The sequence below is a fragment of the Bubalus kerabau genome, chromosome 21 (genome assembly GCF_029407905.1).
Source record: "Bubalus kerabau isolate K-KA32 ecotype Philippines breed swamp buffalo chromosome 21, PCC_UOA_SB_1v2, whole genome shotgun sequence".
Lineage (NCBI taxonomy): Eukaryota > Metazoa > Chordata > Mammalia > Artiodactyla > Bovidae > Bubalus > Bubalus kerabau.
The window spans coordinates 44858714-45147071 of NC_073644.1; the positions used below are offsets into that span (position 1 = coordinate 44858714).

Below are 288358 nucleotides of genomic sequence, written 5' to 3' on the forward strand. Positions count from 1 at the left end.
GCTGAGGGATGCACGCAACCGCCCAGTATGGAGTTGGGGCCCAGCCCCAGTTCCCTGGCCCACTGGCCTCTGTCCAGGACTCAAGCCCACCTCCCCGTCCCCCAAGGCCTCCAGGATGGTCATATCCTGAATGACCATTACACAGGGACGTGTGTAAATGATGCCATTTTGGGGGTCTGGCCTCGGGGGAGGAGACGGAATTCCAAATGGTCTGCATGATGATCTTAACCAAGGACATTGTATTACATTTAATGCCGTGAAAGAGTCAGAGCCTCTGAAATATGTAATTCTGGATAATAAAATGGGTCCCACGTAGCTATTCAAAATACTTCTCTCTCAGATGTTACAGGTTGCAATGAGGATTTCATGAATTGAAGTCAAAGTCGCTCAGTCCTGACCCGACTCTTTGCAACCCCATGGACTGTAGCCGGCCAGGGTCCTCTGTCCATAGAAATCTCCAGGCCAGAATACTGGAGTGGGTTGCTCCTTCCTTTCTCCAGGGTATCTTCCCAACCCAGGGATCAAACCCAGGTCTCTTGCATTGCAGGCGGATTCTTTACCGTCTGAACCACTGGGGAAGCATGCATTCCATAGTATGTATTATTAATATTTTCTGAGAGTGAGAAAAACTGGAATAGCATCTCTAACTCTAGTGTCTAGTTTTCTAGTGTGTCTAGTTTAGCAAAATAATTAAAACTAAAGGCCAAATGGCCACCATCTAGTTCTCTCCTTCCTTGCAGAACACTCTTATGTGAATTCAGCTGATACTCACTCTCAAAATGACAAGGAGTTAGAAATTCACAACTGTCACTTGACTCAGTCCATGAGAGCTTTGCCCTGCTAATGCTACCACTTCAGTAATCCTGGGTGGAAAGGGGAAGGCAGGGCATTGGGGTCGTTCCACTAGCTTGGGGTCTCCCTGCAGCAGCACAGAATCTAATGCCAGCTAGGCTTTGGCCCCCAGACACACATGGAGGTGAAGGGGACCATCTAGGTGATCTACCCAGTAGAGTAAGACTCAGTGATGGTGATAAAACAGATGTTATGTTACAAATACTTTGGCCACCTGATGTGAGAGCCGACTCATTGGAAGACACCCTGATGCTGGGAAAGATTGAGGGCAGGAGGAGAAGCGGGTGACAGGATGAGATGGTTGGATGGCATCACTGACTCAATGGACATGAGTTTGAGCAAACTCCGAGAGAGAGAGTGAAGGACAGAGGAGCCTGGCGTGCTGCAGTCCATGTCAGCAAAGAGTCAGACTCGACTGAGCAAGTGAACAACACCCAAATGCTAGCCTGGGATATATAGGTCGACTAAAACTCTGCCTTGGGTAAGCAAGGCTGCACAGTGAGTTTTATCTCACTCTCTCTGGGAAGGCAGCCAAGGAGGAGGGGCTGAGTAATTGTATCCATATTGTTCAGGAGCTGTGCATTTGATCATCGTCTTACCTGCATCCCACTTTACGGCAGGTCCCTGGAGGCAGCTCAGTGCTTAGACATTTCAGTGAGGACGTTCTTACTCATGGGTCAGCACAAGCACGTTTTTTTCATGTGATTTTTCTCTCACTCTCTAGTCCTTGCTCAAAGATACAGTAAATGGTTTTTACACCAGTATTTGTAAAGGGTGCTGTGCTTCCTCCTCATAGTAAATGACATTTAAAGAACAGTCACCGTTGTGCTATGGCCTTACCCAAACTGCACTTACAGGGTAGTCGGTGGATGCCGAGCTGTGTGCCTGGAGGTCAGAGCACAACCCAGAGTCTGCGTCCTTCACCTGCTCTGCCCCTAAAATCTGCAAAACAGGGGGAATTCACATGTCACTGCTTTCAAAAGTATTATCCAATTATGGCTACTAAGGCCTGGATTTTTCAGAAGAACTCCTCCAAATGATAGTGAAGACTTATGAGTAGCCAAGGAGCCTTGGAAATTGATAAACTTGGCTCTTGAAACAACTTAATAACTACGTTTATTATTGCAGACATAAGTATCATGGGAAAATATTGCTAATAAAAAACCTACCTGACATTGCTTGCTATGTCATTTATTAATTTTTGAATTGGTAATTGAACGGTTTACTTTTTCTTCAGGATGGTCCTTCCTAAAGTGGAAAGTATGTAAAAGGCAGATCTTTTAGTTATTGTTTTGAATAATAATAAATGAATCAATCAGATAATGGAGACATGCTTTTACAATAAAAATGGTTTTTAAATAAAATTTTTAACCTTTATTTTCATTCATCTCTGTTTTGTTTTTTTTTTTTAAGCCAGGTTTATATAATGCTCAAAATTCTCCAAGCCAGGCTTCAGCAATGCGTGAACCGTGAACTTCCTGATGGTCAAGCTGGTTTTAGAAAAGGCAGGGGAACCAGAGATCAAATTGCCAACATCTGCTGGATCATCAAAAAAGCAAGAGAGTTCCAGAAAAACATCTATTTCTGCTTTATTGACTATGCCAAAGCCTTTGACTGTGTGGATCACAATAAACTGTGGAAAATTCTGAAAGAGGTGGGAATACCAGACCACCTGACCTGCCCCTTGAGAAATCTGTATGCAGGTCAGGAAGCAAGAGTTAGAACTGGACATGGAACAACAGACTGGTTCCAAATAGGAAAAGGAGTATGTCAAAGCTGTATATTGTCACCCTGCTTATTTAACTTATATGCAGAGTACATCATGAGAAACGCTGGACTGGAAGAAGCACAAGCTGGAATCACGATTGCTGGGAGAAATATCAATAACCTCAGATATGCAGATGACACCACCCTTATGGCAGAAAGTGAAGAGGAACTCAAAAGCCTCTTGATGAAAGTGAAAGTGGAGAGTGAAAAAGTTGGCTTACAACTCAACATTCAGAAAACGAAGATCATGGCATCTGGTCCCATCACTTCATGGGAAGTAGATGGGGAAACAGTGGAAACAGTGTCAGACTTTATTTTTCTGGGCTCCAAAATCACTGCAGATGGTGACTGCAGCCATGAAATTAAAAGACGCTTACTCCTTGGAAGGAAAGTTATGACCAACCTAGACAGCATATTCAAAAGCAGAGACATTACTTTGCCAACAAAGGTCCGTCTAGTCAAGGCTATGGTTTTTCCTGTGGTCATGTATGGATATGAGAGTTGGACTGTGAAGAAGGCTGAGCCCCGAAGAATTGATGCTTTTGAACTGCGGTGTTGGAGAAAACTCTTGAGAGTCCCTTGGACTGCAAGGAGATCCAACCAGTCCATTCTAAAGGAGATCAGCCGTGGGATTTCTTTGGCAGGAATGATGCTAAAGCTGAAACTCCAGTACTTTGGCCACCTCATGCAAAGAGTTGACTCATTGGAAAAGACTCTGATGCTGGGAGGGATTGGGGGCAGGAGGAGAAGGGGACGACAGAGGATGAGATGGCTGGATGGCATCACTGACTCGATGGATGTGAGTTTGAGTGAACTCCGGGAGTTGGTGTTGGACAGGGAGTCCTGGTGTGCTGCGATTCATGGGGTCACAAAGAGTCGGACACAACTGAGCGACTGAACTGAACTGAACTGATTCTTCAAAAACTATTTGAAGAACAAATATTTTCCTTTTTTTTTTTGATTAATTTCTAATCTCTTACCCAAAGCCTCCTATACATATTTTGGCAAATTGTATAAAGATAAGTGTTTGTGTGAAGTTTTTGTTATCTTTCTTTTCTATGCTTCTTTTAAGTCCCATTTAAGCTCTGTGTCAAGATGAAATTCCAAATTGTGAGTTCTTAGTTTTTCCTAGAGCTTTCATAGTTTGGGTTTGTTTTTCAAAGACACTCGTCTCTTTTTATTCACATTTTCTCACACCACCTTAGGAAAAGAAAGAATAAAGAAGAGAGGGAGGAAACAGCTACAAAACTGAGCCAGAATTCTCCCTACTCAGGCTGTCCTTTCTCTGTCTATAGGGGTCCGAGGCTGCCCTGAGATGCACAGAACTTCAGCTCTGTCCACGGTCACCAGGCCGCAGGTTCCCCAGCCTAGGGTTGTTCTGAGAAGAACAGTGCAACCTGGGACCACCACTGTAACCAAGTAGAAAGAAAAGTAAACCCTGTTTCTCATCCACCATGTTAAGAACTCCATTTCTTTCACCACACTCCAGATGAACTAAACCAAAAGGATTCTGCATCAAGGAATTCTGTAGTTATTCCAGCCAAGGAATGGCACCCGTCCAGTTTGTTCCACACATTTTAATTTCATTAGGAAAGCTAAGATGTGAAATAGCAAACATTAATGGCAGTATTGGTTTTGTTTATGCCTTTCTCTCAAAATGTGCAAAGCACCAGTGGCGATCAAGCTCAAAGCAACGTGGAAGAGCCTGTCCTTGGTGTCTGGTGGAGTACGTGCTTGAGGAAATGTTTATTATTCTGAATCTGGATGGATGAGTCACGTTGAAGCAGGAAAAAATCATAAGCAAACCACATACTCAAACCCAGATAAGCTCAGTGATTAAACTATGTCTTGATTCTCAAGCCTTTCTCCTACTATGGCTGCCCCCTGGTTCTGTGATTCAGAGGAAAGAGTTTCCATTCCAATTTCACTTCTGTGTAACTCTCTATAACAAAATTCCTCTGTTCCTGGCCACTGGTTCCTTTATTTGATTGAAAAATAAATATATATATATTGGCGCCATACACAAGAGAAGACTCTACACATGGACATCACCAGACGGTCTACACCGAAATCAGACTGATCATATTCTTTGCAGCCAAAGATGAAGAAGCTCTATATAGTCAGCAAAAACAAGACTGGGAGCTGACTGTGCCTTGGATCATGAACTCCTTATTGCCAAATTCAGACTGAAATTGAAGAAAGTGGAGAAAACAACTAGACCCCTCAGGTATGACCTAAATCAAATCCCTTATGACTATTCAGTGGAAGTGAGAAATAGATTTAAGGGACTAGATCTGATAGACAGAGTGCCTGATGAACTATGGATAGAGGGACGTGACATTATACAGGAGACAGGGATCAAGACCATCCCCAAGAAAAAGAAATGCAAAAAGCAAAATGGCTGTCTGAGGAGGCCTTACAAATAGTTGAGAGAAGGGAAGCAAAAAGCAAAGGCAAAAAGGAAAGATATACCCATTTGAATGCAGAGTTCCAAAGAATATCAAGGAGAGATAAGAAAGCCTTCCTCAGCGATCAATGCAAAGAAATAGAGGAAAACAACAAAATGGGAAAACTAGAGATCTCTTCAAGAAAATTAGAGATACCAAGGGAACATTTCATGCAAAGATGGGCTCAGTAAAGGACAGATATGGTAGGTACCTAACAGAAGCAGAAGATATTAAGAAGAGGTGGCAAGAATACACAGAAGAACTGTACAAAAAAGATCTTCATGACCTAGATAATCACGATGGTGTGATCACTGACCTAGAGCCAGACATCCTGTAATGTGCAGTCAAGTGGGCCTTAGGAAGCATCAGTACGAACAAAGCTAGTGGAGGTGATGGAATTCCAGTTGAGCTATTTCAAATCCTGAAAGATGATGCTGTGAAAGGGCTGCATTCAATATGCCAGCAAATTTGGAAAACTCATCTGTGGCCACAGGCCTGGAAAAGGTCAATTTTCATTCCAGTTCCAAAGAAAGGCAATGCCAAAGAATGCTCAAACTATTGCACAATTGCACTCATCTCACACGCTAGTAAAGTAATGCTTAAAATTCTCCAAGCCAGGCTTCAGCAACATGCGAATTGTGAACTTCCAGATGTTCAAGCTGGTTTTAGAAAAGGCAGGGGAACCAGAGATCAAATTGCCAACATCCGCTGGATCATCAAAAAAGCAAGAGAGTTCCAGAAAAACATCTATTTCTGCTTTATTGACTATGCCAAAGCCTTTGACTGTGTGGATCATAATAAACTGTGGAAAATTCTGAAAGAGGTGGGACTACCAGACCACCTGACCTGCCTCTTGAGAAATCTGTATGCAGGTCAGGAAGCAACAGTTAGAACTGGACATGGAACAACAGACTGGTTCCAAACAGGAAAAGGAGTACGTCAAAGCTGTATATTTTCACCTTGCTTATTTAACTTATATGCAGAGTACATGATGAGAAACCCTGGGCTGGAGGAAGCACAAGCTGGAATCAAGATTGCCGGGAGAAATATCAATAACCTCAGATATGCAGATGACACCACCCTTATGGCAGAAAGTGAAGAAGAACTAGAGCCTCTTAATGAAAGTGAAAGAGGAGAGTGAAAAAGTTGGCTTACAGCTCAGCATTCAGAAAACTAAGATCATGGCATCCGGTCCCATGCCAGAGGTCATGGCAAAGAGATAGGGAAACAGTGGAAACAGTGGCTGACTTTATTTTTCTGGGCTCCAAGATTGCTGCAGATGGTGATTGCAGCCATGTTATTAAAAGACGCTTACTCCTTCGAAGGAAAGTTATGACCAACCTAGACAGCATATTAAAAAGCAGAGACATTACTTTGCCAACAAAGGTCCATCTAGTCAAGGCTATGGTTTTTCCAGTAGTCATGTATGGATGTGAGGGTTGGACTGTGAAGAAAGCTGAGCCCCGAAGAATTGATGCTTTTGAACTGCGGTGTTGGAGAAGACTCTTGAGAGTCCCTTGGACTGCAAGGAGATCCAACCAGTCCATCCTAAAGATCAGACCTGGGTGTTCACTGGAAGGACTGATGTTGAAGCTGAAACTCCAATACTTTGGCCACCTGATGCGAAAAGCTGACTCATTTGAAAAGACCATGATGCTGGGAAAGGTTGAGGGCAGGAGGAGAAGGGGATGACAGAGGATGAGATGGTTGGATGGCATTGCTGACTCGATGGACATGGGTTTGGGTAGACTCCGGGAGTTGGTGATGGACAGGGCGGCCTAGCGTACTGCGGTTCATGGGGTCGCAAGGAGTCAGACACGACTTAGCAACTGAACAGAGAGAGAAGTGAAGTTACTCAGTTGTGTCCAACTCTGCGACCCCATGAATTGTAGCCTGTAAGGTTCCTCTGTCAATGGGATTTGCAAGGCACAAATACTGGAGTGAGTTACCATTTCCTTCTCCAGAGGATCTTCCCAACCCAGGGACTGAACCCAGGTCTCCTGCATTGCAGGCAGACTCCTTACTGGCTGAGCCAGGAGGGAAGTCCACTAGCGCCATAACACAATGCAAATCATACAAAAGTTAGCTACTCCACTTTTTAACTTTTTATTTTGAAATAATTACAGATTCATAGGAAGTTGCAAAAAATGTACAGGATGGTCCTGTGTACCCTTTACCCAGCTTCCCCCAATGGTAATAAGTACATCTTAAAACATTCTTGAGATGTATGTACTAGGTATTATGCTAAGTGCTTTTTAGATTTTAACCCTCAAAACAACTCTATGACGTAGGTATTGATATTTACCTATTTTACATTTTAAAAATCAAAGCTCAAAGAGGTTAAAATTTTATGAAAGTCAGATAGAAAATAGCAGAGTTGGAATTCAAGTGTTGGAATCTTAATTCTAAATGATGCTAATAGGATCTGTATGTCATCACGTTCATGACTCTTCCATCAAATTTGTCTCTCAGCCAGCTTCTCTGGCCGAGAAAGAGAAGGAAAAGGAAAGCCTCAGGAAAGCCTCTGTCATTTCACATGTACAGTCTTGGGATCATCTTAACTCCAGTTGGGTCGTCTCTCGGTCCCCTGAGGATTTTGACCACTGAAACATTTTAGGAGTCACTCTTTCCCTTTGTTCTCACCTAACACCCTAACCAAGGGATAAGCTGCTTGAAAACCATACTAGCAACTTCCTAACTAGCCTTTTACGATTTCTTCTGGCCAAGGATGCAAAAAATTATCTTTCTTATGTAATATTTTGCTTGTATCAGTTCTGTGCCTTAGTAGTGACCCTCCACCAGATGTCCCATGTTTCATTAGAGGCTGGGCTTCTCTGGTGGTTCAGCTGGTAAAGAATCTGCCTGCAATGCAGGAGACCTGGGTTTGATCCCTGGGTTGGGAAGATTGCCTAGAGAAGGGACCAGCTACCCTCTCTAGTATTCTGGCCTGGAGAATTCTGGGTGGCAAGGAGTTGGACACAACTGAACGACTTTGACTCACCATCTTTTCACTTTTTTTTTTGGCCCTGCCCTTCAGCTTGAAGGATCTTAGTTTTCCCACCAGGGATGGAACCTGTGCCCTGTGCAGTGGGTCCACGGGTGTGGATGCCTGATAACAGTGGTGATCTAAGGTAGTAAGAGAAAGACAAAAGCAGAACAGCAGAGCTGGGAGCCGTGTTTCCACGTATTGGTAATATTCCATTTCTTAGACTGCATGGAGGTTGCCTGTGCATGAATGCTTTGTGATCATTTTTCATGCTGTGTCTTATGATTTGGGCCATTTTTTTCTGGATGCATGTTTTACTTTTGAAAGTTTACTAAGCACACTCAACTCTTCAGAACCGTAAACTTAAAAATGGTTAAGATGGTAAATTTAACGTTATATATCTTCCCCTTACACACAATTTTTAAAAATGTTATTAAAGAATTTGCCTCTTCCTGAAAAATTTGGGTCACAAAATCTAACCCAGCACTTAAGAATTTTAAATATTGTCAGTTTTTCTCTGTATCATCTTTAGGCAGAAATAAAGTAGTGGAGGGGAGGGAGAGAAAGGAAGGAAACGGGGAAGAAGTGGGGAAGAGGCGGGGAGGAGGAGGAAAACCAGGAAGAAGGGGGGCGAGGGCGGGGAAAGTGAAAGAGGAAGATTTTACCTGATGTAATTTGATTATTCGTGTTACTTTTGATTTTGAAGCCGTGTTTCCCAGGCAGGTGAGAGGCACCGCGTGCGCCCCTAGTTTCTCCCCTCCCCTCCGGACCCTCAGCCGCCCGTTAGGATGCTCAGCCACCCCCTCCCCCTCCCCCGCTCCTCCCCCACAAGCCCTTCGGGTGAGAGTCCGCGAGCCTTGAACTGGAGAGAGAAAGAGGCGCGCGCCTCTACCCTGAGGCCGGGGCTCCGCGTCCTGGGTCGGTGGAGGTGGATCGGTCGCTTCACCTCTTTCCGATGTGGCTCCCAGGTTTGCGAAGTGCAAGTGGTAACCTGCAAGTGCCTTTCCCGCGGGCTATTGTGAGGGTGTCAGCAGTGAATCCCTGTAAAGCGCGGAGACCTCGTCTACACGTGGTGAGACGCACAGAGAGCCTCCGGGTCCCCGTCCGCTGCGCGCAGACCTGCGCGTCCCCGTCGCCGCCGTCGGGGGCACCGAGGGTACCCAGGGGAGCGCCAGGGCTTCCTTTCTGCAGATGTCACTGCGCGTACGCAATCGGAAAGGACGCCTAGCCCCCCAGTTTAACGCAGCTCGGGACAGCACAGCTCTCACTTCCATCTTTCTGCCGGTTTAGACATAAATGAAGCGTATCTTGCGGAGGTCACGGCGTCTGACTCCAGCCTTGGTGCTGTTTAACTTCAGCTTGCTTGCAGCATGGGGGGTGGGGGTTGGGCAACCCTCGCTGCTTGTACGTCATTTCCGGCATCCCCGAGCTGCGCTGCTCAGTGACCACGTGTGCACCTCCAATCGGGTGTGACGTTGTCAATAATGGGAATAACGGTGACCTGGTTTTGTTATTATTATCAGAAGATGCCGTTTCAAATATAATTAAGCAGTCTAAACATGGAGGAAAATCTCCTTATATGCCTCTTCTGTTGAAATTCTGTTAAATAGCTCTTAATGCATACGTTTATAACTGCCAGAGTGAGTGCTGCAATGTTAATAAATATTGTGAAAGCTATTATTTAATAAAGACTGTTTTAGATAGTTAATTTGAGAAAGAACATCATATATTTTTGAAGCCAACAAATTTTTATAAACATTTGATTACTAATACAGGGTAGTAGTGATGATACAGCGATTCCAAACTTTTCAGAGTTTCGTTGGTGACCGACTCTTTGCGACCCCGTGGACTGCAACAGGCCAGGCTTCCCTGACCATCACTAACTCCAGAAGCTTGCTCAAACTCATGTCTATGGAGTCAGTGAGGCCATCCAACCATCTTATCCTCTGTCATCCCCTTTTCCTGCCTTCAATCTTCCCCAGCATCAGGTCTTTTCCAATGAGTCAGTTCTTTGCATCAGGTGGCTAAAGTATTGGAGTTTCAGCGTCAGCATCAGTCCTTCCAGTGAATATTCAGGACTGATTTCCTTTAGGATTGGCTGGTTGGATCTTCTTGCAGTCCAAGGGACTCTCAAGAGTCTTCTCCAACACCACAGTTCAAAAGCATCAATTCTTTAGCGCTCAGCTTTCTTTATAGACCAACTCTCACATCCATACATGACTACTGGAAATAGCTTTGATTAGACGGACCTTTGTTGGCAAAGTAATGTCTCTGCTTTTTAATATGCTGTCTAGGTTTGTAATAGCTTTTCTTTCAAGGAGCAAGCATCTTTTCATTTCATGGCTGTGTGAAATTGTTTCTTCTAATAAACTTAAAAATAGATGCTACAAAAATCTTCCAAGAATTCTTGGAAGTATTCCAACAATTCCTTATAGATTTAAGCCTATAGAAACTACACATTAAAACAAAAAGTCTATCAAAATATTCACTATGGTGTGCCAGCCATTTTTTTGTAATTGAAAATATAAGGTAGTTTTAAGATTTTCCTAGGTAGTCAATACCTTCAAGCAAATACGTCACTGAAAACCATTTTCCTGAAATAATTCTGTTATGCACAAAGATTGGATTTCCTACGTGGCGCAGTGGTAAAGAATCTGTTTGCCAGTGCAGAAGACGCAGGTTCAGTCCCTGGATCGGAAAGATTCCTTGGAGTGGGAAATGGCAACCCACTCTAGTATTCTTGCCTGGAGAATCCCACAGCTGAGCGACTGAGCACAGGCACGCATACACAAAGAGTAGTGCTGTCTCATAAATGTGCTGCAGAGTGACTATGAAAGTGACTTTGCAGATGAGGACACTGACAAGTTTTGTTTCTACACTGAAATGTCAAACTTTAAAATACAGGTTACTAAAATATTTAAGGATAAGACTATAATCCTAATTAAATTTCTTATAACATGCCATTTATTTTTGTATTTCAGAAACTCAATCTGTGATGGTGATATTCATCTTCTGGCATTAGGGCTTCTCTGTTGGCTCAGACATAAAAGAATCTGCCTGCAATGCAGGAAACCTGGGTTCAGTCCTGGGTCGGGAAGAGCCTCTGGAGAAGGGAATGGCTACCCACTCCAGTATTATTCTTGCCTGGAGAATTCCATGGACAGAGGAGCCTGGTGGGCTGTAGTCCATGGGATTGCAAATAGTCGGACATGACTGAACAATTAACATTTGAGTGAAGTTGGAGTTCCCCTACCTTTGGTTAAATGTTGTTTTTAAGATTTGGTCTTTAGGTATTTGACCATGATATATATTCAGGAGATTGTTCAAATGTACACACACACCACGTTTATTCACAACGTACATTTGAACAATCTCCTGAATATATATCATGGTCAAATACCTATGGGAGCTGATTTAAGGAGAGTGAAATTCACCGAGGGCCTGATTCTCTGTCTGTTTATAGGTTTGCCTCCAGGGAAAGCTAGTTTGGCAGGATGAAGAGATTCCTTATCAGCATATTTTGGTTAATCCGTGATCACTGACCGAAGTAAAAACCTGTTGTGACAAACGTATTCAAACGGCACAGCTGACATTTGTCTGCAGGTCTGGCCACGCAGTAAAAGGGTTCCTGGCTGTGTTTCCGTGTCCTGTCCTCTCATCTGCCAGCCACGCTGCTGCATCTGTCTTGGACCAGAGGACCAGCACCAGGAGGTGTGAGTGATTTCTGTATCGTAGTTATTTAAATTGTTTTGTTGACTAAGTTTAGTTCAGTCGCTCAGTCATGTCCAACTCTTTGTGACCCCATGGACTGCAGCAGGCCAGGCTTCCCTGTCCATCACCAATTCCAGAAGCTTGCTCGAACTCATGTGCATGGAGTCAGTGATGCCATCCAACCATCTCATCCTCTGTCATCCCCTTCTCCTGTCTTCGGTCTTTCCCAGCATCAGGGGTCTTTTGCAATGAGTCAGTTCTTTGAATCAGGTGGCCAAAGTATTGGAGGTACAGCTTCAGCATCAGTCCTTCAGCAGCATTTTGTCCCTCTTTGTTGACTAAAGAGATGATTATTTAAGGACATTAGCTATTTTGACAAGTATCACATTGAGTAGAGTACACAACTGACATGCTTGGGTTTACAGGAATTCTCGCTCAGGTTAGGGAGCCCTGCTGCCTGCTGAGTGCCTTTTGTGGTTCTTTAGTCAGTGGCCTTGCCCTGTAACTTCTAAGAATCCCCTGGAGGGCTGGTCAAAGCTCAGAGTGCTCTGCCCCACCCCAGAGTTTCTGAGTCAGTAGGTCTGTGGTGGGGCCTGAGGATGTGCATTTCTGACACCTGCCGACACTGCTGGTCTAGAGGCAACACTTAGAGGACCCATGACACACAGAAAACTTGTGGTGAAAGTGTGGACTCATCTCACAAGTTTGCATTAAAAGCCATGGCTTCTTTACAGATTTTTAAACTTCCTCTGCTGAGCACATACTACTGTGCAGTGAAAAAGTTTAAACATAGGAAGGGCACCTTGAGATTTTCACAACTTCATGTCATAAGAATGTATGCTTGTTTCCGTAGGAGACACCTTTGAGTTCAAGAAAAGGGACCAACAAACTGAAAGGCTCATGAACTGAATCCTTTCAGACCCAGCTCTGCAGCCCTGGGATGAGAAAGGCTGGGAGAGGCTGCAGGTCTAGATCAGAACCAAGAGTCCAAGTCTTTCTTCCCTATCTCACAGCAGGGTTTATACCCTTATGTTAAGAACAGAAAAGTATAAACAACAAGGACCTACTGTATTGCACAGTGTATTGCTATACTCAGTGTCCTATGATACACCATAATGGAAAAGAATAGGAAACAGAACATATATATATTTACAACTGAATTACTTTGCTGTACAGTAGAAACTAACACAACATTGTAAGCCAACCATACTTCAATGAAATAAATGTTTTAAAAAGAATGCAGATGAAAAATACAGCAAATGAAAGATGCTGAATTAACCCTTCTCAAAAAGCATCTTTAAAAAATAAAAAGCATCTGTACCTGTGGGGATGCTGAGGTGACATCTAGGATCTGGCCTTTCTCACCAAGGCAGGGGAGGAGCAGATAAATCTGCTTTTGCAAATTAAAGAACAATGCTATTGCTCTTTCTGGTAAGATTCATATATGAGACATAGTGTCTGAATCGAATCCATCAATCATGGGGCATAATCTCAAGTCAAAGGAGAAGAAAATTCCCTAGAAGATCCCCAATGTTACTGGTCTCACCCTGGATTAAAAGCCTTCCTTTGAGTCCTACACATCAAGGAATGGGGCTGAGCTACTTGCTGTTTAAATACCACAAGCAACCTGCTGTGACCATATATAATCAACACACGAAACTTGGGCTTTAAAGAACAGCGGGGCCCTAACCCTATCTGCCACCTGTCAGCTTTGTTGTTGTTCGGTCGCCCAGTCGTGTCTGACTCTGCGACCCCATGGACTGCAGCATGCCAGGCCTCTCTGTCCCACACCATTTCCCGAAGTTGGCCCAAGTTTATGTCCACTGAATCAGTGATGCCATCCAGCCATCTCATCCTCTGACCCCCTCTTCTCCTTCTGCCATCAATCTTTCCCAGCGTCAGGGACTTGTCAGCTGTGTGACCTTAATTCACCTGTTGGTTAACTGAGAAAACATGTCATTATTAAGGACTTATAATGGCACCCCACTCCAGTACTCTTGCCAGGAAAATCCCATGGACGGAGGAGCCTGGTAGGCTGCAGTCCATGAGGTAACTAAGAGTCGGACACGACTGAGTGACTTCACTTTCACTTTTCACTTTCATGCATTGGAGAAGGAAATGGCAACCCACTCCAGTGTTCTTGCCTGGAGAATCCCAGGGACAGTGGAGCCTGGTGGGCTGCTGTCTATGGGGTCGCACAGAGTCAGACACGACTGAAGCGACTTAGCAGCAGCAGCAGCAGCATTAAGGACTTGTATCTGCCAGGCACATTGTTTACAAAAGGTACTTAACAAGCTTTCTTTGTGAAATAAGGATCATGATGCCCCTGCTGTCGGGGACCAAGTTCTGGAAACCTCCAGGGTCTCTGGATCCATGTGCTCTTCTCCCTATGCCCCCTGATGAAGAGCCACCCCATGACTGTGACCTCCCACACCCCATGACTGTGACCTCCCACAGCATGGCCCTCTGAACTTTAGGTTTTTGGGGAGCCCAGTGAGATACAAAGCTGTGAAAGCATCTGGGAATGGCTTCCCTGGGTACCAGACATCAACTCACAAAGCCACTTGAAAGAACTTCCTGCATGAAACACACCCCAGCAGTGTTGGGCAGGGCATCCTGTCCTCTGTGGTTGGCCGCAGGCATGATTACAAAAGGAAGGCCTTCCTGCAGTCCCCACGAAGCCCCTGATGAACTAACTACCTCATACTTAGGGGGCACTCTACTGTTTACTGACTCAAACTCAGCGCCCTCAGATCTAACACTTTCAGGCAGCTATTGTCCAAAGGAATTTGCAACTGTTTTTAAAGAAGGTACATATTAGTTTTCTCTCCTGTGGCCTAGTCTCCCCCAATATTTGAAACAAGCAAAAATGTCTCTTGAGTTAAAGCATGGAATGAACATTTTCCATCTCATGCTGACTCAGTCTTTAGAAGTAAAATTGCAATTTATTTCCATAGAAAATAAAATATTGATAGAGGTACAATTAAGGAGGTGCTTCCCAGGCAGTGCTAGTGGTAAAGAACCTGCCTGCCAATGCTGGAGACATAAGAGACACAGGTTTGATCCCTGAGTTGGGAAGATCCCCTGGAGGAGGGCATGGCAACCCACTCTAATATTCTTGCCTAGAGAATCCCATGGACAGAGAAGCCTGGTGGCTACAGTCCTTAGGGTTGCACAGAGTCGGACACAACTGAAGCGACTTAACACGCACATACAATTAAGGAGAAAGAGGTGAAAGGTAAAGTCCTTAAACTCCAGAAATCCTATCTTTTTAGTAAATTCTTTTGCAAATAGCGGTCAATTCAGCTGATTGGTCAATTCACCTTATAATAGAGCCAGACCACAAGTGTATCCCTACCTGGGGTCTGTGGATTCGAATCCGCAGCCACAAGGGCTCCTTCATCCCAGGCAGCTAGCTGTCTGTCACTGCTTCCTCTGGGAATGTCTGGGAAAAGTCTGGCTGGCAGACTAGTAGCATTTAGTTTGTATTCTCATAAGTGGAGCCTCATTCATGTATTATACAAAGTGATTAGGATTTGAGTGGTTTTCAGTCAATAGGTGACCTAGCAGGAGGTAGAAACCCTTCTGATGTGAACCTGCGTGAGCACTGGACATGCCAGAGTCACCCAACGCCTTCACTAAGATTGTATTTCCTGGTTTCTCCACTTCCCTAAAAGTCACTGACAAAGCTAAATGTCTCATTAGTGTGGGTAACACCTTTCTGTAGAAAAATCAGGGTGACATAATAGAACAAGAAGGTGTTTAGCCTAAATATAATCAAATATTAACATCTAACTTCCAGATTACTGGAAATCAGGGAATGAAGGAGCAGGTTACCCAGCCTCTGGAGAAAGCTGAATTCTAGAAAGCGGAAGATTTAAATGCAGCAGCAGTTCATACCAACGGTTGAATGTCATGGTTAAGAGCAGGGAGATGAATACTGTTCCAGATTAAAGGGAATTTAAAAAAATTTTTTGAGCAACCAAATGTAAGGTTCAGTTAAGTTCAGTTCAGTCGCTCAGTCGTGTCTGACTCTTTGTGACCCCATGAATCGCAGCACGCCAGGCCTCCCTGTCCATCACCAACTCCCGGAGTTCACTCAAACTCACATCCAATGAGTCAGTGATGCCATCCAGCCATCTCATCCTCTGTCATCCCCTTCTCCTCCTGCCCCCAATCCCTCCCAGCATCAGGGTCTTTTCCAATGAGTCAACTCTTCGCATGAGGTGGCCAAAGTACTGGAGTTTCAGCTTTAGCACCATTCCTTCCAAAGAATACCCAGGGCTGATCTCCTTTAGAATGGACTGGTTGGATCTCCTTGCAGTCCAAGGGACTCGCAAGAGTCTTCTCCAACACCACAGCTCAAAAGCATCAATTCTTCAGCGCTCAGCTTTCTTCACAGTCTAACTCTCACATCCATACATGACCACTGGAAAACACCATAGCCTTGACTAGACGGACCTTTGTTGGCAAAGTAATGTCTCTGCTTTTGAATATGCTATCTAGGTTGGTCATAGCTTTCCTTCCAAGGAGTAAGAGTCTTTTAATTTCATGGCTGCAGTCACCATTCTGCAGTGTAGGTATGACCTCAGTTGGAGTTTGGTTTGAATAAATCAGCTGTCAAAGACAATTTGGTGCAATTGTAGAAATTTGATTATAGGCTGAGTATTAGTGGGTCAGAGGAGAATTATTGCTAATTAGGTTTGGTGTAATAATGCTGCTACAGTCAAGTAAGAAAAACTTCTTAAAAAATCTTTGGCTGAACTGTGTGGCATATGGGATCTTAGTTCCCCAACCAGGGATTGAACCCATGCCCCCTGCATTGAAAGTATGGAGTCTTAACCACTGGACTGCTGGGGAAGTCCCCAAAAGTCCTTATTTTTCAGAAGTACATTCTAGGTATCTGAAGGTGAAATGACATGTCTATAAAAAAAGAAAACTTTCCAACAACAAAAAAGAAAAAGATGCAGCAAGCGTATTGAGTTGTTTTTAGTCGCCCATTCGTGTCCGACTCTTTGCGACCCCATGGACTACATCATGGACCCCAGAGACTGGCTTCCCTGTCCCTCACCATCTTCCAAAGTTAGCCCAAGTTCACGTCCATTGCATTGGTGATCCCATCCAGCCATCTCATCCTCTGACACCCTCTTCTCCTTCTGTCCTTAATCTTTCCCAGCATCAGGGACTTTTCCAATGAGTCAGCTGTTCACATCAGGTGACCAAAATGTATTGAATATTAATTGTTAAATCTAGGTAATGTGTAGATTGCATTATATTATTCTCTGCACCTTTCTGACGTTTGAAATTTTCTCAAAAGGTTAAAAACATACTAGATTTCATATTTTGTTTAGTTTCCTAGCTTTCTGATACATTAGCCATATAAGCCTACACAAGTTACTTAAATTCTCTGAGCCTCTGGTCCCTCATTAGAAAATTGGTGATAAAGAGAAATTCAAAGTTGCATGAAGATTTAATTGTACGTGTGTAAAAATGCTCCGTAAATGGGCAAAGCTCACAAATTTTGCTCCTTTTTTATGCACTTGGCTTTTTAAAGTCTTGAAATAAACTTCGGATTGCAAAGGACTCAGCATCTCTCAAAGTGATGCAGGTGCTTGCATTAACCAGGTTCTCTAGAGAAAGAGAACCAATAGGACCATCCTGAAGGAGAGCAGCCCTGGGATTTCTTTGGAAGGAATTATGCTAAAACTGAAACTTCAGTACTTTGGCCACCTCATGCCAAGAGTTGACTCATTGGAAAAGACTCTGATGCTGGGAGGGATTGGGGGCAGGAGGAGAAGGGGACGACAGAGGATGAGATGGCTGGATGGCATCACTGACTCGATGGATGTGAGTCTCAGTGAACTCCGGGAGTTGGTGATGGACGGGGAGGACTGGCGTGCTGTGATTCATGGGGTCGCAAAGAGTCAGACACGACTGAGTGACTGATCTGATCTGATCTGATCATTCATTGATCCGTCAGTCAATCTACCTGTCTAGTCCTCCTCTATCTATTTACCCATCCATCCATCCATCTATCTATCTATCCTTCTATCTATCTATGGAGACCAAGAGAAATCAAAAGAAAAACAAATAGAGAGACAGAGGAAGAGAGAGATTTTACGGAATTGGCTGCTATGGAGGCCAGCAAGCCCACCTCTGCAGGGCTGGCAGGCTGCGCTGCAGGAGGAGATGGTCCTGCAGGTGGAAGGCCATGACTAGCAGTATCCCCTCGTCTCTGCAAGACCTGTTTTTGTTCTGAAAAGGCCTTCGACTAGTTGGATGAGCCCCAACCACATTTTGGAGAGTCATTTACTCTACTCCACCTACTGATTTAAACATCAACCTTGCCTAAAAAAATACCTCCACAGCAACATCTATAATAATGTTTGACTAAATATCTGGGTACCGGGGCCTAACTAGATTGACACATAAAATTAACCATTGCCATGTTTCAAAAACAATTGATTAAAGAGATAGCTAGTGTTTTGCTTTGTACAATTCTGTGCAGTTGCCTAACATTGGCCTACTGTTGTGCAATTCTGAGTCATTCAATGTCGTATCTTTCCAACCAGCAAGAAATATTTAGGGGTTAAAAAAATACACCTAAATTTAATTGTCACCTTTCCTGTAAATTCCCTTGTGGCTCAGCTGGTAAAGAATCTGCCTGCAATGTAGGAGACCTAGGTTCAATCCCTGGGTTGGAAAGATCCCCTAGAGAAGGGAAAGGCCACCCACTCCAGTATTCTGGCCTGGAGAATTCCATGGACTCTATAGTCCATGGGGTTGCAAAGAGTCGGACACGACTGAGCAACTTTCACTTTCATTTCCTGTAACTTCTTATCTAAAATTTATCCTTAAACAGAATATAGTAAATTCCTTGTTTTCCAAGATGAGAATGTAAGACCCATGAGAACAAGGGTCCTTCTGTCCCCACACTGTTGTAACCGTGGTAACTGTAGCCTTGGTAACAAGGGCAGTGCCTGACAGAGGAAGTGCTCTCCACAGACTATAATGAAGGAATCCATGATGAGAGGACTAAGCAGGTATCAGAAGAGCAGTTAGTAAAGTGTGATCAGGATATTGCATGGATAGCTTCTAGGATCAAATTTGGCTGCAGTCCACATGCATAGAAGAAATTCCATTTCAGTTTAATCTGAAACATTTTACTGCTTGCCCAGACATTGGAGACCAGGGGTTATTGAGGTAGCAATTGTTAAGTAAAATATGAAGATCCCATTCAAGTATGTTCTGCATGGAATCTTTCACATGGATGGAATGACATGCCAATCATTGATATAATCTAACTGTCTTCAGTGAGAATTCTCAGAGCTAGCCCTTGGACTTTCTAGTTGGCAACTGTAGAGGGTGTGGAGCTGACTTTCCCAAAATAGCTCCCTGTCATCTCAGGGCATAGAATTCCTGAAGGGCCACCATTTGGGGCATATTCCTTAAATCTTGAGAGGATTTAACTTTCTAGCATGCTCAATCAAGATGCAAATGCTTCACTAGGATAATATGTGAAAACTGTCAAGTTAGTCCTTCAGCAGGGATCCACTCAGTCTATTAATTGACTCAGCAATTAGTAGATGTCTCACATTTGTTTCCTTAGTGATGACTTTTCTCAGTTTTGGCAATTCAGAAATATCCATAATCAATTCTGCCCTTGTAGCGGTTGAGTTCTGTTGTTCCTCTCTCAGTTGTGTCCGACTCTTTGCGACCCCGTGGACTCTAGCCCACCAGGTTCCTCTGTCCATGGGATTTGCCAGGCAAGAATACTGGAATGGGTCGCCATTCCCTTCTCCAGGGGATCTTCCCGAGCCGGGGATCAAACCCATGCCTCCTGCGTCTTCTGTCTTGGCAAGTTGATTCCTTACCCTCTGAGCCACCAGGGAAGCCTCTTGTAACTGTAAAGGACTCGAATTCCATGGAAGCCACAGAGTTTGTGTTTAGTGTCTCTCGTTTCCTTTACACAATTGGTTAGATGCACATTAGAAATAGTCTAATTGTTTCCACCTTCATGAAGAGGAAGGGCAGTGTTCCGGGCTCCCGCTCAGGGAGGGGTCTGGCCTGTGGAATGCCGTCGGATGACTCTCCGCTGACGTGTCTGTGGTGGTTGCCAGGGTGTCGCCCATATGTTTATACACTTATATAAAAATGACCTAAGGGATGAAGAATGAGCAGCAGCACTTCAGCATTTGGAATCATTTCCATAAACCTATTAGATTTCTCTTTCATCAATCCTTCCAAAGTCAAAAACCATACATTGTACAGAAATCTACTTTTTCACTGAGTTACAACATATACTGCTGCTGTTGCTGCTGAGTCACGTCAGTCGTGTCTGACTCTGTGCGACCCCAGAGATGGCAGCCCACCAGCCTCCTTTGTCCCTGGGATTCTCCGGGCAAGAACACTGGAGTGGGTTGCCATTTCCTTCTCCAATGCATGAAAGTGAAAAGTGAAAGTGAAGTTGCTCAGTCGTGTCCGACTCTCAGTGACTCCATGGACTGCAGCCTACCAGGCTCCTCCGTCCATGGGATTTTCCAGGCAAGAGTACTGGAGTAGGGTGCCATCACCTTCTCCGGATATGACACTAGGAAGTATCATTTCAAATATAAGTGTCATTTTAAAAATAAATAAGCCCCAAACCTGTAGGAAAAATTTAATGTTTCCCAATTGGATGTGAAGGTCTATTATGAATGTCTCTGTCTCATAATATCCATCATTTAAGTTACAACCTCAAGCTGACATACAAGTTGCATTTTGACTATAAAAACTCCTCTTTGGTTCCCTTTCTTGGACAAAATTTTACCATATTACACTACTTTTCAAAATCACTCAAGATATAAATGGTTTACCAGTCATATTCTCTGAGAAGAGAATTTCATGCCCTATTTCTATTTTTTGGTAACAGAGACACTAGGAGTTGATAGAAAGAGCACTTTATCTCTGCTACAACCAGCAGCAGCACAACGTCACATTTTCTGGGACAGCTCCTGATCGCACAGCTCCTGGAATTGTGATGAAAATTAAGTGGTACAAAGTGTCCAAGTTCTCAGCCAAAGGTCTGGCATATTTCACACTCCACATCTCTGTTTCTCTTGCTTATCCTAAGGGATCTGAAATTCGTATATGGAAGACCTGAAAATGCTTATATAGACGGGGATCTCTACGAAGCAGGCAAAATTCTGCTACTACAGGTCATGTACTTTTCGTGTGTTTGTATTTTATATTAAATCTATCGAAACATTTTCTCTGAAGAGACTTAAGTCCTTTCCCTTCTTCTTCTAAGAAGGCCAACCTCTTCCAAGAAAGTATCCATCCAATATTGTCACATTAATGTCACATATGTATGTATCGCTGCCTTTTTGTCAAGGTAAAGAACATATCACATGCTACAAGTTCAAAGGTGCATCTGTAAAGCAAATGTGCTTGTAATCGGTATGACAAACAATATTTGTAGGCAGAAACTTGGGGGAAATGATGCCTTTTAGACATCTAATAAATCACTCGCAGAATTATGTATCCGTAAGTTGACAAGTCAGCACACTTCTCTAAAAATTTAAAACCATCTTCGAGTAGGACAGACTTCCCTGTTACTACTGATACTCACACAAAGCCACACGAATTGAAGGAAGAGTTCTCAAGTTTTGCAGCCTCCTTCTCACACTTCCTTTTATACTAAAGTTTTGCTGTGGCTCTGTTCTGATGGATGTATGTGTGTGCACGCTCAGTCAGTTAGTCATGTCCAACTCTTTGCGACCCCACGGACTATAGCCCACGAGGCTCCTCTGCCCATGGAATTTTCCAGGCAAGAACACTGGAGCAGGTTGCCATTTCCTACTCCAGGGGGTCTTCCTGAGCCAGGGATTGAACCCTAGTCTCTTGCATCTCCTGCATTGGCAGGCAGATTCTTTATCATTGATCAACCTGGGAAGCCCATCTGACGGATGTATAATCTCTGTGCTTTGTAACAGTTCATTTCACGGAATAAAGATTTGAAACCTTACTGGATGACATGGTGTTGCCTCTTGTTATAAAGATTCTGAGTAATCAGCTCCCTTTCTCCACAAATGACTGTTGTCCCCTACTGACCACCCCCTTACACCTGCTTCCAATTTCAGGCCCAACAGTGTCGGAATTAACTTGTTGGTAGTCACCTGGGTAACTTCAAAATGTCCATCTTTTAGAATGCCCCCCAAAATGGAAGGTCCCAATATGAAATTCCCTTAAATAACAGATTAAAAAAAAATTAGGCAAGATACCACCATCTCAATTTCTGTAAAATGAAACCCAGACATTATCAAAGATGATAGACTGGCACCAAAACCAAGTCATTCATGTCAAAAGGAGAGAATACTGACTCTGGCCCCTTTAGAACACGTGATGCTATGCGGCATTCGCGGTTGTCTTTCCTGGTTTGTCCTCTGTTATATTTTTCCTTTGACTTTATGCCTCTTCATCTTGTTTAAAGCCTGCTTGATAATGGTTCTCTGCACAACTGTATCCGTGTTTGCTGAAGACTTTGCAAAAGTCCACTGGGCATGGGCACCAAGGACAAATGAGTTGTTGAGTATCTCATTTATTCCCTCCAGCCAGGAGAACTAAATGCTTGGTAGCAAGTGTGCTCCAGGGAAGTCCAGGCAGTGCAGAAGGTCATGAGGTGGCCATGTGTAGCTGTCCAATGAAATCTCAAAGTGTAGGGCAAGTAATAGGGATGAGTGATATGGTTGCTCTCCTGTCTCTCATCAGAAAGTCAAACATAAATTGACTCAGAATTGGCAGTGAGCAGAAAGTGGGCTGGAGAAGGCACTGGCGACCCACTCCAGTACTCTTGCCTGGAAACTCCCATGGACGGAGGAGCCTCGTAGGCTGCAGTCCATGGGGTCACTAAGAGTCAGACACAACTGAGTGACTTCACTTTCACTTTTCACTTTCACGCATTGGAGGAGGAAATGGCAACCCACTCCAGTGTTCTTGCCTGGAGAATCCCAGGGATGGCGGAACCTGGTAGGCTGCCGTCTATGGGGTCGCACAGAGTCAGACACGACTGACGTGACTTAGCAGCAGTAGCAGAAAGTGGGCTGGAGAAGCTGAGGGGGATGCTGGAAATGAGGGGAACATCCCCACAGCCCCTCAGCCCCCTCGTAGCTCCCACAAATGGTGACTTGCATGAATGCAAAGGAAAGAAATATACTTGGGGTTGTCCACCACTTTTTGGTACCCTGGAGCCAGCCAGGATCCTTCCAGGCTACACTCAATAAAGAAATACCCAAGGCTGGGTGTCACAGGATGAGCAATCCCACTGTGGACTGTGGATAAGAACGAGGAGAAAATTATTTGTTGAACATCTTCTGCGACCCAGACCCAGTGCTCAACGCATGGTGTTCACAATAATACTGTGTGGAAATGCCAGCTCGAAGGACAGAAAGGTGATGAGAAAGTTGAACCTTAGAGAGAGTAAGTATCCTGCCCAATTTTGTAGCATTGATAAGAGTCAGCAGGAAGGGTCCCACCAAGATCTGTCTGATTATGAAGTCTTTACCAGCTTTAATCTTGAGGAGCATGGCTGGGGTAACGGAAAAGGCAGAAGACCTCAAATGCACAGAGTCTAGGTGGAGCTCCAGTTCCCTCACCCGTCATTCTCCTTTCTCCCTCTCCAGCAGGTACAGTGTTGAATCAAGACCTCCAGCTGCCCGCTATGTTGCCTGGGCCTGCCTCTCCTTCTCCATGAACAGGTGACTGGACAACGGCACTGACCCAGGAGTAGGCCTGCCGGGGCGGCGCCCACACCCAGCCCTGCTTTGCTCCGGACCCGCAGTGCACTTAGTTCTCTCTGCATACGGATTCAGTGTTTTCTGTCCTGATTTGACTTTACAGAGACCCTCCCGTGGGTCATCAATTGTGGTTCTGGCGATACTGTTCAATACAGTCGGAACTGGGTAGTCGTTTTCCTAGCTGTTATTCTTAACAAAATATGGAATGTCTCTCTTCTTCAACAAGTGCCATTTCATTTCAGACTGCTTTAAAGCGAGCGAATGTGCTGGCAATGGCTTACAGACAGTGTGCAGTCCTGTGATGGCGAGGCCTGTGGGGCTGTATCTCGGCTTTATAACTATTCCTGAACACACCTGTCCTTGTGCAAACTGTACTAGGAGGGGCCTCAGGCCAGAACACCCTGTGATATCTGCGGTTGTTAACAAGGCAGGGAAAGGAAATTAATTCCGCCAACTCCTCACCAGGCCTGTGGGGATAAAAACTCCAGGGATCCACCCCCCGCAAGAAGTACAATGGGTACAAAAGTACTGCTTCCCCATAAGAAAAGTTTCTGATCTAAGTCCAGGACATGCAGCAGCATAAGTGCTCTTTTGCTTTTCAGTTTCCTGATATTTGATTTTATTTAATTTTTTCACTCTTGATTTTGTTTTGAAAATTAAAGAAGTTACTCTTTTAATACTACTCAGCCATAAAAAAGAATGAAATAATGCCATTTGCAGCAACATGGATGCAATTAGAGATGATCAAACCAAGTGAAGTAAGTTATAAACTGAAAGACAAATACCACATGGCATCACTTATATATGGAATCTAAAATTTGTGTCAACAAATGAACTTATCCATGAAACAGAAAGAGACCCACAGACATAGAGAACAGACTGGTGTGGCCAAGGTGGGAGGGAGGGTGGGGCAGGGATGGACTGGGAGTTTGGGATTAGCAGATGCAAACTATTACATACAGGATGGATGAACAACAAGGTCCTCTTGTGTAGCACAGGGAACTCTATTCTATATCTAAGATAAATCATAATGGAAAAAGAATATGAAAAAGAATATATATATGTAAAATTGAATCACTTTGCTATACCGCAGAAAGTAAGACAACATTGTAAATCATTTATATTTCAGTTTTAAAAAATTTACTAGAACCACACACAGAAAAAAATAAAAAAAAATTACTTTTTTATTTTCAGCAGTTCAAGGTGTCTCAGGGCAACCTTGCTCCTGATAGTGAAGATGTTTAATAGAATGGGGACACTCTCGGTCCTGCCGGTCAGTCTCAAATCTCTGGCAGCTCATTTTTCCTGCCAGAGATTGGATGACCGCTCCATCAAGGCACCTTAGAGTAGGTGCGATTCCACAGACTCTAAGGTACCTCTGCCTGAAGCATAATTGTTCAGACAACCAATATTCATTAAACTCTGCACAGGCCCCAGTGTTCAACACTGTGGAGGATGCAAAAAACAAGGGTCGTGATTCCTTCCTAAAGAAGCTTAGGGATTTCCCTGGTTATTGAGTGGCTAAGACTCTGCGCTCCCAATGCAGGGGGGCCCAGGTTCGATCCCTGGTCAGAGCATTAGATCCCACATGAAGCAACTAAGATACAGCATGGCCAAATTAATTAATTAACATTAAAAAATAAAAAAGAAGAAGCTTAACTTCTTTTGGGGAGAGGAAGTAAACAAAACAAAAGCCTTCATAGGGCATGTGTGTGCTTAGCTGCTCAGTCCTGTCCAACTCTTTGCGACCTGTATGGACTGAGCCCACCAGGCTCCTCTGTCCATGGGGATTCTCCATGCAAGAATGCTGGAGTCAGTTGCCATGCCCTCCTCCAGGGGATCTTCCCAACCCAGGGGTTGAACCCAGGTCTCCCACATTGCAGGTGGATTCTTTACCAACTGAGCCACCAGGGAAGCCCAAGAATACTGGAGTGGGTATCCTATCTCTTCTCCAGGGGATCTTCCTGACCCAGGAATTGAATTGGGGTCTCCTGCATTGCAAGAGGATTCTTTACCAGCTGAGCCATCAGGGAAGTCCCTTCATAGGACATATATCATATAATTAACTCCTGGAGAGAAAAGTGATTAGAAATTCAGAAGAGAGATGGACCCCTGACAAATTTCATTCACTAGATCATAAATTCATTCAGTCACTCTGCCAACGAGGATTTATGGACTTGTGTTTAGGCGCTGAGGGAATTTCAAGATGAATAAGAAAAGGCCCTTCCCACTGGACTTGCAGTAAAGTAGACAAGCTGAGTCATGTTCACAAATAACTATAATTCAAATGAGAAGGTATTACAGTAAGTGCCGCAAGAGACGTAGAGATAAACGTGTTGGAATTTCAGATCGCAAAGGGACAGGAGCTTGGAGCCGGTCCAGGGAGGCTCATAAAGCAGATACTCAGACTGAGCCCTGCAGCAGGGGAGGGTCTGCACACGTGCAGGGGGCTACAATCACTTCCGGCAGTGGTGCCCAGACAGCATCATCTTACGTTGGCCATTGGTATTTGGAAAATATTTTGTATGGGAACGATATTCTATCTGGTCTTGGTTTCCCTGGCCTGTCCTCAAAGCTCATTTAATTCACAGTGTACATGAGGAATATTGTCCACATATTCTTTCAACTACACATAGATACTATGTCAGGATTCCTATGGGAAAATTCCAGCTATGCAAATATCTGCAGCCAGGCACACACTTCCCGCTGCCCCACTGTGGGGTCCCCTTTCAGCATCGCCCCCAGACCCCTCAGGCCTCTAGCCAACAAAGGAGGACCACAAAGATGTCTGGGAACGGGGAGGTTTGCAAGGAAGGTTCCTGGTCATGGAGCCTGGAGCTTACATAACTCCCAAGGGTTCTATTTAAGAAAAATAACTTAGAAATCACTGACTTTTACCAATTTTATGAAAACATAAGTCTGTGTGGACATTTCAAAAGGGCCCCTCCTGGGACCTGGAGAGTCCTGGCAATGAGAGACCATGAATTCGAAGCTTCATTAACTTTCTGGAAAATTGAACCCTGAGATTTGAAAAGCTTAGGGGTGAGGACTCTGTTTACTCTCTATGCATCAACCGAATTGTGGTGAAGTGCTCTGTACTGGGGGGGAAGGGACCAGGGTTCCAGCAGCCGCCCCCCTTGCTGGCCGTGAAGTAGAGGGTAAAGGTGGTGAGGGAAGGAAGGTGGGGTAGGGGAGGCCTGGTGCGGTCCATCAGAGCATGGGTGTGGGAACCAGACCGACCAGGGCTGGTATTCCGGGGTGTTCCAGAGTCGACCCTGGCAGGTGGCTCTACTTTTTTGATCCTGAGGTTGCTCATTTGTAAAACGGGGGGAATCGTCATTGTCATGTGTAATGGTGCCAACTTCAGAGGAAGGTTTCAACGAAACGTTTAAAGTACCTAGCCCGGGTGGTCCAGCAGTTAGGACTCCGTGCTTTCAGAGCTGATAGTGAGAGTTCAATCTTTGGTCGGGAAACTAAGATACCACAAGCCAAATGGCACAGCCAAAAAAAAAAAAAAAAAAAAAGAATTAAAAATAAATAAATAAAAAAAATACCTAATCAATGCCTGGTTTTCCACAAGTGTTTAACCACACAGAGAGATGAGTGGTCTGGAAATTATGATGCTATCTATTTCAAATAACTTTGCAAAAACTCACTTTCTTGCCTGTAGCTCGAGTTCACTTGCTTCTACCCTGGAATGAAGAAGGGACTGCAAGACCTGGCCGGACTCCAGAACCTCCTGGAGACGAGGGACACACTCACGAGTCCTTTGTGAATGGTAAGACCAGGACACCTGGCAATCTGTGTTGATTGGAGCCTGGCTGTCAGAGATGCTCCCCTGATGTCCCAGCCGCTGGCCGATTAACAGCACTTCCAAAGCAAAGGAAAGCCAGACAGCTGGGAGGGACCGGAGAAGCAGGCTGGGTGAGGGGACTGAAACACGGGCGCTGGGGTATTTTTATTTAAAACTGGTCAGGTAGAGGCCTCACCTTTTACAGACAACACTGAAACATTTAGAGATGAAGTGATAGGTCCTCGACTTGCTTCCCCCGGGGGGAAATAGTTGAGGGTGCAGATAAAATGGGCATGTCTCTTCTTTTGTATAGGTCTGACATGTGTCATAGTAAAAGGATTAGAAATGACCTGATAAATAAAATCACTTATTCTGTACCTGGGCAAACGTCCGCATGCGTCCTGCACTGTACCCTCCCCTCTCCCCCAGCCTGCCAGCGAGGCTCCCCTGATCCTCCCAAGTGTCCTGCCCAGCCTGGCCTCTGCGTCCCTGGAATGGGACAGGCTCTTCCCCACGGTGGGGGGTGGGGCGTGGGTGTGTGCGAGAGGCTTTGTGGAGGAGGTGGGTGGTCCCCACTGGGCTCTGCGAGTCTGCGGTCTTCATGTTCCTCCTCGCCGGGCTCAGCCTCGAGTTCAGGACACCTGTGTGCTCTGCTTCCCGGGCCCAACACCTGCTTGGGCAGCTGCCTCCGTGAGGTCTCCAGGAGCCACACATGTCGACCATCCTGACTTCTCTCTTGTATTTGGAACATGGTGCTTGAGCTCAACCCAGTTTCATTCTTGGGGCTTCTTTCCCCATTTTTCTCTCCGTTTGGGCCCCTGACCCTGTCTCTGTGATCAACTGGTGCTCTCAACTCAGAGTGACAACAAAAGATGGAATAATTGCCTTTATTCAACCCAATAGAATGTACGTTTCATTTCCCAGGATTTTTATTAAGGAATTTTAAATTTACTATTTATGTTGCTTTAAATGGATCAATTTCAGCCACCCTAATGATATCACTATAGCAAACCTCTGAAGCATTAGAATACACGCCATCTACTCGTTTCCTACTACTGTTGGTACAAGTTGCCACATGAATGGCTTCAACAACATGCATTTCTTCTCTCACAGTTCTGGAGGCCAGAAGCCTGAGGTGGGTCTTCCTGAGTCAGAATTGAGGTGGCAGCAGGGGCGTGCTGGTCCAGAGGCTCTGGGGGAATCTGTTTCTTGACCTGCCCAGCTCTTAGGGCCTCTTGCACTTGCTGGCTCCTGGCCCCTTCCTCCATGGTCAAAGCTGGCAGGGTAGCACCTTCAAGAATTTCTCTGACTCTGACCCTTCCACCTCCCTCTTCCCCTCCAAACAACTCTGGGCTTATGTTGGGCCCAGCTGCAAAATCCAGAATAGCCTCTTTAAGGCCAGCCGACTAGCCACCTTAGTTCAACCTGTAACATTCATCCTCCCCTTGCCTCAAAATGACATAGACACAGCTTCCAAGGCTTACTGTGTGGACGTCTTTGGGGGAGGGTGCTTTATTCCGCCCACCACACACCAGTGTTATTTAGTTGCTAAGTCGTGTCCCGACTCTGAAATCCCATGGATTATAGCCCACCGGGCTTCTCTGTCCATGGGATTTCCCAGGTAAGAATACTGGAGCGTGTTGCTATTTCCTGCTCAAGGGGATCTTGCTGATCCAGGAATCAAACTCATCTGTGCCGCAGGCTGGAAGCCCAAATAAAAACTGTACAGATGACCAAGGTACCCTTCAGTTAAATTTGTCCAAACAAACCAGTGATTGGACTTTCCTGGTGGTCCAGCGATTAAGAACCTGCCTTCCAATGTAGGCGACATGGGTTCAATTCCTGGTCCAGGAACATCCTAGATACCTTGAGGCAACTAAGCCAATGCGCCACAACTACTGAGTCCACACGCCCCAGAGCCCCGTGCTCTGCAGTAAGAGGAGCCCCTGCTCACCAGAACTAGAGAAGACTCACATACAGCGACGAAGACCCAAAATAGCCCAAAATAAGTACATATATATATATATATATATATATATATAAATGGTGGTTGAACATCTCACGTCCCACACCATCCATCTCCACCTCAGCCTTTCCAGGTTTCCAGAAAGGGTACCCAGTGATTTTGTGTGAACTCCTGATCTTACAAAATGGCCTCCTGGCTAACAGTACCTGACTTACACCCGTCATCTACTGCTGTCCCAGCACCATCCTGCTTCTCCTTGCAGCCCCAGGATCCCAGCAAAACTGCACTAGGGCACAACCTCAGGGGCCAACAGTCCTGCGCTGTGCTGGGTGCGGGAGACCCTCTGGCAGAGAAGAGAATCCTAAAGCTGGAGAGGAACCAGCTTCTATTTTTCCAGCTTGTTTTATAGATGAGGAAAACAAGGCCTCAGGATGTTAGGTGACTTTAGAAAGACGTATAGAAAGTGGTGTTCGGGTTCAGAACCAGAAGTAGATCTTGAGGGGTAAACAGAGCCTATCTCAGTTTCTTCCCAAATCACCACTCGTCACATCTGTAATTCTTTTAGAGGAATACTTGCTTTAGATTCACAGACATACAGAACAGATTTGTGGTTGCCAGGGGGCATGTGGGAGATGGGGAGGGATGGATTGGGAGGTTGGGATTCGCAGATACAAACTATAATATATAGGATGGATAAACAACAATGTCCTACTGTGTAGCACAGGGAACTGTATTCAATGTGATAAACCACAGTGGAAAAGAATATTTTTTTAAAAAATGTGTATATACATATATCTGTATATATATTCATATATACACGTATAACTGAATCACTGTATGTACATATAGGAGAAATTAACACAACACGGCAAATCAACTGTACTTCAATTTAAAAACAGAGAACACTTGTTTTTAACAAGAAGGTCAATGTCACTTACAAGTTATGAGACCAGAGCCCCATGATAGTAGAAGAATGAAAGCCCTTTGTTCCGAAAGAGATAAGATGTGGAAACACTGAGGAAAAGTAACAGTGAAGACAACGGTTAAGCCTGAATTCAGAATATGCTCCTTTTACACGCTCAGGCCAAGCCTAGGGAGGTGGCACCTCCTCTTAGGAGTTGTCCCAGAGGTGAGAGTGGGCCCAAAAGGGGCGTAGCCCTCCCCCAAGGGGGTGGATGCCTGAGGCCGGCTGCACCCAGCGCTGGTAGTCCAGCCTGCTGGCCCAGGGGAGCAGGGGCTCACAGGCTGTTCGAGTCCTGCCCACGCCTTTGCTCGTACTGTCTGCGCTCCCTGCCTCATTCACTCATTCACTGGCTCTCAGTAGGGGCACCTGCTCTGAGATCCAGTGCAGCAGGGATTGGAGAGAAAGAAAAGGTGAAGAATTTCCCGGAGCCCAACCTCCAGGTATGTAGTTCACAGAATTAAACTTTCATACCCCCGAGCTCTGCCACACCCCACAGAGGTAACACAGCCTTGGAAATACCGCAGTTGGAGGTGTCTAAGCACTCAGAAGATCCTCTCATGGGAGAAGTACAGAAACAGGGCAGCGCTTGGCCAGGAGCCCGAGAGAGGCCAGGGGTATAGCCCGGTCAGAGGTAGGCACCGTGGTCAGGTCTTCAGAGCAAAGCGAGCATCCATCATGCTGCTTGGGGCCAGCTCCTTTACCTTGAAAACAATTGTCATTGCTCAATGGACCACGTGCAGTCAGTTCATGTCTGTCTTTCTAGTGAGTATCTCTTACTTCTTAGGTGAGCAATCAGTACATATATATTGATGCCTGGGAGGAATGTAGAGGGTGCGTGTATGTGCTAAGTTGCTTCAGTTGTGTCCGACTCTGTGCGACCCTGTGGACTGTAGTCCACCAGGTTCCTCTATCCATGGGATCCTCCAGGCAAGGATACTGGAGTGGGTGGCCTTGCCCTCCCCTAGGGGATCTTCCCAACCCAGGGATTGAACTTGTGTCTCTTACATCTCCTGCATTAGCAGGCGGATTCTTTACCACTATTACCACCTGGGAAACCCCCAGTGGAGGGTGATTTCTTATTTAACAATTCTATTTGTAAATAAACCCAGATCTTAACAAAAGGGAAACAATGATATGCTTTCTCTGTGTCGCTGTTGAAGGGACAGTTGATATTACAACTCTTCTCTGCACGTCGTGTGTTTAACTGTGAGGCATTCTCCTCATCAGGGGGCTGGCAGTTTAATTCAACAGTCTTCTGTCGGTTCCCTGTAATCAGACATCTGAGTACGTCTGTAAAGAGAAATGTCTCCTGCATAGAGGATATTGAGATGATTTCTTTAAGTGTGTAGAAGTGATGTTTAGTCAAACAGTGAATCATTTTGTGTGTTAAATAATGCAAAATGAATTCTGACAAATACGTGTCAGATTAAAAAAAGATGTAGGTGATTTAATTCAGTTTTACATCATTTTACTTTGCTATTCTAATTCATCACCACATAGAATGAGCTTTCATGAGAGGGACTGATTGATCACCATTACTTTTCTTCCTATTTTCTTTCCTTTTTTATAATACTCCTGAAATAGGGCTGAAGAGTTATTTTTAAAAATAGCTCTTTGTGCTTGCCAGATCAACAGCAAAATCATTTAGAATTTTAAATAAAGTACATTTGAGGGTCCTTAAAAACCTCACCATGGAGACCAGAGAGTGAACGGTTACCATGGAGATGTGTGTGAGTCCGCTGTGCCCGAGTTATGATCGCCCACAGTCAGACGCGAGTGTGAATCGGAAATCGCATGTAAAGCATTTTCAGTTCCTCACTGCACGCCTGGTGACAAATGAAATGAATATGAAACAGACTTCAGTGCCCTAGAACTGTGCTCACCCTTGGGATAGGAAGAGGAAATCTTGGCACCCCGACTTCACCCAAATTCCTGACTCAGTTTGGAGAGAAGGCTGAGCAATCATGTCTTAAACAAGCTTCTCCAGAGACTTTGAGAACCAGCCCAGCATAAGAATCTCACAAACCAGGGTTCTGGGCAGTTAGTCATCAGGTACGGGTTGGCTGTGGTTAAATAAAGAGTTTTTGCTGATCTTTCAGGGATTTACTTTGATGTTAAAAGTTAATTGCAGCTAATTAAAATTTGTAAAAACCTAGTTCTTTCTTAAGTATTGACATCCAATTCATATACGTTACTGTATTTACTAATTTGACGCATTTTAGCCATCATTTTCAGAGGAGCTTTTACAATTTAAATTCCCTTCATTATGATTGTAGTAAACTTGATTTTTAAAAATATACCTAAAACTTTAATGCAACAAAACAGTCTCAAATTCTTAAATGGCTAATTAAAATGTTAAACTAAACAGATAATCTCTTCAGTATTCTAATAGTGTAAAAGCACAGTGAGATTTCAGCCAAATTATCACAAAGAAAAGTTATATATTTGAAATCTGAATCACTATGCTAACTTCTCTGACTCTAATAATCCAATTATTAAACACTTCAAAAATGTATGAAATGCAAATCCTCAGATTCTGTAACACAAAAATACATTTATTAGACTCTCTGGGTTTGATCTTCTTAAACATGTTTAGACTTAATGAAGGGCAGGGCAACCCACTTCAGTATTCTTGCCTGGAGAATTCCATGGACAGAGAAGCCTGATGGGCTACAGTCCATAGGGTCCAAAGAGTCGGACACGACTGAGCCAATAACACTTTCACTTTCTAAATCTTCTCAGGGAGAACATTTCCTCCTTGCTTATGAAGGAGAGGTTCTGGAAGGGATGTTGCTGGAAAGGTTGTGCTAAACGTGAGTTTTCATCACTACGTGAGTGCTGGGGCTCAGGGTTTTCACCTGGAGCTCTCAGATGGCAGGTGTGACAGTCACCACTGCTGGAGACGGTGACCACTGTGGGTCACCACCCACTAGTGCGGCTGCATGCCTCAGCTGCTGGCCTGGGCATCAGAGGGTAGGGTGGGGGGTTGTGACATGGTCTGTAAGGTGCTCTTCCTGCTGAATCCTGCCTGGGGACTGAGATGGGGAAAGTATGAAAAGGGGAGGAAGGGAACTGAACACTAGAGGTCTCACCTGGTCAGTGGATCTTCTAGGAGCAGATAATCCAAAGGGTTTCCCTGTAGGGAGAATGGCAGATAGTTTCCAAATAACTGGGGTCTGAGAAGTAGGTCCCTACCTGGATTTGGTGGAAGAGGCTCATAGTCTGTGTGTCCACCTAGTAGTAATCTGTGCTAGTTAATACAAAGCCTAGGCTGCTGTAACAAAGAGCCCTGCATTGGCCGCTTCACCGAACAGCCCTGTGGAAAATGCGCCAGAATGAGAGGGAAGCTGTGCTCCTCATGATGGTTCTGTGACCCAGGTATCTACATGCTGTTGCTTCATTGTCCCCCAGGGCTTCCTAACCTGAGGTTCTCAGATCCCCAAAGAGTCCATGGATAGAGTTCAGAGGCTCCATAAACTTGGCTTGGGAAAAAAATTACATCTGTATTTTATATTTAACATTTGCTAGTAAAGTCATGCTCAAAATTCTCCAAGCCAGGCTTCAGCAACATGTGAACCATGAACTTCCTGATGTTCAAGCTGGTTTTAGAAAAGGCAGAGGAACCAGAGATCAAATTGCCAACATCCGCTGGGTCATGGAAAAAGCAAGAGAGTTCCAGAAAAACATCTATTTCTGCTTTATTGACTATGCTGAAGCCTTTGACTGTGTGGATCACAATAAACTGTGGAAAATTCTGAAAGAGATGGGAATACCAGACCACCTGACCTGCCTCTTGAGAAACCTATATGTAGGTCAGGAAGCAACAGTTAGGACTGGACATGGAACAACAGACTGGTTCCAAATAGGAAAAGGAGTTCGTCAAGGCTGTATATTGTCACCCTGTTTAACTTACATGCAGAGTACATCATGAGAAATGTTGGACTGGAAGAAACACAAGCTGGAATCAAGATTGCCAGGAGAAATATCAATAACCTCAGATACGCAGATGACACCACCCTTATGGCAGAAAGTGAAGAGGAACTCAAAAGCCTCTTGATGAAAGTGAAAGTGGAGAGTGAAAAAGTTGGCTTAAAGCTCAACATTCAGAAAATGAAGATCATGGCATCCGGTCCCATCACTTCGTGGGAAGTAGATGGGGAAACAGTGGAAACAGTGTCAGACTTTATTTTTCTGGACTCCAAAATCACTGCAGATGGTGACTGCAGCCATGAAATTAAAAGACGCTTACTCCTTGGAAGGAAAGTTATGACCAACCTAGACAGCATATTCAAAAGCAGAGACATTACTTTGCCAACAAAGGTCCGTCTAGTCAAGGCTATGGTTTTTCCTGTGGTCATGTATGGATGTGAGAGTTGGACTGTGAAGAAGGCTGAGCACTGAAGAATTGATGCTTTTGAACTGTGGTGTTGGAGAAGACTCTTGAGAGTCCCTTGGACTGCAAGGAGATCCAACCAGTCCATTCTGAAGGAGATCAGCCGTGGGATTTCTTTGGCAGGAATGATGCTAAAGCTGAAACTCCAGTACTTTGGCCACCTCATGCGAAGAGTTGACTCATTGGAAAAGACTCTGATGCTGGGAGGGATTGGGGGCAAGAGGAGAAGGGGACGACAGAGGATGAGATGGCTGGATGGCATCACTGACTCGATGGCCGTGAGTCTGAGTGAACTCTGGGAGTTGGTGATGGACAGGGAGGCCTGGCGTGCAGCGATTCATGGGGTTGCAAAGAGTCGGACACGACTGAGCAGCTGATCTGATCTGATCAGTTATGAACATAGGCAACAAACCTTGGTACTATTAGCCATAGTACTTGTGAATTCATCTCCTGTGAATTCATCATTGTCTTAATAATTTATATTCATCATTACTTTGAAATAATGGACATGAATTTGAACAAACTCCAGGAGATGGTGAAGGACAAGGAAGCCTGGACTGCTGCAGTCCACCGGGCTGCAGAGTCGGACATGACCCATCGAATGAAGCACAGCAACAGCAGTGGTAATGATTAAAACTGCTGCTACTTATTAGACAGCTCACTAACGCATATATATTACTATAGCACAGATTAGTCTTTAAAACATAGATAACATTTTAAGTGTATTTCAAAGCAAGTTATTTATGATTTCAATAACTTTATTTTCTACTTACATGTGAAATCTACTTTTTCACTGAGTTACAACATATACACAGTGTCTTAAATACACACAAGTGCTAAGTGTCTGGCTAGCTGAAATTATACATTTTAATGGTATCAAAGTGTAGAACTTCATCACCTAAGAACGTTTCCCTTTGGTTTTTCCCAGTTCTCTTTTGGTGACGCTCTTGCAAAAGTAACTATTATTCAGACTACTGTTACCACTAATTAGTGTTATTTGTTCTTGACATTTAAATGAAATCATATAGTATGTGCACTTTTTTTTAAAGGACAATTTTTTAGAACAGTTTTAGGTTTACAGCAAAACTGAAAGAAAGGCGCAGAGAACCACAGACCCCTGTTCCCACGTGTATAGCCTCCACCCTTATCAGCACCACCCTCCAGAGCGCTCCTTCTTTTTTAAACCAACACGGGGGTTTTCCAGGTGGCTCAGCAGTAAAGACTCTACCTCCCAGTGCAGGAGACACAGGAGACATGTGTTCAATCCCTGCATCAGGAAGATTCCCTGGAGTAGGAAATGGTGATCCATTCCAGTATTTTTGCCTGGAGAATTCAATGGACAGAGGAGCCCAGTGGGCTTCAGTCCATGGGGTCTCAAAGAGTCAGACATGATTGAGCACGCACACACGCAGGAACCTACATGGACACATCATAATCACCCTAAGTCCATAGTTTACCTTAGTGTTCACTCTTGGTGTTGTACATTCTGTGAATTTGGACAAATAAGCACAAGCTGGAATCAAGATGGCCGGGAGAAATATCAATAACCTCAGATATGCAGATGACCCCACCCTTATGGCAGAAAGTGAAGAGGAACTCAAAAGCCTCTTGATGAAGGTGAAAGAGGAGAGTGAAAAAGTTGGCTTAAAGCTCAACATTCAGAAAACGAAGATCATGGCATCCGGTCCCATCACTTCATGGGAAATAGATGGGGAAACAGTGGAAACAGTGTCAGACTTTATTTTTGGGGGCTCCAAAATCACTGCAGATGGTGACTGCAGCCATGAAATTAAAAGACGCTTACTCCTTGGAAGGAAAGTTATGACCAACCTAGACAGCATATTCAAAAGCAGAGACATTACTTTGCCAACAAAGGTTCGTCTAGTCAAGGCTATGGTTTTTCCTGTGGTCATGTATGGATGTGAGAGTTGGACTATGAAGAAGGCTGAGCGCTGAAGAATTGATGCTTTTGACCTGTGGTGTTGGAGAAGACTCTTGAGAGTCCCTTGGACTGCAAGGAGATCCAACCAGTCCATTCTAAAGGAGATCAGCCATGGGATTTCTTTGGCAGGAATGATGCTAAAGCTGAAACTCCAGTACTTTGGCCACCTCATGCGAAGAGTTGACTCATTGGAAAAGACTCTGATGCTGGGAGGGATTGGGGGCAAGAGGAGAAGGGGACGACAGAGGATGAGATGGCTGGATGGCATCACTGACTCGATGGCCGTGAGTCTGAGTGAACTCCGGGAGTTGGTGATGGACAGGGAGGCCTGGCGTGCAGCGATTCATGGGGTTGCAAAGAGTCGGACACGACTGAGCAACTGAAATGAACTGATAAGGATATATCTACCATATAGTATTGACTGCCCTAAGAACCCTCTGTGCTCTGCCATTTTCTCTCTCCCTCTGCCATCTGAATATTTTTTTTATTAAGATATAACTAACATATCATATTAGCTTAAGGTGTACAAGGTAGTGATTTGATATTTATGTGTGTTGTGAAATAATCACCACGATACATATAATTAACATCTGGACACTTTCGTGTTGGCTTCTTTCACACAACATAATGTCTGTGGGGTTCATCCATGCTTTTGTCTATGTCAGCAATCCACTCCCTTTCCTGCTGTGTAGTATTTCATTTTATGAATAGAAACAATTTCTCTATTCTCCTGTTGGTGGGCATATGAGTTCTTTCTTGTTTTTGACTGTTAGACGTAAAGCTATATCTAAATGTTTTTTAGACTATTGGACATAAAGCTATGTCTAATAGTCAAAAGCATTCTTATATATATCTTTGCAAACATATGCACTCATTTCTCTTGGGTGGGATTACTGGGTCACAAGGTGATCACATATGTGGTTGTTGTAGATTCTGCTGAACTACTTTAAAACTGGTTGAATGAGATTATGCTCTCATTAGAAAGCAATGTTTAAGTGATCTAGTTGCTCTACATTCTCACAGATATTAGGGATTATCAGTGTTTCAAACTTCAGTCACTCTGCCTGCCTGAGAAGTCGAGTCACTTGTGTCCTGCTCTTTACAACCCCATGGACTGTTGCCCACCAGGCTCTTCTGTCCATGGGATTCTCCAGGTAAGAATACTGGAGTAGGTTGCCATTCCCTTCTCCAGGGGCTCTTCCTAACCCATGGATCAAACCTGGGTCTCCTGAATTGCAGACAGATTCTTTACTGTCTGAGTCACCAGGGAAGCCCATTCAGTCAATGTTTTATGGTGTATTTTATTTCATGCACTTATACCTGTCTTTCTGAGAAGGGATCCACAGGTATGACCAGACTCTCAGACAGTTTCATGGCGCAAAGGGTTTCAAATGCCTGGTGAAAGCTAGGCGATTTGATTTTTTAACTCGAGGGAAGGGCAAGAAGCAGAAGTTCAGGATAAGCAACTTCCTTTCAAAAATGAGGAGGAAGTTGCTCATGGCTTTGTCTCTTAGTCACTTGGTCACTCCCAGCCTCAGCAGTGTCTGGGAAACATAGTCTCTGGTGGAGCAGCCCCATGCTGGGGCTAAGCTCTACTAATATGGAAGATGGGTGTGTGGCAAAGGTAACAATGTGTGCTCAGTCGTGTCCATCTCTAAGACCTCCTGAACTGTAGCCCACCAGGCTTCTCTGTCCGAGGAATTCTCCAGGCAAGAATACTGGAGTGGGTTGCCATTTCCTACTCCAGGGTATCTTCCTGATCCAGGGATTGAACCCGAGTCTCCTGCACTGGCAGGCAGATTCTTTACCACTGAGCCAAATGTGGAAGAAGAGATGATTAATTATTGGCAGTCTCCCCCAGGATTGACAGTCCTGGTGATTTTTCTGTGGAGTGGACTTTCAGCATAAATGGACCTGCACCCTGGGGTGGGGACCTGCTGAGTCACCTAGCTGCCCTATCCTACTTTTCAGGAACATATTGGGGTTTGGGGCACTGGTTTCAGACCCTCATGATGAGCTTGCTCCCAGGCAAACAGGTAGGGGGATGAGGTCCATGAGGCCCTCCAGCAGCGGATGTATAAGACATGCTATTTCAGATGTGTCAGTAAGTAAGAGCATGACCCAAGGCGGAGTGAAGCAACTTTCTTTGGAGAGAACGCTGAGGGTGTTGGTGTGATGGTGGCCTGAGTCACGCCTTCCTTAAGTACAGGACATAGCTGGCACTTCACTCTTCAACAGGATTGCCAAAAATATGCTGAAACTTTTCCAGAAAGTTGTCATAGTGTTTCAACCAAGGTCTCTTGGGTCATCCCTGAGTGTGGCTTGTACCCACTATCTGACTGATTACAGCAGCCACTGAAGGACATCCGTGGGCCTTGGGGTTGGCTGCCCTGTTTCTTCACTCTACACAGGACAGCAGCTACAGAGGAGAACAGAGATGAGGTGGGAGCAAGTGCCAACGTGTCCATCGAGGAGGTGCACAGGCAGCATCCAAATGTCCAAATGAGGTGGCTGGATGACTCAGGAGTTAGGGAGGGATACTCCAGCCTGGCTCCTCCCAGTGCCAGAGTGGTGGGTGAGCCTCTGCCATGTAACTCGAGGTCAGAGCAGAACCAGTCGTCTTTCTAGAGTGAACTCACACACGTCAGCGCTGGTCGACGTGGAGATTTGGGTCCATATGGAAACCAAAGAGGACAATGACAGGATGAAGTCTTGCAGTGATGTGTGTGTGTGTGTGTGTGTTGTGTACATAGTGTGTGTACCAGGAAACAAGCAAAGAAAAGCAAAAAGTCAAACTATCTGGGATGCGGAGAGCCATGCCAAATCCCTTGCACCCCTTCCCTCATCTTGGGCTCCTGTGTTTGTGTGTGTGTGTGTGTGTGTGTGTGTGTTAGTCACTCAGTCATGTCCAACACTTTGTAGCCCGCCAGGCTTCTCTGTCCATGGAATTCTCCAGATAAGAATACTGGAGTATTGGGTTGCCAGTCCCTTCTCCAGGGGATTTTCCCGACCCAGGGATCGAACCTGGATCTCCTGAATTGCAGGCAGATTATTTACCATATGAGCCAACAAGGAATATCTTCCCCCTATTTGGCCGGCAGCAGAGCCAGGTAGAGATGAGAATAGCTTTGATTTACAACTCGAGGAGGGGGCTGGGAAAATTTGTGAGATGCCAGAGAAGGTTTGGGATCTGCTAACATCTGGTGTGGGGTAGATGGTGCTGCTAAGAAATGGAGGAGGCAGGAATTTTGAGAGAAGGAAAGGAATTTAAAAGATGAATGGCACTGAGGGAGGAAAAAGTGGTGCTTGGGGAAGAGAGTGTGTTTACCTGATAAACATCTATCAGAGGAGTCTGGACAGGAGAGCCTGGGTTTCCAGTAGGACACAAAGGGACATGTCAATGAGGACAGGCCCCCAAAGGCCACACTGTGGGGTTTGCGTGTGGGTGACCTTGAGCGGCTGGAGTCGTGTGTGATGTGTGTGAAGGCACTGGACGTCTATCCGCCCGCTGCCCCAGCCTGGGAACACCGGCGACGTGGTCTGTGGGCCACACAGGTGTGTACGCTTCATAAGGGGGCTTTGTGGAGAGCCGTACTTTCTGACTGTTACGGCTCCTCAGTGGGTTACAGGGGTGTTTAGATGGCACCTAAGCTTTGAACCTGTGAATTCCATCCAGACCTGTCCAGAAATTCTATTTTGGGGAAAGTTATAAATAGCATTCTCATGAACTCTTATGAAGAAAAAACACACAAGTAAAAACATACCCACAGGCTAAGGCTGAGCAGACAGACCTGAATAAAAAGTTCTTAGTTGGCACAAAATACATTGGGATCTTTTGAACTAAAGCTCACGCCTGCTTGGCAGAACATGAATGCTGAGTGTGTACCAAATAGGCATATTATCCACACTTGGCAGCGGACAAACCAAGTGTGCTTCCTGGACAATACAGTTCTGATCTTAACACTCTTCTTTCCTCATTTATAATATCTGGTTTAATGAAGAAGGGTAATGGGGAATATTTTCTTGGCAATTTAACAATAAACACAGACGTCTGTATTGAATATAAAGTTCCATTTGTTGGAACTCTGCTCAACGTTATGTGCCAGCCTAGATGGGAGGAGGGTTTAGGGGAGAATGGATACAAATATATGTATGGCTGAGTTCCTTCGCTGTTCGCCTGAAACTATCACAACATTGTTAATCAGCCATACCCCAATACAAAATGTTTTTGGTGTTAAAAAAAATAAAATAAAATTCCATTTTGTGTTTGGGGGCAGAGTGACTAGTTCGTTAAAGTGTGGGTGAAGTTTCTTGTGGGTGAAGCTCAGGGTTGAGGACCAATCTTTTTCTTAAATGTGGTCATGCTCTGGGCTGTGCTGAGCAGGGGCAGAAGGGGGAAGTTTGCCAAAGCTCTTCATGGACTAGGCTTGAAAACCCAGGCACAGGGAGGAAATTGTTGATAGCGTCGGAAATCCTTCTCAAGGGGTTTTTCATCAGCAGGCTCCTTACAGCTGCAGAATATGGTGAGACACAGCCTCCATTTAAAATATAACAGAGGGGAGTGTGGGGTTTTTGACCAGGAGCTGCCTGTTCTCCTTGCTAGCCTTACCATAAACCTTTCTCTGCTCAATATATATATATATATATGTATGTATATGTATATATATGTGTGTGTGTATAATATATATATGCATAGGACTTCTCGGGTGGCGCTAGTGGAAAAGAATCTGCCTGTCAATGCAGGAGATGTAAGAGACGCAATTTTGATCCCTGGGTTGGGAAGATCCCCTGAAGTAGGAAACGGCAACCCATTCCAGTACTCTTGCATGGAAAATTCCATGGACAGAGGAGCCTGGTGGGCTGCAGTCCAAGGAGTCACAAAGAGTCGGACACGACCAAGCATCTGAGCACATACATGTATGTGTGTGTGTGTGTGTGTAAATCAGAGGCTTGAGACTTCCCTGGTGGTCCACTGGCTAAGACTCCAAGCTAGCAATGCAGGGGGCCAAGGCTTGACCTCTGGTCAGGGAACTAGACCCCACGTGCACAGCTAAGCGTTCACCTGCATGCTGCAACAAAGACTGAAGATTCTGCGTGCGGCAACTAAAACCTGGTGCAGCCAAACGCATAAATATTACAAAAAATTAAGTTGGTACATAAAAGGAAAGGCATTTTTTCCTGCCTCCGTGATGGGTTGTGTCTCAAAATAAATAATTTGATGGAGAAGGATCAGAGTTAATGATTGTGGAGGAAAGACAAAATTAGAAAGTTGCTATGCGTCTCCTCTAATAAAGCAGTCATAGATGCAGGCAAAGAAGAATGGCCTCTGAAGCCAGCAGGTGAACAGCTGATGAGTAACATTCAGCTGGATCGTCCGGCTGGCCACATCTGAACCACTGATCAATCTTGATGTGACCAAAAGTGAGGCAAGGAGACCTGAGTGCTCTTCTTCTTGAGACACAGTAGGATATGCACAGCCCCACCTTTCATGTATTTTTGCTCCCAACCAAACTGAACCTGAGTATCAGTGAACTTCTGGATCTAAGCATCCATTTACAGGAAATATGGGGTGTAGTAAATGAACAAAAAGGATTCAATCAACCAAAATTAGATTGTGAGAAATTCTATAAGAAAACTGTCCCAATATCTTCAACAAATAAATGGCACACACAAAAAAGAGAATAAAGGAAATTGTTAAAGACTAAAGGAGCCTTGAGACTTATCAATCAAATGCACTGTATGGATCTAGTCTGAATCCTGATTTGAACAAACTGTGAAAAGACATTTGTAAGACAAGTGGGGAAATTTAAATGCTGACTCTGTATTTGATAATATTAAAGCATCTTTTTTTTAAAAAAATGAATAGATAATAAATATATTATGGTTCCTATGCAATATTGTTCTTTACAGCATTGGACTTGACTTCCATCACCAGTCACATCCACAACTGGGTGTTGTTTTAGCTTTGGCTCTGTCTCTTCATTCTTTCTGCTGTTATTTCTCCGCTCCCCTCCAGTAGCATATCGGGCACCTACCGACCTGGGGAGTTCATCTTTCAGTATCATATCTTTTTGCCTTTTCATACTGTTCATGGGGGTCTCAAGGCAAGAATACTGAAGTGGTTTGCCATTCCCTTCTCCAGTGGATCAAGTTTTGTCAGAACTCTCCACCATGACCCATCCGTCTTGGGTGGCCCTTCATGGCATGGTTCATAGTTTCATTGAGTTAGACAAGGCTGTGGTCCATGTGATCAGTTTGATTAGTTTTCTGTGACTGTGGTTTTCATTCTGTCTGCTCTCTGACTGATAAGGATAAGAGGCTTATGGAAGCTTCCTGATGGCAGACTGACTGTGGGGGAAACTAGGTCTTGCTCTGATGGGTGTGGTCAGATCAGATCAGTCGTTCAGTCATGTCCGACTCTTTGCGAGCCCATGAATCGCAGCACGCCAGACCTCCCTGTCCATCATCAATTCCCGGAGTTCACTCAGACTCACATCCATCGAGTCAGTGATGCCATCCAGCCATCTCACCCTCTGTCGTCCCATTCTCCTCTTACCCCCAATCCTTCCCAGCATCAGGAGCTTTTTCAGTGAGTCAACTCTTTGCATGAGGTGGCCAAAGTACTGGAGTTTCAGCTTTAGCATCATTCCTGCCAAAGAAATCCCAGGGCTGATCTCCTTCAGAATAGACTGGTTGGATCTCCTTGCAGTCCAAGGGACTCTCAACAGTCTTCTCCAACAATTCACCACAGTTCAAAAGCATCAATTCTTCGGTGCTCAGCCTTCTTCACAGTCCAACTCTCACATCCATACATGACCACAGGAAAAACCATAGCCTTGACTAGGTGAACCTTTGTTGGCAATGTAATGTCTCTGCTTTTGAATATGCTGTCTAGGTTGGTCATAATTTTCCTTCCAAGGAGTAAGCGTCTTTTAATTTCATGGCTGCAGTCACCATCCGCAGTGATTTTGGAGCCCAGAAAAATAAAGTCTGACACTGTTTCCACTATTTCCCCATCTATTTGCCATGAAGTGATGGGACCGGATGCCATGATCTTCGTTTTCTGAATGTTGAGCTCTAAGCCAACTTTTTCACTCTCCACTTTCACTTTCATCAAGAGGCTTTTGAGTTCCTCTTCACTTTCTGCCATAAGGGTGGTGTCATCTGCATATCTGAGGTGATCGATATTTCTCCCGGCAATCTTGATTCCAGCTTGTGTTTCTTCCAGCCCAGCGTTTCTCATGATGTACTCTGCATATAAGTTAAATAAGCAGGGTGACAATATACAGCCTTGACCTCCTCCTTTTCCTATTTGGAACCAGTCTGTTGTTCCATGTCCAGTTCTAACTCTTGCTTCCTGACCTGCATACACATTTCTCAAGAGGCAGATCAGGTGGTCTGGTATTCCCATCTCTTTCAGAATTTTCCACAGTTTATTGTGATCCACACAGTCAAAGGCTTTGGCATAGTCAATAAGGCAGAAATAGATGTTTTTCTGGAACTCTCTTGTTTTTTCCATGATCCAGCGGATGTTAGCAATTTGATCTCTGGTTCCTCTGCCTTTTCTAAAACCAGCTTGAACATCAGGAAGTTCATGGTTCACATGTTGCTGAAGCCTGGCTTGGAGAATTTTGAGCATTACTTTATTAGTGTGTGAGATGCGTGCAATTGTGCGGTAGTTTGAGCATTCTTTGGCATTGCCTTTCTTTGGGATTGGAATGAAAAGTGACCTTTTCCAGTCCTGTGGCCACTGCTCAGTTTTCCAAATTTGCTGGCATATTGAGTGCAGCACTTTGCTCAGTAAATCTTTAATCCAATTTTCTGTTGAGGTGTGGGGCTGTATTCCTTTCCTGTTGTTAGGTCCATGAATCTGGTCCATGCTGTTAGATCCATGAACCTAGAATGTTAGGTCCATGAATCAAGGTAAATTGGAAGTGGTCAAACAGGAGATGGCAAGAGTAAACATCAACATTTTAGAAATCAGTGAAATAAAATGGACTGGAATGAGCGAATTTAATTCAGATGACCATTATATCTACTACTGTGGGCAAGAATCCCTTAGAAGAAATGGAGTAGCCCTCATAGTCAACAAAAGAGTCTGAAATGCAGTACTTGGGTGCAGCCTCAAAAATTACAGAATAATCTCTGTTCGTTTCCAAGGCAAAACATTCAATATCACAGTAATCCAAGTCTATGCCTCAACCAGTAATGCTGAAGAAGCTGAAGTTGAAAGGTTCTATGAAGACCTACAAGACCTTCTAGAACTGACACCCCAAAAAGATGTCCTTTTCATTATCAGAGATCAGATCAGATCAGTCGCTCAGTCGTGTCCGACTCTTTGCAACCCCATGAATCGCAGCACGCCAGGCCTCCCTGTCCATCACCAACTCCCGGAGTTCACTCAGACTCACGGCCATCGAGTCAGTGATGCCATCCAGCCATCTCATCCTCTGTCGTCCCCTTCTCCTCTTGCCCCCAATCCCTCCCAGCATCAGAGTCTTTTCCAATGAGTCAACTCTTTGCATGAGGTGGCCAAAGTACTGGAGTTTCAGCTTTAGCATCATTCCTGCCAAAGATATCCCAGGGCTGATCTCCTTCAGAATGGACTGGTTGGATCTCCTTGCAATCAAGGGACTCTCAAGAATCTTCTCCAACACCACAGTTCAAAAGCATCAATTCTTCAGCGCTCAGCCTTCTTCATAGTCCAACTCTCACATCCATACATGACCACAGGAAAAACCATAGCCTTGACTAGATGAACCTTTGTTGGCAAAGTAATGTCTCTGCTTTTGAATATGCTGTCTAGGTTGGTCATAACTTTCCTTCCAAGGAGTAAGTGTCTTTTAATTTCATGGCTGCAGTCACCATCCGCAGTGATTTTGGAGCCCAGAAAAATAAAGTCTGACACTGTTTCCACTATTTTCCCATCTATTTCCCATGAAGTGATGGGACGAGATGCCATGATCTTCGTTTTCTGAATGTTGAGCTTTAAGCCAACTTTTCACTCTCCACTTTCACTTTCATCAAGAGGCTTTTGAGTTCCTCTTCACTTTCTGCCATAAGGGTGGTGTCATCTGCATATCTGAGGTGATTGATATTTCTCCCAGCAATCTTGATTCCAGCTTGTGTTTCTTCCAGTCCAGCATTTCTCATGATGTACTCTGCATATAAGTTAAATAAACAGGGTGACAATATACAGCCTTGACGTCCTCCTTTTCCTATTTGGAACCAGTCTGTTGTTCCATGTCCAGTTCTAACTCTTGCTTCCTGACCTGCATACAAATTTCTCAAGAGGCAGATCAGGTGGTCTGGTATTCCCATCTCTTTCAGAATTTTCCACAGTTTATTGTGATCCACACAGTTAAAGGCTTTGGTATAGTCAAAAAAGAAGAAATAGATGTTTATAGGGAACTGGAAAGCAAAAGTAGGAACTCAAGAGATACCTGGAGTAATAGGCAAATTTGGCCTTGGAGTACAGAATGAATCAAGGCAAAGGCTAATAGAGTTTGACCAAGAGAACACACCGGTCATAGCAAACACCCTCTTTCAACAACTCAAGAGAAGACTCTACTCATGGACATCATCAGATGGTCAGTACCAAAATCTGATTATATTCTTTGCAGCCAAAGATGGAGAAGCTCTATACGGTGAGAAAAAACAAGACTGGGAGCTGACTGTGGCTCAGATCATGAACTCCTTATTGCCAAATTCAGACTTAAATTGAAGAAAGTGGGGAAAACCACTACCATTCAGACATGACCTAAATCAAATCCCTTACGATTATACAGTGGAAATGACAAACAGATTCAAGGGATTAGATCTGATGGACAGAGTGCCTGACGAACTATGGACGGAGATTCATGACATTGTACAGGAGGCAGTGATCAAGACCATCCCCAAGAAAAAGAAAAGCAAAAAGGGAAAACGGTTGTCTGAGGAGGCCTTACAAATAGCTAAGAAAAGAAGAGAAGATAAAGGCAAAGGAGAAAAGGAAAGATATAACCATTTGGATGCAGTGTTCCAAAGAATAGCAAGGAGAGATAAGAAAGCCTTCCTCAGTGATCAATTCAAATAAATAGAAGAAAACAATAAAATGGGAAAGACCAGAGATCTCTTCAAGAAAATTAGTGATACCAAAGGAACATTTCGTGCGAAGATGGGCATGATAAAGGACATGTTAGGTATGGAACTAACAGAAACAGAAAATATTTTAAAAAGTTGGCAAGAATACACAGAAGAACTATACAAAAAAAATCTTCATGACCCAGATAACCATGATGGTGTGATCACTCACACTGAGCCAGACATCCTGGAATGTGGTCAAGTGGGCTTTAGGAAACATCACTACAAACAAAGCTAGTGGAGGTGATGGAATTCCAGTTGAGCTATTTCAAATCCTAAAAGATGATGCTGTGAAAGTGCTGCATTCAATTTGCCAGCAAATTTGGAAAACTCAGCAGTGGCCACAGGACTGGAAAAGGTCAGTTTTCATTCCAATCCCAAAGAAAGGCAATGCCAAAGAATGTTTAAACTATCGCGCTATTGCACTCATCTCACATGCTAGTAAAGTAATGCTCAAAATTCTCCAAGCCAGGCTTCAGCGATACGTGACCATGAACTTCCGGATGTTCAAGGTGGATTTGGAAAAGGCAGAGGAACCAGAGATTAAATTGCCAACATCCATTGGATCATAGAAAAAGCAAGAGTGTCCCAGAAAAACATCTACTACTGCTTTATTGACCACGCCAAAGCCTTTGACTGTGTAGATCACAACAAACTGTGGAAATTTCTTCAAGAGATGGGGATACCAGACCACCTTACCTGCCTCCTGAGAAATTTGTATGCAGGTCAGGAAGCAATAGTTAGAACTGGACATGGAACAACAGACTGGTTCCAAATAGGAAAAGGAGTACATCAAGGCTGTATACTGTCACACTGCTTATTTAACTTATATGATGAGTATATCATACGAAATGCTGGGCTGGATGAAGCACAAGCTGAATCAAGATTTCTCGGTGAAATATCAATAACTTCAGATATGCAGATGACACTACCCTTAAGGCAGAAAGTGAAGAAGAACTAAAAGGCCTCTTGATGAAAGTAAAAGAAGAAAGTGAAAAAGTTGGTTTAAAACTCAACATTCAGAAAACTAATATCATGGCATCTGGTTCCATCACTTCATGGCAAATAGTTGGGGAAACAATGGGAACAGTGAGAGACTTTATTTTCTTGGATTCCAAAATCACTGCAGATAGTGACTGCAGCCATGAAATTAAAAGACACTTGCTCCTTGGATGAGAAGCTATATCCAACTAGACAGCATATTAAAAAGCAAAGACATTGCTTTGCCAGCAAAGGTCCATCTCGTCAAAGCTATGGTTTTTCCAGTAGTCATGTATGGATTGAGAATTGGAGTATAAAGAAAGCTGAGCACCAAAAAATCGATGCTTTTGACTGTGGTGTTGGAGAAGACTCGAGTGTCCTTTGGACTGCCAGGAGATCAAACCAGTCTATCCTAAAGGAAATCAGTCCTGAATTTTCACTGGAAGAACTGATCCTGAAGCTGAAACTCCTATACTTTGGCAAGCTGATTGGAAGAACTGACTCATTGGAAAAGACCCTGATGCTGGTAAAAATTGAAGGCAGGAGTAGAAGGAGACGACAGAGGATGAGATGGGTGGATGACATCACTGACTCAATGGACATGAGTTTGAGCAAGCTCCGGGAATTGGTTTTGGACAGGGAAGCCTGGTGTTCTGCTGTCCATGGGGTCGTAAAGAGTCGAACACGACTGAGTGACTGAACTGAACTGAAATGAAATTATGGTTATGTTGAGAAGCAAGAAGAAGATGATGAAGAAGAATTTTTATCTTTTAAAAGTACATCCAAATTATTTCTGGTGAAATGTTATGTTGAGTTGGGGGAGATGCATGGGAGGCATATAGATTAAATAAGACTGTTCAGGGACAGGGGGCACTGGTTTGATCCCTGATTGGGATCCACAAATTAAGATCCACAAGTCTTGTGGTGTGGCCAAAACGTTGTGCAATTATTTATAATTATTAAAACCGGGTGACAGGAAGCCATTTTATTCTGGATGTAAAATCAACTTTGGTGGATGTTTGAATATTTTCATGAAAAAAATGACATTGGGAAAACTGAGTAACATACCTCACATCCTATACTCAGATAAATAAACCTGAGTTATAAAAACTGAAAGAAAAAAGCAATCATGGAAGGATTGTTTTCAAGGTCTCAAAATGTGGCAGGGTTTTCTAAGAATGATCACCTTGCTGTTGGAGTTCTCCTGGGACTGTGTTCCTTTTGTTCACGTTTTATTAATGCTTTGGCCCTGTTACAAATGGTATCTGATGGTTTCCTTTTCTGTGCTGTTTTGTCAGGTTTTCATATTAGGCTCAGGATACCTTCCTACAACAAACTGTGGCATTTTCCATCTTTTCCAAGGCTTGGGATTAAAGTTATTATTTTAGAGATAGTTCCCCAAAGTTTATTTTTTCCCCAGCAGTATCCAGTGATCCATTGAGTGTTTTTCCCCCCTCTTTCTCTTTTAGCATCAAGGTTAACCAATGAGTTTTTACATATTCATGTTTCAATCTTTTCTTCTAGTTGTTTCTTGTGTCCTGAGACATTAACCGTGAAGTCGCTGATAGCATCCTTGCTTCCTGAAATAAGATCTTTGAGGCTCATCTTGTACTTTTACTGCCCTGGACCTGTAAACAGCCATTTTTCCATGAAATCCTGGTTCCTTTTAGTGGTAAATGGGTTTTAGAGACCACACAGTGGATGCCAGGTGCACTTATGTTACTGTGTTGTCATTGCTTCAGGCCTTTTTAGCTTAGAGCTAAGAAAAGAATATTAATTTTTTTAAAGAAAAATACATCATGAGTTCATACTTATTTTTCAATTTAAATTAAATATCTCATGGACTTAACTTCTTGATTTTATATTTGTATCTTTTCTCTCTTATGTTGAATAGTTTGGATCCTAATGAAATTAACACAATTACTTTATGTAGATATATACATATACATATTGTATGTGTGTGTACAGTGGTTGCTTAATAATATGTCAACTTGGCTAAACAGAACCATATTTTCCAGAATTCCCTTCCTAAGAGATTTCTATTTGGGGTCATCATGAGCAAACTTTGTGAGAGGTTCTGAACCAGCTGTGCTCACCCTGAAAGCCAGTGTAGGCTGTTGGATCTCCAGGGCATCTTATGGATCCACCACTCACCTGTTGGAGTGGGTATCATCTAAGTGCAGCGTCCTCCTCTCCTGGAGGATCTTGTTTTCCGGCTTCTCCAAATTCTGGGCCAGGTGTGAGAGACAGTAGGGAGATGTCCCTTATGCCTCCCATCTCAAATGCATCTTTCCTTCTGTCTATGATCCTATGACTTCAGGCTTAATGAAAGTGTAGAATCAGGAGCCAGATGAGACTGGTTGGCCAGCTTCCCAGCTGTGTAAGTTCAAAGCTTTGTATAGAGTCCTTCACTCTATGTCATTTCTAGGGGTTCTGCTTCTTCCATTGATTTCTGACTGGTACATATATGTACACACATGTATGTATGTATGTATACATGACTACATATATATACACACACATGCATATGTGTGTTTATGCATATAGATAACAATATAGTTTAATCTTTCCTTGTGATTGTTTCTGTAGTGAACATTATGTATTGGATAAAACATCTCTGCTCCATGACTTGAAATACCACTTGTTTCTTACACTAAATTTTCACATTTCTTTGAGTCTGGTCGGGACTTCATCATATTCTAGCCCACTGAGGTCTCTATTCAAGTGTCAGTTTTACACAGTTTTAATTGCTGTAGGTTTCTTTCTTTCTTTATATATATATACATATATTCTGTTTCTTTATTATTATATTTATTTAAATTTTTATTTTTTTTGGCCATGCTTTGGGCATGTGGAATATTAGTCAGCTGACCAGAGATTGAACCCAGGCCCTGCAGTGGAATCGCAGAATCTAACCAGTGGACCACCAGGGAAGTCCCTGCTGTAGGTTTCCAATACTTTTTAATATCTGACATGTCCCCTCCTCTTGTATTATTTTTTTATATACCACATTTCTCTTATCCAAAATCACTACAGATGGTGACTGCAGCCATGAAATTAAAAGACGCTTACTCCTTGGAAGGAAAGTTATGACCAACCTAGACAGCATATTCAAAAGCAGAGACATTACTTTGCCAACAAAGGTCCGTCTAGTCAAGGCTATGGTTTTTCCTATGGTCATGTATGGATGTGAGAGTTGGACTGTGAAGAAGGCTGAGCGCCGAAGAATTGATGCTTTTGAACTGTGGTGTTGGGGAAGACTCTTGAGAGTCCCTTGGACTGCAAGGAGATCCAACCAGTCCATTCTGAAGGAGATCAGCCCTGGGATTTCTTTGGAAGGAATGATGCTAAAGCTGAAACTCCAGTACTTTGGCCACCTCATGCGAAGAGTTGACTCATTGGAAAAGACTCTGATGCTGGGAGGGATTGGGGGCAGGAGGAGAAGGAGACGACAGAGGATGAGATGGCTGGATGGCATCACTGACTCGATGGACGTGAGTCTGAGTGAACTCCGGGAGTTGGTGATGGACAGGGAGGCCTGGCGTGCTGCGATTCATGGGGTCGCAAAGAGTCGGACACGACTGAGCGACTGATCTGATCTGATCTGATTCATTATTATTTATCCTTTCTATGGAATTTAGAATCAGTTAGTTAACTTTTAAATAATCCTGCTAATATTTGTATTGGTTATATCTGTTTTGATTATTTCTGTTTTCTTAGAAAATTATTCCACACACATTAAAATTGTTTTTCATGCAAATCTCCCATGTTAACTATGCTTAAAGTCCCTTATTCTTTCCTAATGAAATGATGTTGAATCACTGCTTCTTTTTTTGTGTACATCTGTCCACAAATTCTTTCTTTCAAAGTTTTGGATTTGTCTATCAAATGTATTATCTTACATTTTAATTTGTTCCTTTTTACTTTTGACTTTATGATTTTTTCCCTTTGCCTTCCTTAGAGAAAAAGAAAGTAGAAGGAAAAGTGATTGTGTATGAGAAATATCTGTTTTCAATATAAAGGGGAAGTGTTTCTTCCATTCCTTCATCGAATAACATTTAATGCTTGCTATGTTCCAAGTTAGATACTAGACAAGAAGAAAACAAAAGTACCCTTTTTTCTAGGGAATAGAAATCACTTCAGCATATAAATACTATCAGATTCACAGGAAAGCTTTTCTGGAAATTCTAAACCTGAACCGGCAGGCCCTGCCTCTTCTCTGGCTCCATTTATCATCACCTGGATGGTTTCCCCAGGTAGGTCCTCTCTATCTTTAATGGAATAACAGAGTACTTAGAATTACTAATTTACATACGTTGGCCTGAAAGGCCCGGGTCATTGCTTTTGCTCTCTCAGTGGCTTCTTTAGATCTGCACCACCTCTGAAGCCATGCCCTTATGTGCTAAGAGGCTTTGCAGTCAAAAGGCCATTAGTTTTCTAGCAACCAAGATAAGGCAAGTGGACACTAACAATAGGAACATCTCAGCCAAATGGCACACTCTTGCCTCTATGTACCTACTACTTTGGCATCAGATCAGATCAGATCAGTTCAGTCCGACTCTTCTCGACCCCATGAATCGCAGCACGCCAGGCCTTCCTGTCCATCACCAACTCCTGGAGTTCACCCAGACTCACGTCCATCGAGTCAGTGATGCCATCCAGCCATCTCATCCTCTGTTGTCCCCTTCTCCTTCTGCCCCCAATCCCTCCCAGCATCAAAGTCTTTTCCAATGAGTCAACTCTTCGCATGAGGTGGCCAAAGTACTGGAGTTTCAGCTTTAGCATCAGTCCTGCCAAAGAAATCCCAGGGCTGATCTCCTTCAGAATGGACTGGTTGGATCTCCTTGCAGTCCAAGGGACTCTCAAGAGTCTTCTCCAACACCACAGTTCAAAAGCATCAATTCTTCGGCGCTCAGCCTTCTTCACAGTCCAACTCTCACATCCATACATGACCACAGGAAAAACCATAGCCTTGACTAGACGGACCTTTGTTGGCAAAGTAATGTCTCTGCTTTTGAATATGCTGTCTAGGTTGGTCATAACTTTCCTTCCAAGGAGTAAGCGTCTTTTAATTTCATGGCTGCAGTCACCATCTGCAGTGATTTTGGAGTCCAGAAAAATAAAGTCTGACACTGTTTCCACTGTTTCCCCATCTATTTCCCATGAAGTGATGGGACCGGATGCCATGATCTTCGTTTTCTGAATGTTGAGCTTTAAGCGAACTTTTTCCCTCAAACAATTCAACCATTTCTCTTATGTGTAGCAAATGGATGTCAACCAGAAATAAAACTCCCTACCCAAGAAGTTCTTAAGGCAGTAAAAGATGTTCCTTTCATCTCTGTTTCCATAGCACAGGAGGTGCCTTTTCACGGCTCCATGTGAGCACAGTGGACATACAAGGGCCTGTTTGTTTAGAGTCACCACCAACAAATGTTAGAGGTTAGAAACTGCCCACAGGTTGGTCCAAGCCCTTTGCAAACGCAGAGTCAGTGGACCGTCTGAGGACACGGCAAGCTCAGGGAAGAGGGTGGTCCAGTCCCGGGTCCCTCCGCCTCTGCTCTTCCTATGGTCTCTCATTTCCTCCTCTGAAAGACCAGGGCTATCAGAGTGCCTGTAGACACTGTTATGTGAGTATTAAGGGTTGACACATACAAAATGCTTAGTACAGTAACTGGTGTAGCACAGTTAGTAAGTGTAGGCTCAGATTTTGAAAATATAACAGATACCTGCATACCTGGAATCTTTAGCACTTTAACGGTCACGGTGTCCCCAGGTTCCTAGGATTAGATGGGAAAGAAAATAGAGCAGTCTTGGATTACAGAATTTTAGGTACTTTTTATTTCAAAGAACAAGAGGTATATCATTTGTTCTTTTCCTTTTTTAAAATTTATTTTTAATTGGAGGATAATTGCTTTACAATATTGTGTTGATTTCTGCCATACATCAACATGAATCAGCCATAGGTATGCATATGTTCCTTCCTTCTTGAACCTCCCTCCCACCTCCCACCCCATCTCATCTCTCTAGGTAGTCACAGAACACCCGATTTGAGCTCTCTGTGTCATACAGTAAATTTCCATTATCTAATTTTACATATGGTAGTTTATATGTTTCAAACTTCCAAAACCAGTGGGTGGCTGCAGCATTTCCACCTAAGTAATGTTTATAGGTAGCAGTTGGCTGAAATCAGAGAGTATCTCGTACTTAACCCACAGTTGTTACTTAGCTATCATATCTCTTAGTACATCATGAAAATGGCATAGGTTTAATTTTTACAGTATTTTATAATAATTATATTTCAATATAATATTGAGAAAAGGTTCAAATTTTCCATGCAAAAAATATCATGCTGTGGATTCACCACTGGGGAGATGCTGTGTAGAGGACAGGGCACTGTGAGCCCACCTCAGCTCCTGTCTGTTTCCTCCACTGACCTTAGTTCCCGGACTAGGGATTGAACTCATGCCCTCAACTGTAATGAGACAGAGCAGGACCATATGGTCCTTGCTCCGCGCCGCCCGCCCTCATGTCCTCTGCCTGCCTTTCACCTGTGGAAAACCTTAGTCAAAGAATAAGTTTCATCAGAGAAGTGAGAAACGCTGAAACAAAGGAAAACAGCCTAAAGAGACTAATAATAATGTAGTCATTAAGGACCTTTAGTCCTTTCTCAAGGGCTAAAGATAATATTCTGAGCCATATCCTGTGAGATGTCTTATAGATACCAAAGCACCAGGTGAAGAAGATAAATACATGATGACCAGACTGTACCCAGGACTTGAGCTGCCACAATTCTGAGAATTGGCCACAAAGAAATGGGAACAAGGGCACTCCGGAACTGGAACAAAGGCACTCCGGAACTGAAGATTAACTGTACCTAAAACAACCAAGATACTGCTAGTCAGACCACTGATGACCAGTTTGAAGATGACTGTTAGAGATGACTACTGTTTCTGCATGTAACCACCCCTATTTTGTCTATAAAAGCTCTTATCCCCTGTTTGTCAGGGGGAAGTCGGCCTTGGGACAGATGTCCACCATCCTCCCCTGCCAGTTGCCCACATCTGAAATAAAGCAAACTTTCCTTTCCACCAACCTGACTGTTTACTGGCTTTTGAGTGGCACGCAGCTGGACTCGCCCACACATACCTTTTGGTAACAGTAAGAGTGCCAAGTTCTAACCACTAGACTGCCAGGGGATCCCCTGTTGTTTCTCTTAAAACAATTCGAAGCAGCAAACTTATTCTAAACCAAAGCTTTAAGTAAATTACTCCCTGGTCCATTATTTTTTCTTCTCACAACATTTGGTCAATGAGAGAATTTCAGTGTCAAAGTGATGGATTTTTCACCTGAGGGACCTACTGTGACCTTTCAGTATCCATCTGGCAGAGAGCGCCTGAAAGCCCCCAATTGGACCAAGGATAAGCAGCATTTCTTCTTTAATGGTAACAGATAAGGCCAAGGTGTAATGAAAACACTTGGGGAAAATGGATTCCATCTGAAAACAGGACTGTTGGATGCCAGAAAAGGAGGCAGGTCCTCTCCTGACACGATGGGAAGTGGAGGAGTGGCCTGGGGGCATTGGAAGTCACTTTCAGCTCCCAACTTCTCTTTGAACTGCCTACCCAGCATGGCTCAGCGTGCTGCTGCTTGAAAAGCCTCTTTTTCCACTTAAATGAAACTCCCAAAGAGATTTCAATGGATGCATAGCCTGATCGGACGGCCTGTGCCTCCATGTTTGCACTGGATGAATAACTCAACTCAGTAGTTCATATCTGGGTAGGAGGGGGTGGAGTGGGCAGTAGACTTGGCAGATACACCCCCAAATAGGAAATCGTCTGCTGTGTCTCCCAGGAATTCTACACACAGAATATTTCTGTGCTGTCCACGCTGCTTCGATTCGGACACCCTGGTCACCAAATGTGTGGGGTGTTCTTCCCATACCAAGCAATTCCCTGGCACCCCTGAAACTCCAATACTTTGGGCCCCTAATGTGAAGAACTGAAGTATTGGAAAAGACCCTAATACTAGGAAAGATTGAAGGCAGGAGAAGGGGACGCCAGAGGATGAGATAGTTGGAATGCATCACCGACTCAATGGACACAAGTTTGAGCAGACTGTAGGAGATGGTGAAGGACAGGGAAGCCTGGCATGCTGCAGTTGACTGAACAACAACAGCAACAAACTGATGTCCCACAGTTTACTCAACTCTGATGCTTATTCACCAGTAGAGAGCACTAGATTCTGGAGACGAAGGGTTCACGAGGCTGCCTCCATGTCTGATGACAATCTCAAGTCCAGGAGGTCACCTGTGCTTCCAACCGTCTGGCTACAAATCAGAAGTTCCACCTCCCCTCCTCGGGTTTGTTTCTCTCCCTTGCCTGGTGCTCAGTCCTATGAGCCCCCCACCCTGTTCTCCATAACCCAGGGAGCCCACCAGGCTTTGCCTGTGTTCCCTGTGTTCCAGGTTTGCTCTGCACCACAATCTGGAAGCTCTCGGTTTCCACCGGATGGGGCAATCATAGCACTCACCTCACTTCTTTCTCATCTCTTAGGGGCTCACTGTCCTTTGCTGCCTATATCCAGGGTCTTAAAATATTTTTTAAAATCCAGTTTCATTTTCTGGGGAGGTGATGTTTCAGGCAGGTACATAAATCTGGTCCCTGTTACTTTATCTTGGCCAGGAGCAGAAATCTACAACTCCCTTGTTAATTTCTATATTCCTTTCTGAATCCAGTAAGTGAAACCCTATTAGATCTACATGCTACTAAGAAAATAAAAAAGCATACAGAGTAAGGTTCTTTTATGTATAAATAAGAAAAGCATCTGGACACACACATTTTTTAAAGACTTTAAAAATTAAATGCAGTGACTTCACTGATGGTCCAGTGGCGAAAACTCCATGCTCCTAATGCAAGAGCCCTGCATTCGATCCCTGATAAGGGAACTAGATCTCATATACTGCAAGTAAAGATCCCACATGTTGCAACTAAGACCTGGCACAGCCAAATAATTTTTTTTTAATTCCTATAAAAAATATATCAAATGCAAATAGCTTCTCTGGATAAATTCTAACTTCTGGTAGTAGGTTGTTCTTTGTGGAAATATCTCCAAAGCCAACGACAGAAAAAGGATATAGTGATCACTTAGAACATTCAAGAAAAACATGCAAAACTGTCCCAAATTTCCTCTTCATTTGTGATGTGATCTCTTTCTCTGCTTCTCCTTCCTTTCCTCTGTCTAAAATTGCAGTATCTGAAACTGGCTTTAAAGTAAAAAGGAAGACTCATTGAATTGTTTATGTTAGTAGCTGAAAATTTGGTTTTACTTTAAAAGGAACTCTTTACATAAAATAATAATATGAAAAAATAACATAATCAGTATTTCAAAATGTTCCTATTTCAAAACCCAAACAAACACCTTTGAAAACTCTACTTTTCTAGTTCTGTTTTTTACCAGACATGGAAAACATTGAAACCAAACCAATCCCTCAGAAATGTGTTCCTAACCACAACTCCATGTAGGCAGACAAACAGAATTGATGTCAGTTCCTGGAAAAGTCAGACTTGGGAGCCACATTAACTATTTCACCTCTTCTGCTCCTCATTCCTGGTCTGTTCCTATTCAGAGAGAGTGATGGCCAGTCAGACATATCCCTTCTCTTCCTGCCTCTATTCTGGTTGTGCTTCTGGGTTCTGGAACATCTGCCTTGAATTTCCAGGATGGCTTTTGCTGGCCCCTGGCTCCTTTGTAAGAAACCACCACACTCTCTTCCAAAGTGTGCGTGCTCCCTAAATAGATTTAGTAGTGTCTGATTGTTTGCAACTCCGTGGACTGTAAACTCCCAGGCTTCTCCATGCATGGAATTCTCCAGGCAAGAATACTGGAGTGGGTTGCCATTTCCTCCTCCAGGGGATCTTCCTGACCCAGAAATCAAACCCACGTCTCTTCTGTCTCCTGCACTGACAGGCAGGTTCTTTATCACCAGCGCCACCTGGGAAGCCCCTTCCAAAGTGTACCATTTTGCATTCCCACCAGCAGTGAAGGAGGGTTCCTGTTGTTCTACATCCTCACCAGCATTTGTTTTGATATTGTTTTGAATTTAGCTGCTCTGATAGGTGTGCAATGGTATCTTGTTTTAACTTGCAATTTCCCAGTAATATACGACATTGAGAATCTTTTCATATGTCTGTCTGTCATCTGTGTCTCTTATTTGGTGAGGCGTCTGTTCAGGTCTTTTACTCATTTTTAACTTGGGTTCTTCTTCTTCTTTTTTTTTTTTTACTGTTGAGTGTTAAAAATTCTTTGTACACTCCACATTTGTTTTTGTTCGCCATCATGTACTAGTGCCTACTGAGTGATTGAAGAAGTGAATGCAAAATGGCAGATAATTCAAGCTGTGGCTAAAGATTAGTTATTGAAATAAAAAGTGTAAGAGTGAGTTGAGAAGAGAATATTAGGACCAAGGCTGTGAGGATTTCTCTCATTTAAATGCTGGATAGAAGAAATTCTCCAAATGGATGTTTGGAACATAAAGCAACTCGACCTCATTAACCATTAGAAATGCAGATTATAACCACAATGAAATAGTACGACACACCCACCAGAATGGTTGCAATTCTTGGAAAGGATGGAATTACCAACTCTGAGCATCTGGAATGCTCATACTCTGAGGGAACTGTAAATTCATACAAACAACTTGGAGAGCCAGTGGCATCAATTAACGCTGAATGTAGGGGGGTGGGAGGGAGGCTCAAGAGGGAGGGAATACATGTATACTTACAACTGATTCATGTTGTTGTGCATTGGAGACTAACACAACATTGTAAAGCAATTATACTCGAATTAAAACTAAATTAAAATTGTATTTAAGTATTTAAAATATATGATTAAAAATAACAAATATTTAATACTGGGTAGAAAAAAAAGCTGAATGTATTTATATTTTATCACCTAGCAATCCCATGATTAGTTATATAGCCAACTGACTGATACATAGAACTTCATGATTCTATTTATAAAACATTCAAAACCAGGCAAAATGAATCTGTTGCATTAAAAGCCAGGATAGTCATTATTTCTAGAGAAAGGTATTAACTTGCAGGGGGAGGGTCAAGGTGAAGATGAGTCTAAGCTCCAGGCATTTCCTGATCTGGGAGTTGGTTATGTGAGTGTGTTCAGTTCATGATGATTCATCAAGCTAATTCATTTTATGGTTTGTGAGCTTGTACGGTTTGTGAGTTTATACATTAATTAAAAATGTATTTACAAAGAGAAAGATAAGTGTGTTTGGAATCCTCCAAAAGGAAGTCATAATGCTTTTTTCTATCCCTTCAGTGCCTGAAAAGCTGTGAATCTATGAGCCATTATAAGAGCAAAGGAATTTGTTTGTAAAACCTTGTCAACTGTTTTTAGTGTTGATGCTTCAACTTAGAACTTAATACTATTGTCAAGAAGAGACTTACTTGATGGTCATGGAATGATAAAAATATCTGGGAAGTTGTCTAGGATATTTTGGAGAAGGAAATGACACCCCACTCCAGTGTTCTTGCCTGGAGAGTTCCATGGGCAGAGGAGCCTGGCAGTCTACATACAGTCCATGGGGTCACAAAGAGTCAGACACTACTGAATGACTATCACCATGATATTTAATGCGTCAGGAGAGAAAACACGTGGGCCTCCAAACTGCGTTCTGCTATCGGTTCTTATCAACATAAACTTCTTTAGCCAAGACAGTTGTAACACATAAATGAAATGATTTATTGCCAGGATGCTTGCTCTGGTGTTTGTAAATCCACGGTTGATGAATAGCAGAGTCACGAGGAGCTCTCAGCTGAGCTTTAGGAAATTGCCGAGAAGTGCTGCGGCAGTTCCCACCTCGGAAACAGGGCTGAGCATGGAAGGTCGTCCACAGGGCTGGGTGGATTCTCAGCTCTCCCACTTCCTGGAGAGAGGTGATTGTTAGTGCCTTGAATTGAGGTGACTGGGGTGAAACAATCAAATTCTAGCAGAACAAAAGTATGCCAGAATTCTGACCAGAAGAAATGGTTTGTGCCCTCATCCTGACACTGGCTATGTGACTGTGGGTCCTCTCTGCACCCTGGGGTCCTCATCTATAACCTGGGGCTGATTCACCAGCTCCCTGGGTGGGATGATGGCCTCACAGATGTGAAAGTATTTAGCATGTAGTGCTCAATAAACATCTTCCTTGTTCCTTTCATAACTGAGAAATGAGGGGAAAAAACACGTGTTATACAGCCATAGAGAAGAGACTTGTGGTTGCCAAGAGGGAGGGGATGTGGGAGTGAAGGATAGGGAGTTTGGGATAGCAGATGCAAACTAGTGTATGTAGAATGAATAAATAACAAGGTTCTACTGTATAGCATGGGGAACTATAGTCAATATCCTGTGGTTAAGCCATAATGGAAAGAATATTTAAAAAAGAATATCTATATGTGTATAGCTGTGAAAAGAGAAGTGAAAAGCAATGGAGAAAAGGAAAGATATACCCATTTGAATTCAGAGTTCCAAAGAATAGCAAGGAGAGATAAGAAAGCCTTCCTCAGTGATCAACGCAAAGAAATAGAGGAAAACAATAGAATGGGAAAGACTAGAGATCTCTTCAAAAAAGTAGAGATACCAAGGGAACATTTCATGCAAAGATGGGCTCAGTAAAGGACAGATATGGTAGGGACCTAACAGAAGCAGAAGATATTAAGATGAGGTGGCAAGAATACACAGAAGAACTGTACAAAGAAGATCTTAGTGACCCAGATAATCATGATGGTGTGATCACTCACCTAGAGCCAGACATCCTGGAGTGTGAAGTCAAGTGGGCCTTAGAAAGCATCACTACAAATAAAGCTAGTGGAGGTGATGGAATTCCAGTTGAGCTATTTCAAATCCTAAAAGATGATGCCGTGAAAGTGCTGCGTTCAACATGCCAGCAAATTTGGAAAGCTCAGAAGTGGCCACATGATTGGAAAAGGTCAATTTTCATTCCAACCCCAAAGAAAGGCAATGCCAAAAATGTTCAAACTACCACACAATTGTACTCATCTTACATGCTACAAAGTAATGCTCCAAATTCTCCAAGCCAGGCTTCAACAGTACATGAACCATGAACTTCCAGTTCAAGCTGGATTTAGAAAAAACAGAGGAACCAGAGATCAAATTTGCTACCATCCACTGGATCATTGAAAAAGCAAGAGAGTTCCAGAAAAACATCTACTTCTGCTTTATGCCAAAGCCTTTGATTGTGTGGATCACAACAAATTGTGGAAAATTTTTTAAGAGATGGGAATACCAGAGCAGCTGACCTGTCTCCTGAGAAACTGTATGTAGGTCAGGAAGCAACAGTTAGAACTGGACATGGAACAACAGACTGGTTCCAAATAGGGAAAGGAGTACATCAAGGTTGTATATTGTCACCATATTTATTTAACTTATGTGCAGAGTACATCATGAGAAATGCTGGACTGGATGAAGCACAAGCTGGAATTAAGATTGCTCGGTGAAATATCAATAACCTCAGATATGCAGATGATACCACCCTCATGGCAGAAAGTGAAAAAGAACTAAAGAGCCTCTTGATGAAAGTAAAAGAGGAAAGTGAAAAGGTTGGCTTAAAACTCAACATTCAGAAAACAAAGATCATGGCATCTGGTCCCATCACTTCATGGCAAATAGATGGGGAAACAGTGAGAGACTTTATTTTTGGGGGTTCCAAAATCACTGCAGATGGTGACTGCAGCCATGAAATAAAAAGACGCTTACTCCTTGGAAGAAAAGTTATGACCAACCTAAACAGCATATTAAAAAGCAGACACATTACTTTGCCAACAAAGATCCATCTAGTCAAAGCTATGGTTTTTCTGGTAGTCATGTATGGATGTGAGAGTTGGACTATAAAGAAAGCTGAGTCCCAAAGAACTGATGCTTTTGAACTGTGGTGTTGCAGGAGACTCTTGAGAGTCCCTTGGACTGCAAGGAGATCCAACCAGTCCATCCTAAAGGAAATCAGTCCTGAATGTTCATTGAAAGGTCTGATGTTGAAGCTGAAACTCCAATACTTTGGCTACCTGATGCGAAGAACTGACTTATATGAAAAGACCCTGATACTGGGAAACATTGAAGGCGGGAGGAGAAGGGGACAACAGAGGATGAGATGGTTGGATGGCATCACCGACTCAATGGACATGAGTTTGAGTAAACTTTGGGAGTTGGTGATGGACAGAGAGGCCTGATGTGCTGCAGTCCACAGCATCTCAAAGAGTCAGACACAACTGGGCGACTGAACTGAACCGATATGTGTATAACTGAGTCACTTTGCTCTACAGCAGAGATTGGCACAACATTGTAAGTCAACTATACTTCATAAAAAAAATGTGTTGTGATCTATATATTTTTCAGTAAACATACACTTTTTGTTAGTAGGGTTGTTGAATATATAACTTATCCAACGACGTAATCTCCTGAAAAGTGCTTCATCCTCAGAGGACCTTGGTTCATGTCCTTCTTGCCATTTGTTAAATATATGATCTTAAATAAGATACTTCCAGGGCTTCCCAGGTGGCAATAGTGGTAAAGAGCCCACCTGCCAACGCAAGAGATGCAGGAGACACAGGTTCAATCCCTGGGAGTTTGATCCCTGGGTTGGGAAGATCCCCTGGAGAATGGAACAGCAACCTACTCCAGTATTCTTGTCTGGTGAATTCTGTGGACAGTGGAGCCTGTTGGGTTGCAGTCCTTTGGGTTGCAAAAGAGTCAGATATAACTGAGCATCTGAGTGCACAAGTTACTTAACAGTATCTGTAATTTAGTTTTTTTCCTTACAAAACAGCAAAATGTTACTAGTTTCCCTACAGGCTATTATGAGGGTGAAGAGTGATGTGCAGACTAGTCACGGGTCTTTGTTTGCAAGTGAAGCCCCCTCACCTCACCTCAGCCACAAGAGGGGGTGTACTGGCTCTTGCTGCCAAATTCAGGCCAAGGCAGAGGTGACCTGGTCTTGCTGTAACTGCTGCCGTGGACCCATGTTGGCAGTTCTATTTTTCTGCAACAGACACCATTAAAGAGGCCCAAGCTAGGCTCTCCAGGCTTAAAACCAAGATTATCAATGCTGGGACATGCCTGGTGGTCCAGTGGCTGAGACTCCATGCTCCCAGGGCAGAAGGCCCAGGTTCCTTCCCTGGGCAGGGAGCTAGAGCCCATGTATTGCGGCTAAGAGTTCTCAGCCACAGTTAAGACCTGGCGCAGCCAAATGACTATGAATGAGTGAATAATTAAATATTTAAAAAATAAATGTTGTCTCCTTTGAGAGTTTCCTAGTCACCTGCCCATGCTCCCTCAAGGTAAAGTCTGTGACCCTCGGCCATTTCCCTTTCTTTCCCGTGGATGTTGGTGGGGTCATAACAGCTCTTCCCCACCTCTCTGAAATGGGGGGAATTGAAGCAATCTTGAGCTTTCTTGGACCGACTTGGATGTGTCAATTCTTTCTCTCCTAAGGGTGAGTTCTTTTCCAGCAGACGCATTGCTGGCAGAATAAAATAAGGGGTGCCTTTAGGGGGGTCTTAGTGTTGGGGATTGACTTTAACCCCAGTGCACTTTAGTCATGCTCTCCTCCTTATGAATATAAATGCAAATCAAACTGTTCATTTTTCTTTATGCATATGAGAAATAGTATCATATATTTGTATTTTACATATTTATGTTTTATATTGTTTATAAATGTATAGTGAATAGTTTTTCTACAGGTTCATTGAAATCCTTATTAACTGTTACTATTCCTTGAAGTATAGCACAGTATTTAAAAGCACATGCTTTGATCTAGGAAAAAATGTGACTTTCAATCATGGTTTCATCACTGACTGCTGGTCTTGAATACATTAGGTTAACCTCTGTTTCAGGCTTGGTTTCCCTACGAAATTATCTCATATGCAGCATTAATAACCATAATTTATGCTGAGACATCTGATGCATATATGCTTGCCTATTATTTTTATTATTTATTTGTATGTTCATTCAGACCAGGACTGTAGTCTTCCAAAGAAATGGATGCCTCAGATTCCTATAAAAAACTAACAACATATATATAAAAGAATAAAGCAAAATGTATCACTCAATTCAGATCATCACAGCAAAGTACAATAGGTGGGGGACTTAAACAACAGAAATTAATTTTCTCCTAGTTTTGGAAGTTAGTCGGATCAAGGTTCAGCCAATTCCGATTTTGGTGAGAGCTCCCTTCCCGGCTTGCAGATGTCACCTTCTTGCTGCCTTTCCTCCATGTGTGCACAGAGAGAGTGAGCAGAAAGCAATCTGATGTCTCTTCTTATAAGGACACTAATCCTATCAGATCAGGGCCCCATCCTATGACTTCATTTGATCTTAATTACCTCCAGGGGAAAAAAAAATTACTCTTCCCTGCTGGCTCAGGCAATGGCACTCCACTCCAGTACTCTTGCCTAGAAAATCCCATGGATGGAGGAGCCTGGTAGGCTGCAGTCCATGGGGTCTCGAAGAGTCGGACACGACTGAGCGACTTCACTTTCACTTCTCACTTTCATGCATTGGAGAAGGAAATGGCAACCCACTCCAGTGATCTTGCCTGGAGAATCCCAGGGACAGGGGAGCCTGGTGGGCTGCCGTCTATGGGGTCGCACAGAGTCGGACACGACTGAAGCGACTTAGCAGCAGCAGCAGCAGCTGGCTCAATGGTAAAAAATCTGCCTCCAATGCAGGAAACCAGGGTTTGATCCCTGGATTGGGAAGATCCCCTAGAGAAGAGAATGGCAACCTACTCCAGTATTCTTGCCTGGAGAATCCCATGGACAGAGGAGACTGGCAGGCTACAGTCCATGGGGTCACAAAGAGTTGGATATGACTGAGGGACTAACACTTTCACTTTTCACCTCCAGAAAAGCCGCATTTCCAAATACAGTTACACTGGGGATTGGGCTTCAACATATGAATTTGTGAAGGGGACACAATTTAGTCCATAGTATTAATACAAAAATAACAAAATTAATCTAAAATTGAATAAACTAGAAACAAAAACTAACTGTACATTAGATAATTACATAGCCACACAGAAAAAAATAATTCAATTAGCTTTTGAACCAAGCACTCTACTTGTGTACCCTTAGTAGATAGAAGGGGGGGAGAAAAAGAACTGCAGAGAAATTGTGGATTTCCTTAGTAGTTTTGTCATTGAAAAGGTATTGATTTAGTGATGTTGGAACTATTTTGTGTGTATTGAAGGATACGTGTGTTACGGGTTCTTGGGAATCATGGGAAAGGGAAATATAACTAAGTCATGAGAAAGAAGAGCTGTGGTTCTATTAGCTGTCCACGGGTTTATCTAGGCAAGAATACTGGAGTGGGGTGCCATTTCCTTCTCCAGGGATCTTCTCTGCCTAGGGGTTGAACCAGCGCCTCCTATGTCTCCTGTATTGGCAGGTGGATTCTTTACCACTGAGCCACCTGGGAACCCCTGGTGTCTAAATACTATTCCATATTAAAGGAATCAGGGCTGCTTAGAGAAATAGTTGACTGCAGGTCTGGGGCAGGAAGTATTATAAAAGTGAATCTGAAACCTTTATTGGGTCAGATAACTTATTAAATATAAAGGGAAAAGATATCTTAAATGGAGAAGTCTGGCGGACACCATCTGCACTGAGTTAGCATCACTGCTACTGCTAAGTCACTTCAGTCGTGTCCAACTCTGTGCGACGCCATAGACGGCAGCCCATCAGGCTCCCCCGTCCCTGGGATTCTCCAGGCAAGAACACTGGAGTGAGTTGCCATTTCCTTCTCCAATGCATGAAAGTGAAAAGTGAAAGGGAAGTCGCTCAGTTGTGTCCAACCCTCAGCAACCCCATGGTAATGGGATAAACTGACATCTGTGTCCCATGCCAGGACACAGTGGGAAGGACAGAGCATTACCTTTGTAATTTTCCTGCCAAACCATTTGACCTGAATCTAATTAGGAGGAAAGAAGGATTCACAGCCAGATTGTGGAAGATATTCTATAGGACAACTAGCTCTTCAAAAGTGTCTAAAATCTGAAAGATAGAAGGAGACAGGAAGCTGGATTATCAGTCCTGGGTGTTCTTTGGAAGGAATGATGCTAAGGCTGAAACTCCAGTACTTTGGCCACCTCATGCGAAGAGCTGACTCATTGGAAAAGACTCTGATGCTGGGAGGGATTGGGGGCAGGAGGAGAAGGGGACGACAGAGGATGAGATGGCTGGATGGCATCACCGACTCGATGGACGTGAGTTTGAGTGAACTCCGGGAGTTGGTGATGGACAGGGAGGCCTGGCGTGCTGAAATTCATGGGGTTGCAAAGAGTCGGACACGACTGAGTGACTGGACTGAACTGAACTGAATATAAAGTTAGTTATCATAATTGTTGCCACCTGATGTGAAGAGCCAACTCATTGAAAAAAGACTCTGATGCTGGGAAAGACTGAGGGCGGGGGAGAAGGGATGAGAGGGTTGGATGGCATCACTGACTCAATAGACACGAATTTGAGCAAACTCTGGGAGATAGGGAAGGGCAAGGAAGCCTGGCATGCTGCAATCCATGGGGTTGCAAAGAGAAGGACATGACTTAGCGACTGAACAGTGACAACATGTTAACTATCTCTGGAACAGTAATATTATTGTAATTTTATATAAGAATGTTTTGTTCTTGGGAGATACAGGCTAAAGGACTTAAATGATGGTTAATTTACTTTATTTAAATATATATATATATATATATTTCAGTACTTCCAGACTCCTGGATTTCATGGGCCAAAATAAGTTTAAAGATAACAATATATACACACACATAAAACAAAATAAACCAAAAAATGGGGGAACTGATACAAAGCTGATATAAACCATTTTAAAAAATTCATCTATTATTTTATCTGTTATGTCATTTAAAATGTCATTTTAATGAAATAGTGACCTCAAAGGAAAAGGCAGTCTATTATAGCAGGGTGAAAATTTTTAAGCTGGCTGCCTTCATCCGTGTGAACGCACACATTGCTTTCGTGCACTGCAGACAAATGAAAATGGTGGCGGCTGGTGTGGCCCCTGGACAGGTGATGGGGCCTCCTGGTGAGGAATCGCATCAGCAACATTCTGGCTGGGCAGCTCTGCTTCCAGGCTCCAGGAGAGAGAGGAGGAAGTGACACCCTTCCTCCGGAACCTATCCCACTGGACATCTCGCCGAGTATGAGTCTTATGTAGAGGAGATGTAAGCGGCGCTCGGGGCTCCCACTCTGCTTCTGCGCTTCTGAATGCAGCACATCAGAATTTAGCCAGTTCAGTTTTTCCCCTTGGATGAGGTAAGATATGAATCCAGAAAGAAACAAGCTGGGAACCTACCTTTCCCCCACTTTAATGAATATGCTTGTGACATCTGCAGGCTGTCGTGTTTTCCTCAGTCGTCTCTAGATCTAACACGCCCATCTTTCAAACATCCTTCTTAAGCTGTGGGTTGGTTACTTGATTTTTTTCACTTTTAAGTTTTCTTTATATAGCACTGAGAAGGTATTCACCCCATCTGTAATTTCTCTAAGTCTAGACTTTGAGATCACCCGATGCCGGGAGCCAGTGTGAGGAACTCCGCCCGTGGCAAAGGTCATGAGGAAGGAGGCTCGCATACGCAAAGGCGGGATCGAGCCTCAGGAGTTCCCCTGGATATTCTTGAGCATCTACCCCCAAAAGCAGAGTCTGCCTACTTTACTGCTTTGTGTTCTCACCTCTGACTTTACGGGGGCTGTCCCCCACCATCATCTCGCTCTCTCTGAAAAGGAGTTAACTTACAGCTCCAGTTAATAAAGTTCTTGGGCATAATAGGAGTATTTAAATTCAAACCCCTCAGATGGCTCTCTAACTTGCCTGACAAGTTTACCCGGACTCTAACAGCTATGCATACGATTGTTTACAGTCTCCTAACCGCAAGAGATAGGGGAAGCTTAAGATATTCAAATAGCTTAGAGCCTCTCGGAGCGTTAGAAGCTGTCAGAATAAAACCAGTAGAAGATTTCATTGATGAGCCAATGCTTGCTGCCAAGTTTCCACATCCCCTGTATTATATCCTTGAATATGTATTAATTAATATAGTTGATATGTAGAAAAAATAAGTAGTGGCCTTGGTGTTAGCAACTTTAGACCCTTAAGGTAATATTTTCTTTCCTTTGTTGTAAACCCACTGCACCTCTGCCCTATAGGAATGCAACTTTATCTAACACCTTCGGAGGATGGCGCCAAACTTTAAAATAATTACTCTTAGAGAAAATAAGTCTTATGGTTGACAAACCTTTGTCAGAGTCATAAAATGTTAATAGGCCTTCTGGCCAGAAGATGATGTAAATCACCTAAACCATTTGTATACGATAAATTTGCAAAAAAGAAACCCTGGTTTCGATAAAGATCAAAGACTGCTGACTTTGCATGATTTCACATCCCCTATTATCCTCTATGTGCAACTTAGGGTATAAAAGCCCCTGTTGAAAATAAAGCTATGGGCCTTGCTCACCGAAGCTTGGTCTCCCCATGTCATTCTTTCTTTCACATTCTGGCTGAATACCCATCTGGAGCACGGAGATCCTCTGTGACCACTTGTTTGCCTGGGCTTCTAAGACCCACTCGAGAAGGTGCCTAAGGTGGGGCACCTTCCGCTATTCGGGAGGGTGCCTGCGGCCTCCGTGGTCAGAGCTAACCTGATGTCACGGGTTATATTGATTTTCCACGTAAACCAAGTTATTCAGCCTCTTTTCTCCGCAGAATTTTCCTACTGAGCTATCCTCATTCTATTACTCTTTATATCTTTGATTAATATTTAATTAAAGCTATTGTATCCAGTTTGCCAAAGCCGTCTCCCCTTCGAATTCCCTGGATCAGCCGGGGCTGGACCCTGGCAACTCGAACTGTTTCTACAGCTCTAGTTAGTGCTTGTTTGTGTGTGTTGTGTGAGTGTTTGTGTGGTTGTGCACATTCGTGCTAAGTCACTTCAGTTGTGTCCGACTCTTTATGACCCCATGGACTGTAGCCCGCCGTGCTTCTCTGTCCATGGGGATTCTCCAGGCAAGAATACTGGAGTGGGTTGTCATGCCCTCCTCCAGGGGGTCTTCCCAAACCAATGATTGAACCCACATCTCTTACGTCTCCTGCATTGGCAGGGGGCTCTTTACCACTAGTGTTACCTGCGAAGTAAGGTAACTGCACATGTATGTTAAAATCATGAGGCTGAAATGTAGGTTTGCTTTCCTTGAAAATGCTTCACATTGTGCGTGTTGGAGACCCTCATCTGCTCAGCAGTGGGGTTTCCGTATTTTCCAGCTTTCTCTTTCCTAGCTGAGCTCTCTAATCTCTGGCTCTTGAACTCTGCAGAAGTCAGGTTCTCCTGGCTGTCCCAGCGTGATGCTACCAGACGCCCCTCTGACGGAGCTTCTCCTGACCCCAGTGTCTTTACAGGCCGAAGACCTCAGACAGAGCAGTTAAACGAGGATATCTTATTTCTGATAATAGACTTGTAAACAACAAGGAAAATAAAAACTAAAAAATCCAAACATCGCCAGTATTACTACTGTCATTCATAAAAGAAAGGGTATTTTAATATCCACAGAGTACAAAAGTCATAGTCTTGGGATAACTTGGGAGCCATGATTTCAGCTGTGACATTGATTGAGACTACAAGAAAGTGCCATACCTGCATTTGGAAGCTCATGTCCAGAACCTCAGCCAGAGGCAACCTTCAGTATCTCCCTGGACAACGTACTTCTTGGGGTTTAGATGAAATACATGACTCAGGTGATGTCTAGTAATGGAGGCACAGCTATGACAAAAGTAAAAAGTGGGAAATCCTCTCAAAAAGGAAGGATGATGTCCAATGGGAGATGAGAGGACAGAGAAAGTAGAAAGGCTCAGGGTGCAGCTTAAGAAAGAGACTTTAAGAAGTATTGCAGTTGAGACCAAAGTTTCTCAAATTTCAGTGTACATCAGCATCACTCACAGGGCTTGTTGAAACACAGAATCTGGGCTCTGATTCAGTGATTTGGGGAGGGGCTTGAGAACTTGCATTTAGGACGATTTTCCAGGTGATTCTGCTGCTGGTCTGAGAGCAGAGCATTAGAGATGCAGAGATTGGGGCTTAGGCAGAGGTGCAGAACTAAGAAAGCATGGTGGGTTGGTCCAGGTAAGATGGGCAGCGGGATTCTGCAGAAGAGCAAATGCCATGTGAAAGAGCTTGGACTTCTCCTGGACAGGCAATGCGGAGCCATGCAAGATTTCTGAGCCAAAGAGTACAATTTAAAACAGAAACGCATGAACAGGAATGAAGTGCTGACACAGGCTACAACACGGACGGACTTTGAAAACATTATGCTCAGTGAGAGAAGCCAGTCACCAAAGACCACATATCCTATGATTCCATTTATGTGAAATATCCAGAGTCAGCAAGTCCGTGGAGACAGAAAGCAGATTAGTGGGTACTAGGGGCTGGGGAGAGGAGGGGGTGAGGAATGACTGCTTAATGGGAATGAGGTTTCCCTTTTGAGGTGATGAAAATGTTCTGGCATTAGATCCTGGTGACAGTCATAACACTCTGAATGCGCTAAATGTCACCAATGGTAAGTTTTATGTTATGTGCACATTTATCATGATAAAAAAAAAACACCCAGTGTCATGTTTCTTACAAAATTAGATTATATCACAATGAATCTGGATATAATTCTAACAGTTAAAATATGTATATTTGTATATATAGAATAGTTATAAGCATTTCTTTTCTCAGCTATTTGTAAGGCCTCCTCAGACAACCATTTTCCCTTTTTGCATTTCTTTTTCTTGGGGATGGTCTTGATCACTGCCTCCTGTACAATGTCATGAACCTCTGTCCTTAGATCTTCAGACACTCTGTCTATCAGATCTAATCCCTTTAGAATTTATTTGCTTTGAATCTATTTATTACTTCCATTGTATAATCAATCGTAAAGGATTTGACTTAGGTCATACCTGAATGGTCTAGTGGTTTTCCCTACTTTCTTCAATTTAAGTCTGAATTTGGCAATAAGGAGTTCATGATCTGAGCCACAGTCAGTTCCTGGTCTTGTTTTTGCTGACTGTATAGAGTTTCTCCATCTTTGACTGCAAAGAATATAATCAATCTGATTTTGGTATTGGCCATCTGGTGATGTCCATGTGTAGAGTCTTCTTTTGTGTTGTTGGAAGAGGGTGTTTGCTATGACCAGTGTGTTCTCTTGGTGAAACTCTGTTAGCTTTTGCCCTGCTTCATTACTCGAAGGCCAAACTTGCCTGTTACTCCATGTATCTCTTGACTTCCTTCTTTTGCATTCCAGTCCCCTATAATGGAAAGGACATCCTTTTTTTGGGTGTTAGTTCTAGACGGTCTTGTAGGTCTTCATAGAACCGTTCAACTTCAGCTTCTTCAGCGTTACTGGTCAGGGCATAGACTTGGATTACCATGATATTGAATGGTTTGCCATAGAAATGAACAGAGATCATTCTGTCATTTTTGAGGCTGCACCCAAGTACTGCATTTTGGACTCTTTTGTTGACTATGAGGGCTACTCTATTTCTTCTAGGGGATTCTTGCCCACCCATTCTAGTCCGTTTTAATTCACTGATTCCTAAAATGTTGATGTTCACTCTTGCCATCTCCTGTTTGACCACTTCCAATTAACCTTGATTCATGGGTCTAATACTCCAGGTTCCTATGAAATATTGTTCTTTACGGCATCAGGCTTTACTTCCATCACCAGTCACATCCACAATGGGGAGTGTTTTCGCTTTGGCTCTGTCTTTTCATTCACTCTGGAGTTATTTCTCCACTCTTCTCCCAGTAGCGTATTGGGTACCAACCGACCTGGGGCGTTCATCTTTCAGTGTTATATCTTTTTGTCTTTTCATACTGTTCATGGGGTTCTCGAGGCAAGAATACAGAAGTGGTTTGCCATTCCCTTATCCAGTGGACCACATTTTGTGTAGAACTCTCCACCATGACCTGTCCATCTTGGGTGGTCCTACATGGCATGGCTCATAGTTTCATTGAGTTAGACAAGGCTGTGGTCCATGTGATCAGTTTGATTAGTTTTCTGTGACTGTGGTTTTCATTCTCTCTGCCCTCTGACTGATAAGGATAAGAAGCTTACAGAAGCTTCCTGATGGAAGAGACTGACTGGGGTGGGGGTGGGGGGGAAACTGGGCCTTGTTCTGATGGGCAGGGTCATGCTCAGTAAATCTTTAATCCAATTTTCTGTTGAGGTGTGGGGCTGTGTTCCCTCCCTGTTGCTTGACCTGAGATCAAACTATGGTGGAGGTAATGAAGATAATGGTGACCTTCTTCAAAAGGAAAACTAAAGAGCCTCTTGATGAAAGTGAGGGAGGAGAGTGAAAAAGTTGGCTTAAAACTCAACATTCAAAAAACTAAGATCATGGCAACTGGTTCCATTACTTCATGGCAAATAGATGGGGAAACAATGGAAACAATGAGAGACTTTATTTGGGAGGGCTCCAAAATTACTGCAGATAGTGACTACAGTCATGAAATTAAAAGACCTTTGCTCCTTGGAAGAAAAGCTATGACCAACCTAGATAGCATATTAAAAAACAGACATTACTTGGCCAACAAAGGTCCGTCTAGTCAAGGCTATGGTTTTTCCAGTACTCATGTATGGATGTGAGAGTTGGACCGTAAAGAAAGCTGAGCGCCAAAGAACTGATGCTTTTGAACTGTGATGTTGGAGAAGACTCTTGAGAGTCCCTTGGACTGCAAGGAGATCCAGTCAGTTAATCCTCAAGGAAATCAGTCCTGAATATTCATTGAAAGAACTGATCCTGAAGCTGAAACTCCAATACTTTGGCCACCTGATGCGAAGAACTGACTCACTGGAAAAGACCCTGATGCTGGGAAAGATCGAAGGCAGGAGGAGAAGGGGATGACAGCAGATGAGATGGTTGGATGGCATCACCAACTCGATGGACAGGAGTTTGAGCAAGCTCCAGGATTGGTGATGGAGAGGGAAGGCTGGCATGCTGCGGTCCATGGGGTCACAAAGAGTCGGACATTACTGAGCAACTGAACTGAACTGAACTGATAAGCATTTCAGGATTCAGATCAGATCAGATCAGTCACTTAGTCGTGTCCGACTCTTTGCAACCCCATGAATTGCTGCACGCCAGGCCTCCCTGTCCATCACCAACTCCCGGAGTTCACTCAGACTCACGTCCATCGAGTCAGTGATGCCATCCAGCCATCTCATCCTCTGTTGTCCCCTTCTCCTCCTGCCCCCAATCCCTCCCAGCATCAGAGTCTTTTCCAATGAGTCAACTCTTCGCATGAGGTGGCCAAAGTACTGGAGTTTCAGCTTTAGCATCATTCCTTCCAAAGAAATCCCAGGGCTGATCTCTTTCAGAATGGACTGGTTGGATCTCCTTGCAGTCCAAGGGACTCTCAAGAGTCTTCTACAACACCACAGTTCAAAAGCATCAATTCTTCAGCGCTCAGCTTTCTTCACAGTCCAACTCTCACATCCATACATGACCACAGGAAAAACCATAGCCTTGACTAGATGAACCTTTGTTGGCAAAGTAATGTCTCTGCTTTTGAATATGCTGTCTAGGTTGGTCATAACTTTCCTTCCAAGGAGTAAGCGTCTTTTAATTTCATGGCTGCAATCACCATCTGCAGTGATTTTGGAGCCCAGAAAAATAAAGTCTGACACTGTTTCCACTGTTTCCCCATCTATTTCCCATGAAGTGATGGGACCGGATGCCATGATCTTCGTTTTCTGAATGTTGAGCTCTAAGCCAACTTTTTCACTCTCCACTTTCACCTTCATCAAGAGGCTTTTGAGTTCCTCTTCACTTTCTGCCATAAGGGTGGTGTCATCTGCATATCTGAGGTGATTGATATTTCTCCTGGCAATCTTGATTCCAGCTTGTGTTTCTTCCAGTCCAGCGTTTCTCATGATGTACTCTGCATATAAGTTAAATAAACAGGGTGACAATATACAGCCTTGACGTCCTCCTTTTCCTATTTGGAAGCAGTCTGTTGTTCCATGTCCAGTTCTAACTGTTGTTTCCTGACCTGCATACAGATTTCTCAAGAGGCAGATCAGGTGGTCTGGTATTCCCATCTCTTTCAGAATTTTCCACAGTTTATTGTGATCCACACAGTCAAAGGCTTTGGCATAGTCAATAAAGCAGAAATAGATGTTTTTCTGGAACTCTCTTGCTTTTTCCATGATCCAGTGGATGTTAGCAATTTGATCTCTGGTTCCTCTGCCTTTTCTAAAACCAGCTTGAACATCAGGAAGTTCACGGTTCACATGTTGCTGAAGCCTGGCTTGGAGAATTTTGAGCATTACTTTACTAGCGTGTGAGATGGGTGCAATTGTGTGGCAGTTTGAGCATTCTTTGGCATTGCCCTTCTTTGGGATTGGAATGAAAACTGACCTTTTCCAGTCCTGTGGCCACTGCTGAGTTTTCCAAATTTGCTGGCATATTGAGTGCAGCACTTTCACAGCATCATCTTTCAGGATTTGGAATAGCTCAACTGGAATTCCATCACCTCCACTAGCTTTGTTCGTAGTGATGCTTTCTAAGGCCCACTTGACTTCACATTCCAGGATGTCTGGCTCTAGGTCAGTGATCACACCATTGTGATTATCTGGGTCATGAAGATCTTTTTTGTACAGTTCTTCTGTGTATTCTTGCCACCTCTTTTTAATATCTTCTGCTTCTGTTAGGTCCATACCATTTCTGTCCTTTATCAAGCCTATCTTTGCATGAAATGTGCCTTTGGTATCTCTGATTTTCTTGAAGAGATCTCTAGTCTTTCCCATTCTGTTGTTTTCCTCTATTTCTTTGCATTGATCACTGAAGAAGGCTTTCTTATCTCTTCTTGCTATTCTTTGGAACTCTGCATTCAGATGCTTATATCTTTCCTTTTCTCCTTTGCTTTTCGCTTCTCTTCTTTTCACAGCTATTTGTAAGGCCTCCCCAGACAGCCATTTTGCTTTTTTGCATTTCTTTTCCATGGGGATGGTCTTGATCTCTGTCTCCTGTACAATGTCACGAACCTCCATCCATAGTTCATCAGGCACTCTATCTATCAGATCTAGGCCCTTAAATCTATTTCTCACTTCCACTGTATAATCATAAGGGATTTGATTTAGGTCATACCTGAATGGTCTAGTGGTTTTCCCTACTTTCTTCAATTTAAGTCTGAATTTGGCAATAAGGAGTTCATGGTCTGAGCCACAGTCAGCTCCTGGTCTTATTTTTGCTGACTGTATAGAGCTTCTCCATCTTTGGCTGCAAAGAATATAATCAATCTGATTTCAGTGTTGACCATCTGGTGATGTCCATGTGTAGAGTCTTCTCTTGTGTTGTTGGAAGAGGGTGTTTGTTATGACCAGTGCATTTTCTTGGCAAAACTCGATTAGTCTTTGCCCTGCTTCATTCTGTATTCCAAGGCCAAATTTGCCTGTTACTCCAGGTGTTTCTTGACTTCCTACTTTTGCATTCCAGTCCCCTATACTGAAAAGGACATCTTTTTTGGGTGTTAGTTCTAAAAGGTCTTGTAGGTCTTCATAGAACCGTTCAACTTCAGCTTCTTCAGCGTTACTGGTTGGGGCATAGACTTGGTTACTGTGATATTGAATGGTTTGCCTTGGAAACGAACAGAGGTCATTCTGTCATTTTTGAGATTGCATCCAAGTACTGCATTTCGGACTCTTTTGTTGATCGTGATGGCTACTCCATTTCTTCTGAGGGATTCCTGCCCACAGTAGTAGATATAATGGTCATCTGAGTTAAATTCACCCATTCCAGTCCATTTCAGTTAGCTGATTCCTAGAATGTCGACATTCACTCTTGCCATCTCTTGTTTGACCACTTCCAATTTGCCTTGATTCATGGACCTGACATTCCATTGCTCTTTACAGCATAGGACCTTGCTTCTATCACTGGTCACATCCACAGCTGGGTATTCTTTTTGCTTTGGCTCCATCCCTTCATTCTTTCTGGAGTTATTTCTCCACTGATCTCCAGTAGCATATTGGGCCCCTACTGACCTGGGGAGTTCCTCTTTCAGTATCCTATCATTTTGCCTTTTCATACTGTTCATGGGGTTCTCAAGGCAAGAATACTGAAGTGGTTTGCCATTCCCTTCTCCAGTGGACCACATTCTGTCAGATCTCTCCACCATGACCCGCCCGTCTTGGGTTGCCCCACAGGCATGGCTTAGTTTCATTGAGTTAGACAAGGCTGTGGTCCTAGTGTGATTAGATTGACTAGTTTTCTGTGAGTATGGTTTCAGTGTGTCTGCCCTCTGATGCCCTCTTGCAACACCTACTGTCTTACTTGGGTTTCTCTTACCCTGGGCGTGGGGTATCTCTTAAAGGCTGCTCCAGCAAAGCGCAGCCATTGCTCCTTACCTTGGACGAGGGGTATCTCCTCACCGCTGCCCTTCCTGACCTTCAAAGTGGGATAGCTCCTCTAGGCCCTCCTGCACCCGCACAGCCCACGGCTCCTTGGATGTGGGGTTGGTCCTCCCGGCCACTGCCCCTGGCCTCGGCGGTGCAGTTTTATATATAGAAAAAAGATCAGAAATAACTATGTGAGCATGTGTGTGTATTTTGGATGATGAATGTAATGTGATTTCCCTCGTGTTAAAGTTTAAAATTTTTTTTCAATAAATATGCAGATGCGTGTATGTGTACACACTCAGTCCTGTCTGATTCTTTACTACCCCATGGACTGTAGCCCACCAGGGTCCACTGTCCATGGGATTCTCCAGGCAAGAATACTGGATTAGGTTGCCATTTCCTCCTCCAGTGGATCTTCCTGACCCAGCGATCAAACTCGAGTCTCTTTTGTCTCCTGCATTGACAGGCAGATTCTTTACCACTGAGTCACCTGGGAAGCCCTAATATGCAGATAAGTTTAGTTCAGTCATTCAGTCATGTCTGACTCTTTGCAACCCCATGGACTGCAGCATGCCAGGCTTCCCTGTCCTTCACCAACTCCCGGAGCTTGCTCAAACTCATGTCCATTGAGTAAGTGATGCCATCCAACCATCTCATCCTCTGTCGTCCCCTTCTCCTCCTGCCTTTGGTCTTTCCCAGCATCAGAATCTTTTCCTAATGAGTCAGTTCTTTGTATCTGGTGGCCAAAGTACTGGAGCTTCAGCTTCAGCATCAGTTGTTCCAATGAATATTCAGGACTGATTTCCTTTAGGGTTGACTGGTTTGATCTCTTTGCTGTAGAAGGGGCTCTCAAGAGTCTTCTCCAACATCACAGTTCAAAAACATCAGTTCTTCAGCACTCAGCTTTCTTTATAGTCCAACTTTCACATCCATACGTGACTATTGGAAAAACCATAGCTTTGACTAGATGGACCTTTGTTGGCAAAGTAATGTCTTTGCTTTTTAATATGCTGTCTAGTTTGGTCATAGCTTTTCTTCCAAGGAGCAAGCATCTTTTAATTTCATGGCTGCGTTCATCATCTGCAGTGATTTTGGAGCCCAAGAAAATTAAGTCTGTTACTGTCTGTTTTTGCCCCATCTATTTGCCATGAAATGATGGACTGGATGCCATGACATTAATTTTCTGAATGTTGAGTTTTAAGTCAGCTTTTCACTCTCCTCTTCCACTTTCATCAAGAGGCTCTTTAGTTCCTCTTCACTTTCTGCCATAAGGGTGGTGTCATCTGTGTATTGAAGGTTATTGATATTTCTCACGGCAATCTTGACTTCAGCTTGTGCTTCATCCAATCTGGCATACAGCATGATGTACTCTGCATATAAGTTAAATAAGCAAGGTGACAGTATACAGCCTTGATGTGCTCCTTTCCCAATTTGAAACCAGTCCATTATTCCATGTCTGGTTCTAACTGTTGCTTCTTGACCTGCATACAGATTTCTCAGGAGGCAGGTAAGATGGTCTGGTATTCTTATCTCCTGAAGAATTTTCCACAGTTTATTGTGATCCACACACTCAAAGGCTTTAGCATAGTCAATGAAGCAGAAGTCGATGTTCTTCTGGAATTCTCTTGCTTTTCCTATGATTCAAAGGATGTTGGCAATTTGATCTCTGGTTCCACTGCCTTTTCTAAATCCACCTTGAACATCTGAAAGTTCTCCATTCATGTACTCTTGAAACCTAGCTTGGAGAATTTTGAGCCTTACTTTGCTAGTGTGTGAGATGAGTGCAATTGTTCTTAGTTTGAATATTCTTTGGCATTGCCTTACTTTGGGATTGGAATGATAACTGACCTTTTCCAGTCCTGTGGCCACTGCTGAGTTTTCCAAATTTGCTGGCATATTGAGTGCAGCACTTTCACAGTGTCATCTTTTAGGATTTGAAATAGCTTAGCTGGAATTCCATCACCTCCTCTAGTTTTGTTCATAGTGATGCTTTCTAAGGCCCACTTGACTTCACACTCGAGGATGTCTGGCTCTAGATGAGTGGTCACACCATCATGGTTATCTGGGTCATGAAGAACTTTTTGTATAGTTCTTCTGTGTATTCTTGCCACCTCTTTTTAATATCGTCTGCTACTTTTAGGTCCATATCAGTTCTGTTCTTTATTGTGCCCATTTTTGCATGAAGTGTTCCCTTGGTATCTCTAATTTTCTTGAAGAGATCTCTGGTCTTCCCCATTCAATTGTTTTCTTCTATTTCTTTGCACTGGTCACTTAGGAAGGCTTTCTTATCTCTCCTTGCTATTCTATGAAACTCTGCATTCAGATGGATATATCTTTCCTTTTCTCCTTTGCCTTTGGCTTCTCTTCTTTTCTCAGGTATTTGGAAGGCCTCCTCAGACAACCATTCTTCTTCTTGGGGGTAGTATTCTTATATAACTGAAACCTAAAGAAGGAGAAACAGCAGAGTACCAACTCCAGTGTAATTCCACCAAGAATAACTCAGAGGCTGGGGGGAAGGGATTGAGCCTGTGCTTTGGGGCAGGTCTGGGTCTCAGATGTGAGACTCTGGAGGGCACAAGAGTGAGGAAACAGGCCATCTTGAGCAGAAGTGATGATCATCCACCACCAACCCCCAAGAGTATACACCACAGTTTCCCCAGAGACCTCCTCCAGGATATCCAGCCTCCCTCTGGTACTTCTCTTTGGGTGTTTTCCTCACCGAGGTGTCAGCATGTCCTAGGATTTCATTCATTCATCCATTCATTATTCAACCAGTATTTACTGAGCACCAACTGTGTGCCCCGGTGCTTCATCCATGGAGTCAAGGTGCAAGCACACAGCTGTGTCAATCCAACCAGCAGGGCTGGGTCAGCACACCAGAGTTTTTCAGGGTTTCTCTCTTTCATTTTCTAAAAACAGATTTTTTTTTCGCTTCTGGTCTGTGCTCCAGCCCCCTCTCTCAGTTCCCTTGGGTGGGGAAGAAGTATTTTTGCCTCTTTTTGTTTTCACTTCTCTGGATGATGCCCCGAGTCAGGCTGGACACTGCAGGCAGGACAGGTTCCAGAGTGGTGGTCATCTGTGAAGTGGTGTTGTCTATGAAGTCTCCCCAAGCGGTGACTCCTCCTCCTGGGTCCACACCCCACGTGGGAGCCTGGCTGGTTTACTCTGAGTGACTCTTCAGCTTTGATGCACCTCTGCTTCTGCACCAGCCCTTTCTCTCCAGTTATGACACTTCCTGGCCTCTGGCTTCAACCTCATAGGCCACGTCTTTTCTGCTCTGGGCCTGGATCTGTTATCTCCCATTTAATTTTTCTGTCATTATTGCCCTCTCCTCACAACACTCATGTGGCCCAAATGGACTTGCATATTCATGGGTTCTCACACTCTGATATGGCCTTAGAGGTTCAGGAAACAGTCTATTTCTTCAAAGGATCATAGCCAGAGGTAAGTTTGGACTGTGGCCTCCTGATGCCGGGGCCTCCTTGGTGACTTTCTGCATCTCTAGCTCCTGGCTTCATGTCTGGCACACCATGGGTGCCTGGTTTCAGTTCAGTTCAGTCACTCAGTCGTGTCTGACTCTTTGCGACCCCATGAATCGCTGCACACCAGGCCTCCCTGTCCATCATCAACTCCCAGAGTTCACTCAGACTCACATCCATCGAGTCAGTGATGCCATCCAGCCATCTCATCCTCTGTTGTCCCCTTCTCCTCCTGCCCCCAATCCCTCCCAGCATCAGAGTCTTTACCAATGAGTCAACTCTTCGCATGAGGTGGCCAAAGTACTGGAGTTTCAGCTTTAGCATCATTCCTGCCAAAGAAATCCCACGGCTGATCTCCTTCAGAATGGACTGGTTGGATCTCCTTGCAGTCCAAGGGACTCTCAAGAGTCTTCTCCAACACCACAGGTCAAAAGCATCAATTCTTCAGCGCTCAGCCTTCTTCACAGTCCAACTCTCACATCCATACATGACCACAGGAAAAACCATAGCCTTGACTAGACGAACCTTTGTTGGCAAAGTAATGTCTCTGCTTTTGAATATGCTGTCTAGGTTGGTCATAACTTTCCTTCCAAGGAGTAAGCGTCTTTTAATTTCATGGCTGCAGTCACCATCTGCAGTGATTTTGGAGCCCCCAAAAATAAAGTCTGACACTGTTTCCACTGTTTAGCCATCTATTTCCCATGAAGTGATGGGACCAGATGCCATGATCTTCATTGGGTGCCTGGTTTACATCTGGGGAAACAGAGTCAAGACCAGTATATATGTACATGGGTGGCAGACTCAGGGCAAAGGAAAAAATCAATGAAGTGTTGTATTAATTGTTGTTGTTCAGTCGCTCAGTTGTGTCTGACCCCATGGACTGCAGCACACCAGGCCTCCCTATCCTTCACTATCTTCCAGAGTTTCCTCAGACTCACGTCCATTGAGTTGATGATGCCGTCCAACCATCTCATCCTTTGTTCCCGCCTTCTCCTTCTGCCGGAAATCTTTCCTAGCATCAGGGTCCTTACCAATGAGTCGGCTCTTTGCATCAGGTGGCCAAGTATTGGAGCTTCAGCATCAGTCCTTCCAATGAATGTTCAGGGTTGATTTCCTTTAGGATTGACTGGTTTGATCTCCTTGCTGTCTGAGGAGAAACAGAATCAATAAGATGTATAAATACAGAAAGATTTACTGTAAGGAATCTGTAGGGTTGGCCAGCAGGCTGGAGACTTGGGGTGGAATTACAGTTCAAGTCTGAAGACTGTCTGCTGGCAGAACCTCGAGGAGATCAGTCTTTCTCTATTAAGCTCTTCAGCTGACTAGATGAGTTCTGCTCACATAATGGAGGGTTATCTACTTCATGCACAGCCTACTAATTAAAATGGTCATCTCATCTAAAAATACCTTCACAGAAACATTGAGAATAATTTTAAAATTTATTTAAATTTAAATATTATTTAAATTTATTTTTAATTTATTTTTTAAGGTAACATTGATTTATAGCATTATATAAGTTTAATGTGTATAACATTATATTTTCTACTTCTGTGTACAACTATAGCATGCTCACCGCTAGAATGATGCTTGACCAAACACCTGGGTACCATGGCCTTGCCAAGTTGACACATATAATTAACCATCTCGAATATTATTGTTGGGTTTACTGTTTGCTCTTTAGGTAAGAGCCCTAGGGCAGTAAGAATAACATGTGAAGTGGAAAATGTTGTGTTTCATAGACATGATCTCATTTGTTCTCCTTGGGAGGGACTTCCCAGTCTTGCAGAGAATTCTGACATTCCACGTGCGGTCCTAGTCCCCTCGGCACTTCTGAGTTTGTAAGCATGCTGACAGCACCTCCTCTCTCATCTTTGCAGCTAATTCTTTTTATTTATTTATTTTGCAGCACTTCACAGTGTGTGGGATCCTAGTTCCCTGACCAGGGATCGAACTGCGCCCACCTGCAGTGCCCACCTAAGGTGGAGTCTTAACCAACAGACAGCCAGGGAAGTCCCTGCAGCTAATTCTTGGTTCTCTATGTCAGTCCAGGTATTTTCCTTCCTGCTCTGCTTGCCACACACCCCTGCCAATGCCTCAAACTAAAAACCAAGTACACCTGAATGCAAGATGTGGTAGTTAAGTCACTAAGTCGTGTCCGACTCTTTGCAATCCCATGGACGGTAGCCCACCAGGCTCCTCTCTCCATGGAATTCTCCAGGCAAGAATACTGGACTGGGTTGCCATTTCCTTCTCCAGGGATCTTCCCAAGCCAAAGACTGAACCTGGGTCTCCTGTATCACAGGGAAATTCTTTACCATCTGAGCCACCAGGGAAGCCTGAAGTAGCTAAAGTGCTCACTGAATAGCCTGTCTGGGCTGGAATCCCAGGCTGGCCGCATGGGCACAGCTTCACAGAGACCATCTGCCTCCGTTGCAAGGACAATAGCACCTTCTTCTAGGCAGAAGGAAGTGAGATGCTGGGCAGGGTTGCACCTGGTACCTAGCTGACAGTCGACACTCTGTAAGTGTTCATGCTCATCGTTAAGGGTCATTCTCTCTTCCAGACTTCCATGTTCAAAGGGGAGAATCTCACTAGTGACCCTGACCTAATCTTTCAGGTCCCGTTTCCACCCCTCCTATCCCTCTATATAAAAATGTCATATTTTTAGCAGAGAGCTTTCAGATTTTTTATCCTTCTCCCCCACCAGAATCCAAAAATAAGCTTGATGAGAGTATACATTTGCTTATGGAGAGTAACAGAGAAAATAAACAAATATTGCTTCAGAGAAACAACGTGTGACACCCCTGTGACAGAATGACTGTGAGGATACATACATGTGTATGCGCCAAGTCACTCAGTCATGTCTGACTCTTTGTGACCCTGTGGACTATAGCCTGCCAGGTTCCTCTGTCCATGGGATTCTCCAGGCAAGAATACTGGAGTGGGTTGCCATGCCCTCCTCCAGGGGATCTTCCCCATCCAGGGATTGAACCCGCATCTCTGCATCTTCATGGCAGGCGGGTTCTTTACCGCTGAGCCACCAGGGAAGCCTGGTGAAGGTATATAAACATACATAAAGAAGAACCATGTAAAGACACACACACACACATAAAGAAAGAATGTGTGACTCCAAAGGCCCAACAGTGGAGTCCAGCCAGTGTGAATGGGCACTGCTCCTTCTGCCCCACTCACCGCAGCATGGAGTTTTAGGTTTTATGATTTGCTAGTTTGATAAGTGGAAAATGATTTCTTGATGCTTTAATCTGTATTTTTCCTCACTTCCAAAGTTGAATACTTTCTTCATATATTCATTTCCAACTTGTGAATTGCCTGATCATGCCTGTTCATTTTTTTAAAAGACTTTTTTTTTAAGAGCAGTTTTTGGTTCATAGCAAAGTTGAGAGGAAAATACAGAGATTTCCCCTATGCCCTCTACACTGACACATGCACAGCTTCCCCCTTATAGACACCCCTCAGCAGAGGGTACACTTGTTACAACTGATAGCCTACATTGACACATGATAATCATTCAAAGTCTGTCATTTATATTTTACTCTTTGTGCTGTTCATTCTATGGGTTTGGATAAATGTATGACATGTATCCATCATTACAGTTTCATGCAGAGTATTTTCACTGTCCTAAAACTCCTCTGTGCTCTGCCTGTTCATCCCTGCCCCCTGACCCCCAGTAATCTTTTACTGTCTCCATAGCTTTACCTTTTCCAGAATGTCATAATCACCCAAATACATAGCCTTTTCAGATTGGCTTCTTTCACTTAGTAATATGCACTGAAATGAGCTCCATGTCTTTCATAGTTTGATAGCTCATCCCATTTTAGTTTTGAATACTATTCCATTGCCTGGATGGACCACAGTTTATTTATCCATTTGCCTTCTGAAGAACATCTTGGTTGCTTACAAGTTTTGGCAATTATGAACAAAGCTGCTGTAAATAGCTGTGTACAGAGTTTTTGGGGTGAATATGTTTTCAACTCCTTTGAGTAAATATCAACGAGCATGATAATGGATTGAATGCTAAGAGTATGTTTAACTTTATAAGAAGCTGTCAAACTGCCTTCCAAAGTGGCTGCACCATTTTGCATTCAGCGATGCAATGACATTCTAGTTGCTCCACATCCTTGTCAGCATTCGGTATTGTCACTGTCTGGGATTTTGGCTATGCTGACAGGTATGCAGTAGCTGCTGCTGCTAAGTCGCTTCAGTCGTGTCCGACTCTGTGTGACCACATAGACGGCAGCCCACCAGGCTTCCCCGTCCCTGGGATTCTCTAGGCAAGAACACTGGAGTGGGTTGCCATTTCCTTCTTCAGTGCATGGAAGTGAAAAGTGAAAGTGAAGTCGCTCAGTCGTGTCTGACTCTAGCGACCCCATGGACTGCAGCCCACCAGGCTCCTCTGTCCATGGGATTTTCCAGGCAAGAGTACTGGAGTGGGGTGCCCTTGCCTTCTCCATGCAGTAGCAGTACCGCACAATCCACCAGTCACGCTCCTTAGTGTGAGTTGCAACAACCTGGCGTGACTTAACTGTTTAACATGCAGAGCCGATTCTTGCATCATCTTATACTCATGGAAACTTATTTACTGCAAATCTCTTTCTAAATCTACCTCACATATACATTTTATGTATTACCTAAGTGATATTTACCACTGCACACTGTTAAAGATAACCGAGTAAAGATATCCGTTTGCTTAATCATTCCCAAATGTGAAGAGATTTCAGTTGTTTCACCCCTTTAATATCATGATGTATGCAGCTGTCCTCTTCCATCTCAGCAGAGATGTCTTTTTGTTTTTCAAATGTATCTGTTTTTTTGTGTGCATGTCTGTTTGTGCACAGCCAGGCTTCTATTTGCTCACTTTTCTGTGTGTTTTTCTACATTATTGTCTGAAAGAGGATTTGCTGGATCAAGCAACATGGTCAGTTTTATGACTGTTATTAACTAGATTAAAAAAAAAGAATGGGACAATTTTTCCTGTCCCTTGGTAAACTTTTACTAAATAATATTTGTTGGTGAATTACTCATTTCTTTTAGAAGAAATCCCCACCCAGAACCATCTGAGGTGAGGTCCAGGGTGAGTATTCAGGTCAGCCTTCCTGTTATGTGGACACACCAGTCCTGGGGTTTCCCAGATCTCCAGACCCACCAAACAGGGGTCTCATTTGAATTACATGAAAGGCCAGAGACTCTGCAGGGAAAAGTCCTACATAGACTGAGGTGAAAAGATTAATTTCTAATCACCTTTCTTTTATGTGGCATAGCCCCATTCCCCCCGCTCCCAATCTAGTCATTTTCACACCCTGGTGACACAGAGGTGACCCCAGCTTCATCTATAGGTACCTCTCATACAGATAGATAATTCCGTTATAAGTTTAGACCCTGACCAGTTGTAAAAGGGATTTAGTAGCTAATTATGTTTGTCACCAGCAAAGTCCATTAACAATAACCGGGAAATAAAAATAGAATCTGAGTGATGGAATAAAGCCTAACCTTGTTTCTGTGCTGAGTCTAGTCCCCTGGCTCCCAGGGCACTGTGTGCAAAGCCTGGAGCTGGACATCTCAGACCGGGGTTCCTGGCACAAAATGGTGGCGACGACGTCTCAGCTCAGGGACCTGTGCAGAAGCTCCGCCCCCAACTCTGAGTTGCCATGGCGGGCCGTGTGTAAAGATGCTGCACCCACCACTGCCATCTGGAGCGAGGGCAGCAGCTGTGCCTGGATGCCTGAGAGAACCCCGCCCCCTCCCCCCAAAGCAGCCCAGCCCTGCTGTTGGCAGAGCGGGTGTTCTGGAGCATGACCTCCCATCTCTCCATGTTTTGATTAAAGAGTCAAGCTTTCCTTTGCTTCTGAACTGAACCTGGCTTCAGTTCTACTGGCTCCAAGGACACTGGGCAGGACCCTCACGGGGGACAGGAGGGCAAGTGAGCTGCTGAGTCAATGCTAGAGAGCCCTGAGTAGAGCACGTGCAAGCCCAGGCAGAGACCTCTCTGGGAGGTGGCTGCTGAGCACATCTCTGGAGGTTGATGGGTTCTGCCAGCAGGCAGAGAAGAGGCTGGTTTTGGCCCAGCGTTATCACAAGATACACTTAAGAGTTAAATTGCATCTTGTAAGTGCCACCGAGGACTTCACAGCAGTGAAAACCATAAATTCAAATTAGCCCAATGACCTTTTGGTTTACAAAGATTTCACAGGAAACTTTTGCCTATTCCATCTTTTAAAAATTTGATAAGCCCTCAGTTACATACCATTGGATTTTTATCTCTGCTTAAGTTACATCAGAACCTCTTAGCATTTGCAGAGAATTCCAGAGGAGTCAGGCTGGGCCCTTCTGACAGTCATCCTAGAGTATGATAAACACATTCCTAGGGAACATTATACCTTTAACAAGTGGAGACCTACCTTGGACAGACACTCCCCAAATGCGTCTGGGAGCAGCCACTGTCTCTCCTGCCTGGGAGAGCCTGGTGCATCACTTTAGGGTGATCCCTGGGACCAGAGTTTCCTCGAGGCCAGATCTTAAGCCCCCAAGGATGACTTGGCCCAGGAGAGGGTATAAGTCCATGATGGTGGTCCACAAAGTGTTGGCACTTTGTGAAGAGCTCGCCTGGTCAGAATGAGACATGAGTGAGGAGATTTTAATGGGGTGAGTGTGGGGAGAATAAAACAGATGGGTGATTCTCAGGGGGAAAGCCCGGATCAGAGACTGCGAGGGGGGAACTAAGAAACCACACAAGCATGGCAGACACCAAGGCCAGCGCAGAAGCGAGCGGAATGGGAGGAATGAAAGAAAAACAGGGCATTGGATGAGAAATTCTGCCAGCCTACTTATCTGGGGTGGTCCTGCCCTCAGGGACCTATTGCAGTGTTAATGGAAACGCCTCCCACCCTGGTTTGGCTAACTTTCAGGAAGTGAGAACTGGGTTGGTTGACTTTGGGGAAGTGAGAAGCAAGGCCAAAGGGAAGCAGTAGGACGCGGAGATTCAGGCTGTTCTGCCAGGGATGTGAGTTGGCCTTGCCAGAGCTGCCTGACCATGGCCGCGCTGCGGCTGCGTGGCGCTTGTCCTCTGCTCAGCGGATCTGAAGACAGGAGGCCCAGTGCCCAGTGCCCAGTGCTGGGAAACTCTGGGCAGGCCTCTTTTCATCCTGTCCCTGCTTTAGATACTAAATCAAGGACAGGTATCTATACAATAATCTCCATGCTGAATAAGACCTATATTTCATCCATGGCTACTTTTTGAACAATTTAGTCCTGATTTATGTGAGTGGGTGATCCTCCAAGCCTGCCCAAGCCTGGGGAAGCTACTGCCCTGGGGGATTCACTGCCAACGGTCAGGGCTTTTCTTTGAGAGAAGGGCACTATTTTGACTCTGGCCTTTTAGAATTTCTCTCTGGAGGTCGTGATTGGACGTTCCCACAGCATGGGGTCACCTGGGTGGTGGGTAGCTTCAACGTGGCATCAATAGGAGCAAAACCCAGATAATCAAGGTGGGGCGGTGGTTCACTGGAGAACTGCAAGGTCAGGACAGAGGCCTGAGAGTTTGGTTAGGGGATAAAGTTTAAAGAAAGTTGTTTCCAATCTGAAATGCCACACCTAACTCAAGTACCTATGTCCAAAAGGCTGACGTTTCTGTAGTGGATGAGGTGTGCGCTCCACCGTGGAGACAAGCCCGCAGACCCCCAAGCCCGCCTCGGAAGGATGCAAAAGGTCCGCCAAGCCACCTGTTTCTAGCCGGGGGTCTGAGGCCGGGGGTCTGACCCCAGGCCGCAGCATTTTCTGTACCCTGCATAGCAGCTTCCTGCCTACAATGCGCTTCCCCTTTCAGACACGGACCAGCCTGCTTTGGGGGGAGGAATAGGCCTTTGCTTCTAGAATCACTTCCGATGACATATGGAAAAGCGAACGTGGGGCTGAGACTGGCAAGCGACCTGGGGGTGCACTGAAGCACCCTCCCCACCGCACGAGGAACGGCGGGAGAGGCGGGCTGCATGATCAGACCCTCCTTCCATCCGACTGCCTCTGTCCAGTGCGCTTAGGCTTCAAAGTGCTCCCCGCAGATCCAGGGTGGACAACATCCCCTTTACCGAGGGGGATGCAGTGTCCAGTCGTGGGCCCCCGCCTCCGCGGGCCGGACCGGTCCTGCCTTCACCCCGTGGCCTGGGAGCGGGAGGCCGGGGGTAGGGTGAGCTCTGCTGAGCCGGTCCGAGGCCGGGCTGGCCGGAAGGAGGAGGCCCGGTGCCAGGACGCCAGGGGCACTTGGGCGGGGGCCCGGGGGCTGACGCCGTCAGGGGCGGTCCTGGGAGCCGGCTGGCGAGGTTCCCCGCACCCCCGGGAGGAGCCGGCGGCGGCCACGTGACCCTCGGCGCGGCCAGAGGCCCAGAAATAGCAGCTGCCGTGGATCCGCCCGCGGGCGGCGCGAGGGGAGGCGGGGACCGCAGGAGCCGGCTGGCGGGGCACGGAGCGTAGCGGCCCCGGAGGATGCGGAGCCCCTGCCCGGCCCGGCCCCGAGCTCATGATGGCCATCCGAGAGCTCAAAGTGTGTCTTCTCGGGGTGAGTCCTGCGCCCCTGGGGCCGCGCGCCCCCCCTACTCCCAGCGCCCTCTTAGTCACCCTCCTCCCTGCGCTCTCCTCGTCCCCACTTCCCCGCGCCCCCTTTTCTTCAACTTCCCCCGCCCCGCCCCCTAACCAGCCCCCCGGCCCCGATGTCTGTGCGCCCCCCGTGTCCCCTGCGCGCACCCCCCTGGCCGGCCCGCATCCTGTCCCGGCCCCGCCGGTCCGGTCCGAGCCTCTCTCGGGTGCTTCCTGGCTCGTCCCCTCGCCGCGCCGCGTTCCCGGAGCCCTAGTCCTCTCGGGCCGCGCCGGGCCGGGGACCCCTGCGCGGTGACACCAGGCCAGGACCCCGCCTCCGTGGGCTTTCTCCTTCGCCTTTAATAATTTCCTTCCGGCGGAAACTTTAAGTTACTCAGCCAAGGCGCGGAATCCTTTTGCCTCCTGGGGGCAATTAGTTTATTTACTTTTTTAAAAAAGAAAACAGAGCTCAACTCGGGGTGAAAAAATGCGCGCGAGGGGACGACCTGGCGGGAACGTAGAGGGAGAACGCACCGTAGAAAACTTTTCGTGCTGCGGATCAGGGCAGGACGACAGAGTCTTCCCCTGTCCCCACTTCCCCTCCCGAAGTGGGTCCTTCTGAGCCCAAAGAAACGTGGAAGAAGCCGGAAACAAAGACAGACACAAACTCCCCAGTGGTGCGGACCTGCCCCCGGGGAGTGCTCAGGGAATTCAGCTGGCGTTTTGGATCGCTCGCTCTTGGGTACCCACACCACATTCCGGAATTGCTTCTTTGGGAAGAGCTGGTTTTCAGCCCTGGTTTTAGCAGCTTTTGGCACAGACGGCTAGTGTTCAGCCCTTGGCAGTTCTGGTCTCCCAAGAAAACAGTTTCCGAAAAAAGCAGCAAAGGTTGGACCGGTTCTGTTTATATCAAAGCAGTGCTAACTGGTCTGTCAAGAGGGTTGTGCAGAAGCAGATAAAGAGGGAATGGTTCTAGCTTAGGGCCGGATTGCCCCACACCCTGAGGCTGGGAAAGATTAAGGGCAGGAGGAGAAGGGGGCAACAGAGGATGAGATGGTTGGATGGCATCACTGACTCAATGGATATGAGTTTGAGCAAAGTCCAGATGGTGAAGGACAGGGAAGCCTGGCGTACTGCAGTCCATGGGGTCATAAAGAGTGGGACACGACTGAGTGACTGAACAGCAACAACAAGGGTCTGTCTGGACTCCCTGGAGGCCCTCCTGGAACCTGGGGAGGTCTGGCCTCACTGTTCTTTGCTAAAGCCCCATTTACACTGTTGTCTGGTTGGCCTTGGTCTCCTGATTCATCCAGGGGCGTCAGGCAGAGGCCCTCCCTCCTCTGCCTGCCCGCATGTTGGGCCATGGCCTGGATCTGGTGGATGCTGTCCCGGCCTCCCTCTGTTGACCTTTGTCACAGTTGCAGGGGTAGGTGTCACCGCCAGGCTCTCTAACATAAGCCAGATACAAATTCCAGGAATCTCGTGTTTTCCTCCTGAGGAGTCATTTCAGCCTCCAGGAAGCGCTTCAAAGACTCAGAAGGTCGGGTCCCCGGGAACCAAGAGGCAACTTTGACGTGTGTTGTGTGTGTCAGGATTGGCCTTGTGAATAAATAAAGTCAGAAATGATATGCTTGTCCCAGCACATGAATTATGTTCAATTTTTCTGCTTATAGATAAGTCTGTTTCCTTCTACAATCAGGTAGAAGAGCTCTGATCCAAAGCAGCAAGCCTGGGTTCTTATGCTGTCCTGCTCACTGGCTGTGCAGTTCTGGAAAAGTATCTTGATCACGGTGTCTGTGAAATGGACGTAATAACATCTTCCCGTTTAAGGCAGAGGACTAGAGCAGACGATCTCCTAAGATACACAGTGCCATTTCTTGCTACCCTGTGACTCCAGGATGATAATTAGCAAGCCTGGGAGATGAGAAAGCTGGGGGAAGCCCTTGCACTACTTTTTGCCTTATCTCTAAGGATGGAATGCACTTGTTCAGTGACTTCCTGGAGACAATGCCTCTCCCTGTGTGCTGGTCCTTTGCAGAGTCCCAGAGGTAGGAGGCTGGGCTTGAAAGAAAAGAACAGCCCCACAGCAGTTCAGGAAGATAAATCTGAGCAGATGAAGACTTTGAAGTTTCAATCCCATCACCCTGTATCTGTGGTCTTCTTTTTTTGAGGGGCTCTAGGTTTTGTTCTTGTTCAGATCAGAAGCCATGTCTTTGAAATCTCGGAAAGGGCCATTGCTCTTATTATCATACCAAGTAATGTGTCTTAAGTCCCCCGGTTTGGCTGGTCCCATCCTGTGTGTGTGATAGCTAGGTTCTCAGCTGCTCCTGAAGCAGGGTGATGCTCTGGGTGAGATAGCACTGTTGCTGATGGTGGTTTAGTCGCTGAGTCATGTCTGGCTCTTTTGTGACCCCATGGACTGTAGCCCACCAGGCTTCTCTGTCCATGGGATTGTGTAGGCAAGAATACTGGAGTGGGTTGCCATTTCCTCCTCCAGGGAATCTTCCCTACCCAGGGATTGAACCCAAGTCTCCTGAATTGTAGGCAGATTCTTTTATCGCTGAGCCACTAGGGAAGCCCTGAGATTCCACTGGGTGTGGCCAAAGCCAGTCTAACTGCTGGTTTGCTCTCTTGGCAGATCCACAGGAGAGAGAATCCTGTGGATCCGCCCCTGGAAAAGAGATTCAGTGCCAAGCTCACAATCCTCTCAGAATTTTAACAGGAGCCCTGGTTCCTCTGTTCTTTGTATGGGAGGCCTGTCTTTTGTGGATGAAGTGTTGCATATAGTCAACACTCAGCTTCCTATTTCAGCCACTTCCACACCTTCCTGAAATCTCAGGCCCTTGCAGCCACGCCCGCTGCCAGCATCACTGTCAGCCCAGTTGAGCAGGTGATGGGAGTGGGACCGTTTAGCCTTGCTGGCTCACCCGAGAGGCTGAGGGGCTGGTCCTTTAGTGCCTGGTGATTGTCCCTGGCACTCGGTGATCACTGGGAGACCTGTTTCCCATTTAAGGCCGTGGTTGTGCTCAGCTCGGGTGGTGCAGGCGTACCCTGCTCTGAGCTAAAGGTCCCCATGTGGATGAAGATTCCGGACCCGAGGGTCACTTGCAGCAGGTGGCAGCGGAGTGTGCCAGGTGGAATGCACCTGCGCTTTTCAGAGCCCTGCTGTTAGGCCCTGGGGTTCAGAACCCTGATCTCACTTCTCTTAGTGCGTGCTCCCACGTGCAATCACAGCCATCTGTGGAGCATTCCCCAAATGCTTTGTGCTCTTGGAAAAATGAAGGACCGAGAGCGTGGGCTTTATTTAGGCTACCTGTTACAAATTCTTGGCTCTCGTTGTTTCCATGGGAGGACTTGGTCATATTTCTCCCATGCCTTCGTGAGTGCCCTTCCCTGGGATTACCCCGGCTGCCTTGGGATCGAGCTGGGCAGCAGACTGTCCGAGCTGGACTCTTAGGACCCATGAATCTCACTCTTGCCAATTAAAGTGCCAATCTTCCCGCTTTGTGAATCTCAGTTAGTATTATGAAACACGTAGCTAAAAAACAACTCCATTAAAAACAGAAAAGTATGTTTAAAAAAAAAAAGTAACAAAAACAATATTGAGGCAGCAGCTGTTCCAACCCCAAAAGTGGAAAGCGTCCCAGTTTGCGTTTTTAACACACATCACCACGTGGCAAAAAGCAGGAGGGGGGAGAGAGAGAGAGAGAAAGAGAAGGGGAAGGAGGAGTAGGGCCAGGGGAGGGGGAGAGGTGCTTTCTTTTCTTTTATTATTTCCTCTGGGTGTGCGCACTTAAAAACTGCTTCCGAATGGAATCCCAAAGAGATTTATATCTGGATTTCGGTTGTCTTGACGACAGTTTAGAGATTTCTGCCACTTCTTCCGCAGGCGTCAGGGGCCTGGTTAGGCCTCTCCTCTGGCCTCTGTTCAAAGAGCAGGCAAGTCCCTGGTATTCGCTGTGACATCTGGGCGGTGAGGACTTCACCAGAGAGGGCTGAGGGGTCCCCGGGGGCACCAGGACCCACGAGGCTGCTCACAAGAAGCAGATCAGCCTGACCTGTGGACCCTGGCCTGGCTGCTCTGGGTGAGGGTGAGCACCCCTTACTGACAGTGTTCTGTAAGATGATGTGAACGTGTGGGGTCCTCTCGGAAGGAACACATGCAGAGCATGGGGAGGAGCCGCCCAGGCAACCGTCAGTGTTGTCTAAGTCGGAGGTTCTGTTGGTGGTGCTGGTGCCAAGCTGTTCAGTCATGTCTGACTCTTTGAGACCCCCATGGACTGTAGCCTGACAGGCTCCTCTGTCCATGGAATTCTCCAGGCAAGAATACTGGAGTGGGTTGCCATTCCCTTCTTCAGGGGATCTTCCAGACCAGGGATCAAACCTGGGTCTCCGGCATTACAGGCAGATTCTTTACCATCTGAGCCACCAGGGAAACGTACACGTTAAGGTACCAGGACGTGAGGAGATTTGAGCTCAGGCATTAGAAAAGGTCTTCAAGTTCACTTGTGTCCAACAGGTTAGACTAATGTCTAACTTACTCTACTTCCTTTTGTCTGAGTTTGTATAATGTGTCACATGTATTAGAAATTGGAATAGGCTTTCCTTCCCTCGGGCTTCCCTGGTGGCTCAGCTGGTTAAGAATCCGTCTACAGTGCCAGAGACCTGGGTTCGATCCCTGGGTTGGGAAGATCCCCTGGAGAAAGGAACAGCTACCTACTCCAGTATTCTGGCCTGGAAAATTCCATGGACTATATAGTCCATGGGGTCTCAGAGAGTCAGCACGACTGAGTGACTTTTACTCATTTTCCTTCCCTCAGTTATCCACTGATTATCGACAGCTTCTCTTGTGCCAGGAGCTGAGGGTGGTGGCAGGTGGACAGGACAGCCACGAAAGTTGCTCAGTTGTGTCCGACCCTTTGAGACCCCATGGACTGTATAGTCAGGGATTGCGTGCTACATTTGCTTCTCATCTGTTTCATCGGAGACAGTCTCTCTCTTTTTTTCCCACCATGACATTGGCACCTCTGAAGCATCCAGGCCAATGGTCGTGTACAAAGCCCTGGGATCTCAATGTTTCTGTTTTGTTTCCTTGTTGCTTCTTCTGGGTTCAGGTGGGAAGACCATGTAGGTGGTGTTGAACGGTCTTGTTTTTTTCTGTATAATGTGGGGAACATCTTTCTCATTTAGCTCTATGGCTCTCACTCAGTGAACACTCCTGGCTTCTCTAACTGTGCATTGGTATGTCTGAACAGATCAAAGGGCCTTGCCCTTGTGGGTCTGGCGCTCTAGCAGGGACTGAAGGTGTAGACTGAAATCTACTGGGGGTGAGTGAGAAGCCGAGCTCACCTGCCCACCCGCCCCTTTCTCCTCTTAGGGCTCCGGGCCTGGTCTTTTTCCATGAGCACTGACCACCTCCTAACAGACCAGATGATTTATTTACCCCACTTGAGTGCTAAAGCTGCTGAGAGTTGCGGGTGTCCTGAGGAGTTTGTTGGCAGAAATACAGAAAAGTGGGATTTAACATCAGGGGCCCCTGGAGAGCTTTTCCCCGCAGAACCTCCAGGAGTCTTTTCTGATCAGTTTCCTTGCTCCTGAGGCCCAGCCTTCTCCCAGTTCTCTGGAGGTCACCACTGCGCCTTCTGCTTACTCCAGATCTAACCCAGAATGCAGCCTGGGCCACTTTCAGTCTCCATGGAGGCATCTGGATGACTCGGGCTTGTAGAATCCAGGGGAGGTCACGTCCCTCCTACTTTCTTTCCTTTGAGCAAGATCTGGGAAGCTGGATCCCTTTGTATCAACAGTCTGTGTTTTTCTAGAAGAAACAGATGCCTGAGTTTTCCAGAATAACTTCCTTTCTGCTCTCATGGAGTTGGTAGTCTAATGAGGACATGCAAATGAGATGCCTGATCCTGAAAAGTGCCTCTTCACCAGCCAGCCCTGGAAGGGGAGGAGAAAGGAGGGTGGGGGAGGGGATGGGGAAGAGAAGATAAGAGGAAAGAAGTGTGAGTGAGGGAGTAAGAGGATGCAGACCTAGGCTTGCACGCGCACACGCACACACACACACACACACACACACACACACACAGTGTCACATAACATTTGCCCTCTGCTGGCAAGAGAAGAGAGCAAAGCCTTTCTTGTTCTCCTCCCTCCCTTTCTTATCAAATAATTGGCCAGGGCATTTACATTTATAGCGAGCTTAATTAGGAAAGTCTTTCTTTGTGTGTTTTTGAAGAACATCTCATAGCATCAAAGCTAAATACTTCACAGACCCCTTTCATTTTAGGAGCTAAGATACTTACTAAAGCTTTTCATGGCAAACTTCTGAAAAGCTACTTTTTTTTTTTTCCATTGTCTGAGTTCATCTTCATTGAATTTTGAATCTAATGATGAGGTTGGGGAGGGATTAGGGGTGAGATGGCAGAGACAGGGTCCTCACCAGGATGACGCCTTCAACCTCGTCTTTTTATTAGGACATGCAACTGTACTGCCTTGCCCGGGTCTTGTTGCCTCGGGTGCGATGGAAATCCCGGGGCTGTGAAGACAGCATCCCACCTGCCCTCCTTCATCTCACGGCCACCTCCTGATGGTTCTTCTCTCCCTGTCTTTTATGTTCAGATGACGCCTTCATTTTATGATCAGCATCCAGCCCACTGTCCTGCCCCCTGGTTTTCTCTGTGCTTTTCAGCCCCACAGTCTTCCATTGTTGTGTTTCCTTATTCTCTCCACTTGTCATGGGTGAATCTCAGTCTGTCCTTTAAAGAGACACCAGGGCTGGGCTCTTAGAGGAAAATGTTTCTAACTCTGCTTTCCAACCCTCTGAGCAGGGGGGTGTGCTGAGTCCCAGTGAGTGACCTTTCCTTCCGCTGCCAGTATAGACCAGAAACCCAGCCAGCTCACCCTGTGGGGAGTAACACAGGCATTTCATGAGGCTTCTTGTTTTAGTTTTTAAAAAGGGATCTGTAAAAGTAAACGGGGATTTCACTAATGGGAAGAGTGCTGTGGGGATGAAAAGAGACCCTTATGGGTGTGTGCGTGTAGGCAGGTATGAGGACTTGCCACAGAGCTGGGGTGCTGAGGGAGGCTCTGTCCCAGGGTTTCCAGCCCAGCAGGGTCCTTGGGCTGATAGAACTGGAAGGGGGAGGTGAAGTAACAACACCAGGCGACCCCTGAGATGTCACATGATGTCATGTCACATGACGCTCAATTGCCAGGTAAGGGAGTGGAGCTTGTAAGGCCTAAAAGGACCTCAGAAGCACAGCCCAGAGAATATTTTTTTAAAGAAAGACATCGCTTTAAAAAGATGGAGTGTATTATTTCTAGATCTCCATCTCAGGTTAGGTTAATCTTGGTAAGATAACTAGTAGAATCTTTTTTCAATAAGAATAGAAATATTTTTGAAACTCTTGCTAAAGTTATAATTTATGATTTGAACGTGTTGCTGCTATTGATGTGAATTGCATGATTGTGCATTTTACTCCTGTCAGCCCTGTGCTTCCAATTTGTTAATGATAATTATTGTGTCACAACTAACCACGTGCACACCCTTAGTCTTGCTTGTGAGCAGTGTAGTTACAGATGCTCTGCTGGTGTCTTCTCTGTATGTCCTTGACTTCTTCCTTATTAAAATTATCCATGGACAGAAGAAAAACAGTAATTATAAACTTACAAGCACCATAATAATTTGCAGTTGCCCTCAGCCCTGATGACAGCAACAGCGACGTCAGTAACATTTGAGGAAGATTGAACACAGGCCTGGAATTGAAGCCAAAACTTACTCTGTTCTTCTCAGGCAAGAAAGTGCTTTGAGAGAGTAGCGTTAAAATAAACACATTACCCTGTATAAAATAGCTAGCTAATGGGAAGTTGCTGTATAACACAGGGAGCTCAGCTTGGTGCTCTGTGACAACCTAGAGGGGTGGGATGGGGTGGGAGGTAGGAGGGAGGTTCAAGAGGGAGGGGACACGTGTAAACCTGTGGCTGACTCATGTTGTTGTATGGCAGAAACGAACACAACATTGTAAAGCAATTGTCCTCAAATTCAAAATAAATTTAAAAATTAAAAAAAAAAGAAGCACTTCAGAATGCCTTGGATGAAGAGGGATGTCTTGAAATTACTCTAGTTTATGAGTATTTCTGTAATCAGGACAGCTGACATGTACCGAGGGTAACTCACATGCCAGACACCGTGCTGAGTATTTTGGCTTTCCGTTGCTTTGTGACAGACTGCCCCAAACTTAGTGCTTAAAACAACAATTTATTGTTCCTCCTCACTGACTGCTCTGGGGGCTGACGGGGCTCAGATGGGCAGTCCTTGCTCAGATGGTGGCCGGGGCTGGAGCCGAAGCTGTAGTCGCTTGGGCTGGACTGGCTGCACCCGCTGGGTGACCAGACATCTGTCTTCACGTGGCTTCTGCACGCCGTCATGTGGGCTTCCTCACAGTGTGGAGTCTCGGGGCAATTAGACTGCATCCACGGTGGCTGGCCATCTCCAGAGCAGGAGTTGTGTTGTGAACTCAAGTTTTCATACATGACACATAGTGAGTCCAAACAAACTGAAATGTCAGAGTTTGCAACAGAGAAAGGGGTATTGCAGAACTGAGCAAGGAGAACAAACAGCTCATGCTCAAAAAAGTCTGAACTCCTCAATGGTTTGGGAGGAAGAGTTTTATAGGAAAATTTGGGGTAAGGGCAGGAAGCAGGTTGTGTTCCAGGAATCTTGTGCTCAGCCTGAGGTTAGTGTCCTCCACCTGGGTGAGAGGATTTTGAGCGTGACCTTGCTAGCATGTGAAATGAGTGGTAGTTTGAACATTCTCTGGCAATGCTTTGGCCACCTGATGTGAAGAGCCATCTCATTGGAAAAGACCCTGATGCTGGGAAAGATAGAAGGACGTTGAAGCCTGGCGTGTTGTGGTCCATGGGGTCGCAAAGAGTCGGACACAACTGAGCAACTGAAAAACAACAAAAACCTGGTTAAGGGCCTTAGTTCCTGCAGAAGAGCGCAGAGATATTTGCTGTGCGTCCCTTAAGGAGGAACCAGGACCCTGCCCAAGCTGCACTACGATTTCCTGGGTGCTTTCCCTTTGTTTCTGCATCTCCTCCCTTCCACAATTAGAAACTGCTTGAGTCTGCCCTTTGGAACTCGGGGAAGGTCTAGGAGGCCGAAGCCTTTTTCCTACAAACAAGAAATGGGGGACAAAGAAAGGCTTTTGTGCCCACGAGGGCCCCACAGGGTCCTGCTCGGTCTCTGTTCCATGAGCTTTGGGTGGATGCTAACAGGCTCCTTGCTCATAGATCACAGAATGTCATTTCTGTCACATTTCACTGATCGAGTCAGACGGCCAGCCCAGAAGCAAAGGGAGGATTAGACTCCATCTCTTTTTCAGTCTGTTGGACTGCACGAGCGTTTCACCCACATCATCATTAAAGGAAACTGAAGCTCGGGGCCAGGTAACAGCACAAAGACTCCCAGCTGATAATAATAATAATAATAAATGCGCTTTCAAGGATTACAACCAGCTCCGCATGACCCTGGAACCAGCGCACGCAGCCTCTTTGCTGGGCTGCAGACTTGCTCAGTCACAAATTACTTGTTCAGACTGTGTAGCACAGTAGAATGGGGTCACAAAAATAAAGAAATAAAATAATTCATCAAATTGAACCAGGTTTGAAGTACTTCCCTGGATAAGAAAGTGAAAGTGTTAGTTATTCAGTTGGGTCCGATCTGGGCGACCCCATGGAGTGAGTATCCTCCCTGAAAGAAAAGGTAACTACCCTCAGTGTCAGGGTTCTGACCAGGGTTGGGGAGGTGAGATGACCGGCCTGAATTAGCCGTGAAGACGTGAAGCGGTGTCTGCAGGGAGGCTGGGACACATGCAGAACACACCGTGCTTGGGACAGTGATGCCGGCCCGCCCTGGGTTCACTTAGCGCCTCGCAGGGGCAAACGACTGAAGGCAGAGTTGTTCCATTCAGTCTTTGGTCAGCCCTGTGTGGCAGCCCCTGCCTGTGTTTTGTGGTGTGAGATGAGCTTTGGTAGGTCCCAGGCATCCCAGACGTCACAGGGCTGTGTGTGCAGAGGGACCTTGGGCTCAGCTTTATCCGTTGCCCTTTTTCCAGATTGTTTTCAGGAAGCCCTGGATTCCAGGCCTTTTTTCCTTCACTCCCTCGGGGGATATGTGTTAAGTGCTATAATTGTTTCAGAAGGAGTTGGTTCGCAAATTGTGATCAACCTGCTGGATGGTGGAGCTGTAGGCATTAGGAGTTTCTAGGGCTGCAGTTCAACTGTCTTCACAGCTAGATGGGCCTTCTGCCAGCTGAGCACAGTGGACTCTGGGTCACCCTCAGGTCGGCAGCTGTGGCTTGCTCTCGCTTTGTCACGTCCTAGCTGGATTCCCCTGGGAGACCACATAGCTACTGGGGTCCAGATTCCTGCTTTGTAAAATGCTGGCAGTTTGCACAGACAACCCCTCTGACCCGGCCTGGTGTGTCATGTTGAAAAGTTCTCTTACCTCTGCTTCCAAAAACCATTTTACACCCTGATAATCTTGAGGCTTAAGAGAGTCTAAGATTCTTTGCACAAGAGGATCTCCAATTAAGTTTTATTTAATCTGCTTAGCCATGGGATCTGGCAAGGCATAGGTGATAAGTACTAGCTTTTGATTTACTGTGTGATATTGTAGAACTTCATTCTTTTCATGAATTTGACCCAATTTGTAACATACTCTTTAATTTAAAAAAAAAATAAATTTGACATTAACACTGAATAAGTTTAAGGTGCGAGCTCAGTCGCTCTGTCGAGTCCAACCCTTTGCGACCCCATGGACTGTAGCCCACCAGGCTCCTCTGTCCATGGGGTTTTCCAGGCAAGAATACTGGAGTGGGTTGCTATTTCCTCTTCCAGGGGATCTTCCTGACCCAGGGATTGAACCCGAGTCTTCTGCGTCTCCTGCCTTAGCAGGCAAATTCTTTACCACTGAGTTTAAGGTTAGGTGTTTATACACTTATGTGTTGTAATATGATTGCTGATGTAGTCTTATTTGTCACATTGTGTAATTGTAGTACAATTTTTGTCTATATTCATCGTACTGCACCCTAAATCTCAATGGCTTATTCACTACTTGTTACAACTTTGTGCCCTTAACAATAGCAGTCTTACCCCTTCCCCCCGGCTGAAGCCCCATCCCCTGGTTACCACCATTTTACTGTCCATTTCTTATAGTTTCCTTTATAGTTCTATAGGTTTAACTTTTTCAGATTTAACATATAAGTGGTAGCACCCAGTACTGGTCTTTCTCTGACTTATCTCACATAGCATCATGTGCTCAAGGTCCATCCGTGTGGTCACAGATGAGAGGATGTCTTCCTTCCTCAAGGCTGAATAATACTCTCTTGTCTGTTTGTACTACATCCTTTTTATCCATTCATTCGTTGATGAGAGTTTGGATTGTTTCCATATCTGGGCTCTTGTGAATAATATTGTGGTTAACACGGGGTACAGATATTTCGTTGAAATCCTGTGTTCATTTCCTTCGGGTATAAGCCCAGAAATGGAATTACTAGATCATATGTTAAATCTATTTTTAATTTTTTGAGGAACCTCAATATTATTTCCCATAGTGTTAGACCAGTTTACATTCCCACCACAGAGCACAAGGGTTCCCTTTTCACTACATTTTCACTACAACCTGTTGTCTCTTGTCTTTTTGGTGATGGCCATTCTAACAGGTGTAAGGTGATAGATATCTCATGGTGATGTAACATATTCTTTACATTTTTATACTGAAGTGTAGGGTTCTTGCAAAAAAGCTCACAGATCTTATAGTGCACAATGGATTTCTACAAATTAAACTGACCTATGTAAATGTCCAGATCTAAGAGTAGAATAGTCCTGGGAATTCCCTGGAGGCCTAAATGGCTAGGATTCTGTGCTTCCATTGCCAGGGACCCAGGTTCAATCCATGATCAGGGAACTAAGACCTCACAAGCTATGAGGCATAGCCAAAAAAAAAAATTAAAAACCAGGATATTCCCAGTAAGTGTTTATGAATGATTTTCTGCACCTTTACCAACACTGAATATCATCAAAACTTTTTATCTTTGCTAATATTATAGATGAAAGCTGATAACCTGTTCTAATTTGATTTCTTTAATTATGGATGACTCTGAGCATCTTTTTATGTTTATTGACTAGCTCTATTTCTTGTTACCTACACATTCACATCATTTACCTAATTTTTATTGGGTTATTTTTCTTATTGACTTTTGAGAACACTTTGTATATTAAGAAACCAAACCCTTTGTCATTTGTATTGCACAAGCCTTTCTTCAATTTGTTGCTCTCTATTTTTCTTTTTTTTTACTGAATTAAAAATCATATTAATATTTTAAACTCTTTGTTTAGTCAAATATATCAGTATTTTCCTTTATAGTTTTGGTGTTTATGTCTTGCTTAGAAAGTGCTTCCATATTCTAATATTGTAAAATTTTAACCTATATTTTAATTTTTCTTTTGTTTATTCATAGTGTCTTAAATTTTTTTAATTAAAAAATATTTTTTTATCATGTGAAATTTATTTTGGTACAAAGAGTCAGGTTTGGATTCACATTTTTTCTTCTTTACTCCAAATGTCTAGGTAGTTGTTTTAATGCTGTTTATTGATTAATTCATTATTATTCACTTGTCTGATATGTTATTTTTTATCATAAATGAAGTCCCTGTATGTATTTGGGTCTGTTTATGGACTCTGTATTGTTCTACTAAAAAATGCACTGATTTCTGAATCTATCAGATACAGAAAAATTTAGAAATCGTGCGAAGGAACCTGCTTTTGGGTACTGAATGGTGCATGGGTCTTGGACATCCAGGGCTGTAAGTACGATCTAGTTGATTGGTTTGCTCATGGAACAAATATTAATATTAATGAGCACAAGCTTTCCTAGGTGCTGAGTGTATTGTGAGTTTTGTTCATCTGTGCCAATGTTCATCTTACCGAGAAGGATAATCTGGAACATTGCATATATGGAATTCATTCAGTGGTTAGTGGAAGATGCTTTAATGAGTGAAAAATTTGAGAGGAGCTAAAAGCAAAGAGTGATGTAGTGAGCTGAGCCTTAGCTGGGTGGTACCCATCTCTGAAGTGCGATGGCTTCTGTATTTCGACCAGTTTTAGAAAAATACGTAGGCGAAATGATGAGTTAACAGTTTCCACCATCTACAGCACTGGGATATTTTCCATGCTGTGTTTCTTTATTTTTCCCCCTTCAGTATGAGTGGGATTACTTCTACTGGAGTTAGTCCAGAAAGTGCTGTGTCAGTGGGAAAGTGAGTGATACATTGAGCTTAATGTGTAGGATCCTTCATCTCCCACAAATAGAGCAGGGCTGGAGTCCTTCTTGTGACAGGCTGAAGCTTTCTGATAACTGTGGTGATGGACTGTAGGGCATACTCTCTGGTCAGTGAAACAATGACCCCGCATCACAGCAGGTCCAGCACTGCTTGTTGTCGGTCAGGAGGGGCAGAGGCTACTTTCAGAAGGACACTCTTCAGTATCAAGTGTGAATCCAGAGGCACAGGTTCTTCTTCTTTCTAAAAGTCTGATTCTTCCTCTCTGCCAGGAGTCCCAACCTGAACCAGAAGTGTCATCCCATTCTCCTGGGCTCCCATCATTTCCAGGAGTCGCCCAAGAGAGGTATGGACACAGTTCCTGGGACCATGGGCTGCCACCTGCCTCCCAGCTGGCAACCTCTGCTCCTGCTCTGGGGGCGGATCCACATGTCCTGGGTGCTGTGTCCCAGCCTCTCTGCCACCGGCCCCTCCTCTGTCTTTAGACTCATCTTCCCCCCAATGAGTCCTCATACGTGAATCCACGCACATGACTGGTGAAATCTCATGGGTGTGAAATGGGCTCATTGCCCTCTGATGGACAGAACTCCCTTTGATTGGAATGTTAATACTTCTGTTGCCTGTAATCCTCACATATCATGGGATGGAAGACTTCCTTGGGTTAGTTTCCAGGTCACATGTAGGGTGGGCAGGATTCTCAGAGCCCCTGCAAAGTGCCTGAGGAAAGAGCTGCTTCTACCTGAGAACTAGACTGAGTTTCATCTGGAGTTGGGTGTGGCTCCCAGTCTGAGTTGTAGAAGCCACAGAATTACCCGGAATGAATGTGGTCAGTGTTTGTGTGTTATTTTAGGAAATTCCTCAGAGTCTTAATTTTGGAGGGAAGCAGATCCTGCCTCTGAATAGACTCAAGGAGGCTGAGTACCTCTCGGGCAGCGCGGCTATGGGCACGTGACCTAGTTTGAACAGCCTGAGGTCTGCGCCCCAGACCTGGCCTGGGAGCCAGGCGACAGTGGGGAGCTGTGCCTGCAGACTCATGGTTGGCCTGGGATTGAGGAGTGATTTCAGCTGTGACCACGGCTCTCCAGTTTCCTGAGAATCCCATGAGTAACCCGTGCGGCTCACCGCGTCCCGCAGTGGTGCTCTTCTGGTCCTGAGGTCTTAACAGAGCTCACGCCTCACGGTGCCAGGTGATGGAAGGCGGTCTCACATCAGCAGCATGTGCTGGGCGTCTTGCATGTGATCTTATTCTCACAAAATCTATTTCTTCTTTTGTAAAGGGGCACTTTGCCTCACTCTTTGCCATCTTGATGTAGAGAGTAAACAGCATCTTCTTTGCCATTAAGACGTTTAATCTTGAGTCTGGACTTTGGATCTTGAACCCAGAGCTGAAGCTGTGGAAGCTGGCTGCCCATTGTTGTCAGCGATCTGTCTCCCTGTCGGGTCCGCAGGGGACCGAGCTGGCCCGGGGCCTCCCCATAGGCGGTGCCCTGTGATGCTGGAGGCAGCGGAGCCTTTCCTGTGACAGAGAGGGAGTTCCTGCTTGTTCATTCATAGTCAGAACTGAAATTTGTTCATTTATAAATTTATTGACAACTCAGAATAAGAAAATAGTGGCATTCAACCTGGGAGTTCTTGGTAAATATTTACTGATTGTGTTAGCATGATATTGGGTGCCCAAAGGCAATTCAGCAAGTGTTAATAATTAATTAGACTTAGTAAAGGCAAAAGAAGTCTCCAGTGGGTCACGCTTTCAGTTTCTAAAAAGCCTTCAGACTCCAGTGGTGATAAATTTGTTTGAAATATTGTATAATCTGTGTTAGAATACACAAATGTATATTAAAAGCAGAGTACTGTTTTATGTGAATTTCCAAGCTTTCCCCTAAGACTAAAAGCTAGTGCTTTGAAATATTGGATGAGAAGAACCAGAGGTCATTATTTTTGTTTTTAAATCTGTGTGATCTTCACTTTACTCTTTGAAGTGTCTATTAAAATGTATCACCTATTTGCACTTATGAATGTTTTATATGCCAGTTGTAAAAATGGATCAATGGATTTATGTGTCTAGCAGATCAGTTAATTGGTTTTGAATGGTGTGCCAAGGTGACACAGTCCGTTTTATGATTTCCATAGATGATGGATTTTGCTCCCGTGACAAGGTCAAGCACATAAAAATTCCAATCAAATGCCAGGAAAAGCACAGTTCCGTATGCCAGTCTGATTCTGCAGGAGTCTTTTTGTGGCAGGGCTGGCGATTCCATCTGTCCCAGCTGTCCCCAGTCCTGTCTCTGTAGCAGGTGATCACACGCAGCTTCCTGATACACATAATATAGTGAAAATACATGGATAATATGGATTTACATTATAGGTCATCTAAATCTGAAAGCGTATTTGTTTCAATTGCAGTTGAGGCTGAGTGGGAGGCAGGTGGAGTATAGCTGCCATAATTCAGGAGGGCAAGGGCAGTGTTGGTCTCTCTTGGTGATAGTCTTTTCTCTCTCCTGCTTGGTATCCCAGGGGGAGCAGGTAATTACGTGCCTTTCCTAATGGGCAGATGTCTGTCGTCCCTGACTGCAGCTCTTGATCAAAAATGGAGTAGCCAACGCGAATAGCTTGTGTTTATTATTCTGGTCATGGAAGACAGCAGGTGTCACAGCAGATCAATCTTAGATTGGTAATAGGTCGTTGAGAAGGCAGAAAATGGCAGGCTAGGACAAATTGACCCGTACCTGTCATATAGTCTCAGGGAACGACGGTTGATCATGTGTGCTGCACCTGAAATATATAGCTTAAGGCATCTAAGTCAGGGTCGGGGGTTCCAGCAGATACCCCACCCCCTTCTGCTTCTTTCAAGGGCCCCTGTTACTGAATGGTCTTAAAAAGAGTTTTGTCTGCCCTAATGGTAACCAACAAGACAGGATTACCAGCGACTTGGTCTTGGCGGGCAGCCAGCGTGTAAAGGACACTGGCTGCCGTGGTACCCCTGCTGGGCCTTATGCGTGGAAGTGGATGCAGCTGCTGAAGAAGGGCGCCCTGTGGGGCAGAGAGTGCAACCCGGGTCAGATGATGTCCTGCCAGCCCCGGGTGGTGGGAAACTGGGTCTGGGCAGACAGAGCATCTGCCCAATAGCTAAATGTGGGTAAGTGGCATTTTCCAAAGAAAGGTGAAGTCTAGAAGAAATGGTGTACTGTCATACTTGTATATAGATATATAAGTAAAGCTTATCAATTTAGATTTGGAAATTGTGAGATTTCAGACACAGGGCCAGAATGAATCTACCTTATAAATGAGTGAGGAATAAGCAGATGATGAGGTCCAACAAGCTCTAAGGATAATTCTCAGCTTGTTTAGAGGGATGTGTGGGTTTTTAAATTCTTTAGGTGCACTGTGTTGATGAGGATACAGGCTGAGATCCCAAAGTCCAGGGACTTAGGCAGGAGAGAAATCATCTCTTTCTTCTTGGTCAGCTCTGGTAGCTGATTCAGGACTGCTCTGATGGATTTGGCGGTCAATTTATTGCCTCTGCTTCTATCCTATTTGCTGGAACCTAGTCTCCTGACCACCTCGACAGCAGGGGTGACCTGCTAAATCTCAGGGCTCTTTTTCTAATGGATGAACGGCAGCAATGATCCTCTCCTGTATGCCCCTTTCATGTCCTAACAAGGTCACTGCCGGCATATAAAATTTGAAGACAGCGGGTTTATTACTTGACCAGATCTTTGACATGAGCCATTTCTCAGACTCTGGATTCTAAGGAGAGAGAAACAAGCTTTAAGCTGGTTTGTGGAGCTTCCTAGGCTCAGATCCCTCACTTGTATAATGTTGGTAACAGTGTCTGTCCCAGCGAGTAACAGTTACGCAGCACAGGTAACATGAGACCATGGGGGCCCCTACCTGTCATGTGATAACTTCTAAATAGAAGGAAGTTCTTCCTCTCCAGGAGGACTGGTAAAGGTCATCTACTTCCCCGATGCTTCTGGAAAAACAAGTCGATTTGCTCAAAAGTTACCTTAGTTTGCCTTATTGCACCAGGATTACACCATGTTACTGTAAAAGTGTTTTCACTTCTCCAAACGCAAATTTTAAAATTCTGTGATGGGCTCACAACGTTCACCCAGAGGCAACTCATACCATCCAGACACGTCTTCTGGCCCCATTGCACCAGTGCTAGAAAGAAGGGACAATAGAGCAGGTGTCTGGGGCATGAGGCATGCCCCGTGAGCTACAGTCCCCGAGGCAGTGGATCTTCTCCGCCTGGCCTGTAGCCCGGGTCCCTGGCTCTCGAGCCCATTCCTGTCAGGCGAGCTGCTGGTCCTGGGCAGACCCCTGGCAGGTGCTGCTTTTGGGCAGGAATGACTCCTGCTGGGGAATCTTGTGCTGGAAATGTGAGATGGCCAGTGGCACCCTGGGACATGGCAGCTCCAGATTTGGGGGGACATCGCTAAGTGATGTATCACAGGGACTGAAGTCCTGAGGTTGGAATTGATGAGGCTTTAGTGGGAGGACCCGCCGTTTGGGAAGCCACGTTCTTTCCCATCACTGCCCCTCCCCAACGGGGGTCCCACGTGTGGGCTCCCAAAGCAGCTCCCCTAGTGCTTTGCTGGCTTCCCTGGGCTGTGCGAGGGGGTGTTGCGGAGCACGGACTTTAGGCGTGGGCTTCAGTAGTTGCAGCTCCTGGGCTCTAGACCACAGGCTCAGAGTTGCGGTGCACGGGCTTAGTTGCTCCACTGTTTGTGCAGTCTTCCCAGATCAAGAATGGAACCCATGTCTCTCATGTTGGCAGGTGGATTCTTTACCACTGAGCCACCAGGGAAGCCCCTGAATTAATTGTTCACTTTAAAATGATTAATTTTGTGTTATGAAAATTGCACCTCAACAAAAACTACAAGTGTAGACTACTTCCACATGTGATATGGTTTAAACATGAGCAGTTAGGAGGCAGAGGGTTTAGGTCCCAATATTAACATTTTGCCATCAGAGACACACGACACATAGGGCGTCAGCGATGGAGCTGGCTTCCAGCAGGGTTCCTGTAAGTCCGCCTTTGTTTTGCTCACTCTGATTAGCACAATCACAATGAAGCACATCCCATAGAGGCCAGAATCTGTGACTTGGGTGATGGCCCTTTAAAATTTGGATAATACAAATGAGTGTGGGGAAAACATGTTAGTGGAAAAAGTTACGTTTATACAGAGAAGCTTAAAGAAGGAAACAGAATGTGCATGCTGATTCCTCTACGTAGGATCACATCTGTTCCTACTCAAAAATAGACCCAAGGAATCCTTTGTGTAGAATTACAAAGTACGTCGTTCCCAATCTTTGTTGTTGTTCAGTCGCTCGGTCTTGTCTGACTCTCTTCGACCCCATGGACTACAGCACACCAGGCTTCCCTGTCCTTCTCTAACTCTTGGAATTTGCTTCCAATCTTGGATGGCTACTGTTAATGTATCTGTGTGATTTTTTTTTTTTTAAGGATGTGTTTCAGGCTTGTGCTCACACACCCAGATATTTTTTTAAAATAAAGAAGTCATTACAGACCTGAAAACGGATTTTGTCAATCTATAGATCTTGGAACGCTTTCCATACATAGCAGCTCCTGCAGGTAGGCTTCATTCTTTTAAATGGCTGCATAATCACCACGATGACAGTTAACCAGCACAGTTCTCAGTGCTGTGGATGTATTATCTTGTTTAATCTTTGCCACAGTCCTACTTGGTGGGCCCTGCTACTGCTCCTGTTTCAGAGGAAGGAACAGAAGCACAGAGAACTAGTAAGAAAATTAAATCTCGTGTGTCAGACCCCAAACACACACTCTGACTGCTCCCAAATTCTGCTCCCCTGCACAGTTAGTTCGTGGGTGGGCTGGGGGCTATCATGAGTTCCGATTTCCCTACAGGCCACCTTCTGACTGTTATTTTCCATTCTTCCTTTGTCACAGCATCTCCTAGGATGTACGCCCCATGTGTCTCACACTCTGGGTTGTGATCTCTTGGGGTTTGTTTCCTTGGAGTTCTCTTCATGTTTTCCTCCAGTTAAAAGAGACAGGGAACAACTCAGAAGAGCAAAACAATTATGATTAAGGTTTACAAAGTTATTCCTGAATAGCTATCAGATTTGGATCTTCTAGCCCAGAAAAGAGAGCATGCATAATTTCTTTTGCACATAGGAAGAAATCTCAGAGACTCCTGTCCTGTAGGGGAGGCAGGTCCTGGGTGTCCCCCTGGGATGCCATCTGGTTGAGAACCACTCTGAGATTTTCTGGGTGGCCCTGTCTGCCCTGCCACGTGGTGAGTGGACTCCAGGGTATACAGTGGGGCTGAGGAAGCCCCCACCCCGGGTGCCAGGGCCCTTGCTGTTTATTTCTTCCTTGTCTGGGCACTGGGTCATCTCCCATGCTGAGCTCTAGATTGAACAGTAGCTGGTAACCCAGCCCATGGATCAGAGGGTAGGACGCTGGTACTTGGTGACTTCATGGCATTATCAGCTGCAGATGTTACAGAGAACAGATGTGCACTGATGTTTCACCTTTTGTAGAGAAGCTAATAGACACCTGGGACTTCCCAAGTGGCGCAGTGGTCATGAATCTGCCTGCCAATGCAGAAGACTCAGGAGATGTGGTTTGATCCCTGGGTCGGGAACATCCCATGGAGGAGGGCATGGAAACTCACTCCAGTATTCTTGCCTGGAGAATCCCATGGACAGAGGAGCCTGGCGAACTACAGTCCATGCGGTCACAAAGAGTTGGCCATGACTGAGCAACTGAGCGTGCAGGCAAATGGACAGTGCGGTGATGCTGGCCAGCCTTGTGGCTACTGTTTTGAGGACGCATGAACATTGAGCTGGTTTGGATCTAGAGTCCAGATCAAACGTCATAGAAAACTCAAGTTCCAAAATGTTTTCCTTCAGTCAGCAGAACGGCAGAATGCTGCCGCTATCTACTTGTCCTGGCTGACTCTGTGTTCCTGGTCGCCAGATACAGTTTGCAGCTTAGATGCATTTAGCAGAAAAGGATTCCGTCTTGTAAAAACACAGGCTTGACGTGCGTCAGCACTTGGGAAGCTCAGTTAAATATTCTAATCCTTTTCTGGGATAGAGGCAGGCACACAAACAGGATCGTGTCAGAGATTTACTTGTGTGTATCTATACACATCAGACCTTGAGCAAGTCTCTTTTGTGCTAGATTGGGTAAGGCACCAGATTCGTGGGTAGGAAAGCAAAGTTTGAATTGAGCTGCTTGGGTCATGTGGTCAGGTTATGGTGGAACAGAAGTTTGTGCTCTCAGGTTAGAGAAGGTCTTTAGTCCCATCCCTGACCCCTCAAGCTGTCCAAACCACGAGTGAAGAAACACTTCCTTTGGTTCGTCTGACCAAATTATTATCTAGCAACTTCTGGCCTGGTTGCCTCAATCAAACTGCAATCTTCCTGCCTGCTTGAGAGAGAGTCCGGTGGGGGAGGCGGGGGCAGTGTGAATGGGTCCCCAGAGTCAGAGCCTGAGTGGACAGAAGGGTCCAAGTTGAAACCTGAATGGTGAGCTCACCCCTGGAACAGGTCATCGTCTTTCCCAGATCATTGCTTTTTCTTCCTTGTTTTGTTTTTTAATAAAGTCAATCAGTTGTATTTTTGTAAAGCTAGAATGTAGAAATGGACATTCTCGTCTTGTCACTTGGTTTCTGAGTGCATGTGTAGCAATGCCTTTAAGCCATGACCGTGACCTGAGATGCAGATGAAATACGCCCGAGGTTCGTGAGTGGCCGAGGGGGTGCCCCGGCTGGAGGCAGCCAGACTTTACTGCTGGCCAGGCCCAGACATCAGGTGACATTTTCCAGCCTCCTGTTTGATGGGAGAGCAGCACATGACGTTATGGTTTGGTTGTAACTGCCTGCAAAAAGCAGTAGGTGTGATGATGTGATGGCCTAGTCCAGGGGCGGGAGGAGTGGGCCTGGAGGTGGGGGGAAGTGACTGGGGTCAGCAGTAAAAACCTTACAGATGCTTCCTCCTGGGGGTCCAGCTTCGGAAGGGCAGCCTTCTGCCGTGCTTTCCGTGGCCAGCGGGGCAGGTTCCAGTGTGCCCTGTGCTAAGTCACTTCAGCCACATCCGACTCTTTGTGACCCCATGGACTATAGGCCGCCAGGCTCCTCTGTCCATGGGATTTCCCAGGCAAGAATACTGTAGTGGATTGCCATTCCCTTCTCCAGGGGATCTTGCCAAGCCAGGGATTGAACCTGAGTCTTGGGTCTCCTGCATCGTCAGGCAGGATCTTTGCCACTAGTGCCACCTGTAGCTTCCTGTGGCCGTCGGGGGCCTTCCACGTGCCCTGAGACCCAGTTAAAAAAGAAGAAAGATACAGAGTGTCCCGCAGAACCCAGAGCAGGAATGTAACTGGGCCTCAGGAAGGTATCAGAACCATCTTTGGGCCACTTGGCTTGACTTCTCTCTGCACAGCGGCTTCTGCTTCCTAGCCCAGGGAGTTGAAAGGTGGCTGCCTCCAGCCTCCCATCCACACGGTGTGGTTCTAGCCTCCGGGGGCTTCGTCTCTGTTTCCCGGTCTCTATGTGTCAAGGAGGTGGGAGGGCACACGGAGATCGAGTCCTTCCCCCCAGTGCTGGACTGTATTGATTGTAAATCTGTCTGTGACACCGACAAGGCTATTTGGTTGAACAAAGACGTGAAATCTGGGAGCTGGGGCAGTTACAGCTTATGCCAGTCTCGGCATCCAGGGATTTCTGTATTTGGTGGCATAGTATTGAGAAGATCCTAGTAGGTCATTCTTTTAAAAATTTCTACTCCTGGTTATGTCCTACAGGCTGTCTAATATCTTAGTATAGTTTTGCATGTGTGCAGTTTGTAAATAGATACACACCTATCAGAGGATCTACACCTCATTGTCTGCAGTCAGGGATGTGCAGGCAAAGCGGTCTGAGACTCATCCTTTATGGGATGTTCACAGTGCACGGAAGGTGTTGACCCCCAGCGTCTCTGGCAATATTCTCTTCTGGAAATATTCAGTGATTCATACAAGGGACAGTTCCTATCTTGGGAAGCATAAACTATGTATTTTCTTTCTTGACCCTAAAATAAACTTCTTAAAGAGTTGTATGTCCATGAATCTTGATTTATCCACAAGGACGACTTCACATTGTTGGTACGTGAAGTTCAAACATGTTGATCCCCTCCTATCAGCGTGAAGAGGTGGGGGTTCTCCTGGTAGCCGTGATGCAGGCAGCCTTGTGTTTCCTGGTCAAATTTCTTAAACTGAATGTGCTAGTTTAGCATTTATTCCTAAAGAACATAGATGGAAAGTGAGGGGGGCAGCATTAAATAATCTCCCTCCCAATCAGAAATTCACTGCTGCCTTTCCTGTGTATTTTGTAAAGTCTGTGAAATGCTTGCAGAAGTGCTGGATGACTGAGGGACCGAGCTGTGAGAAAGTCAAGCCAGCGTGATGATTATGGGAATGGCTCTCCTTGCACTCTGCAGGCTCAGCCCCCACCTTCTGGTGCTCAGCTCCCCGCAAATACATCTCCTCCCTTCTGTGACCTCCCCTCCTGAATCTAGCATGGGCATCAAGTCTGAAAGGAATCCAGTTGACCCTCAGACGTATAGGATGACTCCTCACCTGTCATGGGTCAAAAACCATCACTGTTTATGGGGAACAGTGACAGTCAGGAAGGTAGGCGAGTTGTGAGCAGAGGCTGGCGTCTCGGCTCATCAGTACCTCGCAGATATGTTGACTGTTTGCTTCTGGCCAACGAGGGAGCGTGTGTAAGTGCTGGAATCTAGTGTCATGACTAAGGATCACAGCAGCTAACTTTCTGCATCATGTAGGAGCTCGGCTTGGGGTCAGCAAAGTGTTGAGTGTTAACTCAGGCCAGTGAGTGGTCTGAGGACAGCAGCTGTCAGGCTTGTCAGGGTCGGGATGTAGGAAGGATTCCATCTGCCTGCCCTGCAGCGCTGAGCATGAGCACCTGCTGAGTCTCTGTGTAGAGTCTTAGCTCTGACACTATAGACTGGCCACTGTCATCTGTGAAACACCTGGCATATAGTAGATGCTCAGTAAAAATGCAGCAGGTGTGTGCAGTCTCCTAAACACCTCTGTTCCTGGTTTGGTTTCCTTCCAGTCCTCTTAAAGTTCTCCCCGTGCTGGGTCTTCTTGGTTCCACTGCCCTCGGGATGAAGCCCAGGCTCCAGGGGCTGGAGGGAGGAGGGCCATGCCTCCTTACCCGAGTCCAAGAGTCCTTGGGGTCCACGGCTGCGCTTCCCACTTGAAGGACAAATTCATGGTGTGGCGGTACCAGCTGATCTTAGGGATAGCAGAGCGCCCTGGATGGTCACCAAGAGCTGTGGCTCCAATGTTTCTGTTTCCAGGAGCCCCAGGCTGGGGGCGGGCAACCTGGTGAGAAAGGGGAACCAAGTCTTAGTGTTAAAACCTAACATGGGGGCTGACATCTGTCACTTTCACCATTTTTCTACTTTTTAAGAGCAAGTTGTTAGGTCTAGGCCACATGCCTGTGCTAAGTCGGTTCAGTTGTATCAGACTCTTTGCAACCCCATGGACTGTAACCCACCAGGCTCCTCTGTCTATGGGATTCTCCAGGCAAGAATACTGAAGTGGGTTGCCATGCCCTCCTCCAGGGGATCTTCCTGACCCAGGGATCGAACCAGCGTCTCTTACGACCCCCAGTGGCAGGCAGGGTCTTTACTGCTGTGCTACCTGGGAAACCCCCTAGCCTACACAGAGGGGACCAAATACCAGGTGTCAGGAGTCACTGGGAACCATATTAGAAGCTGCAATTATGATCATTCTGTGTCCTTATTTGCTAGACCTGAAACTTGGGAGAAGTGAATATTGGGTGTTTTGTAAGAACATTATAGAACAATAAAATCCCGCGTCGGTACAGGGAGCCTGTGCAGGCCGGTGGGCTCCCCGCTGGGAACAGGGGGCCATTTGTCTCTGCCATTTGTCTGGAGAACCTGGCTTGCCCAGTCACCACCCCACATGTGCGCTGCTTGAGTGGAAAGAAAGGTGACAGAAGAGCCGGTGGTTCCTCTGGAAGGAAGTGAGATTAAGTAAAACACAAAATTAGACAAATTTTTAAACAGTTAAGGTCACACTTTGTAAGACTCAGACACACGGCAGTGTCTGCTTGGCTGCACAGAGTCTGTGCATCGGGACGAAGGGCTCTCTGAAAAAGCTGAGAAGCAGCGGGGCTGCTATGTCGAAAGTGGAGGGTGATGGGACTCGCCGTTCTTCCCCTTTTAAGAAGCATCTTCCTTGTTCTTTTCCTTCTTTAACTTGTTGGAGGAGTGAGGCAGAGGGAAGCCAGGCTGGTAGAGAGATGGAGCCCCTGGTGCTCACCTTTTCCCACGCCAAATACTCGACTTCAGTTTCCCTAGAACTCCTAGGACATGCCTTTGCCACCTGCAGGATGGAGAGGCCACCAGCCGCTCTGCGGCCAGAGCCCTCGATGATTGATGGAATGCGGGACTCTTTAATCCACCAGATCCACCAGTGCTGGAACAACGAGAGGCAGACAGGATGGGATGGCATTTAAAAATGGCATAAATATTTTCTTACTAGGAACAGTTTTTTGGGGGTGGATGACATCGCAGAATCAAGGCCACCTGTTCTTTTTAAACACCATCCCACAGTCAGAGAAGACCTGGGGGGCGTCTTGTGCTTGGAGACCCATATCCCTGGACAGGCTACTCTGATTCCCTGTCCTTGGGTGATGCTTCCAGGACTTAAACTTGACCAGTGATAGGAGGAGACAGGGCAATTCGACTGAAAACTTTTCCACAAACAATAGAAACCAAACTAGAATCTAGACAATGTACTTTAAACTAGAAGATTCTGGATGATGCTACGAAAATCCAGTGTGCTGCAACTGAGTCCCAGCACAGCCAAATACATAAAATAAATATTAAAAAATAAAATAATAATATATGCATGTTTATTATGTTCAAGGAAATAAAAGTCATGATTTCAGACTTTGGCATGCCATCGAAAACTGTACTGTGAAAATTTTATGGTGGAAAAAATGCAATAACTGATATCAGAAAATCAATAAATGGGTTTATCATTATGTTCAATACATCTTTAAAAAGAACTAGAAGATAGGTCAGAATAATTCCAAACTGAAACTCAGACAAATAAAAGATGGAAAATAAAGAAAAGAAGATAAAGACGAACTTGGCATGGTGAAAAAGTATAGTACAAGCACAGCTGGAGTCACAGAAGGAGAGAAGAGAGGCGACAGCAGAAACAAAGCTTCAGGAGATGATAGTGGACATTTCTCCATAGAAAATGCCTGGCTGGGTGCTGGGAGCTTTTATGGGCTCAGCTTTTGTCATCATCGCTGTGAATGTTTAGTCCACTTTTGCTCCGAAGAAGGGTTGGGATTATTAGCAATATGCCTGGAGTCCAAATGCAGGAGTCCCCCAAGGCGGGCAACAGAGGATGAGATGGTTGAATAACATCACCAACTCAATGGACATGAATTTGAACAAACTCCGGGAGATGGTGAAGGACAGGGAAACCTGGCGTGCTGCAGTCCATGGGATTGCAAAGAGTCAGACATGACTTAGCAACAGAATATTAAATGTTCCCCAAAGATCTCTTCACTCCTGGAGTGTTCTGCTTGGACTGCAGGCCTGAGAGTCTGGTTGGTACTGGCTGAAATCCCAAGTTTGAAAGTAGAATAAAGTTTCCTATGGAAATAATATTATAAATGGATGTTGGGGTCTTCATTGTAGAGAGCTATAGTGCACGCCCAAGCTTGGGAAAGAATCATGATTTATTTAAAGCATTATGTCAACAGAAAGATGCATGCCTGAGTTTTAAAAGTTTGGAACCCAGCCATCAACCGTCCTGTTGACGTCTTGGGGTGGCCTGTGCAGTCTTGGTCACCCTGGCTCTGACACCCTGTCTGATTCCTTTGAAAGTTTAGGTCTGATGTGTAAGTGACCTAGGGGCTTCCCAGGTGGTGCTAGTTATAAAGAACCTGCCTGCCAACGTAGGAGAAGTAAAAGACCCTGATTCGATCCCCGGGAGGAGGGCATGGCAACCCACTACAGTATTCTTGCCTGGAGAATCCCATGGACAGAGGAGCCTGGTGGGCTACAGTCCATGGGGTCTCACAGAGTCAGACACAACTGAAGCAGGTTAGCACACAACGCAGCACAACTTATTAGGGAAAAGACTCTGACCAAGAATAGATATAGATACAGATGTACATGTGTGTGTATGACTGAGTCACTGTGCTGTACACCTGAGACTAATGATGAACGACATTTTAAATCAACTATGTTCAATTAAAAAAAAGAAAAGAATTGGTTTTATGCTCATGCCTCCTTGGTAGCTGACAGTACGTCCCCCTCCCATTCGGGCAAGACCTAGCAGATGCGTCTTTAGGACGAATGATTCTCTTATGGGTGGTGAACCTGGAAAGCAGTAGTAAAGGCCCTCCTCATGCGTCCAAGAAGTGGACTTCCTTAAGAAGACATTTACATCTGTCGGGGAGTTGATTTACCTGGTGAGAGCCTGTAGGGTTTTCACGGGACTCGGAAAACTGTGCTCTGACCCTCCAGCCTGCTGTGTGACCCTCAGGGAAGCCACGCAGCCTCCTTTCCTGCAGACTCGGGGCTGGATGGGCTGTAACAACGTCCTGTCATTTCAGGAAGCGGAGCCAGCTTCCTTCCAAGGGCGTCGAGTCCCCCGGAAGTCACGGGGCCGAGGAGAAGGGGTGAGCAGCCTGTGCCTCCCAGCCCTCCTCTTGTTCCTCGGATGCCTTTATCCACCCAGGAGTTGCTGCTTCAGAGCTTTGCAATTTCCTGTGGGACAGGCATGATCCGGGGCGTTTTCCTCCTGCCTGTGTGTGTGTGTGTGACTGTCTGAAAGAGGTCCTGCAGGAAAAGGAAGTCACCCAGCTCAGTGATTCATGACAACTGCCCTGCATCCTGCTCTGCCATCATCTGCCATCCGTGGGCAGGGCCTTCCCCTGGTGGCCGGCGGGGGAATGGCAGGCCTAGGAGCAGGCAATCCCCAAGTTGTCACAAAACCTCTGACCCCACAAGATGATTTTGTCGTCGTTCAATCACTCAGTTGTGTCTGACTCTTTGGGATTCCATGGACTGCAGCACTCTAGGCTTTCCTGTCCTTCACTATCTCCCGGAGTTTGCTCGAACTCATGTCCGTTGAGTTGGTGATGCCATCCAACCATCTTGCCCTCTGTTGTCCCCTTCTCCTCCTGCCTTCAGTCTTTCCCAGCAGGGTCTTTTCTAATGAGTCAGCTCTTGGCAGCTGAAACCAAATGGGCTCCGAAACGTGCTCCCTGGAGCAGAGTCCTGTCCATGAGAATGCCCCCTCGGGCCAGAGCCCTGGATGCCAGCCGCTCCTTCAGAAGACAAGGGCTCTGCTGCTGGGGGGAGGCTATCAAGGGGCCATTGTCCCAGCTGGGTACGGGGGAGGCCCGGGTGCAGCCCAGTTCTTCCTGTCCAGAGTCGCTGGGGCTGTGAGGACTGCAGGGTGGTAGGGGTCTGCTCTTTCACAGGGACTTTAAGCTCAGCTGTGATGGGAAGGACGGGGCTGTGGTTTGGGGACACTGAGAAGTGTTAGCTGGAGTCCTTCCTGGGGATGCAGCTGGAAATAGCAGTCACATCGATCTGGAGTCCGAGGATCTGGTGTTTCTTTTCTGTCGTCACCTCTTTGAACTCTGCACATCGACCCAGGGCTGCAAAGATGCAGTGTCTGGTGCGGCTTTTTCCCGGGGCTCAGAGCCAGTGTAGGCCACGTGCTCTGGGAGGTGACACCTTCTGGACAGTGACCTTCTGATGAGGATCCCAAGCCTGAGGCCCACCCGCCCCGGGTTTGCTAGAATTGTCCCGAGTGCGGGAGCAAGAGGGCACGCCCATAATTCAGATGCCGATGGTGTTTCAAATCTCATTTCATGTTTCAGTGTCTGGAGAAAAACAACTTTCTCTGAGTTTTAGCATTTTGTCCTTGATCTGCGGGCTTTTAACTTGAAGCTTTGAAGAGAAGCTCATCACTGTTTTTCCTTCTTGGGCTAGGTGTGTCTCTTTCCCCTCTCACTTCTCTGTCTCGAGTCTCTGCAGTCCTCCCAGAGCAGATTTGCGCCCTGGATCTCTTCGCCGTGCGGCCACTCTCAAAGGGCAGCGGGGGCAGGAGCTTTGTTCTCCTTTGTCCTGCTTCCTGGGCAATCTCTGGACTTCACCTTGCCAACTCTCCCTTTGAAATTTCCATTTTTGTCATCATGTTTTTAGTTTCTGAGGGTCCATCTTACTTACTGAATGATCTTCTGAAAATGCATCCTCTACTTTTCTGTGGGTGTAACTCTCCGGTATTTCTTAGATGAGTATTTCTTTTTGAAAGATTAAAATGCATCCCCAGGGACTTCCCCGGTGGTCCAGTGGTTAGGGGTCCACGCTTCCAATGCAGGGGGCACGGGTTTGATCCCTGGTCAGGGAACTAAAACCCCGGCATGCTGTGTGGCTTTGCCGAAAGAAAAAAATAAATAAAAGGAGAATGTTTAAAAAAATAAAATGCCTCCCCAAAGCTCTGTTTGCACAGGGGTTGGTGGGTGGGGGCACACGTGGCCTCTAGTTGGGGGACTCCACGTGTTCATAGCTGGGTCTGCAAGTGGGGAGACACACTTGCCTCTTCCATCTGGGCTTCAACAGGGTGGGGCAGGGTTGGGTGAGTAGCTCCCCCCGCCCCAACCCAAGCTGTGTGCAGGGTCGTCAGCCAGCCTGTGTCTGACACAGGTTTTCTGGAGTCAGCCTCCAGCATCCTCCAGCATCCTCCCAGAACATCCCTCCCCTGATCCCATGTCTGGGGACCTAGGTGTGATTCTCTGCAGTCTTGCCTCTGGTTCTGACATTCTGATTCTAGCACTGCCTCCAGCTCTTGGTACCTGCAGGGAATGTGGGCGGGACTGACTTGCTGTCCCTGCTGCAGGCCCTTAGGCTCTGGCTCCTTCTTTCACAGTCACCCCACCCTCCCTCCCCCAGCTGTTCCTCTCTGTCCTCACTTGTCTGATGGTTGTCTCTTCTCCCATCTCTTTGACCTTGTGAATGTGTTTTTTTTTTTATTCCTTAAACCATTTGACAAAGGATTTGGAGAGGACTGGAGAAAAATGCACTTGGGACTTCCCAGGTGGCACTAGTGGTAAAGAACCCGCCTGCCAATGCAGGAGACTAAGAAACGCAGGTTCGATTCCTAAGTCTGGATGATCCCCTGGAGGAGGAAGTAGCAACCACTCCAGTATTCTTGCCTGGAGAATCCCATGGACAGATGAGCCTGGCCGGCTACAGTCAGGTCGCAAAGAGTCAGACAGGACTGAGCAACTTAGCATGCACACACAGAGAAAAATGCATGTGTCTGTTTCCAGTGAGTGAGTGGACCCCTTTCCTAACAGCTTTATAGAATTATTTAACAGAGAAAGAGCTGTACAATTGAGCAAAACTTGAGGTTCTTATGCAGCCATCAGATTCTAGAGAGAAAATGATAAAACATGCAATAATTAGAATTTATCGTTCTTATAGGATGATACCTAGAAAAATAGGTTACGTCTTTTTAGAGTGCTAAAGGTTTGAATAAAATCAGTTTCTACCAAAACAAAGTGATGTGTTGCCATACTTCTTAGATCCCTCCCCAAATTTGCAAGTTTCTGGAAGCACATGTATTGAAACATGCCAGTTCTAGGTTAATTATTGTGTATAGATGGCACATGTTTCTGAAATTTACTTTTAGCATACTTCTTTTATGAAGGCAATACAACTTCATTGTCAAAATTTCTGGTATGAAATAGAAGAAAATATCCCACTTCCCCCCAGCTGGAAGTAAGCTCCCCTGTGCTGGGTTCTGTTTATACTGGGTCAGAATCCACCCCCATGGTCTTCATGGCTGTATTCTTGTCCTCTTCCAGGACACTGGCGTGGGGAAGTCCAGCATCGTGTGTCGATTTGTCCAGGATCACTTTGACCACAACATCAGCCCGACCATTGGGTAAGTTCTCATCTGTTCTTCCGATCCACCTTTCTTCCTTTCTAAGTACCCAGAGAGGTCACAGTGTCTGAGCCTTCGGGGGTGTTCATCCCAGCCAGGGAGACTCAGTCCCAACTGTGAAGACTTGGACACAACTCAGGGACTTGGGCGGTGTGTCTGGTCTTCCTGTCCCTACAGTCCCCTCCACCCTGCACCAGCTGCCCTCACTGCTGCCTCGGATTGTTTCCTTGATCTCCGAGAGTGCGTTATTCTGCAGATCATGCCGACTTTATTTCCAGATGGAAGTCGAGATCTGGGACGATCTGGGACGAAGGTCCTGCTTGAACCTGCCTGCCAGGAAACCTGGGAACGCGTCCACTCACAGCAGAGCCGTCTGCACGGCTCGTGGGCAGATTGATTTTCCTTTCCTGGCTTAATGCAGTGTCGGCATCTCTGTTCCAATGCTTGGGAGGGGGAGGGGAGGACTGCCCTCCTACTCCCTGCCCTGCCCAGACCCCAGCCTTGGGACGTGAGAGCACTTCCTGTTCGCTTTCTCCTTGCTACGGATGCCTTCACCAGATGTGCTTCTGCTGTGCTGTTTCGCAGGTGGTTAATTTTTTACCATCTTAGTACTTGGCCCAGTGTGTTTTTCTCCATGAAGACAGCATGCTCTCTGCAGAGAGCAAGGTTTGGTTTTCCTCAGCAGGGAAACAACGAGTATATCAATTTGGGGAACTGGGTAGGATGGATGAGGACAGGGCAATGGCCTCCATCAGCCTTGAGTGGAGAAGATTCACGGCAGGGCACACGGCAAGCTTCTGACTCACAGCCATCGAGTCCACTGGGAGTCCACCGCCTCCCACGGTGATCACTGCCTTGGGAAAGACCTCAGGCTGTGAAAGGGCATCGTTTCTGCACCGAAAGTTCATCCTTGTCACCCGATGACTCATGAGAAACCCTGACTGCTATTCAAGCAGATTTTCAGCATCATGAACAGACGTGTGCACCTCTCTTTCTAGTTTGACCTTTACAAGGACATCATGTTTCTTCTCTGCCAGATTCTGCTTCCCGCAGGTAGTGAAGCCAGTTCAGCATTGCTCACCCCCATTGCTCAGGAAGCAAAGACGCCTGAGAGTCTGAAGTTAAAAGCTAGCAAGGAGGCTGGAAAAAAAAACCAAAAACCCAACCAAAAGAGCAACGGTTGTCAGTCTTCATTTCAAACAGTAATTGTCTTTCTCCTAGTGGCAGGAAATCAGGAATGGAGAGAGGTGTCTGCACGTATAGGTATGTGTGTGTGTGTGCATGCTCAGCCGTGTCCAACTCTTTGCGACCTCATAGACTGTAGCCTGCCAGGCTCCTCTGTCCATGGGATTCTCCAGGCAAGAATCCTGGAGTGTGTTGCCATGCCCTCCTCCAGGGGATCTTCCTGACTCAGGGATCAAACCCGCATCTCTAGCATCTCCTGCATTAGCAGGCAGATTCTTTACCAGTTGAGCCACCAGGGAAGCCCCACATATAGGTGAATACATGCATATCTATGGTATGATATGCATTGCTACTTTCACTAGAGCTGTTCCTCGCGGGCTCACTGTATACCAACGGGGACTCCCCAGCTGTCATTTCCTCATTCGACCCTGAAGCAGCCCATAGATCACGCAGGGTGGATTTGGGGCCTATTTCACAGATGAGCAAACTGAGGGACTGTGATCCTCATCCCCCAGGGTGGCCATGGGGCTCTGTCTTCTCTCCTGACTGTGCCATCAGATTCTTTCTTGACCAGGGTCAAGGCCGTCTCAGGTCTCAGGCTTACCTCCATCTTATCTGTAAAGTGAAAAGGGTAGTCTGGGTATATTTTTTTCCTCTAGCTCATAAAAGTCTATGATTTTAAAGGCATGAACTTAGTTTTCTAAACCTGAGAACTTTTTGTGAGCAGAGTTGCTGTGTTATTTATCCCATTGCCTAGAATATATTGAAGAATGAATGAAAATCGGATTTGTTGTTTAGTTGCTAAGTGACTTGTTTAGTTGGTAAGTGACTTGCTGTTTAGTCGCTAGGTCGTGTCTGATTTTCTGCGACCCCATGGACTGTAGCCTGCCAGGCTCCTCTGTCCTTGGGATTTCCCAGGCAAGAATATTGGAGTGGGTTGCCAATTCTTTCTCCAGGAGATCTTCCTGACCCAGGATTGAACTTGCATCTGCTGCATTGGCAGGCAGATTCTTTTCTACTTTACCACCAGCCATCTGAGAAAATCTGACTTACATCAATGTAAAAATAAAAATAAGCATCAAGACGAAATGTTGATATCGCTGTCTACATACAATTTTAAAAAGCATTTTTGGAAAATATTCCATAAGCCAAGTTAAAGGGCGAAGGTTAAACTGGAAAAAAAAAATTTTTTAAATACACTGTTACAAAAAGTTGGTTTAAAATAATCAAAAAGGACACAAGAAGCGGGATGACCATCCCCGCTAAAAAGTAGGCAAAGGTCATGAACTAAAGATTCACAAAAGGAAAACAACTGAAGAGAAAATACTAAAATGATGTCAGACTTACGACAACCATGACAAAAACCAGAAATGAAATACCATTTCCTGTGTGTCATCCTGGAGCAGATTCAAGAGGCTCTTGTTTGCGGAAAAAATCATCTCATACATTTCAGCGGGTGTAGAGGTAGGTACAAGCTACCATTTGGTGAGCATAGCAATGTGGAGAATATATGCTTCTAAGAAGTCCAAAGAATAGTTGTACAAGGACACAAAGATTCAGGTTCAAGGATATTCATTTAACCATTGTCATAATAGTGAAAAATAGGGGACCATGACATGGTGTGTAATATACAGTCACCAGGTAATGATGCTGATCTGTAGTCACAGAAATAGAAAGATGTTCACGATATATCAAGTGCAGGAGATACGAAATCTATGTACCATCGACTCGGGGGATAAAAGTTGTGTCAACACCATTTGGAAGACAGTATCAACTTATTAGCAGTGATTATGACTGGGTAGTGAAATTACAACTGATTTTATGTTCCTCCTTTATATTCATTAAAAAAAATTTTTTTTAGTGAAGTACTAATATTGCTTTTATAATGAGAAAAGTCATCAAGAGATTTTGATTTTTGGAGTATATTTGCTCTGACGAATAAGCTGGGACGTACAGTTTAAGAACTCTTAAAGAAATGAAATGTCATGCGGCAGATGTGATTTTGATCATGTTAGGTTATATCACTTAGAAAAATGCTTAGAATTTCCATCTAGTGCCATTGCATGTTAATAATTAGAGCTCTCTGACTATTCACCGTGGTGTTCAGTACATTGTGGGGACAGTCATGGGACCTACAGGGATGAATATCTTCCTCCCTGGAACTTCTGTGGTCTGCCCTTAGTCTCAGGGAAGAGTAGAAATTGAGGAAATCTTACCAGGCTGAGCACTGAGTGGTGGCAGGGCTGGACTCTTGCTGGACTGTGAGGGCCCTTGGAGTCCATGAAAGTGAGGGAAGACATCCTGATGCTTACCCCTGCAAACTCCAGTCTGCATCCTGAGAAGAACAAGAGGAGGACACCTTTATTGTTCCTAGAAAGTAAATTTGGTTCAGTGATCATATCTGACATATAGTCTAAATTTTCATTTTGCCAATTTCATTTGTTCTCAAAACTTTGGAGTACTTTTCCCACTAATCCAGGGTCCAGTCAAGTTCCATACAGTGCATTTGGTGGGTTTGTCTCTTTCCTCTCTTAATCTAGATTCTAAAACAACCCCCCCGCCCCTACCCGCTGTCTTTGGTTTTGTTCACTTTTCAGGACATTGACTTGCTCCAAGCATTTGGGCCCATCATGTGTTAGAATGTTGCCTATTCCAGATTTACTGGATTGCATCCTCAGGATTAAATTTACACTAAACATTTTTTGGCAGGAACTCTGCACAGGTGAACAGGTGATGCGTGTACTGACCACACCACGTCAGGAGGCTCCTTGTGCCTGCTTCTCGCACAGTCAGAGGCTTGCTGTTGTTTAATGAATGGGAAACTTTATCACACAGGAAAAAAAAAAAACTAAGGCTACTCAACATTCCTTGTGTTAGACTTTTACATCTTTTCTGAGCACTGAGAAAAAGCTTAAGAGGAACTATGCAAAAAAAAAGTATCAAGTGTTTCATTATCTACTGAGAGTTTCAAATCCTCCCTTTTTCATGGAGAAAACAAGTATTTGTTCATCTACCCATCTTTATCCCTGCACTTGCACAAGCAGGATGAGGGTGAGACACAGTATTCTAATGGTTGCTGCCAGTGCTGGGGTCAAAGAGCAGGGAGTATGCACCACTGTTTACACCTCTGCAAGGCCCACACTCTCATGTGCCCGGATACAGCTGCTGTTTTTACTCTTAATTGTGGTGATGATACATTTTTAAAATCTTAAGGTTTTTTTCCCTGATTTCAAGCATCTAATGTCTTAGGACTGTTGAAGATAAGGGTTTTGAAACACAGTGTTCTGAATACACTTTTTGCCTCCCCCCGCCCATGTCCCTTGTTGGACTAACAGAAGAGGCGGGATTTTCGGGTGACAGGTCCCCTTTCCTCTCCATAGACCCCAGAGGAGAGCCTATGGGGTCCTGCCAAGGCCCCGCCATCACCTGTTGGAAACAGGAGTCTTCGTGAAGGTCTCAGGGGTGATTGGTGATGTGCCAATGTTGCTTCTCTTTTTCAGGGCGTCTTTTATGACCAAAACTGTGCCTTGTGGAAATGAACTTCACAAGTTCCTCATCTGGGACACTGCTGGTCAGGAACGGGTAAGGACACGCTGCTGCTGGCTTCCTGGGGAAACGCTGCCAAACAGCACTGGTTTCTTTGTATCTGACAAGACTTGGTGACTAGTGATAGAAACCCAGCTTCAAATGAGTTAAGCACAAAAGGAAACATGCTCTTTAGGCATGAGGAACGGGAAGGGGCTGAATCCCATCCCTGCCAATGTGCCGTCAAAGCTGCACGACTCTATTCCATTTTCTTTGCTTGCTGACCTTGAAATTGACTTCTTTTTAGGCTGACCCCCTGGCTCAGCAGCCCCCCAAATAGAGCAACTCGTCCCAGGCAGGGGGCTCCTCCTCTACCTGGTCTGAGCTGTGTGCTCAGGGGATGTGGCGCCCCTGCTGGTGGGGCCGGGGAGTGCACTTGCCCCCAGAGGTGGCTGTGCTCAGTTCCACCGGAGCTCCATGGCCTGGGAGCTGGACAGGCTTTGTTCCCTGAAGTCTGGGTTCCCATCCTGGGAATCGGGGGAATGGGTCCTGGGTTACCAGGAACAATGGATGACGGCTCTCTTATTCCTGTTGTTGTTCAGAGGCTAAGTTGTGTGCAGCTCTTTGTGATCCCCCCTGCACTGCAGCATTCCAGGCTTCCCTGTCCTTCACTATCTCCTCCCATCCCTTATTCCTAATTCTTTTTATTTCCTGAAAATGTTTATGGAGAAGATAACTCCAGAAGCTCCATCTCTAGATTTTAAAAGGTGAAACAATAGATACCCACAGACTGCAGGGGAGCAGGGAATGTAATAACTAGGGCATATGTTATCAGAGTTGAGAGGAGTGGCCTGGATGGGTGAACACAGGGCTCACCAGTACCTTGTCTTAACCAATCAAAACTGGCCCCAGAGCTGGTTATCGCAGAGTAAGACAGGTTGAACTTGCCCTGGTCTGTTTCCAGCTCAGATGTCACCGTTTCTGCCCACCCCACTTAGAATGTTAGCACTTCCTCACTCCCCACCCCAGCTCGCTCCCTTTTGCTCCACAGCCCTTGCTATGTGTGTTCAGGTGCTCAGGTGTGTCCCCGTGGACACAACTTTGTGACCCCATAGACTCCTCTGTCCGTCTCCTCTGTCCATGGGATTTCCCAGACAAGCATCCTGAAGTGGGTTGCCATTTCCTTCTCCAGAGGATCTTCCCAACCCAGGGACTGAACCCATGCCTCCTGCATTGGGAGGCGAGTTCTTCAACCACTGCGCTACCAGGGAAGCCCACAGCCTTCACCACCCTCTAATATGCCCCTCAGTTCGCTCATCAATTCTGTCAACCATCTCCCTCTCACAGGAGAATCTAGGACTCAGGATAATCCATCGTTTTCATTATCAGCTCCTCACACAGCAAGTGTGTGTTTATACAAATTTCATTTTCTATAAATCCCCTCTTAAAATGAACATTCCAGTGTTTGTAGATGAAGCTGTCTCAGAGGTTTCCTTTCCTTTAATGAGGACGAATCTTCTGGCCTCAAATGCTACCCTTGTTAGAACATCTGCTACTTCGCTGTGGAATCGAGAACTCAGATTAGCACACAGGAAGCTGCTATCTGGGGCCCCTCTTTCTCTCTGACCGTGGGCCATACCCACTCCCAAAATTAGGGTGCTGGAGTCCAAGGGAAGTGATAGTGTAGGGGTCTCTTCTCTATGTCCCTGTGTGTTCTCTGTAGCGATCAGCTAGATTTCTGTTTTCGGAGTTGGGGGGTTGTTCCTTAAGCAAAGAGGCTTTCTTCTTCCCCATTTTACTTTTGCTCATGAAATAGTTGCTTATGCAGCTGCTTTTTAAAAACTAATTTTATGTATTTATTTCTGGCTGTGCGGTGTTCCTTGCTGTGCGCAGGGGCTTTTCTCTAGTTGCAGTGAGCAGGGGCACTCTCTAGTTGTGGCACACTGGCATCTTATTGCAGTGCCTTCTTGCTGCAGCTCCTAGGCTCTGGAGCACAGGCTCTGTAGTTATGGCCCACAGGCTTAGTTGCTCTGCGGCATGTGGGATCTTCCTGGACCAGGGATCGTAGCTGTGTCTCCTGCATTGGCAGGCAGATTCTTTACCACTGAGCCACCAGGGAAGCCCCTGCAACGGCTCTTCTGGAGTGTCGTAAGTCTGTTTTACACGGAGAGGCAGCGTTGCGGCTCCTCCTGGCGCTGCATGTCCTCTAGGCTGTGGCCCGGTCTTGTGCTCAGTGCTTACTGCGTGCTTACTACACTCATGCGTGTAGCCCACTCACGGCGCTCAGCTGGGACTGTCTTTATCGCCATCCACAGGGGAGGTCACCCCGGCTCAGAGAGGTTGAGTAACCTGGTCAAGACCACACAGCCAAGAAGGTATAAAGCAGAAATCTGAATCAAGCAGTCTGCATCCTGGGATTGATAGTTCTGTATTGATGGAAAAAAATCACACAAAACCACACAATTAAAATGATCCAAAATCCCACGGCCCAGGTATTATTTCTACTGTTGACATTAGGTGGCCATTCTCCAGATAGCTGCCTGTGTGTGTGTGATAATTTCTTATCAATGGGATCCTGATTCTTTATAACCTGCTATTTTCACTTGTGTTGAAGTGTCCCTAGAGGGAGATTTCTGTGTGATTGAAGCAGGGTTCTTGACGTTGACTTACCTAGTCTAATAGTCATGAGATCAATTACTTTGGGTGAAATTTGGCTCTAATGTGACTATCAGAGTTTGGAGTCTGGCCCACTTAGCATCTCAAAGCAAAAGCACCGTAACATTTCTTTCATAGGCCTGTTTTTTTAATTATTCTAATTGCTTTTCTAAAATGTATCTCTCAGGTTGTAGATACCTGTAACTATATCACTGTCTATAATTTGAAAAGCATAAGCCTCATATTAGGGCTTCTTCTTGTACTCCAGGGAAGGGGGCTTGGGTTTGGGTGGTCATTTCAGGTGAATCCAGGTTTGTGGAGCGTGAGTGGACAGAGTCTGCCTGACCTCGTGGTCGTGGATCCCTCTGGCGTGTTCCCCCCAGGCTGACCTTGTCTCGTCCCTCCATGCATCCTGCTCTCGCTCCAGTGATGGCAATTTTTCAGTCGTTTTGGCAGCTTCATGCTGGACTTAATCGTGCTTGTAATGACGTTGCCTCATGTTTGAGCTAAAAATAAATTCCCTGCTGTTGCTGGTGCGGATTGCGGTTGGTTCTCTCATTAATCGTTGGAGTCCAGTGCATTTTATTTTCCCTCCTTATCGTTGTAGAAATCTACTGCTGTTCTCCTTAGTTTTCACGATGCTAAACCCAGTCTCTTTGGATTTATGAGTTGACCGTATCAAGACAGATTTAACTGCTCAGCGTGGTGCTTTGCATGTGACGACTCCTCAGAACTGGACCGTGTCTGAGTCTGCCTGGCACACATAGCACTCCTGTCAATGTCCTCCTTACTGCGGTGCTGAGTCTACATTAGATGTGGCACAGATTTGTGCTCTCCAAGGATGACTTTTCCCTCTGAGCACTGAAGATGTAAAAGGATCCTGGTCTCCTGTTCTTGTAGAAAAGTGCATTCACTCTTTTTTGTTGTAAATTTTATTGAAGTGTAGTTGATTTACAATGTCGTGTTAATTTCTGCTGTATAGCAAAGTGGCTCAGTTATACACACACACATATGTATTCTTTCCATATTCTTTTCCATTATGGTTTATCATAGGATATTGAATATAGTTCCCTGTGCTGTACAGTAGGACCTTGTTTATCCATCCTGTGTGAAATAGCTTGTATCTGCTAATCCCAGACTCCCAGTCCATCATCCGTCTTCAGCCCTCTGTCCCTCTTGGTAACTACAAGTCTGTGCTCTGTGTCTGTGAGTCTGTTTCATAAATAAGCTTATTGGTGTCATGTTTTAGATTTCACCTATAAGGGATATCATGTGATATTTGTCTTTCTCTGTCTGACTTACTTCACTTTGTATAATAATCTCTAGGTTCATCCACATAGCTGTTGTTTCATTCTTTTTTATGTCTGAGTAATATCCCACAGTTTGTTAAGTACCGCATTTTCTTTATCTGTTCCTCTGTTGATGGACACTTAGGTTGTTACCATGTCTTGGATGTTGTGAATAGTGATGCTATGAACATAGGGGTGCATGTATCTTTTCCAACTAGCGTTTCGTCTGTGTATAAGAGTGCATTCATTCTTGACATGTTGTCTTTTGCTTTTAGTTCAGCCCTGTCTGATGGGCATCCTCCAATTCTTTCAGTGGCAAATGGTAATCCATCAAGTGCCTCTGTAAAAAAAAAAAAAAAAAAAGATTAAAAAAGTGTAACCATTTCCAGTTGATTGCTGAATCCAGTTTGTTAAAAGCTTACCGTCTTTGAGATTTGTGCATTGACTGGGGGGTTGTTTTGAGAGAAGAGGGCCCTGTTGGAGCTCGGAGGCGGCTCCTGGCGTGTCCACCCTGTCCTGTTCGCAGGGGTTGTCCTGTTGATTTCTGCTTCATGCTGATGGGTAAGGAGGGGCAGCGGTAGGTCAGCAGAGCCTCTAGCAGGATGCTCTCAGGGACTGGAGCTCAGAGAGAGCCCTGGGGAGAGAAGGGAATTTATCTGCCGAGCTTTGTCTTCCCAGCTCCCATTGTTAGGATTTGTGAGGGGAAATGAGACTTCTGTGCCAGGGTGTCAACTCATTCCTTCCTTCTGAGTTTCCTCTGATTTCCTCTTTTGTTCTTTCATTTCAACTGGGGACCAATGTATCCTCATTGCTACTGAATATCACAATGTGAAATGAAGCTTTACCTTTCTAGATGTATACTTCCAAATCTTTCTGTGCCTGCTTTAAAACACAATGACAGTCCATAGAATAACTCCATTAAAAATGTCAGCATCCAGGAAAAATGTTAGACTTCCTTTTCCTGATGCGATCCATCAGAACAGCATTATTTTAAGAATCTAACCTGGAAAAAAAATGAACATCACCTTATTGTTTTGTTTCGTTTGGTTCGAGTCATCGTTGTAGTTGTCCGTCTTTCCTAGTTGGCTTGTTGTTTAGTTGCTAAGTCGTGTCCTACTCTTTGTGACCCCATGGACTATAGCCCGCCAGGCTCCTCTGTCCGTGGGATTCTCCAGGCAAGAATACTGGAGTGGTAGCTATTCTCTTCTCTCAGGGATCTTCCCCACCCGGGGACAGAACCTGAGTCTCCTGCATTGCTGAGATGCGGGTTCTTTACTGCTGAGCCACCTGGCAAGCCCGCTCATTTCCCTTCTTGGGCTCAGCTCCTCCCGTCTCCCATAACTTGGGAGCTTACATAACGGAATCATAGATGCTAGGGTGCAGCTGAGAAAGCCGTGGCCTCAGTATTGGGTCAGAATGAGTCCTTGGGAAGGAAAAGAGAATCGAAGACAGCAAGTTCAAGGTCAAGTTCAGGCTCTTTACAAACATCAAAAGAAACTTCTGCTCCCTTTCCTTCTTTCTTAGGGCCCTGGAGTTCGTGGTCAGGAAAATGGTTCACTATTCATAGGCTGTGGCTAAAGTCAGAGGAAAGTTTGACCTTCAGGCCTCCTTGAAGAAAGAGGCCTCTTACAGGCTCTGAAAGAGCTGATCTTTGTTTTCTCCCCAACTCGCCCTACAGCCCCTGGAGAGAGAGGCCAGCTCCCAGCTCCCAGCACCGAGCCTACACTCTCAGCGCTGCTGGAGGGCGGGGGGCTTCACCCTTGGCACCTCCTCACAGACTTCCATGGAGGGGGGTCTGCCTTCAGTGGGAGGAGGTAGGGTCCATGCAACGCCCCTTCTTAGAGAACAGTGCTTCCACAGTGTGGACTGAGGTCTGAATTAGGGAACTATGCCCTCCCTCCATCCCCCCACCCCCAAGAAGGCTCTCAGAAAGGAAAAGTGGGTGAAGGTTGTGTGTGAAGCTGATGACTCAGAGGCCTGCAGATGTGCTATTAAATGAGAGCAGCGGCTGTCGATGGGGCCTGGGGGCCTCAAGAGTCACTTTTTAGTGAAAGTCACCCAGAGGGGCAGAGACCCGGCGACAGAAACCGAGGAAAAGACTGTGACCGTGGTGGTTGGGCTGGGGCAGAACCAGCTGCTCACTGACCTGGCTCCCAGGGTTTGTTCTGTGTGGGGGTGTTAGCGTCATTTAGGAAAATAAGATTTTACGTGCAGAATTGTCCTGCTGGGTGTCAGAGTGTTGCCGATGGGAGAGAAAGAGGAAAGACACGTCCGTGTACTGAAAAAATAAATCCAGTAAGTCCTTCAGGAAACACTGAAAAGTCTCTGCCCTCGGTGGGTGGGATGGGAATGCTGGGAAGGGGAGGGGACGGGGAATAGGGACTCAGGAGCAGTGGTGGGGTGGGGGGTCTCAACCCTGAGCTGGCCTGAAGGGACCCGGCCCCTTCCTCCGGCATCCTCCCCACCAGGACAGACCCTCGGCTCCCCAGAGAGCATCTCCCCCTCCTGGGGACTGATGCGGCTCCTCTGGATGAAGACTCTTGGCTCCTAGGGCTTTTTCTGTTTGTCTTTAGTCTGGGATGTGATGCCATAAAGTCTTCCCAGGTGGCGCTAGTGGTAAAGAACCCACCTGCCAATGCAGGAGACTTAAGAGATGCGGGTTCAATCCGTGGGTCATGAAGATCCCCTGGAGGAGGGCATGGCAACCCACTCTACTATTCTGCCTGGAGAATCCCATGCACAGAGGAGCCTAGTGGGCTATAGTCCATGGGGTTGGACACGACTGAAGCGACTTAGCATGCATCCACATGATGCCATAAGTGACTTCTCATTGTGAGGGAGGGTCTGCACCTCTTGGCTAAAGGCCAGTCTCCTCCTGTGACTCTCAGGGGACCTAGGGCAGAGAGCCCAGGTGGTGGGGCCGGAGGCAGGACTTTGGGGCCTGGCTGGGGTTGTGCTTGTTAAGAACCTGAGATGCCCTTTACCTGGTCGGCCTCTGTCTTCCCCTGCTTTCCCTCTTTTCCTTTTACGCAGCTGATTTCATACCCCTGGTTAAAATACAAGCAATAAATGCCGTTCCTGACAAGGAATTTAGACACACAGACTCTGTGTAGCATGGAAAAGCAGGTCTGTGGCCCCTGCAGGCCCTGTTGTGGGGACAAAGGCGTGTCCTCTGAGCAGGAGCTTTATCTTCAGAGCGGCCCCTCTGAAGGAGCCACCTCCTCCGTCCACTCTGAGGAGAGTGAGCGCTTCTGAAGGACAGGGGTTTGTCGGTGTCTTCACCGTCTCTGTTTCCCATGGCTGTTGTAATGCACATGTATTGCCTTCTAACAACCTGGGTTCACAGCCTCCCAGGTCTGGACTGTGGGCCGGCAGGTTCATTTTTGGAGGCTCTGAGAAGAGTCGGCCCACAGTCTTTGCCTTGTGGCCCATTCGTCCATCTTCAAAGCAGAGCATCTTCAAGCTTCTCTGACTCCCCTGCCTCCCTCTTCCATCTGAGAGGACGCATGTGGAAGACCCTGTGTGATGCCACTGCCCCCACCTGGTAGCCCGGCATAACCTCCCTTCCCAGGACCAGCTGCCCACCTCCGGCCGCCCTGTGCTGTAAGAGGTCACAGGTCCAAGGATGAAGCTGTGGACATCTTGGAAGACTATTGTCCTACCTGCTGACCCTCTGTCTCCATCGCTTAGAATGGCCCTGTCATGTACCAGATGTCCAGTGATGGGTGTTGAATGAAAGAGTAAAGTTAGTGCCAGCCGGAATCTTCATTACACCTCTGAAAGTGATGCTTCATTTCAGAGAAGAAACTGAATGGTGGAAAAAGAGTGGAATTTGGGGTCAGAAGACCTACATTTAAGGACTTTTAAGAACTGTGTGTCTGTGGGCAGTTTGCTTAATCATCCTGAGCTTTGGTTTTCTCATCTGTACAATGGGACACCTCCCCCCCCTGCCCCCACCATCTGGACTGCCCATCCACACAGGGTTATTGGCTCTTTCATTGCTGAAAGTTTGTTGAGTTCCTGCTCCTGCCCAAACAGGGGTTTACAGAAGGTTCTGGGTAGAGTCGGTAGCTGAGAAAAGGTGTGAATGGAGGAGGGGCGAGCTCTGTGGATGTGATTCCTGAATGCTGAGGAAATCCTTTGGCATTGGCACTTTAAAAGAAAAAAGAAAGTAAAGGGGGAAAAAATCCCTTTTCATTGCAAACATAATGTATACAGTTAACATTTTAAAAGAGTTCTCTCAGGAACGTGAAAACAAGTGATGGGTTTGCCTGTAATGGCATTATTCAGAAACAGCCATTTTGATAGGTTTTTCTATTCAACTTTAAGTATTTATTATTGGGTTTTTAGGACATCTGAGTAAGCATATTAAATAGGCCTTTCTGCTTTCTGTGGAGAGAGAGGGTCTGTGTAAAACTCAGAAACCTTCTTCTGAATGGCACAGAAGGTACATTCAGTGATGGTTTTTCCATTCAGCCTCTGCCAGCTGGGAATGTCGGGAATGTCAGGAATGCCCTTCCCCCTCTTCCCCCTTTGTTTGAATCCTGAGGGACCTCAGGACACGTTCTGGCTTCTGCCCTAGACTGCCCACTGCCCTGGCATTCTGGGGGAGGCTGAGGATTTCTGCTTGTGTGCTGCCCCCACCCCCAGGACAGAGTGGCACTGGCCCCCGGACTATGAAAGCATCACACAGGGACCAGCGTTCTCTGAGATCCTCAGACAACTGAGCCCTGCAGCTCGTGGGCCCGATGCCAGTGCCCTCGGCTGGGGCGACTCTCACCCGGGAGGCAGAGCCCAGCTGGGGTTGGTCCTTTTTAGGAAACTTCATGTATTTTCCATCACTGCTCCTTCTTGACATGCAGAACATTGCTGCTATGGAATTTATGATGCCACAAACCTGTGTTAAGGAATTTTGCCTGAAGTCGACTGGGTGGTCTAAAGGACTGGGTTTCCTGGAATGGTTCTTTCCACTGTGTGCTGACTGTGTGTGTGTGCACACACAGAATGCTGTGGAATGGGATGAAGGGAGCTTTGTGTTGCAGGTGAGGCAAGAGCAGGGCGAGAGTTCCATCCAGAGTCTGTTTGACCTTGACCATGAGTGTCCTCACAGAGCTGGGAAAACCTTAGCTGTCACCACCCACCCCTGCCTACCCCAACCCAGACTGGTACTGAGCCAGATGCAGGTCAGCACCCTGTCTTGAGTCGAGATCTCTTCACCCTGTGCCCCTAAAGTGGGTTCTCAGGACACTCACTAGGTCCCTAGATGTTAAGAAATATTGCTTGAAAAAAGGTAGAAAATAAAAAATTCTGAGTGAAAGCAAAATAAATAAGTTTCTTTATTATAGAAAATTTCAGAGCCTTTCATGTACCAATAATACTTTGTGAACTCCAGGGAAGCATTATAATGTGTTGTTCAGTTGCTAAGTTGTGTCCGACTCTTTGCAACCCTGTGGACTGCAGCACACCAGGCTTTCATGTCCTTCACTGTCTCCCGGATTTGCTCAAACTCATGTCCATTGAGTCGGTGATGCCATCCAACTATCTCATCCTCTGTTGTCCCTTCTCCTGCCTCAGTCTGTCCCAGCATCAGGGTCTTTTCCAATGAATCAGCTCTTCACATCAGGTGGCCAAAGAATTGAAGCTTCAGCTTTACCATCAGTATTTCCAATGAATATTCATGGTTGGTTTCCTTTAGGATTGACTGGTTTGATCTCCTTGCTGTCCAAGGGACTCTCAAGAATCTTCTCCAATACATGGTTAGAAAGTTTTAGTATGTAGCAGTTCCTGAAACTTATTTGGCCAAGAAGCCTTTCTCTCCAAAAAGCACTTCGAGGGCACAGTGTTCTGCAGGACACCCCCCTTGGGAAATACTGAGCCATCTTGCTTTCTATGCCATTTAATATTTTTCAGAAACTTGAGTTTAATTGCTGCCCAGTATTCCAGCTATTAAACCAACCAATTATGGTTTCTTTGAGGCCACCTCTGATCATCCCCTTCAGAAGTGAAACTGTTGAGTCACAGTGTACGAATGTTTCAAGACTTTTTTTTAATTTTAATTGTACTGGAGTTGATTTACAATGTAGTCTTAGTTTTAGGTGTATTGCAACATGATTCAGTTATACATATATTCTTTCGTTTTTAGATTCATTTCTCATGTAGCTTACTTATTACAGAATGCTGAGTACTGTTTCCTGTGCTACACAGTAGGTCCTTGTTGGTTATCTACTTTATATATAGTAGTGTGCATGTGTTTATCCCAAGCTTCTGATTTATCCCTCTCCCTCACATTTGCTCTTTGGTAACTGTAAGTTTGTTATCAATATCTATAAGTCTGTTTTTTAAGTAAGTTCATTTGTATCTTTTTAAAAAATTAGATTCCACATATAAGTGATATCATATGGAATTGGTCTTTCTGTGTCTGACTTACTTCATTCAGTATGATAATCTCTGGGTCCATCCATGTTGCTGCAAATGGTATTATTTTGTTCTTTTTGTAATAGCTGAGTAATATTCCATTGTGTACCCCAGGGATCGAACCTTCATCCCTTAGTCTCCTGCATTGGCTGGTGGATTCTTTACCACTAGTGCCACTTGGGAAGCCCATATATATACCACATCTTCTTGATCCATTCCTCTGCCAGTGGACTTGTAGGTAAGCCTTTGTAAATACATGGTCCAGCTGCTTTCCAGAAAGGCCATGCCCATGTATCCCTCTGGTGGTTGCTGGAAGTGGGTGGCACTTTGCACGTGTGAAAGCTGAGGGTCTAAGACGCTCAGAGGAGGGCAATCCCTTGCCGTCACCCTGTAGACATCCGGCAGTTACAACGCAGTCACACACATACACGGACATAAACAGTCATTTCTTTTGAGCGAACACATTTGTCTGTTCTCAGCGCCCTGTGCTTCTTCTAAACGATTAAATGTCACCTGAGAGTTATCTGAACTCTTTAATGTGGCATTCTAGATATAGTTAGGGAGGAAGGGATTTCGAATTGACCTCTATTGTGCTGATTTTCAAATAACCTTTCAAGGTGAGTTGTTTTGATAAGTTTTGTCAACCTCCTGTGATTGCGCACTTTGTTTCTAGAAGAATCTTTTACTCAAGTGTTTCATCAGTCTTAATTCCGACCTCATGGAAGTGGAATGATGTCATGTTGAATACTGAGGCTGTTTGTGGTGCCTTTGTTTTATATTTGTGGGGGAAGCATACACATTGTAGGCGAGACATGATTTATCTTTCTGTCCTCCACAAACATCCTTTGGTCAATGCGTTATTGGGTTTTAGAACTGAGACTCGAACTTTAGCTCATTAAAACCCCCAAGTCCCCGGCAATAAAGTTGAAGTGGCTTCACCCCCGGATTTATTTCAAAATGCTTCCATTTGGAGGAAGGAAACAGCAAGTAATGCATTATATAGAAAGCTCTAATCAATAATTCATGAGACCTGTAGACCAGTGACTGTTCCAGATTCACTTCATGGCGTTACTGCTGAGAACAATTTTAGAAGATCCACAGTTTGTGTCTAAGTTCGCAAGTGTCTCGATTTTCGAGATGTACATTTGGTACTGCCTCTCTGACTTCAGGTGTTTAAGTGGATTTTTCTTAGATGGAGGCTGTTTTGGAAAAATGGGCATTTTATGTAATTGGGCTGCAGGGACGCTTTATTCCTTTCCATTAGCAAAGCAGGAATGTCTAGCAAACACATGGCCTTTTCCTCATTTATGGCAGGGATTCTGATTTTGGTTTCTGCATCTGGAGTGGATTGCCAAAAAATGGACTAAAAATAGATGTTTGAGGGCTGACAAGGACAGCCCAGAGCTGGGTCGTCAGTGCTGATGGAAGGCTGTCCTCAGTGAGTCATGGTCAGTGGCCAGGGCCCTCTTGCCAGGAACGCCTGTGTCCATCCTGAGCTCCGTGTAACATGTGCGCCCTTCTGCAAACCACACGGGTGCAGGGCAGCTTCTCATGGAGTGGAGACTAGCCCGAGGGCCAGAGGCTGGGACGGGGGCCTGGTGAGGCCGTGCTAACATCCTGCAGTAGAGGGGAACCTCAGGGGTGGACATGGCATCCAGTTTCCAGATAGGATCATTTCAACTTGGCCAGTGTTGGTTCAGTGAAAAGCATTGCGCAGGAAGTAAACGAATGATGGTTTTATTGTTTGCCGGGAAAATGTCTGTCCTTCCTCCCCTCCATGCTCCCCCCAACCCCTACTCTCTAGTAAATATGGCTGCTTTTATTTTTATTATTTTAAATTTGATTTTTATTTCATATTGGAGATTTATAGCGTTATGTTACTTTCAGGTGTACAGCAAACTGATTTTTATATGTATATATAAATCCATATAAGAGACATGGGTTTGATCCCTGGGTTGGGAAGATCCCCTGGAGTAGGTGATGGTTCTTGCTGGAAAATCCCATGGACAGAGCAGCCTGGCAGTCTATGATCCACAGGGTCGCAAGAGTCGGACGTGACTGAAGCGACTTAGCAAGCATATATCCCTCTGAATCTACTGTTTTATACATAGTAGTGTGTATAAGGGGCTTCCCAGGTGGCACCAGTGGTAAAGAATCCATCTGCCAATGCAGGAGACACAAGAGATGCGGGTTTGATCTCTGGGTTGGAAAGAACCCCTGGAGGAGGAAATGGTGACCCACTCCAGTATTCTTGCCTGGAGAATCACATAGATTCATCATAAGCTACACATAAGCTTAATCATATAAGCTACAGTCCATAGGGTCACAAAGAGTCAGACATGACTGAAGCAACTTAGCCTGCATGCATGGTGTATATATGTTAATCCAAAACTCCTGATTTATTCCTCCTAGCTTTCCTCTTTGGTAACCATAAGTTTGTTTTCTATGTCAGTGAGTCAGTTTATGTTTTGTAAAGAAGTTCATTTGTGTTTTTTCAGATTCCACATATAAGTGATATCATAAGATACTTGTCTTTCTCTGTCTGACTTTCCGTAAGCAGTTCTTTTTATTTTTTCTCCTTTAAATATTTATTTATTCATTTACTTGGCTGCGCTGGGTCTTAGTAGTAGGTTACAGGATTTTCGTTGTGGTGTGCTGGGCCCCTGGTTGCGGCATGCGGGATGTAGTTCCCTGACCAGGGCTCGAATCCGGGCCCCCTGAATTGGGACTGTGAAGTCTTAGCCACTGGACCACCAGGGAGTTCCCTCGGTAGTCACATCTTTAAATACATTCCTGTGGATGAGTGAGTGCCTCCCTCCCCAAAGCCACACCAACTCCAGTTATTACTTTTTAATACTTAATAAATTAATAAATAGTCCATCATTGCTTTTGTTTTCATTTCTTTTATTATCATTGGACATGTTTAAAAATATTTATTGGCAATTTATAACTCTTCCTCTGTGATTCATCTATCTATCTATATCCTTTGTTCATTTTTCTATTGAGCTGTTATCTTTTCCTCATTGTCTTTCAAAACCCCTCTGTGATGTATTCTTCAGATATATTCAAATATGTTTAAAAGTATATTCTTCAAAATAGACATAAAATCTGTGTGTGTCCCCACAATAAGTATCCATCCTACCTAGGGATAAGTGGTTCTTGGGGGTCAGTGGTTCTGACCAGTGATGATTGCTCTGTTCACATTTGGAGGGAAGCTCATCTCTCTCACCGTTTGTTGAGAATTTGCAGGAATTGCCCAGCCCCGAAGGCAGAGGCCAAGGTGCCCCAGCTGAGGTGTTCCTCCCTAGAGGCTGGCCCCAGATTGTGTGATCTGTGTCCTTAGTAGACATCTTATTGTTGTATCATCCTAATGAGATTGTCCTGGTCCATCATATAAGATAAACAAGGAGCAGTAAAGAAAAGAAAATTCCTAGGATAGCCACACTGATAATAACATTTACTTTTGGCCAGGCCCAAGAGTGAGTTTCATGGTCTGTAAATCACAAGGGTATGAGCTGTGGTGGAGGAAAATGTATTATCTGAGTCCTGGAGAAGTCCTGGGTTGGGAATCCAGGGATCCTATGGGGCTGATGTAGAATGATAATTTTATGGTAATGTGGGATTGTATAAATATGCTTACCTTGGCCTAAAACTGTCCCTTGTTCCTCATCAGTTTCACTCACTGGCCCCCATGTACTATCGCGGATCTGCGGCGGCTGTCATAGTGTACGACATTACCAAGCAGGTAGGAACGCCCCCTTTAGAACTTTGGTGCCGTTTATGGCCTCTCTCTGTTCTAGAAAGACTGAAGCAGGGACTTCACTGCCTGAGTCCTGCCTGGAGCCTGGGATGAGGTTGCATAGTACGGTGCAACAGTGGTTGCTGGGAATGAACACTAAATGCTGAGTTTATCTTGTCTATACAAGCAAGTGGAGAAAGAGTTGGGAACCCACACAGGTATTCTTACCTGGAGAATCCCATGGACAGAAGAGCCTGGTGGGCCACAGTCATAGGGTCACAAAGAGTCAGACACAACTGAGCAGCTAAACAACAACAATATGTAGCAAAGCCTTTCAAATCTATTTGCTAAATTAAACAACAGTCATCATTCATTTTTAAAATTGATTGTTCGTAGGGCTAAGGTCATGCCTGCTAATACTGTTCTCCAGAATGTTCAGTTTTTTTAAGAAAAGGAAAAGTATTTTTCAGTTTTGCATCTTTGGTTATTGTTGTTGTTTAGTCACTAAGTCATGTCCAACTCTTTTGTGGAAAAAAAAAGATATATATATATATATATATATATATTTGTTTTTTCTTTTCTGATAAATCATGAACAACACTGTTTCAGCCCTGTAGCTTCATCTTATTCATGTTAAGGCAGGGCTGTAATTTAAAATTAATGTTATTTGTAGAAGGAAATTACTAACATGATTATCTTGACTTCATCAAGTTTATGTTTTAGAAAAGGAACCTTTTACAGCCTATGTGAGTGAAACTTAGCTAATACTAAATTTTGTGCCAAGATTGGGGTAGTGTGTTCATCTGTGTGTGTGTGCCCTCTGAAAATATTTTTGGGTTTGTATTTCTATGTGGTTGATATATTACATTGAGGGGTCTTTCCCAAGGTTGACTACACTTTTGGTTTAGGATTCATTTCATACCTTGAAGAAATGGGTGAAAGAGCTGAAGGAACACGGTCCAGAAAACATCGTGATGGCCATCGCTGGGAACAAGTGCGATCTCTCGGACATCAGGTGAGAGGAATTGAAAAGATGTGTGTGGGGCTCATGTCCTCCATCTTGAATGTCTGTCCTTGAAACGCTGTCATACCCATGTGGTTAAGTCTGTTCTGTCATCATTTAACCCACTTCATCGACTTGTGGTCGTCAAGGTGTTATTTATTCAAGCAGAGTAGAGTTGAGGGGAAATAATTGGGAAATGCAAATATGAGAGAGCACTCACTTATAAATATTACCATCAAGTCTCCTGTACAGAGCATAGTTACACTCCTGACTCTACATGTCTTTGGGCTAAATGGTTTCCTTATTTTTTTAAATTATATATTTATTTTACTTGGCCTCACCAAGAGGCTTGCAGGATCTTAGTTCACCAACCAGGGATGGAACCTGGGCCTGGCAGTGGAAGCTCGGGGTCCTAAGCTGTGGGCCACCAGGGAATTCCCTTATTATCGTTTATTGTTACCTTTCCTGTTGTTTTTGTCATTGTTACCACCATTACCATTTTAGTAACATTTTCATATGGGAAGGAGTGTTAGAATTCTTCATATTTTCCATAACATCCTGTTCGTTTTCTTTCTAGACTTTAATTTAAAGGATGTGGCTGGGTCAGTATGAGCTCACTGTTTTGTTCCAAGATCTGAATTTGGTGCCTCATGTGTGAACACTTGGGCTTCCCCCAGAGAGAGTGGAGTATCTGCCTTGGCTGTTTCTGGGCAGTCATTGTGAGCAAAGAGCAGTTAGGAAAATAGGACCCTAAAGCGTGTGTGTATGTATGTGTGTATATACACATGTTTTTTCTTTTCTGAAAAATCATGAACAACATTGTTTCAGTCCTGTAGCTTCATCTTACTCATGTTAAGTCAAGGCTGTAGTTTAATATTAACATTATTTGGATATTGAACTTCTGCTGGAGGAAGGTTTGTAGGAACCCAAACTACGTGGACGAGACCTGTGATGGTGGCTTTATCTAGTCTGATAAGCAAACTATTTTTTACTAAATAAAACTGAAATAAAAAAGGAAACGCTGAATTTGCATTGTCTCCCTTCCCTGGTTAATTTAATTCTCAGCAATGTGAGTACTTGATTTCCGTAAAGACCACGACCCACACTTCAGGTTTTGCTAATCCAAACATGATGAAACCAAAGTGTGATGAATATTGAAAACAGACCTTGTGGAAACCCTGAAGGTAGTCTCTGCCAGGTTGCTCTGTTTCTTTGGGATTTCAAAAGCTTTATATCACATTGCATCAGGTTGGTTTGTAATCACACCCGTAACCACCACTTAATTGTTTGTTTTTCAGGGTACAAATCTTTAACTCTCTAGACTTAGTTTAGGGCTCTGCCTTCTTTACTGTAATCCTGAGACAGCCTGATCATCTAGAATTCCCAGCCGAATGGCCTTCACTTCTGTTGTTGGAAGGAGGCGGGGTGGGCAGATGGAGGTGGGCTCTGCTGAGAGAAAGCCTCTGCTGTCAGCCGACACCACGGATTGTGGTAAAGGTGTGACTTTCAGTGCACTAAGCCTTGAAGATCGTGGGAACACTGGTGGGTGACAGTTTAAGCAGAAAATGATTTAAACGTGAATGGAATTAGGACTCTTGATTACAGGGAATTGAAACCCAATTGAAATTAATTTCAGGAAAGAGTGGAATTTGTTGCAAAATACTCATGGCTCAGAAAGTAAAGAATCCACCTGCAATGCAGGAGACTCGGATTCGATCCCTTGGTCGGCAAGATCCCCTGGAGGAGGACAGGGCAATCGGATCCAGTATTCTTGTCTGTAGAATTCCATGGAGAGAGGAGCTTGGTGGGTTATAGTCCATGGGGTCGCAGACAGTTGGACATGACTAAGTGACTAACACTTTCAGTTTTCACTGGTATCCACATGGTGAAAAAACAGAGGTGCCTTTAGCTCTGGTATTTGGTTTGTTCCATTTTTGGTCTCTTGACGCTCTATCTGCTTCTAAATTGCCGTAGAAGGATTGCCCCACATCATGACACAGCATTTGTGGCCGAGGAAGAGGATGTGATTGGTACGTGATTTACATGAATATAAAACTCTGGAAGACAGTTGGGCAATTTCTTTTAAAACCAAGCATGAAATTATTGTGTGTTTAGCAATCACACTCTTGGGGCATTTATCCCAGAGAAATGAAAATGTGGGTTCACAGAAAACCAGCACATGAGTGTTCATAGAAGCCTTGTTAGTGGCAGAATCAGTCCGGCTGTCCTTCAGTGGACACAGCAGGCGTGTCACACTGTGGAATACTACTCAGCAATGTAAAGAAACAGAACAGAGGCAAACCACCTGGACAAACCTGCAGGGAAATACAGCTGAGTGAGTAAAGCCAGTACCAAGGGTTTCATGGTGTATGATTCACTTGTATAATGTTTGGGGAGTGAAGCCATTTTTGAAACAGAGAGGGATTAGTGGTTACGGTCAGGATGATGTGTGGGGGCCGGGGGAGGAAGGGCAGCAGGGACATCCTTGTGGTGCTAGAACTGTCGCCTCTCTGTGGGGGAGGGGGTGGCACGCAGACCCACATGGGTGACAAAACTATGTAGAACTTAATTCACACAGAGGGAATCTGAATGAGATGGAGTGTGGGTGTCAGGATTCTGGGTGACCTTATAGTTTTGCAAAATGGTGCCATTTGGGAAAACAGGGCAACGTGTACAAGGACTCTCAGTATTATTTCTTGTAACTCTGTGTGAATCCACAGCTACTCCAGTAAAAATTTCAGTTCACAAAAACTGGATTTAGATTTAAAAAAAATAAGTAAATCTTAGGCAGTGGTGTGTGTGTGGATATATATATATGTGCACATACATGCATGCATATTATATATGTTGTATACAATGAACAAAAGCTTTGTAAACAGGCTGAGCCAAAGAATGAATTTAACCACTCCCTGTGCCCCCCCGTCCCCCTGCCCCCACACATGCTGTACAAAAGAACAACAGGGGAACTATATAAAAACTCCCATTTAGGAAAACCTGGAGGGGGAAGCCTGGTGGACTGGTCCTTGCCCCAAGGATAAACTTTCTCCCTCTAGACATAAATAGTCTGGTAAGTGATAGGCCTGTGAACCTCATGGGCACCTGCTGTTGATTCCTGTCCATGGCAGTAGAGTTGAGTTCTTGCTCAGCCAGCCCAGCTGCTCCGGATTCCGCCTGCTGGTACGACTTTTCTGGGGCATTAGCCAAGTATCTACACTCAATACCTTATTTAGAGCTTGACCTTCTTTTACTTTAATCAAGTACTTGGCTTCTTCTGTAATTGCCAGAGACTACAGTTTGGTTTTCACTGGGAGTTGGAGAAGGAGCGTGTATAGATTGGGGTGTATGTGTGTGTGTGTAGGGGGAACCAGGTTCACCTAACAGACTTTGGTTGGTTGTGTAAGCCTCTTAATCCTTGTGCCGAGCTATGCCTGGCATAGTTTGAAAGTGCCCTGGAATTGAAATGGGATTAACTCCCTGACTCGACTCAGCCCACTGGACGCACTATGGGAAGTGCAAGGAAAGAGAAGAAAGTGCCTCCTTAGACTGCTTGCCTTTGTTTGGGGAGCCAAGGGGGCCACAGGGTGGGAGAGCGAGAAGGTGCCTAGTGAGCGATAAAAACTGTGTTAATAAAGTTCCGAGTTCGGGTGCAGGGAGGACAAAGGGATTTGGGAACAGGAGAGCCCACAGTCACGGAGGTGATGGGGAAGGCTTGTGGATACCACGTGTCACACACTGCGCTGTTCAGGAGGAGCCGGGTAGGAGGCGACTCTGGGAAGGGAAGACAGTGGACAGAGGCGTGCATGAGGGAGGGCCTTTGACAGGTCTGCGCTTGGGAATGGGGAGAAGATGGTGGGTGGTACGTGGACAGTCTGTAAACAGCTTACAAGTGTGTGGAGTTTTGGGTTGCTGTGCGTGGCCGGGATGCCAATCCCCTGGGGTCCTGCTGCCTGCTTGTGTCTCTTGTACCCGGGGCTCCATCGTCCATCAATCATGACTCTGTCTTTTCCCAAGCCTCTGTGGCCACAGCTTCTTCTCAACGTAGAGCTTCGTGGAGTCACCAATAACTAAAGCCAGGGAGCCTACCTGCCAGCCTCAGGGCAGGCATGGGGACCACTAAGGTTCCTGCAGTTTCCCGTGTAACAGCCAGACCGAGGGCCTGGGCTGACGCCCGGATGGTACAGGCTCGGCCCCGCTGTGCAACTGCCTGAAACACACACCAGCCCCATCAGAAGTCACCAGGTACCAGTGGTTTCAAGTTTGGGGAGAAAGTCAAGGGCTTTAACAGATGAGAAATATATTTGGAAATACATATTTTTGACTAAGAATACACAAATTGCTTTCACTTCTTACATTTGACTTTAAAGCTCATTCCAGTCTTCACAGTGGGCCAAAAATGGTCTAAGTGTTTCTTTAAAATTATACAGACCAAATAATAGAACTTTAGATGTTGGGTGATAAAAATCCAATTTATTCCAAATACCAAAAAGCACAAAAGCCAGTGAATGTCAAAAACCACTACTGTACAAGATGTGGAAATATGCTGGAAGTTTTAAAACCCACCCAGGGAATTCCCTGGCAGTCCATTAGTTAAGACTGAATTTTCACTGCCCCGGGGTTCAATCCCTGGTCGAGGAACTAAGATCCCACAAGCCTCGAGGCGCAATATAAACAAACAAGTAAGTAAAGGTCTGTCTAGTCAAGGCTATGGTTTTTCCTGTGGTCATGTACGGATGTAAGAGTTGGACTATAAAGAAAGCTGAGCGCCAAAGAATTGATGCTTTTGAACTGTGGTGCTGGAGAAGACTCTTGAGAGTCCCTTGGACTGCAAGGAGATCCAACCAGTCCATCCTAAAGGAGATCAGTCCTGGGTGTTCATTGGAAGGACTGATGTTGAAGCTGAAACTCCAATACTTTGGCCACCTGATGCAAAGAGCTGACTCATTGGAAAAGACCCTGCTGCTGGGAAAGATTGAAGGCAGGACGAGAAGGGGACGACAGAGGATGAGATGGCTGGATGGCATCACCGACTCGATGCACATGGGTTTGGGTGAACTCCGGGAGTTGGTGATGGACAGGGAGGCCTGGTGTGCTGCAATTCACGGGGTCGCAAGGAGTCGGACACGACTGAGCGACTGAACTGAACTGAAATGAGTGAATGAAATCAACACACCCAGCATTTTCCTCATGTGAGATAAGGAGGTGTAGAGTCTGCCCTGTTACAGTGTGTGCTCTGAGCCCTGAGATGCATGATTTTCTGTGCTATGTGGGGGCCGAGCCTGCATCTCTCATCCAAGCAGGAGGAAGGAACTGATGATTGTCCTCCCCAGACAATGATCTGGGATTGCTTTCCATTTCAGTTATAAAGTACTCTATAAAGACAGTTGGATGGCATCACCAACTCAATGGACATGAGTTTGAACAAACTCCGGGAGATAGTGAAGGACGTGGAAGCCCGGTGTGCTGCAGTCCCTGGGGTTGCAGAGTCCAACACGACTTAGAGACTGAACAACAGCAACAACGTAATGAAGAGTCTATAAAACATTTATGTATATCTTAAAGAATCATATGAATTTTAAAGAACAAAATGAACAGCTCTGAACCTACGAGTGCGCCTCCCTCTCCAATCACATCCCCTTCCCTCCCCGCACAAGTCTCTGCTGCTGACTTCTGCGATAGCCATGCTTTTTTCCTTTGTACTTTGCCACCCATATTTGCCTTTCTAAACGATAGGCGCAGGCTTGCCTGCTTTTGAACTTTGCACAAATGAAATAACCTATGTGTCTTAGATGATGTCTTGTCTCTCACCCTGGGAGATTCCTGACGAAAGTTAACTGTACTTTGCCTGTTTCCAGCACACGGTTCTGTTTGAACTGAGTGTAACACAGCTTGTCTCCCTATCCTGCAGTGGTGGGTATTTGCGTGATTTCTGGCTTGTTGTTACTATGAACAGTGCTTCTTGAATATTCTTGCACATCTCTTAGTGCCAAGTGTAAGCATTCCTCTAGGCTCGAGTGTGTGAGAGCCTAATTGCTGAGTCATGAGCTCAGTTTTACCGAGGTGACACCAGGGTTCTCCAAAGGGGACACAGGCTGTGCAGGAGACACCCAGTGCTTTCTGCCCTTAGTGCTGTAAGACGCCAGGGCGAGGAGAGAGAGCTGATAAGAATTTCAGTTTGCTTTTCCCCAGTTACCAGCCAAGTTGGCACATTTTTATTTATTGGCCATTGAGATTTCTCCTTGTGTGAAGAGCCTGCTCAAGTCTTTGCCATTCTTTTCTATTGGGATGTTTACCTTAATCTTACTTATTCATAGCATGTGGTGGCTCAGTGGTAAAGAATCCACCCACCAATCAGAAGACATGGGTTCCATTCCTGGGTTGGGAAGATCCCCTGGAGAAGGGACTGGCAACCCACTTCAGTTTTCTTGTCTGGAGAATCCCATGGACAGAGGAGCCTGGGGGGCTACAGTCCATGGGGTCGCAAAGAGTCGGACACGAGTGAGTGGCTGAACAACATTTGTCTATCTGTCTATCTGTTATCTATCTTTGATAGTATATGCTGAAATATCTTCTTCAAATTTATGTCTTATATTTTCACTGTCTTTATATTTTTACATCATCAGATGTCTATAATTCCTGCCTAAGAGAATTAATCAATTTTTTCCCTTTATACCTTTTTTGGCATAGAGGGTAGAGGGAGGATGAGTCATTAAAGAAATCTTTCCACACCCCTAAGATCAAGAAGATATTCCCTGTGTTGATTATCTTTGAAAAGCTTTGCAGTTTTGTTTTCCTGTCTGTCCTTAAGTCACTTGGCCTCGATTTTGTATACGCTGCCTTGGTTCTCCTATGTAGATGGCCATGTGTCTCAGCACTGCTGGTTTGTAAAGTCCGTTTTCTCCCCTCTGCAGTCTCTCCATCTCAGTCCTATGTCACGTGCCCTGGTGCATAGGTCTGTTTCTAGGGCTCTCAGTTCTGTTTCACCAGCCTGCTTAGTCACCGTCACACCTATACTCCTCTGATTTAATTATCACAGCCTTATCGTGAGTCTTGATAAATGGTCTTGGACCTCTGATATGGCCCAGAATCTCTGTAACTGATACTTGTAGGCCGCAGAGAAGGTTTCATGAGAGTGTATGGTGTGACTGTGGATTTGTGTGTTCTGGTCTATTGGAGATTAGGAGAGAGTTGGGGCCCAAATCTCCATGTGTGTATTGGGGAGGGTTTATTTTTATAGCTAATTTTAAACTTAGTAGTGTGTGTGTGTTCAGTTGTGTCTGGCTCTTTGCCACCCCCTGAACTGTATCCTGTCAGGCTCCCCATCCATGGAGTTCTCCAGGCAAATACTGGAGTGGGTTGCAATTAACTTGTCTTCAGGGCATCTTCCTGATCCAAGGATCAAACCCTGGTCTGCCCGTTGCAGGCAGATTCTTTACCATCTGAGTCACCAGCTGAGTTCAGTTCAGTTCAGTTGCTCAGTCATGTCCGACTGTTTGCGACCCCATGAATCACAGCACACCAGGCCTCCCTGTCCATCACCAACTCCCGGAGTTCACTCAGACTCACGTCCATTGAGTCAGTGATGCCATCCAGCCATCTCATCCTCTGTCGTCCCCTTATCCTCCTGCCCCCAATCCCTCCCAGCATCTGAGTCTTTTCCAATGAGTCAACTCTTCGCATGAGGTGGTCAAAATACTGGAGTTTCAGCTTCAGCATCATTCCCTCCAAGGAAATCCCAGGGCTGATCTCCTTCAGAATGGACTGGTTGGATCTCCTTGCAGTCCAAGGGACTCTCAAGAGTCTTCTCCAACACCACAGTTCAAAAGCATCAATTCTTCGGCACTCAGCCTTCTTCACAGTCCAACTCTCACATCCATACATGACCACAGGAAAAACCATAGCCTTGACTAGACAGACCTTTGTTGGCAAAGTAATGTCTCTGCTTTTGAATATGCTGTCTAGGTTGGTCATAACTTTTCTTCCAAGGAGTAAGCGTCTTTTAATTTCATGGCTGCAGTCACCATCTGCAGTGATTTTGGAGCCCAGAAAAATAAAGTCTGACACTGTTTACACTATTTCCCCATCTATTTCCCATGAAGTGATGGGACCGGATGCCATGATCTTCATTTTCTGAATGTTGAGGTTTAAGCCAACTTTTTCACTCTCCACTTTCACTTTCATCAAGAGACTTTTGAGTTCCTCTTCACTTTCTGCCATAAGGGTGGTGTCATCTGCATATCTGAGGTTATTGATATTTCTCCCGGCAATCTTGAGTCTAGCTTGTGCTTCTTCCAGTCCAGCGTTTCTCATGATGTACTCTGCATAGAAGTTAAATAAGCAGAGTGACAATATACAGCCTTGACGTACTCCCTTTCCTATGTGGAACCAGTCTGTTGTTCCATGTCCAGTTCTAACTGTTGCTTCCTGACCTGCATACAGATTTCTCAAGAGGCAGGTCAGGTGGTCTGGGATTCCCATCTCTTTCAGAATTTTCCACAGTTTATTGTGATCCACACAGTCAAAGGCTTTGGCATAGTCAATAAAGCAGAAATAGATGTTTTTCTGGAACTCTCTTGCTTTTTCCATGATCCAGCAGATGTTGGCAATTTGATCTCTGGTTCCTCTGCCTTTTCTAAAACCAGCTTGAACATCAGGAAGTTCACGGTTCACATATTGCTGAAGCCTGGCTTGGAGAATTTTGAGCATTACTTTACTAGCATGTGAGATGAGTGCAATTATGCAGTAGTTTGAGCATTCTTTGGCATTGCCTTTCTTTGGGATTGGAATGAAAAGTGACCTTTTCCAGTCCTGTGGCCACTGCTGAGTTTTCCAAATTTGCTGGCATATTGAGTGCAGCACTTTCACAGCATCATCTTTCAGGATTTGAAATAACTCAACTGGAATTCCATCACCTCCACTAGCTTTGTTCGTAGTTATGCTTTCTAAGGCCCACTTGACTTCACATTCCAGGATGTCTGGCTCTAGATGAGTGATCACACCATCATGATTATCTGGGTTGTAAAGATCTTTTTTGTACAGTTCTTCTGTGTATTCTTGCCACCTTTTCTTAATATCTTCTGCTTCTGTTAGGTCCATACCATTTCTGTCCTTTATCAAGCCCATCTTTGCAGGGAAGCCTAAATAAACTTTATTTTAGAATAGTCTTATATTCATAGAAAAGTTGAAAAGTTAGTATGCAGTTCTCATATACCCCACATCTAGTTTTCCCTATGTAAAAAAAAAAATTGTTTATTTATGACTGCACTGGATTTTCCTTGCTGCATGCAGACTTTCTCTAGTTGTAGAGAGCAGGGGTTACTCTCTAGGCACGGAGCAAGGGCTTCTCAATGCAGTGGCTTCTCTTATAGCATTTCACAGGCTCAGTAGTTGTGGCACAGGGGCTTAGTTGCCCCACAGCATGTGGGATCTTCCCAGACCAGGGCTCAAACCAGTGTCCCCTGCATTGGCAGGTGGATTCTTATCCACTGTGCCACCAGGGAAGCCCCGTTTCCCCTACTTTTAACATCTTACAATGATTACTGTGGTACATTTGTCAAAACTGAGCAATCTATCAGTTCAGTTCAGTCGCTCAGTCATGTCCGGCTCTGTGACCCCATGGACCACAGCATGCCAGGCCTCCCTATCCATCACCAACTCCCGGAGTTTACCCAAACTCATGTCCATTGAGTTGGTGATGCCATCCAGCCATCTCATCCTCTGTCATCCCCTTCTGCTCCTGCCTTCAATCTTTCCCAGCATCAGAGTCTTTTCAGATCAGTCAGCTCCTCTCATCAGATGGCCAAAGTATTGGAGTTTCAGCTTCAACATCAGTCCTTCCAATGAACACTCAGGACTGATCTTCTTTAGGATGGACTGGTTGGATCTCCTTGCAGTCCAAGGGACTCTCAAGAGTCTTCTACAACACCACAGTTCAAAAGCATCAATTCTTCAGCATTCAGCTTTCTTTATAGTCTAACTCTCACATCCATACTTGACTACCAGAAAAACCATAGCCTTGACTAGACGGACCTTTGTTGGCATAGTAATGTCTCTGCTTTTCAATATGCTGTCTAGGTTGGTCATAACTTTCCTTCCAAGGAGCAAGGGTCTTTTAATTTCATGGCTACAGTCACCATCTGCAGTGTGATTTTAGAGCCCCCCAAAATAAAGTCTGTTTATTTTTTACTGTTTCCACTATTTCCCCATCTATTTGCCATGAAGTGATAGGACTGGATGCCATGATCTTTGTTTTCTGAATGTTGGGCTTTAAGCCAACTTTTTCACTCTCCTCTTTCACTTTCATCAAGAGGCTCTTTAGTACTTCTTCACTTTCTGCCATAAAGGTTGTGTCATCTGCATATGTGAGGTTATTGATATTTCTCCCCGCAATCTTGATTCCGGCTTGTGCTTCTTCCAGTCTAGCATTTCTCATGATGTACTCTGCATATAAGTTAAATAAGCAGAGTGACATTACACGGCCTTTGCCGGGGTCCAGCCCCGGCTGATCCAGGATATTCGAAGCAGGGACGGCGTCGGCGAGGGTAAGGATACAATAGCTTCAATTAGATATTAATTAAAGATATAAAGAGTAATAGAATGAGGATAGCTCAGTAGGAAAATTCAGTGGAGAAAAGAGGCTGAGTAGCTTGGTTTACGCAGGAGACCAATAAAACTTCAAGACAAGAAGTTTGCACCACTTACGTAGGCCGCAGGCGTCCTTCCGTTCTCCCGAAGGAGAGGAGACACTGAGGCCTCCCCAGTCGGATCTTAGAAGCCCAGGCATAATTAGCAAGCATGGTGGGTTCTGCGCTCCAGATGGAGACTCAGCCAGAATTTGAAAGAGAGAGTGACATGGGGAGACCAAGTTTTGGTGAACAAGGCCCGCACTTTATTTTCCAAAGTAGTTTTTATATCTTAAGTTATGCATAGAGGATAATGGAGGAAGGGGTGGAATCATGCAAGGACAGCAGTTCCTGGTTCTAATCGAAGCCAGGCTTTCAAACTTATCATATGCAAAAGTTCAGGTGATTGACATCATCTTCTGGCCAGGAGGCCTGTTAACATTTTAAGAAACTTATTTTTCTCTAAAGGTGATTATTCCAAAGTCAGGCACCAGCCTCCAAAAAAGCATTGGACAAAGCTGCATTTTACATTTCTATACACCCATTATATCAATCAATACACTGCCAAGGACACAGTAGGTAAGGAGTATGGAGACTTAGCAGCAAACTTTGGCCCAACAAGTGAAAAACCCTTCACCAATACAATTTCTAATCAATCTTTTAACTACTCAAAGGAATCTGTGTTTAGGCAGTTTAGAATATCTCCTGCCTCTCACAGTTGGGAGGCTCTGAACAATCACATGTGGCCGGAAAAACCTATTCAGGCAGGCTAGAGGATTTCCAAAGGAGTTTGTAGGTTAAACACTGTCACACCCAGGAATTATTAACTGGAGCTGTAAGCTAACTCTTTTTTCAGAGAGAGGTAGTGGGGGACAGCCCCCCGTAAAGTCAGAGGTGTAGGTGAAAGCACAAAGCAGAAAGTAGGCAGACTCTGGTTTTGGGGGTAGATGCTCGAGAATTTCCAGGGGGACTCCTGAGGCTCGATCCCGCCTTTGCGTATGCCGAGCCTCCTTCCTCATGACCTTTGTCATGGGCGGAGTTCCTCACACTGACTCCTGGCAGTGATAGAATTCCAGTTGAGCTATTCCAGATCCTGAAAGATGATGCTGTGGAAAGTGCTGCACTCAATATGCAATATGCACTCAATATGCAATATGCCGGCTCCTGGCAGGCCTTGACGTACTTCTTTCCTGATTTGGAACCAGTCTGTTGTTCCATGTCCAGTTCTAACTGTTGCTTCCTGACCTGCATATAGGTTTCCCAAGAGGCAGGTCAGGTGGTCTGGTATTCCCATCTCTTTCAGAATTTTCCACAGTTTATTGTGATCCACACAGTCAAAGGCTTTGGTATAGTCAATAAAGCAGAAATAGATGTTTTTCTGGAACTCTCTTGCTTTTTCCATGATCCAGCGGATGTTGGCAATTTGATCTCTGGTTCCTCTGCCTTTTCTAAAACCAGCTTGAACATCAGGAAGTTCACGGTTCATGTATTGCTGAAGCCTGGCTTGGAGAATTTTGAGCATTACTTTACTAGCATGTGAGATGAGTGCAACTGTGCAGTAGTTTGAGCATTCTTTGGCATTGCCTTTCTTTGGGATTGGAATGAAAAGTGACCTTTTCCAGTCCTGTGGCCACTGCTGAGTTTTCCAAATTTGCTGGCATATTGAGTGCAGCACTTGCCCAGCATCATCCTTTTGGATTTGAAATAGCTCAACTGGAATTCCATCGCCTATACTTGCTTTGTTCGTTGTAATGCTTCCTAAGACCCACTTGACTTCACATTCTAGGATGTCTGGCTCTAGATGAGTGATCACGCCATCCTGATATCTGGGTCATGAAGATCTTTTTTGTACAGTTCTTCCTTGTATTCTTGCCACCTTTTCTTAATATCTTCTGTTTCTGTTAGGTCCATACCGTTTCTGTCCTTTATTGAGCCCATCTTTGCATCAAATGTTCCCTTGGTATCTCTAATTTTCTTGAAGCGATCTCTAGTCTTTCCCATTCTGTTGTTCCCCATCTATTGTTTTCCTCTATTTCTTTGCATGAATCACTGAAGAAGGCTTTCTTATCTCTCCTTGATATTCTTTGGAACTCTGCATTCAAATGGGTATATCTTTCCTTTTCTCCTTTACTTTTTGCTTCTCTTCTTTTCACACCTATATTCCTTAGTTATTGATTCTTCATTTCTGATACTTTTATTAACTTTATTGATTGTATTGATAATTTATTATTAACTAAAGTCCATAACATTACTGAGATTTTACTCCTTCCCCCTCATATCCCTTTTTTATTCTGGGATCCCATCCAGAGCACTGTATCACATCCAGTTGCCAGGTCTCTTTAGGATCTTTGGGCTGGGATGGGTTCTCAGACTTCCTTTGTTTTTGATGACCTTGACAGTTTTTAGTACTGGTCAGGTAGTTTGGAGACTGTCTCTCCTTTGGGGTCTGTCTGCTGTGTTTCTTGTGACTGGACTGGGGCCGGGCATGTGTTTAGGGGAAGAAGACCACAGAAGTAAAGTGCTCTTTTCGTGACTTTATTACCAGTTAAGCAAGGGTTTGTGTTACCAACATGATAACATCCCTGGTGAGGTGGACCTTGACCTCCTGGCCGAGGTGGTGGCTGTAAAGTCACCCTCCCCTGCTCTTTGGAAGGCGGTCCCTGGGCACAGCCCACACTTGAGGGCGGGGACTGTGCCCCACTTCCTTGAGGGAGGAGTCCCGATATAAATTATTTGTAATTCTTCTGCAGGTGAAATTCATCTCCCCTCCCTGATTTTTTTATTTAGTCATTTATCTGTATCAGTGTGGACTCACAGATATTTATATATAGTTTAAGTTATAGTGCAATATTGTGTTACTTAACTTGTTGCTCAAATTGTTCCAACTTTGGCCACTGGGAGCCCTTTCTGTTGCTTCTGTGTTCCTTTAACAAATTCCCGTCATTTTGGTTCTTTAGCACTTCCTTACTTTTTGGCACAAGGAGATGTTCCAGACTCATCTTGTATGTTTTAGGCTATAGCTCTAGACTCAGCCATTTCTCCAAGCAGCTCTTGTCGCTTCTACCGGAAAAGGGTATTTAGAAACCAAGATCTGGGATGACTGTGCTCATTGCTACTGGAATGTTGTTGAGTCTAGGTAAACAGAGCTAGGAAATATGTGTATGGATGCTAACTGGAGTATACACTCACATGTATCTATAATTATTTCTACAATCATTCATTTGTATCTATATTAAGATAAACATAAGTTTATACTGATGCCTCTGACTCTAATCCAAAACCACAGTACTCTTTCTAACCTTCTTTAGGGGGTGAAGGAGAGATTTTTTTAAAAGTCAGCGACTAACACACAATTAAGCAGAGACAAGCTTTTGCTCCTGGAGATTTTCTTGGAATATACTAGTCTTTCATCTTTCACTTTGCACATTGCCCAGACCTTTCAGAGTTAAAAATGTAACTTCTGTGAAGAATTATAGCCATGTCAGTGGTTACTTTCAAATGGCACAATATTTACCTAAGTACTGTTCCCTTAGATAGTGGACTGAGTCATCACTGTCAACCTGAACTGAATGCTTACTGTGTGCCAGAGACTGTTACGAGTAGTTTATCTTAATCTTCACAGCCCTGCCTGTGAGAGTTACCATCATTCTCCCAACGTACCAATAAGGAAACAGAGACACAGATTGAAGAACTTACCCGGGTCCTGTGGCTGAGAAGGTGTGGGGCCCAGCTTCCAACCCTGGTATCTGTCCCAGACATCACTTTGCCAACTAAGGTCTGTCTAGTCAAAGCTATGGTTTTTTCAGCAGTCGTGTACGGATGTGAAAGTTGTACCATGAAGAAGGCTGAGCACTGAAGAATTGATGCTTTTGAACTGTGATGCTGGAGAAGACTTTAGAGTCCCTTGGATTGCAAGGAGATCAAACCAGTTAATCCTAAAGGAAATCCACTCTCAATATTGATTAGAAGGACTGATGCTGAAGCTGAAGCTCCAATACTCTGGCCACCTGATGGGAAGAACGAACTCACTGAAAAAGACCCTGATGCTGGAAGATTGAGGGCAGGAGGAGAAGGGGGCGACAGGATGAGATGGTTGGATGGCATCATCAACGTAATGGACATGAGTTTGAGCAAACTCCGGGAGATAGTAAAGGACAGGGAAGCCTGGCATGCTACAGTCCATGGGGTCGCAAAGAGTTGGACATGACTTTGCAACTGAACAACAACGGCATCTGTCCCAGAGCCGATGTTCATGTTTTGTTCATCTCTTAAGAAGTAAGAATAGGATCCAGGAGAAACAGTGATTTCTGAATTACCGAGAGAAAATAAACGGTAACTGATTTGATAGAGAATTTCAAGCGAACAACCTTTTCCAGTGGTTTCTCTGGCCCCTTGGGACTAGCCTACGTTTCTGTCTGGAGAAGGCGTGTTAGGAGGCTAGGAGGCGGAGGAAAAGGCCAGGCCTCCCCCTTGAGACCCTGTGTTTTCTGCTCAGTCCTCATTCAATTCAAATTGTGGCATTTCCATGAGAAAACGGGCCATCTAAATCTGTGGCAGGAACCTGACACTGCTTGTTTGAACTTGACACCAGGAATGTGGCCCGGTGGATAGCATTTACAGACACATAGTAACAAGCAGGCTTGGCCCCCTGGGAGCAGAAATCCTTCCCAGGGTACACATGCCAACTGCTTTAACTGTAAGTGCCTAGTATCATTAAAAAGAGTTATTGTCCAATCAGATATTTATTGCAAAGGTAGTAATTCTTGTTTTTTTAAAGTTCATTTGAGTTTTAGTTCCACCTTACAGATAAGCCAATCTGAGATCTAAAAGTACTGGCATGTTGAACAGAGATTTTGCGGCTTCACTTATTGCTAAAATGGTTGCCTCTCTGGGTGTGACCCAAATATCTTGGATATTTAGATAAAGTATGAGCTGGCAGGAGCATAGTAAGCCTTGATTATTCATTTCAGTGGCTGCTCGAGGGAGCTGGGGAGACGGAGACCACTTCAGGGCACATGACAGCCTTTGCAAGCAGCCTGCAACCTGCCTCTGCTGGGTCTTGATGGGATGTTGATTGATTTCCATTGCTTTTGGCTAGAATGCCTTAAACACGTGGGAGGTTTTGGCAAAAAGTAATGCCAGCAGACAGTCAACAGCCTCTCCCACTCATAGTGCCGTGTTGTGTCCTCATGGCCAGCTGAGTCAGTGGTATAAGCTTGACCTTGGAAGGGGGCTACGGTTGGAGGAGAGAGTAAACTTACAGGGCAGATATTTTTCAGTGAAATGGTAGCTGTCTCATCCCAGGTGGTTGGCAGAATATCAAATGCTTGCTCAATGCTGGTATGGTATTTTAGAAATATAATGTCCACACTAGCACACACCAGAACCACTAGCTCTTTGGTAATAGCTCAAGAGGCCATTGTTCTTTTATCACTCGTAAAATGGTGTCTGATAAATGTATACTTTATTATGTCCTGAGTATATAGTCATCATCTTAATAGAGATATCCAAACTCTGGACTTCATAGTGTGGGATTATGAATCACATAGACTGCAAAAATATCAAAATCAGTATCTTAGAGTCTACCTTCTACGAGAGTTATTCTCAAGCTATCAAAAGTGTAAGAAGATATTCAGAAGTTGCTACAATGCCCGTTTCTGAGATGAGCCCACAAAACATTCTGGTTCAGTAGGTCTGGACACAGGGGTCTTCATTTCTAATAAGCCCCGAATTATCATGGGATCGGAGGTCTGTAGAACACACCTGACCCTGACGCCCTTCAAGATGCCTGGCGGCATCCTCTGAAGACATCTAGAGAAGCTTCGTGACTATTGTCATGAGACAGGGAAGAGCAGGAACCTCGGATGTTTGTCATTTCGCTTCTTTGTTTTTAGCATCAAAGTGTTTTGTTTTTTAACATATGTGTTTACTCTTCTGGGAGAATGGAGACTTTTGTGCACTTTCTCTAAGACACCTGAAAACGTCTTAGAAGATGTGGTTGGGTTGTTCTGCATTTACCCATGAACTCTTTGGAATCACATGGTGACCCTGCCTGCGGAGTTTGAGCCTTCTCTCTCTCCACATGCTAACACTGCAGATAGTTATCATTTCATCTTGACCAGTCTGATGTGTGAATAATGTGATCCTCATTTTCATGTACATTTCTTCCATTGCAAGCAGGATTAGGAAAACTAAGATTATCTACTGAAGAACGATCCTTTACTTATATACAATAAATAATCAATTGAAATATTGTTAATTCCTAGGAATAAATTTAGCAAGAATTGAGCTAGACCTATATAGATAAATGTTACAGTTCTAGGTAGGATAAAAAAGGTGCTTTTCCCTTGGATAGGAAAACTGAGTAGTATTGTAGAAATGTCAGTTTGTTCTAAATTAAATCATGAATTCACTGAGAGTCCAGGTAAAATTACCTCAAATAATTTAAAGTAACATTTTAGAAAGGGTTTTACAAAATGATCCTAAAATTCACCTAGAAAGATAAACAGGCAAAAATAGTTAGTATTGAAAGGACTGATCTCAGCATATATTAAAATATATTTTAATGATTCAGTAATAAAACAATATAGCATGTCACAGAAATGGACAGAAAATCCATGAGCAGACCACAGAATCTAAGACATAGGGTGAAATATGTAGGGATATTTAGTATATGATAAAGGTGATATTTAAATAAGTGCAAAAAGGGGGATAGTTAAGTACATGGTTTGGTGATAATTAGGAAAAATGAGAGAAAATAAATTCAAAATGGATCAAGGATTTAAGTGCAAAGTAACAAAACCATAAAAGTTAGAGAAAGCAATTGAATCTTTAAAAATAACCTTGGAATGAACTATTTAATAATGATACAAAACTCAGAAGACATAGAAGAAAATGATCAGTAAGTCTAATTATATAAAAAACTTCTGTATGGCAAAAATGCTACAGATAACATCTAAATACAAATGGTAAGTTGAAAGAAATGCAGAAAATATATTACAAAAGGCTAAGTTCCTTAATATGCAAAGAGCACTTACAAATAAGAAAAATCCAAACAATCCAAACCAAAGTTTGCAGAGAACAAGCGTGAGAATTTCATAGAACAAGAGGTATCTGTGGCTTATAAAAAGTGTTCCATCTCTGAATAAGAGTTACTCTAAATTAATGTCAGATTTTCCTCATGGGGAAAGAACTTTATGATGTAATTTTACTCTTGGAGTGATTTATGAAAGTTAGTGTGTCCGATATTTTGGCCACCTGATGCAAAAAACTGACTCACTGGAAAAGACCCTGATGCTGGGAAAGATTGAAGGCAGTAGGAGAAGGGGACCAAAGAGGATAAGATGGTTGGATGGCTTCACCGATTCAATGGACATGAGTTTGAGCAGGCTCCAGGAGTTAGTGATAGACAGCGAGGCCTGGCATGCTGCAGTCCACGGGTTCGAAAAGAGTTGGACACGACTGAGTGATTGAACAACACCAACAAATGTATTTAATGCTGTAGCCTGCGTTCTCTGTTCTTCTGTGGAGTAGTGATGCCTTGCCTGGGAGCCTTTCTGGGTGATTAAACAAGGGGCATGAGTCAGATAAACCTCCTCGGGCTCGGAGGTACTTTGAGCCTTCCATTTGCCTGTTTCCTCCACTTGATTCATTTCCTCAATCTTTGGGACGTTTGCTAAGAAAGTGGTACCGTCTTTGTAAAGATTTATTCTGGAAACTTTGGTCTATCTTATGTATGTGCCAGGTACTGTTTTGAGCACTTTATGATATCAACTTATATTTAAAACGGAAAAGCGTTCATGCCATCTGGCAGCAAAGGGGGCTGAGACCTGAGTGAGGGAGACGTGAAGAGGCTGGCCACTGAAGGAGAAAATCTCACTCCTGTGAGCAGCAGGCTGGGCTGCCTTTCTGACATGAGTGCTGTTCACACATTGTGAACGAGAGTTCAAGGCCAGAGCATTGCACTTCTGCATGGGAGGCCCATGGAGGTCACCACTCCCTGCTGTCAGGAACGGCGCCCGAGGGCAGAGTGCTGGTCTGCCCCGGCCTGCAGACTGGACTCCCCTCCTCACGGGCGGGGCCCCCGGAGTGCCTTCTTGGGGTCCCTTCCCCCCTCTCCCCCTGCCATTCGTGGAGGAGGCTCGGGGGGAATTAAATAGCCCGAGACTGGAATGAGTCAGCTGCTGCGTTGCTGGGTTACACCCGCCAACAACAAAACAAGGACCCTCGTTGGGCAGCCCGGCCTGTGGAGAAATCTGCAGCCACAGGAATGTGGGTTCCCGCCCTCCTCCCCCGTGGGGAGCCTCCCAGAACCCGTGGCCTCTGGCTGGATGGCGGTGCGTGGACCTCCCTGCAATGTGACCTCTGAGGACTGTTGGAGCTTGGGGCTGGGGGAGATGCCCCCTCTCGTGTGTTTTTCAACCCTAAGTCTCCCTCCTGGCTGGGTGAATCTTCGCCCCCTCCCTGTCCACACTCCCCATACTTCCCCTAAAGTCTGCTTGGACCCTCTACCTGAGTTCTCCTCTCTGCTGAAGGCCACTTGCGGAGACGGTCACCCTGCCATTCAGCAGGTGCTGACTGATTGCCTTGTAGGTGCCTGGCCCTGTTAGGATTCCTGTGCTCAGTCACTCAGTCATGTCCAATTCTTTGCGACTCCATGGACTGTAGTCTGCCAGGCTCCTCTAGCCATGGGATTCTCCAGGCAAGAATACTGGAGTGTGTTGCCATTCCCTTCTCCAGGGGATCTTCCTGACCCTGGGATCGAACCTGGGTCTCCTCCATTGCAGGGCGATTTCTTATCATCTGAGCCACCAGGGAAGCCTCCCCAAAACAAACCATGGTCCTGATCGCGAGAATCCACAGCCCATTCAGGTGACAGGTCTCACCAGGGCTCTGGGCTCTCATGGAGGGGTTGCTGTGCTGCACTCTCTAGGAGGCCTCGTGTGGACAGTCGTCAGGGGGATGCAGAGGGGTGGATGAGAGCAGGGGCCCAGAGACAGACATGAGCTCCAGAAGCACCCAGAATGGCTGTTGCCTGGGCATGAACAGGGAGGTCTAAGGCAGGAAGCCTCTAACTCCTGCTGAGGTGCTGGGTTTTACAGGTTAGAAGACATGGAGGAATTCTGTTCACAGGAACATTTGGTGGATTTGTGTGTTGATCCCCTTGGTGGGCCTGGGGGTGATGACTGCAAGAGCTGGAGGACCAGTCAGAGGCACCCACGGGAACCTGGTTGAGGCACAGCATTTCTGGAAGGCAGGGCTTCCAGATGTAACTTCATCTTGAAAGTCTTAAAGTACTCTTTCCCATCAAAATCGACCTGCTGTGTGGACCTGCTTGGGTGGACTCGCTTCAGTTTACCTATTGAAAGCCTAACAAAGCACCCAGCCTATGGCAGACACTCGGTAAATATTTGTTGAAAGAACTGAAGGAAAGTTATGGATGCCATGGTCTTCTGTGAGGGTGATTACAGAAGGCCCGTCTCCGAGGTGCCCTCCAGCCCCCTCCCCAGGCTGTGCCTGACCTCTGACTCAGCCAAAGGGCTTCCCAAGGCCACCCGCTGGTCACACGTCTGTTAGAGGCCCGGGGCAGCACACGCTTACCTTCCCAGGGTCTCCTTTCAGACTGTAGCTGTACTGTTTGCCCCAACAACAGTTCCCTGACACCCATTGGGTGTCCCGCAGTCTAGCTCATTTCTGATGCTAATCGGACGCCCCTGGCTCCCCAGGCTCCTAGGGCAGGAAACTGTTCTTCAGGACAGGCTATACTTTGCCCTTGCCCCCAGCCCTGCCTGCACCAGGCTGCACTCTGGGGGCATTTCTTTGTCTGTAAAGACCGAAGGAACAGCCTCAGGAGTGTGGGTTCCTATTGGGTGGTTGGATGGGAGCAGTGTGAGCAGAACCTGCTGGGCTGGCCCTGCCTCCGCCCCGAGTACCGCGTCACCTTGGCAGGTCATCTGTTTAACGAGACCTGTTTCTAAACCTGGGAGAAATCGGTGGACATACTTGTCCTCTCTGCACTTTCCAGGGCCCAGCGTTGTCAGCTGTGACAGCATCTGCCCTTCTCGAAGGCTTCCCGTCTCCCTCAGGGTGGGTGGTTTGGATTTTGTCACGAGTGACTTTGTTCTCACCATAATCCTGGTAGACGGTATTCTGTTCCTCTTGGTCCCCCTAGAAGGACACGCTGAAGCCTGAACTGACCTTCCCTCCCTGGAGGGGAGGGTTTTCCGCAGCTTCCACGGTGGCCAGAGGGCTCCCCCCACAACCACACCTGTGAACAGTCTCCTCTACTCCACCTTAGGGAAGGGAGGAGCCCCATCCTTTGAGCTTTGGTTTGATAAAGACGGCCAGGAAGAAAAAGAAAAAAAAAAGTAGAGTAACTTGCCAAACTGAACCTAGAAAAGCCCTCTTCTGGGATATTTCCTCTGTAAAATTCATCACTACCAAAAAGACTGAAGACTTTTTTTTTTTAATAACTGAGAGGCCTGGGGGCTTGTCTGTTAGAAATGAGGAAGAGGGTAGATTCAAAAGGGTCATTTTGCCTGGGGTGTCCTTGGTAAGAATGATAAGGCAAGTTTAGAGTCCAGCCGACATGGCTCAGGTGTCCACGTGGCAATGGGTCCCACACCACAGGAGGGGTGAGGGCGCACCCCACCTGGGGGGCCTTTGTCAGGCTCTGGTCCATGTTCTCGCTGCCCCTGGTGGCCACACTTCAATGGCCGCCTCTATGGCACCTGCCCGGGTTCCGTGGATCAAACGCTCGGCTCTCTACCCTCTACTCCTGAGCACTTACTTTGTTATCTCCGTGTTGCAGACATTATAATAGTGTGGCTTAGTGTGTCCATAGGTGTGTGTTTCTTTGCTCTCCGGTGTATGTTCCATAAGTCAGGGACTGCCTACAAGAAAGGGCTGGCATACAACTGTTCTCTCTAAATATTGGTTGAATCAATGAATAAACTTCTGAAGAATAGGAACTCTGTCTTTTTTAATCTTTCAGTCCACTGCAGTATCTTCACCTGAGAAAGTACATCAATAAATATTTTTTTAGATTATTCATCTAGATTGAGTTCATGACCTAAACCTTTGGAGTAACAGCCTTTTAAAGGAGAAAGTTCAAATACGCCGTTGGAACTGTAAATGTGTTCATTGCCAGTCTTCCAGATCACGTCATGTATTTTCTCTGATTTGTAAAAGGCAATATACAGAAAGTGTTAGAAAAGCACATATGCGAGTGTGTGCACATGTGCAATTTTTAAAAAACATTGAGTCATTATTATGGGAAAAAAATTTGGAACCAATCCTAACTAACTCGGAAAGCTGGCCTCACTTGTAATGCCTTTCCTACTGTTCTGGAGTTGTCTCCTTTGGTGGGACCAGGGACAGTAGCTTATACACGCATGTCCTGTCTCCATGGATGCCACAGACTTGGTTTCAAGCTTGAAAAAGCTTCACCGACGTTTCTAATACTTAGTGGGTGACTGAGTTGTTATTCTGCAGGCCCACGAGGGAGCTATTTGCACGTGAGCTGTTTCTTTGCTCTGCAGGGTTATTTATTCTGTACAAACGGGCATTCACCTCTGTTGGTCTGCCCTCTTTTCCAGGGAAGTGCCTTTGAAGGATGCCAAGGAGTATGCGGAGTCCATTGGTGCTGTCGTGGTTGAGACAAGTGCAAAGAACGCAATTAATATCGAAGAGCTCTTTCAAGGAATCAGTAAGTATCTGGTTTGTGTTTTCAGCATAGTTTGCATCTTTATGCTTCTGGGGCTCAGAGGATAAAAGCCACGGAGCTCTGGAGCAGAGCGTGTCCTCTGAGTCAATTTATCTGGTGCCACAGACACTAAACCCTGCAGCCTTGCCCAGGTTCCTGCAGACCCACACGACCCCTCGCTGTTCTCTGTCTCCAAGAGTCTGTGCTTTCACCTGTCCAGTCTGTGTTTCACGACTCAGAAAGAAGTAACTCCGTTGCAAAATAAAATTTATTTTACTTACAGAATTACATGTTCTATAGCATTTTATGTTTGTATGTTGAGGGGAGGAAAAAAAAAAAAAGAGTGAGAAAGATATGGAAAACCAAAGTCACCCATGAAGCTGAATGACTCTGGGCAAAGGAGACAAGAGAAGCTTGTAGTCATTTTTCGTGTCTGGTGATCATCAACAAGAAACAATGTCTCCCTCCTACGAGACCTGTGGATAAAGAGTCGATGTGGAAAGGTTTTCCTCATTTCTGATCTTTTTTTTTTTTAATTAGAGTATAGTTGATTTACAGTGTCATGTTAGTTTCAGGTGTACAGCAGAGTCATTCAGTTATACACGTGTGTGTGTGTCTATATATGTATTATATATATGTATGTATTCTTTTTCAGATTGTTTTCCTATAGGCTATTACAAGATACTAAGTAGAGTCCCTGGCTACACAGCAGGTCCTCGTTGTTTATCTCCGTTATATACAGTCGTGTGTATTTGTCACCCTGTCCCCGTGCAGCTCCCCGTATTTTCCAGAGCTCTCTCCCAGCATCAATGCAGCTCTGTGTATCTGAAATTCACCCTGGGATTTCTGCAAGAGCTAGGAGACCTCCCAAGGTTTATGCAAAGTCATGTTTTCAATAAAAAATGACGTAAAGACTTCACAGAAGAAGACAAGCCTAAATCCGAGCATTAGTCTCTTAATTCGAAAGATATTCCTTTGCACGGCTCAGCCAGTGTAAATCTCTTCATGCATATGAGGTCTTTTTTCTTTTCCCCTCCATGTGGCATGTGGGATTTTAGCTTCTCAACTAGGAATTGAAACTGCCCCCCCAACCTCCCCACAGTCCCCCCACAGAGTCTTAACCTTAAAGGAAAGTCCCTTTCTTTTTTTTTTTTTTTCTTTTTTCATATGAGGTCTTTATGGCTCAAAGTGATTCGGACTTTGCATAAGGAATTCCTGAGAGCCTGGTGGTCTACTTCATTTAGGAAAAACAGATGTTTTGCTTATGTAGTGCTTAGTTGCTCAGTCATGTCTGACTCTTTGTGACCCTTTGGACTGTAGCCCTCCAGGCTCCTCTGTCCATGGGATTTTTCAGGCGTTTTTCTTATACTGGGTAATTACGTCTGAAATAAATAATTGCTTCAATGTTTACTAGCTCATTAATGCCCTGTTTATCTTATGAAGTCGTCTCTGTTATCGTCCCTGCTTTACATGAGGACATTGAGGTGTGGAGAGGTTTGCAACTTACTCCCGGTCACAGGGGATCAGTCCTGGGAGCAGGACTCCAGAATCCATGCTCTGAGCCTCCAGTCTGCCCACTTCTTATTGCAGATGGCAGCTTCTGGTGAAAAACAGGAAATGACTTAACTGCCCAAAACTTGGGAAATGATTTTTTAATAATCCTGGAACACCAGTATAAACTAATGATTAAAAACAAGGATGTAAATCTGTCTTTACTGACATAAAAAGATAAATTGTTGTGTGTGAAACAGAAATTACAGAACACTTTGTATAATATCCTGATTTTATAAAATGTGAACCATAGACTACATTCCCTGGCGGCTCAGACGGTAAATAATCTGCCTACAGTGAGGGAGACTTGGGTTCAATCCCTGAGTTGGGAAGATCCTCTGGAGGAGGGCGTGGCAACCCACTCTAGTATTCTTGCCTGGAGAATCCTCACGGACAGAGGACCCTGGAGGGCTGCAGTCCATGGGGTTGAAAAGAGTCAGACATCACTGAGAGACTAAGCATGTAGACTATGTAATTGTAAATATATTCTTTTGGGCAAAGAGTCAAAGGGAACACACATGTTAAAATGTTAACAGTGGTTGTTTCATGGTGGTGAGATTGCAGGGGACTTAAAAAAAGACTTTGTTATGGAAAAATGTAAACATATACACCAGTAAACTGAAGAATGTAATGAACATCAGGTACGGGCATCACTTGGTGCCCCTTGGAGGATTGCTTCCAGGACCACTGACACCAAATCCAAAGATGCTCAATCCCTTGTATAAAAGGGCATTGTATTTGTGTATAAGCTAAGCACATCCTCCCATATACTTGAAATCATCTCCAGATTGCAAATAATACCTAAGACCATAACAATGCTATGCAGTTGTAAATACAGTGTAAATGCTATTCAAATAGTTGCCAGTGTGGCAAAGTCAAGTTTTGCTTTTTGGAACTTTCTGGAATTTTTTTATTGAATATTTTCAGTCTGAGGTAAGTTGGATCCGAGAATACAGAACCTGCAGATATATAGGGCAGACCATACTCATAACCAAGCTGCCTTCATCCCTACCCCACACTTCCCCCAGCCTGCCCCTCCCCCCACACCTGTATTATTTTGAAGGCAATCCAGAACATCATTTCATCTGTAAATATTTTCAGTATGTAACTTTTGGTTTTTACAAAGCAATTATATGGTGGCATTCATCGTCATAATGCTATTATCATATTAATGACATTGAACATGTGATGTTCAAATTTTTAGTAGCTTATAATTATCAGAAATTATTTGTTTGCATTTAACAGTATGTTTGGGTCAGGATGCAAATAAGCTCCATGTATAGTGATAAAATTAGCTGGTGTGCCTTTCAAGCCTCTCCTTCACAGTAGGTTCCCTCCATACAGTTTCTTTATTTGAGCAATTAGGTCATTTGTCCTGATCCAAGTTTGTTGTTTAGTTGCTAAGTTGTGTCTGACTCCTTGTGACCCCATAAATTGCAGCACACCAGACTCCCCTGCCCTCTACTATCTCCAGGAGTTTACTCAGACTCATGTCCATTGAGTTGGTGATGCCATCCAAATACCTCATCCTCTGTTGCCCCCTTTTCCTGCCCTCAGTCTTTCCCAACATCAGGGTCTTTTCCAATGAGTCAGCTCTTCACATCAGGTGGCCAAAGTATTGGAGCTTCAGCTTTAGCATCAGTCCTTCCAATGAATATTCAGGACTGATTTCCTTTAGGATGGACTGACTGGTTTGATTTCCTTGCTGTCCAAGGGACACTTAAGAGTCTCCCATGGCATTCCATAGCATGAGTAAAAATTTGTTAATCCATTCACCTACACATTTGGGTGGTTTTCAGGTTTCAGTGATTACAGGCAAGGCTGTGATGAGATTTCACGCACAAGTTTCTGTGTGGATAAACACCTCGAAGGAGTGTGGCTGGCTCCTCTCATAGGCAATAGTCCATATTCTAAGGGTCCCCCAGCCTGTGTCCCAAAGCGGTGTTAGCATTTTTCATTCCCACCCCTAATCCCGCAGAGCTCCAGTAGCTCCAGCTCCTTGCCAGCAGGTGGGACAATCAGTTGTTAAATTTCAACCACTCAGATGGGACTGTGATAGTCTCTCCTTGTGGTTTTGACATCCATCTTCTGAGGACTGACAGTGTCAAGTGCCTGTTCATGTGCTTATTCACAATCCTTGTGTCTCCTCTGGTGAAGTGTCTGTTCAACTTTTGCCCATTTTGTATTGATTTGCTGTTTTTTTTTAAGTATTTATCTATTTTGACTGTGCTGGGTCTTTGTTGCTTAATGTGAGCTTTTCTCTAGCTCCAGCATTCGGGGGCTACTTTTCGTTTCAGTGCTCTGGCTTCTCATTGCGGTGGTTTCTCTTGCTGTGGAGCACTGGCTTCCGCAGTTGCAGCATGTGGGCTTCTACTGAAGTCTTGGCTTGTGGGATTAGTTGGTCTGCAGCATGTGGGCTCTTCCTGGACCAGGGCTCGAACCTGTGTCCCCCCTGTGTTTGCTGGCGGATTCTTAACCACTGGACCACCAGGGAAGTCCCTTGAGTTGTTTTCTTATTTCTTCACTTAATCATCAGCAGTGGCTCATCAGTTGTAATAAATGGTCCCCACGCATGACAGGTGTTAGAGGACATTGGGGATGAAGAGGAGGAGTATATGAAAACTCTTTGAACTTCATGCCTGATTTTTTCTGTAAACCTAAAACTGCCCCTCCCCCCAAATATAGTCTATTAATTTTTTTAAAAAGGGAAATGGTACCTTTGAATAGCGAGGAAGCCTAATGATTTTAAAGGAACGTAAGCCCCTCCGTGTTGAAGATGTTTGGTGTTTTGGATTCAAGGTCAATGGTGATCTCGCCCCTTACTTCCTTCTTTGCTGGGGCACCATTGTTCCCACGGCTCCTGGACTTGAACTTCAGTTTTCTTCCTCTCTCTCTCATCTTCCCGCCTCCGATCAGTTGTCCTGTCTGCCAGGTAACTTCCTGCAGTCCTCCTTCCCTCCCTATTTTCTACTTCTCTCCGTGGCACTCTCATTATCCCTGACCAGGATTTCCTGCCAGCATCCTGGCTGATTCCACTTCCTGAATCCTACGCTGTGCTCATCCTGCACAGAGCGTTAGCGCCTTCCTAGGTCTAGATGCTGATGTTCCAGGTTATCTCGCAGTCCCAACGTTGTCTTCTTGACAGCAGCAAAAGGACAGTTCAGAGGGTGACCGCAGGTGTCACCAGTGTGGCGCCAGCCCCATTCTGTACTCCTGGGGTGGGGCCACCTGATCGTGAGCTCTGCAGTGGGTCAGAGAGGACCCCTCCGCCCCAAATAGAGAGACTGGGAGATCGTGATTAAGAGCAAATGCTGCCGAGTCCTAGTAGTCACAGTCAGTCTGTTAGTGTGTTAGTCACTCAGTCGTGTCCGACTGTTTGTGACCCCATGGACTGTAGCCCACCAGGCTCCTCTGTCCATGGGATTCTCTAAGCAAGAATATACTGGAGTGGGTTGCCATTCCCTTCTCTGGGGATCTTCCTGACCCAGGGATTGAACCTGGGTCTGCTGATTCTTTCTTACAGGCAGATTCTTTACCATCTGAGCCACCAGGGAAGCTGGTAAGCATAGTCAGTCTACTTCTCTGGATAATTCAGAAAATCAGAATTGAGAAATGAAAGTGACAGGCAGGTCCCAGCCCCTCTACCACCCATCCAACCAAAGTGGAGCCTGGTAGATCCTGGGGCCAGGGTGAGAGAGGGAAGTACCCAGACAGCAGCTTGGCAGGAAGACGATGCCAGGCCTGTGCAGGAAGCGGCCATCCCCAGGACAGCTGCCGCTGAGTGTGCTGTTTTATTTTTGTTGTGTATAAAAGCGTCACAGCCCCAGTCCAGAGCCACCACAATATACAGTTTACAGGCTTGGAATCAGTTTTCTCCCATAACTTTGTTCTTGAGGAATCATTTACAAAACCTGCTTTTTCTCTGAGCTGTCAACTTTCAGGAAGACAGAACTCAAAAAAAACAAGTCTTTTAACTTTTCCTGAGCAAAATCTTGCACAATACAAACCTTATTAAAATAAACACCCTGCTGTGGGATTTATCCTCCAGAGGACCTGTTTGGAGACTGTGCCTGTGCTCTCAGAGGACATTTTGTAACAGCACAGACATGCTTGGATGCCCAGAGCCTTTTCAGATGTGTGTGTGTGTTTGCCCTATTCTGTGCCCATGTAATTAGTACTGATTCAACAGTGTTCCAAGGTTATCACCTTGGTACCGAATGCTATGGCATTTTCTGGAACTCTTCTTTTGTGTAAATATGTTTAAGCTTTCAGTAAGTTCCAGGTAACTTAGACCACAGGATCTGAGTTCTCAGTGTGTTTCCACAGCGCTGGTGGCTTCCTGCTCTTTTTAAGAGGCTGCCTCATTGTTGTTGTTCAGTCGCTAAGTCAAGTCTGACTCTTTCCAACCCCATAGACTGCAGCACACCAGGCTTCCCTTCCTTCACTATCTTCTGGAGTTTCCTCAGACTCATGTCCATTGAATTGGTAATGCCATCCAACCATATCATCCACTGCCACCCCCTTCTCCTCCTGCCTTCAATCTTTTCCAGCATTAGGGTCTTTTTCAATGAGTCAGCTCAAGTGACCAAAGTATTGAAGCTTCAGCATCAGTCCTTCCAATGAATGTTCAGGGTTGATTTCCTTTAGAGTTGACTTGTTTTGTCTCCTTGCTGTCCAAGGGACTTTCAAAAATCTTCTCCAGCACCACAGTTTTATGACTTAAGAAATCATAAGAGTATTGCAGTACTTCCCTGGTGGCTCAGCAGTAAAGAATCCGCCTGCCAATGCAGGAGACTCAAGTTCGATCCCTAGGTCAGGAAGATACCCTGGAGAAGGGAATGGCAACCCACTCCAGTATTCTTGCCTGGAGAATCCCATGGACAGAGGAGCCTGGTAGGCTACAGTCCATGGGGTCACAAGCAGTCAGACATGACTGAGCAACTAACATTTTGCTCTGCTTGTTTATGGCATTAAGATACTGTTTCCTGTGAAGAATGTCTCTAGAGGCTTTCCTGTTAACTCTCTGAGTGCGTTGGCAGGATGAGGGATGGAAACCCAGTGTTAAAACGCAGTGTTGCTGGGACCATCGCAGTTCCCCAGCCAGGTCTATTTTAAGAAGCTGAGGCCTCACTGTTGCTGTTGAAACTGAGAGGCAGTCGTTCTAGTGGGCGGATGGGGGAAGGCTGGGAGCGAGCAGTGTGCTGATGCCTGTGTGGAGAAGGCGGACGCAGAAAGCTGGTTTTACCTTTCCTTTACTTTCTATGTTTGACGTCACACAGCCCAGGCTGGGGGTGGCATGGTGGGAGAACACTGGGAGAGGTAGCCCCTCCACCTGGTTGCAGCCTGCAGGTTGTACACATGACATCGGGGAGCGGGAGCAGGCCCCCATCTGCACAGGGGGTCAGCTGGGAACAAGAACTCACCCTTGGCCTCCCTTCCTTGCAGGTCGCCAGATTCCACCCCTGGACCCCCATGAAAACGGAAACAGTGGATCCATCAAACTGGTGAAGCCAACCTCGCAGGTCGGCCGGCGGTGCTGCTGACCCGGGGCAGGGTCCCCTGTACTTGAAGAGGCCGGAGCTCCCTCCCTGGGCACTTCCTCAGGGCCTCCCTCCTCGGTAGTCTGGCCCCTGGCTCAGAGGGAGGAGAGCCCCGCAGAGAACAGGGCAGGAAGTGTCCCTGGAAAAGGATTCTGGGAAACTCTGGGAAAACCCACCACCCTGCCACAGAATGGCCTTTGGTGTGTGAAATTCACTCAGAGGGAACGGATTTTAGGTATTAAGTATAGCTGAGTTTTTTTGTTAAAAGCCTTAAAATATTCTTAAATTTGTACAAAAGTCTTACTGGCTTGTGTGTGTGAGGTTCTAAAGTGGTGTTCCACTCTGATTTCCTGTGTTTCTAATCAAATGTCAGGAGCTTCTTCAGTGCTGTTGCCTTGGTTACTCCACCAACCTTTGCCGAAAGGTTCCCTTAATTTTCCTTTCAGTGAGGTGTAATTGGACCATCTACGGTAGAACTCGAGCTTGTTATGAAAGTGGAGAAAGATGTATTAGGAACTGTTGTCTACATCTCTGACTTTTATTCCATGAATGTTTTTCTAAGCCTTGGTCATATAAACCAACCGAACCCGACTACAGTATTTCATGTTGCGCTGGGAGTTGGAGGCCTGGTGTTGGAAATCATTTGGAGTCATTACCGTGTAAGCAGTGACAAATGCAGGATATAAATGTTATTCCAGAGACCACCTGGTTTGCATGACCTGCAGGGTAATAAATCCCCACTCTCTTAGGGAAGTTTCTCACAGAGTGTTATTTTACTAAAAGAGTGTGACGTAGTGCCATATCCCGGGAACAAATTACCTGGATGATGTTTGAATGTAAATTGTAGGGCAAACTTCTCATATTAAACAATATCAATGAATAACTGATTACAGGAAAGCCAGCCAGAAGTACTGGCACAGTAAGATTCTAGACGCCTGCCCCTCTGCTTGCCCCTCCTCCCTGCCCCGCCCAAAACTACGAAATCAGAGGGTCTTGAGGAAAGGGCCAAGCTTTGGTGGGGTGGGTATTAAGGTTGAACACAAGTCTACCCCTGGAATGCCTGTTAGCTGGGAACAGGCTCCAATGAACCTTCCCTTTTCAGACTCCCTGTCAGCTCAATGAATTGTTTTGTGCTCAGTCATATCTGACTCTTTGTGACCCCATGGACAGTAGCCCACCAGGCTCCTCCATCCTTGGGATTCTTCAGGCAAGAATACTGGAGTGGGTTGCCATTTCGTCCTCCAGGGGATCTTCCTGACCCAGGGATCGAACCGGCGTCTCTTATGTCTCCTGCATTGGCAGGTGGATCCTTTACCACTGAGCCACCTGGGAATCCCAGTGAATTAAAGATGTCTGAATCCAGTGGAGAGGAAGGGAAGAAAACTGTCCCTATTGAAAGTTCACAGCCTGTTTTCTTTGTAATTTTCATAAAAACCTGGGGTTGAGAAGCGGTTGTTTTCCTAGGAAGGCTCAGGATGGGAAGTGAACCTTGGAGGAGATTCAGATTGGTGCCTTTTGTGGGGTGAGATGTGGCTGACCAGGTAGTGTGGTAACAGGGCCAGTTGGTACCTTCAAGGCTCAACAAACATTCACTGAAGACCTACAGCGTAAAAATCAAGAAAGAGATCATGGGCCGATGAAAGACCTCAAACTTTCTGTAACTTGGTTTGAGCCATTCTTGAGCCCTGCCATGCTGGTCCCACCAGCCCTTGATGGTTGGGGATACTGAGTCTGCTGTCAAAAAAAGTGAGAGTCCTTGAGAGATCAGGGCCCCATTCACACTTCTTCACATGGGCTGCAATGAAGAAAACAGTTTGAAATCTCAGACTTAGGTTTTTTTTAACTTGAGAATATGTTGTCAATTTGGTGCTCTTACCACTTTACTCAGCTTGCCAGAATCATTTGACAATCTTAGGACGTGGAAGCTGAAAACACTTATTTTTGGTTCAAGAGCTTAAACTCCAGACGGGTTCCCCTAAAACTGTTGGCAAATTGGAACTTGGACACCTTGGTACACTTTGCAGGGTTTTAAGGATTTTGTGCACCTTGTCAACATTATGGGCTCCGTGATTCTGCTTGAAGGCTGAGCCATTATCTTGCCTCTTAACAAAGTTTAAAAAAATGTGGGTTGCACATTCAAGTGACCTCATTCCAGGTGGCATGCAGGCTTATTTTGGAATTTTTCATCATCTGGCAGTCCCTAAGGACCAGAGCTTGTCTCTAGACAAAGTTCCCTAGCTAAGGAGGTGCATGGCCCGGAGGAGTTTGCAGCTTTGGGCTGGCTGTTCAGCGCTCCCATCTTGCATAAAAGAGCTGGTCTTAACCATGCAGATCAGGCTATCCACCCGTGAGCCTATGGCTTAGTTTCAGAAGCCCGCGTGGTTGAGAGCCACTCGTTTGCCTTTCTGTGCAGCCTTAACTTTTCAAGGCATTGGCCGGCCGTGTGCCTGTAGTCACTCCTTGGAGCAGTTGTGGAAAGAGAAGATGGCCCTCGGGCACATAGACATTCGCAGGAACCTGGGGTCTTTTCTGAAGATGGAGGCTCGAGCCTTGTCCACAAGGAGCCTTGCTTATCTTCCATTATTTTGCCTTGAGATTACTTTCTGACTCTTCTAATCTCTGAACCATAACCGTGTGATGTGATGTAAAGGCCTGGACATTACTGTTGTTCCAAGTTGTTCAGCAGCGTCCTTCACCCAGTTCCCCCAAATGTGCTCTTCTGTTTTCCTTCCTCTCCCATGTGGTACGCATGCACACGTGTGTAAATACAACTTCAGATTTGTTACAGTGACATGTGATCCATTCCCCTGGCTGAGTGTGGCTCATGACTCAATCGTGGAAATCGGGCATGGGCTCTCAGGGGGATTGTCTCCCCATGGGACTTCCCCCAGGTGGCAGTGGAATTGTGCCAACACTGCATGCTTGTAATTGAGCTGCCGTCTTTATAGTGGGGAGCAGTGTGTCGGGGGACTTGCTTGCAGACCAGAGAAATCTGGAGAGCTGAAGCCAGCCTTTAGCCAAGCAAAGGGCTGGACCCCATGGAGGACCCAGGGGAGCTCAGGTGACAGAGGTGTGTCCCCTGAGGTTGAGGAACGTGACCTGTGATGGCCCAATAGGCTCCCCTCAGGGCCCTGAGTCTCTGTACTCTGTGACGCTGATCACAACTTGAATAACGAGCGAAAGAAAGGGCTCTGAGCCACATTCAGTCCCATTAGGTTCTGGTTTAACCTTCGTTACTAAAACCAGACCCAGAGATCCAGTGTCAGCACCTGACTGTGTACACTGCCCCCTCCCTCGTGTTTTCATTAGGGGCCTCTGTCTGGGCTGGACCCAGTTCTCACGTATAGAAGACGCCGCTGCAGACCTTAGGACCTACCTGTCCACCTTGTATTCTGTAGTAAAGCACTGCCTTCCACGTTGTCCAGTTGTATCTGTTATTTTTGGTTTAACGCACACTGATTCATACTAATAAATATTTTAAGTTTTATCAAGTTTGTCTTTTTCTTACTATAACATTGGGTTGAATAATTGTACTTTTTTAAGTCAATTGCTGGCAATGGGTGGAGGGGTTGGAAGACCAATGTCTCTAAGCTTCAGTTTCCTCATATATAAGATGCAGAGTGTAATTCAAGTGCACCCTTACCCACAATTCTGGAATCGCAAAAGCCTCAGAAGGGACTTTTTCTGAAGTTTGATACAGACTCCTCTGGCTGTGAAATCAGAGCTGAGCGGATGTGATGTTCTTTGTAGTTATTCATCCCACCAAGGAGAGGGACAATGTCTGCACGTCCCGTTGCAGAAATCCTGCCGTTTGCTCATCGATGATGCTTGGCTCTGCTGTAGGCTCTGTGATAGATGCACCAGATTGCTGTCAGAAAACCCAAGCAAGATTCTGAGTTCCCAAAACCCCTGCCCCCAAGGTGTCACACAAGGTATGATATCCACCATGTTCATGAAGAACTGTCCGTGGGGGCTCTGGGCAACCCGCAGGGCCATGTGTACACAGTCTCTGACACCCTAGGGGTCTCCTGAGTGGGCTGCACGGGTTTCACTCGACAGAGAACACCTCTTTCAGTCCTGGCACAGAGCCGATGCTCATAAACAAGACACTCGAGTATAGTGACCTGCTTTGCCCCGGCTGCTGCACCAGGCGTTTTATATCACATGACCTTCTGTTTTCACAATCCCTGTATCAGGCAGATACCACGATTGCATCCATGCTACAAATGAGGAAACTGAGGCCCAAGAAGTTAGTAAGTCACGTAAAACCATAGACTAGGAAGAGCTGTTGTTGTTTAGTCACTAAATTGTGTCTGACTCTTTTGTGACTCCTTGGATGTAGCCCACATCTTCTGCATTGGCGGGCGGATTCTTTACCACAGAGCCACCAGGGAAGCCCAGACTAGGAAGAAAGGAGGAGCCAAATGTCAGCTTCTGTTATTTTTTCCTTTTTCAATTAAGATTTTTAAAAAACTTTTAAAATGGAGATATAATTAACACATATTAGTTTCAAATGTACAACATAATGATTCTATATTTGTGTATCTTGTGAAATGATCACCATGTAAGTCTAATTAACATCCGTCACCACACATAGTTAAAATTTCTTTTTCTTGTGATGAAAACTTTTAAGATCTACTCTCTTAGCTACGTTCAAATATGCGGTGTGGTATTATTAATGATTAATTACATATTAATATATTGATTAATTGTGGACACCATGCTCCTGGGGGATTTCAGCCTAAGGAACATGGTTTTACTCTGGTGACAGCTCTGTCTTCCCATCCCTGCCCTTTCTCCGTAATATGTGGGTATACAGGGCTGTGCGAACTCTGGCTGGTTGTGGGTTCACAGGGCTGTATGGACTTGCTGTTCCTGAGCTCCCTGCTTCCTGCTGGTTCCCAGGTGAGGTGGTTGGTCTGGCCTGGTCCTGGAACTGGGAACTGTTAAGGAAGGAGGAGGCTGTCTGGGGTTGGGGCCCGTGCTGCCACCCACTGGTCAAGCCTGTGCCCCTGGTCCTTGCCTCTCACTGCAAATCCCCCTGCACTGTGGCCTCTTTGTTCTTCTTGAGCTTCTCCTGGTTCGAAGAGAAGCTCAAGTCTTAGAACATCACAGCCCCACTTGGGATGAGAGGACCTCCCTGGCCCAGCAATCTGCCCATCACCCCTACTGCCATGGGCACATGGAGCCCACATGGCTGTGGCATTTCCTAGCCTTCCAGGTGGTGTGGGAGGCAGATGCTCCTTCGCTTCCAGCTCTCTTCTGAACTCATCCAACCTGGGTCCTTGCTGAGGCTTCTGCCTGGAGAGGGGAGGCCAGGATTCTCTGTCACATGGATGGGGAAGCATCACTACTGCCTCTTCTCAGTTAGAGAACTCCTCCATGTCGTAATCTCCCTTCCCAATATCCAAACTGGACATCTGATTAGCAGGTAGGACTTTGCAGAAGAGGGTGATGTAGTTGAGAGGAGACCTTGTTGTTGCTATTTAGTCATTCAGTTGTGTCCGACTCTTTTCGACCCCAACTGCAGCACACCAGGCTTCCCTGTCCTTCAGTATCTCCTGGAGTTTACTCAAAGTCATGTCCATTGAATGAGTGATGCCATCCAACCATCTTATCCTCTGTTGCCCCCTTCTCCTTCTGCCTTCAATCTTTCCAAGCATCAGAGTCTTTCCCAATGAGTTGGCTCTTTGCATCAGGTGGCCTAAGTATTGGAGCTTCAGCTTTAGCATCTGTCCTTCCAATGACTATTCAGGGTTGTTTTCCTTTTAGATTGACTATTTTGATCTCCTTGCTGTCCCAGGGACTCTAAAGAGTCTTCTCCAGCACCACAGTTCGAGGAGATCACAGAGGAGACCTTAGTAGATGGTTGTGGTGGCCGAGTCATAAAGAGAAGGCTGTGGCTGGGGAGGACCTGGAGGAAGGGGGTAGGAAAGATGGTTTCAAGTCACCCCCCTGGATGGGGCACTCGGCAGGCAGCCCAGCCCAGTATCAGGAGTGTGGGCTGGGAACCTGCCCCACAGATGAGCTCTGGGACCTTGACTTGGTCCCATAACTTCTCTAAGGCTGAGTTTTCTCACTTGTAAGGTGGAGATCACAATGGGACTTACCTCAGTGGTTTGTTGTAGGAAATAATGCCTGTGAATTCACTTCAGGCATGGCATGGCCCCACACACAGAGCAGCCCCAAAACCCAGAATGTCGTGAAACTCTCAAATGGGACACTTGTGAAAACAGAGAGGGCAGGCCGGCTGTAGGCTCTACCCCAGTACAGGTTGTTACTTGACATATGATGTTTGGTTGGAGACGGTCAAAGAGGATGGCCTTGCTGGTGCCATGAGGCACCTTGAAGTAGGGGTGGGTAGAGACCAGGAACTGGAAATGGAAAGTGATGAAGCTGGGGTCCTGGAGGAACCGGAAATGAGGTCAGACAACCAAGGAGAAACAAATGACGGTGAGGATAAAGGTCAGGAGGAGGGAAGGGAGCTGCTTTGGGGACCTGTGTGCTTAGGGGGGTCAGCTGCAGTGTCAAGCTAAGCAGAGAAGTTTGTAGTTAAAGGGGGGAAAAACCTAGGTGAAGATTACGTGTAATCACATGCTGCTTGGTCTTGTGTGGAATATGAGTATGCAAATAAATGTATCAGTTAGACTACCTTCACGCGCTCTAAGAAGGACTCCTGTCCATCTTCCTTGGAGTAGATGATCAGAATGCTTTTATTTCGTCTCTGATATTTTTATTTTTTTTATCTTTTTCTTCAGAAAGCCCATTATTACAGGTTATGTCCAGCCATGTGACTCTCCAGGTCCCAGCACACCCCCTGGAGGCCTTTGTCCACGAGGTCAGCAATGTTCAACGGACACATGTGGGGGCATCCGAAGCCCTGCAGGCTGTGCACACACTCCCACCTGAGCAAAGCAGTGACACCCCCAGCTCTCCAGCCCAGGTTGTCCTGCCTAAGCAGGGGGACTTTCTCAATTCCACAGCAAAAGCCCTCCCATCCGAGCAGGCTGACACTCCCAGTTTCCCAGAAAAGACCATCCTATCAAAAGAGAGGGAAATTCTCGATTCCCCCCAGAAGAACATTTTGCCCAAGCAGGCTGCCACCCCCAGTTCCTCAATCCAAACCATTTCACCAAAGCAGGGTGACATTCCCAATTTCCCAGAAAAAACCATCCCGCCAAAAGAGGGTGACATTCTCAATCCCCCCAGTAAAACCACCCTGCACAAGCAGGCCAACACCCCCAATTCTTCGGAAAAAACCACCTTGCCCAAGCAGGGCGACACCCCTAAGCCCTCAGCCAAAACCATTTTGCTCAAGGAGGCTGATGCCCCCATCTCCCCAGTCCAAACCATTCTGCCCAATCAGTCTTATGCCTCCAAATTCTCAGAAAAAACCATCTCGACAAAAGAGGGTGACATTTTCAACACCCCAGCCAAAGTCATTCCATCATGGCAGGCTGACTCCCCCAATTTCCCAGCCAAGATCAATCCATCACGGCAGACTGACTCCCCCAAATTCCCAGCCAATATCATCTTACCCAAACAGGCTGACTCCCCTAACTCCCCAAACCAAATCCTCCCACCCAAGCAGACTGACTCCCCCAGTTTCCCAGGCAAAATCATTTCATCACCGCAGGCTGACTCCCCCAAGTTCCCACTCAAAACTACCCGGCACAAGCAGGTGGACATCCCTACTTCTTCAGAAAAAAACATCTCACCCAAGCAGGACAATACCCCCAATTTTCCAGCAAAATTCAGTTTGCCCAAGAAGAGTAAAACCCACAAGTTCACAACCAAAGCCATTCTGTCCAAGCAGGGTGACACCCCAAAGTCCTCAGCCAAAACCATCCTGCTCAAGGAGGGTGAGACCCCCAAGTCCTCAGCGGAAACCATTCTGCCCAAGGCGGGTGAGATCCCCAAGTCCTCAGCCGAAACCATTCTGCCCAAGGAAGGTCAGACTCCCAAGTCCTCAACCAAAACCATTCTGCCCAAGGAGGGTGAGACCCCCAAGTCCTCAGCCAAAACCATTCTGCCCAAGGAGGGTGAGACCCCCAAGTCCTCAGCCGAAACCATTATGCCCAAGGAGAGCGAGACCCCCAAGTCCTCAGCCGAAACCATTCTGCCCAAGGAAGGTCAGACTCCCAAGTCCTCAACCAAAACCATTCTGCCCAAGGAGAGCAAGACCCCCAAGTCCTCAGCCGAAACCATTCTGCCCAAGGAAGGTCAGACTCCCAAGTCCTCAACCAAAACCATTCTGCCCAAGGAGGGTGAGACCCCCAAGTCCTCAACCGAAACCATTCTACTCAAGGCGGGTGAGACCACCAGGTCCTTAGAGCACACAGTCTGGCCTGCAGAAGGCAATAGCCTGCAGTCAGAGGAAGACACAGAGCTCCTGGATGACAACCTGGTGAAGGTGATCCTGAGCAAAGATGACTTCGAGGTGGCGCTAAAGGAAGCTGGGGAGCAGCTGGTGGCCGTGGACTTCTCGGCCACGTGGTGCTGGCCCTGCAAGACCATCAAGTCCCTCTTCCAGGCCCTGTCCCTGAAACACGAGGATGTGGTGTTCTGGAAGTGGATGCCGACGAGTGCGAGGAACTGGTGAGAGAGTGCAAGGTCGATTGCATTCCAACCTTTCAGTTTTATAGAAAAGAAGAAAAGGTGGGCCAGTTTTCTGGTGCCCTGCACGAAAAACTTGAGACACTCATTGCAGAATTAAAGTGATCATGTGTTCCAAAAGCGTTAGAAATAGTCGGCTATTCATAGCTTCTGATTTTATTTATGAAAAAAGATGAGGGGTGACGAAAGTGTGTGTTCGAGTGGCACCTGCTTGTAAATCAGAAACATTAACTCTACCCTTTCTGAAAAGCCCTAATACCTGTTGTGCCCATGTCCTTGTTGATGGAACGGGTGTGAAATTATAATATCATTTCCTCTGATGTAGATGGGAAGTCCAGCTGTCCTACTTCCCCCCACCTTTTTTTTTTGGCCGCACTGCATGGCAATGTGGAATCTTAGTTCCCCAACTAAGGATTAAACCTGTACCCCTTGGACTGGAAACCCAAAGTCTTAACTGCTGGACCATCAAGGAAGTCCCTGTCCCCTATTTTTTTAATCTTGATTTTTTTTTTCACTCACTCTTGAAAAAATTTGTTTCACTCACTCATGTAGTCCTAGTGGCAACATTGGAAATTTAGATCATTCTTTTGTTGTTGTTGTTCAATAGCTAAGTTGTGTCCAACTCTTTGCCACCCTATGAACTGCAGCATGCCGGCCTTCCCTTCCTTCGCTGCCTTCCAGAGTTTGCTCAAACTCACGTCCATTGAGTTAGTGATGCCATCCAACCATCTCGTCCTCTGTCTCCCCCTTCTTCTCCTGCCCTCGATCTTTCCCAGCATCAGGGTCTTTTCAAATGAGTCAAACAGGATATGGCAAGAGTGAACATCAACATTTTAGGAATCAGTGAACTAAAATGGACGGGAATGGGATAATTTAATTCAGATGACCACTGTATCTACTACCATGGGCAAGAATCCCTGAGAAAGAATGGAGCAGCCCTTATAGTCAACAAGAGAGTCCAAAATGCAGTTCTTGACTGCAATCTCAAAAGTGACAGTGATTTTGGTTAATTTCCAAGGCAAACCATTCAACATCACAGTAACAAGTCTATGCCCCAACCTCTAATGCTGAAGAAGCTGAAGTTAAATGATTCTATGAAGACCTACAAGACTTTCTAGAACTGACACCAAAAATACTCTTCTGTAGAGGGACATGATTTAATGAGTGGGAATTTCTTTTCTGATGTTCATGAACCTTTGGGATTTCTGATAAGATATTTTTGGAAGTAAAGAATTTGAAAGAGTCACGTATCTAACCTCCTTCGTGTACAGGAAGTACTATGGTGACGTCAGGGAATTTCACAGGCTCTGTAAACCTCTAGAGGGTTCATCGGTGTCAGAGCTGACATGGAAGCCATGGTTCCAGATTTTAAGTTCGGACCTCTTTCTACTGACCCACGCTCACACAATCTGAGACAATGCAGAACTTGTGATTTGCTGCTACCAAGAACTTTATGATTCAAATTTCAGTTAGTGTGACCCTTGCTGCCATTATGACATCAGCACCCTAGTAGCGAGTTCCTGCTTTGTTGTTCTGGCAACTGGGTTTCTGACACCTGCTCTCAGGTGCCTCAGGGTATGTGTGTATGTACGTATATGCATATATATGTACTCATATGGGCTTCCCAGGTGGCTCAGTGGTAAAGAATCCACCGGCCAATGCAGGAGACACAGGAGACGAAGGTACTGTTCCTGAGTCAGAGAGATCCCCTAGAAGAGGAAATGGCAACCCACTCTAATATTCTTGCCTGGGAAATCTCATGGACAGAGGAACCTGATAGGCTATAGTCCACGGGGTCACAAAGAGTCAGATACAGCTGAGCACATACATACATACACACACACACACACACGTATACATATATTTCATGTATATACATGTAGTTAAGGTACGGGTACACAACTCTGGGCAGGCAATTCTGGGGGCCTGAGACCCTGGGAGCAAATGGGTGGCTCTTGAGGGTCTAGTTTGATCCACGGAGGAAATCTACACTATAAGAGAACTGGTCGATGCTCCTCAAACCACCTCAGCACCATTCTCTTGACTGGATAATGATCAGACAGTGGCCAGGACAGAGTCATGTTCTCTGTACTCAGAAGACTCAAATATGGACACTCCATTTTGCTAACTAAGAATCATGTACTATAAAAAATGAGCCAAGCAGCTGTTGTCACCTCTAATCTTTAGCATGAAGGAGAAATAAGACACACTTCTAATTAGGAGCATGATTCCAGATAATCGTCTTGGCTGTGAATGATGATAAATCTAACTAGAGTCTTTGTAAGAATCAATGGAAAACCTGTTTGAGTTGATAAGAGAACTTGACAAAATGGTGGTATTCAGAGAATATCCAGAACTCAACAGTGTCCTTTTGATTCAGTGATAAGTGATTGGGAATCTTCATGGGAAAATAGTGATGAAAAAATAAAATACCTGGCAACAGTCCTAACTAGAATGGTAAGGATGATTAAGACTAAATCTATAAGTTTGAAGACATAGTCAACAAGTAGGTCTAAATGAAGTGAGACAAGATATCGATTCTTTCCACTTAATTAGCAGACTATAATTCCCAAGCAATATTTCAATGAGTCATTGGGAGAACCTGAAAAAATACTTAAAAATCATAGATAGGAACAGACAGGAAAAAGTTTAAAAAGAGAGGTAATGAAGAGAAATTTGCCCCATAATTAGTATATAGTATAATTATACTGCTGCTGCTGCTGCTGCTAAGTCACTTCAGTTGTGTCTGACTCTGTGAGACCGCATAGATGGCAGCCCACCAGGCTCCCCCGTCCCTGGGATTCTCCAGGCAAGAGTACTGGAGTGGGGTGCCATTGCCTTCTCCAATGCATGAAAGTGAAAAGGGAAAATGAAGTCACTCAGTTGTGTCTGACTCTTCGCAATCCCATGGACTGCAGGTTACCAGGCTCCTCCGCCCATGGGATTTTCCAGGCAAGAGTACTGGAGTGGGTTGCCAATGCCTTCTCCGATAATTATACTAATATAATACTAATATGTCCTGGCTGTTCTTTGGAAGGACTGATGCTGAAGCTGAAACTCCAGTACTTTGGCCACCTCATGAGAAGAGTTGACTTATTGGAAAATACTCTGATACTGGGAGGGATTGAGGGCAGGAAGAGAAGGGGATGACAAAGGATGAGATGGCTGGATGGCATCACCGACTCGATGGACGTGAGTTTGAGTGAACTCCAGGAGTTGATGATGGACAGGGAGGCCTGGCGTGCTGCAGTTCATGGGGTCACAAAGAGTTGGACACGACTAAGCGACTAAACTGAACTGAACTGAACTGAATATACATATAATTAGTCTAGTCATTGTGTACAAGTGTGGTGATACCAACAGTAGTATTGAGGAAGGAAGAAAAGAGAGCAATGAATCATAATAATAACCAAAAACCAGAATTTGGTGTGTAAATAGTAGTATAGGAAAAAGAAAATATTTCAGTGCAAAGGACCATGACTAGATTATTATATTTTTAATTGTATAGAAAAATTTAGATCTTTGAGAAAAAAATCAGTTGACATCCTTATTCCCATGCCAGATACCAAATAAATAAAAAACTGGATTAAATATTAAAAAATAAAACATGAAATCATTTAAAAATTGAAGAAGATTTAGTTAAATCTTCCACCCATCTGATTCATGTACGGGAAAAGAATTTTTCAAATACAAGTGCAATTAAAGACTTCTGAACATGTAAAACATTTAAACCATTCCCATGCTAAATTAGAAACACAATAAGAAATAAAAACTGAAAAAATATTTGCCAAATATATGACATAAAATTCAATGTTTTTACTCTAAAAAGTACTCTAGTAAATCAGTAAGAATAATGGAGCACCTCAACAGAAAAGTAAGCCAAAGGCACAGTTTATATTATAGTAAGAACAAATGGGTGATAAACGTGGACATTTTTTACTGATAGGAAAATAAAAGCAAAAGTCACCAAGACTTTGATAGCAGGGTTCACTGGGATGCAGGAAAACAGCCACTCACCAGCTGCCAAGAGTTAAGATGCTGCAAAGCCTTGAGACCCAGCAGGATAACAAAGGTGCAGGCCCTTTGTGAACCTGAGCCTGTGCACCCATCTGCTCCAACTGCCATGGCTGCCAAGACACAATCCCATACACTGTGGGATTAAACAGACACGTCTCTCTCATGGCCTTGGGGGCTGGAAGTCCGAGGTCAGGGCATCGTCAGGGTTGGTCTATGCCAAGGCCTCTCCCAGGCTTGAGATGGCTCCTTGTCACTGTTTTGCCTTCATGCGCAGGCCTGGCATCTGTGTGTTCAAACCTCCTCCTCTTATGACACCAGTCAGATTGGACTAGGGCCCACACTAACAGCTTCATTTTAGTTTAATCAAGCCTTTGAAGAGCTTATCTCCAAACACAGTCATTTTATGAGATATGGGGGCTGGGAATTCAATGTGTGGATTTGGGGGAGGACATAATCTAACCCTCAGCAGCTCCAGCTGAGGCTCAGGGTCTGGCCTCTGGGATGAGTATCAAAAAAAAAAAAAAGGTCATTTCCAGGGAGATGTAGGAGCTCACATCTGGACACTACCAATCAGGGAAGGGGGTGTCCTAAGAAACTCTGCCTCAGGGCCCCATGGAATCAGCCCAAAGTGCCAGCGGGGGCTTCTCCAAAGACCCGGGAGGACATGGTGCCAAGTGGTCTGTGGTCCCCTGGAATGCAGGCCTTGAAGCACAAACCGAAAGACCATGATGCTGAGGCCACAGGTGCAGTGAGGCCAGTCAGTGTCCATTCCTCCAGACAATTCCCTTACCTTGAGAGAAGCCTCGGAGGGCTGGGTGGGCCGGTCACCAAGCTCCCATACGGCAGGGCAGAAGGCCTGCGCTGACCTCTTACCCTCAAGCAGGCTGGCCAGCGGGGAGGCGGTGTCAGATCCCCTTCTGCTCCCCCTGCAGGAGGGAGGGGAGTGAACTCAGGGTGGTCAGGACCAGGTTAAACCAGCATTTCTCAAACCACCAGTAATAAAACCACATGCAGAGCTGCTAAACACCCAGATGTCCCGGCATCTGTTCTTGAGAAATCAGATTCAATTGTGCATCCAATCGGATTTCCCCTGTAACTATAGGCCTTAAAAATAAACAAACTCTATGCTTTATTCAAAAGACAAATTATAACACTCGAGTTTCACAAAAGATAGCACATGGAACATAAATCCAAAGAGAGTAGGAAACGCTTATGAGCTAGGCACTCAGAAAGATGCAAAGGATACGAGCAGGGTGAGAGAGTTTGGGGGTCTGCTTTTCAAAGTGATGCTTTAGAAATGCATTTTTCTCCAAGTGTGAACAATTTAATTTCATGGTGGGGATCCATACAGAGGTTGAATTCATAGGGGATTCATCCTATTCCTCGGATGCTTAACATGTCTGTCTCTTTGAGGCAGAAATGTTCAAATGTTTCAAATTATACTCAGTAAATACGTAAAAGATGTTGGTAGACTGTTGCTTAGAGAATCCCATTGTGATTTGGGGCAGGTTTTTAAGATCTTGCAAAGGAATTATGAAATGGTACATTCCGTGGAGATAGAAGTTGACTAAAAAACAAAATAAATCAAAAAGTACAAAGAGAAGGTGGCTGCAAATTCTAAAATAATAGTGGCTCTTTAATCAGGAGCTGCTTTACACCCATGGTGAAAAAGAGTCAGCCACAGCAATGATGACTATAAGGATCAGTGTAGCAAGGAGCCAGGTAAAGCTTCATGGTTCGGGAAGATCAAGATTTTCAGCTTCTAGAGCAGAAAAAAATGATTGATTCGAATATACGAAAACATAGAGAGTGGTGAACATGAGGTTAAGGTTGGTAAGGAGAGGCAGTGATTGAAACGAAAGAAGGTGAATTGTTAAAACCGGGAGAAAATGTGATTTTTCTGTTGCCTATCTGTAGGAATTTTGGTGCTTTTATGCTCAAATGTCAAGTCGGCTTCTTTTAGGTTAAGATGGTGATTTCAAGCAAGGGTGAGACGTGGCCTGGAAAGATGGGAGAGGAGCAGGGTCGCTCCGGCATTGAGCGTGTCCATGGTCTTGATTGCTTTCACTAAACATCCAGGGGCCGCTGGCCTCCAGAGACCACTTACTGGTGGGGTTTGATGAACGTAGACAGGAGGGCAGCTTGAAAGGCAAAGCTAAATGCAGCTCTGATGACTCATAGATCAATATCTTTCATGGACATTAAGATGGCTTGGAGGAAGTCACCAGCCAGCTAATGATTCTCAGAAACGGCAGATGAAGCCAGTCGCCTCCCAGAGAAGGTTTTAAGGAGATTTCCTTTAAATCATGCTGGTTAAGGAGGGCCAGGCTGTGGTGTGTTGTTACGCTCTCACGGACAGCCAAGTAACTGGAATCGGAGAAGCCTCTTAGTGAACCAATTCTACATCAGTGGCTTTTGGGGCTCTTCTTCCTATGTTCATCTCCTTAAATAATTTCATCTCTCCCTCTCAGCTTGAAATCACTCCTATGATAAAGGTGATTACTTTCAAATAAACTTTGTTTTTGTATCTGAGATTTTTTTTTTTAAAAAAGCATTTACAAATCTGAACAATAACCTCACTTCATTTTGGATTGCTACTTTCATGTATGCATTTAGATGTAAAGATGCTAAAAGAAAAGCGGGAGTTTTGCACATTGGATAACAGCTGCCATCATTTCTCCTCTGCAAGTCCCACCCATGGTACTGATTCTTTCCTTAAAAAAAGGGCCAAGATTTATTATATCTGGTTCAGACACTATATATGTTTATTGTTGATATTTGGGTTGAAGACAAAAAGATGGGTGCATATGTCAGAAATGAGCTCTATTCAGAGCCAGTCGAGAAACTGTTTTGAATACAATGAATACTTGGAAATCATAGGTTTTTCTCTGGGAAAACTGTTTAGAGATTCATAGGACACTGAAAACTCCTCTGTTTCCAATTAAAATTAATAAATTGATTTGTATTTCTTAGGACTTTTCTACACCTCATTGACTTGCTTAAATGTGAGATCTTGATAACCCTTGTTTATCTCCCGGATGGAGATTCCATGTCTTTGCAACACTTCAAGTGAAATACATCCAAACGTCCCCTCTGTGGGAGGGAAGAGTTGAGCTGACCAGCAGGGGCATGGGGACTTCCTGCAGGTCAAGGGTGAGTAAGGTCTCTCTCATTTCTGGAAGCAGAGGATGTCAACAAGCAGAAAATGAAGCAGTGAAGATGAGACCCAGGAAACTGGGAGGGGTCTGCAGAAGTTGCCAAAGCCACAGGGGTGATCTGTGGGTACAATATGGAACCTGGTTACTGGACATGGGAATAAGATAAGCTCAGGGGAGATGACGAGGGAAAGGATGAGAAGCGGAGGAGGTGGTCAAGCAGCAATGAGTGGGGCAGAGGTACAGCGCAGAGCTGGGTCATTCTGGCTTCAAGGCTATAGTCAGGACTGATAAACTCTGATGCTGCTCTTTTAATACATTTGTTGTTTAGTCTCTCAGTCATGTCTGACTCTTTGCCACTCCATGGACTGTAGCCCACTAGGCTCCTCTGTCCATGGGATTTCCCAGGCAAGGCTGCCATTTCCTCCTCCAGGGGATCTTCTCCACCCGGAGATCGAACCTGTGTCTCCTGCATTGCAGGCAGATTCTTTACAGCTGAGTCACCGAGGAAGCCCTGCAACACACTCATGATTTCTTAAATAAATCATTGGGCTACACCAGCAATCTAGAATTGTATTGCTTACGAAAATGTGAGAAACTAGATGGCTGTAACTAGAGTGTATTTACCAATCTTACTCTAAACCAGGTAATAGGCTGGGTGGCCAAAAACTCCATCTGAAATATAGTATGTTTAATCCTGTAATGGGGTTTCCCGTGCCTTATGAAAGACAATAAAAAGTTTGCTAATGTGTGGGGGAAGGAATGAGCTGGGTCTGAGGCAGCCTTGGGTATTCTGTGTACTTCAACTTCTGATAATTTTCAACCATATTATTTAAAAAAGAGAGAGATGCCTAGATTTGTTTAGTAATCATTGGCAAATTTACACATAACTTAGGTAAATATTACTTTTCACAATGCCTCAGTTATTTTCATAAGAGAATTAGAAACAGGGAAATAGTTTTCACATCATATAAAACAATCGGTTGATTGAATGTCTTTTATATTTTCAATGAGTAGTAATTATACCTTTTCCTGTTATTACATTTCTCTACATTGAGTTATTTGTCAGAGATGATTTTAACCAAATTCTGAAGTTGATGTGAAATTTGTTAGTACGCACAGTAGTGGACTAAACGGTGGCTCCAAAGATATTAGATCCTAACCCCAGGAACCTGTAAATGTTACCTTATTTGGAAAAAGGGTCTTTGCAGATTGTGATTAAATTAAGGGTCTCGAAATGAGAAGATAATCCATAATTATCTGGGTGAATCTTAGAGGTCTTCAGAGTGGAGTTATCCAAGAGAGGTAGAAGGTGACTCAACACACACACTCACACATAGACACACACACATGCACAGAGAAGGCCATGTGAACGTAGGGACCAGGTAAGGACTGCCAGCAACCACCAGAAGGTGAAAGGCTTCACCTCTGATTCTTCTCTAGCATCTCCAGAGGGGTTGCAGCCCTGTTCACACCTTGACTTTGGACTTCTGGCCTCCAGAGCTCTGGGAGAATAAGTATCTGTTGTTTTAAGCAACACTTAGTGGTAATTTGTTACAGAGGCCACAGGAAACTAATATACTGCTGCTGCTAAGTCGCTTCAGTTGTGTCCACTCTGTGTGACCCCATAGACGGCAGCCCACCAGGCTCCTCTGTCCCTGGGATTCTCCAGGCAAGGACACTGGAGTGGGTTGCCATTTCCTTCTCTAGTGCTTGCATGCATGCTAAGTCGCTTCAATCGTGTCCGACTCTGTGTGACCCCATGGACAGCAACCCACCAGGCTCCTCTGTCCACGGAATTCTCTAGGCAAGAGTACTGGAGTGGGTTGCCATTTCCTTATCCAGGAAACTAATATACTAATGAATAAAATAATTTTACTGTTTTGCAACAGGTGCATAAACATAAAACAGCAATGAGAGGTTGGTGTTAGGATACACTGAGGATCAGTGTGTTACTGCATCTGAAATAAGCATTTCTAGCATGATGCTTTCTTTAATGGTCTAAGAAGTTTGTATTCTGTCCAGTTATAAGAATATTATTCATACACATCTTTTAATTATTTTCGTTCATCATAGGGTCAGGTAGAATGGACATGTCGGCTATTTTTTCATAACCCACAAACCACTGCGTGCAAAATACAATTGTATGTTTTCTTATATTTCTCTTTTTATTTAGCTCTTCTGCTAGTTTTCTGAAACAAGAGGATGATCAATATCACAGGTCCCACATGAAAGATGACCTATGAATATTTTTTTTGACAAAAAGATTTTAATTGTTTAAAAAATTTAATTTTATTCAAATTTGGTTGATTTCTCTCTATATATGTATGTATATTCTTTTCCATGGTAGTTTAACATGGAATATTCAATATAGTTCCCTGTGCTGTACAGTAGGAACTGTTTAGCACAGTTTAGGAACTATTTACCCATCACATATATAATAATTTGCATCTACTAATTCCAAACTCCTAACCCACCCCTCCTCTAACCCCCTCCTCCATGGCAAATACCAGTCTGTTCTCTATGTCCATGATTCTTTTTTTATTTCATAGATAAGTTCATTTGTATCATATTTTAGATTTCACACAGAAGTGATATCATATGGTGTTTGTCTTTCTCTTTCTGACTGACTTAGTATGATAATCACTAGGTCCATCCATGTTGCTGCAAATGGCATTATCTTGTTCTTTTCCATGGCTGAGTAGTGTTCCATTATATATATGTACCATATCTTTTTTATCCATTCAGGAAGATGACCTATGAATGTTAACACATTCATTGGAAGGCAAACAAAGCTATAGGAAAACAGTGGTGTTGGAGCAGGAGACATTTCTAGGCCTTCCCCCCAGGATGGGTGAGAGGGTATGCCCTGGAACGGAGGAGCAGTTAGCCAACGGAGCTGCCGGTGCTCTGTCCAGGATCCACTGATGGAAGAAATGCCAAGTCCCCAGGAGGAAGGAAGGAGCACTGCAGTGATTCCCTCAGGACTACCCCCAGAGGGACCCCTGGCCATTGACTCAGGTCACTACATACCAGGGAGAAGGAAACACCCAGATTTTCCAGTGTTTGGGGCACAGTCTTAGCTAACATGTATACTGCAGATCAGAAATGCCACCAGACACGTATTCCTCAGCCTGCCCCCTGCTATAGGGTGCCTTACCAGTGGCCCCCTTACCACCACACCACCCACCTAATGGTCGTTTTCTTGGGCCCTGAGTGTAAAATGCGCATCTCAATGATTTCCTAAGAGAGAATGTACAGTTAGGGACCAAGCACCCTTTACTGCACTGCCAACATGCAGTAATTTATGTGTAAATATAAATTCTGGGACTTATATAATCATTTCCAAAATTGCACCATTACGAGGTTGTCTGGGCAGGCATACTCTAATTTCAGCTTAACATATTTCTTCTGAAACTGAACCACACTATAAGCTGGATCAGTGATAAACCCCACGCTCTCTGGGCTGGACTTTACATGGAGCTACAGACTCTTAAAGGACAAGTCATTCACTTTAAAATCCACTGCTAGCATCTGAATTGTGATTTCATTCCCACTCTTTAGCCTGACAATTCTTCAAAATTCATGTTTCTATTGATCTTTGGCCAGATTAAAAATAGGAATAATTATATTTTGGTTGCCACATGCTTGTTTTATTTCTCTGAGCTTGTCAACTCACCCTCCTGGGCAAGGACAAAGGGCAAGAAGCAGTCTGGCAGCTCAGCCTGCTGCTGACTCTGGTCGGGGCACAGTGCGGGTGACCCAGGCTACCCTGGAAGGTGAAACTGGCCAGAGGAGGAATCGATGCTGCCGTGGAGCCTGGATGTGTGTCACTTGTCTTCGCCAGCAGGCTCCAGCCCTGAGCTCAGTCATTTAAAGAGAGCTGGGAGGTGGTAAATGGCGTGTGAAAAAGATAGGCATGTGTGTGTGTTTTCAAGGGTTCCAGGCTTTTTTTTTTTTTTTTTTTAATCACCTTTGTAAGGAAGTAAAACCTTGAAATCACTGAGACTAGGATAAATTAAATTTCTCAGTCTTTTTTAAAAAATTGACGTATAGCTGATCTACAATGTTTTAAATTATGCTGTACAGCAAAGTGATTCAGTTATATGTATATAAAATATATTCTTTTTTTAAATATTATTTTCCACAGTAGTTTATCATAGACTATTGAATATAGTTCCCTGTACATCCCAAGTGGCGCAGTAGTAAAGAATCCACCTGCCAATGCAGGAGACATGGGTTCGATCCCTGTGTCAGGAAGGTCCCCTAGAGAAACAAATGGCAATCCACTCCAGTATTCTTACCTGGAGAATCCCATGGACAGAGGAGACTGGTGGGCTACAGTCCATGGAGTTGCAAAGAGTCAGACAGGACTGAGCATTAAGACCATTGAATATAGTTCCCTGTGCTATTCAGTAGGACCTTATTTATCCATTCTATATATAATAGTTTGCATCTGTCTAAAAGCCCTTTAGTTCCAAGGAAGGTCCTCCATCTGAGGAAGCAGCTTGGTGAGTTTCTGTGATACAGCTGTGTGATTGCATTGGAATAAAATTAAATCTATGTACTTGGCTTTGATTTCTATTAAACATATAACAAGTAGACAAGGGCTAAAGCCATTGTACCAAATAAAGTGCTGAGGATATTACAGTGTTAATGCTTCCTCTATCAACTCGATGTACTTCTTTCATCATACAAACCTGCCAGATGAGTTCATGGGGGTCAGTAGGGTCTGGCCACGCCTCCAGATCCACTCAAAAGATGGTTGACTCCAGGGTCCCTGCCCACCTCACAGGTGTTCTGGTGGTGGTGTGTGAACTCATCCCATCCACATTTAGACTGAACTTTCCAGGTTCCTGATTGTAACTGCTCAGGCCCCATAAGGCTGGGTTTCTACATAACCCCGGGGTCACCCAACCTTCACTCGGGTCACAGGCTTAACCCACATGAGTACAGGTCCTTACTTATCTCTGCACTGAAAAGTGACCCGCAAATGCATTCTTATTCTTGTTTTTTAATGTCATGGTTAGAAACTTACTTAATATGCTGACAAGATAAATCCAGACTTGGGCAACACACAGGGATCAACAGGAGAACTGGACAGAATTTCTTTGGAAGTAACTATTTGTCAGAGTGTGCTGTTAAGTCTCCAGTGGGATCAGCTTCATTTTTAAAATTATTTTTTTCAGATACATTTATGATTCTAAGGAGATAATACAACTATATATCCTCTAAAAAGGAGCCAAAAATGAATGTTTACCCCACCCGAGAAAGAGCAATTATGAAGTAAATAACAGCAATGGTGACATTTACTATCTTACGAGTGCCAGACATTGTATTCAAATGTTTACAAGGCTCCTCTCCTTTAATTTTTACAACAGTAAATAGTTGTATTGTCTCCTTAGAAACTAAAAGGCCAGGAATTGAACCCAGATTGGAGTGAGCCTAAGCTCAGATCCCCAGTATTGCTTTTAAAAGGCCAGGAAAAGTGATGTAAAAAAAAGCCATTGAGAAGGAATGAGATGGCCAGGGCTCTGTTACAGAAGGACCTGATTAACTGTGTGCACTGAACAAAAGAAACGCTTTCATCCTTTTATTTTATTGTGATAAAATATCTCTGACACGAAATTTACCGTTTTAACCATTTTTCCAGTGTGCAGTTCAGTGCAGTTTGTCCCAAACAAGACCTCAAGCAACAATTGAAATCAATGAATAAAAACAAAAAAACAAAAAAACAGATTTTATTTTCAGAAAATCCTACAAAATTATCTTCTGTTTATGAAGTATCTCATTAAGATGATGACATTTGGTTGTGGATTTAAATGTCTAACAACTTATATATGTGTATGGCCGATATTTCAAAGGAGCTATCAAACTGTGGGATCTATCTTATAACAATCATTTATTAAAAGCTCAGTGTTTGCCAACTATCACACTGAGCACTTTGTACTCATCAGCAAAAGTAAACAGAAGTTGGAATGTTGCCATATTATAGATAAGGTCATGAGTATAATTGCAAAACATATAACAGGGCAAAAAGTGATGGATCCTGGATTCTGGTATCAGTTCAGTTCAGTTCTGCCGCTCAGTCATGTCTGACTCTTTGCAACCCCATGGACTGTAGCACACCAGGCTTCCCTATCGATCACCATCTCCCGGAGCTTGGTCAAACTCATGTCTGTAGAGTTGGAGATGCCATCCAACCATTTCATCCTCTGTTGTCCCCTTCTCCTCCCTGAGAACCCCAAGAACAGTATGAAAAGGATTCCAGTATGTTGATTAGCATATATGTGCTGTCTGCCCTGGAAGGCTCTCCAAAGAAGCCTGTGTTCAGAGATTACAAGGAGTCAGATAACATCAAATGGGGATTTATTGTTCATAGGCATCTTTGGATTTCTTCTTGCTTGCTTTCCTTTATGAATAAATATATTTGGGGACTTCCCTGGTGGTCCAATGGTTAAGACTCTGTGCTTCCAATACAGGTGGCATGGGATCGACTGCTGGTCAGATAACTAAGATTCCACATGCTGCATGGCTCAGACAAAAACTATTTTTAAAAGGAATAAATTTGTAGGAGAAAACACATTATTAACTGCAGAGAATCTGGGCTTACAGGGGCTCTGGTCTTTGTAACCTAGAGAAAGAAAATGGAATGAACAGGAGGAGAAGATAGATTCAGTGGGAAAGGATGGATTGAGGAAAATATACAATTTTGGAGGCCAAAACTACTGACCCAAGCAATCCAAGGAGACATATATGCCTTTTCTTTAGTCCCTGGTGTGGAGAGGGATCTAGCATTTGGTGAAGCTGGGGGCATTGGGGGTGTGGGGGAGATGGACGCTCTTCTAAGTCCCTGATTGGAAATGTGAACTGCTACAACCCTTTGGATGAAATGTGTGCCATATGTATCGAAATAGGAAATAGGCTTGATCCAGAGGTTCCCACCACTGGGCTTCTCCCTGTGGAAATAAAAGCATTCCTGTGGAAATGAAAGCATCTTGTGGTAAGGACACATGTTTATTGCTGTGCTGTTTGTTGGGATAAAAGCCTAGGTCAATTTACATGTTCATCAATAAGGGAACAAGTGGTACCATAGTAGGGTCATCTATTCTGTGGATTCAGCTATTAAAAGACTGAGTTAGATCTTTGCCAATTGACCTGATTAGATATCCATACTAAACTGTCAGGTGAATAAAGCAACTGGATATGTTTTTATATATTTTATAAGAATTCTTATTTTAAAAAACCCCAAAAAAACGAGCCATATTTTTCTAAGTCTGGATAAATTTGGGGAGCGGCACACAATCCAGACAGTTTACACTGGTCACCTGAAGTGGAGTGACAATTGCGAGAATTGAGAGGAAGCTTCTTATTCATATGCTTTTTGGGTTGTGTCACTTGTTACAATAATCACATATTGCTTCAACAGAATAGAAGATTGAGAAAACATTCTTCAAAGTGTTTCTCATAAACAAAGATTATTCCTTATAGTTTTAACTGCTTTCCATAGTCATACAAGGGGCTTCCCAGGTGGCACAGCAGTAAAGAATCTGCCTGCCAATGCAGAAGATGCAGGTTTGATCCCTGGGTGAGGAAGCCCCTGGAGGAAGAAATGGCAACCCACTCCAGTGTTCTTGCTGGAGAATCCCATGGACAGAAGAGCCTGGCGGGCTATAGTCCTTGGGGTCCCAAAGTGTTGGACATGGTTGAGTGACTGAAATGTATCCCGGGACACATTTTTTTTTTTCTAACTCTTCTTCCAGCATTGATTTGTATCTGGTGAAGCTTCCACCTGCTTTCTCTTGGAATCTCTATTTTTCACAGAAGTCTGAAAAATATGCTATAAGGAGTACCCCCAACATAGCCACACTTTGATCATTGCTTCCCTGGGGTGCTTCCTGACCTCATGCTTGTTTCAGGTGGTTCTCACTCTCCATCGTATTTGAGTGTTTTGGAAAGAGTCCCTCGTGTGCAGTGACTGTGTTCCATTCCCGTTTTACCCCAGCTCCCCCTTTTACACCCTTAGATGGATGGTTCCTGGTCTTGCCTTATAAGACCGCTCAGCAGATTTCTACACCTCTCACCTTTCTTGGTCCACTCCTGGCTTCCCCCACACCGCCCTCTCCGTAGCCTCTACTATTATCACAGGCAGGAAGCAGCGCAATTAGGTGCTTACACAACGTGGGGTAGGGGCAGGCTCTCTTGAGCAGCTGCTGCCTGCGAGGCTGCAGGTCCGACCTCTGACCCAGGGAGCTGGACTTTGCACTCAAGCAGGAGCCTCGGCCTCTGCTGATCCTGCACTACTTACTGCCTCTGGAGGCCAGGAAGCCCGAGTCTGGGCTCTGGATCACTGCTGCAGAAAGCGTCAAGGCTCCCCACTGCCTCCCCAGAAAACAGATAGGGGCAGAGAGCTGGCCTCCGTCTCACTTTCAAATATCCCAGGAGCCTAACTGACTGGTTGAACTAATGCCAAGAACAGAATCCTAGCTGCAAAGGAGCTATTTCATGCTTGTCTCTCCTCTTCAGATGGAAGGGCAGAGGCCATGTCAACTGGCTCACCCCTGAATACCCACCACGTGCTGGGCAAGGCAATAATTTAACATCGATAAAGTATTAACTCATATGATTCTTACAACAAACCTCGGACAGAGCTTTTGTTATTCTTTCCAACTTACAAATGTAGAACAGGCACAGAGAGGTGAAGGCAGTTGCTACGACCACACAGCAGACAACGGTACTTGAACCCAGCCTGTACTCTATACACTTTACTGCCTCAGTATCTGTTGAAGATATGCTCATTTAAATGTTTACTGAAATAAATTATGCAGAGAATTGTCCATAAATTCATAATTATAGAGCATCTCTATAGTAAAAGTTAACATATTTAAAGATGGAGAAAACAATTGTACTGTTATCATTTGTACTGGAAATTGGTATGTTTTGTTTTTTTTTTTAATTCTTGCCAAACTCCTAAGAGATAATCTGTACAAAGGTGAGTATTACTTATGATTCAAGTGGGTTGAAGTAATATTTGAGGACTTTGTACCTCTTGGACACCTGAAAACTTGGGAGTTAAAGAATATGCTTGAGTATATCTTTGGTTATTATCTTAAGGGATCTTTGGGAAGCTGTGTGTCAATGTAGAAACAATAGAAGTCAGTTACACTTAAAACAATTGTTGCCTTAATCACTTTCGAATGTCATTTTATTGTGGCTTTGGGAAGAGCGAAAATGCACAGAAGAGAAAACTGGGCAATTCCTCCTCTCCAGTGTAGGTCTATTAACTGACATGAGATGCTCTCACCTATGTTTTCATTTCCATATTTAACAACAAAAGTAACACTTGCCAATTGTTATGAGGTTGTTCTGAGTAGCATGTGATGTTTGTAAAGTTCTTCGAAGTGTAAGAAGAAAGGTATTTAAAAACACCAAAGCACAAACAAGACTTCTCTGGTGGTCCAGTGGTTAAGGCTGTGTGCTTTCAATGCAGGCGGTGTGGTTCGATCTCTGGTCAGGGAACTAAGATCCCACACACCGTGTGGCATAAAAAAACTAAAAAATGAAAACAAAGCACAAAGCACTTAAACAGTGCACTGTTGAATGAGGGGTAGGTGATTCAGGGGGACTCTGAGTCATTCACAGAGCAGTGCTCTAGTAATAGAAGAATTCTTCCAAAGAAGCTTCATGTATTCTTAGACCACCAGATATGTAGATGCTTATGGGTTTAGACTCTATTCCATTTTTGAAGCTATACTGCAAAGAGAAAATCAGTTGATTGCAGAGGTGATAACTGAAATAGGCAGAGGTTTCTGAATGATACAGATGTGGAAACTGCAATATATCCATTTCCGGCTTCCTCCTGAACTCGTGGTGAATACGCCAACCTGCCTCACAGCAGGGAAACAGGCAAAGCCCTCAGCCTGCTGGGTCTGCTACCGGGGGTTCCCAGTCAGCTTGCTGGGAGACAAGTGTTCACCTAGTCATGGAGGGGCCAGTTGGCCAGGCTAACTTACCCATGGATTAGAGTTCTGCAGCAAGCTGAAAAGGAACTTGACTTTGTGATAGCTTAAGGGTCGTCAGTTCACGACTAAACATATATGGTACCACATACCATGGGGAGATTGTCAACTTCAACTATTTTGTTTTTAAATCTTAAAGCCTCTTGAACAGATTTTCTGTATTTTCCTTCAAAGAGAATTGAAATTTCAAAATAATTTTGTGAATAGAAGAAAATCAAAGGATAGGTAGATTTAGAAGATGCTTTTCAAACAATTGGCTCCGTGGTAAAGAATCTGCCTGCCAAGGCAGGTGACATGGTTTCCATCCCTGGGTCCAGAAGACCCCCCTGGAGTAGAAAATGACAACCCACTCCAGTATTCTTGCCTGGAGAATCCCCTGGACAGAGCGGCTTGGCGGGCTAGAGTCCGTGGGGTCGCAGGGAGTCGACAGGACTGAGGACGCACGCATTTCCAACAAATTAAGCTCTGGCATCCTGCTGAAGCTACACTGCTCTCCTTGGGCACAGCCTACAGCCTGGTGCGCATGCTAGGTTAGCTACTCCGGAGAGCTGTTCCCAAGTGGGTTCCGATGCCTGTACTGCAGTGAGGACGTGGACTCTGTGTCCACGGCTAGGCCACTGTCCCATTTGTCTGGTTTGTTTTCTAGACCAACTGGGCTCCTCCTTCACCGCGGCAGCATCAATCTGAGCGTTGTTTCGCGGTGCTTCCCAGGGATTTGAATTCCAGCAGCACCATGACGGCTGATTAACAGCACACTCGTTTCATGTTCCTGTCCCCGACTACCCTGGAGATCCATTAAAGACTGGTCAGCAACTCTGCTGTTGGCATTTTTTCTCCTTCAGCTCAGTTTACTACAGGCTTTCTTAATGCTGCAGATGGAATTCGCTGCCAACATGTGAACGTGACAACTGTTTTGGTTTGGGCTCATCGTTATCAATCAAAACTGAGCAAGAGACAGAGGAACAAACGCTGTAGACTGACTTTTATTTCCAGTTTGATAACGCTTGCCTCATCAGGTCCCCAACGACGCGTCCTCGACAGAGGAGGTGTGTTTCCTCAAGGGCTTTTGCATCCCAGAAGAGAATTCGGGAAGCCGGAGAGCTTGGACTGGAGAACCACAGCTGTACCGACGGAGGGATGGATAGAATTAGGGAGGGAGCATACTAACAGATCCTGGCATGTTTTCCTCTGGGAAGCCTCTATACTTCTAACCGGGGAACCTCGGGGCAGTCTCCAAAAGTTGTTTTTCTTTTTTCAGGGCATATGAGACATCCTTTGGGAACCAAAATGAGAGTTGGCAAGCCTCACCCCAGCCTCCAACCGACCCTTCTTCCCGCCCGCGCTCAGCCGCTACTACAACTCCCAGCAAGCACCACGCAGCGCCGCAAGAGGATCGGTCCAGCTGGAGACCCCGCCCCGCGCGCAGCATGCTGGGAGTTGTAGTCCACGAACATGTTCGCTCCTACTTCTGCTATTTGGCATTCCCGCTTGGGAGATGTCGATGGGCTACCTTAGCGGGTTTTCCAGTCCAGTCTCGTAACTGCAGCTAAACGTGACCGAGGACTGCGCCCTCCCGCTCTGCGGTGCGCGCCGCGTCAGTGCCAGGGAGCTGAGCTCCGCCCCGTCCACGCCCGCTCCCTTGACAGCTGGCCTAGGCTCAGAGCGCGGCGGGCCAGGGACGCGCAGGCGCAACAGCCGGTCGCGCCTGGCGGCGTGGAGGGCGGGCCGGGCGCGAGGCCTCGCGGCCGCCGGGACGCGCACGTAGGCACGCAGAGGCGTCACGTGGGGCGCCGAGGATCGCAGTGCGCGTGGCCGCGGCGTCTGGTGTGGGGTTGAGTCAGTTGTGAGACCCGGAGCTGCGGACCGGCGAGCGGTCCAGCGAGTCGCCGACAGAGCGGCGGGTGTCGGGTTCGGGAGCCGAGCGCTGGCCCTGTGTCGAGCCGGGCCGACCCGCGCCGCCGCCGCCCCCCGCCCGCAGCCAGCGACCCGCCGCGGGCGCGCCCCCGCTCTGCGCTGTCTCCGATGGCGTCCGCCTCCGGGACCATGGCGAAGCACGAGCAGATCCTAGTCCTCGACCCGCCCACAGACCTCAAATTCAAAGGTTGGCAGGGGCGGCCTGCGGGAGCGGCGGGCGGGGGGTGGTGGCCGCGCCCGGTGGGCCCCCTCCCCCGCCGCCCGCGCCCGGTCCGGCCCCGCCCGCGCGGGCGCGCGCGCCCCTCCCGCCGCCATCTTGCGGCCCGCGGGCGCCTCGCTGCGGCGGCGGCCTCGTCCTTGGCCCGAGGGCCGGGGCGGGGTCCGGGCGTGGGCGGCTGGCCGGGGACGCGGGGCAGGCAGGGCGGTCGTCGGTCTGGCGCGGGCGTGGGCCGGGCTTTGCGTCAGCGGGCCGGAGGCGGCTGGACGTCTTCCGCGCCGGGCGACACCTGCGCGGGGCGTCACCTGCGCGGGGACCCGGGGGCCGCGGGAGCTACTCGGGCGGTTCTTGCTGGGGATGCTGCGGGCGCGGGGAGCTTGCGGAGCCCGTGACTCGGCCTTCATTCCCGGGGCCCCACGAGCACACGGGCTTGGGACTGTGAGGCCGCTCCAGTGCTTTAGAGAATCAAACCGAAAGAAATAGAGTGCGAAAGAAAACACCTTGGTTTCCGTAGGACACGTTTTAAATAGTTTTAGAGCTTTAAGATGTTGTATTCTGCCGCTGTGAAAGGAGTTGTGTATAAAGCCTGTATTTTGCAAGCTCTTCAGTACATTTGCGAGTTTCTTTGAATGGAAATGTCAGTGAGCCGCGTGTTAGGTGAGAATTCGGTTTTAAGACGACTCCACGAAATATTTAGAGAGGCTTCTTAAGTGCATTTTATTGTAGCAAGTTTATGGGCGTAACGTGAGTTTACATAGTTTTCGCCGAAAGGGGAGAAATAAAACACCTAGGGGAATCATGAATACCAAAGTTCAGGTAATACCTAACTCTGTAGCTCTTATCTGAGAATAAAAGAATTTAATGTAAACCTTTATGGTAGGTAGTTCTTCTGAGAGTTTAGGTGTTTTGCAGTTATTTTAGGGGAGGCTGATTTTACAGAGGAAGTTTTCTCCTTGTTAATCTGTGTGTGTTGCCATTAGGGACCTGGACGCCGTTAAAACTAGTTTTAGGTCAAGAAGTGTTCACAGAGTTCTCTAAGTTTCGGTATGTTTCAATGACATGCTTACTGGCCCAGTCGTCTCCGTCTCTTTGCTGACTCCATGGACTGTTGCCTGCCAGGCTCGTCCATGGGATTCTCCAGGCAGGAATACTGGCGTGTTTTGTCATTTCCTTCTCCAGGGGATCTTCCTCACCCAGGAATCAAATCTCCGTTTCTTAAGTCTCTTGAATTGCAGGTGAATTTTTTACCGGCTTAATCTTCTTTGGATTCTTTACCGTTTCAGTAGTAAGAGGCTAATAATAGCAAAGAGGCAAGTTAAAGGAACAACCAAAACCCTGACCCAAAGACTTGCCAGATACTTATTTTAGTTATTGAAGAATTACTAGCTATGATTACAGAACAGATTTTTGTGTTATGGATGAAAGTAATTCACAAGGCCTATTAAAGTTTGGACATTAGTTGACTTTTTTTAAAAAAGGATTTCATGGAAAAGTTTATAGGGACACATATTCAACTGGGCCATTTACTTAGCAAACACTATTGAAAGCTTTGTACCATCTCTATATTTGATGAAGAGTATTCAACAATGAGTAATTTACTCAGCAAACATCAGCTTATATTTGGGGATTCAGTGCTAAGCAAGGTAGAGAAAAGAACCACAGTTAGTTTGTAGTTTAAGGAGTAAAACATGTTTTTCTTAGTGCTTGAACCTCCAGATGGAAGAGGCATGCAGATTCTGTAACAGAGGCCAAACAAGTAGGGGGAAAGAAGCCCCTTCTTCCTTCCTCCCCACTTGTTTTAGGAGGAGTTGTTCAGTCGCAAAGTCCTGTATGACTGTGACCCGTGGACTGTACTGTAGCACATCAGGCTCCAGTGTCCTGCACTGTCTCCCGGAATTTGCTCAGATTCATGTCCATTGTTGGGTGATGCTATTTAACCATCTCATCCTCTGCCACCCCCTTCTTTTTGCCTTCAGTTTTTCCCAACATCAGAATCTTTTCCAGTGAGTTGGCTCTTCGCATCAGGTGGCCAAGTATTGGAGCTTCAGCATCAACATCAGTCCTTCCAATGGATATTCAGGGTTGATTTTCTTTAGGATTGACTGGTTTGATCTGCTTGAAGTCCAGGGGACTGTGAAGAGTCTTCTCTGACACCTTTATTGGCTTGCTTTCATTTGGGGAAGCGGGAGGGCAGGTCATGGGAATGGTTTGCTCCTTTCCTGATGTGAGAAAAGGTTGGCTTGTGCTTAGGGTGTGCTGTGTGCTTCTGTTTAAGAGTAGGGAATGGGGAGGATTGGGAAAGCAGAGCGGGTAGGACGAATTGGGAGGCTACATTTGGTGTCATTTGATTCCTTCCTTCTTAAAAGTTACTCTTTTAGTCAGAGGTAAATAAGTTGTTGATGGAAACCTCTGTATTCCAAAGACCAGTTCAGCATTAAGTGAGGAGACTCATTTGAAATCAGCAATTCTCTTCATGCTAATTTTGATGATGGTGTGAAAAAAATCTTTCAACTCTACTTTAAATCATCTGCAGTTTTTAGTTGAAGTAGAAGTCTGTTAAAGGATATTTTTGCAAAATGTCATCTTCTGGTAGATTTATTTGAATTATTTTAACTTTACATTTGATTAAGATAGTTTCTCCAAGAATGAGTCATTTAATCATTCTGAGATTGTATGGTGCATTTTTCTGTTACATGCATAATAAAGTCATCTTGCTATGAATTATTGGCACTTTGCACAATTTTGGAGAAGCAAATAACAGTTTAATATATTTCCTACATTAATATTTTATTCTAGTTTGTTTTATACAGTTGTTTATATGAAAGTACTTTTATAATGTCATGAACTCTGAAGTTTTTTTGTTGCATTAGTAAAGAAAAAGATGTGGATATTTTAAAACTCTGTTTTTTAAGCTTTGGCAGTAATTTGACATAGAATTCAGGTGTGAAATTTTGCATTACATGTGAGGCTTTTTTTGGGGGGGTCTTTAAAGTGTTTGTTTACTCTTGTAAAATTTTTTCCTTTGTATTATACAACATTTTATTTTTCCAGCCTGTTCATTTTGGAGGAAAGTTTGGAGAAGAAAGTTTAGAAAGTGCTGAAATAAGTTGTGAGTATATTCTTCCTGGCCATGATCGGAGAAAGGAAAATAGACCAAAATCATTGTGTCGAAGGTGGCCCATAGTAATAGCATCAGTAAAGAAAACTAAGCGCTCTGAGCAACCAGGGACCAGTGATGTTCAGACAAAGCATCTTTGGATAGCAGCACATCGGGAAGAAGAGACCCAAGGGAGGATGGGGAACACGCCTCCTCCTGGAGGGTGTGTGGCACTGTTGCAGGCGTTTCAGCTCACTCGCGTTTCACAGTGGCTTCATCAGACCCCTGGCCTGATTCCCCACACCCTGGACATGGGTGTCATATCTTCCTTAACCGTTTTCAGGGAGCTCTCGACTGCCCTCTGGGTGAGAGCATAACTCTTTAAGTGTGGCATACACGCCCTCTGGGATGTGCTGTCCCCTCTTGTAGCACCTGTTCGTCGGCACACGTCCACACTTCCCCGAGAGGGTGGAGCCCTTCTCATGTCCAAGCTTGTTGGTTTTGCTGGTTAAGGTAGAGATGGCTTATGACTCAGACCCTGTTCCAGCAGGTATTTTCTCTGTCGACGTTTTCAACCACTGGCTTCTTCCTTTAAACATAAGAACACATACACCTAAGTCTTCCCTTTTAAAAACAAACAAACCAGCAAGATATTGTACTTCCTTGACTCCCAGCTCCCTGAGGCTCTCATGTCTCCTGGGCTTTGTTTCCTTTGCGGTCAGGCTTCTTGGAAAAGCAGTTGGAGTTCCGGGTCTCTTCTGATGGCCACTGTGGTGACCACGGTGCTCTCTCTCTCCCTGGACGTGTCTTTGGCACTTCCCAGTGTTGACAGCTCGCTTTTTAATAACTGGATTCTTCTGACTCCTGTGACACAGTTGTCCTCCAGCCTTCGTCTTTGCTGTCTCATTTGTGACCTCCTTTTTCTTAAATGCTCGTGTTTTTGAGATTCTGATTTGGTTTCAATTTTATCTCACTCTGAACTTGTCTTGTTCAGTCTTCCTTGTTTTGAGGGCTTCTCTGTCTCCTCCATGCTCTTTTCACACATTGCTATACACCCAAATCTGTGTTGAGTTCAGAGTTAAAATCAGCTTTGGGTGATTCCTCAGTGGTCCAGTGGTTAAGACTGTGCTTTGACTGCAGGGGGCATGGGTTTGATCCTAGGTTGGGAAGTTCCTCATGTCGCCAGTGGAGGCGGGATCCGCTTTGGAGTCCATACTGATGGGGTTCATGCATGCTAAGTTGCTTCAGTCATGTCTGACTCTTTGCGACCTTATGGACTGTAGCCCACCACACTCCTCTGTCCATGGAATTCTCCAGGCAAGAATGCTGGAGTGGGTCGCCATGTTCCCCTCCAGGAGATCTCCCCAACCCAGGGGTCGAGCCTGTGCCTCTTTTCTGTCTCCTCCGTTGGCAGGTGGGTTCTTTACCACATACTGATTACTTCTTGATTATCCTGGATTTGAATGTTGCTCAGGTGGCTCCCTGGAGAAGGCAATGGCACCCCACTCCAGTCCTCTTGCCTGGAAAATCCCACGGATGGAGGAGCCTGGTAGGCTGCAGTCCATGGGGTCGTGAAGAGTCGGACACGACTGAGTGACTTCACTTTCACTTTTCACTTTCATGCATTGGAGAAGGAAATGGCAACCCACTCCAGTGTTCTTGCCTGGAGAATCCCAGGGACGGGGGACCCTGATGGGCTGCCGTCTATGGGGTCGCACAGAGTCGGACACGACTGAAGCGACTTAGCAGCAGCAGCAGCAGGTGGCTCCCTTGGAGAAGGCAATGGCACCCCACTCCAGTCCTCTTGCGTGGCAAATCCCATGGATGGAGGAGCCTGGTAGGTGGCAGTCCATGGGGTCGTGAAGAGTCGGACACGACTGAGTGACTTCACTTTCACTTTTCACTTTCATGCATTGGAGAAGGAAATGGCAACCCACTCCAGTATTCTTACGTGGAGAATCCCAGGGACGGGGAGCCTGGCGGGCTGCAGTCCATGGGGTCACAATGAGTAGGCCTCGACTCAGCACACATGAACAGACATCTCAAACTCTGCATATTCTGAACTGTGCTTTTTATGTGCACGCCTACTCCTTTTCCTATGTTGTTAATTTCTTTTTTGTGGCATCTTGATTACTCATTCCAGAAATGCTGTGCACATCTAATAATTAAAGTTTATATTTTTGCATCCCAGAGATAACTTTTGAATCTCTCCTGTTAAATGCAGCTCAGTTTCTCAATTCATTTGTTTTAATTCATTCAGCTATATAAGAAAGAGTTGAGTTTCTACTATATGTGATGCACATTGAATAAGTGTTGGAACTACAGTTTTGAGTAAAAGAATCTTTATTTTTATGAGGTGATGGTCATGGGAGCGGTAGAAGCTAATCAGATCATCAGAAGACAGATTAGCTTTGATGAGTCTGGTGCTGTGAGAACGTGGCATAGGGGTCTTTGATGTGGTCGAGGAAGGCTGCTACAGGTTGACTAAGATTCCAAGAATGAGTGGAAGTTATCTGGGTGAAGAGGAAAGGAGCACACTCCTGGAGTGGCAGGTGCAAGGGTTCTGAGGCAGGAGGGTGTGGTGTTCGACGTGTTAAATAACCTCTCCTGTGTTTACAAGGCTGCGGGGTCAGTACCCCAGTCGCTGGGTCAGCCAGGATGCATGGGTGTTGGCTTAGTAGTTCTGTTTTTATCGTGACCCACTGTTGATCTTCAGTGGGGAGAAGATAGAGGTGTGGAGGTAGTGGGCTGACACCGCGTTTGTGTTGACAGGAGTGTTGTAATCTGGTCATAGCGTGGACTTGTGTTGGAGGGAGCGAGAGATGACCCACGCTGTGGCTGCCGTCCATGCAGGTGCTGACTGCTGGAAGGGCAGTGGTGGGGATGGTGAGACGTTTGAGGGGGGTCTCTTGGGTGTGTGCACGGCGGGAGAGTGTCCGGACAGTGCTGTGGTCTCTGGCTGCACAGCTGGAGAGGGGAGCTGGCAGATGCTGGCAGAATTCAGGGGCCTGGGAGAGCACCTGCGGGAAGGTCCTGACCTCCTCAGATAGGGTAGCTGCATTTAGGTCCTCCAGCTGGACTTGAGGAGGGAACCCATGGGCATTTGGGGTCCACGTGCCTGACTCGGGAGGGATCTGGATTTGGCTCGTTTCTTTGCTTCAGGTGATTCTCTTTCCTCTACCGGTTAGCAGGCTGGTCCCTTTCTCCTTGTGTCCCACTTCCTCCAGCCTGTCGTCCTCAGGGATGCTGAAAGAACTACCCTGTGAAAAGTGCACACCGGATCCCATTGCTTCCGTGGTTGAAGAACCTGCAGCATTTTCCTGTTACGCACTTACTGGAGCCCAGATCCGCGCCTGCCTCTTCAGTTCACCTCTGCTGTAGCTTTGCTTGCATGCAGCGGTTTCTCCAGACGCTGTCAGTGCTGCAGGCCTTTGCATGCTCTTTTCCGAATGTCGTCCCGTCCTGGCCGGAGGGCTGTCTCCCCTGCAGGAGCCCTACCTATGGTGCCATCTCTGGCTCTCCAGGACCCGGGCCACTGCCGTTTTCTTGACCCTGTCCTCGGTGCTGCTCACTGGCAATTACCGCACTCACCACATGGCACAGTACTGATGTTTACATACTTTTCTCTCACAAGCTGTTTGTGAAGCGCTTGAGGATATGCCCATTTATTTTTATATCCATGATAACAAGATCTGGCCTGGGGTGATTGCCCAGTCAGTGTTGATCGCGTTAATAAGACTCAGACCATCTCTCTGTCCTCTAATTGTCATGGTTTTGGCCTTGTGTCTTTCAGTAGATGCTTCGTCTTGCCTTTGCAGGTAGTGTTTTCAGAGCTTTTTAGTTCCAGAAGAGGGTATTTTGTTAAGAGCTGACTACTGTGCTTCGCTTTTTTCATTTGTGAAGTGAGAAGCAGGGGTGGGTGATTTCTCGGTGATGGTCTGGCTGTAAAGGTTTGTGAATGCATGGGATGGTTGAGTGCAAAACGGAAACACAATTCTTCTATGAAATGGAAGAACATAAGAATTGGGAGACCTTGATTAGGTTCTTCTGAGTTTGGTATTTTGTGATTGTTAGTATTGGTAATTTTGTTCTTGTTTTCTATATTGTAATAGTTACCTGTTACTTTTCCTTTCAATAAAATGTTCCTTAACCATGTGGAGACGGGCTGTGAGGCGAGTCTTGTAGCAAGGACCCCTTTATCATTGCTTTCAGAGGCGCTTGCTAACTCTTTTTCTTGTTGCTTCTGTTATCTTTACTGACCCTGCAGTGAACTCCTGTCTTTCAGAGGATATAGTAGTTAATATAGCATGGATCGTGCTTTCCTTAATAAAAAATTGGTTTAAAAGAAAATAATATTTGCCAGTTTATTAAACTTTACAGACCACAAAATGTAATATTGTGTGACCACTAAAGAAAATTTCTTGATTAAGAAAAATTAAATGTAAAGGGGAGGGTTAGTTATTTTTGCAAATGCTTGTTTACTGGGTTTATTATGCTTAAAATATGACACAAATTACTCTAAAATTCCTTATGAAAACTTTAAAAACATTCATAAAAAACTTTGTATAACTTAATGAACCTCTATACTCTTAATAGCTTCATATAATAGTAAGTTTAATGATTATTAGTATTTTACTGTTTTGGGGAGAGTAGGAGTACTGCAGTATTTTAAACAAATTCTGGCTATCATAACATCTCAAGCCTGAGTATTTGAGCTTACATTTCTAATAAAAAAGGTTTTTTCTTTACATAATCATGACACCATTGTCACTTCATAAAACCAAAAGTAATTTTTCAGTAATCTGATGTCTGGTCTGTTGAAATCTTGCCATAGTGCTGATTTTTGGTTGCTGGGTGTCAGGTCGTCCTAATCTTTGGCAGTGCCTCGTTCACCTGCTTTGTATCACACCGTTCACTTGTTGAAAAGACCCCGTCGGTGTCCAGTGGAGTGCCCCAGACTTGTGATATTTCTGGTATGTATTTCCTGTAAGTTTGGAGTTGGATTTAAGGGCTTAAAGATTCAGGTTTCAGGTTTTTTTTTGGTACAGATACTTCATAGATAGAATTGTGTCACATCAGGTGATAATGGCTGCTTGTCCCCCTTCTAGTGATGTTAAGTTGATTGGTGATGACAGCCTTATCCCACCCGTGAGAAGTTGCATAAATATGAGTGCATTTATGGTAATATGTGTGAGGAAAAAGATCAGAAAGAAAAGGATGTCAGCAGTCCTTAGGTCTACTTTAGGATGCTTTTGTTTTTACTTTTCTGTATTTTTCAAGATTTCTGCATGAACATTCAATGCTCTTCATAGTAAGAGAAAAAATTATTTTGTTATTAGACTTGATACTTTGGGAGATTATATCAAAAGTTTCAATTGTCCTACAATGAGGTGCCTATGTAAGGTCAGTAGAAAACAAATCTGTAACCATCCAGTAACAGTTAAAATTAAGGCATATGAAGAGAAGTAGAAAACCATGTTTGTTTGAAAGTGGATCTAATTTATAAATTATAACTGTCCTGTGACAGGTGACAAATTGAACTCCTACTGTCAGCATCAGTTGGTGGTCCCTGGTGAGAAGCATGGTCGATTGTCGAGGGTGTTTGTTTCTCAGAGAATCGGCCCTGCCCACAGACTGTATTTAAGAGCAGTGTGGACGCTCACAGGAGCCCTCCCTCTATGTCCAGACTACTGGACTCATTGGTCTTGTGGTGGGCATCTCCCCCAGGCTGGACCGTGTATGTATGGATGGCTGACAGTCAATGTTTTGATGTCTCCTCTTTAAAGACTTTTGAGGTCGCAGAGGGTTGGAAACAGTGGCTGCAGTGGGCCCTGTGCAAGCAGAAGCAGCTAGCTGAGAGGAAGGGGAGAGCAGATGACAGAGAGCTTGTGGATCCAGGTAGCAGTTCCTCTTGAAAGTAGCCTTTTGTGAGGCCAGCTGTACTTTATTTCCTGTGCCATAGATTGAGTAGATCTTTAGAATCAACTCTTAATGTGATTGTATTCTTCCTAGTAAAACTCCTTGCTTAAATATATTTAGACTACAAAACTTATGAGAATATGTTCAGCTTGATGACTGTGACGTTTCACTTTACACAAATAATCTCCACCAACGTCTTAAATTTTTATAGCTGCCATCTTTGATGCTGTGTTATTAATATGCTGTAGTTTGCTTAGCTGCTTTTCTCTGGCATTTGGGATGTTAACTGTGGTAGAGTTACTGCCAACATCTGGTACTGATTTCAAAATTCATGTTTAAATTAATGAGATGTTTAATTATTTGTATTTCAACTTTTAAAGGATATGATTGAATTCAGTTGCCATTTTAAAAAATAGATATGTTAAAGAATTATTAATATGCTGCTAAGTCACATCAGTCGTGTCCGACTCTGTGCTACCCCATAGACGGCAGCCCACCAGGCTCCGCCGTCCCTGGGATTCTCCACGCAAGAATGCTGGAGTGGGTTGCCATTTCCTTCTCCAGTGCATGAAAGTGAAAAGTGAAAGTGAAGTTGCTCTGTTGTGTCCGACTCTTAGTGACCCCATGGACTGCAGCCCACCAGGCTTCTCCATCCATGGGAGTTTCCAGGCAGTGTTAATATGAGAGGACTTTAAAGTACTAGTTTGCAGTATAATTTGACAGGTTTCTTATGGGCTGCATTTTGACAGCCTTTTATTTTGTAGTTATATATTTCCATATATATATTTATACACGTATATTTTGTTTTGGTGCTTGGATAATCTGACATAAATTGGAGTGACTGGTACACCTTTGAAGGGATAGAGTACCTTTGCATCACAGTGTGTGTTTTCTGTTTGTTTTCTCTGTGAACAGATTTTACTTTTATAGCTTATAGGGGAAGATGAATTCCTTGGTTTTGTTTTCTGAGTACGGTTCCCACTGCCAAACATCTCAATAACCACATCTTCCAAAGATAGCTTTTTTGTATCTTCTTAGTACCCCTACCCTGACTTTAAAAATAAAAGCTTTTATGAATAAATTAAGCTAATATGAATCCATGTTTAAAAATCCCTTCTGATTGTAAAATCAGTGCTTAATGTCGAAAATTGAGAAAGTATAGAACAGGATAAAGCAGATTCTCAATCCTACCACCTATAACACCTGTTGCTGCTGCTGCTAAGTCGCTTCAGTCGTGTCCGACTCGGTGTGACCCATAGACGGCAGCCCACCAGGCTCCCCCGTCCCTGGGATTCTCCAGGCAAGAACACTGGAGTGGGTTGCCATTTCCTTCTCCAATGCGTGAAAGTGAAGTTGCTGAGTCACGTCTGACTCTTAGGGACCCCATGGACTGCAGCCTACCAGGCTCCTCTGTCCATGCGATTTTCTAGGCAAGAGTACTGGAGTGGGGTGCCATTGCCTTCTCCGTAAAATTTATAGTATTGTTGATAATTTTTTCATAACTATTTTGCTTCTAGTCTAACAAGAGCTTTAGATTTATAAGTGGTGCTCAAAAACATTTATTTCAAGTTCTCCCCAAAGTATCCATTTCTCTTTTATTCTTTCCTATCCTGCCAACCTAGGTTTTAAAAAGTAGTCTAAACTCTTCAGATATGAAGCATTTATTTCTGTTTTAATGAAGGTGTTCACTTAAGCAGCCTCCACATTTAATGTTTAATTTTAATTGCAAGCATTAAATTTTATGTGTGTGTACATGATTTTTCTTTATAATGTTGCACAGTGGAAGAACATAAAATTTATATAAAAATGTTACAAATCAAATTGTTTCATTTCTTGGTGAATACAGTGCAGTTGTGTATTCTCTGTCACAAAGATTGTTTAGGTCAGAGTGAGCAGTCTGTGCGTCAGAAGGTCAGAAAGAGTACTCCTAAAATGTTTAGTAGCTTTATGCTGAATGTCAGTAAAGCCGTGATCATCTGAGATTGTATTATCTGCCCTGCTTCCCTGGAGTAGTAGGTGTTTTCTAATTAAGGCAGTAAAGTTGTTCCCAAATGTCATGTAGTTTTAGGACTGAGAGGAGTTTAGGAATTGGAGATGGTTTTGCCTGCTGAGCTGGAGTGGGGGTTACGCTGTGCTGGAGAAGTGACACGATTTGCTCAAGGGCACCCCCCGCCCCCGCCGCCCCGCCTCCCACAGGGAGGATGAGAGTCAGTGCTTTGACTGCATGGTGCCCATGCTTCTTCACTGGCAGGTGATGGGTGAGTACTTGACTGTGTGCTCAGAACACTGCTAAGTTAGCTGAAAGAGCTGCCAGGTAAAGAAAGGACATGGTTCCTGCCTGCTGGTCACTTGTAACCCTGACTCCAAGCCCCTAGAAATGACCACACACTACTACCTTAAGTGGATTTTGGAGATTTTTCATGATGAATTCTGAAATTTTTTTGCTGATTATGTAATATGGATAAACGAGGGCAGTGAAACAGTTTAAGCAATCAAAGATATAGTTCAAATCAAAGAAATAGTTCAGTTCAGTCACTCAATTGTGTCCGACTCTTTGTGACCCCATGGACTGCAGCACGCCAGGCCTCCCTGTCCATCACCAACTCCTGGAGCTTACTCAAACTCATGTCCATTGAGTCGGTGATTCTATCCAACCATCTCATCCTCTGTTGTCCCCTTCTGCTCCTGCCTTCGGTCTTTCCCAGCATCAGGGTCTTTTCCAGTGAGTCAGTTCTTCCCATCAGGTGGCCAAAGTATTGGAGTTTTAGCTTCAGCATCAGTCCTTCAGTGAATATTCAGGACTAATTTCCTTTGGGATTGTCTGGTTGGATCTCCTTGCAATCCAGGGGACTCTCAAGAGTCTTCTCCAACACCACAGTTCATAAATTCTTCAGCCCTCAGCTCTCTTTATAGTCCAACTCATATGCATACATGACTGCTGGAAAAACCGTAGCTTTGCCTAGACGGACCTTTGTTGGCAAAGTAATGTCTCTGCTTTTTAATATGCTGTTTAGGTTGGTCATAGCTTTTCTTCCAAGGAGCAAGGGTCTTTTAATTTCATGGCTGCAGTCACCATCTGCAGTGATTTTGGAGCCCAAGAAAATAAAGTCTGTCACTGTTTCCATTGTTTCCCCATCTATTTGCCATGAAGTGATGGGACCGGATGCCATGATCTTAGTTTTCTGAATGTTGAGTTTTAAGCCAACTTTTTCACTCTTCTCTTTCACTTTCATCAAGAGGCTCTTCAGTTCTTCACTTTCTGCCATAAGGGTGGTGTATTTAAATCAAATAGTGAAGTTTGGCTTTTGTATTAATCTTGCGTCCATACTTTTGTAGTAATGAAACCTTATAAAAAGGTATGTTTAATATTTTAATAACTATAAACCATCTTGAATTGATTCATTTTGTTTCCTGAAGTAGTCCTCTGTTTGTTTTTACACTAATGCTTCTATGATGACATTTATTTAGTACCTGCTGTGCCAGGGATTGTCCTAGCAGCTGGGGGCAAGCTGCACGTGAGACCAGTCTTCACAGAGCTCACATTCTCTCAGGTCTGAGATTTCAGTATGTTTTGGGGAAAATGGAGTAAAGGTAAATAAAATTAGGTAGCTTTATGTTTTAGGGCATTCTATGGTATAAAAGAGAAAAACTGTTTTCTTGGTGGAAACATTTCTGGAAATGTTTTTCCTGTGGAACCAAGGGAAATACAGTAACCATTAAAAATCTTTTTCCTGTATTACTGATTTGACTGCAGTTTCATGCCTTAATGCTGCAGAAGTCAGCCTAGAATGGCTTATGAATTAGGAAATAAATACAGCCAGGTAGTTCACATAGAATATATAGAGAATTTATGAGAATTCAGGCCCTGGAGACAAACCTGCTTTGACTTCCCACTTGCACGGTTCTGTGCTTGTCTGACCTTGGACAAGTGTTCTTATACTGAGTCACAGTTGACTCATCTGTAAAATGAGAATAATAAGTAATAAAAGTGTCAGCCTCATGGCTTGTTATTAGGGTTAGATGACATAATTCATGCAGAGTTCTTGATACTTGGTGGGCGTCCAGTAAAGGCTCGATTGTGAAAGCTGCTGTGACCCCTTCAGGACGTTGAGTCTGCTTCGGCGCTGTGGGTGCTGTGGAAGGCATGGGACCCCTGGGTTTAGGGACCAGGGTGAGTGATGGTCAGGGCAGCACTACAGGCAGCGTCTTCATAGCTGTGTTGGTTTCCTTTGCCCTTCATTCCACGGGGTGACACACACGGCTTCAGTGTAGGCGGGTGCTGCCCACGTGGTGGCTTTGTGTCATAGCTGGGAAACTTTGAGCCTAGGGCCCTGAATCTTTCATGATGGGCTGCACAGAAACCTGCCTGACCTTTTTCCAGAGGAAGACCTGAATTTTATCACGCTGGATGGTAGAGAAGCCTGCTCTCTCCAGGAGGAGGTACTTACTGTCTTCCAGGGCTGTTGTCTCTGCTGTACATACATCCTTGGAAAGACTGTGTGAAAGCCCCCAGGGCCTGCACTGGCCAAGCTGCAGAAATACCAGGACCCATGGAGACTGGTCTGTCAGCAGGCCTCTGAGTTCCTGGTCTAAAGGATGCCACAGCCTTCGCAGGGTACCATTCTTGCACACAGCTGTTTATTCTGGAGCCGCATCCCAGAGACCTTTTCTATTTCTGTAATGCTTCATGCTGTATTCAGGACCACGAATCCTGAAATAACATTTGATTCTCTTCTCAGTAAGCAGATACTGTTGAACTCAAGTTGGTCTACATGATGAGGTGTTCAGGAGTTTTCAGAACCTTGGAATGCAGGAAGATAAGGTGGATGGACACAGATGGCTAGGTAGGTTGCTAGGTCTTACAGTAACAGCAGGTGTCAGTTGTAGAGTCTAGGTTACGCATATAGGACATTCACAGTTGAGTTATTTTGATTTTTCTGAAATTCTTCAGAACGCTGGGAGAAAAGGCAACTATTCTCTCTCCTCCCCCCGCCCCCCCCCCCCAGTCAGTTTTCTTTGTAACTAAACAAAGCCTGGCATTTAAAGAAAACTTTTAACAGCAATTTACATCAAAATATGGACAGATGATAACCATTTTAAAGATTGTTTAGTCAGAGTGGTTCTGCTTTTAGTTGTTTTTAGCTTAATTGGGTTCCTTTTAAGATTGGATGGTTTGGAGAACTATTTAAAAGGAAATCATTGCTCTAAATTTTAGATAGCCAGTGTTTCGTGCCTGGAATACATTTTTATGTAAAGGAGTCAGGCCGGTCTCCCTATGGACAGCCTTCCAGGTGAGTGGCCCTAAGCTTTTCCTACATTTCTGAAGTCTGAGGGTACAGGTTTTTCCAGGCTTTTTAACACTGAGCCCACATTGAAGTATGTTACATTTCTGTCAGTTTGGGGCTGAGGCTAGGGTGCTGGTTTACAGGGAATGGTAACTGGTAGAGTTAGGGCGGAGTACCTGGTAACCCCAAGTGGCCTGGCTGCTTGAGAGGGGAGGAGAGAAGGGCAGCCTGTGTGGTGAAAAGGTAGACTTTTAATAAAATTAATTTTTGTTTAGTTTCTTTTCAGTAAGAGAGTTTAAATGTAATCTGTATTGTGTGGAATTTTGTTTTATGTGGAATATTTTTATGTGTAAACAGTGAAATTTCATCTCTCAAGTAGGGAATACCAGATGGTATCTGTGGTTGGTGATTAGTTTACTACCAAGTAATCTTAAATGGACTGTTGTAGTAATTGTGTTTCTAAATGTTAAACTAAGCATTTATGTTGGACACATGGCTGGATTTCTCTCAATTATAGGGATTGTTTTAGAAATCCTCAAAACATGGGTGTTTATTTCCTATGTAGTTTGCTTCAAATGTTTCACTTTTTCATCAGAAGTGCTTTTCACAGGTTTTTTTCAGTTTTTTTTTAAGGTTATACCAAGAGTCATCTTTTCTTAAAAAAAAAAATGTACTGTTTTTCATAAAAGAAAAACCATGTGCAGTTGATAGAATTATCAGAGAGTCAGGAGCTGTGCAGTCACGGCCCAGGCTCAGAAATGGAACTCGGCTTCAGCAGAGCCCTCCTCCTCTCCCTGCACAGCTAACTACTCTTTTTTACGGTGATCATTTGCATGTTTTTCTTAACAGTTTAAACACCTAAGCACTGGGTGTTTAAAACACAGGGTATTATTAGTAAAGCTGGAGAGTGTTGATAGAATGCAGTAGTTTTTAACCTTATTTGACACAGTATCCCATTTTAACATTTTATATTTTGTAGTGCCCAGTATTGTATTCTGAGATGAAATTCATGTATGAATTACAACTACCAATGTACATAGTGAAAATCTTAATATATGCCCTAACTATAGCATACAGGAGAAGAAACTGGACTTGTAATAAAATAGGCATTTCGATGTGTAAGTGTTGGGTATGACTGTACTGGAAGACTAGTAGATCTATCCTATGTAGACTGTACTAGATGTAGTGTATCTGTATATAGATAAATAGATAGTACAGTATCTATATAGACTGTACTGGAAGACTAATGAAGTAGCCGGATGCCTGTGACCTCCCTCAACAAGTGAGCTTCGGTTTAAGGGAAGTGAGGGCAAGAGTTGTCTGGTGGAGGCTGACTGGTTTTCTCTAACGTCTTGAAATCAGGGCGAGAGAATCTTTATGCATGTGGGTGCACTCACATGACAGTCACCCACACACGTGTGCTGACTGCCCCAGACGTGTTGCAGGATTCACATGTCCTGAGTGGCATTGCTGTTGGTAGAATAATTTTCTGTATTGGTGAACTCACATTTTAGATTTTTGGAGAAAGAGAAAGAGAACAGAGTTTTTGCAATAGATGTATTTCTGGAAAAGAGTTTTTTTTTTTTTTTTTTTTTTTTAGCAGTGTGGCTGTCTGGAGGGGTGTGTGAAGGTTTGGTGGGCCCTTGACTGCACGGGTCTGCCTGGGCGTCACAGAACACTGCCGTCCTGTTCCTTCCCCCGGCAGCAGCACCTCCACTCCTCACGTCAGACAGAATACCTGCATTTAATTTTGTGAGATTCTCAGAGTTTCTGTGACCCACGAAGTGTAACAGATATCTCTACCTGAACCTGCTTCTAGCTATAAAAATGGTTCTTATGCTTGTGGTCATTAGTACTTGGTGATTTTGCATTTTAACCTGGAAAATGGCTTTGGACTCTGAACTGTCTGCTGGAAGCAAGCCTTATTGAGAGACTTGGTTAGAGGGACAAAGTGGTGCAGAAAACCTCAAATTCATTTGTTAGGTGGGTATATTACAGGTAATTTTACATTTTACTGAGAAGGTTAATCTATTCAGTTAAGAATTTGGTTTTAGTGAAATTTTTTTCTTTTGACATATTATTTTCATCTTTTAGATAGTTTGCATTTTCATGTCTAGAAAGATCACAATTTGTTAATGTAAGATTTATATTCCCTGATGTGCAATCTAAAATGTGAGTAGTGTTTCAGAATTCATGTTGATGAAATTTGACACATGGTCATTTAAAAAATCAGTTTAACATGTATACTATCATGTATGAAATGAGTCGCCAGTCCAGGTTTGATGCACGATACTGGATGCTTGGGGCTGGTGCAGCGGGATGACCCAGAGGGATGGTATGGGGAGGGAGGAGGGAGGAGGGTTCAGGATGGGGAACACATGTATACCTGCGGTGGATTCATTTCGATATTTGGCAAAACCAATACAATATTGTAAAGTTTAAAAATAAAATTAAAATAATAAATAAAAGCCAAACAAAAGAAAAAAATATTTATATTAATAAAATGAATAATAGTGAAAAAAAATCAGTTTAAAAAAAGTTATTTTACCTTATTTTGAATAGTTCGCACTTTTCCTCTAAAATTGGGGAGATTTTAGAAATTGAATTTAAAATGACAAGGTTACATAATTATGTTATGAAAATACAGGATTGTTCTAAATTAAGATTCGTAAAATGTTAGCTGTTTTACTAAGAAACTTCTGAAAACAAACTTTTAAAAATTATACTTAGCGCTAATGTTAAAATCCTAGTTGAAATAATAACATAAAAATGGACACGTTCTCAGTTACCTGTAGTAACTTGTGGATTTTGAGAATGTTAGGAAATGGGATCTGTCTCTCTAAGATTCATAGTTTTACCAGTGGATTCACGTGGCAGAATGCAGCTGGGGGCTTCCCCTTACTCCCGGGGTGGGGGTGTGGGGATGGGGTGTCAGCTGCTTGTCAAAACGTGCAAGCAGTAGTAATGCTGGGAGGAGCAGCAAGGATGTGAGATAATGTGCAGATACAGTGAGTGACTCGACCATGAAATGAAAGCGAGCTGTCCAAGAGATTGTAGTTCTCGTGTAGATTGTATATATTTAAAAAAAAAAAAAAAAAAAAAGCCTACTTGTTGATTTAAATACCTGTTTCATGTTAAAATTTTTTCTATAACTGGTTTTCTGCCTTTGTGTTTTCTTCTAATGTTCTCTTATTTCTAGCTCCTCCCTCTCATCCCAGTTCCAAATCTTTGTTAGAAAATATCTTATAACTCAAAAAACTTTTAAGCACAGATTAGAATTAATTTATTTCCTTGGACTTGAAGTAAGTGCTTTTTCCTGGCCTTTGATTTGAAGTCTCTCTTTTCCTCTCCTCTTATCAGTTTGGTCTGCTTTCCACCCCGCCCTCCTTACACTGTCCTTCATTTTTGTGTGTTCCCTTCAAGCCTTTGTCTTAGGTAACTTCCCCCTACTCAGCAAAGTGGGAAACTTGTTCGGCAGAGTTGGGGAATTTTCTCAGTCTGGGATCCTTACTAGAAACATTTTAAAGCATACTAGAAATATTTTACAGTTTTAAAAGACATGTTTATTCAGGTTTATTTAATTTCAGCCTTGAAATTTGATTTCAGCCTTCTAAAGGGTTTTTTTTTTTTTCCGTTTAGAAACCACTTAAAATTGCTTTTGGGTTAGTGAGAAGTGTGTGGTTGTTGCTTCTCATGGGGACATATTTTTTAAGTTCCATCTTCTGCCTCCAAATTAACCAGTATTCAATTTATTGTCTAAATCTGCATAAAATGTCTTTAGGCTTTTGTTGAACTGAGAACTGTACTGTTTCTCTGCACCCCACTCTTCCCCTTTTTTAAAAACAAAAAATGGTCTTAGATTTACTTAATTCAGGCAGGACTGCATCACCGTTTGGTTTCTTTGTTTTGCAATTTTATGTTTGGGTGTTGAACCAAAGTTTAAAAAACCTTTGTATGTAGAGCATTTGACACAGTTATCTTAGTAAGCATGTGATGAACATGAGTGAAAGGAGCGAGTGAGGGGATCAAAGCTGATGGAGGTGGGGCGGGACCACCTGTCTCTGGGCCTGCTGGCTTTAGGTGGAGAGACTTTGCCCTTCGCTCGGTCAGGTAAGTCTGAAGACGGGCTCTGGTTTGCAGGGCACTGGAGAACTGATCTTTTCAGTAATGTGGTAAGCATGTACTGGGAGAATACAGTTTGGGGCTTATTTCGTAAGTTGTGAAACTTTCAGAACACATTTTACTTGATGGAAACAAGAAAAGTTTGAGTAGGGATTTTATGGGTGGGTTAGCAATGAAGGAGAGAGCACGGCCCCTTTGTGAGTCCCCACCTGTACGTGAACTTCATAAAGTCGAGGTTTTGTTTGTCCAGTTTTGAATTTTGTTTTTGTGTGGGTGTGAATCCAATTACATTTCCCCCCTTGTTTTTGTTTTTTAAATCTTACAGGCCCCTTCACAGATGTAGTCACTACAAACCTTAAGTTGCGAAATCCTTCAGATCGAAAAGTGTGTTTCAAAGTGAAGACGACAGCGCCTCGTCGGTACTGTGTGCGGCCCAACAGTGGGATCATTGATCCCGGGTTGACTGTGACCGTTTCAGGTAGCAAATGTTCATGCTGTCCTCCCTGTGTGCAGACTGCTGCAGAAACAGTTTCCCCCTTCTCTTGGGGTGGAGTGGGGGTGTGTTTGGGGGTGGGGTGGGCTGAAAGCAGTTACTGTCAGTCTAAAATGTTACGTTGTTCTTTATTTCTGCAGCTTACTACCACCACATCCTTTGCCCTTATTATTTGGTCTTTGAAATTTTGTATCAGTTTTGACTTTTCTCATCTCCCATAGATCACTAGCTGTTACGCTTTACATGCAGCTATTGAGGGATTATTCTCAGTCTTGCTTAAGAATGTACAGTGTATATCTTTGGCCAGTAACTTACAGTAGTTGATGAGGCTTCTGTCTTTACTGTGAATGCCATGTCAGTTTTGTGGCCCTTCTGTGTTTATTTGAAGTCCGGGGCGCGTGGTGGCTCCTTCCTCACGGATTGCTTGCTCCTGCCGTGGAGCACAGTCAGTGCCCCCAGACTGCTCCTTCTTCCCTCATGACACTGTCTCACAGTGGAGGCAGGAAGGTAGTCAAGGGTACAGGTTACTTAATGGCAGCGCCTCTCAGGCCCCACACTAAGACAAGTTACTCCCGTTTTCCGGCCGTGGTTCTCACCTTTGTGAAGGCCTGTCATAGCAGCACGGGCTTCTCCAGAGTAGAGTCTCTGTGGATATAGCCCAGACGTGTGTGTGTCAAAGCACACAGAGTATCCTGGGTGATCCTGACAGGTGTGACTAAGACAGCACACAGTTCTGTATCGGTGTTCCAGTTTGCAGGCCCACAGAGCCGGCTGGGGTCTGGCTCCTTGAGACGTTGTGCAGTGGAACCTGATGCGCGGCAGTTGAGGCCAGACTGCAGTCAGGGTTTGTGGGGCACTGAATCCTCCCTCGGTCCCTAGCCCCGGACGCAGAGCCTGGAGGCCCTGGAGAAGGAGTTTTATGGTGTGGCAGCCGGGCAGGCTTGCTGTCGTGTCTGTCCGAGCTGTCAGTTCATGGGAAAGGTGGCGGGCAGTGAGAAGAGTGTGCAGTGGGCACGTGTGTTCTGGCAGTTGCTCTCTAAGGCCACAAGCCTGCCGCTCAATTGGAAGAAGATAAAATAATTTCTATCCACATGGTTAAAAATGGATTTTGGCGTAAGCAGCTGTACCCCAGGATTCCATGGAACTATTCAGAGTGACTTTCTTGGAGGGTTCTAATTCATGGAGCTTTTCCGGTATTAGTGTTTTTTAAGAATGTGCATATATTTCTCAAAGCACTTTCTCCCACAATAAGCCCCACCTTGTATTGAGCATCTGAGTTACTAGGACCTCCAGACACACTGGTTCCTGTGTTCACATGCATCCTTGACACCTTTCCTCCACTTGGAGCTTGGCACTCCAGCTTAGTGCAGCACCTCAGTGGGTGAGGGGTTCTCCATTCACACTTCCTCCATCAGCCCTCCTTGATTGACTGTCTGCATATTCACTTTAGCACGCACTTTTATGGATTAAGATTGTCTTTCTCTTGTTATGAGGTCTGTCAGCAAGTCACCATCACATCTTTGTTTGAATTTTTCTTTTTATTCAGTTTCTAGTGAATATCCTGGGGTGGTTGTTCAGTGAAAGGTGTTCCTGGAGATAGATTGTGCATTATCTGGATAAACGCACATTTATCTTGTGCGTTTTCTTTTTTTCATAATTTTGCTTGTTTACTCATTTATGGCTGCTGGTTCTTTGTTGCTGCATGGGTATTCTCTAGTTGTGGTGCGCAGACTTCTCATTGCAGTGGCTTCTCTTGTGCAGAGCGCCGGCTTTAGGTAGTTGGGTTCAGTAGTTGTGGTTCCTGGGCTCCAGAGCACAGGCTCAGTAGTTGTGTAGCAAGGGCTTATTAGTTGCCCTGTGGCCTGTGGGATCTCCCGGATCAAGGATTGAACCTGTGTCTCCTGCATTGGCAGGCAGATTCTTTGCCACTGAGCCACCAGGGACTCCCCCTATCTTGTGTATTTTCTACTGCTGTATATTTGGCCGTTAAAATTTTTTTTTTACCACGATGGGAGTTAAGGATCTCTCAGACGTACCTTATAAAGAAGAAGTTCTTATATAATTGCTATTTCTTGCATTTGCTTAATTTCATCTGGGTTTTTGAAAATGTTGACATCTATCTTAGAAATAATCTAAATATTAGCAGGGAAGTTAACTCCACAGTATTGTGTACATATTTTGTGGAATTGCTGATTCATTCTTTATAATCTCTTATTAGATTTATATTACATAATTTAAGCCATACAGAACCTCTAAAAAATCTCTTGTAGGCCATTGAAAACCATAAATGCTTGGGAAAAAATTTTAAATATAATTAGTAGGACAGTGGGAAAAGTTCAGAAATGATGAGGCTGTATGGTTTCCTTCTACACTTTGTTGTCTTAGACTCATTTAAACACACTGATAAACTCTTGAATAGGTGTTTATTTAAAATCTATTTTAGAAAAAGCTAGTTATATTTAAGCACTAATAAATGGTAGTGAGTTTTAAGTTACCTAGAATTTTTCCTATAAATATTCTAGTTGTCTGATTTTAAGAGCTGTTATCACTAAATACTAATGTGAAAACTAAATTTATAAGTGGTTTTAAATACAAATTTACTAGATTTTGAGTTTATAGGCATTGTAATAGTTAATGTTAGCAAAGTTTTGAAAATTTTCCAAACTTAAGTTTAGAGAGGGCAATTATAGATACTTATTTTTTAAAATAGCCATTTGTTTATTTTGTGGGTTGTTAAAGATATAGCAAATTAAAAACGTAGACAAGGTAAAAATAATTGAAAATCATAAAATTGATTCTGAATCAACTTTAATAATCCAGCGTTTCTTGCAACTTTCCTGGTTTTCTTTAAATTTTCAAATTAGTGAGTGAGTGCTGGGAACGGTCAAAGGTCAGTGATGTGTCCTTTCTTCTTCAGTAATGCTGCAGCCTTTTGACTATGACCCCAATGAGAAGAGTAAACACAAGTTTATGGTACAGACCATCTTTGCTCCACCAAACATTTCAGACATGGAAGCTGTGGTGAGTAGAGAAATTGAACAGAAATCTTTTGGGGGAATGTTGTTTAAACTTGGGTTTTGTTTAGTTCTTTATTGAGAAACCTACTTTTTAAAATTAAAAAAATCTGTGCATCTCTTCTCTATGGATGATCCTAACTCATGTCAAGAATGAAGGAATTTTGAAGTCGTATTTGTTAGAGACAGTTCAGAAGTGCATTGCTAACAGTGAAGCCTGGTCGTCTCTAGGGATGTCGGTGTGGTTTTAATGGTGGTGACAGTAGCTCTTGTAAGGTTCTGTAGAAAGTTCTGTGGCGCCTGCAAACCCCCCAGCCCGTCTCCAGGCAGCTGCACTAACCCTTTGGTTATCCCTTGAGAGGAAACCTACTTGTCACAATTGTATTTCCTCTGTCTCATTGTTTGGTTTCCTTTGTTTTTAGTGGAAAGAAGCGAAACCCGATGAATTAATGGATTCTAAATTGAGATGTGTATTTGAAATGCCCAATGAAAATGATAAATTGGTAAGTAGAAAAATTGAAGAAAATTGGAAGCTGCTCAGCTCTTACATTGAGATTTAACTTCTGCTGCTGGTTTTGGCCTTGGTGGGTGTGTGATGCATGATACAGCTGTTCTAGATTCGGTGCCTAGGCTTTTTTTAAAAACATGGTGTGGACGTGCTGTTTTCATGTTACAACATTTTGTTTGTTCAAGAGGAAAAGTACTTTTAGATACTTTTGATTAAAAGTATGATTAAAAAAGAAATAATTAAAAAAGCTGCATGATGGAGAAGAACCATCTCTTCCTACCAAAATCTTACCACTTAAACCACTTCAAGTTCTTTGTTAGAATAAGATGTGTGTATACATAAATATAATTAAGTTATAGACATAAACTAAGTTACAGACATAAACTGCTTTTTGGCAGCTATACCTGCAGCCTAGGGGTAAGATTTAATTTACATGGACAAACATTTATTCCAGATTTGGCTATTCCCAGGTATTTTGTTGACTATTGTTATTGGTCAAAATAATTCTGATTTTATCCCTTAGTAAATGATTTTTATGTTGTGTTTTGATTAGTGTGAGGCAAATAAAATTTGAGAGACAGTTTAAAAAGTAGCCTTAGAGAATGGGTTGTGGTTGCTTTCTCTGTTCCTTTTGTGAAATGCAAATTTGAATTTTTTCAGTGGTTTTTAGGAGGGGTCAGTAGATTTGTGTGCATGCGATTTAACATATAAAGTAATATGATCACATAGCATTGTTTGGCACAATTAGGTTATAATCTTACATGACTGTTGTCTTTGCTCTGGAGGCCATTTGCCCTGTTGAAAAGTAAACTTGCAGGTTAAATACATGGGCTTGATTACTGTGTTTCTCTTTTGAGGATAAGCTGAAATGAAAAAGTGCCTGAGTGGTAATTAGGTGTTGACCAAATCATTTATTGTGTTTTTAATGCCTTTTTAAGGGGATCTTAAAATATTTGCCAAAGACAGGGAATGTAAACACATGTTCTTACTGGAGAGCAAGGTTCTGGCGGTGCAGCAGCACTGGAGTTTTGACACTTCCCACATGGAGTTCATGTTCTTTTTTTGCTGAGGCTGCCAGGAGGCTAATAGCTTGCGTAGTTCTTCCCGGAACCAAGAAAGCACAGTAGCACATTGTCTGGGTTGACTTGTTTTATTTCTAGTTTTGTTGAGCTGCAGTTGACATGCTGTATAAGTTTAAGGTGTCAGCATAAAGACTAGTCTTCCATACATTGCGGAATGATTACTGCAGTAAGTTTAGTTAACATCCATTGTCTCATACAGCTACCAAAAAACACTGTTTTCCCCTGTGATCAGAACTCTTAGGATCTGCTCTCTTAAAAGGTGTTGAGTGTACCACACAGCTGTGTTAACTGTAGTCACCATGCTATATGTTACATCCCCAGTTCTTGTTTATCTGGGAGTGTGTATCTTCTGACCACCTTCATCCAGTTGCTCCTCCCCATACCCGACTCTTATAGCCACAGACCTGATCTGTTTCTGAGAGTTTGGGACTTTGTTGTTGTTTTAAGATTCCATGTATAAGTAAGCTCATCATACAGTATTTGTCTTTCTCTCACTTCACTTAGTGTAATGCCCCTAAGGTTCAGAACCATGTTGTCACAAATGGCAGGGTTTCCTTTTAATGGCTGGATAATATTCCATTGTATACACGCATTCCAGTCCGTGCGTATACACCACAGCTGCTTCATCCATTCTCTTGATGGGCACTTAGGTTGCCCCATGTCTTGTCTGTCGTAGATGCTGCTGCCGTGTGAACATGGAGCTGGAGATATCTCTTCCACACAGGCTGTCCTTCCCTTCAGATGTGTTCCAGGAGGCAGCGTTCATTGGAATAGGGCTGACTTATTTTAAAAACACATTTGGGTATTTTCTCACTTTTATGAGCTTTATGATTTTTACAGTTGTTTAATAAGCACAGAGCTATCTTTCAACTGGGCTTCTCTTATGCTCTGGATTGGAGAGCATTTGAGATTATAATCTGAAAAGGGCCGGGACCCAGGTAGTATTGGAAACCAAACCAGAGATTGAGGGAAATGACATGACTCTGATAGATGGGCCCGGCCATCTTCTGCCTTAAACAGGGAAGGAAGTAGCAGGGGCACCAGACAGAGGTGTAGCCCAGATTATCCAGCTAGAGTGGCTTTGGGTCTGCTAAAGGCTTGAACAGATACTGTGTGGTGAGCTCAGGACCCCACACCATGGAGCTAAAGCCAAAGTAGTTTGGTCCTAAAAGTTTTCCAGAGCAGGTTGTTAGTAACCTGGAGCGTGTTCAGCAATTTCAAAGTTCGCCAGAGAGTAGCTGATCCTGAGCTTGATATACTGGCTGCAGAAGGATGTGCACTTATTGAACTACTTGGACTTGCAGTATAGTTTTTACTGACCAATTAAATTATAGGGAATACTTGCTAAAGGTAATGAGTTTTTAAAAGCAATTGATTATGAAAAACTTTAAATACCTAGAAAAATGAACAGTAAGTTAACCCCAGTGAACCAGCTTGATTTTATCTCATCTCCATCACTTCCCATCTCACATACTGTTTGAAGTCACATCTCAGACATAATTAATTAATTAATTTCAATCCGTTATTGTTTCCGTATATATTGTTCAAAGCTGAGGATGTTAAGAAAAGTAGAAGAGTGAGGCCAGCACTGTCATTAGTCTTTGAAAGTTTAGTGCATCATTAACATCACGCTGCCAGGCAGAGTCACAAGTGTCAGCTGGACATTTGTAGTTTGTTTGATTTGAAATCAAACATACTACTCTTGGATGGTATGTTTCTTAAGACTCTTAAACTGTAGATTCCCTTGATTTCCTCTTGAACATTGTTTATTGAATCAGGTTTGTCCTATAGAGTTTCCTGTAGCCTGGCTTTTGTTGGTTGCATCCTTCAGATGTCATCTAACTTTTCTGCTGTTTTTGGTATTTCCCATAATCGAATCTAGAGACTGGATTAAATTGAGGCTTATTTTTTGCTGGTGAGGGAGAGGGCAGGACTGCTGTATAGATGATTATCTGTTCTTTCAGGGAGGCACATAGTGTCTTTTTTGTTTTGAAGCTAGCAGCTGTTGGTGTGTAGACAGTGGTTCCCAGCCAGGGGACATTTGTCCATGTCTGGAGGCGTTTTTGGTTGTCACAGCCATTGGGGTGGCGGGGGGGTGGGGTGTGGGTAGAGGCCAGGAACACTGCTCACAGGACCGTTCCCAGAGCAAATATTTTCTAGCCCTAAACGTCAGTAAAGTTGCAAGTGAGAAGGCGTGGTGTAGGTCCATTAATTCACTGAAGGTTGGGTAGTGGTGGCTCAGTCACTCCGGCCTCATTGTGTTAGAAGTACACGGCGCTCACCTGATACTTGCTGGTACAGTCAGGGGCGGAGTTCTGAGTCTTTCTCTTAGGTTAGATGCCTCCACTCACTTGTGTCCTTCTGATGATATGTTCCATTAGCTTTGCCACCTCCTTCCTTTTCTCCTCTTTGCTATATGTTCTGTGGACTCTCGGACTTAAACTCATTTGTGTTTCAGCCCCTTAGAGGTTCCATGTTGGTACCAGCTGTTCTGTAAAATACTCGTTTGGAAACTGTTCCTGCTTAAACTCATTCTTGTGGTGCTGCTAACCTGCAGGTTCTACAAGAAACCCCTGTGACACAGGGATCACTGAAGTGGGTGCAGCCTGCCCCAGACCTGCCATCTGAATTGTTGATTAGTGACTTCCTGTTGAGGTGTCAGCTTTTCGTTGTGTCAAAATCTTTATAGAAAATGTGAAGCATCAAAGTAACCAAACCTGGAATGTTTATAATATAAAACATACAAAGTTTTTGTGTATTTGTTATAATGGTTAAGGATGAAACCTTATATATATGTATGGATACACACACGTGCGTGTAAAAATACATTTGAAACACCTCTTTTCTAATGCTTTATTCATCTAAAGCATGATGAGACCCTGTTGGTAAGACCCTAATGAAATCTTGCCACTTCCAGTTCAGTGTTAACTACAGACGATGTTAATGAAACTGCTCTAAGATCATAGTGTCTTTGACATACTACTTTCTTTCTAACAGCCATAGGTACAGTTATGAAATTACTTCATACCCCATTTCTGTATATGTGTCTTCACTTTAGTAAGAACTTTGTTTATTAGGGAATTAGGGCATCATTGAGTCGTGTTTTGCATAGATAAAGTTTGTCAGTTTACTACAGATAAATCAGTTAGGTGCCATATGAAGTTGAATGCTGTCTACACAAATTGATTAAAGAGGACACTCCCTTGTTCAAGGAAAACACACTTGTAAACAGTTAGTAGCATGTATTTTTAGAAGTGAAGTACAAAACATTTTTTAGTATGTAGTAGGATTATTGTGTAGTAAATTCCTATGGTGACATGGTTTCACCTCTTATTTGTTTAGTTTGTTCATTTATATATTTTTAAAAGTGTTAATTTCAGCAAAATTCAATTTAGTCTTGACCAAGTTGCTGGTGACAGCCTGTGGTTTAATACACAGCTCCGTCCAGATGGCACTCGCCTTGTGTTCGGCGCTTAGTGTGTGGACCTGAAGAGAAGCCCATGCCAGTTAGCGGCCCCTTCCACATTCACTCTCAAGAGTTGCCCATCTGCATTTAGGACCTTTAGTAATCCATTTAGAAAGCTTTAGTTAATATCCAAAGCTGATAGATGGTGCAGTAGCTATCATAGTAGTTATACTTTGTTCTCAGAGTTGGTGTAGGCAGCAAGTCTCAGTGTTGTGATGTTGATTCAGTGTGTCTTAACGTTTGGTACCCCATCCCCTTCTCACCCCTGCCCGCAGCCCCTCACCCACCTCCCTGAGCCACCCCAAAGAAGTAGACAGTCGGTTAAGCACAGTAGGCACGGCACCCTGTGTGAGGGCCCGTGTCTCTTCAGGTGTGCTGCTAGTTCTTGGTGTTGGCTGTTCCTAGAGACAGCTGGAAAAGAGTATGTTATTATGTTGTTGATTTCCTTAGGGTTTTTAGAACCTTGATGCCAAATATATAACTAAGAAAATGAAGGTTTTGGTTATCTTGTAGGAAAGATGCCAGTATAGTGGTTGAGTCCATGTATTTTTTTGTTTATCGTTTAAGGAAGTCATTTTTGTGATGAAACAGTCATACTGTATTTGAACCATCATTAGAATATGGGCTTCTTTTTGGGAAATAGGTCTCTGATTTGGATCGTACCTAGAATGGTCTAGGAGTCCAAGAAACCTTTCATTTTAGAATGAAAAGAGGTCCTGTTACTAACACTTCCTGGGCAGTTCTGCTTTTAGGCACTGAGACTTGTGGCCCCCAGTCCTCAGGGCCCTGAGCACGTTGGTGGCGCGTTTTAGTAAGTTCATGGCAAGCGCAGTTGTCTGAGTTATTAACTCTTGTTCGTTATGATTATCTCTGTATTATGAAATCTGATGTCCAGTTAGTGTTCATGGTTTTTTTTAGAATGAGTGTGGTTTCAGATTAACTTGTTAGTAATCATATTTGATCACTTAATTCTGTTGAAATAAAATTTTTTTTTTTAGGCCACCAACTTTACTTGACATTTTCCAAATTTTAAAAAAGTATTACATTTCAGTTATAAGCCCTCCATTTAACATCTGTTAATGACATTTGCTTTATGATATAATGTTATTTTCAAGGAAAAAATACTTATCATAATGAAGAGTGAAGGGCAGTCAAGAAAGGGAACCTCAGGGATCCTGTGTATAAAGATTTTTTATGATTAAGTGTGCATTATTTTCTGTTGAGATAAAGAACAGATTGGCGACAGTGCATTATCAAGTAAGATGGAGAGGTCTTATCATAGTTATGTATAGTGACCTGAGATATCAGTAAGTATTATTTGAGTCTGCTACAGCCTTTTTGTATGGTATTATCTTTAAGTGTGTTAAAGGAATTTGAGAAGATAGAGAACTGTGGAGATACAATGGTGTGCTAGAATGTTCTGTGTGTCTTTGTGTCTTGATCCTGGGAGGCAGGTAGGGGAGTGTGCGCGCGCATGTTTGTGTTTGTGGGAGGGGTGTCTGTGCTGAATACAGAAGTGTATAAATTATTGTAATTTTTGAACGCTTGGAAAAATTGATTTAATTTAAACATTATTCAAGTTGAGTGTTTTCAAAGGTAAGAAAACGGAAGTGCTTGTTCTTCAGGTATTGACAAGTATTCATTAGTAACAAAAATTAGAAGCCACGCAGGTAGAAGGTCCTCATTCTAGGACAACATGAGGCTGGCCTAAGGTTAATAAGGTTTATACATTTAGTTTAGTGAACGTAATGCAAATTGATTGTAGCTAATTCATAGAAAAACTTCAAAAAGGTACTTTTTGCTTTAACATAACTATTATTTATTACTATTTCTTATGTGTGACACGTCTTTATAGAATAAGTTGAATGTTGAGAGCCTAATGATCTCTGTGTTAGTCATCCCCAGTCCCTCGCAGGAGTGGTCAGAGCTCGGTGTGAAACTGAGACTGTGTTTCCCCTGCACGTCAGGGTCTCGCTCCTCCAGGGCCCGCCGTGGCCGTCGCTCCGCTGGGCAGCATCAACAGCACAGGCACAGCACCTGCCACTTATAGTGCGAAGAATGAGCCCAGGGCCTTCAGTGTGTTCAAACAGGAGAAGCAGAAGGTTTGTTTCAGGGAGCTGACAGATAGACGAGTCTGCCAGTGTCACTGATCACGGTGACGTAGTCACTGAGCACGTGCGAGGTATTTATTGTCAGTGTTTTATGTGCAGTAACTAGAACTGAAAATTTCAGCTATGTTTAAAACGACAGCAGAACCACAGTCACTTAAAAACTACGAATACAAATTCTTCTGCTTAATCAGCAAACACAATACTTGATAACATCCCAGTCGTGAGCAGAACAGTGTAAATGGGAGCATTATTATGAAGTGGGCATGCTTTTTCACTGTCGCTGAGGTTTGGGGAGCATCTTCTGGGAAAAATCTGATGGGGGCAGCAGGTGTCAGTCAAGGGGGAGGAGCTGGTGGATGTCACTCTCCAGGCAGGTGTTTTATGTTTATACATAAGAAAGATCAATGAGATTTCTGCCTAACATCTGTCCCATGCAGCTGACGGTTACTGTCTTTAACTGTTGGTGTCCCCGGGGGAGAATGGTGGCAGGAGCCCTACAGATCTGAGGTCACCTCTGAGTTTATTAGTGTCTCCGTGTGTGCGCCTTTGTGTATGCTTGTGTGCACCTGACATCCAGTTGAGTACGACACTGGCACACCTGTCGACCTTGACCTCCTGGGGGTGTCCCGGGTGCCGTAGGCTGCCTCTCTCTCGCATTTCCTGCTTCTGGGGAGCTCTGGCTTTCAGAGAACACGGACACTAAGGCTTCAAAACCTACTCCTTTCTCTAAAGGCCTAAAACTTCTAACAGTTCTGTGATTTTAGTTTAGACTGCAGATGTATTGATATTTCGGTAACTATATTCAAACACCGCCTCCTCTCAGCTGAGGTCTTATTTGAGCCTCCTGCGGTTTCCTGCTGCCTCTCTGGGCTTTGCCCTTTGCCCCTGCACATGCCCTGGACCCCTCACTCCCCCAGGAGCCACGAGTGTTGCCCCGGTGTGCGTTCTTTCCCTCCTCTGACCATCCCAGGGCTTCAGTGCAGAAACCAAATTTGCCTTTTATCTCACCTTTCCTTTTCTGGCAGCCCCTAAGCCCTCACTTTTTCTAGTTATCCCTAAAGGGAATAATTCAGAGTATTATTGGAACTGAAATTCTAAAGGAGGCTTTCTAAAAAGTACAGCGGTAAATTCATCTCCTAGGTGGAGGGGCTTGCTGCTGATAGGCTGAGTCATGTGAAGCAGGGTAGCAAGCTCTTAGTGGTACCATGGCCTTGACTGCCGAGTCTCTTCCGAGTTGCAGTGTTAGATGTGCTCAGCGTCACTGCTCCTTGACTGTTCGGCGTCACAGCTTGTTGAATGCCTCCAGTTGGTGTCCAGACGGGTTCAGAAGAACCCATCTCCTCTTTGAGGGGGCATCTGAAGCAACTCTCGAGGAGGGACCATGCAGTGGAGCCTGTGGTTAGGTCCCAGCAGCCTTGGTGTCTCCAACTTATCCCACACCAGTGACGCCCCCCACTCAACCCTTCTTTAGCCACCCCGAGTTAGGTTCTGTATGCTTCCACTATAAAGTAGTTAATCAGTAAATTGGATTTCCTTGCCCCTGCTGTGTGTGCTGACTGGTTTGTAGGGACCTGAATGCTTGTGATCACAGGGTGTATGTGCACGTACTCAGTGTGAGTATCTCATGACCTGTTGGGCTCACTTCTGACAAGTGTTTAGGCTTCACTATTATCCCATGCATTCTAGTCTTTAACATGTATGCACCACAGATTGGTCATGACATTTCTTTTCCTTTTCCTTATAAAGGCAATATAACTACATTAAGGAAAATTTTCAATTAAAAGATCTCATTCTGTCACTGTGAGATGCTGTCAGTTGACGTGGTATTTAAAATCCCAGAGTGGGAGCTTCCCATCAGATGTTAATAAGAGTGAAATGTTTAAGTAACTTTGGTAAGGCACAGAATAGTATTTAGTGACATCATGTCATTTAGAATGACACTTAAAAGATGTACGTATAAATGAATAAAGAAAGATTTAAAAGTTACATGTATGCTGAGTTTATAAAACATGCATATGAAAGAATATTGGAAGATAATATAGGAATAATAGTTATGTTGAATTGATGAGAGAATGGGAGGTAATTTCCTCTCTTATATTCTCAATTTTCTAGAATTTCAAAAATTTGTTCAAAAATAAAAAGCCATTTGGGAAGAATTTGATGAGTCCTCGTTCTAATTTTGTCTTTGCTTGGTTGACCTTTTGTATCTCCTGTTGATTTCTTAGTTTTCTGGCATGAGGGTGATACTCTTTCCCCGAGTTGTGGTATTGTGGACCGTTGGTCTTCATGGAGGAAGGAAGGCCGTGTGCCATCCTGGTTCCCAGTTGCTGGGCTGCTTCAGGTGGAAAGTGAGAAGTCACTTGGGAAGCCATTTTGAAGTGAACTCTAGTGACTATGAAGGAAAGGAAGAGAGAAGCTATTGGTGGAGGGTACTAGCATCTGAAATGGGATTTTTAGCAGACCTGAGGGGCTTGGCTGGGAAGAGAGAGAGGGAGGAGGAGGCTCCCACAGAAGCAGAGAGGATCATGAAGCAAGCTTCTTGTACCTGGCCCGGCGGGGATGCTTCGGAGAGTGAGGGGGATCTGAGTGTTGACTGGGACCTCAGTATAATCAGTGGTGGTCATTTTTACATGGATCTAGAATAGCAATCAGAGCACAACCCCTTCATAGGAAGTACGTCTTGTCCCCACTTGTACTCAGTGTGAATTCCAGAACTGGGATGCTGTGGCAGGTGTTGACTGTAATTAAATCCTCTGGTGAGTACTTGGAACCTGCCGTAAAGTTGATTTTGAAAATGTTTTTGGTAGAATTTTATATCTGAATAAAGCAGTTTATACCTTGCTATCTGAAAAGTTAAATTTTTAGCAAGTAAAATTTTAATTGAAGACAAGACTTGCTGTGCTAGTCCTGTTGGGGTGCTTGAAGGTGGAGAGGAGGTTCGGGTGGACAGGTGTCCAGTTGAGGCTCAGGGCACCTGGGGGCCCGCCGGGTCACATGGGTCAGTGCTGGCGGACTTAAGACATGGGAGTTGTAATTTAGAGTGCCAGAGCACCACTTTGGCTCTGTACTGAATCTGATGACTTACAGCAGGGAGTGTTACTTCATAAACGCGGGGGTCACTCATGTTTGAGCGCAGTTGTCAGGCGGACTCTCCCTGCCTGCTTTTTCCCCACAACACGTGTTTGTGCTCATTATCTCCGCTTCAGGCTCCAGGTCCTCCAGTTACTTTTTTCTGTGAACAGAACTTGGGTTTTCTCTCACGCATTTCTCTTAGGTGGTCTGATTTCATTTGAGTGGTTGCGACCGCATCCCCCTGCCCTCCGGCACCTCGCTCGGGCTGCAGAATCAGCACTGACCGTGAACTTCGTGTGTGGATCCGGGCAGGTGTCCCTCAGTGTCCTTGTTGAGTGATCACTGGCTGGGGTGCTGGGTTTAGGGGTGAAGCACAGACGAGTGACTCTTGCTGTCCCAGACTTTGAGGTGTGGTAGGGAAGAATCTTGGAGGATGATGTGAGCTGCGTGCTCGCTGCTCTGGGGTGGGAGGTGGACGCAGAGCAGGGAACCACGTGTTCGGACCTTGGTGACCACTCATGCTCACTGTTGTCCTGTAGAGCTGGTCACAGGGGACCAGATGTTGGACATTTTAAAACCTTTAATAATGAAATTGAAACCTGTCAGAACTTGCTGTGTAAATAATTTCTTGGACAAGGATGTGGAGTTTAAGTTTTGTTTAAAACCAGTAAGGAGAGTTGTCAGTTGACGAACTCCCCGCCTGCTATCTTTGTGATGCAGAACGACATGGAACCCAGCAAAGCCGTTCCCCTGAATGCTGCGAAGCAGGATGGGCCCGTGCCAAAGCCGCACAGCGTTTCCCTCAGTGACACTGAGACGAGGAAGCTCGTGGAGGAGTGCAAGCGGCTGCAGGGGGAGATGATGAAGCTGTCGGAAGAGAACCGGCTCCTGAGGGTGAGTGCCCGCCCGGCCCCGCTTGGCGGCGGCCTGGGCGCCGGGGGCTGGTGTGGCCTTGCCGCGTCCTCGCTTGCTGGCGCAGCCTCCGTGCCCGGGCCTGGCCTTGTTGGCTGCGGCAGCAGTGTCGTCCCTGCGAGGGGCCCCCGTCGTCCAGGGCGGGCCACCGAGGTGTGCTTCGTTGGAATTAAGATGTGCTGTGAGTCACGTAGTGCAAGAAAAATCCCTGTTTTTTGTTGTTATGTTGAAAACATACTGAATTCTATTGGATTCAGTAGAAGATACATTATTAAAGCTAATTTTACCAATTTTGGTACCTTTTTAATGGGCTTAGAAAATTTTAAATTTCGTGCATGACTCCCATTGAAGGCTCCTGTGAGGTGGCTTGACCTGTGCTGAGATGGTTTTTCTGGCTGTTTCTCCCTCTCTCAAGCCCCTCTCCAAGGCCCCTGCCCCGAGCACCTACCTGGAGGGTGGAGAGATGGTCTCTGTTTCACAACCACACACAGCCCCATGCAGTTGTAAGGGGGCTGCTGTTTGCACTTTTCCTTTACCTGCCGTGACCTCAGTTCTGTGTTTGGTGGACGGTGTGCTCCCCGGTGTGCTGAGCCCAGGTGTTCAGAGAGCTGAGGCCTGAATGCCAGGAACTGCTAGGCTGACCAGGCTGGGAGACAGGTGGTGGAATTGACTGATGTTCTCTAGGAGATGCTGTTTGAAGAAGCATCCTGCTTTTTAAAAGATAAAAGAACCTTGAAGGCCGCTGGTGCACTGAGTTGACCTCTGGCCCTTAACAGCTCACATCGAGGCTGGCATTGCGGCAGCCTTCCTGGGCAGGATCTCCCACTGCCCTTCACCTCCCCACCCCCTCTTCCTCATCTAGCCTGTTGACTGGAGTCTCCTGTGAGCTCTTACCTCATGTCCGGGCCACACCCCAAACCCAGGGAGGCAGAGTCATCTGGAGTGCCTTTTAAAGTTCTCTCTGGGACTAAGAGTCATTGTGGTGTCCACATAGGACTAACCGGAACAAGACCCAAACCCACAGCCACTCCGAGCAGCCGGGCATATAGGCAGACAGCATGACGCCAAGGGCATGTGGTGTCACTGGTGAACACATGGCGGCGGGGCGGGGGGAGTGCGAGAAGCGAGACCAGCTTGTGCTGAGGAGGTGAAGCGTTGCCCCCTCTCTGGTCACGGTGGTAGGCCAGGTGAAGCTGGCTGCCTTGGCGCAGAGGTGTGGGTGTTTTCCAGTGTCATTCTGCAGCTGGTGAAGTGTCGTAACAGCCTCCTACTTTGAGTGACTGCTGTTGTGTTACTGAGAACCTTGTCCCCTAAAATCCCAGGCTGACTGTCAGAAACTGCTGTGTCAGACAGCATCAGTCAGGATGGAGCAGCCGCTCTGGTCTGGAAGTGGAGATCACCTTGCAGAAAAGTGGTCTCCAGTCCAGGCGCAGAGCCTTGGGCCCGGGTCCTGCAAGCAGCTCTCCCCCTCTTTTGTGTCCCTCCTTTCTTACAAAACAGGGTCCTGTGTGTCCTCCATGGTCCAGGCTGGGTGCAAGCCCTTTACTCACACCCTCCCTCTCCCCCAGTCCCGCGAGGTCCCGGCTCTCCCTGTGTGGGGCTGGCTTGCCACGTGTGTGTAAGCCGGACTCTGACTAGCACTGACCTGTTTCTGGTCATCTGTGGCTGAAGGGCCGTTTGTGAGGACACTGTGGGCCCCCCGGGTCACCTGCATATGGCTCTGGCTCTGTTGTCTGTGGATTTGTAGCTTGTGGTCTGATGCACATTTGTTTTTGAAATCTCTTTTTGTGCCTGTGTTTTTTCCTAGGATGAAGGCTTACGGCTCAGGAAGGTAGCACATTCGGATAAACCTGGATCCACCTCAGCTGTGTCCTTCAGAGAGAACGTCACCAGTCCTCTTCCTTCACTTCTTGTTGTCATTGCAGCCATTTTCATTGGATTCTTTCTAGGGAAATTCATCTTGTAGAGTGAAGCATGCAGAGTGCTCTTTCTTTTTTTCCTCTTGACCAGAAAAGATTCGTTTACCTGCCATCTCACTGGTAGTGTGGCCATGGTGACCATGTGGCCCACGGTGACCATGCTTTGTGTGTAAGCGTCATGTAGGCCTCGCCCGTAACGGTCTCACGGTTAGAAAGAAACGCGTAAGAGCAGAGTGCTGGGCTCCGGACAGCGCCACCGCCACCAGACCGTCCCTAGCAGGCGTCATTGCACATCCAGTCCTTTATGAAATTCATAAATAAAGAATTGTTCTTTCTTTGTGGTTTTAATAAGAGTTCAAGAATTGTTCAGAGTCTTGTAAATGTTATTTTAATAATCCCTTTAAATTTTATCTGTTGCTGTTACCTCTTGAAATATGATTTATTTAGATTGCTAATCCCACTCATTCAGGAAATGCCAAGAGGTATTCTGTGGGGAAATGGTGCCTCGTACAGTGTAAATTTTCTCCTTCACCTTTGCTAATATCATGGCAGAATTTTTCTTACCCTTGTGAGGCAGTTGTTGACTGAGTTTTTCATCCTTCCAATCCTGTCCCATGGTATTTAACACAAAAATAATAAAACTGTTAACAGATTCTTGCTCGATAGCTTGTGTCTGTCGTGTCCTGAGGCGGGTGTCAGGGAGCGCGCTGTGTGGCGATCTGGGTTATGAAACGCATGACTTATCTCACGGAAACCCTTGCAGGTGTCATGGTGTTTGTGGTTCAAAGGCCTCATTCCTCTAAGGAAAGGAATTGATAAGATTTCAGGACACTTTTGGTGTTTTAGAAGGTCATAATCCGTTTGTCTTCAAGTTAATACAAAATAAGCAGACATCGTGAGAATTACAAGTGCTGTAATGTCAGGCAGTTTACGCGTCTGCCCTGTGGTGCGAGTCTGTTTAATTTATCCTGTTCTTAGGTTCTTTGAGTGTCTGTCTTCTCAAGAAAGACTAATTTTCCTTGGTTCTAATCACTGATTTTTGACCAGCCTAGTGATTTTGTAGCATCTCAGAATAATACTTAAACGTACCCCCGCAGTTCGCCCCCGCCCCGGTCCAATTTGACATGTGAGGTAACTTCCATTATGGAATTTTGGTATTACTGAGTAAGCCTGGGGAATTCCTTTGTGAAAAATGACCTTCTTTGCAAGTCTCTGTGTCAACCACGTGAAGTGGGTTTTCGGTGTAACTGCGTGGCAGGGTCTGGTGTACTTCCCTGCACTTAAGTCTTATGTCTCACTTAGTTACTTCTGTGTTGGCATAGAAAATCTTGAAACTAGAAAAAATAGATTCACTTTTTCTACTAAGTACAATCTAATCCAAGCAAATTTTGATTTTTGAAAATAGGTGTTGGTTTTGTAAAAGAAGCACTGATATCTGAAAGGGAAGTTGGACTCGGGGACCTGGCGTGCAGTGAAGGATGTTGGCCCCACATCTGTGTGTGCATTTTATGAAGGAGAGAAACAGTCTGAAGTATTTAGTTGCATTTGCATTTCAGATGTGGTTTGGGCTTGTCAGATCCATGTGCTGTATGGTGTCTTCTAGAAAACCCCTGGCCTGTGTGCGCAAGTTACAAGAACATACGCATGTCTCTGGAGCCACCCGCCTGCCTGGGGCCCAGGGTGGACGCTCCTTCTACTTGGAACCTGGAAACACACGCCGGCAGCAGCCTTGCCATCCTGCCCCGTCAGTGCAGAAGCAGGCGCTCCCTGGCCTAAGTCTCTCCCTGTGATCAGTGTTACTGGTGATGAGCATCAGGCCGGTAGTTTCAGAGCTGTCAGTTTTCAAGCTAAATTTAGCAGAATCCCATTTGATGGGAATCCTGTGTAGTTAGGGTTCATTTTGTTCAGCTCCTGTATTTTTTGGTTGAGGGCTCTGAGGCCTTTTGGGGAGCTGAGAACTTCGCTCATGTCTCATGGGAGGTGAAGGCAGGGCCGGACCAGGAAGCCTGCTCTCCGGACTCCAGCTTCCTGTCTGTTTCTGATAACTTTGACATGACAGGAATAGTGGACATTAATATGCTGTTTAATAACAGTGTGAAACTTCCTGTCCTAAGATGAAACCACAGGCTGCCATGGAATAGTCTCACCTACATGTCTGGCTTTAATGTTTAGGCTAGGATTACCCCCTCCCAACTGGTAAGAAGTAAATGCATTTTCTGGTAGGCATTTCACAGACTGCGTGATGCAGTGGTTGGTCTTAGCTGGGAACCGTCTACAACATAAAAGTCCACGTGGGCTCCTCCTCTGCTTTACATTCCAGGAAGCGCTCTGACTGTACGGGAGGCGCCTCAATTCCGTATGAAGTGTGATTTGGCCGCTTTATGACAGTTACTTGAGAAGAGTCCCAACTGTATTAATTGACTGGTAATATAGAGGTTAAACTATCTTTAACACTTACATGTTTAGAAATCTTTGCTTTGCCTGCCTGCTTACTTGGAATGTAAGCATGAGGGGAACGCAATGACGTCACCGAAGGCACAGCCACGTATCTAAGGCCTTAACGTTCTTATGTGATGCTAAGTGCACCGCCTTCCTACGTTCTTTCTGTAACTAATGTACGTAATTTTGCCCATTCTTGTATTTACAAGAGACAGATTTAAGGGTTATATTCTGAGTGTGTCGTATGTCACCTTAAATGACATTTGGAAAAAAGTATGTATCAAAGTCGGAAATTCTCGTCAGGGAAAAGTAATATTCTTAATTTTTCTTTCTATTATCCTAGCTCAGAAGTTCCCCTAAAACGGATGTTGTCTGCCATGGGATTTAGTTCTGGATTGTAATCATCCGAAATATACCACTTTGAAAACAAGTTTTACCCATAAGGTAAAAAATACAGTTCCTTACAGGGTTCATCCCTGAATTGTGATCTTCTGCCACTTTAAAAACATTCAAGCACTAGTTTTCCCAGAGCTTTGCACATTGCTTTCGGTGATTCTGGTATGTGCATAAATTTTAAAACATTGACCTTTATGAGAATTAGGGGACGATCAAGGTTTTACCATGTGGAAAAACAACAAAACAAGGTAAATAAGTGATCTTCATATGCTAGCTTTTAAAGGGAGATAAACTATTGTGTGAATAAACTGTTGAAAAACGTGGTGAAGTGTCATTTTCCTTTCTAAAAAGCAGCAACAGGGGGTTTGATCTCCATGGAGTACGGCCATGCGTGTGCTCATGTTGCGTCAGGGAGTGATGGCCTGTCACTGACTGGGACTCGAGTCTGCTGGCAGGTGGTCTTCTCTTAGTGACCTTGACCTGGAGGTCAAGGGCTTTTGGGTAGGAGATAGGAATAGCTCACTCTCCCGCCCTGAGAGCCAAGCTTCTGGAGAGCCCTGGGCAGCCGTGGCCTCTTGGGAACCCCCAGCCTGTGGGGTGGGCGCAGAGAAGTGAGAACGTCACCCTCGAAGGGAGAGAGAGTTCGGTTTTCCTGCATTTCTGATTGTAGAAATCATGAGGTGTGCATCTTAGGCAATTTGGAAACTATATTAAAAAACTAATGCTAAGTTCTGCCATCCAGCATCAGTTTCTGTGAATATTTCCCTGTAATAGTACTGATCAAGCATAACCATAAATTGCATACAACTTTGCATCTTTTTTCCTCAGGTTTATTGAAAACCAAGTATAAGTGACTGCAGAAATGGTTTTTGTGATCCTAAAGTATCTTTATGATCACATTCTCGACTGTAAGGTTTTGAGCATTATAATTACAGTGTAAAGCTCGACTGGCCAGGTAAATTCCCTTTCTAATTATTCATACGTTCCCTATTACCACATTGCTCTTGTTTTAAAACTGGTTTTCTTGTTTTCCAGTTGTTCCGGTGTGTATTAATAACACCCACCTTGGAAAAGGTGTAGGAAACTACGAAGATAGCTATTCATTGTGTTAGATTTCAGTGGTGGGTGACCAGACCCATGCATTAGCGGGTGTGATGCAGTTCAGAAAGTGTCCTGACCCTTGACTGGTTCCTGCGGAGATACCCCTTAATTGGTGGGGAGTGGAGACCTGGCATGGTCTTTTATTTTTAAGCTCCAGTCATTTTAATCTGCAGCCAGAAAACTGCTTTAGAGGCTTTAAAATGCCAAAGCAAGGTACAAAATCAGTTTTAAGTAAGACTGAAGTCTTAACAATATAGGTAACCTGCATTTTCAGAATTCTTAGTATGTTAACCTTTATTAAGTTGCAGGCATCACCTTTAGGGATTACTACTGCATGAGCTGTCTTTGTGAAGTTAGGTTGGTTAGAACACCAGTAAAGTTTTTTAGCTTGCAAAAGAATCCAATCATCTGTCCAAAAATGAGTGATTTGACAATGTTTTGAAGCTCAGCTTTAATAACTGCTTTGCTAGCAGGCACCCAAAGTGATTACCCACCTGAGGAACGTGTTTCACCCGTCATGTTTCTCAAAAGCATGGAATGGTTTTCAAGATCTTTATCACAGTGTGCCAGCTGTTACTTTTAGGTCAACTCGTAGTCCTCACCCCTGTCCCAGGATACAGGTGCTGTTCTTAGCACCTTTGTCGGGGAGGGCCAGACAGGCTTAGGGAAGTGAAGGATGCTCAGACTTAAGGGCTCTAGGTAACAGGTCAGGCATTGGGTCCTGATGATGTGGTCCAGAGCCCAGGCTCTGGCCCACCGAGGTCCATCTCATGTAGGGGGTGCCTCATGTCCTGTCCTAGTCAGGGCCGTCGCTGGCATGGTCCTGTGAAGCCTGTGGCCAACTGCACAATCGATGCAGCCCTCCCTCTGTGCCCGAGGATGGATGGGTTCCAAGATTCCCCCAGGAAACCATAACCCAGGGGTGTCTGACAGTCAGTTGTATGACATGACCGAGTCCCGTCAGCTCTCACGTATCCATGATGCACAGCCCACGCATGCAGAGGGTAGACTGGAACCTTGGAACCTTGTCCTGAATTTTCTAAGACCTTTTTTCTTGCCTTTATTTCCCGTAGAATTGAAATAACTGGCCACTAGCAATCTCAGCTCTTAAATAAAGCCAGGATGAGCATAGCCAAACCCATTTATCAGTGTATAAGCAGGAGATGGTGGAACTCAGAAACGGGCTTCTGTGTGACCTTCACAGCTGGAGGAACAGAGTGTGACCTCAGTCTTGAATCTACAGGGTCCTTAAATACTTAATGATTAAACCAAGTGTATGGATTTTGATCATTCATAGTCTAAAACTGTGATATTGTGTATAATCCTGGAGAAGGAAATGGCAACCCACTCCAGTATTCTTGCCTAGAGAATCCATCCCATGGACAGAGGAGCCTGATAGGCAACAGACCATGGAGTCGCAAAGAGTAGGACATGACTGAGCGACTTCACTTTCACTTTATAATCCTACAAAGAACAAAAGAGATCAAGTGTTGTACACGTTTATGGAGTTTGAGGAAAAATGTAGATTTTGGAGGGGAAAGAAATAACCGACAACGGAGTTATAAAAAAAGTGATGAAGAATTGCAGGTACTTGTCCATTTGACATTTCTAGCAGTAAGAGTTCCTCATTTTAGTGAATTCCTTGTTTTAAGAAGTAAAGGTTTGTCGGGAGTTACATAAAGAATTTAATGCAGTTTTGGGGGCAAACTTGCTTTTTCATCGTGTGCTGTTTTAATCCTAAGTGTGTATCCTTAAATGTGCAGTATGTAGATAAGTATACAAGGGTGTGTAGCAAGCTACTTTGATTTAAATTTAGGGAAATACTTGATTTGAAAAATCCAACTTTAACTTTTGAGAAGCAACGGGAAGCTTTGTTGCAAAGTATTTCTTCGAATGCCCTTCTGTACTTTGCCATCAATTAAGTTTTGTGAAATAACTGAAATAAAAATCAGAATTTCTTGTAAAAGTTTAATCATGTTTAATTTATCAAATTGAATTCTCATCTTCTTAAGGGGAAAATGCTCTTAGACCGTGAGCACCCCCCGCCACCCCCATGGAATTTGTTAACTGGGAAATTTCCTTACACGTTTTAAGAAATTAGTTTCTTACCAAGATCCTACATTCTACAATGAGGAAATGGCTTAAGAATCGTAGTTTTTAATTGGGTAAAGTGTTCCTTTGTCAGACAAGTGGTGGGTGGAATTTTAGAGAGGTAAGTACATCGGAATATGTGCTTAGGTTCTTGACAGTGAACTTTATATAGTGCTCAAAATTTGTGTGTTTGTTCTTACAGTGTTTGCATGGAGAGGCCATACAAGGGCACATGCTGTTCCAAGTTTTTAACAACATAACATCGCTGTATCTGGTTGAGGCACTAACCATACAGATGTTTCCAAGAAGTAGGTTTCAAGCTATGTAAATAAACATTTCTTTCCATCCAATACTTAGATCCCTTAACTCTAAAAAAGTACCTTGCAGAGAGAGGCCTGCTTATTGCACCGCTGACTCAATGGACATGAATTTGAGCAAACTCTGGGAGATAGCCAAGGACAGGGGAGCCTGGCACGCTGCAGTCCGTGGGGTCACAGTCAGGCACGCCTGAGTGACTGAGCAACAACAGAGGCCAGTAGGAGACAAGGTTTCCGTTTGCCTGTGTCCCCACCCCAGGGTCGCAGGGCTGAGATGGGCGTCCCTGCAGGATGGGGTCGCCTTCCCCCGGGGGCTTCTTTGTTTTCACCATGAACTTTTCCTCAGCTTTGGCATTTCATTTTTCCATAGTTGCCTTTGATTTCTTGGCTTCTTTTAAAAAGTAAATCATCTACTGCAGAAACTAACACGTTAGTGGTAAAGCAACTGTACTCCAACAGAAAGGAAAAGAGAAAAGGAGCTCATCAGAGAGAAGGACTGACGCCCCCTCTATGCCCTCTCCTGAGGACACTTCCGTCAGGCAGACCGCTGGCCCGCGGAGTCCGGGGGTCCTCCTCGTCCTTGCATCAAGATGTCACCCCTCTAGTATGTCACCATCAGCACATAGTGTATTTGCCTGTTAAATCTGTGACATAAATGCCATCCTTTACTCAGCGTGCTGTGTCGAGTTCTCCCTCCCCTAGAAGTTCTTGGAGGCGTGCACACGTCCGGGAATCTCCCTTGGCATGTCTCGTACGACTTCCAGGACCTGACACACCACGTGCTCCTCTTCCCTGCCAGCTTGCACTCGTTACAGGGATGTTTTGCTGCCAAGGCTGGCACTGAAATTGTGACAGCAAGACCCCGAAGGTCCTGGTCCTTCTGCTAAAGCCGCGTCTCTCACAGTTTTGTTGTAGGAGGGAGATAGGAAGGTGGGCAAATGCTGCTCTACAAGCTGCCTGTGTGATGTGTGTATACAGCCACACAGAACTTGAACTGTAAGGACAGTGAGTCTACGGGGAGGGAGGTGAGAACTCAGGTCTGCATGTGGGACCCTCGTGTGGCCACACCGCCTTGCTGTCTGCTTATCGCATGTGCTGCGGACTGTGTGTTCATATGTGTGTTGGATGGAGGTGGTTTTTCTTGCATGTTTTGAAAATGGAGGAATGTAAACACTGGGGCTTCTCACTTTGGGGAAACGCGAGGAATGGACTTGGTTCCCACATGTGATTCACTTCCTGTTTGAAGGCTCTGTCTTCCTTCTGGGTTGGTGGGACGAGTCCTGGACTCACCTGAGCCGGAGCCGGCTCAGGTCCTCATCTCGTGGGACTGGCAGCGACTCCTCCCCTGAGCTGGGCACTGGCGGGCGTGGGCCGAGGTACAATGACACCAGGTTGGGATTGAGTGGGCGGTGGGATTCAGGGGAATCTTATTCTCAGGGGACAAAAGATCCCTGAAGACACTTGACCTTCGTCAACAGGTGGTTGGGCCCAGACGGTCCAAAGCGTCGTCAGCTGAAACACCCTTAAAGTCTGAGGAGCAATGGAAGCCACTTCTAGGAGGAATCGTAGGTCAGAGCTTACATAACTTCTCTCTGGAGCACCTTTTAACAGAGGAGAACTGGGAGGACTGGCCTTTCCAGGCTACTGTGATGAGCCGAGTCCTGGTCCAAGGCGTGGGTCTCCACGGGCCCCACCGTCTTTGAGAAGAAGATGGATGAAGCTGCAAAATTGGCTTTTGTTGTTGTTTAGTCACTAAGTTGTGTCCAACTCTTTGTGACCCCAAGGGGTGTAACCTGCCAGGCTGCTTTGCCCATGGGATGTCCCAGGCAAGAAGACTGCAGTGGGTTGCCGTTTCTGCCTCCAGGAGATCTTCCTGACCCAGGGATCGAACCCAGGTCTCCTGCATGGGCTGGTGGGTTCTTTACCGCTGAGTCACCAGGGAGTCCCCCATATTGGCTTCAGTTCAGTTCAGTCGCTCAGTCGTGTCCAACTCTCTGCGACCCCATGAATCGCAGCACGCCAGGCCTCCCTGTCCATTACCAACTCCCGGAGTTCACTCAGACTCACGTCCGTCGAGTCAGTGATGCCATCCAGCCATCTCATCCTCTGTCGTCCTCTTCTCCTCCTGCCCCTAATCCCTCCCAGCATCAGAGTCTTTTCCAATCAGTCAAATTTCGCATGAGGTGGCCAAAGTACTGGAGTTTCAGCTTTAGCATCATTCCTTCCAAAGAAATACCAGGGCTGATCTTCAGAATGGACTGGTTGGATCTCCTTGTAGTCCAAGGGACTCTCAAGAGTCTTCTCCAACACCACATTTCAAAAGCATCAATTCTTTGGCGCTCAGCCTTCTTCACAGTCCAACTCTCACATCCATACATGACCACAGGGAAAACCATAGCCTTGACTAGACGGACCTTTGTTGGCAAAGTAATCTCTCTGCTTTTGAATATGCTATCTAGGTTGGACGTAACTTTCCTTCCAAGGAGTAAGCGTCTTTTATTTTCATGGCTGCAATCACCATCTGCAGTGATTTTGGAGCCCAGAAAAATAAAGTCTGACACTGTTTCCACTGTTTCCCCATCTATTTCCCATGAAGTGATGGGACCGGATGCCATGATCTTCGTTTTCTGAATGTTGAGCTTTAAGCCAACTTTTTCACTCTCCACTTTCACTTTCATCAAGAGGCTTTTGAGTTCCTCTTCACTTTCTGCCATAAGGGTGGTGTCATCTGCATATCTGAGATTATTGATATTTCTCCCAGCAACCTTGATTCCGGCTTGTGTTTCTTCCAGTCCAACGTTTCTCATGATGTACTCTGCATATAAGTTAAATAAGCAGGGTGACAATATACAGCCTTGACGTCCTCCTTTTCCTATTTGGAACCAGTCTATTGTTCCATGTCCAGTCCTAACTGTTGCTTCCTGACCTGCATACAAATTTCTCAAGAGGCAGGTCAGGTGGTCTGGTATTCCCATCTCTTTCAGAATTTTCCACAGTTTATTGTGATCCACACAGTCAAAGGCTTTGGCATAGTCAATAAAGCAGAAATAGATGTTTTTCTGGAACTCTCTTGCTTTTTCCATGATCCAGCGGATGTTGGCAATTTGATCTCTGGTTCCTCTGCCTTTTCTAAAACCAGCTTGAACATCAGGAAGTTCACGGTTCACATATTGCTGAAGCCTGGCTTGGAGAATTTTGAGCATTACTTTACTAGCGTGTGAGATGAGTGCAATTGTGCGGTAGTTTGAGCATTCTTTGGCATTGCCTTTCTTTGGGATTGGAATGAAAAGTGACCTTTTCCAGTCCAGTGGCCACTGCTGAGTTTTCCAAATTTGCTGGCATATTGAGTGCAGCACTTTCACAGCATCATCTTTCAGGATTTGAAATAGCTCAACTGGAATTCCATCACCTCCACTAGCTTTGTTCGTAGTGATGCTTTCTAAGGCCCATTTGACTTCACATTCCAGGATGTCTGGCTCTAGATGAGTGATCACACCATAGTGATTATCTGGGTCATGAAGCTTTTTTTTGTACAGTTCTTCTGTGTACTCTTGCCACCTCTTCTTGATATCTTCTGCTTCTGTTAGGTCCATACCATTTCTGTCCTTTATTGAGCCCATCTTTGCATGAAATGTCCCCTTGGTATCTCTAATTTTCTTGAAGAGATCTCTAGTCTTTCCCATTCTGTTGTTTTCCTCTCTTTCTTTGCATTGATCGCTGAGGAAGGCTTTCTTATCTCTTCTTGCTTAATGATGTTCAATTCAATAGAAATGAGAGCACTCTTTGGTCTTAGTCTCTCAGTACTGAATGTATTAAGTAATTTTCTGCTTTTGAAAATCTTGGCGTCAAGACAATATTCCACACTTATTACACACTGCATTAGTGGCTAGAAGCTTGTGGCCATGATATGGTTTCAGAGTTTAAGCATTTTGCAACCCAGGCTCTTTACAGCTGGCCTTTCAACCAGTTAATCAGGTGACTAGCTATATATATGGTGTTCAGTGTTACAGTTTTGAGTATGAAGCATGCGCTGGCTGGGAAGGGAGCATGTCAAAGGGTTTACTAGCCTGGGGCCTGGGCTGATGTGGCATGGGTTATGTTCTGAGTTTGGTCACATCCCTGGTTATGACCTGGGGTGTTTTTCTCTGCACCCCAATTTTTCTGCTCGTAAGAGGGCATCCTACCCATACCTGCTTCACTGAGCATGAAGGGGGTGGGAAAGCAGAGCCTGGTGCCAAGTGGACACTCAGTAGATGGAAGCAGGTGTTGTCCACCTACAAGGGAGGCAGAAAGTGGGCCGTTGTCTGATTATTTGGGTCAAGAATTAAAGTGCAATATTCAGAGAGGGGACTGGCTTGACATTTTGAAGTCGTGAACCAGATCTGCTGAATGCAGTGCCTGGTCGAATGCAAACACCTTTAACTGACCCTGGCTTTGGAGAAGAGAGGAGCCTGGGTTCGGGTTTCAGCTCCACCCTTGCACATGGTGCGACCTCCGCAAGGCCCCCTTGGCAGCCACACGCCTGCTGGTCACACTTCCCGTGCAATCCAGGTGAGGGTGTGGTGAGGACTGCAGGGCACTTTAAAGAACCCAGCATAGTTTGGGGTACATAATAAGCATATGAAAATTGGCGTTTGTACTCTGATCATGTATCAGAAAGATACAATAAGTATTTAGAAGTTTCTAACAGCTGTGTAATGGAAGTGAGGACCTTGAGTTAGAAAATGTAAAAATACCATAACATTTAGGATTGTTCTTACTGTGTTACACATGATGCATTTTGGTTTTTTATTTCCATTTTTTTTTCTGAATATGAAGGTAACTCTGACTTTAGAAGCTTAGAAATTATAGAGATGCATATAGTAGAAAAGAATTCTGATACTTCTCCCCAGAGATGGCTTATCAGCAGCTTCTTGAATGCTGAGCTAAGTATCAAGTACATAGAGTTAGTATAATATTTGATGTAAATATACATTAATTACTGAAGTCCAATACTTTGGCCACCTGATGTGAAGAACCAAGTCATTGGAAAAGACCCTGATGCCTAGAAGGATTGAAGGCAGGAGAAGGGGAGGACAGAGGATGAGATGGTTGTATGGCATCACAGACTCAGTGGACGTGGGTTTGAGGAAACTAGGAGACCGTGAAGGACAGAGAAGTGTGATGTCCATTGAGCCCAATGGGTTGCAGAGTCAGACACAATTGAGCGACTGAACAACAACACATACAAGTCTAGTTCTGTGTGGTTGTACTGGGCTGCAGTGGGGTCATCCTGGGGAGAGTTTGGGGTCCTGCTGAGGGCACCCCCAAAGCCCTTTCCCTGAGAGGCAGCAACGCATCCTCTTCCTGTCCACAGCTCGTTGGCTATTGTGCTAAACCACTTGGTCTTAGGAAATGCTCCTTAAAATCTCAGCTTCAATATTGTAAGCGCTGTGAGATGTTTGAAATGAGAATCACCAGAATTCATTGGTTTCAAGTAACACCTGTGCTCGTAGCTTCTTTCAGGTTTTCTAGAACTAGGTCACTAACTGGTAGGTTTCCTAACCTCCAGAGCCTTGCCGTTTGGCTTTGGCCGAGAGGCATCACTGGGTTTTAAAGCAAACAGGGATATTGGAAGTGTAGTGTGACCTCCACGGGGTACCTGGGGGATACTCACTGAGTTCCAGGTGTCAGTGGGGTTGGGCTTTGTTCCAGGGGATAGATGGGGCTAACGGCTTTCTAAGAAGATTTGGAAATTTTGTTTTAATTTGGCACCTTCAATCCTGTGTCCCTCAGACCCTTCCTTTTTTTTTTTTAAGTTAAATGATAACCGCCTTTTCATTTTTAAAAATAGTAAACCAAAGGCTGTGTGTGTGTGTGTGTTTGGGGTGTGTGTGTGGGTGGGTGGGTGGGTGTGTGTGGGTGTGTAGGTGTGTGGGTGTGTGTGTGTTCAGTCACTAAATTGTGTCCATGTCCGACTCTTTGAGACCCCATGGACTGAAGCACACCAGGCTTCCCTGTCCTTCATCATCTTCCAGAGTTGCTCAGATTGATGTCCATTGAGTCAGCGATGCCATCCAACCATCCCATCCTCTGTCTCCCTCTTCTCCTTTTGCCTTCAATCTTCACCAGCATGTTGGTCTTTCCCAAAGGCTGTCCCAAAAGCTCACAAATGAATTGTTGTCAAACTTAATTCTGCCACCAGGTGGCAGTGCAGTCTCAAGTCTTGAGGGGGACGGGCAACCCAGGCGAGCTGGTTTATCATCTCAAACAAATCAGAATTTTATGTTTATTATGCAAACTGTCATTACCAAATGAAGGAAGCGTTTGTCTTGATTCTAAGGATAGATACGAAACTTCTCCCCTCTCCTTCAGAGGATAACAGATAGCTGATGTAAAGTTTGTTTTTCCATTATAAAATTGGGATAATTATAGCAATAATGTGGGTAAATGCTAGTGATGTCTTTAATGAAAAGACGCTATAGAATAATACCTTTAATTTCATTACTGACTTTCATCGTAAGCTTTAACTTTTTACAATATCTGGTAATTGCATAAGGCGTTATGTGCTTTTCTATCTGATTCTTGATGAGCAGCTTTTTAAGTTAACAATTGAAGTGGTTGAATTCTGGGTTCCATGTGCACACCCTGCCCACCTAGCTAATGTGTAAGAGGCCTGTGTACTGACTTTCAGGTTGAACCTTGGCGAGGGAAGAGGAAAGCTTCAACACGGGCTTGAAAGCAACAGAAATTTAAAAAGTAAATCTCCTAGGCAGAGACATCACTTTGCTGACAAAGGTCTGTATAGTCAAAGCTATGGTTTTTCCAGTAGTCATGTGGAATGTGGCAGCTGGACCATAAAGGAGGCTGAGTGCTGAAGAATTGATGCTTTTGAACTGTGGTGCTGGAGAGACTCTTGAGAGTCCCTTGGACTGCAAGAAGATCAAACCAGTCAATCCTAAAGGAAATCAACCCTGAATATTCATTGGAAGGACTGATGCTAAAGCTGAAGCTCTAATGCTTTGTCACCTGATGGAAAGAACCGACTCATTGGAAAAGACTCTGATTCTAGGAAAAATTGAATGTAGGAGGAGAAGGGGGTGACAGAGGATGAGATGGTTGGATGGCATCACTGACTCAATAGACATGAGTTTGAATAAGCTCTGAGATGGTGAAGGACAGGGAAGCCTGTGTTGCAGTCCATGGGTTGGCAAGGAGTCAGACACAACTGAAGTGACTTGGCTTGCACACACGTCTTCACAGCAGAGTGTTTCCTGAAAGTCTCAGTCTATGACAGTGATGCTCCTGGCCAGAACTGCCTGTGGTGCTCATGTCGATCATCCCACCTGCAGCAGCCCCTACAGGCATCTCCCTGACCGGGGTCCAAGGGTGTGGCTGGGTCAGGCGTCGTGGGTCTTATGACTGCAGAATGCACCTCAGCAACACGCGCCAGGAAACTTTGGAAAAAAGAAGATTTATGACTCAGCAGTCCTGGAGGATGTGCAGCACACCCTGACCACATACTGAGGTCAAGGTTAAGGGAGGGAAGGAGTGAGGACCGGGGGCTCGGCCTTTATTAGGGTCCCGGGTGGGGTGCTCTGTGTTTTGTACGTTATTTCAATTATTGGCAAATTGAAAGCATAAGGGTAGAAACTGGGGTGCAGGCAGAGAGGAGTGGGTCACTCGGCGGGTCAGTTATCTGGGTCACCCCGGCCCTTCTGAAAGGGGACCTGCCTGGGTGGCCGGCTCCTCACCGAGTTGTGTAGCTATTGTCTTTGAAGAGGGTGCCTCCACAGTCACAAGCTGATGGTCAGGAACGTACTGTCCTGGCGGGGGAGCTGGCCTTGGAGCCTGGACCCTGACCTCATCTGTGCAAACCCTCCACCTGGGCACATGGGCAGAGGGGACGATGCCTCTGGGTGAGTAGCTCTGGTCCCATGGCCAGTCTGGAAGTGAATGGCAGTGTCTCCCCTACGATGAAGGGGGCATCTTCCCCTCTGCCTGGCACAGTGCACCAGGACAAAGGGAATGATTGGCCTGCTCCACGAGCAGCTCCTTCTGAAGCTGCCAGCCTTGAAGGGAAAGGAGAGGGCGGGGGCCGCTGGGACCGTCTGCTTCTCGTTAGGCAGTGCAGAGAGTGAGGCATGGGTGGAGTTCATTATCGCCAGTATATGGTTTATCCTAAGGATGAATAAATACACTTCCTTGACCTACCTCAATGGAAAGGAATGATGCCTCAGGACACTTATCAATTAAAAAAAATCTGATTTTAACTTTTGGGGAACAGTTTTAGATTTATTCCTTTGCATACCATTTCTAATGATGTTTTTTGACTTCTAAGAAGACATTTTTGATTGACCGTAAAGAATAAAACAGTCTTTGTGGTGTCCAAACCATGTTCCACAAATTCAGCCTGGAAGCATCTGTAAAAAGGAAACAAACCAACCAAAAGATGCCACACAGACTTTCAGAGACTAGAATGTAACCTTAAAGAAAATGTTGACTGCAAAGCAGGCATTCCATTGAGTTTTGACGTAGTTTGGATGGTGTATTTCCTGTGAAACTGACTTAGCTGTGAAGGCCCACCTGCCTTTTCTCCACATCACTCCCTTCCTTCTGCATCCACAGACCCTGCCATTGTTTGGGGTGGCATTTTCCAGGTAAAAACATTGACACTGCTTGTTGGGGGGGATGATCCCGTGATATGAGCAGTCAGAAGTAAGTGGGAGACTGCTGGAAGCTACTGGGACATTTCATTTTCTTATTTTTGCTTATGTCATTTTTTCCTTAATACTGTTTTCCAGATTGAAATGTGAATTTGGTTGGCTTTGGGACCAAAGTGGTCGTCTTGGGACCATGAAGTAAAGACTGAGGATCATAGACCTTTTCTCCTGCCAGCCTTCCCACCCCTCACAATTGACCAAAGGTGTCCATTCTACTTCCAAAACCAGGCAGAGAGGAACTGGGAAACCTGACTGCCATTGGCAGGGTCTGCTGCTTCCCAGTAGATTCTGCTGTGTTTGAATGGTGTTGCTGAGCACTGATGTGTCCTAGCCTGCCCTTGCTACAGCCTGTCTTTTAAATAATTTATCTGAAAATGTCATCATTTCATCTGTATCCTGGGATGATATTTTTGCTGGGTGTACCATCTAGGTTTGCAGTTATTTTCTTTCAGTCCTTTAAAAACATGCTTCCATTGTCATTGGCTCTCACTGGTCCTGTAAGAAGTCAGCTATCAGTCTATTTATTACTCCTTTAAAGGAATTTGCCTTTTGGTTCAGGTTGTTTGGGACTCTTTGTGCTTCCTGGACCTGCATGTCTCTTTTTTTCAGTAGGTTAGGAATGTTTTCAGCTATTATTTCTCCCACTGGGTTTTCTTTTCCTTTATCTTTCTCTTCTCCCTCTGGGACCCTTATATGGCAATGTTTGTAAGCCTGATGTTGTCTCTTAAACTATCTTCTTTTTTTTTTTTTTTTTGCTGGTTCTGATGGGAGTGATTTCTACCAGACTGTCTTCCAGATCCCCAGTCTATTCTTCTGTATCATCTAATTTGCTCCTGGTTTCCTCTAGTATATTTTAAAAATTTTAGTTATTGTATTCTTCAGCTCTGATTCAGTTCTTTTTAATATTTTATCTCTTTGTTGAAGTTCTCAATGTGTTCCTCCATTCTTCTGAGTTCAGTGAGTAATTTTATTGCTGTTACTTTTTAATATTTATTTTTATTTATTTGACTGCACTAGATCTTAATCATAGCTTGTGGGATTTAGTTACCTGACCAGGGACTGAAACCTGGCCCCCCACATTGGGAGCGTGGAGTCCCAGCCTCTCAACCACCAGGGAAGTCCCTACTCTTGACCCTTTACCTGGAAGATTGCTTATCTCTGTTTTGTTTAGTTCTTTTCCTGAAGTTTTGTCTTGTTCTTTTGTTTGGGACATATTCCCTTGTCTCCTCATTGTGCCTAACTGTCCAAAACATATGGACATTGGTGTTTTGCAAAAGCTCCTTGTGATTTTAATGAATACTGAGATTGAGATTTTCCCAGCATAAAATATGATAAAGGTAGTACTAAAAGGGAAAACAACAGCCTAATCTCACACATGGATATAGCTGCAAAAATAAAATATTAATATATAAAAGTCAACCATCATAAAAATTTCACTAAATAGACTTTATTGCAGTAACACATGAATGAGTCCCCCACAGAAAAGTTATGAGCATAATTTATTACTTTGCATTTCCTATGGAGAAAACCCATAAGAATCTTTCAATACATGTTGAAAATTTAACAACCAAATAAAAACTTTTTAATACGAATGGAAAGAAATTACTGAGATGTAATAAAATCTGTTTCGTAGATATTATACTTCCTACCAATACCTGGTTTCTGTCTGCTTCCAGCCATCCTGGTCAGGTGCCTTGAAGCTCTGTGGGTGGAGTCGTGGTGCGGGTGGGGAGGTGAGAAGCCTATGTGTTCTTCCTTACTCAGTGATCCAGGAAGCTTTGTGTTGTGGTGGCAGAGTCATGGGATTGAGACGTGATTTTCCATGGGGAACAGCATGCCTGGGGTTTATCCAGACCCAGTATGTGAATCCACTGAGATTTTGGAGTTGTTTGTTACCACAGAGAAGATAACCTCTTTTGACCAGAGGTTTTGGGAAAAGTTTGCCTGCAAAGGGCCCAAATAGTAAATATTTCAGATATTACAGGACATGTGTGGTCTCTGTCACAACTACTCAACACATCCGTTGTAGCAAAGAGCCACCATAGATAATATGTAGTTGAGGGAGCATGCCCTGTTCCAGTAAAACTTAATTTATGAAAGAAGGCAGCGGTTGAAACATAAAACATACAGCCTTTCTTTCTGGGTCTGACTTTACTCACAGAAGACCCTCCTGGTCCATCCGTGTTGCTGCAAATGGCAAAGTTTCTCTCTTCTCTGTGGCTGAGTAGTAGTCCAGTGCCTGTGTGTTGTTTGTATTCACACACCCAGTTATTGGTTGATGGACACTGAGGTTATTGCCATGTATTGGCTATTGTCGATACTGCTGCTGTGAACGTTGGAGTGCAGGCACCTTTTCTGGTTAGTGTTTTCATTTTCTTTGAATACAAACCCAGGAGTGGAATTGTAGGGTCATATGCTAGTTCTGTTTTTAATGTTTTGAGGAACCTCCATACCGTTTTCCACAGTGGCTGCATCAATTTATATTCCCACCACCGCCGTATCAGGGTTCCCTTTTCGCCACACCCTCGCCAGCGTTTATTACTGTCTCTTTGGTGGTAGTCTCCTGACAGGTATGAGGTGATATCTCATTGTGGTTTTGATTTTCATTTCACAAGCCTGTTGACCATTTTTTGTATGTCTTCTTTGGGGAAATGTCTATTCTTCTGCTCATTTGAAAATTGAATTGTTTGCTCTTTTCATCGACTCAATGGACAAAAGTTTGAGCAAACTCTGGGAGCTGGTAAAGGACAGGGAAGCTGGCATGCTGCAGTCCATGGAGTTACAAAGAGTCAGATACGGCTGAGTGACTGAACAACAATATGAAAATATATATGGATATATAGAGATCCATATGTACATGCATATATATTTGGCCACACCTCGTGGCCTGTGGGATCTTGGTTCCCTAACCCGGGTTGAGCCCGGCCTGCAGCATTGAAGGCTCTGAATCCTGGCCACTAGGCCGCCAGGGAGCTCCCTGTTTGTTCGCTTTCCAGTTGTTTGAGTTTTTTAATATTTTTTTTTATATTAACCCCTTATCATATATATGATGTGCAGACATTTTCTCTTATTCCATAGGTTGCCTTCTCTTTTTGTTGATGGCTTTCTTTGCTGTGCAGAAGCTTTTTAGTTTGACCCCACGTGATCATTCTTGCATGTTTTAGGTGAGCACAGGGCTCTCGCAGTCAGTTGGTTAGCAGGGGAGCTGGGCAGTTGGGCGTGCAGACTGCCCTCTGCACGCCTCCCATTAGGCGGGGGCACAGCGCATGAACGTAGGAGCTTCGACGTCATGAGCAACAGGAACAAAATAAGGAAGCTTGTTCTTCTGGCTCCGCTGCAGCTGCTGGAGGAGGGCAGGCAGGGAGGCTCCGGCTGACGCCTGCCTGCTGACCTCAAGGGCCAGACTGCTGCTGGCTTTGCCTAACCATGATGGTCAATGAACCTGCCTCCTATAGAGTCTGCAGGAGCTCTCCTGAGAAGCGTGCCGAATACATACCCAGATGATTTTGTGAAAAAACTAATTAGGTTGTTTGGTACAAAAGCTGCACATGTTGAGAGTTTGTGAAGCTTCTGAGGTCCCAGAGAATCAGGCTTCCTGGTGTCATTATCAAACACCATCAGTTTTCATTTTTACCTGAGGGGCAGTGGTACTGAATTAAAATCCATCAATCACCTCAACTCATTGGGATGTGCAGAGCTTGGACTGTGGGCTCCACACCAGGCTTAGAACCTGGACGACAGGAGCTATGTATGACACAGTCCTGACCTCTGAGGAGTTGAGAGCCCATGCTTTAAGGAAGAAGTCCAAGTTTCTTAACTTATGTGGGCTTTCACGTCCTGGCCCCGCCTCCTTCTGCCCTCTCTTCTCTGGGGCAGATTTTTACTTTTTCAACAAATAAAACGTGGGGCGGTCTGAATCTCCTTGTGTCCACGGAATTGGGCCCACCATGTCCTTATGCTGTCTGGGGGTCTTGGGGACGTCACCGTGCTCCTGGAGAGCTGGTGGCAAGTTCCTTATGGCTGGCAAGACCTCCAGGGTCGTCCCGGTTTTCTTGTCATCTTCACCTCTCAACTGAGAAAGCAGGAGGGGAGGAGGGGGTGGAGGCTTCAATATTTGAAAGCACCAAACCCAACAGAATTTATGTGGACACTGTAATTATTACTAGGCTGAATTAATGAACTCTGTCCTCTCCTTTTTTGGCTGGAAGAACATAAAAATCCCAATGAAAGGAAACAGATGTCTTTGCTCTGAGCATTTCCAAAGGAAACAGCAGTTAAAAACTGAGACACCACAGAAAGGCCTGCTGAATAACGGAGATGCTCCAGTAGTGTTTCTGCTCCCCAGCTGCGTGTGAGCGGAGTGGGTGCCTCTGGCCAGCACAGCCCCCACATCAGAGGAACCATACCAACAGCGTCTTGGAAACGTTTGGGGAAAAGCTTGAGTCGTGCTTCTTGCTGCACTCCGTTTTCCTTTCAACCAAAAGCGGAGTCAAAGAAGTCGGTCCCCAGGAGAACTCGTGGGCTGGTAATGAAGCGTGATTTATGAGCCAGGAGGAGCAAAGACCGCCCGCGGGGAGGGTGATCCTCTGTGCTCAGTCTCTAGGCCCCGGGGTAGCCGGCCAGCGCTCGGGGTCACCCCTCAGTGGACGAGACCCCACATCCCCAGCGGGAAGGGCCTTCGCCCAGGGTCACTGCTGTTAGGGAATTCGAGGCCAGCCCTCCTTCTGGACTCTGTGTCCAGGGTGTGACCCTGGCTGGTGGCTTGGGTGCACTGGGGAAGCCCCCCTTTCTCCATGCAGGCTGGAAGGACAAATTTCTTTTCTCTCCAAGCAGGGAGGTCAGTGCCCACTGTTCCTCTTAGAGTCTGCTTTCCTGCAAAACATCAGAGTGCAGAGTTCTGTCCAGGTTTTCAAAGAGGCCCAGGACTCATCTTGTGTCTCTCCATCTTTGCCTTGTTCATCCTCCCTTCTCTTCCTTTCCTTCTACCAGTGCTGTTCAGAGACTGAGACTCAAGGGAAACAAGAGGGAAGCTTGGCACACCCCACTACGGTGGTGGGGACCCCAGAGGTGGCACTGGTGCTTGCTGTTGGCGGAGTCTAGTGGGGGCACCCAGCCCTGGGTGCCAGGTAGCCCGCATGGTGGGCCAGGTGGGAGAGCACTGGTTTGCTTGGCTCTCTGGCAGCCCCTTTGGGACCAGGAGGCTCAACTTCGCTGGGCCCCTCTGCTGGCCCCAGCCCCGGCTGTGTTCCACGGGCCGAAGAGAGGGAAAGGCCCTGTGGCTCTCGACATCAGAACATTTGCTTTAATAGATGCCTTCATCCCTCGAGGCCACTGGACCCTGCAGGGCTTGAATGAATCACCGGCTAAAATGGATAGGGCATCAAGTGTCCAGAGGAGATGAGGGCTGGGCTTCAGGTCAGCTCGACCATTCTTACTCTCCTGTTGGATCTTGTTTGTTGGATGTTCTCAGGCAACTTTCGAAGGATGTAGGTGGGTGTGCCCTGATTTTGATTTGTGGTTTAGCTGTCTACTTCTAAATTAAAATGCCCAGCAAACAAAAGGCCTGGCTCTTGGGTCCAGGAAGTGAATTGTAGAAGCTTGGGGAAGGGTGATGGGAGCAAGTGGGCACAGGCTGAGACGGGCTGAGATGGGCTGGGACGGGCTGCAAGCTGGTTGAGGATGAAGTTAATCCTCAGTCCTGGAGGGTCGTGCCTGCCGGGAATCTGAGCTGCCACTGCGTTAATAGAAGGGCAGTGTTGAAGACACGAGGGCTCATCCCACTCAGGCTTTGCTGGACCATTGAGCAGTGCGACTGGTCCTGCAAGGGGCACCTCTCTCCACATCAGGGTCACATCGGATGGGGAGCTTTGCCAAGACGAGAGCTGGGGCCTTGTGGGCCCGCACCCATGCTGTATGAGAAATGGGGGAGGGGACACACACCTGGCTAAGAGAGCTGATGAGCCCCTGGACGGTGTACGTGCTGTTCCCATGAGGCTGGGCCAGGACACGCTGTGGGGGAGTGGGGCTCAGCATGAAGGGACCCTCCAGTCGAGCCCCTGGGGGGCGAGGACCCCCTGATGGGGAGATTGCGTACCTACCTGTGGTGCGAGGGTCACAAAAAAGGTTGAAATAAGTGACTTTAAAGTCTTCTCCAGCTGGGAGATTTTTATGATTTTCAAATGGACAAATCTGTATTCTTTATGAGTTTGAGTGAAATTTGGTAAGTGTGTCAGGAGGAGTCAAGCTCCTGGGTGACCCGTAAGAGCCACTGGGAACAACTGGAGCGGGACTTGGCTCCATCTGTGCCCAGAGCCCACACCCTGTATGACCCTGGATTCTCCCTGTGGTTTGACGCCCTGGAGGCGTGCCTGCCTTGGTGACCCTGTCCACGCCCCTGTCCATGTCAAGCATGTCCCTGGGAGTGGATGGTTAATTGTCCATGACTTTTGCTGATCATCAAGAAGTTGGTAGGGACCACAGAACACAGGATTCGTTTCCCTCCTCTGACACTGCTGTGCAAACCCATGCGTGTTCTGGGAGAGGCTGAGCCAGCCCTCTGTCTGGGCCGACAGCGAGGAGACAGGTCCAGGCCGCCTCCAAGGAACCTAACACACGGGAGCAAAGTGACAGCCCAGTCATTCCAAGTTTCTGATCTGGGGCCAGAAAGCAGGCTATTCAAACCCTGAAGGCAAGTCCTCCTGCTTTTGTTTCTTCAAGAGAAACAGAGGGTAGGTGCCAGTCACCCTGGTGGGGCCCAGGGCAACTGGTTAGAAATGTCTCTGAAGGCTGTGTGTTAAGGCCATGTTTCTGAAGGCCCCCAGAGAAGAAGGGGTGACCGGGAAACTACAGATCACACCCCCACCCCGCATTCCTCCACCTGCTTAAAACAGGTCTCCGGGCCGCTTGGAGGGAACGAGTATCAGATACCCAGGGGCCTCCTCACACCAACCCGCCGCTGCTCCGAGGATCATGGCGCCCACACTCCCAAGGCTGGATGTCAGCTGCCTCACTGGGTCCCACTGGGCTCTCGGTGGGCACTGGGATGCCCAAAGGACGCTGTTCTGGTCTGAGGGTGAGGACGACATATGAGCCTGCTTGGTACTTGCCTTTCTTATCATTCACCATCCCCTTGGGGTGGGCAGGACCTTCTAGAAAGGCTCTGAGACTCTGGCTGGTGTGGATAAGCTGCCAACAAAGGGACAACAGGTGTCTGAAGACCCTCAGCGGGGGTCACTCTCCAGGCTGACGTTTGAGACCAGGGTTCCCAGCTGGGTCACGGTCCCGGGGCATGGCTGGCCAGTGAGGGAGACACAGACGTGAAAACAGGGGCATGACTCAAGTGAGCTGAGGGCAGTGTGTGTGCTGTGTGTGCATGAATGTGCACATGTGTGTGGTGGGACGGACAAGGAGGGGCTGAGGGAGAAATAATTGATGAACTTGGGGAGAAGTTGAGCTGGACTTATTCTGACCGCGCGTAGCCCTAGAGCGGTCATGTTATAAATCATTTTCTTATGAGGAATTCACTTCCTGAGCTTTGCACAACTTCCCAAGCCTGGCCTGTGCATGAGAACAGAACCTAGAAATCCAAGAAAATGATGGTTTGTGCAAATGTGGTTGGAGACCACAGCGGGTGATCCTGCCAGCTTGGGGGAGTGGGGGATGGATGGGCTTTGGCTCTTGCTCCCAGAGCCTCCAAGGCAGAACTTCCAAGAGCACTGGTGACCACAGGGCCTTGAACACTGGACTGAAAAGGGAATTAAAAGGAATTGGGGCCTGGGGATGTTCCCTGGGTTGGAGCATCAGTATGGCTGCTGTTCCTCAAAACTGGGGTGTCCAAAGCCCACCTAGTGCTCTCTCTGGTCCCATCTGCAAGCACATCCGTGGTTCTGACACGTGTGGGCACACACTGTGTGTTCGGAAATCGTGACTGATGTAACTCGTGAAAAATGAAATCCTCGAACAAATGAATTGCTCTGGTCCTGAGTCAACAAGAAAGGTTCTTTCTTGAGTGGTGTCTTTTTCCTTCTGCCCCTTAGCTGCTCTATGGCTGCTCTGTGTCATCCAGAGCTTTCTTTGGGGAGGTTCTGTGATGTCTCAGCCCATGGAGGGTGCAGCTCAGAGCCTCCCGCACGTCCTGCCCAGGTTAGAGTAAAGTTGACCTGGGTGGATACCTAATCGACCATCTGTTAAGGTGTAGCAGGCAAATGGAGGGAGAGGCTCTGAAACTCTTCTGAGTGAGGTTCTGAGATGTGTCATTGCATCTAAGGCACTGCAGTGATCACGCTGCGGAGATTAAAATGAGTTTCACCAGCACCATACGAGTGGGTCTGCTAACCCCGAAGGTCTGAGGACCCGGGGTCCCCTCTGCAGCTCAGACCACACTCGCCTGCCTCCTGGGCACTGCTCTCGGATGGCGGGGTGCACCTAGGGTTCTCACCTCCCCGCCACCAGCAGCAGGATGGCAGGTGCAGAGCAGACCCTTCCTGGGCGAATGATGACTGCCCCTCGGGGGGCCGGCAAACCCCTACTGCCCCATGACCCCGTGTGCAGTGCCCTCCCTGAGGTTTCCCTGGGCAGAGGCCGCACAAGGACCATCTCCAGGACTAGGCTGCAGCTTCCAGTGCCTGGCGCTCCATAGTCACCATAGCTCTTCCTCTCAAACTCCGCAGGGAGGCCTTGGTTTCTATGGACAACCCTTTAGAAGTTGTGGCACGTGGGCGCAGTAGTTACGGCTCCCGGGTTCCAGAGCACAGGCTCAGTAGTTGTAGCTTGAGGGCTTAGTTACTCCACAGTATGTGGGATCTTCCTGAACCAGGGATCAAACCTGCATCTCCTGCATTGGCAGGTGGATTCTTAACCACTGAGGCACCAGGGAGGTCCGTGCATAGTATCTTGCACACACTGGACACCAAGTCAAGGAAAGCTGTGCTTCTTCTGCACTAAAAACTGAGGGGCGAGACTGGCTTGTGTATTTCATTTCTGTTCACTTTAGGATTTAAAATTCCTCTTGACAGTGTACAACAAAGACCAGTGGGATAAGCACTTACCTCCCGACTGGGTGTTTAGAAGTCATCAACTGGCTGAGCAGACAGAGCCCACCCTGAGCTCTCACCGTGGTGGTGGTTTAGTCACTAAGTCATGTCCGACTCTTTGAGACACCATGGACTGTAGCCTGCCAGGCTCCTCTGTCCATGGGATTCTTCAGACAAGAATACTGGAGCGGGTTGCCATTTCCTTGATGGATGGATCTTGCCATTTCCAGGATCCAGGGATCTTTCTGACCCAGAAATCGAATCCTGGTTTCCTGCACTGCAAGCAGATTTTTTACCAACTGGAGCTACGAGGGAAGCCCTACTCTCAAGGCAAGCCCTTTCTTTTAAGAGAACAAACAGTGTTCTGGGCTCATGTATTATGGCTGGAAAGAGCCACAATAGGAAACCAAGGAAACAGCAGGCTGGATGGTTCGCATCAAAACCGCTGGGCATTTTGCAAAGCATCTCAATGGAGCTAATTATAACCCCAGAATCATTCTGCCCGTTCCTGGTCTTCAGAAGGCAAAGCAGGCACTGACGTCATGCGCTCCTTTGTTTGTTTAGCTGGTTTCTGAGGCACAGAGGATTTAACCCACCGAATCTGTGAACCACAAACCCAGCCTGTGATGCCTGCTTGCAGTGGGCAGTGCTGGTGCTGCTGGCCAGGTGCTCGGGGCCCATGGAAAGCACATCTGCAGCGCGCCATGCACATCGTTCTCTCTGGGTGTTGGGCTACCTTGGCGCGATGGATTCTAAACTCCATGAGACCAATGCAGTGGGAATTTCCCAGCCTCTAGGACTTGTGTTCCTGGCCTGTTCTCTCTGTGACTTTGAATCCACGTGGTGAAGATGCCAAACCCCGTCCAGAGCTTTATGGCCAGCAAAACACTCTCATACTCGTTGGTCTATTTGTCCTCAGGACAATCTGTGGGGTGGCCAGGACAGTGTGATCAGATGCAGGGTGATTAAGTGTTCTTTGGTAGCAAGCAACACAAACCAGTTTTGGCTAACTTCAGCCAAAAAAAAAGAATTTATTGGGAGGCTATAGAGGGGTTTTATTTATAAACTTTCTTATTCTGCAAATTATTTTGCATCCATTTATAAACATGGGACAATGCAGAAGAAAAAGCAGTCGAGGGAGTTAGAATGAATGGAAAATAGAGGATGGAGTTTGGGCTACTGAAGCCAATAAAGGGTCCACATCTGTCCGCTTGATGGGAGAGTCCAAGGCAGCAGCCCTCCGTGGGCATGGGCAACGGGAGGGTGGGATTGTGTTCTGGGCTCTGTTGGCGAGTCTCTTGTCCAGCTCTCTGTAGTTTTTTCAGAAAAGAGAAATACCCCCGGCTCTATGCTTATTGCCTCGAGCCACCTCCTTTTCTCTGTCTACTCCCTCATCCTGGCTGAGAGCAGCCTTGCCGTGGCTTCAGCACCTTTCCTGAGCTCCAGCCTCCAGTTTCAGACTCCTCGCTGGATGCTCCCACCTCCAGGCCCTGCACACGCTCATCCTTATTACGTCCACAACAGAAAGGATCGTGTTTCTCCATCTGTATTTTTCTAGCTGGCACATGAGCACATGACATTTCCCATCTGGAATGCCTCAGGCCCTTTCTCTTCTGTTTGGGGAATGACTATTGACCTTTTAAGTCCTGTTCAAAGGTCACCATCTCCGAGGCTCCTGCCAAGTCCTCAGGATAGAGTGGTCGCCGCCTCCTTGGTGTCCTGGCATCTGGCCCCTGGTGGTCATTGAGCCCATGGGCTACTGTCACCCTCTGTGTGTCTTGTTCTAGGGCTCGCTTTGACCAACATGTACGCCAGGATCAGTGCAGCTTTGTCTGTGGGAATTCCTCCATAAATGCTCCCTGATGAAGAAGGCTGGGATAGACTCGTTCCTGATTGCCAGGAAGACAGTTGGATCACTGCATGCGAAGATGCGAGCGCTCGGCCCAGCGATGAAGAGAGACCCTGGAACTTCTCACCTGGTAGGTCAGGGCCTCTGCAGGAGAAAGACGCAAAGAACTCCTGCAGAGGTGACAGTAACAAAAGCGTGATACGGTTTTTGGTTTCTGATCTCTGGGAAGAGCTACAGAAAACAGAGATTATGCTATGAAACAGCAGTCAGAAGCATTCGTCTGGCTGTGAAGTCAGAAGCTTTTGCCTGGCTGTGATAAAAAGTTTGCCTGCTGCTGATTTAATGCAAGACTGTCTTCACCTCTAAAACATCCCAGAAATACTTGAAAGTGGCTGTGTTCTGGGAGATTCCTCCAGGCAAGATCTCCTTGAGCCTGGGAGACACTAGGGCTTAGTTAAGTCTGGCATCGATAGATAAGTCTGTCAAGGAAAAACTGAGAACTTGATGTGAATGATTAGATGTTTCTTTGAAGCTTGCCCCTCTTATGATAATGAGCTATAGTTAGTTACATGCTTGCATCTCAAGAGGATGTGACCAACAATGAAAAAAGTCCCTGAAATAAAAGTATCTAAAGGCCGAGTCATCTTGAAAATATCAACTATGACTTAAAATATTTAAGATGTCTCACAGTGTTTATGATGTATTTTAGACTTGTGGATGGGCAAAGGGCCCAAGATGAGCAAATAAAGCCATTAAGACTTTTGCAGTGTGGAATGAAAAGATGGGAAAGGGTGATATTATACAGTTGATGCAATCATAAGATGCTTCAATCAGCCTAATGCTCAACCTAGAGACCAGAAGGGAAGTTCAGGGCTGATCAGATGTTTCAGTGTACTGAGTGAAGTAACCTTTTGTAGAATATGAATTACTATAAATACACAGAAGACTAACTCAGCCAGGAACTGAGGTGTGGGACGCTGGGGTAGGCAGTCCTGTCCTTCTGCATCACTACTCCTCCTCTGCAGTCAGCAAGTCTTTCCAGTCACTCCTCTGTCACAGAACCTCAATGCAGAGAGGCAGATGGGTTTGCTGACTGGCTTGATTTCCTGTCTCAGATCATGGATCCACAGCACACGCTCCTCTGTTCACTAGTGAGCTCCCTGGTGGGCAGGATTTGCCTTTCTCAGCTCTGAAAGCTCAATCCCAGCACGGTTCCTGGCAGACACAGAGCTCAATAGACATTTTCCGGACTGGATATACATTTATTCAAGCATGACTCAATTTTCACCTTCTCTCCTCATTTATTCTTTCAGAGACCACACCTGCAGGTCTGGTTTGCGGCTAGAATTGGAAAGGATTTGTGTTTCCATGGAATGAAGACATGTCAGAATGAGCAGGCAGGTGGCAGAGAATAAGGGAAAACAGACAAGGACCCAAGAAGCTCTATAAGGTAAACCAGCTGAACGTAACACTCAGAGATGAGAGGTATGGTTAATGCAGAAACTGCTGAGTAGATGTGAGAGTGCAAGCCTGCAAGGAGCTGACATTGGCACTTGGACTGTGTCTGTGTTCGTCCACGGGGACTGTAAACACACGATCTTATCAAGAATCTTCCATTTATAGCCTATTATTTTCTCCCTTGATTGTCACCTTTTCTCTCTGCCTGGTGTCCCAACTCCTGGGTATCGGAGTCCAGTGCATCTGCAGCTCCTAGCTGGGATGTTTATGGGGTGTCAGATGCCCAGGCACTGAGAGCTCTTCCTGTCTCTGGGGTTAGATACTCAAAGACAGAAAGCAGAGCACAAGACCTGTGCGCGTGACTGAGTTAGAGCATTCAAGAGCCATGTGCCTGGACCTTGTTACTTTAGCTCCCCACAGAAAAGCAGTTGTTGAATTAAGATTTAATGTCACATCTTCAGTTTTCACAGAGGGCAGCTGATGCAGAAATGCACGTTTGAAGAACAAACCGGGGTCTTTCAGAAAAGCAAAGAGAAGGACTTGATCGCATTACCCAAAGTACACGAAGGTTTACTTAAGAACTTGCAGAGCAGAGAAAGCTTTGCTCCCGAGATGAATCTTCTGTTCACCTAACAGTGACAAGTAGATCCTGCATTGTCACAGGGCACTCGGGACTGGGTCCCCAGCGGCTGCCTCCCCACGCCCCAGTGCCTGGTGCTGTATGTCTGTCTGCTCTTCAATCAGACTTTGACTCTAATTTTACTATTTGTTTTTCTGTTGTATATTGTGTATACATCCAAGAAGATCCCCTGGAGAAGGAAATGGCAACCCTCTCCAGTATTCTTGCCTGGAGAATTCCATGGACAGAGGAGCCTGGTGGGCTATAGTCCACGGGGTCGCAAAGAGTCAGACATGACTCAACAACATGTCTTAATGACTAAATGACAAAAAACATATTGTGGTTAATTTTCTAAGTTGTCTCAAATGTTCATGGCTATGTGTGCATGTGTTCTTTTTCCTACTTACCTACCCACCTGCCTACCTGCTTACCTTCTTAATTACCTACCCACCTGCCTTCCTACTTAACTACCTGCCAACCTACTTACTTACCTATCTACCTTCTTATTCACCTACTCACTGTCTTCCTAACCATGTATATGGTACCCCAGAGGTGCTTAGTTGAATTAAAGGAAGAACATGATGAGATTGCTGTGCGGTGCTGTGCTCACTTGTTTCAGTCGTGTCTGACTCTTTGCGACCCTACGGACTGTAGCCCACCAGGCTCTGTCCATGGGATTCTCCAGGCAAGAATACTGGAGTGGGTTGCCATGCCCTCCTCCAGGGGATCCTCCCAATCCAGGAATCAAACCTACGTCTCTTACGTCTCCTGCATTGGCAGCCAGGTTCTTTACTACCAGCACCACCTGGGAAGCCCTATCCACCCCGGCACCTCCAGGTAATTCCAACAGGTCTCCGTGGGGCGTGGGGGCTGCTGCTCTGTTTGTCTTCCAGTGCAGAAAGATAACATGACGGGATGCATGGCAGAGGCCTTTGGAAACAAATGTGGGTGTTCTCGCTCTTATCTAGAGGGAAATGCCAGCTCCACAGTGTAATCAGCTTAGAATACAAATCAGATAGTCACAGGCATGCCTGAGCCCTTATACGAGATTGAGACAAATCAAGGTCAAAGAGAATGAGTAACAGACATTAGGGAGATGCTGGGGCCTTAAAAGTGCTTTTCATCTCTGACTTTGAAAAAATTATCAGCTGGGATGAGAGAAGTGGCCACTCCCAAGGCAGCTAGAGCCCTTGTCCTAAGGTGACCGCTTGAGCAGAAGGAGCCCCGGGAGCGGCCACCTCTAGCCGGAGGTTCTGAACTTGCTTGGCTTCCCTTGTCAGGACAGGCCTGTCACGTGTCACTACATGATCGTGCTGCTGGGGGACAGACTCAGGGGCGGGCATTTCAGGGCGTGAGTCCTGTTAAGGTGGGGATGCTGATGTGGGAAGAGGGCTACCGGATTTAGAAACAAAGAAACAAACTCCCCAAACCAATAAAGACAAACAAAACTCCCCCAGACCAAATGCCCAGATACATTGATTTCAGATGAATGATGAAAAGTTTTTAGGACAAGTATATCCCATGAAACATATGAGATGTGCTTATACCAAAGCATTGTTGGTTGTGAACCTGAGCTCCACTCCTGTGGGTGTCTGCATCCCATCTGGTGGCCCTGTTTGGTGGGGAGCAGGGCAGACTCCGTCTGTGAAAGAGCCCCACACTGCCAGGCACATCTCTCGCCACACCCTGGCAGGTAGGACCGTGTGCATCTCTGTCTTCCTCACGAAGCTCAGTTCCCGGCAGGGCCTGCCCACCGTGGGAGGGCAGCACCAGTCCCGGCCTCCTGCTCTCCTTCACGGGGGGCTTCCTGGGGAGAAGCAATCAAAGGACCAACCCTTGGCTGCGTGGTGTGCGGTTGTGAGCTTGGCCTGTGGTCTGTCCAGGCATGGCTGACCATCTAAAGGGATGTGGACAGCTCAGGGGCAGGTGGGGGCCTGCACTCCAGGGCTCTGCTCTCGGCCACCTGGGGGCAGTAGAGAGCAACGGACGCCTGGCCTCTGAGTGAGGGGTGGGGTGTCCCCACCCCGACCCCGTGGGTGCCTGGATGGTTCCAGGCAGCAGGGCAGGCCTGTGAGCCTCTGAAGTACTCAGAGAGCTGGGGGGTCTAGTGGACGAATGCAGAGCCCTGGGCCCACGATGGGGGCCTCTCTGCTTTGACCTGACCCCCTTGGCGCAGAGGAGCCAGACAGTGCTACCCAGTGTCCAGTGGATGCTACGGGCCCAGGGGGGCCTCTGGGGAACCTGGATGGTGTGTGTGAGGGGGGCAGGGGTGGCCCCATGCAGGGGAAGGAGAGGGGGGAGAGGGGAGAGGGCGGCCCTGGACTCGGCAGGTTTGTAGGGTTAAATCCTGAACTTGGATAACTTTAGGAAATGATGCATTTTATGGACAAGTTAGGGGATATGCATAAGCAAAGGAAGACAGAAGGAAAGTCCATCCAGGCCCTTTTCTCCGTCATGACCACAGCTGTGGCTGGAATCACTAGTCTCAGGCTTCCTCTGTGGACTCAACTTGTTTTATTTTTACAAAACTTAAGTCACTCCACCCGTGCTGTTAAGATCCCCGGCTTTCCCTCAGGACTACAGGATGAGCGTTTTCCATGGAAGTAGACATCCTAAGATGACTTTCACGGTTGCACCCAGTTGCACGGTCACTGTGCTGATTTGTGTCACCCCTGCTGCTATACCCTGCCTTCTCCGGTGTCTGGGTGGACGGGGTTTCCCAGGGACTGGGTTTCCTGGAGATCAGGTAGGGGCTTTTTCTGGGGGAGGGGCTGGCAGAGAAGGAGGTCTGGACGCCACGTGGCCACCGTAGGCAGAGAGGATCCTACAGCCAGACCTGGGGTCATGGTCAGCTTCCGCTCAGCGTCCGTGCCTTTAGCTCTGTGGGGCTTGTTCACCTGACCGTGCCCTACAAGCTTAAGGTATGAATTCACATCCCCACTCAGAGGAACATCTGATGGGGGCTCAGGAGGGAAAAGCTGTGTGTCGGCTGGCCTGGCGGGAGGATGCAGACGTGGAGGAAGAGATAAGGTTACACGCCCCAGGCCCCACCGCTGGCGTGTGGAGGAGCCTTTGATAATCAGCTCCAGCATCTCTTTCATGTCACTGAGCACAGAATGAGGCTCCATCAAAGAGCCTCCTTCAGAGAAGAAACTGGAACAGGCTGGATGGCGGAGCGGCGCTGGGAGGGGCAGGGCTGGGCGGTCAGCTCTGGGTCCCGGGCCTCCATGCGGCTTTGGCAGCTGTGCTGGCTGTCCTGGGGTCTCCTTGGGTCCCCCTCCACTCCCTCCAGAGCCTGGCAACCCTGGCCTTGGAGTCCCCGGTGCCCGGGAGCATGTCAGGCTGAGCCCTGGAGCGGCCGCAGAGCATCAGCTACACAGCCTCTCTGTTTTCTCTCCCCAATCCTGACTTTTTCTTCGCGTTAATCTGCTCCGAGATACGTGTCCGTTTTCGGAGACACTTGGGCGTCCAACAAAAACAGGAGGAAGAATAGCCCTCTGTTTGCCCGCCTTTAGGAATCCCGAAGGCCTGCGGTGACTCACGGGGCTCTTGGCTGGAGCCTCCCGGCGCCCGGGGACCCTGGGGTCCACTCAGTGCCCAGGGAACATGATTTGACTCTCAGGTCACCCACGGGAACTTTGAGCCTCTCCCTGCCAGTTGCCTCCTGACCTGCAGTATCACCAGCATTTGTCAGTCTTCAATGAGTTTTCCTTTCCCTATAAATGTTTACATTTTGACATGATGTAAAGTGAAGAAAGTCCTGCTGAAAATTCCCACCTGAGATGAACACACGTGATGAATGAGCACATGTAATGTTTGAACACACATGACGTGCTTTAAACACATGATGTACTTTAAACATGTGAAACCCAGGAGTGAGCCACCAGGAAGCCTCCAGCCGCTTCCCTGGAAGGCGATTAAACAGGGTGGACAGTCCTTGTTAAAATTCCTGCCCATGGTTTAGAAATGAGCAAACGCTTGGCATGAAGGCTCATGATCACTGGGAGGGAGGTTCATGGCCATTTGGCGATGTTTCAGGACGGTAGGTTCTGACTTCTCTCCTGACGATGCCACCGCAGTTCCAGCCTCTGTCGTCACATCTCGCTGGTCTCATTCACTCTTTCACTTCTCACTGAATGGCGACACCCAGGCAGGAAGCCATCCTAGAAAGGGTGGGAGTGGCTGTGGGCTGGGCCGGGCCACGGACAAGCCGCACCTCCTGCGCCATCTGCCCTGCGTGCTCGATCAGTCTAGACCCGTGCTTGTCATTGGGAAGGAGGGGCTGGCCTTTCTCTCCACTGAAGCTTGAGAGTCAGAAGAAGCTGCTTGGAAAGCACATTCGGGGCTGCTGAGGATTTTGTCAGCCATGATCCACACCTTAGAGTCCAGGGTTACAAATCGGACACATATTGAACATGGCCTGGCCTTCAGCTATCATAGGGTCAACCGCTTGACCGAGTGGCTAACCTGGACTGCCGTTTCCAAGCCAGCCGGCTCCAGCCACCTGACGCCAGGCAGGTTTCTGACCTCGGTTTGTCCCCTCGGGGCCAGTCCTGGGCAGCGGCTTCCCTGTTGACTTGGCTCCTCTTTCCCACACTGACTATCGGGTGCCAAGCTGGGCACTGGCCCTTGCCCCGGCCCTGCTTCATCTGTGGGTGTTCCCGAGCCTTGAGTGAGAGGCCCATACTATGTGGGTAGGAAGAAGTCTGCACCCGGGGGTGGAGAGCGGTCTCCCCATTACCTCTTCCTCTTCTTCTTCCTCCTCCCTCCACACACAGGTCTTTCTCAAGGTTCTGTCTTCATCCTTGTTAATATTAAAAATATATATATACTTCCCATGTCAATCCTCTGACTGTAACAGTTCCCTTTTATGCATAGTTGTCCTGCAGGAGCTTTAGGATGATCCACGTTTTATTTCACCTTTGTACCCCGATGGTGCTTAGCATAGTGCCTAGTACATGGTTGGTGCTCAATGAACATCCATTAAATATGTTAATACATGATGGGAAAAGATGACATAGAAATGAAGTTTGCCAGGAGTATGAGCTCCATCTTGGCTGGTGGTTTTCCCTAAAAGGGCTGTGACGCTCCAAGGTATCCAGTTCCTGGCCTGGGAATCACGATTTTTCTCAGGATCCAGGCATGTAAAGGGTTGGGCAGTGAGAACGGGTGTGGGTTGTGCTCATTTATTGAGCACTTTATTGAAATCAAATATTCATTGTTTCCCCAACCATGAATGGAACCAATGTCATTAAAAAAAAAAAAAATCCTACCAAGGAGGAGAACAAAATCTCTAATTCTAAACCCCAGTGTATCAGTTTGAAACCAAACCTGTGTGTTTTAAATTAATTGAACTAGAAAAAAATAAAAGCATTAAAACATTTTAAATTCAAAATATTTTAATTTCGAATGGTTTAGTTGTTAGGGTCCCTGCAAAAGCACATTCTCTGTGCTGGGTGTAGTCCTCCTTGGTCGAATTCAACAAGTGTTTATTAAGAGCAGGACGTTTATATGTAGTAGCATGTAAACATGGTTCACGAACCCAGGATGCTCAAGGCACTGAAGACGTTTTGTTTGGTTTCCTGGAAGCCCAGAGGGTAAGAGATGTTATAAGTGGGAAGGAGATAAAAGAGAACATCCCTACGAGTGCTAGCAATGATACCTGGCCTGACTTCCCCTGCTCAGTCTGCTGGGGACTCTGAAAGTCTGCTGGGGACTCTGAGAGGTTGGGTGTCCGCTCTGGCTGTGGACCTGACGAGTCGAGTGGCCGGGGGACAGGCTGTGGGCAGCCTTCACCATGCGCCTCTCTGACCCTGCTGGGTGTGTTGTCCTGTTGGACTGGACCAGGGACCGGTGTCTCTGGCTCCCACGGGAAGACGTCCAGGCCGAGCCCTCCTGGAAACGGACTGGGAGAATTTGCCAGATTCCTCCAGGAAAGCCAAGAAGTCCTAGTTGATTTCATGGTCATTTCCACACGGTTTATCAAAGATTCTCTGCTTCAGTGTAAAGCTCCCAAATATGGTATTTTCACGAGCCAGGATGGAATGTGGCCAAGTGGCTGAGCGTGTAAATATTTACCAAATAAGCAAGTGCGTTTGGGGACGTGTTTCTGAAGAGGCACCAGTGCAGCAGCTGTGGGCGTTAACTCTCAGAGGGAGGCCGTTTTCTGGATTCTTCCCAGCAGGGCCTGAGGAAGTTTATCAACCTACAGGTTTTTTAAGGTCCACAGAGCCTGTGGAGGACAGTCTGCGTTTTCCGAGAAAGGTGACGTTTTGTGTGCCAAGAGGCTGTGGTGACCGCTTTCTGAGCTGAGAGTTGTGGCAGAGAGAGATGTGGTGAAGGAGAATCCAGAGGCATCAGTCAGACTGGGGCTTATCTGAGTCTGAGCTTGGGTGCACTCTGTGACTTCCTGCAAGTAACTCGCCCTCTCTGAGCGCCATTGCCTTCTCTATAAACAGGGCAAGCAGTCCACGTTCTGTGGGGGTGTTGAGGGTCAGGGGGTGATGAGTATAGATGTCTGGTCAGACCATGCACTCATTAATACTGGTTTTCCTTTCTTCTGAATTATTGTAAGGTTCTCCCCAGCATCACATTCTGCCTCACCAGGACATTTTTTGCAGCCCTAGAGGCAATGACGTTGAATCCACTTGTTCCTCATCTGTGGATACCAAAAACATCAAAATGTTATTCCAGGAGATGGTTTGATGTTCAGAAATCCTAAAGTGGCAGGACTGGGAGAGCGTCTGACAGCTGGAGTTCAAGGCCATGTGGGTCACTGCTGTCCAAGCCCTGTCCATTTAGACAGACCCCGAAGACAACCCGTCTGTATAATAGTAAAGAATGACATGTGATTGCGTTTTTTTTGCTCTCCGGTATGATCATAAATATCTTCTCATTTAATCATCAAAACAACCCTGTGTGAGCATGTGTATGTGTCTGTCTGTGTGTGTGTGTCTGTTTGGTGATGACATCGTTATCTGACTTCACAGATAGGTAAACTGAGTCTCAGAGGGATCAAGCAACTTATCCAAAGGCAAAACCCCCCACTTTTGACAAAAGTGAGTTTCAGACTGTATTTTCTGTCTCCACACCTGGAGCGTGCCACAGTCTCATGGGGCCTGGACACCAGAGGTTGTTAAGCGTGATCCATTTCTCCCTTTGGCTTAATTTTGCTTGGTTTTCTCTGGAGACCCCCACAGAGGTCTCAGGACTGAGGCAGATCTTGTGGACTCACTGGGCAGTGAACAAAGTTACTGAGGGTCATGCTCAGAGCAAATTTTGCAGGCTGAGTGATTTGAAAGAAAAGCAACCTGACAAGAATCAGAGTTCAGGACACAGGGGACTTTTAGAGGTTGTTTTGTTTGGGCAGGCATTCCTTAGTTCATTCAGCAATTTTTATAGGTCCTGCCACGCAGCAGGCCCCATGTGAGGTGCTGGAGGGCCAGTGTCAGCTGTGATGGATAGTGGCCTTTTTAAGGGGTACAATGTCAGACCTTCATCCATTGCTCTAAGCTTACAGGTGGAAAATGGGCTCAGCGATGGGAAATCAAGGGCCAGGTGGCTGGTCACTGATGGCCCATCCTTGGCCCTACAGCTCTCGACTTCAATCCATTGCCCATGCGGTCACCAACTCAGAGGAGAGCAGGCATCCAACACCCCTCTTCTCTACATCAGCAGGAAGAACACACACCCTCTTCATGGAGAGTGGTTCCAAAGCTCTGCTTTATGTCCTATCCTTCTAGACTGGGTGATGGTGTCCATTTGATGGATCCCTTGGGAGGAAAACTGGAACAGCATCCCTGGAGGGGGACCAGCAGGGGGCTGTTGCTGATGCCACGGCTCCCAGACCTGGGCGCCAGGAGAGCAATTCAGGGCTCATGTCCCTGCCTCCCTGTGCTCTGGACCACCAGCCCTGGTCCTGCCTCTGAGGGGAGCACTGCTTCCCACAGGAGGAGGATCAGCCCCAGCAGAGCCTGGATTCTTTTCAGTGGTGCCTCATAAGCCCAGGCAAACAACCCCAAATACATGGGGGTCTAGTCCTGATGCGTCAGGCCTTGTTCCCCTGAATCAAGACATCCGGTCACTTCATTTCAGTGGGACAAACAGTCTTTTATTCTTAAGCCAGGATTTCATGTCTTTAATCTTTTCCAGAAGAAAAGAGTTCTCATTACGTCTGCGTCTTATCACATCGCTGTGTATCATAAAGATGCTGTTATCGCCTCTGCCTTCTGATTAACTGTCCCTGAGTGATTCTGGCCAACGTTGTGAGCCACGCTCGGAAAACAACAGCTCCAGTATCCCCAGCTGTCAGCAGAGGCCGAGCCATGGGTACTGTTGAGGAACACACCAGAATTTCACAGGGTCTTCGTCACGAACACTGACAGCAACAGTTATTCGTCCAAACCACAGTGAAGAGAGGCTTCCTGGGCAGACACACTGTGGCACCTGCAGCCAGAGCCCGAGCTGTTGCTGTTGTTCAGTCACTAAGTCGTGGCTGACTCTGCAACCTCATGAACTGCAACACGCCATGCTTCTCTGTCCTTCACTATCTCCTGGAGTTTGAGCAAGCTCATGTCCATTGAATTGGCGATGCCATCCAACCATCTCATCCTCTGTCCCCCACTTCTCCTCCTGCCCTCAATCTTTCCCAGCACCAGGGTCTTTTCCAATGAGTTAGCTTTTTGCATCAAGTGATCAAAGTATTGGAGCTTCAGCTTCAGCACAGAGCAAGACTGGAGCCCCGCAGACCTGGGAGGCCACAGCTTTGACCCCGTGACAGTAACTAGGCCTGAGAAGAGGGGACGGTGGTGGATCCAAATTCTGGAGCTGGCAGAGGTGGTGACTGAGTGGAAGAGAAGGGACGAGGAGGGGCCGAGGGTTCCCTGCTCCTCCCAGCTGACCTGGCCACACCCCCTCCTCCCAAGCCCAGCAGCTCCAGGCCCCAAACAGTCCTTTCCTGGCCAGCTGCACAAGCACCAGGCCCCGCTGCTCCTGCTCAGCAGCTCCCCCAAGAAGGGATCCATCCCAAACCAGCGTGGCCAAGAGCCTGTGTGGTCCTCCTCCAGGAATCAAAGAGCTCTCTTCCCATTCATTCTGGGGGTCCCAGCACATGGAGGGCTGGTCTGGAGCTCTCCCCTTTCACCCATGGGTACGACTCTACCTCTTCCCAAGCTTCAAGGTGCCCTCCCCTCCATCACTGGCCCAACCATCCCTGCCCTCTGCTCTTCCTGACAGCAGCTGTGTGGGGATTTGGGAAGCAGCCTCCCTTGTGAAAGCACACTTGTAAGTAGGTGGTGCATAACTCACAGGCCATGCAAAAAGCCTGGCTGAATTCGATTGCTTTTGGGACAGCTGGTTCTGTGGCCATCGCTGGGCTGACTCTGTTTCTCCATCGGAGGTCCAGTCATCTTGGTGGCAGGTGGTTTTCTGAGATCCACCTGCTGGGCCATTTTAGGCCACTGAAACTCCCTTGCTGGGATTAACTCCGCTTAAAGCTTACACTATGTTGTTTTCGCAAAATCCTCTTGGTTTAGGAGAGACTGAGGAGATTCTTGGTGAAAGTTGGGCAAACAGCTGAGTTATTTGTGTCCAAAGGTAAATCGTGCCCGGGGCCGGGCAGCCCGGGGAGAGGAGCAGATGGCATGCTGATGACGCAGCCGCTACCAGGAGCTGGTCCATGGAGGGGACACAGCAACTCCCGACGCTTTCACCCGGTTGATCTGATGAATGCAGCCGAAGACTTCTGGCAGCATAGGCCTGGGTTCTGTGAAGGCAGGGACACTGGTGGCATGGTGGGGTGGGGTGGTGGAGCTGCCTGTCCACATCCTGGGACCGCCCAGGTGTTTCTGCCTCTTGGAGATAGGCTAACAGAACCAGGGCCAAACCAAACCTGCTTCCATTGCCATTAGCCGTGGGCATGGCAGAAAGCAGAGATGCTGGCTTGGCATTGCAAAATGGGCTAATTTACCCATAAGCAAAGGAGATATCAGTTGATCTCTGCTTTGTTTTTCCTTCCTTTCTGTCTTGTTTGAATGCAAGTATTATCTCTATGCTGCTGCTGATGCTAAGTCGCTTCAGTCGTGTCCGACTTTGTGCGACCCCATAGACAGCAGCCCACCAAGGTCCCCCGTCCCTGGGATTCTCCAGGCAAGACCACTGGAGTGGGTTGCCATTTCCTTCTCCAATGCATGAAAGTGAAAAGTGAAAGTGAAGTCGCCCAGTCGTGTCCGACTCTTAGCGACCCCATGGACTGCAGCCTACCAGGCTCCTCCATCCATGGGATTTTCCAGGCAAGAGTACTGGAGTGGGGTGCCATTGCCTTCTCCATTATCTCTATGACTGGATGAAAAACAAAGCTGCACTTTGGAGGGGACTGTGGATGGCATGACCCTGAGAGCCGTGTGAGTGACCTGGGTCACACTGAAGGCACGTTGAGAAACGGGGGTCCCAGGGAAGTTGGGCATGTGGCAGGCAGGGGTGCAGGACCCCGGAGAACAAGGATTCGTCAAGTTTGGTTGGGAGTAGAAGAAAAGTGCAAAATAGAGAAAGTAGGTCTTTCTTGTGGAATATGTCCCAAAGGGCGGCAAAAGTGCTGGCTTGAGTGAACGGAGAGCTGCTGAGCCCCGAGGCCACGGTGGGGCAGATGGCCCCTGGAGATCTGTGTCTGGTGTATTCCAACTCACCTCCCTGGGTGCTGGAGCGCATAGGGAAGCGTTCAGAAAGCATCCGTGCTACTGCCATGGACAGCCACCTCCTCTGGCCCGAGCATCCCCTTCAGTTTTATGTGGAGAGCTTCCCGGCACCACGTCTGGGGTGTACTGTCCGTGTCTCATGGTGATGATGCTAAGGGCCTTGGATGTGCTGCTGGGTCCTCATGGCCAATCAGGTGTGGGCCACCCCCTTGTGAGGCCCTCAGGACACTCCTGCTCCTGACTTTGTGGCCCAGGACATCTTGGAAGAGAACCCCAGCCCCCGGTGTATGTCCTGGGCCCAAGCTGGGGACAGCTTGTGTGGTGGGCACCCGGCAGGACAGTCCACCTCCTTTTTCTGGAGTCTGCCCTGTTCCTTGTGAGCCTGCATGGTCACCAAGTACCCTCTTTCCTTGGAAGGAGTTTTCACTGCTCCTTAGGCCCAGAGGCACCCTGTCCCTCAGCTCATCCTCACTAGGGACCAGAGAAACATGGATCCCAGGAGCAACACAACTTAGGCATCTGGGGGGAGGGTGGGGATGCCTGCCACCAAGTGTCATAAACAGCCTCTTGTGAACAGGGTTCAGAGGTCATATGAAAACAGAAGGGTCTCTATCATGGAATCATTGTGAAGGTGCAATGAGCTCTTGTCACAGGCCTAACACAGCACAGGTGCCAGCTTGATACATGGCAGGTAGATGCTCACATGGCCCTCACCTCGGATACGGCAGGGCATGTCCTCTGCTGGCACCACCGCCAGCCTCCAGGCCACCCCAGCATCGCTGCAGCCTGAAGGAGGGGTGCAGAGCTCGTGGTTCACAGCGGTGGGACCGGCCACCGCTTCTACTCGGCCAGGAAGACCTTAAGCCGGTGCTTGGCACTTGTCAGTGATGCAGCACACGTGTGACATGTGAAAATGCACACTTGAACTTGAGCTTTGGTGTCTGCTTCATCACATTTGCTGTGACAAATGGCATGGAACCACTTCACAGGGAAAATGCATCTTTTCAGAACAAACATCCAAAGACAGAGAAATCAAACTGATAACTTGGGGCTGTCGCTTGGCCATCAGCCAATTCTACTCATTTCCTCCCTTATCAGATGTGGCTGCTCCCCTGTAGTGGGCAGTAGACGCCCAGAGTGAGAGCGGGCGAGTCTGGCCCTGGGGCCACCTGCCAGAGACGCTCACAGCTCAGGGACCACTGCCCACGCTGGGGTCTATTGGGCTTCAGCGGGGGAAAGTGGGCATCTCCACCTCCCCAGCTCTGCCTCCAGGGCTCAGTTAACTGGTCCCTAAGATGAAAGTGGGAGGAGGACGTTTGGAGCAGCGTTTACCCTCCTTCTGGAAAATGGCCTCGAGCTGCGGTTTGAAATAAGAGATGCTCTTTAAGGATTAGTTGTATTTTCAAAAACCACATCAAATGGAAAACCCAGAACCACAGAAACTCTGGGCTTGGCCTTGAGTCGGAAGATGTCGCAATGGTGTGAACCAGCAGTGACCTGCCGGGAGGTACCTGGGGGTCTGGTCTCACCTGAGTCAGCCAGAGAGATGATACCCTGATAGAAAAGGATCAGCCCAGCTCCTGAGTCTAGGAGTGCCCCAGACTCAGATGGCTCTCACAAGTACCCTTCTGGGAGGTGGGCCCGTCCCGGAGTGGGCTGGCGTGAGTCTCGGCACCTGGGCTTGGAGTCCTTCCCTGGTGCTGATGGGGTTTAGGGGAGCTGTGTGAGATGTGATTGTGTTTCTCCTTTATCAGGAGGTTCTGTAGGGACAGGCCATCTTACAGTCTGACGGTGAAGTCCAGTTGGCCGAGCACTTGCCCTACCAAAGGGAGTTCTTTCTGGGGAGGTGGGGGGCAGCCTCAGAGATCAAGATGGGGGCCTGGAGGCTGCTGAAGTCGAGGGCTCTGTCCAGTGTCATGGTCAGGAAGAGGTCTGGGGGGTGACTTTGTAGGTTGACACTGTCCTCACTTAAAGGACGTGGTCCCAGGGCTGTTTCTTATCTTCCCCATCCCCCTTCCCAGGGAGGCCACCAGTCACCTTGCTCGTCTCTCAGCCTTTGGGGTCTCAGAGAATTTTGCTTGCAGCTCCACCTTCACACTCTGATCACTTGGAGGAAAATCAAATGAGCCCCCCAAAGCGCTCTGCATGGGGAGGATATGAGCATTCACAGCCCCTGGATCCAGCATGGGCAGGAGGTCTCTTTCTGCTGGTTCTGGCCCACCGTGTCCGGTTGAAGCAAGTTGAGACAGCCAGGTGGGTGGGGCTCTGCCTGCATGGGATCCAGATGGGGGGTGCTGGCAGGGAAGAGGGGACACGGAGGGGGGGAACGCTGAGAAGGAGGTGGGCCAGGATCATAAAACGCTTTGCTGTGAGTCATGAATGAGACCACCCTTTGCCATTTCCCCAGAAATGGCCGTAAGGGTTTCGGTTGCTGTTCAAATATCTCTGGTTGTCAGCCTGCCTCGTCCCTGAAGGGAAGGGCCAGCAGGTGTGCTGTGTGCTGTGCAGGGGGCCTCACAAGGTGGCCCTCATTCCCCATCTGCAGGGCCACCTGCCTGCTGTGCCCTGTGGACACTTGGGCAGTAACACCTGACTGTCAGCGGAGGGCCCTCAGGTCATGTGATGTGTACAACGAGATTTTAATAAAACTGTTTAACCCAGGCTGCCTTCTTCTTCTCCTGCCCCTCCACACCTTCCCTACCTCTTCTTCCTCCTTGTCCTCTTCTTTTCCTTCCTCCTCTCTCTCTCTCAATTGTGGTAAAATATACAGAACATAAATGGTCTATTTGTCACCATTTTTCAGTGCACGGTTGGGTATTAACTACACTCACACTGTTGTGCACTTAGCGCCACCACCACCTTCAGACTCTTGTCATCTTACAAAACTGAAGTCTGAGGTTGCACAACCTCTCCCACCCCTCCCCCAGCCATTGGTAAGTAACCCCAACCTGACCTTCCATCTCTGTGGACTTGACCACTCTAGGTCCCTCATGTGAGTAGAGACATAAAGTCTTTGTCTTTTGGGACTGGCTCACCTCATTCATCATAATGCCCTTGAGGCTCATCCCTGCTGTAGCAGGTGTCAGAACGTCCTTCTTATTTGGGCTGGATAATTTTACACGTATGCACAGACCACATTCTATTTATCCGTTCACCTGTTGGTGGACACCTAGGTGGTTCCTACTCTGTGGCTACTGTGGATAGAGCTGCTGTGAGCATGGGTGAGCAAATATCTGGTTGAGTCTCTGCTTTCAGTGGTTTTGAGGATAAATACCCAGAAGTGAAATAGTTGGATTATATAGTAATTCTATTTTTCATATTTTGAGAAGCTGTCATACTGTACTCCATAGTGGTGACCACTTTACACTCCTACCAACAGTAAACAAGCATTCTAATTTCTCCATATCGTGGCTAAAACCTGTTCTTCTCTGTTCTTGTTTATCTCTAGGACAGTAGCCATCCTCATGGGTGTGAGATGGTATTTTGGCATGTCCTACTCTCTTTTGACAGAAAGTTAGATCACACTGCTTCTCTGCTCACAGCCCTCTAAATAACACCAGCTGCAGTCTTCCTCACAGGCCCCTGGGCTCTGAGGGGGTCCTCTGGCCTCGTTTCCTGGTGGCCCCACACTTTCTCAGACCCACCCTGGGACCCTATGTCCTCCCTGTGAGACTCCCTTCTTCTCCAGCCTCCCCTGGACCCAACTATTCTGCTCTGCAGGGTTGAGGGAAGTCAAAGGAGCCTAGATGTCAGTTTCAGTTGCTGAGACCTCTGCCTCTCCAAGTCAGCTCTGCAGAGACAACTTGTCTATTTTTCCTGCTAAGACAGCAGCCTCTCACCCGGACACTTGATGCCTCACCCAGTCACTAGATCCCTCACCCTGTCATTGGATCCACTCACTTGGTCAGTGGATCCCTCACCCAGTCACTGGATCCCTCATCTCGTCACTGGCTGCCTCCTTCACCCTATTTTTCACCACTGGAGTATCACCCCCTGGACTTGGTGCACCTGCTGACAGCCTTGTTTGCCGTCCAGCTTCAGGAGGTGTCTGCACTGGGGAGGTGCGGGTCTGCGCTGCTCTGTAAATTGCCAGCATCCAGACCACCACAGGCAACCAGCAGGTGCTCAGTAGCTGCCAAATGAGTGAAAGAAAGCAGCTTTGCTGAATCAGAAACTGATTTCATAGACTTATGAGTTTCTAGGTACTGACTTGTGAGGAGGTTTTTCTAAATTTAAATTTTTAATGAATTCTCCTGGACTTTTTGGTATGTAATCATATCATCTACAAGCAGGGACCATTCTGCTGTATCCCCCTCTTCTTCATCTGTTTACATCTCCGGTGTAATTCTGGACATCAGGGTGGCAGGGACCCGCTTGCCTGGCTCCTTCCTCCAGGTATACATTCCATCGTATCAAGGACGTGCCACCTGTTCTGATTCTACTTAGCAGTTTTGGTTACATCAAAAAGGAGGGATAACACCCTGAAACACCTCTTTGGCATCTCATGGGCTGACGGTCTCTCTGGGCTTCTTGATGTAGGGATTATGTTAATGGGTTTCCGAGAACTGGTCCATCTTTGCACCTTCACCTTTCAGCCCCCAAATCACTCTGTGGTGGATGCTGGAGGCAGGACCCCTCCTCTCCAGGAGCCGAGAAACCCCCACCCCCCGCAGCCTCGCAGGCTTCCCAGGGAGGACTCAGGATGGCTTCTTGCTTCTGAATCAAACAAATGAAGAATGTGATTCAATTAGAGGCCGCACAGTATAAACCCAGATGGATTTATATTCAGCCAGGCAGACATGTGGGGCGAGGGGAACTTCCCTCACTGCAGGGTGGGAAGCTGGCTTTGAAGTCTGGGGCTGGGCCTCCCGCCCTGTCGTCACCTCCCCCAGATGCCCCCCAGATGGTTCCCACCAGATATTTCAGGCTTCAGTGGAGAACAAAGCTCCCAAATGTTCATCTGGAAGCCCCTGGCTCTTTTCTATGCTGTCCTCAAGGACAGAAGCTGTTGTCCCCGTTTCCTCACTTCTGAGTGGGTTGACGGCACCTCCAAGCCCACAAAGTGACTCTGAAGAATAGATAAAATTGGTGAGGAGGTGAATGTACTGAATCTGTGTCTCCAAACCAGTCTCTCTCTAGAGAGCATTAAACAGAGAAACAAGATCCCCTTTGTTGTAATTCTCTATGGCTTCCCTTGGGCAGGAAGATAAGCCTGGAGGAGGATGCTGTATGCTTTTCTTGGTTGAGAAGGATGGACGTGTGTGGGACCAAGCTCATCGGGAGGGACTGCCTGCCACCCTGCAGCCCACCCAGCACTGAGCTGTCCTGTCTGCACTCTGGTCCCTGCATCCGCTCTGCTCCTGGGTGGCTACTAAATGCTGGTCTCCGCGTCTACTCCGCTCCTGGTGGGTGCTGGCTATCCGATAAGGCTGCTGTGCTCAGAGCCGGGAGCTGGGGACAGGGCAGACTGGGTCTTTCTCTCCCAGACCTGCATCTTTGGGACATTTATCATGTCCTCTCTTTTGCTTGGGTCTAATCTTTTTCTTTTCTTCTTCTTTAACTATTGAACCTACTTTGTATTTATTCTAGGATTGAACAAAAGAGCAAATATGTTGTAGGTAACGAGAACCATGTTTCTCACAGTTGGAAAATATGTGAATAAGCTGAGGGGTTGGCTGGAGCAGGCCCTGCAGTGCTGGGTTGGCTTCTGAGATCTGAGAACAAAGTCACATCTTTGGTATACAGGCACAAAGTTAGATACTTGCAGGTAGAAACTTGGTAGGTGACATAGAATTCATGCACATAAGGATGGACTATTTAACAAAAGCAGCTGGGACAGATGGTTATCCATATGAAAACAAATAAAAATCATGGCCTGTCTCATACTGTAACAAAAACGAATTTCAGTTGTGTTAACACTTAAATGTGAATTAAAAAAAAAAACATTGGAAAAGATTATAACAGCACATCATTATGTCCTTTGGAGAGAAATTTTTTTTTTAATCAAGACACAGAAAAACACAAGCAATATATTAAAAAGTGGCTCAGCTGGTAAACAATCTGCCTGCAATGCGGGAGACCTGGGTTTGAGCCCTATATTGGGAAGATGCCCTGGAGAAGGGAAAGGCTCCCCACTCTAGTATTCTGGCCTGGAGAATTCCATGGACTGTATAGACCATGGGGTTGCAAAGAGTCAGACACGAGTGAACGACTTTCAGGGCTTCCCTGATAGCTCTGTTGGTAAAGAATCCACCTGCAATACAGGAGATCCCAGTTCAATTCCTGGGTTGGGAAGATCACCTGGAGAAGCCAAAAGCTACCTGCTCCAGTGTTCTTGGGCTTTCCTTGTGGCTCAGCTGGTGAAGAATCCACCTGCAATATGGGAGACCTGGGTTTGATCTCTAGGTTGGGAAGATCCCTTGGAGAAGGGAAAGACTACCCACTTCAGTATTCTGGCCTGGGGAATTCCACCGACTGCATAGTCCATGGGATTGCAAAGAGTCAGATATTACTAAGCGATTTGCACAATACATTTTATCCCAATAAAATGAGAAATTTGAATCATCAAATAAAATGAGAAATTTGAATCATCAAAAGACACTAAAAAAATGAAAATCAAGTTACAGTCTGGAAGAAAATGACGTGACACACTGAAGTAGTTAAGTATGAGCATCCAGCATGTGTAGAAACCACTGGGTCTGACCTTCCTAGGACAGTGTGTTCCACGGGACAGCCTGTGTCGGGTGAGAGCTGCTCTGGGAGCGGAGGGGGGAGGTCAGGTGGCGGGGGATTGATGACTGGTTGCGGCAGAGCTTACAGTAGTAAGAAAGCCAGGGCAAGTCCAGGGCCTGCAGAGTGCTTGGATGATGAGGCTTCTGAACAGCAGCCTGGCCAGCCTGGGAGGAGAGAGGGAGCGGGGTGCGGGGCTGGGGGCGGGGGTGGGGTGGGGGGGTGCGGGGTGGGGGAATGGGGGAGGGAGCCAGGCCCTGAGGGGGTCCTGAAACAGTCTCTAAGAGACAAAGAGTCAGGAGACTGCCCTCCAGGGAAAGGAACCATCCTTGATGAGCAGAAATGGAAAGTCTTCCTGAAACATCATTTGGACGCGGTCATTGTATTCCTTTGCTCCCTTTGCCTGAAAGAGTATTAGGTTGCTTCTGAAAAGGAAGAAGAAATTCGCTTAAATGTGTATTATTTTTTTCCTATTAATTATGCTTTTCTAAAAGTTAAAGCATCCTGACCTGGCCTCAGATTTCCCTCCTCTTGCCCACTTCCTCCCCATCCACCTGCCCCCCCCCCCCCCCCGCCCCCACCACCCCCAGAAGGCCCAGCTGCTGCAACCAGGGGTCTGCTTGGTGGGGGGCAGAGCAGGGGGAGGGTAAAGCCTGTGGATACCAGTTTTCTCATTTGGTCTTTTGCCATCACCTTGGTTTTTTTTTTTGGTGGCTTCGATGGTAAAGAATCTGCCTGCAATTCAGGAGACACAGGTTCAGTCCCTGGGTCGGGAAGGTCTCCTGGAGAAGGGAATGGCTACCTACTCCGGTATTTTCCCCTGGAGAATTCCATGGATAGAGGAGCCTGCTGGATTATAGTTCATGGGTTTGCAAAGAGTTGGACACAACAGAGTGACTAACACTGCTTTACAAAGATTAGGAGAAACAAATAATTTCCTTTAAAAAATTGGTTCTATGGCTTGTTTTCTTCTCTAGACCTTTGGAAAAAAATTCAGTGGTACTGTGTGAAGGGGAAAAAAAGTTAATAAAACTCTTCCCAGCTTTCATTATTTTTATATCCAGGAGGGAGTGGAAAAATCAGCTTTTCAGGATCACTGACCCTGTGGCAGTTTGGGCGTGCTCCTGTCTGTGTTTAGAAAGCCTGTCAAGACTGATTGGATTATCTAATTAAAATAATGGCCACAAAGGGCCTGTTTACTTTGGCCCAGGCAAGGTCAGCCCAGCCAGCCCCTCCCTGGTCCTGCCTGTCCTCCCCATCCTGCGAGGGTCCCTTCCCCTCAGGCCCCCCAAAGGACTCAGCTCTGAATAAACATGTGAGGGTGGGACCCAGATCCACTGATGGGTTAGGACTCACTCCAGCGGGGTGGAGGCAATGCTTTAGGTCACTGGGACCTTGTACTTGTCAGGATCTATTCACTGCAGAGAGGCACCCTGTGAAAAACGGAGACAATCGTGACATTTATTATTTATTTACTTATTTTTAAATTTTTAACTGAAGTATCATTGATTTATAATATGTTAATTACTGATACACAACAAAGTGACTCAGTTATACAGACATATACATACACCTTTTTTTTTTAAATTGAGGTATTGTTACTTTATAATGTCGTGTTAAGTGAAAAAGCTGGCTTAAACTCAACATTCAAAAAACTAAGATCATGGCATCTGGCTCCATCACTTCATGGCAAATAGATGGGGAAAAGTGGAAATAGTGAAAGATTTTTATTTTCTTGGGCTCCAAAATCACTGCGGATGGTGACTGCAGCCACAAAATTAAAAGATGCTTGCTCCTTGGAAGAAAAGCTAGGACAAACCCAGACAGCATATTAAAAAGCAGAGACATCACTTTGCTGAAAAGGTCCCTATTGTCAAAGCTATGGTTTTTCCAGTAGTCATGTACGGATGTGAGAGTTGGACCATAAAGAAGGCTGAGTGCCTAAGAATTGATGCTTTGAATTATGATGCTGGAGAAGACTCTTGAGAGTCCCTTGGACAGCAAGGAGATAAAACCAGTCAGTCCTAAAGGAAATCAACCCTATATATTCATTGGAAGGACTGATACTGAAGCTGAAGCTCCAATACATTGGTCATCTGATATGAAGAGCTGATTCATTGGAAAAGACCTTGGTGCTGGGAAAGATTGAAGGCAAAAGGAGAGGGGGGACCAGAGAATGAGATGGTTGGATGGCATCACTGACTCAATAGACATGAGTTTAAGCAAACTCTGGGAGATAGCAAAGGACAGGGAAGCCTGGTATGCTGCAGTCTATGGGGTTGCAGAGTCAGACATGACTTAGCTATTGGACAACAATAATGGAACCCGGTCTCCAGAGCCAAGCTGCTAAGAAAAGACTCCTATTGTCCCCAGTACTTTGCAGATGAAAACCTTTGGAAACCAGGTCTTACATGCAGATGCTTGAAAAACATCCCTCTGTGTGGCAATGGCTTATTCTTACCTCAGGCAGTCCATAGTTCATAAATAAAAGGCATGATCGCTGATTCAATCAAGTAGCCTCAAAGATAAGCAGATGCAGTTAGACATGAAAATACATATTATATCACAATGTTTGATTTTTACTTGTTGCTACTAATATAAAAGTTCTGTCATTGATGGTTACTCTCAAAATTACACCGAAAGTTAATTTCATTTTGAAATAATTAAGGGTGGTTTTATATAACATCTCTTAAAGTGTTGGAGGGTAGGGAGAATGAATTACAACAAACAACACCTGGAAATACTCAGGTTGGTCTAAATGATCAGAAAGATGGAGCAGCATTGATTCCTTTGGTCTAAAGCCACACAGACACGTGCAGTTTCTGAGGATTAAGAAATACAAATCCATACACTCCACAAACTCCACTGAGGTTGAACCTCACCTCATAAATAGATGTAAGGCTTTTAAAACTGATGCTCGGACATTCCAGCTACACGTGATAAACCCTCACTGCCCACAGCTCTCCGAGTCTAATGGGCATTAAGGGAAAAGCCCCGCCTGCCCGGGCTGCCCCGTCAGAAAATCCATCTTCCCCGCAATGAGGGGAAGGCAGCCCCGCCGCCCTCTCCGGCCAAATCTTCCCTCCTTCTAGTGAGGCCTTGAAACAACTGCCCCCTGGAGAGCACAGTAAGGCCCTGATGGCCTAGGAGGACTCAGACCTTTCTGGTCTGAGGGGAGAGTTTAAGCGGATAAGACCCTAAACTCCTGACCCCCATTGTCACTCACTGACCTGCTGTGAGTCCACATACAGCCAGCCTGGAGTGTTCCCAGGCGGGACTCTGCCTCCCTAACCCCGCCCCTGCAACACCTCCTCCTGCCACCCCTGCCCCGCCCCGCTCTCCTCCCCCTCCCATCCTGTCATTCCCCTCCTCCTGCCCCCCATTCCCCACCCCCTTCCCCTCCCCCCTCCTGCCATCCCCCTCCTTCTGCCCCCCACTCCCCTCCCTCCTCCCATCCCCCCTCCTGCCATCCCCCTCCTCTTGCCCTCCCCATCCCTCCCCTCCTATCCCCTCACTCTCTCAGGCCTTTCCCGTGGGATGAAGCTCTGCTTAGGACATGCAGGGGCCATGTATTGACCAAGGCAGACATCCCAGGCCACTTGCATGAGGTTGGGGGCTGGAGATGGGAGGAGAGTGTGGGCCAGGGCACCACAGGGGACATGACTGGGATGAGGAGCAAAGTCTGCAGAGACTGGAGCAGGACTGGGCAGAATGCCTGCCCCTCTGGGCTTCTCAGTCGTGGCATGAGGTGCCCGGCCTCTGTGGTCCTGGAGAGCAGGGACCTCAGCTCCATCAGCGAGTACCCTGGGGATCTCAGGGAATTGTTTTCCCTCCACAGGACTCAGGCTCCTTCACTGTCAACAGATGGAACAGAACCTATAACCTTCGAGGTTTCTGCCGGTTCTGCCCCTCTGTGTATCCCATCCTGACCTGGGCCAACCTGAAGAGCCTCCTTCCTTGGTTTCCTACTCAAGGAGGGAGGGAGGGTGGGCCCAGACTTAAATGTACAGCTGCACAGTCTAACTGCACACGGAAGCCTGGATCCTGGATGCAGTTAGTGTGCAACCATGGCATGAGGAGCCAGGTGGTCCCAAGACCCCGTGGAGCTGTAATCCTCATGCCTCTTTGGAGCAGCTTCATTCATCAACGCTCAGTCTGCAGTCCCTGCTAATCCTTAAATTCTGACTCACCTGGGCTGAGACCTTTCTTCTTTGGGTGGGGAATTTCCATTTGTTTAAGCGGTTGCCTCTCTCAATATTTTGGTGCTTAAATTTGAGGATTTTTCTGTTTTTCAAAAGCAGAAAAACCCTCTTTATGAGCTTAACTCTTCTGGGAAAGATCAGAGTTACCACCTGATCAGAGTTCCCACCACATTCCTGGGGGAATGTCAAGTCCACCTCTGATCACAAAAAGCCACCACCATTGCTGGGGAAAATTAGTAAAATGTCCTGCCCCCCCACTTCCCTGCCCTGACTCTGTGCGCGGAGGGCAAAAGTTACAGCGGAAACCACAATATTGCCCCTAGTGATAAAACATCTGGACTTTGTCTTCCGACAGCATTTATTACTGTCTTGGGACTTGGTGTGCTGATTTTTGCCCAGCAAACGGTGTCATGGTTGTGAGCGAGGTGACAGGTAAGGCTGTGGGGTCATTGCTCACCTCCCCACCACCCCGCACCTGGACCTCCTGTAGCCTCAGGCAGTGCAGCCGGGGCAGGTAGGACATGGTTACCCTCCTCTGCTAGTTTCGAGCATCTTGGATGAGTTTTGAGCTTTCCTCGCTGGATTGTCAGCTCCTTTGGATTTTTGGGCTCTCCCATTATGCACAGTATATAAACTCTGATCCTGCCCCCCAGGGCAGGGTGGGGGGCTGTGGATCATGAGCAGGACCACCAGGTCACTTTGTAGAGCCCTCATTGTCTCATTTATAAAATAAGGGTAACATCAGTCTCCTGGGGTTAGTGTGAGGGTCCAGTGGAGGCCGTCCTGCACATCAGAGGCACGTCCTCTCTATCAGAGAGGGTGGGGTTTTCCAGGAAGCAGAGCTGGGCCCCCAGGGCTCAGGGGTCCCTCTGCGCACCTTGCCTGGTGTCTCAGAAGGAAGGCTCAGGTAAAAAGTTCAGGGACCAGGACTGGCTGCCATTCCCCCCAACCTTGACTAGGATGGGGTTGCTGACAGCCAGTCATGATGCAGTGGCCAGAGGGGCGTGGACTCCGCAGTGGGTGGCCCTGTGAACCATCTATTCCTTTGTCCCCCACCACAGTGGCTCTTCACCCTGCACATTGCACCTCAGTGGACGTGGGGATCTCCTGGTGGACCATGTGTTCCCTTACTCAAGCTATTAACACAGAGCAAATTAAGTCAGCAAGTTTCAGCCCAAACCCTCCCCTAGTTCTCTTTTGCTCATGACCTGTGTCTAACCGTGCAAGGCTTTTTGCATTCAGCCATGGATAGTGGAGATGGGAAAGACTTTCAACTTTGGTCAGTTTACACACAAAGGAAATGAAGTCCAGAGAGGTTGGACCACTTGCCTGCGGTCACACAGTGTGTTACCTATAGAACTGAGACTGGACCCCAGCTCTTTTGGCTTTCAGCCAGTCTCTCCCACTTCTCTGTGCTTCTGGATCAAGTGATGTGTGCAGTGAGGATAATTCAGAACTGAATATATCCTGCGCACAGTTTGTAAGCACTGCTGTAGGCAATAAGGTATGCGATGCCGAGCGGGTACAGAGGCTCAGGGATTCTGAGTCCCACCCCTGCCTGCCCACCAGCTGGGCTCCCGGGCCAGTCACTCTGCCTTTTTGGGCCCCATTTTTCTTGTTTTAAAATAAAAAATTTGGATTCTAAGGCCTCTTCCAGCTTCAGAAATTGGAATCTGTTCCTAAATTGAGCCACACTTAGAGAAAGCTTGTAGTTTAAAGGTGTTACCTGATGAACACTGGGTCTTTCTGGAGAAGGGTCGTTACTCACAGAAGAGGTTGCTCTGATAATTTCAGATTTCCTGTGTCAGTCTGTTTGGAGGTGAGCTGGTTCTCTGAGGCTGTACAGCCTTGGACCACAGAAGCAGAGGGCACTGGCAGCATCTGCACGGAGGCCCATGACGTGTGTCCCAAGCAGAATGGCCTATGGCCTTGCCCAGGAGCCCGGTGCACCCTCATCCATGCCGGGCAGAAGGATGAGATGCTGGGGCCTGAAAGGACAGTGACCATAAACACAGGCCCTCGCCCTGCACACAGGTCCCCCACCTTCAGCTCCTACCTCCATACACCTACCCCAAAGACCAGCCAACGCCCCAGGGCTTCTCACTGTCCACAGGCTGAGAGAAGGTTCATGAGCACGGACAGGCAAAAATGAGGCCCACACAGTCATCCATGTTCAGCAAGGGAACGATCTTATGAATAATTCAGAGCTGCTACAGATCCACACAGCTTTCCCACATCGCCTGCTTACAGGGAGTGCTCCATAGATGTTTAATGAATGACTGAATAAATTAACATACAAATGAGTATTCTGCAACGGGTTTTGGTATTTCCATTTGCACATCTGTTTGTTGAATGGTCTGAGGATCCACAGCCGCCCTCATAAAACGGTGAAGGCACGCATGGCCCGGAGACCACGCACACCAGAGCTTACATGGCTCCCTGCTGTTCACCCGGCAGTGGAGACTGGGGGCCCGAGCCCTTCGCCTGAAGCCCAGCAGCTTAGAGCCCCCAGGCTCCTGACACACATACTCTGTGCTGAATCTGGGTGGTTCCACCCTCATCCTGGGTTGTGACCATCTCCCCTGGCCTTGGTCAGAACTGCAGATGGCATGGCCCCGGTGACGCTCACACCCTCCTTCCTGGGACCTGTGACCACACCATGGGTCACGTTTGCAGATGGTTACTCACCAGGGTTCTTGGCTTCCTTAATCAAGGGGATTCCATCAGAGACCAGACAAGAAATTTAGGCCAGTCTTTACCTGGGCCCTGGCCATGGGGCTTCCCTGGTGGCTCAGATGGTAAAGAATCCGCCTGCAATGCAGGAGACCTGGGTTCAATCCCTGGGTCAGGAAGATCCCCTGGAGGAGGGCATGGCAACCACTCAGGTATTCTTGCCTGGAGAATCCCATGGACAGAGGAGCCTGGCGGCTACAATCCATGGGGTCACAAAGAGTCAGACCCGACTGAACACACGCACACGAGATATAGAGCTACCAGCCCACATTCAGTGAAGTCTTGGGAGATGCAGCTGGAAAAGTACTTTGGGAAATATACAGTCAAGATATCTCATGGCATGTTAAAAGAAAAATCTTAATAGCAAAGCAAAGCAAAAAAAAAAAAAAAGCCCTTAAAATGGCATCTGTATATCCATCAGCTACACAGATAAGGAGGTTGGAATTTTAGCTGGAGTCTGGAGGGAGGGGATTTCCTTCAATGTCAGTTCCTTCTCCCCGGGATTTAAATGTAGAAACTGTTCAGAGAACAGCTGAGTTGGGGTGAGACAGGAATAGTGCATCTCCAACAGGCTCAGAGCCCATGTTGCCGTCCAGTTCTGGCTCTGCCCTGCTCAGCTATGTGGCTTTGAGCAAGTGACTTAACTTCTCTGTGCTTCAGTGTCCTTGTTCTCAAGTGTTGTTATGAAGACAGAAGGGATTTAAATATATCCATATGTGTTGTTGGAGAAGGAAATGGCAACCCACTCCAGTATTCTTGGCTGGAGAATCCCATGGACGGAGAAGCCTGGCAGGCTATAGCCCATGGAGTGGCAGACAGAGGAGCCTGGTGGGCTACAGCCCATGGGTGGCAAAGAGTCGGACACAGCTGAGCATGCATGCACACATATGTAACATGTTCAGAGTTTTGCCTGGAACAAGGCAAGTGTGTTGTGTACATGTGGGCTGTTCCTGTAGGGTCGTACGTAACAGGGCCTTCACACTGACTGGGTGATGCTGACTTCCCAACAGTCCTCCCCATCAAATGAGCCGGCAGGACTGGGTGAAGAGTGAACCCTGGGACCCGCTTTCTCACCTGAGGTTCTCTGTCTGGTACTTCCGCCTGACTCAGCCCTTCTCGGGTCTCTCAGGAACCGGTGGGCAGTGGGATTCTGTGAGCAGGTGAGGTCACCGCCTTCTTTCTCATGAACCAGGATTGCTGTTACAGATGGATAAACTTAAAAAAAAATACATCTTATTTAGTGCTCAGTATTTAAAAATTATGCCAATTGCTTTAGTGGCTCAAGATCAGCCAAAGAAAAAAGGGGGAAAAATTTGCCTTTCAACAGAGTGATCCAAAAAGCTGAAATTCCCCTTGCTCCACCCTGCACCCGTAGGCTTATTTATGGCTTTCTTTTCGGAATTCCTTCCTTTGGTGGTGAAGACAGGCACGGCGCCTTTGAAGTGGGCCAGGCATGTTTTCTGCACGTGTGAGCGGCTGTGGTCTCTGCAGGCCTGGTGCAGATAAACCGGTTTCCCTACGATTTCCAGCCATTGGTGAAGGATCCATGTCCTGCGGGACTGTGCAAACGATTTGATCATGGCGGACAAATAAGGGGGCTTCACACGCAGCCCCACAGCCCCTGGGAGTGCTGGCCTTCAGGCCGCTGCGGGCTCTGTGACCCGGGACCTGCTGCGCTGGCCCGCAGGCTCATCATTGCTCTCCGTCCTGTCTGCGCCAAAGTGGCTGCTGTGTCAGAAGCTGCTCTGCATCAGTTCCATGTCGAGGAAGTGAGTCCCACAGCACAGAGGAACGAGCACAGGGGCTGGGTCACCACATTCAGCCTAGGTCCCAGACAGAGCGTCCACCTCGGGATTCCGTTCCCATCGCGGTGATGGGTTGGTACTTCTGAACTTTTGGCCTCGCCTTTCCTGCTCAGAGCAGAACCTATGATTCTGTAATTACATATCAATTAATGTGACAACTCACGGACCAAGTACAACCAACATGCAGGAGGCCCTTGGTAAACTTTACTGCCGTGACTCTCATGATCACACGTGGCTTTAAACAGGGATTTCAAAGGAGTTCCCTGGTGGCCCGTTGGTTAGGATCCGGCCTCTCACTGCTTCAGCCTGTGGTCAGGAAACTGAGATCCTGCAAGCCATGGCCAAAAAGACTAAGAAAACCATGATTTCAGAGAAAAACAGCCTCTGAGATGGCATCAGTGATTCTCCTCTATGCAGTCTTGTCCGGGACTTTTCCTTTCTCTGAGTTAATATTCCTAACACTCTCCCATCTGCACCCACTGAGGCCCCCATATCATGTCTCTCCTTCCCTATAAAGTCAATACCCAAGAAGTTGGCTTGGCTAACTTTTCCTAACTTTCCTTTAACCACCGACCCTCCACTGCAGTCTATGCCACTAACAGCCACTGGAACCGTGGCTTCTTCCCACAGTCATGCCCTTGGGAAGCACCTTGGCCCTTTACTGCTCCGGGTCATGTGGCCCCGTGGCTCTGTCTGCCCTGACCACTGTGATGTCCAGAAGGGTGGCCCCTGGACAGACAGTTATTGAACCAGGCAAATGCATTGTTCATTTAATTATGTAGCCCTTAAATTTAAAGCAGCTATCAAAAAACTGTTCAGTATGACTGCACCACTTGGGTGTGTGTATCTAGTGTTTTCAATTGCAAAGACTATGAAATCTAAACACAAAGCAAGAATTTCTGATGAAAATTCAGCATCTGAAGGGAGATGTGCTGAAGGGTAAAACACACACCAGGTTTCTGTGATCTGTTTCGAAAAGAAGATCGTAAAATCTCCCAGTACAGTTTATATGGATTACATTTTGAGATCATAATATTTTGGCTGCATGGGATTAAACACAATTTATTACTAACATTTATTTCACCTGTTTGATTTTCTTTTTAATGTGGCTACTAAGTAGAACCTTTGTGGTTGGCATTTTATTTTGAGAACTTTTAAGATCTAGTCTCTTGTTATTTAGTTGCGAAGTTGTGTCCTACTCTTTGCGACCCCAGGGACTAGCCCGCCAATCTCCTCTGTCCATGGGATTCTCCAGGCAGGAATACTGGAGTGGGTTGCCATGCCCTTCTCCAGGGGATCTTCCCCACCACCAGGGACTGAACCTGAAACTCTTATGTCTCCTGCATTGGCAGGTGGGTTCTTTACCACTAGGAATCCCCTTGTATTAATTATATACATACAATTAATATATTCTATTGAAATTTAAAACCATGACAGTATAATTGTTCTGGTGAATATCGAACTTGTACGAAAGTCCTGTCAACCAGATGTGGAATTTTGCTGGCATTTCCTGGGATAACAAGACTCCTGGATTCTCCTCCCCTCACAATGGAGCTTCTGCTCCATCCATCAGGATGGCCTGGACACTCCAATCAACTAAGGAAATAATCAGCACCACGCTCTCAGGGGATCTGTTGATTTCTGGTCCATTTGTTATTCATAACAGATCAGACGGTTTCCACCGGTCTGGACAGGTTTTATTCATCAGTGTGTGTGTCACACGTGTGCACAGAAAAAAGACTTGCCAGGTTTCATTAAGCAGAGTCTTCAAGGAGCACATGAGATGCTTTGTTTCTTTTAGGAGAATACTTGGTGCGCACCGCCTTTGATCTGGGCACGAGATTAGTGGGGAGTCAGATGGAGCAACATACCGATGTCACAGGTGAAATCGCTGAGGCTGAGCTGCCCAGGAGTGACGTTAGTTCAATAACTTAAAGCCACATGTAGGAAGAGGGAAAGGCCTTCGCATTGAAAGCCTGTCCACGGTTTGCTGGACCAACGACAGGAGGTGAATTTCAGTTTGTCAATACTGTAAGTGTGCTTTGGGGCAAGACTCGTTGACTGGGCAAGAAAAAAGCATTATTTTACTCATGTACACGTCTCTGAAAAATTCCCTGAAGTTGGAATGAAAGAGGACAAGGTAGAGAGTGTTAAAGAAGTCGTTCAAAACAGGCCATGGTGCCCAGACCTGGACCTTAACACAGGGAGGCATCAACTCTCCTTCAACCAGGGAATTCTTTCAGGCTGTGTCTGAGGGTATAACTGTGGACACACAGGTCCCAGGGGTGATGGGTGACCCACTGTAGGTGTGTTTCACTGAAGGAGCGACCCCTGTGTGACTGGGAAGGAGGCGCGAGGTGGTGGCTGTTTCCTTGCTCATCAGATGGCATAGGTCAAGCCAGAAGCCATCACCTGCTGGCTGCCTTGTCAGGGGGCAGCTGACAGACCAGGGCAGCTCTGGGTCCCAGGCATCTCCTCGTCATCAGTGTCTCCTGCGGGTCACCCATGTGATCCCAGCTGGAGAGACGGTGATGCTGTCCCTGTCTGTCTCCCCAGCAGGGCCCTCTTCGCTCCCTGGGGCCCAGCCCTGCTGACCTCTGGCTGAGCGCCAGCCCCAGAGGTGGCTCACTGGGCTCTGGGGCCCGTCTTGCAATTAACCCCAATTTCCAAAACAGCTCAAGTGGTCTGTGGCAGGAACACACCTTTGACATTTCTGAGAAGAGTGCTCTGGGGAGAAAGGCGGTGGGCTCTTCTATGCCCCAGAGATAATGACAGGAGGCGAGAGTGTGCACTGGAGGCCGGTCCAGGGACATGCTGCTGGGGTGGGTGTCTGACCTTGGTCGCCATAACTGAAGACCAGGGGGCGTCTGCCTCAGAGAATCTTGGAATCAGGTAGGCTGTCTCTTTACCACATATATGGTGTTGCCGCTCGGCAGCTCCTGACAGGAGACCAGATCTCAGAACAGTGATGGTCGAGGCAGATGACCCTGGTTCAAGCCCCAAACCCACCTGCTGCTGACAACCCTTGACCTCTGACAACCCACTTACTCACCTCAATCAAAATATGAGGGAAAGAGCAATTCCGGTGTTACTGGTTATTTGGATGTTTAAGCCACATGATTTTTGTTTCAATGCCACACAGTCCACAAAGTGTTACACAAGTGTTCTCTTTGTTGATGTTATTTAAAAGGGCTTTCCTGGTGGCTCAGATGGTAAAGAATCTGCCTGCAATGCCGGAGACCTGGGTCCAGTCCTTGGGTGGGGAAGATCCCCGTGGAGAAGGGAATGATAATCCCTTCCAGTATTCTTAAAATAGTAGAACAATGGGTTTACACTTATCTGTCTCTAACAATGTTGTGGAAGGAAAGACATGGATGCATTGAAAGTCAAATCACACTCGAAACAGCAGGTGAAAATCACCACCATTCCCTGATGACCAGCCATTGAAGACACT

The 288358-nt window shown here is 45.8% G+C and overlaps 3 protein-coding genes and 1 long non-coding RNA gene across 5 annotated transcripts; 3 read left to right on the forward strand and 1 right to left on the reverse strand.

Moving 5' to 3' along the window:
• Positions 1-88033: 88033 nt before the first annotated feature.
• On the forward strand, positions 88034-168393 carry RAB31 (RAB31, member RAS oncogene family). The gene is made up of 7 exons (XM_055559718.1): positions 88034-88194; positions 118499-118578; positions 123264-123345; positions 137320-137391; positions 138294-138400; positions 160605-160714; positions 167708-168393. The coding sequence occupies exons 1-7, from the start codon at positions 88156-88158 to the stop codon at positions 167803-167805; spliced, it is 588 nt and encodes a 195-aa protein (XP_055415693.1). The 5' UTR covers positions 88034-88155; the 3' UTR covers positions 167806-168393.
• Positions 168394-174287: 5894 nt separating this feature from the next.
• TXNDC2 (thioredoxin domain containing 2) lies at positions 174288-176523 on the forward strand. Its single transcript, XM_055559308.1, is given in 2 exon segments — positions 174288-176366; positions 176369-176523. Coding segments are annotated over 2 exon segments (1941 nt in total). The 5' UTR covers positions 174288-174580.
• Positions 176524-192968: 16445 nt separating this feature from the next.
• LOC129636236 (uncharacterized) lies at positions 192969-195229 on the reverse strand. Its single transcript, XR_008706820.1, has 2 exons — positions 195062-195229; positions 192969-194730 (listed from the first exon to the last, which is right to left on the reverse strand). It is a non-coding gene; the product is annotated as an uncharacterized LOC129636236 (long non-coding RNA).
• Positions 195230-195418: 189 nt separating this feature from the next.
• On the forward strand, positions 195419-231393 carry VAPA (VAMP associated protein A). Of its 2 annotated transcripts, XM_055559608.1 has the most exons (7): positions 195419-195710; positions 214489-214641; positions 217574-217677; positions 218093-218173; positions 224694-224828; positions 228630-228803; positions 230629-231393. In XM_055559608.1, the coding sequence occupies exons 1-7, from the start codon at positions 195632-195634 to the stop codon at positions 230785-230787; spliced, it is 885 nt and encodes a 294-aa protein (XP_055415583.1). In that variant the 5' UTR covers positions 195419-195631; the 3' UTR covers positions 230788-231393. The 2 variants fall into 2 exon arrangements, with proteins under 2 accessions (XP_055415583.1, XP_055415582.1); XM_055559607.1 differs by lacking the exon at positions 224694-224828 and having other exon boundaries at positions 195430-195710.
• Positions 231394-288358: the final 56965 nt, after the last annotated feature.

Bases quoted from the DNA above. Each gene is read 5' to 3' on its own strand.
- VAPA (XM_055559608.1), top strand. From the start codon at position 195,632: ATGGCGTCCGCCTCCGGGACCATGGCGAAGCACGAGCAGATCCTAGTC. The intron at 218,174-224,693 runs GTAAGTAGAAAA...CCTGCACGTCAG, and splicing joins CCAATGAAAATGATAAATTG to GGTCTCGCTCCTCCAGGGCC. The intron at 228,804-230,628 runs GTGAGTGCCCGC...GTTTTTTCCTAG, and splicing joins AAGAGAACCGGCTCCTGAGG to GATGAAGGCTTACGGCTCAG.
- RAB31 (XM_055559718.1), top strand. From the start codon at position 88,156: ATGATGGCCATCCGAGAGCTCAAAGTGTGTCTTCTCGGG. The intron at 88,195-118,498 runs GTGAGTCCTGCG...GTCCTCTTCCAG, and splicing joins TCAAAGTGTGTCTTCTCGGG to GACACTGGCGTGGGGAAGTC. The intron at 118,579-123,263 runs GTAAGTTCTCAT...TCTCTTTTTCAG, and splicing joins AACATCAGCCCGACCATTGG to GGCGTCTTTTATGACCAAAA.